The sequence below is a fragment of the Hetaerina americana genome, unplaced genomic scaffold (assembly GCF_022747635.1).
Source record: "Hetaerina americana unplaced genomic scaffold, ioHetAmer1.1.p SCAF_215, whole genome shotgun sequence".
Classification (NCBI taxonomy): domain Eukaryota; kingdom Metazoa; phylum Arthropoda; class Insecta; order Odonata; family Calopterygidae; genus Hetaerina; species Hetaerina americana.
The window spans coordinates 125,358-375,205 of NW_027286781.1; the positions used below are offsets into that span (position 1 = coordinate 125,358).

The 249,848-nt window shown below is 39.8% G+C and overlaps 1 protein-coding gene and 2 non-coding genes across 3 annotated transcripts; all 3 read left to right on the forward strand.

Annotated features, from left to right (window-relative positions):
- Nucleotides 1–22,370: 22,370 nt before the first annotated feature.
- Nucleotides 22,371–243,489, forward strand: LOC139688676 (uncharacterized; the record flags this gene model as incomplete). Its single annotated transcript, XM_071586246.1, has 3 exons — nt 22,371–23,147; nt 240,315–240,574; nt 243,292–243,489. Coding segments are annotated over exons 1-3 (570 nt in total), but the record flags the coding sequence as incomplete, so codon positions are not given.
- TRNAA-GGC (transfer RNA alanine (anticodon GGC)) lies at nt 98,960–99,035 on the forward strand. The gene has a single exon. It is a non-coding gene; the product is annotated as a tRNA-Ala (tRNA).
- TRNAA-GGC (transfer RNA alanine (anticodon GGC)) lies at nt 99,417–99,492 on the forward strand. Its single transcript has one exon. It is a non-coding gene; the product is annotated as a tRNA-Ala (tRNA).
- Nucleotides 243,490–249,848: the final 6,359 nt, after the last annotated feature.

The following is a 249,848-nucleotide window of genomic DNA, read 5'->3' on the forward strand; positions in this document are numbered from 1 at the left end:
CTACATAATACCCCGCAAGCCGCCGCAAGGGCGTGTGGCGGGGGGGGGGTTAGGTCACCAACCGTTAAAAGGAAAAATACCACATGCAAAAAAACAACACGGAAAATTACACCCACAGCAGCGCACACACTCATGCAAAAATCCCTTCATCCAATACTCATGCAAACACATATACCGCAAAACAACTAAAAACTGCACCCCATGATGCAGCACGAAAGCCATCCTACAACACGGAAGCCAGGACACAACAAGCAAGAAATTGAAACATCACTACCACATGAAAATGCACCAAAAACACTCTACCCCCAAAGAGTCTAGAGCTATATGTTGATTGAGGGGATACATGCTCACGCTTAAATTCCCCTTTTGTCTTCAATCGCAAAAGTTACCCGATATGAGATTTTTAAACAGTTATTTACATAAACTCTCAAGTAGATTATTTATATTGCGGGGACTGTGATTGCGAACGTCAGCATTAATAGGGAAAGTGTTTAAGTCTTCTTTAGTCATTAGGTAACTTAACCCGAAGAAGCCGACTGAATCTACGACCAAACTGTTTTGTTGAAAATATTTTAAGTGGATGAAATCCCGACTAGAAATACATCCAACATTAATACGCTTATGCAGACATTGAAGCTGTGCCTGCGATTTTGGGAAACGCTCTAGCTCCAGTAATGCATAAGTATTAGGTGCATTTTTTATGTTATTCAGAATACAACCATGGAATATGTCTAAACTTAAGGAATACACTTTTTTAGCCCATGGTGTTTTCGTTTAATGAGCAAAATCCTTCAAAGTTGAAGAAATGGGTCAAAGCATCTAATGCACACACGTCCGGGAATGGTTTTTAGACCGTGCAGCATTGAATCATCTAAACTGTATTTGTTTTTACATATTTCATGAAAAGCGGCAGTTTTGTAAATAGTGTTAGGGGTGTCTCTGTTGCATCTTGGCGCGTGCATATAAGGATTTACTGGACAATTATTTTTGAGACCGTTTTTCACCAAAATTTTCCCATAATGTAGGAAAAATATTGTGATCGTGGCAAGTCTCGTCTGAAATATTTATATCGAAATGAAGAATTTAGAAATAGAAAAACCTAAACTCAACTTACAACCCTTCTATTATGGATGAGATATGCGATAAGGAAGGGGTGGCCGCTCGGCACGATATGTGATCGCGGGAAAGGTGTCGTTCGTATCGCTTCTGTTCTTGCTGAACTGAGCTCGACATAAAATTTTCATTCCTTATATATTTCATACCAGAGACTAGGACGAAGTTCATACCACAGAAGGGGATCGGATTGGCGCGGTGTTTAGTGTACTGGCTTCCTACCCCAAGGACCCGGATATGAATCCCAGTGGCACAATTTTCCAGTGGTATTATGGGGAGAGCACTTTGAGTGGTCCTTACGCCATCCTTCGGATTTGATGCTAAATAACGTGTGACCCTTGGATACCTTTATTTATGAGTAGGCTAATTCCGACGCCGGGTTCCCTTCCTCTTTTCCCACATTACCCGAACGCCCTACTTCTATCAAATTATTCACCTATCCCTATCAGCGCGCAAGTGAGCTTTTAACTGTCGGTCTCCTCCTCTTATAACCACTACTTTTCACAGTAATGCACAAGTTGAGTCAAATCCAGTGTAACTCCCTCCTAATGAATGTTTTAATTAGAATATCAAGGCGGCCAGCGGCTGGTCAGCCATTCGGAGCGGGACTATTGTAGGGATTTTTTTCCAGTATCTTTCAGAGAATCTCAGATTGAAATCAGTTCCCTCTCATACGCATCACTTTTTTGCATATTCTAATTTCCAATTTCCTCCTAACTACGGGCTCTCCACCTACAAAAAAAGGAAAGGTTATTGCATTGAAAGAGAAAGGTGATAAAGTGTATGCGGTCACACCCCAATAATCCATAGTGTCCGCCGACAACCGTAACAACCCTTGACGCGGAGTTGTTTCCTCTAAGTCTAAATAACACTTCTCTCCAAAACTCGATTGTTCTGTTTCCTGAACAACCTTGGCGCTTGCGCATACGGTATAAATGACTATGGTGGCAATGTGTACAAAAATAGCTGATTTTCTTAACTACTTGCTATCCCTTCCAAAGTATGATGTGCCAAAATATACCGTTACATCGAAAACTACCGGTATTTTGAGCCTCTCCGACATATCGTGTACAACAATATTATTTTTCCACAATCTCGGTCGAAAAATACATTTGATAAATTTTGCTAATGATTAAGTTTAATGAAGAAGAATATTTTTACTGCCGAGTATTATCCATGACACTGTTCTAGTCACTACTCCGAGGAATATGTCGGCGGAGTATTAAATTAACAAACAGAAAACTGAGAAAGAAGAGAAAAAGATCTTACCAATTTACATGTAGATTTGGTGGTTTCATTATAAAATTTAAGAATACTTTTAATTTACACACTTTGTTTAGCTTAAAGTAAAGTTTAGCATTTTTTTGTTTATTTCAATTATGTGAACCTTTAAAGATAATTCTGCCGCGATTCCGAGCTATGACTGAAATTAGAAAAGCTGGTTGAGAGGACTGAAAAAAAAAATATTTTTTTAAAAATTAGGTATTACATCAGATATCATACATGCCATTTTCTAACATTTTTTATCGTTGTATTTTTATATGATGTGCATAATTTTAAATATTAAAACCATTTCTCTTCAATGAACTATATTTGTTAAATCTGCATTTCGTCAAAGGCTAAGCTTTGATAGTCACAGAACAGACTTCCTCCTTGGGAAGATGGGCAGTGGCCCAAGGAGGCGAGTGGGAAAGAGGGGAGGTTGGAGGGAGAGAATAGAGGAAGGGAAGAGATGAGTAGTGGTTGGGGAAAAGGTGTAGAGGAAGGAGAGAAGAGGAAAGGGAGTGGATGTGGGGAATGCTTGTCAAGCAAGGTTGGTCGACCCCCGGCGTTCGACTCGAAATACGCCTATGAAGCATCACCTGCATAAAAGAACAGCTTCTGCTGCGTGGGAAGCCTTCCACGAGTGAAGTCAAAGCCCAGTAGCTATTATATTTATCCCTTAACTTTCAAATTGACTGATAATTGGAATGAATAAGCACTAGTGCCATGTTTAATATATGCGATGTATGCCTAAAAATGTGAGATCATTCTAAAAATTAATCTAAAGTATTACGAACTCAATAATCCATAATGGAGGTCAGCGAATTTAGGCAATATACATTTGTTTTCTGGAGACATTTATATTGAATAACAATGAAAAGAGTGATGAACGGTCAACAATTCCCTGATTATCGTTCGCGAATACTTTCTTGTAAAAATACCCAAGAAACCTTGATTGTCAAAACTTGGCAACTGTAGTTACATCGATACGGTTTATTGAGATTTTGGTACCCCATTCACAGATATGAGAAGTATGGGCAATAGAATTACTGATAATTTTTGCCGACAGAAAGATAATTTTATATCACTGCTTTGTCTTACACTTGAGATCAATTATTCGCAACGACCATGCAAATTTTTAACACGACAGAATACAACACAAACATATATTGACGCCGATATTTTGGCTCTGTACTCTAAAAATATGCTTTTCCCGATTTCGACGTGCTTGGTTTGTTTCGAAAACGCAGATAAACAATATACTTACATGCTAAGTTTCGTTTCATTCAAGTTGAGTGCTATCATATGACTCTCTACTTAGCTTCTCTCTTTTTATTTTGGCTTACAGTAATGCACTCATTGATATTTTTGCTCATTGAACAGAGTTACATTTGGTTTTTAATTTTTCATATTATAATGTATGGAAAAGCTGCGATCAAAAGAGTGAATTATGGCACTACTATTATTTTTATAAAATATATCATAAATAGTGGATTGTTGAAAACATATTTTTTCATAACTTTCTCTTCACTTAAGCACTAAAACCATTAATGCATATGTTATTGTATGCTCGATATATTTTAAGACATACTAGATAGCACGCATTCCTGAGATAATCAGCGCGAAAATTAGGCCAGATAATATATTTGGAATGCCGATTTCTCAATTTTAGGTTGAAGCAATCAACTTAGAGTAGTAACTAGTAAATTATATTCAATAAATGCATGCATTAAAGCATTATAGCATCTAAAATATATCCTTATAAATACCGCCAATTTTTTCACATGATAATTCTCCTGAAAAAAAGGTAAAGCTGCATCATGTGAGGACAACAGAACAATAAGTTTGATTTTGCACACAGCTAAAGTGGTTCCCAGGATCGTCAACAAAATGATAGAAAGCAGGGTAAATGATTAATTAGGAGATAATCAGTTTGGGTTCAGGAAGGGGAGAGGCACGTGTGATGCCATTGCAATAATGAGATTACTAATCGAGAGGAACATAAAATACAATCAGGACGTATTTGCCTGTTTCGTAGATTTCGAAAAAGCGCTTGATATAGTGACTTGGGAAAAATTAATGAACATACATATCAGAAAACAAGAATTCAAGAGATAAGAGGTTAACCCGCAACCTGTACATGTCTTAGACTGCTCAGGTGCGAGTGGGAAATTGGGGGCCCGTGACCATCGTAAAATCAATTAGGTTCGCCGTTTACCAAGCTGTAGTTTGTCAGTAAGCCAAGTGCCTGCAATCATTGCTGAATAAATTGGAAACTCAGCGGGATGGATATGGGATGAGAATAAATATAAATAAAACAAAGGTAATGCGGTTTTCCAGGAAGAGAAAGACTAAGTTAAACGCTATAGAAGGGCCGAAACTAGAGCAGATAGAACAGTTTACAAATCTCAGAAGTGTTTTGGACTAAATTGATCAAAGTTGCATCGAAGAAGAAGAATTGAACTCGGCAAAGATGCTTTCGTAAGGAGGAGGGAATTGATAACAGAGACGATGACTAAGGATGTTAATAAAAGGCTCGTAAAAAGTTAGAATTGGAGCGTAGTATTAGATGGCGCGGAAACATGGTCACTGAAGCAGGATGATAGACGTAGATTGGAAGCTTTTGAAATGCGGGTGTGGTGAATAATGGAGAAGGCGAAATGGACAGAAAGGAAAACAATTTAGGAAGTGGTGGCGGAAGGAGAGAAGAAATCATATGGAGGCCGGAACAATTAATGAAAATCATATTGATCGGCAATGGGATGTTGAAGACAGTGATAGAGATAAGAATGTTAGGAAAACGAGGAAGGGGCAAGAATAGGGTAAGGATGTTGGACGGGATGAAAGAGAGAAGGAAGTGTACGGAAATGAAGTGGGGGTTGCTGTAGAGAAGGATGTTGGATCGCGTTTTTTTAGGAGATATAAGATATTTATTTGGTTGTTGTATTCATCCAAAATCTACTTCAACCGGTAGATTACCCATAAAAAAATTCTCCCAACATATATAATGATATTCTGAAAATACTTCATTGCTGATGGCTCAGAAAAATGTTCCCCTAGATTTGATTTTAAAAAACAATGTGGTTTTGTTTATGTGAGCAGAACGATCTGACACTGTTTCTCGCACACAACATTAATGCGAAGAGCTTGTCAATATTTCAACAATGTACAGAGTGAGAAGTTACTGGAAACAATCTACATCTACAACTACTTAATACCCCGCAAGCCGCCGCACGGGCGTGTGGCGGGGGGGTGTTAGGACACCACCCGTAACTAAGAAAGAAAAAAAACCGCATGCAAAAGCCAAAATTTCATACCATCCGCAACAAAACGTGGCATACACTCATGGAAGAACACATATAGTATACCCACAAACATGCAAACAAACCACCGACTACCATACACATGCACCTACAAATACACCTAATATCCTATACACAACCACCGACAAATACACCTAATATCCTTGCAATTACTAAACAAAAGAGAGGACATGCCAATAAATAATGCAGACTTGATGTCTGCTTAGATTGTCATATCTTGTCATGCATGTAATTATTTTCCATTGATTATATAAACCATATTTACACTAATTATATAAATATTTCACTGATTATATAAACAATATTTACATTGATTATATAACCATAAACACAGTAATCAACCCGAAGGCCGGTTTGGTAGGTGATGGTAGAGTTCACCCAGCACTAAGCCCGATGGCGTGCGAAATTTACACATCAGGGTAGGGGGGCCAGTGCCTTTCCCTGTGCTGGTTATGGTTTCCCAGGAAGATCTGGTACCCGAAAAATTACAGCTTGGGTGGAGCTGCAGATTGACTTGCCCGGGAATCGAACGCGGGACCCTCCGGTCAGTAGTCCAACGCTCTAGCCCCTGGACTACCGTGACCCAAACATATATATATATATATATTTCTTTATTTGGTGACTAATTTTAATTTGTTGAAATCAACAATATAGATTCATTTCACGCAGGCAACGGAAAAAGTGCAAATCAAAAATTTAAATTGTACTTTTGTCACATTTTCCCGTTTGGGAAGTAATGTGGAGCAACTCGTTGTCATGGATAGTAGAGGAACAATTTCCTACCATCTTGAATAGATATTACCTCAGGCGATATTTCAAGGTGTTTGTTTCCTACTAGGCTACCACGCCGACGTTTTTATTTCCGTTAAAACAATGTATTTTGATAGCAACCAAAATTACCAACGCAAAACTACGTTTTAAAAATATTAAGCAGAAATATAGTGTAGCCTCGATCATAGACGATGGCAAATGGAGGTAAACCTTTTATCGGTCGATGAAAATCTAGGAGAAAGCAGAAGGTTTGCAGAAATATCATGCATCGTATCATTGCATAAAATCAAAATATTGTTCATCAGCGTGAACATAATTTATTAAATATTTACACGTATATTTTTAAGCTAATCTTAGCAAAATAAGAAACTATCGATTCACTCAAAATTATAATTCTCTAACTGATGTCTGATCGATTTAAATCGGCCGCCGCTATACTGATCAAAGCATCAAACACGACAGCCCGAATCAAGAGTGCTGGGACGGAGAAAACCAGTCACAATCGTTTTAGCCTGTCGATATCAGGATCGGTCAAAACTACCCACATTATAAAAACCGAACATACACAAGCATCATCACATTTTACAAGAAATTAGTTCGAGACTTTTTGGAAATCTACGACGGATTCCCAATGAGAAGTGAAATTCTCGTTTGAAAATTCAAAATGTTGATCAAAATAACAGTTATGATGACCTTCGTGAAATATTTTTTAACGAGGAATAACAACACGGACAGTCTCAGACATTCAAACCCGAGATGGAGGCCATCCCACCAAGGCGAACACGTGCGATTTCTTGATCAGCGGGCGATTGCTTTACCACACCAACACCGGGAATTGCGCTCGTTGATTCCGGCGCGGCAACTCCACCCGCGAATTGTGCTGGCGAAGCGCATTTAACTAGCACACAAAAACTGATAAGGTAAGTACAAAGGGAGTTCACATAAGCATTAGCGGGAGAGTTTAAATAAGGTGGATTTCGTCAGTCATTTACCCAGCCGCAACGTGAGCTATGAACATACTGATTGAGTCACCTCACATTCTGAATCCTCTGAAATGCTTCACTGGTTCCATAAACATCATTGAATCCTTTTACTCGTATGTTCAGATTATTAGGTAATCTACTGTTATGGTAGACTTTTGGATGGACACGACTACCAAATAAATATTTTGTGACTCCTAACAAAACACAAAATCCATCATCCTACTCTATATCAGGTCCCTCTTCATCTCTGAGTACTTTCTTCCTCCGTTCATCCCGTCCAACATCCCTATCCTGTTCCTTCCCTTTCCTCGTTTGCCTAACATTCTACCCTCTATCACAGTCTTCAACATCCCACTGCCGGTCAACACCCCCTTCATCCACTTTTCCTGCCTCCATAGGATTGCTCCCAACAAACCCCTCTCTTCGCCCACCATACCAAGTACTTCCTCATTTGTTTTCTTCTCTGTCCATTTCACCTTCTCCATTCTTCTCCACACCCACATTTCAAAAGCCTCCAGTAGTAGTAGTAGTTTTGAGGGGAGGCGACCGACAGCTGAGGTCATTTGCGCCATAGGGGATGGATAGGAAAGGATGAAGAGTGGAGAGAAACCCGGCGTCGGCATTAGCCTACTCTTTACGAAAGGCGCCAAGGGGTCCGCAGCTTAACGTCCCATCCGACGGACGGCGTACTGACTCAAAGTGCCCTCCACAAAGCACCTCAAGTAGGGATCGAGATACCTCTGAAAAATATTCAACACCGCCGGGATTTGAACCCGGGCCCTCTGGGTAGGAAGCCAGTACGCTAGCCCCCGCACCATCTCGATCCCCTCAAAAGCCTCCAGTCTACGTCTATCCTCCTGCTTCAATGACCACGTTTCCGCGCCGTACATAGCTACGCTCCAAATTAAAGTTTTTACGAGTCTTTTCTTAACATCCTTACTCAACGTCCCCGTCATTAACTCCCTCCTCCTTGTGAAAGCCTCTTTGCCTAGCGCAATTCTTCTCCTTACGTCCTTACTACTTTGACCGTGTTGGTCCAAATCTCGTTAACTGTTCTACCTGCTCTAGTTTTTGCCCTCCTATTTTAATGTTAAGCTTAGCTTTTTTCTTTCTAGAAAATCTCATAACCTTTGTTTTATTAATATTGATTCTCGTCCCATACCTGTCGCACTGAATTTCCAATTCACTCAGCAATGCTTGCAGCCCCTTGGCTGACTGACAAACTAAAGCTTGGTCATCAGCAAACCTAACTGATTTTACGAATTCCCCGCCCACTTTCATCCCTACCTCCAGTTCTTCCCATGCCTCTTTAATCATTTCCTCTACATACAGGTTGAACAGCAACGGTGATAATGGACAACCCTGCCTTACACCCACCTCTTCCTAAACCTGTCCATCCGGACTCCCCGTTCCCTGCTCGAACCTGAGCAGTCTGAGACATGTACAGGTTGCAGATTAGCCTCCTTTCTCTCCAATCTATTCCTATTTTCTGCAAAATTAGTTTTTCCCAGTTCACTCTATCAAACGCTTTTTCGAAATCTACGAAACAGGCAAATACCTCCTGGTTGTGTTCTATATTCCTCTCGATTAATAATCTCATTACTGCAATGGCATCACGCGTACCTCTCCCCTTCCTAAACCCAAACTGATCATCCCCTAAGTAATCATTTGCCCTACTCTATATCCTTTTGTTTATGATCCTGAGAACAACTTTAGCTGCGTTGGATATCAAACTTATTGTCCTGTAGTCCTCACATGATGTAGCCTTTACCTTTTTCGGAATAGGAACTAAAACTCATCTCAAAAAGTCTTCCGGCCAGATTCCTTCCTCATAGATACCACGAATGAGCCCATATAGTTTCTTCCTCCCACATTTTCATAAACATTTCAGTAGTTTCGCAGGAATGTTATCCACCCCCACGGCCTTATGTAGTTTCATCTCCCTTAATGCCCTTTCTAATATATACACACACACACATACAAGGTCTAATCCTAAGTTAGTATAACTTATTTTTCCCGGATAGACGGACGGACAGGCGGCGGTTTCTCTGGCTGGTTTCGAGGGAGGGGAGTCTCAGGAAAGGCAAAACTGAGCAAAACTGCGAAAGAGTCTCATGGCATTCTCAACCAGCTTATGGTGATAACGATATGGGTAGATCGGGTGGTTTTCAGTGACAGAATGAGTGGAAGTTGTTTCGGGTGGGTAGAGAAGATATTGAAGACGCCGAATGTTCAGAACAGCCTTCGACCTCAAAGAGTGACGAAAATCTTTCAAGAGTGAAGGTTTTGTTGGGCAGGGATCGTAGATTAAGTGTTCGCATGGTTTTTGATGAGCTTCGCATTCCTAAAAGTGATGTAAATCGACTTTTGACCGAACCCATGGGCATGAGAAAAGTTTGTGCGAAGTTGTTGCCGCGAGTGCTCTCGGCCGAACAAAATGAAACTCGCACGCGGATCTGTCAAGAGCTTCTCGGCCATGCCTCAACCACCCTACAGCCCTAACGTTGGCCCACCAGACTTTTTCCTCTTCCCTCGTCTCAAATCCGTACTGAAAGGAAATCACTACGGCTCGGTGGAAGCGTTACAGCATGCCGTGATGAGGGAGCTCAGCAGCATTCCGTGCACCCTCCTTCCAGAAGGCGTACGAGGCGTGGAAAACCCGCTGGCAGCGATGTGTGGGCGCGCAAGGGTGCTCCTTCGAAGACTTTTGAGTGAATGTATCAATTCTGGCAATGCCTTTTTTATATTATAATTAGCCCTACTACTTGTCGAACAGACCTTGTATTCATATATGTAGATGCTCGTACAAACGCGACGTAGAAAATAGCGAAGACTTACTCACGCCGCCCATCAATTCCCTGACGAAATCCTGGTTAATTAGACACACCTCAGTGATATTTCCTCTGCGCTAAGTCGTTCGCAATACGGTCATGCGAACTAGAGTATATCTTGCGTGGAGTAATGTTTATTCAGGCCGTGAAATCCTCGTGGGCCGCCCCATTAATAAATCAGAATGTTTTTCGCTATGACGATCAGTGCACTTAATGAGTATAACCTTGCGTTGGAAATGAGAATATTAGCGGCGACATTATAAGATCACTTTCTATCGCAATGGAGAGCAATATTTCTCTCGCTATCTCCTGATCAGCCTTCTTCGCTTGAGGATTTATTGTAGCCGAGCGTTATATCCCCTCAAAGCTATCGCGCTAATTGCTGTGACTCCTGACTCGGACGATTCAATGCCCCGGTGTTCGTCAAGATTTTGGAACGCCAAGGAAACCGTTGATGCGACGAACCTTGGGCTTTTCGTATCAGCATTTGATTTAGTTGTGACCCGCCTATTTCTCAGTGACGGATTGCACCTAGGAATGTTTTCCTTTCCTAAGCGAAAATAATGAGTAAGTATACGCAACGTTGAAATAGGCCACTGTTATAAAGACGTTTCCTAGGCCAGTTCAGTCAACCTACCGTGGAAACGCACCACTTTCGTAAATAAGTTAACTTAACTATCTCTTTTCCTTGGGTATGGTGCCCATACGTCTCCCAGTCCGACTTATTTATTTTGGAGCGTCTTCAAAATGATATATGCATGTTTGTGCTTTAAGAGATATTTTGAGATGAAAGAGGGTAAATTTTCTAAGTTTATAAATTTATGGAAAAGAGATAACAATTCAATTTTAATATATTAATTAGTTTGAGAAGAAACGGAGGAGCTTTAGGAATCAACTTGAAAACAAATACGATTTATCAGTTTTATTTTGTTTTGAAGTTATATGCAAGAGCATTTGAATCATTAAATAAATTTATCATCCAAATTTTTAGGGATAAAAAGGAATAGAATCTCTCCTAATGCTTTCTAAATTCCTATATCCTTAGAAGCGCAATAACCTAAACAATGACATTCCTCTAATTATTTAGTTATAAAAAAAACAAACGTAACGATTCATTAATTAAATTTCTAACATCTTTCTTCAATATGTTTTTCAAATGTCAAGACCTAGCTCTATAAGGTTAAATATTACGCAAACTCCAAGTTAAAATGTATATGATTATTCAACACTAGGATTACAAGTATAAATTAATAATGGATATATAAATCACTTGACACAACGCTTTGCGATTGAACGCTATAATGTTTGCTCTCGAGGAGCAACTAAGTTTTTTTCATGAGTGAACTTAAAGCCTTAAAACCAAACCAAAGGAATGAAAAACACTAGCTAATATGGTAGTCTCCGCAAAAGTCATCTCCAGAAGAGAGATATTTAGTGAGCAACGACTTTTGCTGACTGCGATTCGCGAATGTTGACTCCATGAAGGTAAAGACGATACGTATGAATATGTTGCGAAGTTCTTCAAAGGAAATGTGGATCCTGTATTATTATCCTCTTTAATTTCTCGTGTTTATAATAGTGGTTCATATCAAACATACTCGAACCAACGTTAAGCATCCCCTCGTATTTACATGCATGACTGCTCTCGGTAAGGGAACATTTCTACCTTATCCAGTCATTCTCTTCATTCGTATTCCCCTCCACAGCAGTCTTCAGAAAGCTATAATACCTCAAAACGTGCCGGCGGAGTTTATCCCTTTGTCTCTTCAATGTTTTTTAAGGCAAGGTAAGGTCCTACCTTCGCACACTATGCTAGTCATCCGATCCATTCAATTCATCCACGAAAGTCTTCATTGGCACCACACTTTCATCCTTACCGGATTCCTCCAATCCTGCAGCTGCCACAGTCCATGCCTCGCATTCATAGAGTTGCTTCATGTGTGCGCTTTGATGACGTGTTCTTTTGTTTTCGGACTCAAGCTTAGTGCTGCGAGTAGTTTTTATTGCCACGATAAATCTTACTTGGTTTTTGCCATTACGCTTTACTCTTCCTGCTTTTACTACTTACATCATCCTGCTCCCCTCGTAACAAGTACCCTCCCACTTTAACTATTGATTTCATTGTTTCGTATTTGAACTACTTTCTGTTAATCACCAATCCATCATCTTATTTTTATTTACCTTAAAATGCTACTTTTCCATCAACTGTCCACATTAAATTCAAGTTAAGAAGTGTCCTCCCCAAGCACTCTCCCCATTGAAAGTGTTAGTGAGCCATGCTAATCAAATGGCAACAGGAAGGGTCTCTCTTCCGAGGCGAGAATCCTTGGAGCGGTCTGTTTAATTTCAACTTTTTTGCCTCCTCGAAGTGAGCGTGGATGATTACGATTTAGAGTGAAAAATCTCTTAATTAGATCTGCGTCTGATGTTGTTTTTTCCTTATTTGAGTTCAGATCAAATAACAGAAATTTGATATTTTTACGGGTATTACATAAAGTCTGTATACTATATCTCTATTGAAAGACTTAAGATAAGAAAGGCTTCTGATAATTATAAGACACTTACATGCATATGCAGACTGCAAGGCTGACAGGTTTAAATGGTCATTTTTTCCAAGAACAATAAGAGATCAGAATGCTTGTAATCGAAATTCCCCACTAGTCGGCTCGACGTCATAAGTATTAACCTACAAGGTAGCAACTGCGCATGGTTATACTAGTATATTTATATATTTTTTTGCTGGTTTCCCAACCTTTCCCCATCCATTTGAAAAACCCTAACCCTATATGACCTTGTATGAATGATGAATACGTAAAAATCTGTTTCAGCGAACGCCGTCAAGTGTTTCCTCCGAAACTCCAAATTAATCGAACATTTGTTGATCCTTTGACACCCTCTTCTTATAAAAAATAACGTACCATAATTATCACAATTTTCTTCTTGATTAAAATTGGGTTACAATCAGAGATTCATCGGCTTTGATTTTCATTCTTTATTCGAAAATTCTTACCAACGTTCTACATGGATGTGTCGTCATATGTAGTACTTTCTATGAATACTGAAAACCAAAAACCAAACGGATAGAAAGAGAAACGAATGAGGAAGTACTTTGAGGAGTGAGGGAAAAGGTAAGTGCTTATGGAGGACACTTACAAGAAGACGAGGTAAATTGAATAGACATATCATGCTACATGATAGTTTGCTGAAGGTTAACATTGAGGGATGCATACCTAGATAGGAAAGAAAAATTGCAGAGGGATGCCAAAGAAAAACTACGAGAAGCAGGTAGAGGAAACTGTTGGCACAGGAAGCTACGAGGGAATGAAGAGGAGAGTTTGGAGGATTGCCAAAAATCATTCCTCGTATTGATAACCCGCTAGGATGATTATGTCATCGAAATGACGGTCTGAAAATTTTCACTTGACAAAAATTTTCGTTTTGATATCAGGTTCTTCTGAAAATTCATCTGTATTTCAGCCGTCGATTATTTGCCACACATTAGTTTGCACAATTAGTTAAATTATTCTCTCCCAATTTGTTAATTAGATTTGAAGCGATAATGCAAATATCTGGAGTCAAATCGCGGATTCGAATCCTCCATAGCATCTATTAAAAAAAAGCGTCATTATCCTAACGATTCCTTCATCAGCAAAGGAAATGGCTTTCTCTCCTTCATTTATTTAATTATTATTAACTGTTTACCTCCTTAAACCTGTTTCAAGTACGTATTCTTTCCATCTCTCTTCTTTTTCGTTTCCTTAAACCATATTTTCCATCCCTTGCAATGAATATTGTATTATATTCCTTAAATTTGTTGTTTTTCGCCATCTAATCAAGCGAGAATTTTCCCCATATGCGTTTTCTTTGCATTTTCTCGCATGATTTCTTCAATCCGTTGCAATCTAGCTTTCCTTTTCTTTTCGCCGACATATCGTAATTTATAACCTTATTATGTCGTCGTCGTTTTCATTCTGTTCTTGAGACAAATAATCCTGTGTTATCTTATCTCTTTCAGTAGTTCAAGTAGTTCATGCACTTCATGCGTAATCAAGGTATTCCGCTTGACTTTCTCCCCTCTTAAGGATTCGTTTGCGGCTTCTAGCACCCCACCAATACTGGTGGGTTGCAAGGAGGACAGTGCCCAGCGGTGCATCCCAACACCATGTACATATGTAGATCGTCTGCATTAGGTCATACAAAACAAAGGACCCGGCTCGCTGTCTTCACTAATCATCATTCTGACCAAAAATACGCAGCCGCAAAGGAGTGGGTCGCGGTAGTTCATGGGTAGAGCATTGGACTACTGACCGCAGGGCCCGGGTTCGATTCCCAGGCAAGCCTCTCTGGGCACCTACAGCTCCACCCAAACTATATGATTTTTCGGGTACCAGATCTCCCTGGGAAACCAAAACCGGCACAGGGAAAGGAACCCCCCCCCCACTTACCCTGATGTGTGAATTTCACACGCCGTATAGGGCTTAGCACTAGGTGATCTCTACCATCACATACCAAACCAGCCTTCGGGTTGATTACTGTGTTTTTTTTATTGCCAAGGTCGTTCTTGAGAGGTATTAGCCAGAAGAAAGTGTCACGTATTTACATCACCACAGCATGTCCTTGAGCATCCTTCATACGTACCGTCCCGATTTGTCCCCATGTAACTCTCATCTTTTCCGACATAAAAACAATAAATTCCATAAGGCACTCAGATTCAACACTGGCGGGGATATGAGGGATACCGTTAAGATTGATTCAAGCAGCAACCGAAATTTTTCTTCGCGGACGGAATTCACCGTCTACCCAGATAATGGGAGATATTTAACAACGCCATGGATTACTTCATCAGAGAAACGTTGTATGCAAAACTATTCAGTAAATACCACCATTTCTATTCGCTTGCGTGGTGTCTTTCATTTCCTCCTCGTTCAATGGTTACACACCTTCAGGAAGTTTCATTTGAACAAACCTCGCATATTGCGATATTTTATTTACTGCTCTTGTACCATCTTACTTTTCCAAATTCTCTTCCAGTGCTTGCCTTATTCTCCGTTGAATTCCGTTGCTTTTGCACTCTCAATCTCTTTCCTAAGTATTTTATTTATTTTCTTGGAAATCAATTTGCACTCCGTAATTCTTGAGTTCATATTTTCTGTCGAAATCAAGCATCTTGTTAGCTTTTACAATCAACTTGATTTTTTGCGAATCGGAGATTTGAAAGAAAGTTAAGTTGACAGTGTCCCCTGCCATTTTCCATGTGTATCTTCTTCGTTAGTGGCTTCACAACAAGTATTTACGAATTATCATTTGCATAGTGAGCAGGATTCCATCAACATCTCTCTTTAGTACATGTTTTCCAATCGTTTTCCCTTATAACTATGCCTTATCTAAATCTATTCACCCCAAAATATTCCATTTCCTTTTAAATTTCGCGTTTATTCAGTATCATTCTATTAGAAATTTCGAACTCTTTTACTTCGAAGTCATTTATAACGTTTAAATTACCACTCAGCTCGTACCATTGGTTCCTCTCTTGACCTTGGTGATGGTATTGTATCAGCAGGAATCACATTCGGATTTCCATTTGCAGATCATTTAGCAGAGCCCACAAAGGGGGGGGGGTGAGAAAAATGACCATAACGCAAAGCACTCCATGGAAATGTTTTTGGAAGGGGGTCGAAGAAAAGTTTAAAATTAACATAATTGTTAAAGTGAAATGGTTGAATGGCAATATTGATCATTCATCACATTTTACATCAGTACAGTAATTTAATATTTTGCTATCGGCGTTATGCTTATAATGCGATAATACTACTTGCGTAATGTAGCAAAACTTATAGATATACGCATTTGTCATTCATTTTAGCATTGATTTAAACATTCTTAAAAATTATAAAAACTTCGCGAGTGTACAAGAGAGGGTTTGAATTCTCGGGTGGTTGGTGATCTATGGAATTTGTGCTGGGGGCGATTATTTAATAAAATAATTACTAAGGTAATCACAACAAGCATTCCATTATTATCCTAGTGTTCAATGGTATTAAAAGCATGCCGACCAAGAGTACATTGCAAGGCCATTCACCTCGAAGCTGTCACACGATGAGTTATTATGTTGCGTGACGTGAGTCAGAGAGGGTCGGGATCGCAGCACGAAGAGCCTAAACGTCCTTGATTCTCGAAAATAAAAGACTCACTCGGTCAATTCCACGGAGAATTCCGAATGAGTAGTCTGGGGATTGGAACATCCTCGCGAAAACGTTGCGGACATCGCGATAGACCGTTTGGCAGGGTTACCTATTAAAGCCCTTCGTGAAAAACTCTTTCCCGTTCCCCGAATATTAATATCATCACACCATTTTACGAGGAAAGGTAAAGCGGTTGGACTGCTCTCATCCGGCCCCTTAGTCATTCCCTATTGAAGACTAAGCGTGTGCTGAAAAAAAACAAATCGTGGTCAATCAAAAACAGAGGTCGTGGCGATGCATCCCGTGGTTACCAGGAAAGTGCAATTTTCAAAATTGAACATATCCATACGATGTCAATTTAATATCATGACAACATCGACGCATCGATATTTTCAAGTGAATCGATGAAGTCCCTTAAAATAAAGTCTGTGGAAAATTACCAACCCATTTTTATGGAAAACAGCAAACATTTTACAAACGCTGATGAAATTAAAAAAAATAGCGAGATACTAGGTATGGGATGAAAATGAATGCAAGTAAAACAAAGATTAAGGCTTAAGTTAATTTTTAAAATCGTAGGAATAAACTATAGTAGAGAGGACAGCTTTCCTATATAGGAAGTCATCAAATCGAGGTGTTCTACCTACTTAAAGCCAAGACTTCCGAATGAATATTTTCTTCTACGTATTACAGGAGTTTTCTCTTTCTTTGACCTAGATCATTTCTTCTCCATGTCTTCATAACTTCTACCTGCTCTCATGCTGTCTACTCTTTTCCTACATCTACCGCTCTTTCCCAACGTCCTCTCTTCTATCACAGCCTTACAAAATCCCACTAACTTTCAATCGTACCTCCATTCATTTTCTATACCTCTTTTGGATTTCCCCCAGCGACTTTCCCTTTTTTCCCTCCAAATTCAAAACCTCCGTTCGTACTCCTCTTGGCACAACTTATGATATCTATTAAAAAAACCATTATTAATAATAAAAATTATGCTGAACGGAGGTTCCCGGGTTCTAAACCAGGTAGGATATCACGTGAACTACCAGGTTCAACCGAAATGTGTGACTATGCGGGTACCAGATCACCCTGGCAAACTGCAGGGGACACATGAAAAGGAATTGGCCTTCCTTGCCCTGCTTTTGTAAATTTCATGCCACGAAGAGGTAAGGTTGAAGATAGTCCCTACCCCCCTTCTGTCGGTGCCAAAAATGGGTGAAACATATGCGGGGAATGTGTGGACAAGCTAAAAAAATTGGCTTTATTAGAAGAGTTATGTGGAAACGTGATAAAAAGGTTATAGAGAAATTATATTTGGCTAGTTAGGCCTCATTCATATTTCACTGCTTAGGCCCCATTTAGAAAATATTGCTAGTATATGGGATCATCATGAAGTTGGATTCATTGCCGAATTGGATCGCGTGCCGCGTAGAGGAGCTAGATTCGTAAAACGTTGTTATGACGTTTCAAAATTATTAGAGGAGCTAGTTTGAAAGTCACCATTGAGCGAAGCTTAAATTACAGATTAAATCTCTTGCATAAATTGAATGAATGTCTCTAGAGTCATGATATTGAAATTGTTTAATTAGCCCAACCGTACTACGGTGGGAGAGATCATATCAATAAAGTTAGAGAGATTAAGTGTAGAACAGATAGATTTAACATGTCATTTTTCCCTCTAACGATAAGGGATCAGAATAAAGTTTTATGACCGCGCTAAGGGGGAAACTATATTGGGACAAAGGAGGTCTGGTGAGTGACCACCCACCGTGACACACCCTATAGTTGGCTTGCAGGGTACTATGTAAATAAAGAAGTTTCAAAAAATCTACCCGGTTTCGTGATATACCCTTTTCCATGATGAACCCGAGGAATCTATTTGAGAAGTACGTATTTTTGATGGGCGTGGGAAGAATGTTGAATGAGTGGTGAGGATATTAAAAGAAGAATTGCGTTAAGCAAATATGCGTTGACTAAGAGGCGTGAGTTGACGACGGGCACCTTAAATAAATATGTAAAGAAAAGACTAGCGAAAAATTTAATGAGGAGCATAGTTTAGTATGGTTCAGTAACTTAGCCGTCAAGTGTATGGGCTTTTGAGAGGTGCGAATGGTAAATAATGGAAAAAAATAAATGGATGCAAAAGAAAACAAACGATGAAGTTTCAGAAATGATAAGGGAAGAAATACGACATTTGGGATAAAGTTGAAAAGGGCAGGACAAGTTTCTACAGCAGATAATTGGAGATAATTGAATGCTGAGTACGGTAATTCCGGGGAGAATGTTGGGAGATCAAGTTAGGAGGAGGAAAATAATAGCCATTTTGGATGGAATTAAGAGATGCATGTAGAGAGTATGGAGAGCTAAAGAATGAATTATTGTAATTAGGGAAGTAAGGATATTTTGTGGCATGTTAGCCTGGGCTTAGAATTGCAGTAGTGTGTGGTGCCAAGGTCCATCAAAAACATATACGAGAACCGATAGTCTACAGCTAAAAGAAATTCATTTATATAGTTATTTTTATGTATTAATTTCATTTTCCTCAAAACTTAGGTATATCAATTAAACATATAAAAATGCCTCAAAATTTTAAACTCTCAAAATAAATTTTCAGCGCAGATTTTTTCAATAATACTTGGCTAGTAATCGATTGTAATCTGTCTGTCAGTAACCAAGTGAAAATAATCGATTATTAAACTTTGTGTAATCGATTAGGTTATTAGATTACAAGCATCTTTGGATGGGAGGGAGTCGGTAACTCTGTTCTGACATGTAAATTTGCCCCACCGGTAAGGTTTACATTGATCTATCAAGCTCTCATGCGGGTTGATTACGGTGGTCGGTGGCATTCCTAGCATGCGTTACTTTTAAATCCGTGATTGAAGAGTGTAGGTCAGTATGTCGAATGTCTATTGCCAAAAGGAATAGGTACGTTTCCAAGTGAGTAGAGAGAGATCGGCTACCTAAAAGAGGGTCTTATGTTCACTTCCCGGACAATACTTTTGAACGGTTTCATCGAAAATTCACAAATATTGACCGTTACTATATGCAATAATTGTTTGTGAAAAAAACAGTTGAGGAAGGAATTTACTCTCGTATGATGGTGTGCGATCTTTACACTCCGTAAGGATTTACATTGAGTACGAGGAAAGAGCTTAGGAATGAAGAAATTATCGTAGACTTCAACGCATGATATGATGCTCGCACCTGAAGATACCAGAGTGTTGTGAAACGTATTGTACTATATGTGTACGTAAGATATATCTGAACACAGTGGAACGTTAGCCTTCAATCGTGAGTTCTTATTTAATTAGGGACTGCCCCAAAGTATCGGTATCAACCATCACCTATAATGAGTATGATTTGCATAATTCAGTCAAGTTCGGCAATTGACCAAAGGCCTCAATTCCCGGTGACTTCGCAAACCACACCTTCACACAAGCAGTGTGAAACTATCGTGCCTTCTTGAGAAACCACCGACGGCACGGACAAATGAACTGGCTCTCTTACCCTGGACGTGTGAATTTTACGCGCCTTAGGACACAATAGAATTCTAACTTCGCCTATCAAACCAACCTTCGGGTTCTTGTGCTCGGCATTTAAAAAAAGTTCCCATAATTTTAATCTCTATCATCACCAAATTCATTGATTTACCTTTTTGCCATTGAAGTTCATATGGTCTCATTTAGCCAAACGTACATTTCAGCACGTAGCAATTATCAGCCCCTCCGTATTCCCTCTTTTCAAAAGGCAAAATCCTAAAATTAGAACCTTGCTAACTGAACTTTACCAATTTCACCAATGTCGGCCATCGAAAATTCGTCTAACTAATCTTGACATATTAGTCGCTTGCAGTGGTTGATTGGTTGACGAAGTCATCGGCTGATATTTTGGGACTCTTCTGAATGGTCGACCTTTTTTAAGTATTAATGCTGGGAGGGGAGAATATAAAAATACCGAAATGCATTTTTACGCTCATATTGCCCAATAATGTATAATCCTTCACGATGGCGACACACCCGCGAGACCTCTCGTGTTCGTTCTTCTCCCACTCTACTCCTGCCTCCCTCTCTACCGCCACCTACACCCCCTTCCACCCGCGCCTACCTCTGCAATGCAATTACGACGGTACAGTGCTTAAATTCCGTGCACACGACACCGCCGCCCCCCTCCGATCCCGACGGCAGCCACACTAGTTCTAGGTCAACACTCCAACTCCCGCAAGGACGCGGAGGGGGACACGATACCCAAGGGAGACACGGACCGAAGGGTGTTTGAGTGTGTGTGCGTAAGTTGGGGGAGAGACGTGATCGGGGAGGGGAAATGAGGGGAAGTTCCATCCACCCCACACCCGAGCCCTCCCTCTCCGCCGGGAGAGACATCTTTCCATCATCACCAATTCCCCCCCCCCCACATTTCAACTCCGGACTCTCGGCCGACCGCGAGAAACACCGCGGAGTGAAAGTGAGAAAAATGCTTTGCTTCGCCAGGGAGGGGCGATGTTGGAGGGGTGAGAGTGGGCCGGTGGATTGAGGGAGAGCCGTCCTCCTCCCCTTTCGGCCGAGAGCGAAACAACACTCGCCGCCGACATAGTCCCTCGCTGACGGGAGAGCGAGAGAGAACGTGAAGAGGCCTTCCGACCGCCGAGCGCCTTTCCACGTCGCCCTCCGCGACTACAGTCCCGAATCGGGGTATCGCCCTCTCGCCTCCGCGCGATCACGAAAACCCCGGACTCGTCTCTCCGGAGTCCTGCCAACGGATTCCCCGCCTTCCTCTCGGTAGCTCACTGGGGAGACAACCCAGACCCTTCCCAACTCACGGGTCAAGCATTTCTTGGGAGGTAGGGTAATAAAAAGAAATAGATTACACTGTCGTGGACGTAGGAGGGAGGTATTGGGTGAAGGGTTAAGGGAGGTCGTGGAGCGATGTCTTTTCCGACCGTCAACCTTTCTCTTTCAATCTTTTTTTTTCATTCTTAACAAGTAATCTCGTCAACGGGGGCTTTCCGACATTCCGAAGTGACCGACGTCCGGAGGTGTTTGCGGCTGCCTCCGGGAGGGTTTAAGGGGAATCTCTAAGGCGGTGAGGGGTGCTCTCGTGTGCGCTTCGGGTGTGCTCCCCCCTGTGAGTGCGTGTGAGGTGTTCCGGGTCAACGGTTTATGTCCCCGAGCAGAGATATAGAATCGCAGTTCGAAAGGTGTCCTCTCCTGTGACCCCTGCCGAGTGGGTTTCTCCGATCCGCAAAGGAATACACTTTCGCCCGGAACGTGCCTTGGAGAAGGATTGATGTCTTCGGCGAGGTGACTTTATGATGTGAGATGTCGGTATCAAAGTTTCGCCGACACAAAATCTTCTGATGAATCTACTCAACGGAGCCGATTCTTTCCCGCATACGTGAGAGTTCCCTATTTTCCCTGTTCCACTCCTGAGGGGTCCGCATCCGTTTGGAAGGATCCGAAAAAGCGGCTGGGGCAACGAAACGTTCCCTAACCGTGCCCATATTCCTCTTGCCGGACTGGCTACTGTGCGTGCTTCACCGTCTAGAAGAACTTGTTATAGCTCAGCTCGTTTCGCAAAGGAAGAATCGGGGAGTTGACCGCAGCCCTCCGGTGACAAAGTGTCCCATAAAGCGGAGATCACGCGTCCGAAGTGTCCCGCCGTCCTCGCCGGGGCGAGACGCCTTCCCTCCCCGTGCGCTTTGCCCGGGTCAGTCCACCGAACTGACTACCACCCTTCTCGACGGTCCGAGTCTCCAACGGAAGGATGACTCCTTCCCGGAGAGAAGAGGGGAGGTAGGTCATGTCCACGCCAATGCCGCCGTCCGCCCCCTCTCCCCGCATCCACCACCCCCGCCACAAGCCTCAGGGGACCCGCCCCTCCCCTACTCCCTCCCCCACCCCCAGCCGCACCCCGCACCGCGATCGCGACATGGGAGCGCCCGCCGCTCGCTTATTTCGCCGCCCTCGAAGCGGCTATCCAGACGGGATAACAGCGCGCCCCCCAGCGGGAGAGTGAGCGACGGAATCATCGCCGAATCCTTTTGTTTACGCCAAACTTGAATCGCTGTGCCCCGTTTGTGTCCATTTCGTTTTCGTCCCTCCCATCGAGTGAGCGTGTGTGTGGGGGTGGAGAGCGTAAGACTCGACTGCTATCTCATCTTGACGGACGACAACCCTCTATTCCAAGGGGGGACGAGTTTCTAGGAATCCCGACCCGATTTCCGCGGAAGGCCGCCAAAGAGGTGGGGTTAGAGGATAGAGGGAGGGAGAGACAAGTGGTCCCAGTAGAGATCCTTGGGGAATACCCCCGTTTTTATTTACGTTATACATATTCTCCCCTCCCTTTTCCGACGGCAAGCTCGCCGAGGGGATCTCGCCAACGTTTTGTTGCGGACGATATAAGGAGGCGGGAACGACGAAGATAGCGGACTCAGGAGAAATACTCCGAAGTTGAAGCGTCCCAATCCTCAAGTTTCCTCCTATTTCCATCGGGACCCCGTTCCATTCCCCGTTTCCGGACGGAATACTATTCACGTTCCTTCTGACTCTTTGGTGCGTTCCCCTGGAGAGATGGACGTCAAGTGGAACACCATGTGGATGGCGTCCCTGCTCATCGTCGCCTTCGCACAACTCGCCGCCCTCGTGGATTTGGTGTCCTCTTCGTCTTCCACGGAACTCGAAGGTAAGGGAACGTCTAGCCAATTTTTTCGATCGTTGACCGCCTACATTGCTCCCCACGACTATCGCTACTGACCGTCGTGTGATTTTCTTCCGTAACACTGTTTGTGATCGTTTAGCTTGTTGTCTGGATCCAACGATTCTCTATGAAGGCCGGGTTACACTATGCATGCTTCCGCACTGAAGTTACTTCTGGATTGAGGATACTTGAAATCTCATGATACCTATTCGACGTGCGCATATAGATTTTTGATGAGAATTTTCTCAAAAAAAAGAATGGAACTCAAAGTCGAGGAAGTATCGAGCGAAAGCCAATTTGAATTCGAAAGAAACATGGGAGCAAGAAAATATATTTATTTATCAGAAAGGGATGAGCAAAAGATCACTTAACTCTTGATTAATTCGTAATTTGGAGAAAACACTCGATGTTGTTCACTGAGACAGATTGTTACCTTTTCTCAAGAACATATAAGTGTCTAAAGAGGGATTTGCACGATGTTTATTTCATAATTGAAATCGGCACTGAATTCAGGATGCTTCAAATCGTATCGTTACAAAGGGGGAATCATATTCGATTAATTAAGTGGATTTTGATTTTCAGTGATGAAAACAGTATTAAGTACGATATCTATTTTCCACCCGATTCTTGAATCCAACTAGACTTACCAATCAGACAAGAGCAGTGGCGCTTCAAGAGACTACCGATTGCCGCGCCATAATCAACAATAATTTTCAATCAACACTACCGTCGACGAAAATGCAAAGGAAAAACGTTAGTGAATGATCAAAAATCGAAATCCAGTAGGAGAGTCGGAGCGTATAAAAGAGTTCATAAGAAAATTTAGGACCAGGCTCAGCTTTAAGATTGAGCATCCTGAGTCCAGCAACTAGAGTAAGGCTTCGTGTAAAATGGGTGTGAGGGTTAATGCGCGCCGCGAGATTTGAAGGAAATATTCCTCAGGAGAACTCGGGTGAGATATGGTTATCCAGGATCGTGCCTCTGGAGCCTCCAGCCTCCGGTTTTCCTTGGGAGTCCTCCAGCAGAAGCCGATTTACGATATAAAAAGAAAATTACTTCCCGCTCCCGTAGTGTTTTCGCGCGTCGGTTGCGGTACGCGCGCCCACTCCCGCTACAGCTGCCGCTGAAGCGCTTACGTTTCCTAGGCATGGCGCGGATTTTCCCCTTGTCTTCTCGCGGAAAACCTATTCTTCCAAGTATTTTGACTGTAATTTAGGCCGAGCGTGATCACTTTTCCTCTTACTTCGCGGTCAAACTGAGTAGACTGTCTCTGAAGGTGATATGATCGTTGTACTAAACTTTGCGAGTTTCTAATTCATCGAAGAATGCCATGAATTCATTTCTTGCTACTATTTAATTCTTAAAAACTTACTCATCATATGAATCAATACACAATACATTCATAAGGAGATTTTTTGCATGTAATCCCAAAGTTGGCCTTGGAGCAACACCATCCGTGATATACCGTATTAATATCGGTAGTGCTATTGAATGTTGACGAAAGGTTTCAGTCGCGTTGGTAGTGTGATGTACCGAATTCGATTTGTCGAGAGGAAACTTCACTCTTGGCGTAATTTAGGGTAATACTGAAGGATGCCTAAAACTGTATGGCCTCAAGGGCAATCAAATTAATATAGTTATTTTTACCTACAACGAATCATCTCATGATTTCCCATTACAGTAAACGTTCATTTATTAAAACCACATTATTTTGACTTTTGTTAATTGGCTAAAGCACTCCTAGACACAATTCAATGTACTGCGCTCAGTGTGGGGAAGAACATTTCGATCATAGTAAAGCATGTATGGCAACCGGCATTTTAACTCATTCGTTCCGAAAGAGGGCTATAATTAATACGTAACATTGCAGTAAACGTTGTGGCATGACACGAAAGCAATCACGGAAGGGAAAGAAATTAAGTCTTCGAAAATCCACAGAAATAATAACTCAAATGAACGATTTCTTGTTCTTAAGTAATTATGGGATCGGATTTGGGCATTCGTCCATTCTTCAGATTGTGTAAAACATTATTTTATTTTCTTGGTTCCACGTTTCTCAAAATGTCTCGATCACTACAAGACTACACTCGGAACGTTTTCATGTATTCAAAACGACATAAAAGACAACGGTTAGTAACTTTCAGGAATGCTGTCATAATGAAATCACTAGTGACCTTAAGGGAGAAAAATATTTTATGCAGGCTTTAGTTCAAGTTGCGCAAGCTGTTTGGCTATGAATCATTAATGAATATGCAGCGTTTTCAACAAAGTATTGAACTCTTTGAGTTAGCAACAACTTCGATGGTGGAGAATATTTCAGTTACCATGTCCTAGAATCTCGATAGGAGTCTCAACTTCCGTTCGCTCATTATTCACATGTTTTGTCATTACGTGCTAGGAAACTTTAGATGTAGGCTCACTGAAAAAAAACCGCTACTGTCCGTAATCGAGATAATTGATTAATCATATACATTGCCTTAGTTTGTAACGCCCAATATGATTGGCTAAATTGGACTCACAATATTATTTGATGAAAAATGGTTTATTTACAATATAATACAAGAAAACTATCTCAGTTCCAGGGCAAGCCTAATAAGTACTTGAAACAAGCAACAGTAAAAACAATACGTATGTACACCTGTAGCTCAAGAGTTAACAAATACAATTTATAAAATAACACTCTCCGATGGTGACTCTTAACGTTAGTCATGGATATTGCGAGAAATCCTTCGTGTCGTACGAACGAGGCAGTGTTCGAGTTTTAAGATTTTTAAAAAACATTTACCCGGGGTTGTGAAAGGCAAAGATTTCCATTGAGTTGGAGCAAGATCCGTTGATTCACGAGGCAGACATTTTAGAAGAGTCAATATGAATTAGTAATACCAATTGTTATTGAGGAAGGAGTTGTTATTAAGGAAGGTGACCAACAACTGAGGTCGTTTACGCAATTAGGGTTAGGTGATCATTTTGAAGGAGGTAGGATATCACGGAATGGTGGACGGGTGGAGGGAAATCCGGTGTCAGCATTAGCCTACCCTTAACTGCAGACGCCAAGGGGTCACACATTTTCACTTCCCATCTGACGTAAGGCATACTCCACTCGAAGATATCTCCACATGGCACCCTAGTTGAGAGGCCCTCTGAATATTTCCCCCAACACCGGGATTTGAACCCGTGTCTTCGGGGTGGGAAGGCAGTATACTGACCACCTCATCATCCCGATCTCCATTCTTCTACTTTTACGTCTCCATGGTACACTGCAAAACTAGGATGTGTGGCAGGAGGTGATTCTGCATCCGGAATGCAAATTCAAAAATGAAGTATTTCTTTACAGTTAATTACCAATAAATATCTAAAATAATTCAAATAAAACAGTTATTACTGACTAAAGGTAGGTGTACTTCGGTGTCTAATTGGGAAATACTTTTATATCCATGCAAGATGAGCTGCTGGTAACAAAAGGGACGATAAAATAAATGTTAGATGAAATAATAACAATATCATAGGCCACTTAGAATGAAAAAAATACTTTTCCCCTAGCGCGATCATTTACAGTCATTATGAACCCTTAATCTTCGGGGTAAAATTATGAAGATACACTTCATATACCTCAATGATGATGAAGTTTATTTTTAAATAAGGATCGCTGCGATATCTCTCGCCATACAAATTGTAGCCTCACGTCTGTTGCAATATTTTACGCAAACCAAGATTTTCGGCCCGCTTATTCATTTCATTTCTGTACCTCATTTGACGGTTTATTTCATCAGGGACACGTTGGACACAACTGATTTTGGTGCATTACATTTGAAAACATGAAGCGCTAGTTATAATGATGCTCCTTGGAAATCTCTCTACTTCAGACACCTGACTGGGTTCATGGCAACAGCATCAATCGGTATCTTTGCCCTTGAAGTTTGAACAACGACTTCTACGGTTGAGTTCCATTATTCGCGCTCGGATACGGAAACCCCTGACTGCCCTTGAATACCATTCAAATAATAATCTTAACTCCTCCATGCCAGAAAATTACACAAGTTAATTTTTCCTGAAGGCATGGCGGTATAAATAAAATGTGTATGCAAAATAGAGCAAATGTTATGAAATTCATTTCACGCCCCTCTGCTTTCTCGAGTGTTGAAATAAATTGTTTCGAATCATTCTTTTCCGCCTAATGATTATCACCACAACGAAGAAAATGAATAAGCATTCTTTTTAAATCCGAGTTTTAACCAACATTACAGGATAAATATGCAGTAATAGCATTCTTCTGATTGCATTAACTCCGTCACATCCTTCTCCAAGAGGCAAATTGATGAGAGGGCATAAGAAATTGCCTTATACATTCAATTCAAAGAGTTGCCTTGAATACGAGTTTTGCAGGAAGTGGCAGAAATCCGCAAGGAATGCAAAACAGGTGTAATTAGAGATTGGAAATTAAGCCGCGTTACAAAATACCACCAGATTGTTTCAAACACATTACAAATGTAAGATGCCCCTCGGAACTCCGGACCTCCGTGGCAAAATCATCTTTGCTTGAAGTATGCACTTCCGACGTAGCATGGAGCCAATCAGGTATTTGAATTTAAGACACAGCATTTATTTTGTGGAATAGTTTTAATAAAACATGGACCAGAGGTTTGAATCTCAGATCCTTCGATATGCATCACGAGGTCCAATATACTTCATTCGTACCGTGTCGCAACAGATGGTCGGTGACGATGTCTATCTCTCTCTTATTTTGTCTCCGAGGTCGAATATTCCAATATTATTTGGCACCTAAATGATTCCCGCGATAACTCTCATCAAGTAATTAGTTAATATTTCCTAGAAAAATTAATTTTCTCCCGTATTGCACGCGATTACACAGTCAAGTTTTCAACTATCCGCTCTCTTCTTACTCACTACTTGGGCTGCGCGTTGGGACGTATTAATGAGACTATTTCTGATTGGAGGCTCGAAAATCGGAACAGCAAAATGCGTTAATGTCGATCTAGATCATATTAAGTTTTGTATTTTATATCACTCAAGTGTGAGGATGAATATAGTTCCATTTCATCCGTGGGCATCGTATTTTCGAAACTATGCATCTTTTAAACCGCCATCCGAAAGCATCTATGCAGTAGGTCAACTCGTGCTCACGGAGACACGCCGCCGTCGTTTTCACCGACTTTCAGGACATCGCAATGGAAAGCGAGTCTCCCCCGAGTCCTCTAAAAATGCACAGAAAACGTTATGCCTGCAGCAGGTGATGCAATGGAAAAATTAATTCCCGAGTCGGAGCGCTGAAGTTAGTTCGACGGTCAGCCAAGACGCCTCCCCTCCGCAAGATCCCAGAAATATGTTCCCACGTCACGCGCGTAACCCAGGTGGTCGGTCTAATAGGAGGTCGGAGAAATGGGAACTTGGCTACTCGCATAAGATTCAAAATACAACGTCGAGGTGTGGGTAGAAGGCAGCACATCGACGCATTAATTGAGCGGGGAAAAAGAACGTCTCTGTTTGCTATAAAAACGACCTCTCAAACCACCACGGAAATGTCAAGACTTGAGAAGTATGACTAAAAAGTATTATTATTATTATTAAAAATACACATGTGCTGATAGACATTGTCAGGTGGCACACAAGTCCCAAATAATCGCAAAAGATGATAGATAAAATCAGACTTCAAAACACAAATCTCTTTAACAAAACAAGCGAATCCCCATCCCATTTACAACCATTAATCAGCAAGAAACAAAAGATAAATTTAAAAAATTAAGCTATTACATATAATATAATACACCACACATCAATCAAATTATTACATATATACCTTACATCTATTCTTAAAAGTATACACTCTGTTAGGAAAGGGCTCGAATATTTTTGCAGGTAAGGTGTTCCAATCAACAATTGTTCTATTCAGAAAAGAAAATTTTTTTTATTTGTTTTCTGTGCCCGGCATTTTACCTTAAATTTGTGATCATTTCTGCCTATAAAATTTGGGTTCCCCGCCTCTTTCCTAAGATCTGCCCAAGCTTTCTCCCCCTACAGAATTCGGAACATTCCACAAAGTCTGCTTACTTTCCTTTTAGTTTGTAGAGGTTCCCAGCCCAGTAATGAATCCGAGGTGGCCACAATACGTATTCTACGGTCTATTGGAAAAACCCACAAAGTGTCTAATCATATATGTCGGTCGTGCATAGGAAACCACTGGGGATGCACGCTTAGTGCATTTCCTGCAACTTGACTCCAGCGCATATGATATTCCGGACCGTTAAGAGTAAATTCATGGAATATTTCGCGTGAATCACCCCAGTGCGCATAGAAAAATTTCCATCCCCCAGCTTAAAATGGAACTAAACATGCAATTACGCGTTATTTATTGCATACTGTACAAAGAAATCAGACCAACAACTACATTTCGATCTGAGTCTCAATGATTCAGCATTACCATGATGATGGCCTGTTGCTGCTAACAGCAGTTGAAGCCCAGGGTATGATTCATTTATGCGTGCGCTCTTCTTGTAAAAGTCTGCGATGAATAATAATTTGCAATGGAAAAATGTCGCAAAGTTAGAGAGCAAGAAGCTTCTTGGAATTTTACATTTCCCGCCTGTCACTCATTAATAACATTAGGCTACGAACTTTCTCTGGTTGACGACAAATTTAAAATTTTGCTCCAGTGCAGTAGTTTTAGGAAATTTTTTTTCGTAAATTGACCTAAGAGCCGTTACATATTCCTTCACAGGGACATGCTGCCGCAACATACCTTCGTAGGTGTGTTGCGGCAGGTCAAAAATATGGACGCAATCAAAGAGCTGCATCCACTCGACCTGCCTTCTTTGAATTTCTTCCAACAAACCCTCCCACCTCTCCCACCAAGCCTAAAACTTCATCGTGGTTCTTATTTCCATCCGATTAACTTTCTCTCTCCACCTCCAAACCCACATCTCAAAACCCTTCAATCTGAGCCCATCATACTGCCTCAACGACTAAGTTTCCTCACCGTACCATCCCTCTCTCGCATTGAAGTGTTCGCCAAAATTTTCTTTACACCTTCGCTCACGATACCCGTCTTCAATTTCCTCCTATTTATAAATTTGTAAGAGTTTTCTTAATATGATGCAATTATTCTTTTAATATGCCTACTATTACTTTATTCACCTCCTTTTTAAACATTTTCCAGATAGGTGCACCGTCGTTTGACTTCGACCATAATACATTGCAAATTCATTTCTTTTACCCATTTTTGCACCCTTGTATCTTTCTCATCTTCACAGTTATCAACCCAAAGGTCGGTTTGATACGTGAGGGTAGAGCTCGCGGAGTACTAAGCCCAACGACGAGTGAAATTTACAAATCAGGTTAGTGGGGCCAATATTTTTCCCTACGCCGCATATGGTTTTCCAGGAAGATCTGGTACCCGAAAAATCACAGAGCTTGGGCGAAGCTGATGGTGCTCAGAGGCGTGCACGGGAATCAAACCCGAGCCCTTCGGTCAGTAATCCAGCGCGAAAACTCTGGACTATCACATCCCCCTATTTTTCTCATATGCTTTCATAAATTTCGAATGCACTATGATTAGAAACCTAATAAGCATATACGCTGGAAAAAAATTGTTCATTCCAATAAAAGGAGAAGAGGGAGGAAGAGACGGTAATGGGAAATGAGAAAACTTCGCTTGCCTTTCGATCTGCCGCCCCCAGAATTAAACCCTTCCCGATGATCACAAATTTGAGGCTTCGATCCATTACGAAAGCCATAAAAATTTGTCTTTTTTTTGGGAGGGGTCCATTTGGCCCGGAAGCAGAGAAAACGGTCCCCTTTATCCTCCGAATGACCCGCAAGAATTGTGAAAGAAAATTTATTAACGCTTTAGGACATTTTCCTTATGTGCACGACATCCTTATTCGGGGGTCCCAAAATTACATCACGTGATTTTCTTCGTACACTGCTCATAATTACCTTCTAGTATGCTGATGACGATTCAGCACGAAAAGATTTTTCCCTGGGGCGAATATGTACTGACCTATCACTCTGGAAAATTTGGATTCAATCCACGTAGAATGGGGCTGGACGGTAAAAAGTCTGACTCCATCCTCACTTTCGCCGAAGGAAGGCAAGCGCTGACGCAGTACTTCACTAATTTCGCATTATATAATTGCTTACCCCTATCATCCACATACATAATTGCTGGAGCGGAGAGTAACTGCCTACTTAACGTTAGCAACGTCCGCAGTACCCAAAAATGACAGAGATCAAAATTTTTATGCAGGGTCGTGTCACTCTTCAAATTTAAGGCGAAAGAATTATCCAAGAGAAGAAAGAGCAGTTCGTGAAAAAGGTTACGTGTCCTTTCGTAATAAAACTTATAAGTGAAATGGGTTTTAGAATATATTCATATTCATTGCAGCATTCAAAACTAACGCGGAAACTTAAAAAAGTGTTTGTAGTTGAAAGTACTAGGAGATACTTGTAGGCGTCACTCTTATTTTAAGAATGTACTGCTTTGACACAGATGCTAAGGTAATTTGATGGGTGTTGACAGTACTAAACTCTTTAATATACCGCTAAGGTTAATGGCTTAAAGTACAATTAATCATAATAATTTACTCCTAATGCACCTGCTGTAAGAATTATGGTATGTTGACTTGATCAGCCTGCGATAGTGTTGTAGGAAAGGATAGGTCTAGAAATTCATGGATTAGGGTGATGCGGGGGGGCTCAGGAAAAGGAATACTGGAAGACCAAGATGAGAAGAAAAGGCATGAAGTACGTAATGCATAATTTTGAAAGAAAAGAAATAAGTGCGCAAGGAATGGAAAGTACGGTAGACATTATTAATTACATTACGTCGCCTTTCACAATCTAACCAGGCTTTAAAACCGAAAGTGTGTTTGCAATCATGTTAACACGAAAAAATATTACTACATATTTTTTCAATGTAATCGGTATGGGATAAGATCGATGGAAACAAAACAAAAGTTATGAAGTTATCGAGAAAAATGGAAGGCTGGATTCAGCGTTAATATTTTAGGGGAAAATCAGAGCAGATAGAATGGTGGCACTGGGCAAATAAAATTTAGAAAGGAGGAGGGAACTGATTACAGGGACATTGAGAAAGGATGTTTAGTAAAAAGACCAGGGAACATTTGGATATGGTTTTGTACTGCGCGAAAATATGGGCGTTGAATAATGTGATAGGAGGTAAGTTAGAGGTATAGGAGAGAAGAATGGAAAAGGTACAACGGATGCAGTGGAAAAGAAACGAATGAGTACTTGGAAGGAGATGGGGTTGCTGGAAGAAATGCAAAGGAGGCAGGAAAGTTGAAGAGCATTTTGATTGGCGATGGAATGTTGAAAAGTGTGATAGAGGGAAAACGTTAGGCAAACGAGGAAGGGAGTGAAAAGGATAGACATAGTGGACAGAATGAAGGGAGTTAGAAAATATGCGGTGTTGAAGACGGGTTTATTATCTTGTGGAGTACATTTCGACTCACGCGAGACGTGCTGTCCGTATGTTTTCCAGCGATCCGCTAAGCAAGTTTTGAGGTATGCTTAGGAATGCTGTAGAGTGTTCTCTGGACACGCCGCCTTCCTTTTGATATCATTCGAATTGGTGATCCAGATACGGGCTTGATGCAGGGTCAGCCAAATTCCGTCCACAAAATCGAACAAAAACCAAGGACAGTGAGTCCGGAGGATAAGGTACAACTTTCGCGGCATTTCTTTCGCGGACTAAAATCAACTGACCACTCGTTATAATTTCCATAAACGTATTCACCTTGGAATTGATGTGGTAGATCAGCAGGTTTACATCTTCTCGAGTATATCGGCTAAATTCTTCATCGACACTCTACACAATATCCCACAAGCCTCCTCAGGGACGTTCGGCGGTCCTTGCAGGGACACTTCCTCATTGACGCTTGATAAAAGTAATGTGCTTCAAATGCGTTCATTTGGTCAATTAAAATTATTTCATCTTAGTGCTCTTGAACCAATGTGGTCTGGGAAGAATGCTCTCACACATTTCTCGACTGTCTTCAAAAAATATTCATGTTAACTTGCATTGATATTCCGAAATTAAGAAATGAAAATTTCGATAGTCCACCTAAAATAGGCACTCAACTTTTCACGGCGGTCATCACATCATTAGGTGAGTCGAAAGATGATTTTCAAAATAAATCAATAATAAACATTGCTTATTCTTCGTTTTCATAGTTAGTAATGTTACACCATGTAAATTAGAGCCATAACTACGTTAACCGTGCACTTAATTTATGTCAGAGCTTAAGAATGCTTTAACTTTATTTAAACTCTGAGAAAGCAAGAAAATAGTAAGAATGGAGCCCAAGAGCAATAGTTTTGCATACAACAGAATTTACTGCGTTTCCTGCGTTGCTACGTAACCGAGATGGGACAGACAAAAAAAATATTTACGTGGGATGGCAGGCGACCTACTTACTATGAAGCAGTTCCAATCGGTGAACTCCGTTAACGGTTAACCCTCGTCAACGCCACCCATTCATATTTTGGCTCCTGGATTTGTTCCTGCCGTGAATACCCGTTTTCCTGCGTTCAAAACCCGATTTCGCATGTTGGAGGGGGCGAGGAACTCTTCATCCTCGTGAACCACGTGTTCTTCGACCCGCTCTGGGAGATTTGGCGACCCAAACAGGACACTTGGTCCCGTAGATGGGAGTTCTTCTTCGGACACTGTACGATGGATTGCGACAATGAGATTCAAGTTCACCACCTTCATTCTTTCCTGGAGAGAGAGAGGGTGGAAAACAAAACACCAAACCGTGGAAAAAGAAATCTCACCGACTTTCGTTCAAGGTCAGAGCAGACGGGAGCTAAGAACGCCCACCCTCCCCGCGCGGACTTTAAGCGACCAAAGTGTGCCATGGCGCGTAATATATAATGGAGCCTGACTCTGTCTCCCCCACCCTCATCAACCCCTCTCTTGCCCTCCTCCCGCCCCTCCTCCTGCGGCGCCAAGACCTGAGAGACGTGCCGAGGGATTACCGTCGTTCATTTTTTTTCATCCTCTCCATCTCCCTCCGACGGACAGGTTTTTTTTTACCCGACTGGCTTTTGGTTTCGAAAGTGGAATTCGGTCTCTTTTTCGTGCGTATGTGTGCGTGTGTGGCTCTCACACCCTTCATTCGGGCAACGGCACATGTCGATGTATGTCGTGCGATAGGAATCACTTTCTCTGACTCGACGCGAAAATCGCACTTTTTTGGGAGGTCTGTCTCGAACCCCCAATATAGGATACGCAAGAGCAATGAAGGCTTTTGTTGTTGAAGTACATCAGTATTTCAGTAAGCTGAGCGAATTGAATGCGCTCCACAGAAATCATTGCTGAAACGCGTCACAGAATCGCTCATTAACAGCTGTCAACTGGTCAGTGTAGGCTTTTTTTTAGAAACCCAGAGGGTGAAATGAACATCCAGGTCAACATGTTCGTTGTGTAGATCAATTTATATCCACTTTTTTTTCGAATAACATGATTAGAGTTTTAGAATTACGATTTATAATTACATATTAGAGTGTTGAGGTGCTACTGAGCGGTTTCGATTCCGGGTGACTCCTCTGGGCAACCTCAGCTTCACCCGAGCTGTGCGATTTTTTTGCGCACGAGATCCACCTTGAGAACAACGGGTGGCAAATGGAAAAAAACTGTCCCCCCTTACTACCAGTGTGTGTATCACATCACCAACAACATTTCGTTGGTCTTAGTACAAGGCCTGAACTCTGTCTGAACAACTTTCAAACCGGTCTTCAAGTTGAATGCTGTTGTTGATTGGTTATATGCGAATTGATATATATATATATATATATATATATATATATATATATATATATATATATATTGGCTATTGTTCAGCTAGCAAGAAATTAAGATTCATTATCAGAGTATTGGGGAAATATGCCGGTAAGGTTTAAATAGTGATACAATCTTTCGGTGGCTCGGCTTCATTTAGAATATACTGCTAGTGCATGGGATCCTCTGGAAGTCTGGGTTTGGTTGTCGCATTAGTTCGTGTACAGCAAATAGGAGCTAATGCAAAGGACTGCGGTAGCTGCCGCGAGAGTTCTTTAACGGACTGAACATCTAAATGCAGAAATTTAGCATCGTAAAAATCATTCGCCTTGACCAGGTCTGGAGTACGGATCTCTCCGATTTCCAGCCAAGTGCTTTAGCCAATCGAGATACCGAGGCGTCCTCTTACACTATGAACTTCAAGGGTGTCTAAAGAATCAAGAACTTGTACTTACCAATCCGATTTCTTCTCCTCGGCATCACGAGTTGGTGACGGAGTGTGATTTCCATTATGTTACCGCCTGCTTGAGCCATCACCCGAACTTGGGATCTCAAATTTTCGGCGTTCTACGTTCTTTGCCAAGCTACACCCTAATTTTTTACACTCCCCTCTGATACGACGTTATTCCATAATAGGAGAATTTGAACTTACCATTAATCGGATTTTTAAGGGTAGCTATTCTAATATCTGAATACTCAATTTAGAACATGTAGCAGGCGTTGGCAAGATAGCCATACTTGAAATTAAATTCTACTTGAGCGCGACATTCGGGTAAACCAGAGAGCATGTTGTCTACGCAAGTCAACCATGTGGCCAGAAATTTTTAAATTAATCCAAAAAGAAAGATATCAACATATTCTCCAACACATTCAGTTTTAGACATACGTGGACTGCACGTAAAGAAGTTGGTTTCTGAATAAACTCGTTAATGGTATACTCGTACGGTTCATCATTTCACTGGGACATCAACGATCAGCAAAATTCGCCAAAAATCTTTTAATTGAAACGGCGCAGTTTGAATTCTAAGCGTCATAGTGGGAGATTTCTTTACATTGATAACGTATGAGATAACAAAGTTGTGGCCTACATCTAAGTTTTGTTAGGGATCGAGCTAATGTTGACCAATCTTTCCCTAATTAGTGCCTGGCCTTCATTATCTTCCTATCTCTAGTGGTGAAAATGGCTGCAGACACTGGTATGTAATAAATACCACGGACCCTGTCTACTATTCAATTTTTTTTTAGTCTCTCGAGACTATCTTTTTTAGAGAATTCATAAAGGGTGCAACAATGGACACGCAGTGGTAATTGAATCAGATTAGATGTGCATTGAAGAATTTTGGAAAAAATAGGCAATATTTTTCGAAAAATATTAGTCATATTCGGAAAGTACCTCCCATGAACTCTCATTATCATTAAAGGCGAAAGATTAAGCGCTGCATTGATTAAAAACTTAAGGGAAATTCTTATTCCAGAACATAAAAATGGGGAATGCAGACGAAAAAGAAGATAACGTATTCATCAAAATACAATGAATTCATTACATATAAAAAGAGGAACGTTTACGAGAAGGTAAGAGAGCGTTGTTATTTTTACTTTTTAGGCCTCGGTTAGAACGTGCTGCAAGCACTTGGGACCGTTATGAGGTGTAGATTCTGAATTAGATGGAGGACAGATAATTTGAGTCCGATATCTAAAAAGATGGTGCAGGATATCATTATTAGTGTGATAGGATGGTAAGAATTAAGTAGGAGGATTCAAAGTTGCGAATGAAATGACTATTGATACTAATAAACTTTGTTTCTGGTATATTTACGTTTCTCTCACTCTTGCTGCGTTAAAATTACGGCTAAAAGATCGTCCATCATGAATGGGATAACAATAGAAGTTTTGATTCTGTGGTGAATATAAAGTCGTTTTTCTAGCCCCAAATATTTTCATCGCCCGTATTTACACAACTTTATTAGTTCCTAGCTTTCTACTTCTGCGTATTGAGGAGTTGAGTGCATTTCGAGTATCGAATCATCATTCATGGTTTGTATAAAAAGTATCGGGGAAATTTTCGGAAAAATAGTTTTATTTCAAATATTGCTACAATGCCTCAAAATTCATTCAAGTACATCCTTTGAGCGTTGACACACTTTTGCCAGCGGCTTGCTCACGACTCGAAGGCTACCTGGCAGGCGGATGCCGGAAGGTCCTTAAGGGTATGCGTGCAAGCTTCTTTGACGGCACTTAGGGTTCCATCGGGGGGTCCTTTGAGGGAAGATTTCACTTTTGGGAATACGAAATAGTCTGCTGGTGCCAAGTCGGGACAGTAAGGCGGTTGGGGAATCATCGCGTCGCGTTGCAGAAGGTCCTCGCAAGCAGACACTAGACTCTACTTTTGGTCGTCCGTCAAGACCTTCGGAGGAATTTAGCGCAAATATTTCGCATCGCCAAATTTTCATTGATGATGGTGTGCACTGCCATCTTATCAAAGCCAATACGATCTACGATCATACGAAAATTTAACCGACGATCTGCATTCAGCACTTCACGGACACGTCAGGAAAAAAATTGGTTACCGATACTTTTTATACAAACCTTGCATACTACAAATCCTAAAGTCAAATTCGATCTTAACGGTTTCTCGAGAAAATAAGAAGAGAAAGGATCTTGAGGCCGAGCGTTGCAGGTTAACTCTCAATCACCAAAAGTCATTGAGAAGCCGTTAAATATGAAATTTTCATGCGATCCTTCGGACGCCCTTTGGCCAAACCGGCTCCATCTAGTGGCCATGGCCTCCCTTTAAACCTTGCGTTTAAATTTTTTTTTTCTCGGCTAAACATGTGCACTTCCTTTCTCCGAAAAATTAATGATGAATTCGAAGGAAACTACTCCAATGAAAAAAAGAATATTTGCGTGGGCATGAGGAATTTTACGGAAATAAACCTTAAAATAGGTTTGAAGTGGCTGGAGAATATATAAGGCCTTCGGTAGCTTTGGTTCGATTCCAAAAGATGTCGCACTTACTTCATCAATTATCATTTTCTTTTGATTCTCATATACCTTTATTTCTTCTTGTCGTAATGGTCTTCCCGCTGTGCATCACAACCAGGAAACCGTCCATGTCGACGTAAGGTAAATATCGCCCTCAAATAATTTTAAAAAATTCATATTCTCATCCGCATTGTTCACTCCACGACCATCATCATGAGTTACCAAAGAGAGGATTGACTTGCGGTTTATCTTTAAAGGTGGGGATCGGGATTGTTGCGGTGGCTATCGTACTGGCTTCCCACCCAGAGGGTTCGGGTTCAAATCCCGGCGGTGTTGAATATTTTTCAGAGGTATCTCGATCCCTACTTGAAGTGCTTTGTGGAGGGCACTTTGAGTGAGTACGCCATCCGTCGGATGGGGCGTTAAGCTGCGGACCCCTTGGCGCCTTTCGTAAAGAGTAGGCTAATGCCGACGCCGGGTTTCCCTCCACCCTTCATCCTTTCCTGTCCATCCCCAATGGTACAAATGACCTCAGCAGTCGGTCGCCTCCCCTAAATACTACTACTACTACTATCTTTAAAGGTATTGCGTTCTCTTATCAGCCGTTTCATTCCTTCACATTTCTTCGCGCAGGCGTCTTTCATCACCTTCTAATAATGCATCCTTGGATTTCCCAATGGTTCTTCCCTGCTATGGCTCTGTCCATTATGGTCATGGTCATCGATAAGCTATCTTGCCGCAGGATGTTTCCAATTAGTTTCTCCATTCTTCTTAAAAAAAATTCTCCATAAGATTCGCTCTTGGCCAACCCTCCGAAGTACTTCTTTCCTTTGTTACTCAATTTATAATTCATCGATCTGTCGTAGCACCAAATTTCCATCTCTCCTCGGTTTCTTTTCTCATCTCCTACTATCACTTGATCAACTCCTTATAACCATTACGGGTTATCAGTACGAGGAATGGTTTGTAGCGGCTCTCCGTGTATGCTTGTCAGCCGGCCCCCTGCCAATATATTCACTACCTCATAGTGCGTTGCACTGGCATCCTTCAGATCATCATATATCCCGCTAACCATAACGAGGGCGTTTGGCGGGAGGTGTTAGGGTACCAATCATTCATACCCAATTATTCGTTCAAACATGCTTATGAATGTATATTTGCATATAACCATTAATGCACATGCACACACACTCGTATACATCGTGGAATAATGTATTTTACAAGGCCAACTTGTTAAAATTGTCTTTTTTAATAAAAAAATTCGGTTGTTTGGCCTTGGTTTTGTTTTGGTTGCGTATCGTGCCAGGAAGAACGAGTACTTGAATCGGTCCGTGACGGTGTCTCTCTCCCTTATTCTATCCTGGTGTTCGAATCCAGCCATACAATTTGATATCATGAGGATCTTATATCATCCTTCCTCACGCAGTCCATCCCGGGCATTACTCCGTTCTTACCCTCAATGCTTTTTCAATCAATAGACCAGTAAGATATCGTGAATCAGAATAAGAATCTCCAACCAATTTCCCTCTCCTTCTTGTAAGCGTCCTCCATAGTCTTCTCCCTTCCCAACTCTTCGAAGTAATAATTCATCGGTTACTCTTTTCCATTTTATTTGCATTATTATACCGCAACACCACATTTACATCGCCTCCAATCTTATTTTTTCTACCCCTCATGACTACTTCCCCAAGTCTCACTTTCGCCGAGAAGTGTACTCCAAATAGAGGTTTTTAATGAACCGATTGCTCTGGCCCAGGCTAGCGTAACTATTCGGTATTACATGATTCTCTTTAAAGAAACCCTTGTTCGTCATTTACGTATATTCTGTCCAACAAGTTGGGGGCGCTAACATTTCTCTTGATCCATCCATCGCTAGTGAGCTTGCTCCCTAAATCCTTAGCGTGTGTTCACTTGCAGATTTATAAAAGAAGCATTTCACCTCGAAGAAAGTCTTCCTCGTACGATTTTCTTCGACGATGCGTGGTCACGACTACAAATTGATTTGTTATTTTTCTGTGACGTTTCTCCACATAATACTCCGTGCGTTGCATATGTTTTTTCATAGAATGACTTCGTAGTGTTCCTGCATGTATCCGCTTTCTCCGGCCACTATATAAATAAATACATTGGCGACGAATAAGTGCACACTAACGCTCACTTTCTCTGGCCAACAGTAGCTATAAAAAGAGACGACCGTCGCTGGAAAATGGACGCCGGCCAACAGTTCTCGTTCGTAGATAGGTACATGCAGTGGGAGTAAAGTGACCTACGCAGGCATAACAACACCCTCTCGTATGACGAAAGTATGGTCGAAGTTCGACCAAAGGCATCATCTCGGGCAAAGAGGTTGGCCGTATTTCAGCAACTGCAGGCTGCAACACCTAAAGATTTGACCGGCGAGTTATACAATCTCCCGTTCTCTCAAAAGTGCATAATTCGCATAATGACGATTTTGCTAACAGTTTGAAGACTGAAGAGGTGTCGCAATGTGCCGTAGAAAACGTAACTAATCTCAAAAGAAATGGCAAGCTGAACATAAATTCACCATGATTTTCGCTAATAAATATTTGCCCCACAAAAAGCACAGTATATAAATGTTAGGCGACAATCATAACTTTTCTTTTTTGTGGTAGCAGATCATTGCCATCGTTATTTCAAACATCAAATGAACTCTTGAAAACCAATTCCCATAAATACGTTTCATTGAAGTGATGAAGGCTTTGAAATACCGCATAATAAGTACGGGTATGAATCTAACATATGACGTATTAGTATTTATTTCAAATTATCAAGCACAAAAATGAGAATCGTATTAATTTAGAAGCGTTTTTTCCATTAGAGGGAAGTAGGTGATCATCAAAGGGCTATCGGATCTCTATCAATGCCTCATTTCTATCATAAGAAAATTAAGAAGTGTTCAGGTATTCGATTAAATATTTCCCAAACATTTCCTGCAATTGTTTTATCTAATATTTAGCCAGTAATTTTACTTGTCGAATACATGCTATGTTGATTTAAACCATGTTTTTGGTTTATGTCAATCGAGAACACTCTCAAACTGATGTAACGGCATTTACTTGGGTTTACACACACACACACACACACACACACACACACACACACACACACACACACACACACACACACACACACACACACACACACACACATATATATATATATTTTAAATTATATTATTATTATATTTATTTATATTATAAATATGTATATGTCTATACATGTGCGTGTGTGTACACACATACGCGTATGGTTCGTTACTTACAGTGGCGCTCTACTTCTCCGTTCGCCTCACTATTGCTTTGATTCATTCAGGATCACTTCCACGTCAATACATTAACGTATGCGCCCGCTCAAGAAGACCCCTCTCATTAACCGAAGCATTAGCTTTTTGGATCTTTCTGGAACTCGAGTGTTGCTGAGCATTATAATCCATCCATCTCCTTACCACCCCACCCCCAAACCACCCTTCACGGCTTCGGATTCATTTGGGATCTCTCCAGGGAAAACATCAGGAAGCCAGAGTTCACGTCACGTGCGCAACCTACCTTACCGAGCAATTCTCTCACCGTGGCCGGTGGCGACGGACGAGGCGAACGGCATGCGCGTCGACTCCTATAAGGGGAGTTAATAGAGCTCGCTACAACTCTCGGTCTGTTATACGGAGAAGAAAGTAACCGGTCCCCGGCTAGCCTACCAAAGCCAAAGAGTAATGAAGAGTGGAAAGGGAATAATCTCTGACGGAGAGACGATTACGTCACGAAACTCCGTAAAAAAGGATGAGAACGCCGTCATTCATCAATTTATGTGCAAATATTTAAGCGGGAGGTGTGCTATGGCACGTATAATTTCACAAAAGTATATAAATCTGATATACTAAATTATTTTCCGAGGTTCACCATAAGATGATTAGGAAAAACCAAGTATTTTTACAGAAGATAAAATATCGATTACGATATTATACGATACGATGCGATCTATACGATAAATCGTCGCCACAGAGTGATGGCCGATACTACTAGCTATATTTGATTTTTCGTCTAAATAACGACAATATTCTTATATCGAAGAAACATGCAGTTAAGCAAGTTATAAGTTTAGAGAAAATATCATTCCGCAATAATTTTATCACACAGTTCCATCAATCGTACAATATGGCACTTGTTTATAACTTTACTTGTCGTGATTGGAGGAAGACCTTAAACGGTTTCATAAAAATAAAACGCCTGCACTTGTCACGCTAAAGTTACATGGGAAAGTCAGCAGGTGGTGGAGGTATTTAAAGAAGAAAGCCTTCTCCTACTGAACAAATAATGCACTTTCGAAGTAAAAAGAAAACCACGCGGTAATATAACAGCATCTTTTAACAGGATCTATTCCCGAATTCTATTCGTCACTCATACGGGCGAGTTATTTAATGTTAATTTTAATTTTTATTTTCAATGACACCTATAAAGAGTGATAACGAAACATAGGCACAGTTCCAGATTGGTTTGGGCGTGCAATCCAGAAGATAATAACTTCAAAGAAAACACAGTTTAACTCTTCATCCTCACCTAAACAGTAGTGTGCTTTAAATACACCACCAACCATGAAAACTTGCTTGGATTATAATTCACGATGATGCCCAAATACCCAAATAATACGTTAGCTCAAATATTTTACCCTCGCGGGACGCTTGATATTGTATTCAATTCGGAATGGACCCAGAGAATTCGAAGATCGTCCCGGATGAGCCCTTCAAAATTTTTCTTTTTTACAGAAATCTACCGCTCAATAAATGGGTTTCGATAGGTCCAGAAACTAGGCACTGCTACTCTTTTAAGCCTTGGAAAATACGACGGTAAATATTTCAAATTCTCAAATTAAAGCAAATAATTTTTAGCACTCCATAATTTCTACTTCCTTCCATTCCATTCCTTCCTAACATTTACTCTCGAAAATGCATATTCTACCGAAAGTATGGGCGGCAAACAAAATGAATTGACCCATTACGTTTGTGGTGGAAACTGAATCTAAAGTCGCGAAATTATTGTTTTACTTAATCAATTTATTTCCTAAATTAATTTTCTTGATTAAGTCTCTTCTGGGTTACCGCAATGAACACGAGAGGAAAATATGTAGTGCAGTAGCCAGTTCGCTGACGGGGTGGGACATTTGACATTCATGCGGTACCGTGACTCCAGACGGGTCGGGCATTGCAGCTGACCACACTTTCGCAAATGCGTACACCGCGACTCGCTTACAACCTTGGGGCGGTCGCGACTTTGAAGAACTCGCACGGCCCGGCTGGGTGTCGAAACGGGCAAAACGCTGGCGAACCTGCGCAATCGCTAAACCGCATGGTCGTCACCTCGCCGATGTCCGAATCGTTCCAGCCGTGAATGTAACGGTGCATGTGTGGCATCCATCCGTCGGTGCTTACGTCAGGACGAATTTGAGGTAGCCAATCGTCGCTATCAGACACCAGCATATCTAGTAAACCCCAAGAAACACGTAACTACAAGAAAATACCTCGAGATGAACATCGGACTGTGGGGGATTGATATTCCTTTCCTTTTTCTTAACAATTACGATGAAATGAACACCTGAGTCATAGAAAGTGTGCACACATTGCATAAAGAAATGTTTTGAGCTATTTTTATCTCCCGATACTACTTGTGCCTGGTATTGTAAGGATGTGTTTTGCCCCTGATCTCCTACATCACTATTTTTACAAAACGAAATTTGATGTAGATCCAATCAAGCCGACTTTACGGATGATCAAGATTTAGTTATCCAGTCAGTAAATGGATTAAAATTATTGTTCAGTTCAGTAGTGTCAATGGGATGAGCACGGGAAGGAAATAAGTCAGAAAAATTAATGGTACTGAGGGTCTTCAGGAACAGGAGGGGTAAGATAAACAGGAAGGGTAAGATAATGGTACTGAGGGGTAAGATAAACATTAAAATTGGGAGGCATAAACTAGAGCAGGTAGAAAAGTTCCCCTGTTTATGTAGTGTTTTAGAAAAAGATGGGCAAAGTGATAGGTACATTAAAAAAAACTGAGATGGGTGGAGAGGTTTTTATGAAGAGGAGGTAGCTGATGGCAGGGACAGTGAGTGAAGGTGAAAAGTAAAACTGATGAAAATTTAAGCACATAGTGTTGGACGCCTGAAAAACTTCGTCGCCGAAGGAAGAGGATATGTTTGAAGATAATGGAGGCTCTTAAGATGTGGGTGTGGAAGGTAATGGGAAAAGTGAAACCAACAGGAAGAAAAACAAACGAAGAGGTTCTAAGCATGGTCGGGGAGGAGAGAGTGTTGCCCGGAAAAATTCGAAGAAAGCAGGAGATTTGGATGAAGGGCATGCTCAGGGGAACAAAATGTAGAAGACAATAATGAAAATTACAATGAAGCCGGGAATAAAAATAGAAAAGATTATTGTACACAGACTCAACATCTTTGGAGCTAATATTTCAGTGTACTTTTATTTGTCAACACAATCATGTTTCATCAAAGAGTCACGTTGAAGGCTGTTGAGGGTAAATGTTAGGTAAACAAAATAAAATTACAACATGAATTGACTAGAAGTATCTTGAGTTAAAGAATGATTTATTGTAATGAAGGTTTCACAATAAGTATTAATTTAGTGCAGTGTTAAGTGGGCCTCTCCCGTCGAATCACGAAACAGGCATGTGAGAGAAGAGTAAATAGGAAAAAAAGAAGGGTGAGTGAGAGAAAGATGAACTCAAGAAGAGAAGTATTGAAAGCAACAGGAACTGAAGAACATGCATGAAACAATTCATGATTACGACATTGGCTAATTAATTATGGAAGTACGACAACACGGGAGAGATAAGTTGAAGAGAGCGAGATAAAGTGATGGATTCATTCTTAGATTTGTGAAATGTTATGACATTCATACTGAAGAGGAATGAAACTCTGCACAGCTCACGCGTTATTTCATTTGCAGCCATCGATTTAAACGTTACGTCATTTTCAAGATGAAATTTGCTTAAACCGTGAAAATAACGATGTAGAATTTGAATCGGTTAGTGCCAATTGAAAAACGTGTGGAGTTGTACGGTTCCATTTCTCTTCAATATGAAAACAGACTCCTCTTCTGGAAATTACCTAAAAATCAGGGTGTTTTGACTTTGCCAACCTCAAGGTTACGAATGGATACCTCTCGCGGAGCCAGATACTTAATTCCGTAAAATTGCTCGAGCTATTTATAGAGTTGTTTCACTGCAACGATCTGCAACTGTTCTGACCATTAAGTGCCGATTTCTTTCCCAAGCCTAGCTGATTAGATTTTCGATTCAATCAAAATCACGGTATCTGGCATAATTTAGTGGAATTTCTACATATTAAATGAACACAACACTCACTTGAGGTGTTCCCCAAACTTTTAATTTCGTTCGACCAGGGTATCGTTGCGCCGCCACATCATCAGGTACATAGACACGGTAATACGTGATTTACTTAGTTTCAAACGATTTGGATGTGGTGGGCAGTGGGTTGTACTACCTTGTTCATGTACCTGATGATGCCGCATCGCAACGAAACCCGTGACACGCAAAATTAAAATAATGTCGTGTATAACTGAGGTAGCATTGTGCCTATTTAACATATTTCGATTCGAAAAAATCGTTCACTTTTGAATCAACTCCTATGTGTATGGCGAAACTCAAACACCGGAGATGCCGCTTAACCGATAGATTTCTATCGTATCAAATACCAGGTCGACTCAGCTTGGAAGGGAAATAGTGACTACAAGCCCCCCAAAACCGTCGTCGACACTTCTGTAGGAGAGGGTTAAGGATTATACTTGTAATTCTCGCGCGTGCCGAATTCAATCCAGGGAGGTTTAAAACGATCTGACGGACCGAGGAACGACGTCATCGTGACGTCGACGGAGTTTTCCGTATTTCAACGCCAAAGGTCGGTCTTAAGTGGTGATAGCAACGGAACCGCACCCGTTTGGCGTCAAACGTAATGATATTCTGGTTTGGGCAACATCCCTGTTTTCTTCCCGCGCATGTAACGCCTCTTTCGACGAGGTCAAACGTATAATAACAATTATAAGTGAGACCAGTTGATGACGGAAGACCAGCGAGGGGAGCCCGAGAGTGGTCGGCATTGACAAGACCTATCTCGCAAAATGGATCTAGGCAAGAATGTAACGCAATCCAACGTGTTGCTTGATTCATGGAATGTCCCGGACTTCCCCGTACGCATTTCTGCAAAAAAATACATAGAAAAATTTAACCTTGAGATTGATTATCGTTTGGTATTATACCTTATGCTCTCGGAAGAAAAATGTAAGTAAAATGCTGTCGATTTGAAAATGGAAACGTCTGATATTCCGCAACATGGCGTTGAAATAGTTTATCGCATTGGTGCACATATTTTATGATGAGGATTCATTACTACGAATGCGCGGAAATATGACAGTGTAACGTATGATTAATATGTATAAAAATAATCAACTATGCGCCGACATTATTACATCTATTGTTAGTTGCCGGTCGCATCCCTTAAAAACTACTACTACATATATCTATTGCGGTATCCTGCCATGTTGGTAAGTGCGTCTAAAAATATCCGTTTCCAGGGGTCGCGGTTCATTCGTGGAAGAAACTTGGTTCAAAAAGTGGGACAATTCGCCTGAGGAAACGGACGCCGTGTGGGTTATCAGGTGAATTCAAATTTGAATACTGGTTTTGGTTCGTAGAAGGTTTGCGCCATGCTAATAGATAGCTGGTTGCTATGCTTTGTGTTGCTACCTTATTGTGTGTCGGTACCTCTTTAAGTCTCATCTTTGAACCTAGCTTAGTAATAGTTATATGCACCTACCTCTAACGGAGAGACCGAATGCCTAAAGTACCTGGTGTAGTAATCAGGACTCCATTATTCATATTCCTTTCATATGCTGCCGCGTCGTTTCCGTGTTCCCGTTATACATTCAGTTTTATTGCAGTTTACCGTGTATTTTTTTCGATGGTGTCATCCTTTTAACGAAGCATAAAAGACCTAAGAGAACACGATCTGCAAACCAGTTTACCAAACTTGCCATTACATTCAGCAAAAATAGAGATATATGATGATTATTTTAAAGTTTAATGGCTCGGTGCGACCCGAATTTACCTCAGCCCACACATTGAAATCCCCTACTTTGTCCGATAACATTATTTAAAAAAGTACCCACGTCGGTCTTGTAGCTTCCGCTCTGAGTTGTAAATTAATCACTAAGTATTTTTCTTACACGATTTGTTCCCTTAAAATGTTCGATTTGGGTTCCCAGGGTGTTCGCCCGTTCAGAAAAATCGGCAATTCGGGAAAAAGTCAAGAATGATATTCATGTAATCAGTTCATCCACAATTACGAAAGAAATGGCAGAATTTGTGGAAAAATGTGTGTAAATATATTATGCGAATTCTAGATGGGAGCAATGTACCTTTTAGTTGTGATATCAATTTTTGCTTGTAGTATGCCATTTCATGATGATTTTTTCACAAAAAAATACCTAATCTGATTCCCAACACTAGGAAGAAAAAAAGAGAGCAGTTTTATTGGGGAAATGGGCAAAATATTCGGTTATTTGAATCTAGGAAGTGTGCGATAATTCGGTGGTGATATACTCGGGAGTGATATTCCAGGTGTTTGCAGTCTTATTTGCAATATTATTTACGCACCTACAATGATCGGTTTTTTAAAAAACTAATCGTTATAGCATCCTAAAATTTTCTTTTTTTTGGAAAAATCCAATTATATTATATCCCCGAATTCGCTCTCACCAGAAGGGCTCCGGTTTCATCTCTTTGGGCACCAATGAATACCAAATAAAATTTCACAATAATGGACACACAGGTGAGAGCCATGCATTTTTAGACTCAGGGTGGTCACTATATCTATATTTCCTGTTTCCAAGAGTTTCAACGTCATTACGTGGGCGCGATAAATAAGGCCTCGCGATGCTTAGCACGATACGTTTATTACGTACTATGCCTACATTCACCTGTGCCTTAAACACTCGTTGTCACTCTCTTCAATTTATTTCCATGTTAATTGGTCCAAATATTTCAGTTATTGTATTAAGTTTAATGTAATTGTTTGCTTTTTTGTGGGTTAAGTTTGTTTTTATAATTGATCCCTTCTTCTCTATGATATTTATCGATTGATTTATTTCTAAACTGAAAAGGTACTGTGAACAGAATGTAGAGTCTGTTATTTTCTTCTGATTTTCCCGCCAGAGCATCAATAAAGTTATTCTTTTACAGTTAACTGTATGGTCAGAATTTGTTTTTCAGTTGTTAGGTGCAGACGGAGGGGAGTAGTAACCCAAATGGGTATAGCGACGAGCTACTAGTAGGCGAAGGGTCCAATTTTGATTCCCGGTAATTTTGAATACCTCCAGCTTCACCCAATCCGTGTGATTTTTGGGGTATCATATCTTTCTGGGAATACAAGCAGCAGAGGAAAAAGAGCCATCCCCCTTCGCCTCTGATGTGTGAAATCCACACGCCCTCGGATCAGAGCCCCGTGTTGTAGTTCATAGGGTACATATTAACGTAGATATGGAAAGGCTTTTCAAGATATTACCCATGCATGATAAAACCGTGTGGAAATACACTCTTTTTGCACTGATGTTTTCTCAATAAATAAAAGCCAGTAATAGGCACTTATATAAACTATACATGATGATGTTGACCTTCCTTCATCCTCACACCCTCGCCATTAACTCTTTGCTTGAAGTACATATTCTACGTGGTAGCTAATTTTTTTCCGGATGGCCTCAACTCATGCTTATTGTGAAACTGAAAAATACGCCGCCTCTGGAAAAATCGGGAAATTAGATATCCTTGAGATATCCGGACCACGTTCCTCCGTTGGCTATCATGAGTCCAGAGGGTTACCAATTATGTCACTAAGCAATTATCTCTCACTGCTAACTAGTCGTGAGTTGATATTTTTCTTGAGAATACTCACTGTGTCTTTTTTTTATCTTGATTAAGAAATACTATATTCTCCAGGATCGCAGTGGGAAGAGCGTTCAGTACACGCATTCCTCGGCTAACGTCCTATGTAGCGGGAGGAGGGTTTCCGGTGCGTCGATGGACTTAGTCGCAATGAGGGATGATGGAGCGGAAAGACCCCTCTCCCTCGACGGTTTTGCATTACGAAAAAGGAAGTCATGTTGCCGCACCACGGCAGTGAAACGCATTTGTACTAGCATTCTAAACGCATTTGTAATTGTAATTTTGTGTTCCTATATATACAGGGTCGCACCCAAAAGTGGTAGGACTGATTTTTTTACAAGAATTTTATTGACGATATACTTACATCGACTTAATAATTTTCAAAGTATGCTCCTTGAGCTGCTACACACTTAGTATAACGTTGCTACCATTCCCCGTACGCCCGCTGGAAATTTTCTTTGGGGATGCCGTTGATGACCCTCGTCGAAGCCTCTTGAACGGCCTTTATCGAGTCAAAACGTCGTCCCTTGAGCTGTCTTTTCATCAGGGTGAAGAAGAAGTAGTCCGGTGGTGCCAGATCGGGAGAATAGGGCGGGTGCGGCAACGCCGTATTTGGCCAGGAGCTGTCTGACGACGAGCGCGCCATGGCACGGCGCGTTGTCATGATGAAACACCCAGCAGTTTGCATGGCCAAATCCTGTGAAATAATGCATTGGACGTTGGATGCAGACAGACCCAACTGGTCTGCAATTTCTTGACTGGTTAAGCGTCGGTCTGTGTTCAGCAGTGTCCTCACTCTGTCCACATTCGTGTCGGTTCTTGCCGTCGACGGCCGTCCGGAGCGATGGTCGTCTTCAACGAGCTCTCTACCCTCTTTAAACAACTTGTGCCACTCAAATACCGTGGAACGGCTTAAGGCAGTGTCCCCATGAGCCTGCTTGATCATATCGAGGGTCTCAGTTGCCGTCTTCCCGAGTTTCGCACAAAACATCACGGAATAACGTTGCTCTAAATTCAGATTCATTTTGTCTTTCGACGCGGACAAAAAACTTGCTTCACTAAAAACCGTGTCCTCACTCAACGACAGCCCGCAGGCAACTGAGGTTGGTGTCGGTCTGTAGCTAAGAGCCCCCTCCATCTTACCCTGCCAGGCAGACCCCCCTCCACCGCTCCGTTCGCGCCAGAGAAAATCCGTCCTACCACTTTTGGGTGCCACCCCGTATATATCAAGGCAAACCATGAATAAAAACTTCATTTATTTACTGAGGAAAACTGTTTCGTTTTTTTACGCTGCTCATTAGTCTACTCCGAACGATTCGACGAAATAAACAATGTGACTTTGACGATAATTACTCCCATCAGGCGTGGAATCCGGCCATGATTGATGAGTGTGGCCAGTGGGTATGAGGTGTGTAAAATTTGACCTTCCACATACGAATAAACTGCTGTGCGTAATTGTCACTTGAGAAATACCTCGATTGAATGCGCGATTTGAGTCTAATCAGTTACTTCTCTCCTTCGAGTCGCACAATCTAGATTTGCGTTTCCACATATCGCTTTATTCTCGCGATTTACACCGGACGCGAGAAAAAAAGTTACGCGGACATTACGTTTGCCCTATCGCGGGTGGAAGTGGCGTGACTATCGGACTAAAGAACGTTTTCTTTGGCCATTAAAAAAAAAATGAGCCGACACTTTTTGAAATCAGGGCACGACAATTATTTACGATCTCAAAACACCAAAATGATTCCATCTGAGCGGTTTCTTTGGAGCTGTCTGCGGCTCTTGAACCGTCCAACTTCCTTGCCTGACCCAGGAAGAAGCCAAATTTCTTCGGCGAGTATTTACGACCTCGCATTCCATTACCTTACGAGTCCGCTGAAGTGGTGATTTTCCACGGGTATAAATTATTTTGGTATCCTGGTCTTGGCGTTTCAGTTTCTGTCTGTTTAGCATCAGGATTATTTTCATCACTTTTTCCTCCGTCGACCAAAATAAAAATCATGAATTTATAGATTTCTAAGATCATTTCGTGCTACCTCGCGTGAACACATTTCAAATGGGTATAAAGATACGTGTATCGTTCGTAAGTCAACTGGTTCCCATCGAATTGACTCCGAGAGAATTGTTTCTGCGCACATTTTAATAGCATTCATAAAAAATTAAGGTCACTTGGGCCGATGACTAATTCTGCATCCAGGCCGAATACCATTTATCCCTCCATCTCCGCAAGAGACCACGTGTGCGGATTCAATTTTGGGACTTAAACATCTGAAAAGCGTCTCGGGTGTTTTCTTTCCGGACATATCAGTGTGCAATTATTTTACGTTGCATTGTACGAAAGGTCAATGAAATTTTGAAGAAGTATTAGGAGATGGAGAATTGAGGTAATTTAATTCAAGGCAGGTTTTCGGTGTATTGACCTACTTTTATTATCATTGCGGCGTATACCGAACCTTTTCCAGCTATCACGAAAAATCGGGCAATCATACAAGATATTAATATTGGTGGTGGTTCGTAGCCGTATCACTGCATGAGCCAAATTTCAAATAATTGACTTAGTTCCTTCTGGTACCGAGCCGATGATGCAGGCATAATGAGCCGAAGAAGCAAGCAACTAACTCAGTCGTCTTCCTTCGGGGATCCCGATTGCAAATCGTTAAATATCAGGGGTTAGTACATAGGGTAATAAAACTAGGCAATGATACCTCGGGAACAGTAATAAGGGTACGAATCCTAGGTACCGTTACCCGAGTACCAATGTCACACCAAATAATCCTAGGTAACAGTACTGCCGCCTAGGATTTTGAATCCTAACTACATACGTGTATTTATCAGCGCTCCGGTACCGATATCGATACCTGGGAACTCGTACTAATTGTAAAAGAATTCATGGATTCGTTCCAAGAGCGATGAACTCAATGCCGATACCTCGAAGCCAGCTTCTAGGTGTCGATACCTCGGTTCCAGTCTTCAGGGTACGAATCCTAGGTAGCTACATCTTGATATCAACACCTAGGTCAGTAATCCTAGGCACCGATTTATAAGGGCAAAATAACCAGATATTTCTCGATGTATACCTATCAGTATTGGTAATACTCCCTGAATAACACTAACGGGAAATATATATAATACATTGGACAGCAACAAACAATATAAAAACACATAAAAATATCACTCACACGTTATTTCTTGATCATTTCGATATAATTCTGCTCCGTCTTCATCGGAAGATATAGATCATTACTTCTATATCTTCCGATGAAGACGGAGCAGAATTATATCGAAATGATCAAGAAATAACGTGTGAGTGATCTTTTTATGTGTTTCTATATTGTTTGTTGTTGTCCAATGTATTATTCGGCACTTCCGTGTTACGCCGACGAAATCATCTATATATACATATATATATATATATATATATATATATATATATATATATATATATATATATATATATATATGCAAAACAAAGCTTGAGAGAGAACTTGGCGTTTTTTAGGAATGGGAGCGGGGTGCACGCTACGATGATTCCTTAGTGATTTTGGAATATCTAGAGTTCATCAGGTACAAATCAATCACAAGTACCGCGGCAACATGTTTTTTTTTAAAACAGGAGGACCACTTTCGCAAAATTATAGTCAACGAACACGCTTTCCCCCGGCGGTAATGATAGCAATAAATTACTTCATTTCCATCCAGTCACAGCATTCAACGCGATGATTCGGTTTTTTTTATATGGTTGCGGTTCGAGCTCACACCAAGGTAAGGATTCCTTTTCCTCTGCCGCAATTCGGTTACCCACGAAGTTCTGGAAACCCAGCAAATCGCACCGCTAGCACTTTAGATAGGACATAAAATAGGAAAAGTGGAGGCTTCTAATTTTTAATGAAATACCTACGGATTTAAGAATTTGACAGTCAGTAAATTCTGTGAAAGGTGAAATAAAAAAAACTGGCAACTACACAGAATTCATTAGGACTTGGAACAAAACTTGACGCAGAATATATGTAGATTTATAATTGCAACACTTTAAGCTTTTGTGTATGTGGCACCTACTGTCAAGCAGAACCAGAATGAATATTGCATTTATAATTTTTTAATTTATACTGTTATTGTATATTATGAAGATCATAGTACTATGGTATATAAGGAAGATTGTCGGTAATTGTACCTTGTATTGATTGTCTGTAATTATGTTGTATGTCATATATGATGAATATTCTACAACAATTGTACATGATTAAGATTATATGTACATGTGTTTTGTATTCCGTTGATATGCAGTCATTCGATACTAAGTAAATTATATACATAAAGGATACAAACAAAATACTAGCAGCTCAATTTGAATGTCTATGAGTAGTACCTTAGATCCTTTTAAAGCTGCTTAGAAATTAAATTTCCAAAGTTCTTAATAACTAAATATTGAAGTAAATTTTAAATTTGACGGCGTGGGCCTGGTGTGGAATCACTCCTTGCCTTACGCCCGAGCAGTGGCTTGTAGGGCATCATGTAAATGTAAATCGCGTCCAGAGACTTGTGGAATTGATATATTCAGGGAAACGGGGAAGGGTACCCTTCGTCATCCAGAACTAAGTTTTGAAACTGGTGAAAAGAGCCTTGAGGACTGTTCCCTATGCCCAAGAAGTGGTGGTTATCAGGAAATAATACCACTTGAAGTTCAGAATAATATTTCTAAAGGCACCTTTCGTAATTTTGAACCTGGAAGCCTTCAAAAGCTTGCCCCACCCACTGGCTGCTACACTACTTCTGCCTGCCAAGCGTACCAGTTCGTCATAAAGCATCTAAGAAATTTTCAGAGACAGCAAAATATATCGCATCTTTAGTTAATTTCCACTTTGGTTGCAGGCAATCTTCCTCCATCCACGACCCTAAAGGTCGAACTTCGTGGGTTACCCCACAATGCAATATAGCATAACCACTCCCCAGCCGCAAGAGAAACCCTACATAACCCTACTATTGCATTGTGGCTACAGAAAGGCATGAAAGTAAATAGAGGTTGAGAGAGTTGCAAGGAATTAAGGGAAATAGAGTTTGAGAGAGTTGCAAAGAATTAAGGGAAATGAAGTTGGAAAACAAACATGAAGAGTTTTCGAGGTGAGGGTGTGACGTGTTCCGTCATTTTCAAGCAAGAGAAGTACTCGTGAAAGACATGCCTTGCAGCTTATCTGTTATCTGTTGGCAAAGCTCTAAACGGACTCAGGTTAGTCAAGTGGGTAGAACTCTAGGCTACTGACGAGACGTCTCGGATTCGATTTCCCATAACATCTCTAATCATTCGCTTAACCTTTCATCCAAACGGTGTGATTTGCCAAGTCAGGTCTTCTTGGGAAACCACAGAAGGTACAGGGGTAGTAACTGGATCCCTTTTCTACCCTGATTTGCGTGAATTGCACACGCCGTTGGACCCAGTGCGCGATGAGCTATACCATCGCTTATCAAACTAACCTGCAATTTGATTACTTTGGTTTACGCTTAGTTCTAAACCTGATCTCAAAATAATGAAGCGTGGGAAAATTAATTATTCGTCGATGTCCAACGGTAAGGAACAATTTTCCCGAGTTCTCTTAACAAATAGGTAAAAGAAATTGCACGCAAGACGAGTATGATACGATTTCTAGCACTAGAATTCAGCTGAGGGTGTGACATTACTCCCCAGGAAATGGCTCCAAGAAAAAATTGTAGTGATAGAAAGGACGAGCGTGATATTGAAAATAAACTCTAGGAATTCTATAAAAATATGGCTTTAACTAAATTATATTCTTTTACACATTGCGCTATACATCTTTTCGTTTTTTTCCTACTCCCATGACGAGGTTGGAAAAACTCCACCAGCTTTTAAAAAAACAGCAAAGAGGTCATTTCCAAATGGTGAAAATAAATTCGTAGCGGAAAACAAAAATACGCAGAATAGTTTACTATTATAAGTTTCCAAAGCCATAGAATTGACGGAGATGTGACGAAATAATTTCAAGGGCCGTTTAATGGAGAATACCGAAATGACTCAACTTGGCAACGATAAAATCGCAAACCGTTGTCACCTTATTGAAGGGAAATAGTCGTGGCAAATGTGTAAGTCCTTGCGTCTTGCCTATTATATCCATTTCTCATATTGCTCATTTGTCAGAGATCTGTACGCAATATAGTTTGCAAGTGGAAAAGGTATTTAACCAGAGCAACATTTGAGTAAAAATTAAAATCTATGATGTATTTTGAAAGTTCGAAAACTTTCAATCTTGGCAGGAGTGAGTAATTTCAGAGGAATTTTTCTGCCGATGGTGGAATCCTTTTATATAAATACTACGGGAAGAAAAAAATGTACCTTAATTTCTGACCAGGCTCTCTCGCTCACGGTCTAAGTGAAAGATAAATAATGAATTATGAAAGGTTAACCATTTGGCACGTCAATCACAAGTAAACACTTGGATTAGCATCAGCGTTCGGTAATCTCTTTCAAGTTTTGCCATTAGTCAAAAGTTCAAAAGTCGAACACATTTTTTTCTTTCAATGCAACGAGGTATTTAGTTAAGGTATAGACCATGAATTCTAATTCTATTATTATTCTCATCGGCAAGCATTTGCGAATTCAAAAGGATATCAAACCTGTTTAGTCATTCCGTGGCAACATCCACTACGACGTCCTCGAGTTACGGCAAGGCAGTGCGCTGCATTGTAATTAAGGGACACTGGCGATGACTGCGAGAAACACCATGAGAAACCTATGCTCCTAAAGATTAGAAATATCACGGATTAGAACCAATGAAACCTTCCGTCGCCTCCATGGACTCATTTTAGTTGTTCATTGTTCTCATATTGCCCAATGAATGAATGAATAATTGTTCGTAATCCTGTATCGCATATTTTCACATTAAAATATTTGAATTATTTGCAGGGAGGAAATAAGTTCAGACAGAGAAGAAGACAAAAGTTGAAGTTTTGAATGAGGCGAGAGAAGAGAGGAAGTTTTTAATCCAATAACGGCAGAGAAAAAGGATGGAGGAAATATTACAAGGTAGTGGAATGTTGAAGATCGTTATGGAAGGGAGAGCGATGGTAAAGCGAGGTAGAGGAAGAAAGAGAGTGGGTAGGCTTTATAGATAGCATGAAGGAAGGAAGAAGTCACGAATAAATGAATAAAGAAGTAATGTAGGGAAAATAGAAAACATCAGGAGGTTCTTTCGACATGAAAAAGATAATAGTCTAAGAAGGTTGTTAGTGAACGTACAAAAAGCTACATTTAGTAAGCAGAATACTTCAATGAAATGAAGCACGCCCGGAGTTTGGTTAATAGCATATAAACCTGGACTACGAGAGAGCGAGAGGGATGCGATTTCGGCCGATAAAAAAAGTTAGAATAAACTTTTTGACAGCATTCTAGATCGACTATTGCCTATATAGCATTCAGGATGGCAGAAGTAGTGAATGACTGAAGGACGAGATAATGCAAGGCAAACGCAAATGCAAAAGGAAGTTCTAGTGATACATGAAGACGTGAAGACAATAGTCGTTAGGGACCGTTCAAAAAATTATCTTTCATCGGTAGAATACCTTGAAAGAATATTTACAACTCATATCACACCAGTTAAGGGCATAGCCAAACTAAATTTCAAAACTCACATCTGTGTCCCAATAAATGCTACAAGGTACATTAAGTCGCGTCGAATGTCATCAATGTGTGGCCTTCAGTCAGTTTTTAATCAAACTGTTAAAATATTATATAACTTTATCCTCGTGATGGTAGAAATAAAATTATTTCTATTTTTAAAGATAAATAAAGTACGTCCTATGGGAAAATATTCATTTCCATCAAAGTAATGATCAGGTGCCCCGGGTATTTTTGGCAAATATACGATAGTATGGAACTTTACTCAGCTCCTGCTAACACAGAGATAAGGACATCATTCAGTCACTTCTCTATTTTGCTTTTTGTTTCAAATTTAGATTTGCTCCTCCTTTTAATTTTTTTGGTTTCGAGGAGCAATGGATTCTATGCAATCAATAAATATAGTAAAAAGTATTTTCGCCGTAATTTTTTCCTCTGTAAAATGAACAAAGTTTCAGCCCCTTTGGTAATTCCATGACCTTTAGAAATAAAAACGTATCTAGAAAACGTATCATACATTCCTCGAAAATATTAAAATCATGCATCATCACAAAATTATAGTCTCAATGGCGTCAGCATATTGCCAAGTCGTAAGTCAATGGATAATTGCCTGATAGTACCCCATGAGAAGCAGCGTCAGGGACCAGGCACATCTGTTAACGTATCTATGTTAAGTAGCCAACGAAGCAAATTTCACTGATAAGAAGCCAAGAGCAAAGAAATATTATTTCCTTCAATTCCTTTGACATTGTTGTTAAAATTACCATATGATTTGGACATAATTTCACCGCGGTCATCAGGGATTCAGAGCAAGGTCGAGGCAACGAAGGACATTCTGATTGCCCCGAGTTATTATACTTATCCTCTTCCGCGCTTTTTCTCTGCACAAAAGGCTTTGAAAAATGGTTTGATCTAAATTCAACTATCTTATCTTCTTAGCGAAATTTGGCTTTTCACTAGCCATTATTTTGGTTTCCAGAAAAAAATTACGGTTTTGAAATTTTCGTTCTTCTTCTTTTGAACTCCTACGTTACCCTAGTCGAGCAACTCTTCCATCTTCTTATCCTGTGAAGCGGACCTTGGAGAGTCGAAAATATCTTATCTTGATGTTCATTATAACTCAAGTTTTTTCTTAACCTTAAGAATAGTTTATTGCAACCCTCCACTTTTACTTTCTCCATACGCATCAAGGGGGAAAGTATTCTTATCATGAAAAAAATTCAACAAAGGGATTTCCAAGGGGATGAACGTTTTGAGGTTCCCCGGTACACGATTTCACCATTTTCCGAAAGATGTATATCCCTCTGTGCCCATGTGTACTGATTATATAGGCAGGTAAGCGTGATAACTGGAAAACTATCAACCTGAGATGCCTGAAATTCCATATTTAATATCTTTATTTAAACTCAAAAAAACTGATGAGATTTTGGTCAAAATCAACCAGCAGGAAATTACTGTTTCGAACTTTTTCTCATGTGTGTTGATACTTCCATCAGGAAAAACTAAAAAAAATAGGGAGATCTGAAAAATATTTTTTACGATAGTATTGCGCTAAAAACTATTCAAAGAAAACGAGAGTTTGAGATCTATTTTTATCAAAACTAATGCGAATATCTTCAAGCTGAAGCACACATTAATATTTCTCATTAAATTACGAAATCATTAAGCTCTCGGATTGGGACTTGTACCATTTATGGATAAATGATTGAATGTTCTTTTTCTGTCCAACATTCATCGTATTTCCCACGTATATTTCATTAAAAATGTGTCGTTTATGGGCGACTTTCAGTGTTTTGCCTGACCCTATTGATTGCAATCACCAAGAAAACCCTCCTGTTAGCGTCGCATTTAAGAAGAAACGTTAGAGGAACTAATGATTTCGAGAAAATTCCTGCATTCCCTTTACCGATTCACCGAGAAAATCTTTTTTTAATGGGCCTGAGTATTGCAATATGTTACCGCCAATTAGTAATTCTGTCCTAAGAAGGAAAGTAAATGTGCTGGCCACAGTCACTCCAGAACACCAATTCTCTCTAACTCTCCTTCCTATTTCACTTAATTTGAGTGACCTATTTTTCCCTTTGGTCTTCCTCGTGATGGCTTCAGCATCCGTCTCCAGCAAAGAGTTTCCAAGGCTCCAAGTACAACGAATAGTGTTCATTACTTGCTCATTTTATCGTCAAATTTCTTAGATATAAAGGGATTCAGCCGCATCCCACACGAATTTTCACGCGACCTGCTTCCCTATATGCAACTCCTAAGAGCATATTAACTTATCTCGTCGTCATGAAGGCATCCGTAACTTCGAATCAGGGCTTAGCTTCTTACATCGCGTTGGACGGCCGTCGAGATCATTCCACCCCATGCCGTGCTGCTTCTGAGTTGGGTGAAAGATCCCACTTGCTCCAATTTCTCTTCTCCGCAACGTCTGCCTTGAACATTTCTCTTCCGCATACTAGGATTTTATTTCCCTCGCTACTGATTCCATGGTGTAATCATGAATGATTCAACCCCGCGTTCTCGGTTCTCCTCTACACCTACCTATTCATATGGTAAACGTAAAAGGTTAATTTTCATCCTATCATCCCAATTTCTTCTATGCCTATTCTTTTAGACTGGTCAGTCACGCCCAAAATGATGTTGTTCAAATCTTCTGAGGGAGGGGATCCTTATCATATTCGATTATTTATTCGGGCATCTATTCGCACTTAATTGTTATTCACGGCGCAGAGAAATGGTTTTGTAGCATTGACTGGCCTTGTAGGCCTTAAAATACTTCTGTTCTGATCCAGCTACTCCACGAATATGAATATTTATTCATACTCAACGTTGCCCAAGGTTTACTTGAAAAAGACGAATTCCACATTCAATGGCTTGCTTAAGTGCATCGTGTTTCAATCATTTTTGAAAGATAGTATTTTTCAAACATAAGAGCTCATTGTAGCTACATAAACCTTGTATGGCTTCTGGATTGGATATCGTAATTAATATATAATTAATACTTCATGATGTAGTGGAGCTGGGTAATGAGATCCCAACAACAGCTGTAAGTCACAACGGAATAAAAATTACTGTGCCGAAAAAGGTTTTCATTTTTGTTTTAAATCACCTTTCTTTGGTGTGGTTTTCATAAAAATAAATAAGAAATCGAAACTGAAAAAAGTTATATGCAATGAAAGTGCTTCATTGACATTTGACTTACGCGCCTATCTCTTTATGAAACCGTGTATGTATAAAAATCGCGCCATATCTTCTTGTTAGTGAATACCATCACGCTCTTACCTCTCCGGGCGAGTGAACCAAATGGGCATTCCTGCTCCACAATTAGCCAACTTTCTCCTTACTTTCCTATCCCGGCAGACACTTCTCCTTGTAGGAGTTCCTTCTGTTTCTCAGGCTTTGCTCAATATCTCCATGCTTATGATTCTACGGCATTTCTCTCGGAATGCGTCATCTTTCGAAGCGGTGGGCAGACTGGTATCATCTAATCGGAGGGATTTATGGACGCATGCAAATTGTACGGGGAATAATCCGGACTCGGAATAACACCGCGAGATAACGTCCCGTCGTTAGCGTCCTCGCTATCAGAACCCAGAGTGAAGAATGATGACTTTCCTATGCTTCTCCGCGAAAAAATGTGCTGAACGAAACAAATTCTTCCACAGATTAAGGAACAACGGTCCCGTTTCGAAATGACTCGTATTCTGCACTGATCGCATGTTTGAAGAATTGCGAGGTTAAACTCTCGTACATTTTTAGCTCGGTCCGTGTCTCTCACCAGGAATTTTCGGAGATACTACTTTTACTAATGCCAAATGTTTTGAATACAGGGGCGGATACAGATGAGAGGTGCAGGGGTAGCTCCCCCTCGAAGAAAGGTAATAAAAAAGAAGTATTTCCAAATTGAAGAAAAAACAGTTTATCCTAAATTTAACAGGATCAATCATTAAAGAGTATCTCTTTTCCACCGCTTTTTTTAAATTTTTAAGTAATTTTCAGAGGTAATTTTCCTCTCTTAGCTCGGATCCTGCTGTAAAAACCGTCCATGCATATCTTATTGAAAGAATACTGAGATTTCGATCGATCTTCATGCAAGTATAAAAATATTGAAAGGAATAAATAGGCGATTCAATGAAATTAAATACGACATACCCTCATGAAAATTCCTTAGTCCTCCCGTACGTGCAGAAATATTTCCACGAATATTCCAATTGGTATATCTAGCATAATATTCTCCCTAATGAATCACCCCATATGAATGTTAAGTATACGTCGAGAGTTTCTAAATTCCTCATCATCCATTAGATATTATAAATATTTCGTTCCGACATTCAACTCTGAATTAATGACATTCAATGAGTCTTTCCATTCAAATTTTCTCCATTTAAAATTTTCATTCGAAGGTGTCGCGTATCCATTGATGAAACAACGGGCTGGTATGTTGAGTTGACGAGAGAGTTATGTATCGAAGAGTCTAGATTAATCTAAAACAAAATCCGTAGATTTGTTTATACCCATTCATCGAACTGGTTTCTGCCAAAAAACTATCATTTTTATGTGTTTCATGGGTGGAATTATTGTGAATAGTTTTTACCAGTTTAATTTAGTTTCAGATGGACCCCGAAAACTATTTCACGGCGCTCAATTTTTTTTCTATGGCATTCTAAAAGTGTAAGACAAACGCTGAGGTATGAAATATGGTGGACGCAGAGAAGAAGTTACTGGGAGAAATCCGAAAAAGGCAGAGAATATGGATGGAGGAAATATCGAAGGGCAGTGGTAAGTTGTCGTGATGGAGGGGATAGCTTTTCGTCACTCGGGCTGGAGGAAATAAGATGGAGGTTTTTTAGGTAGAATTAAGTCAGGGTGAGGTTAAGACGAAATGGTGAAGAAATAGGAAGTTCTCAACATTTATGGAAAATAAATAGTCCCTAGGCACCTTGATTGATTGATTCTTAAAGATTTAGACCTATTAATTGTTTGAAAACCATGCTCGCCATACTAAACTAAGCTTCAGTCCTAAATAACTCATTGGAAAAACATAGAACGAGATCATAATTATTTACTGGTCTTCGAACAAACACCTAATTTTTACAGAGCGAAATTTGGATATGGAACACGACCGGTTCGAGTAAATCTCGTCAAACTTGATAAGTATCTATGTCGAGGTATGCAACAAGTATTTTCCCCTGGAAAAATGCAGATCTTTAAAGAGAAACATATCTTTTCTGAGTCTCATATTTTCGGCCTCCTTTCATGCCGCCCAGTACGCCTATTATTTTCTCCCCCGTATCTTACTTAACCAACATGCATAATGCTTTCTATCTCAGTCTTATGAGTGGGATGAGGATGCAAATTTACTCTATGGAAATATGGACTTATCTTATCAATTTAGTGCTCGGCCAAGTCCGTTTAATATGAAAAAATACCAGCTTGGAAAAGAATGGGGTGGCTCATCGGGAGTGAACGTTATCCCTAAGCAAATCCCTAAGTGCGGCTTAATTAACGTTTTCCTACCGAACTACTCAAAGCCTGATTACTTGTCTGGATATCAAAGAGTGCTTTCTTGAGGCTTTGGAAAGGGTGGGCTAATTTCAGTAAATACTTAGGAGGAAAATGTGCACTTACGAGATTCCAGCCTTTACAAATTCAAATTAATTCTAATGACTGGGGACCCAAGTTTCGGACACTTTGAAGGTTGTGTCAGGGAACACTTAAAACTTGCTCACAACTAGGTCAACTATTTAATTATTCTTTAACCAATGATAAGAGTGTTAATTTGAACCGAGATCATATAATTACCACCCTTTAAAACTAAGAAATGTGACCCTTGTGGCTGGCACGATTTCCAGAAATTCGGACCAGTTGAACGATTTCATGAGTGAGGAACATTAAAGTTTTTGAAACCATGTCACCGAGAATCACCGCCTATTCCTATTCCATAGTTTAAAATTATTTTCGTAAATATCATGAGATTACTTACCGACTTGATAACGGTGTAAAGTGGAACAGTCAATACCTGAATACGGTCTATTAAATTACATCTTATGTAGTATTCATGATGGAAAATTGCACCAAATGTATGTAAAACCATAAACACGGTAATCCACCCAAAGGTCGGTTTGGTAGGTGTCGGTTGAGTTCACCTAGTACTAAGCCCGAAGGCGTGTGAAATTCCCACATCAGGGTAGGGGGGCCAGTTCCTTTCCCTGTGCCGGTTATGGTTTCCGAGGAAGATCTGGTACCCGAAAAATTACATAGCTTGGGTGGAGCTGCAGGTGTCCCGAGACTATCCCGAGAATCGAACCCGGGACCCTCCGGTCAGTAGTTCAACCAAATGTATATCATTGCAGCCTAAATCCCCGTAATTTGATTCAGAGTTGTTCACATACGGCAAGCAATGAGCTTACGTTACGGTTATATGCACGAGACACAAAACTGCGGAAACTTTCTTATTTTCATGAAAACATGCCCCATATTGATCTTCTTCGCGATTCCCAAAATCCCTTTTACAGTCAAAAGAATGTGATGCCGAAGCAAGAATTATTTCGAGTTTCGCATTCCAAGTAAGAACCAACTGAAGATAGTTGGAAAGTCGGTTGGAGTTCTCCAATGCAATAATAACATATGATAATCCAACATTTCGACAGGAAAAAAATATCAAACCGACTACAGTATTCCGAAATGCGTCAGCAGTGAGACAATTCTATGATCACAACAATAACCAATAAGATATAATATTTGGAATTAGATCTGAAGAAAGATTTATTTGAACATTTATATGTCAGTGATCTGAATCTATAAAAGCGTGGCCTGAACCTTTGTGTACAATGGAAAGCAATAATAATAATTACGACCATGAACAGCGAAATTGACTCATTCTTTGCTCTTCAAAATTTAACTGCATGCGATGCATAACAAAACAAAATCGCCCCAGAAGGGACTCGATTCCATGACCAACCCGGCCGATTGAGGTAGAGTATTTTAGGGTAATAAATAAATTTTACCATTGCTCCATACATTTAAACCGTATTTGAACATTGTTTAATTAAATCTGTTAACCATAAAGCGTTTTGAATCCCATTGTAAACATAGAATAAAAACTATTTTCATATAATTTTCAAAACAGAACAGGCAAGAACGCGAAAAGCACATAAAATGCGTCAAAAATTAAGGAAACGAAATTAAATACAGATATTATTATAAGCTGTTACCAAGTAAACATTATTACCAATGGACAGCGGCTGGGCGTCGATGAGGATAAACTTAACCTGGGCGTCCTAGTGCTAATTTACACAAAATATGTGAAACTAATTTTAAATTTCGAAGTCTCACAGGCTTGAATTTCGGAGCCCTGTATAATAATCACAAGATGTGTTAGTTAGGACACAGTGTCTCGTGCACGTTTATGGATAGGGCAACATTGACGTTTAACATATCACTTATAGATAGAACTAAACAATGCTTATGCGTATGTATGCTTGTGTGCACATGAATGATACGTAAAACTAAAGGAATTAACTGAAGAATAACAAAAAATGATAAAAATTGAATGGATCACAAGTATTGGGTTATAGCAAGAAAGGAAAGCTATTCAGTCATTCATCAGGGCTACATCGCGTGGAACGATCGCCTTACGTCATCCAGGCCATCGCCACGGAACATTTTAAGAGTAGGATTCATCGTTGTGTATTGCAATTACGACTGTTTGGACATGGGTATCAACGTCAATACAGAGGAAAGGAACAAACGACGGACCACCGAAAGAGGTCGCCGATCACCATTTTATGTTGCACTGGGTCGCCATCTTGATTCATCCTGCTCGGTCAAATTGCCCATTTCTCCTGAAATGGTACGTTCAAGGTTAGAACCATGTTGGGTTCTCGGACTTGAGGAGCGATTCGTATTGTCGGTGGCATACCTGTCGCTGTATAAATAAGGCTGTACAGTAGTAGGCGGGTCTGTTCTTTCCTAGACTCCGTGAAGTCGCACGGGCGATGATTGTATTTGTATTTTACGATGGATTCCTTAAAAATAAATTTTTAATGTTTGAAAGTACCATTCTTTCACTTCGTACTTACTTCGGTCTTAGAATAATTATCAAAGATTTTTTTAATGTACGGTTTAAGGTAGGATTTAAATGAACACATAGTCTAACCAATGCTTCTTAGGCCTCTTTCTAAGCCTTACCTAACACGACATAATGTGACAACCTTCACTAAAGTAAAACTTACTTCATTTCAATGAATTATTGTCCCATTAAAATCTAAAGACTCAGAAAAAGCATCGTAGAAAGTAAAAATTTTCGCGAAACATTGTTACAAAATTTCTGCGCATTAGGTGAATAACCTTTAGAGCAGCCTTTAATGACCTCGTTGTCTTGAATAATAAAGTCCTTCATTTAGTATTCGTAAAATGAAATGACTGATGATGTAATGAGCTTTCCATCATATATGTTAGAGTGTAGACGTCGAATTATTCGAGGGAAAACAAGAATACAAATTAATCAACGTGGGACACCTGATATTTGTGTAGGTAGAACGATTCGTCGACTAAGTTCCAGCTCTCAAATATGGACTCAACACCAGAGGCAAACTATACGCATTACATGATGGGTGGCATCTAGAAGGGGATTGTCTGAATGGACATTTTCTTCTTAGTTTATAACCATACTTCTATCAACATCGACACCAAAGTAATTACTTGAATTATAAAATTGATAGATTAATACACCAATAAAAATCAAATTGTATCATTGCAGACTTGTTAATATCTCACTCGTTCCATCAAGGAGTCCCCCCATTGTACCGCCATTGTGGCATCTACGTTACCGTACCAAATAAAGATTATATATTTCTTCTCTTTGAGATCTCAGTGGCTCCTATCCCAGGTTATTCAATCACGATATAACATTTACTTATCCTAATAATTTATGACTGTTTTAGTGGAATAATTTTTCCGCTGGCAACCTGCTATATTATAACCCGCGAGAGTAACTACGACCTTGTGTGCACCGCAGGCCCTTAAGAGTGTAAACAGTTGCATCCGGACGTCCTCATTGTGCTTAAGAGAAGCTCTCGAAGAAAAAAATGACGATGACTGACGACTTTGAATACATTCAGGTACAACTTGAGGTTTCACCATCGCTTGGCAATCCCGTCCTAATTGGTGGAGAGAAGAAAGTTCCACTAGTGCAGGGATCTCTCATTGGGTTGAGAACACCGCGATGGTTGGGAGCAACAATATGTCACGATAAAGTCACGGCCAGGAAGTGCATGGAGTCGACCGTGGAAAGCGCTAATTGTCAGTAGAAAGTGTGCCACTGGTCCACTGAAAAACTTCCGAGAGGACACGCGGTGATTTCGCCGGAGTGATTCATTAAGGGGTGATGCGCGTGCCATAAGTTCCCTTCGGGCATTCTTACTGTGGTCACCCTGCGCCCACGCGCAAGTGAGAGTTTAACATTCGAGGTCGATAACCACATGTTTGGAAGGTGAGATCGAAACGAGTAACGCATGCGGCGAACGGGACATAACTCGCGAACGCACGGGATGAAAACGCTGCGGGAACCGATGCCGGCTGAATTCAAATTTAGTATTTTTTGCCTGCGAAACACGGTGAATCTACAGCATTTTCATCAACGAAGAATCAATCTCATGCAGCCAATTGAAGTAATTGCAGGAGTACACTAAATGCCCGAATCGAAAGCCGATAGACCCAAGGCCATTTAGTCGGCTGCCCTCCTGACCTTTCCGTAAATACCAAAAAGAAGTAGTCTCATCGATGACTAACAATACATTTAAACTATACAAGTATGTGCTCTCAGATTTTTTGCAAAATGATGTCTATCAGAAATATAGACTACCCAGTGATTGAATAAGAAAATACTACAAATATGCAAGTACGATAAGTTTAATAGTTTATAAGTAATAAGCGACTCACAGACGATAAGTTTACGAACAAGAAACAGTAGAGCATTCACATTACTGAACGGCACTTCAGGGATATGATACATCGGAAATAGGAAAAGTAGGCCAGATAATAAAAGAAGCCTTAGGAAAATGGTACAACAGGCGGGCGCTGAAAATCACTTGTGCAGAAAAAAAGAAATTAGGAAGTACGCTGTAGAGTGGCGGAGGAAACGGCAATATGGAGTACGATAAAGAAGCAAAGAACCAGATATATCGGGCACGCCTTGAGAAATAATCGTACATTTGTATATTAACTAACGGGATGGAAGGATCTTCGAGGAATCCCAAGGGACATTTACGGAGACCAAGCAGAAGGGGATGTTGGACGGTAGGCTTAGCAGGGAATAAGAGAGTTACCATCTGCAAGAAAAAAGTGAAATGTGGCAGTCAAGCAGTCTTCGGGATGAAATACCGATGATAATAATCATTATGAAGACTTACTCGTACATGGATGTAGTATATCGAATATTCCATCCTTGAGTTTTTGAGTCCATTAACCTATTAATTAAGAACAATCATCAGTTACTGACTGATTAAGGGGATCGGGCTGGTGCGGTGCCTAGTATACAGGCTTCCTACTTCGAGGGGCTGGGTTTTAAACCCGGCGGTGGTGGAATTTTCCAGTGGCATTCCGATCTCCATTTCGGTGCCATGCGAAGACACCCGAAGGTTGCATTTCAATTGCAGCAGATATTCCATCCTATGGATAGGAAGTTAAATTTTGTGTGGCACCTCGGAGTCTTTCGTCAAGGGTGGGCCAATTTCGACGCCGGGTTTCTCTCCATCCAATCTGCCCCTATTCCCTGAAAACCCTAGCTCTACCAGAAATGTTCGCTGTTGTAGGGAACGCTCAAGTTCTAAGATGTCATTTTTTTCTGACGAACTGCTAACACCAGAAAGTTAAACCACATACGTTACTTCTCAGCATAACCTCCCCGCAGACGTACACATTCTTCAAAAGACACCATGGCCGCCGAGAATATTACTGGAGGGCTGGAGGGTCACTTTTGTCCACTGGAAAAACCGGCTGTTATTTAGCCGTAGGCTTCTTAGGTTCGTTCTCGCTCGGCATTCGACCTTCTTTCATCTGTCGCATCAACGAGCGTACATTTTTCACTTTCATTGCACCATCAATGGCTCGTAGGTCGCCTCCCTAAATTCAGAACTGTTCTAGGACTGAATGGAAAGCATGCATATAAAAGGCCGTACATAGAAGATCGTCCATATATCCCTGGTCTAACGTTATTCTTTCAGAACCTTTGACCAATTTAAGTGTATATCCCGAAGTGAATGTCGGATTTTCGGGATCTAGTGAGCTATAATTATGGTGACTGATTCGATTGCCCCGGGGGCATCTCTCTTGGTTAGTTATACCGAATGTTGCTCATTCCAATACCTTCCCGGGTATGGGCGTTATGATGATGTGACTCAATGGCCAACTGAACTAACGGTAAGACATATATATATAAATAATATATATATATATATATACACATACTATATATACACTACACACACACACACGCGCGCTCTTTTTTATGCTTGTGATCCGCTCGATTACACATTTCCCACTATTCCTGGATTTGTATTTTATGTGTGCTCCTTTCCCTTGTATCTATATTCATGTGAATATATTCATATAATATATATGCATAAATATGCACGGTATTATTGCATACATATTACTAATATAATAATAATTAAAAGAATGCAATAGCAACGTTAAAACAGCCAGGCGTGGCAGAATCCCTTCAAGACGATAACTGAATGATAAGGAAAAACTAAAATAATGAGCGGGAAAAAATGAAATACGATCTAAGTATGATACATTCAACACACACATGTACATACAGAAATCCTTGTTTAGTATCTTAAAAAAAATCTTCTCATCCCCACTCACGTTAACCGTAATCTTGCAGTCATGATGTTGGAGAGGGGGAAGGACTTAGGCAAACACACCTTTCTAATTATTCATCACCCAGCCTTCCACTCCTCCGCTTTCTTCGCAGGGCTTTCATTTTCTTACAGCAGAGACACTTGGTGTACGTAAATGGCTGCGTTAACTGCATTAACGTAAAATCTCACTGTTTATCAGTAGAGTTGAAAATATATAAAAGTCAACAATTTAGGGGGGACTAAAATTCATGGTTCTACCTGTTATCCTCTCGTTTGCCTGATAAATATTTAACAAAGGACATTATTAATAATTATAAGTTATTATTTGAAGTCTCTACCAGACAATGTTGAATGACATGAATGTTATAATTCATCGTTAAACATAGAAATAATATATTTTTCTGAAAGGTTCTGTAGGGTATTATTTAAAATGTAACCTTGTCGAAAAAAATTCATCTACACTGTGGATGAATACATCATGCATCGTACAACATCCCGTGTTAATTTAAATACACGACAAATTTATTTCAATCGGTGATTTCAGGCGTAACTTCATGGAAACGGTTCATATTAGAATGGAAAACTATGACTTTGTGATTCCACAGCATTTTATTTATATACGACCCGGGTTTCGACCTTCAATGACATATTAGGGATATGAGGATGACGTTGAACGTGAAAACCCGGGTGGCATCTAATTAAAATGCCGCGGAATTGCGAAAGGATTGTTTTATATCATAAATCCATCTGGCCTCAATCGACAAATAATTAATACGAGTAATTTTTTTCCAAGTGCAGTCAGTATTTTTTAACAGTGATAGATACATTTACCGCAGAAATATGCCAAGTTTATAAATTACCTAAAGGGGGTTTTGGCGTAGGAATGGTAGAATCCCAGCAGGCTACTGAGAGCGTTTTTACTGGTTACTTAGCTGGTGTTCCGTTCAGGTGGGTGAAGAAAAAGGATGACGTGGCGGCGTGGCGTCTCGGTGGGAAAGTGAAATTGAAAATTCGAAAAACGAAGGGAAATGACTGCCGGAAAATTTTCAGAAAGTTGCCTTTTCCCAAAAGTGCATTCTCATTCTCACTGCTGAACGTGAAAGAGCTCGTGATTACGAAGCGCTCCAAAGTTACGTTAGCGCCACGACTGCGGAGCATCATGAGGACCATTTCCAACCGACAACGTTCACTGGGTAAACAATAGAGTGTGTGCGATATAAAAAAATTGCAGCAGTGGCGATAATTATGGGATATATCGCGCGAACTGAGAAATAACCAGCAGTCATTTCCATATCACTACTATTGACGCTGTCCCGTAATAAAAATATCATCTTGGATCGTCTATCAAAGATGGGTTCGTTATATCCGGAATGCCTACTACTATCCACAATATTTTCCCATGGAAGGTTTTTGTAGTATTTACAGTATCATTCAAATTGCCTACAGAGCATATATCGTTTAAATAATCCGAAATGTTATTCGATGAAACGGTCTATATAAAATAAATCGTCTATATCGGCCACTTTTGTCTATCTCCCAATATCCCTTACTGTTGCTTTGTGTATCGAACTGGTCATTATGAAAATATATCGAAATGGGGTCAATTTATCGTAGTATTACTCATCAGGTATGGCGATTACTCCAGGATTTGACACAGTGATGGAATCAGTAAAGTCTAATCAACATTTCTCTTCTATTTACTTAGCCGTCTATTTCATAAAAGGAGAGAGAGAGTGTGTTCTAATACGCACTTCCCAGGTTAGCGCAAAGTACTATGAAAGATCAGAGAAATCTAAGGAAAAAGGAAACGAAAAGTTTAAAAAAATATATAGCATTATCACCGCGCTCCCATGGAAAACTGGGTTGTTTGAAGTTGCGGAGACCTTTCGCGGAGGTGCAGAAGTGGCGTGAGAAAAAAATCCTTTCTTTCCAAATATGTTCCTGAAAAGTATTTCACCTCCTCAATTAACGTTCCGTCGAGAAGCTTCTCGGGGGGAGCAAAGGGTCGCGGGCGTCATTGCATAATTCACCAAGCGTTTCAATATTTTCTCGTCCCGGCCCGGCACTTCGGGTGCCATTGCGCAATCCTCTTCTCATTTATTTCCACGCGATTCGCCCCTCCGACGTGCCATTTCGCGGACCACCTGCGACCGGCACGTCGCGCGGAATTCACTCGAGCACACCTGGTCAATCGTCCACAATCAAGTATTCAAAAACAATCCTCGAATGCAGTGGTTGAGGACTCGTATTTGAAGAATAACCTCCGGATGTTCCGAAAATTCGGCCCGCCCGTCTATCAGTGAACAATTCTTCCATTCAGATAAACGAGCGATTCATAGGGGTCAAAAAGCGCTCACCCAGTGACGGTCAATTCTAAAAGTAGGAAATTGGGTTTAAAACAAGCAAATATTAACAGGTTCCAGGTTTTTGGAATGCCTTTTTCTACTTTCATGCTACCTCCCTTTTCGACCCGCTATATTGATACTCTGTCGATCAATGAGTCGATAATATGGCGTGCGATATATCGGCATAGATTGATATGTTGATAACTCTATATACGTACGATTCTCGAATTTGTCAAAATACCGATTGTATCGACAGGTATGCCAATATATTTTCGGACTTGAGAATTACTTCGTTGCCATGCCACAAGCTATAACGGCCGCAAAAAGACCATTCTCCTCCACGTGGGTGGCATCTTACCTAGGGTGACCCCTGCTCTATCTTCAAATCATCTATTCAGGCCTCCGTTTCCTTGAATGCGAAGAAAAATAATGAAATTATAAAAGGGATTTGTAAAAATAAGGTAAATGGGATGAATGGCTTTCTATGAACGATACCTATGAGGAGAATAGAAAAACGCGTCTCATGGGTGAAAGAATTCCATCAAGATCTAAAAAAAGAGTGGCTTAGGGGAAGAGGATATAGGAAAGAAGGCAAGTGTTCGGGACGAACATTTCGAATGTGAAGGATATTTCCGGAAAGAAACAAGGGAGAGCATCTCTGTACATCTACACAATACCCTGCAAGCCACCGTAAGGGCGTGTGATGGGGGTGTAAGGAGGAACAACTCTCTCACAAGAGGAAGGGCATGATTCCCTATGTCCTTATAACAATAATCTTTTGGGAACCTTTCAAAAGTTATGTATACATTATTTTTTAGTAAAACCAATTTTTTTCATAATGTGAATTTTGTGTTGCTAGCAAGGAGGGTAACATGCAGTCCCATTTTAATTCTCTATCGAATTATCTTTCGTGCCACGCGGAGCGAGGTCAAGTTAATTAATCGGTTCAGGTGTAACTTTCCGCAATTGTTCCATGATGAGAAATATCAAAATAAAAATTTGTGAATCCACATGAAAATTTAATGAACTGATGCGACCCTGGTTTCACTGCGGTTTAGCATCATCAGACCTATGATGCTGCACCGCATTGAAGTATTTTTTTCATGTGGATTTATAAAGTTTTATTTTGACATTATTCATTAGGGTTACATTGAAGAATTTTGGAATAATAATAGCGCACGCTAGTGCTGTTGATCCTCAGAAGCGACAGTCAATCTGAGAGCACCACGCAAAATGGTGACAGATATTGAAATCAGCGCAGTGCTGAAAATCTTCCTGTGAGCACCACACCCATTTAACTTTAAACCCAAATTATTTGCATACTTTCAGTTGCATGTACTTCACACAAAATCGATGTCAACTAATTTTTATTCAAACGGGATGTAAAATATTAAGAATTAATCTTGATCAGGGCCGGAGGGTTATTTGCTCTTAATAGGTAATAGTATAGAGGGTCCAGGGAGATTTCACCACCGCTTAAGATAAGCTATGCCATTACACCCTCTCAGCAGACGAATCCCCACCTTACGGTGACAAACAATCGCAAGAAAGTACCTATTAGTCGTGTCTCGGAAAACGAAATTAGTAGTGAGTATCTCCTAAAATGTTTCGACAATGCACTCCAAAAAATATCCTGAGGAAATGTTAGCATAAGCATACTACCCACCCTATTCTAAGACTTTGCACACCCTCGTTCTCTCCTCTTTTTTTTCATGTCCGCCGTAGTGATATGACAAATATTCAGTCAAACGAATAAACTCCGCTCCCTAGAGTGAAAAAACCGTCCTCTCGACTGTGTTAACTATATGCGCCCATTTGTTGCGAGGGGAAAGATTTGAAATAATAGAGTAATCCACGTTTACCAACTTATCGATCTTAAAACTTCAGTTCGATTGGCAACCATCTCAGTGCAATAGGGCCCAATTTCAGGTGGAAAATTTCAGGTCACGACACTGGTATGGCAATAAATATATACCCTATGGTAAAGGGAACTAGGCACTCACATTGAACGGAATTTCTCGAATATTTTACCAAAAAAACTAATAATTTCATTAGACCGTCTGAAAACTAACCTACCCATTGTAGACAATTTGTGAGAATTCCTCCGATCTTCTTCGCGAGGGGAAAAGTGACAGCTGATTCACAGGTGCCGCAGCGAATGGCTTGGGTCATGTCAATTCACAGTACTTACAATGGGTAGCTCATGACAACTTGACACACTTAGATTCCCTTAGAGGAGGCATTAGGACTACACCTCAAAAGAGGTTCTTTTTTCGAAATTCATTAAGAAGCTCAGCGATGCTCCATCCTAGAGCGAACAGGAAGTATTATTCACGCATGGTGAGATAAACTGGCTTCCAACGACTCACTGAAACTAATTAAATTCCACCAAAAACCTTGACTGAAACTACCGGTAAAACAATTAAATGAATTGATGAAGTTTTTTCGGGTAAATCTTTGTGAAGAGAATGGCCCGGCTCAGCTGGACTTTTCATAATGCCCGAACTCGCTTTACGATTTGCATTTTTGTATCCCTGAAGAATAAAAAGCAATCGGAAGCGCAATACCCATTGACCTAAGATTCATTTTATCAGCGAATCACGTGGATCGTATTAGATTTCCGGCGTGATGAATCATTAATGGAATTATGACCAAATTGAAATTATTGAAGCATTAATCATTTTATAATCTTATCTCGCGGCCAGCATACTCCCAACAGAATGAAATTTATCATTAGCAGCTAAATACCCCCAGAATTTGTGATGAGCTACCTAGATCCTATTGGATTTGAATGAAGGGATAATGTGGACGTGATTACGTAGCTTTTTTTTATATTCTCTCAATTGGCCTGTATGTACGGTAGTAATTAGCCATTGGCTTTGTCGACGATGGGCATGGAACTATTTTTTTTAAATAAGTTTTTATAAATAAGTCCTTCCTTAATGAAAAAAATTCGCATTGAGTGTCCTGGAGTTTTGCGTAGTTGTAAATTAATTGGTTAATTAGTTTAATCTTATTTAGTTTGTAATATGAATCCACACTATTTTTCTCGAAGTCTTGCATCCATTGGGATCACGCGTATATGACACATTGGCAATTGGCATTATTCAATATATTAATTTTACCTCCATGTTCATTTTTATCATGTGTCTGTGCGTTTTTCAATGAGTTAACAACTAGGTTTTTTTTAGTACTTCTCTCTAAAAATCACAGCATAAATCTCCATAGATTTAATCTATGCCTTTCGTGAAGAGTATCCCCAAAATGATTGAACGTCAAGAATACTTGTGCGGCAAGGAAAATGTCGCCATTTTTCCCTGTCTATAGATGGCAAACAGGCATATTTTTCCTTTAAGAATATCGGACGCCAACGCTACCGTGACTTTCGTGAACAAATACTATTCCTTTGAGCAAAAAAAAATTCTTGCCCAGTAACTCGAGAAGCTAGCTCAAGAGGCGATGCAGGGTATCGAATGCCATCGGAGAGTAAGTTCTCAGAAACTATTCCTAGAAATTTTTCTTATTCCTACAAGGCTGAACTTGAATTAAATTAACCTGAAACTCTATATAATATCAGCTAGTCATTTGAGTACTTGATAAGGCTAACGGTATGGCCGATATCAAAAGCCATTCCTCTAATGTATTCGTTGAGCTGCTAGTCTTAGGGCTCTCAGAAAGTATAAAAATCCTATCGTTAGGTAGATGCAAAATGAAGTAAAATGATACCAAGGACAAAACAATAAAATCATTCACTGGAAAGATAATACACTTACGACAGAGATTACACTTCCTTTTTTCAGTCGTATCTGAATTACAAAAAAGTAGGGAAATAAATGACATACCTTCGTAGTTAGTATGAGATTTGACTACATACCAAGAAGAATTTAATGTCTTTTCAAATGAAGATAACGGAATAGCTTCTTAAGTGACGCCAATGTCTATTTGACACCTTTCATCGCCGAAGACTTATCTACAGTCATATAGATTTCACGGAATGTGTGTCAATTCATTTGGTATATACCGTATCTATCACGAATCTCGCGCATAAGGACTAGATTTAAAAGGATTTTTCTCTTATTTTTTAGAAAGTTCATAATTTCTAGGAGAGGTAAACCTTGAACCCGCCATTACATTCAAAACATTTTTTATCTATCAGAGGTGTTGGCAGCTCGAGGTTCGAATCCCGGCCAAGGTAAACATTTTCGCTTCCTAAAAATCTTGATACGTTTTTAGAGAGTAATGTAAAAAATGAGTGTCAGGGTTTTAATTTTTTTGACAGTCGCTCCTTTTCTACGCGAGTGAGGAAAAAAAATATTAGATTAGTGTACGGTTGCTTGCCTTTGGTAGCCTTTCCTTTCGATAATTTTCCAACGGTTATACACGCTTTTTGAAATGATACGCAATTAATTTTCCGCGATCGTCAAAAAAAACTGGATTTCTCCCTCTCAATCTTGAAGACAACGAACATCGAGGTGAGGTTGGTAAGCCAGACCCATATTATTTGATAAGTGCCGGACTCTCGACTTCACTATCAAGAGTGAACGAATTATGAAAACATTACAGCGAACGATATGTATAATTATCAATGAAAGAAATAGTTTATCCAGTGCCAAAGTATTACCAAAATAAATATTACCTAATAAACAAACAGTAATATATCCTTGATTAGGGATAGGACTTAAAAGACTTTAACATAGGGGAGGACGTTAGGAAATAGACGAAGCGGGAGGAAAAGGATTGGCTCGTTGTATGAAATGAAGGGAGGTAAATTCTATACGGAATTGAAGATGGTTTATGGTAGTTTCGGATGTCAGTTTGTGTTTTGTTAGATGAGACAAAGAATTGTATCGTTGCACCGTTGTTCAATCTCTATCCATCCAACAATACCTTTAACTCTTAGACTGCCTAATAATAATGAACACCTTGTACCCGTATACCCCCTCTGCCCATACTGCTCGCTATTTGAATAAATGTTACTGATTGCTCCTAATAGGATACTTCAGCACATTCAGGACTCGCTAAGCGTCGACGTGTTTTTCGTCGCTCGACCCTTCCGTCAGGTTCGTAAAATGATTAGTAGTAGTAGTTTTGAGGGGAGGCGACCGACAACTGAGGTCATTTGCGCCATAGGGGATGGACAGGAAAGGATGAAGGGTGGAGAGAAACCCGGCGTCGGCATTAGCCTACTCTTTACGAAAGGTGCCAAGGAGTCCGCAGCTTAACGTCCCATCCGACGGACGGCGTACTCACTCAAAGTGCCCTCCACAAAGCACCTCGGGTAGGGATCGAGATACCTCTGAAAAATATTCAACACCGCCGGGATCTGAACCCGCGCCCTCCGGGTGGGAAGTCAGTACGCTAGCCCCCGCACCATCTCGATCCCTCGTAAAATGATTCACGGCTAAAATTCATTATTGCGTCCCCACGAACCGATGATTAGATGAGTACATACATTTTTTTTCATCATTCATCAATTATAATGGTTTATTTTGTGGTTGCGCTTGGAGAAAAATAAATGAATAACTCAAGCGCCAAATTGGGAAACGGAAGAGGTGAGATTAGATGGATAAATTGTGGCATATTACCCTTTGGAAAAGAATGAGTGCACATAGTTATTCATAATTTACCTAAGCGCAATGGATATTCATCCTCTTTTTTCGAATTTTGTAATTTCGCATAGTGTGCACAGTTCACCATGAGTACTTACCACAAGGTCAAACACTCAATAAAGAGTGCATGTTCAACGCCGTAACGCTAAGCAATGCGAAAAAAAACGCCCGTATTTGTGGCGAAACAATTCACAGCTTTTGCACCACCACGATAATGCATCTGCTCACACTGCTCACTGCTGGCACGTGAATGTTTGGCCAAAAACAGCACTTACATGATATCCCAGTGTACATATTCGCCATATATGGCCCTGAGTGATTTTTTTCTCATCTCAAAAATAGAGAGAACTTTAAAGGGCCACCGTTTTACAAGCTTAGCTTAGATTAAAATTCCTTGCTGAGAGAGCTAAAAGCTATACCAAAGATGGAGTTCCAGAAGTGTTTCGAGGATTGGAAAAAAAGGGGTCACATAAGTGTATAATATCTAATGGGGACTACTTCGAAGGAGATAACATTGATAGAGACGATTAAATTAAACTCTTTCCAAAAAACTCAAATTCCCGTTATTTACTGAACACGCCTATTAAATTATTCATGCCAATTTGCTTCCGTCGTTTTTTTCTCGTAGATTAGTTCCTTTCCCTCAGTTCGTTTTCCGTCGATTGACTTTAGATCCCAGTTTTAGTAACGTAACCAGCAGCAATAAATGGATCCACCTGCCAACACTTGTCCTTTCCGAGCACATCACGAAACGATTATTGATGAATTCCACTGTTGACTACACAACAGCCAGTGTTGCCACACCGGACACAGCGATTCGATGTATTTGTACTTGAAACTCTCGATTTCGCACGTGCAGAAGACTTGCGAAAATTTAACTGCTATCTTTGCTATCGACTGCTCGGAGGGTAAGGTCGTAAGCCTGTGCTTTCTCCGACCCTCGGCATTCCCGCCCGATCGTCTGCGATCTATTTAAAGTCCAATTTGTAAGTCTGTACCCGCTCCGCCTCTGCGGGGAAAACGGTCTCTCTGGATCTCGCTCCACGCCCGAGACTTCGACACGCGCGGACTGCATACGATTCGCCCATATGCCGCAGCGCCGCGTTAAGCCAACGGTCCACAAATGGCGTCGCTACGGCAACATGTGCCTAGAGCGGGTAGTAATGCAAATCACGATCTTTTATTCTTTTGGCAGTGTGAGACAGGGAGAAGCTGGCAGCGTATCTTTCGTATAATTTCCATTTAGGACAGTGGAGGACTCAAGTCGTCAACAATATTGAAACAGACGCAAAACACGAAACGTATGGATTAGTGGCGGCGGAGTGCGTGTGTGTGTATATATATGTATATATATATATATATATATATATATATATATATATGTATATATATATATATATGTATATATATATATACTCGTAGATATGTATATATATATATATATATATATATAAAAATATACACATATATATATTTATTTATATATATTTATATTTATATATATAATATATATATCCACACACAGTGCATAGTGATTTTATATATACATATAAATCATGTATTATATATAAAGGTGCGGTAACATAGCTTCCTTTTTTGAAAGCGTTCTGATTTTGAAAAAAGGAAGTTATTTCCTGCACCATATATATGTATGTGCGTACACATATATGCCATAAACACAGTAATCACCCCGAGGGTCGGTTTGGTAGGTGATGGTAGAGTTCGCCCAGTACTAAGCCCGACGGTGTGTGAAATTCACACATTAGGGTAGGGGGGCCAGTTCCTTTCCATGTGCTGGTTATAGTCTCCCAGGAAGAACTGGTACCCGAAAAATCACATAGCTTAGGTGGAGCTGTAGGTGACCAGAGAGGCTCCGACGGGAATCGAACTCCGGCCCTACGCTCAGTAATTCTGCTAACAGGTATGAGTCGAAGACGCGTTTTAAGTTTGCTGCATTACATTTGTCAGTGCTCATCGTAATTACATCAAGGTTCCGTAATGTTATAGCACGTCTTCCTATTCATGTATACATCCTCATCTTCACTAGGACAATAAACCTCGGTCCTCGATACTGTTCTATGAACCATATCAATAATCTCTTCACCTCCACATTGTTAGATCGATGTTCGATACTCCACATTCTTAACATGGAATACCTCACCTCTTAGCAACCCTTATTACACCAAGGCTGATTCGTAACTTATCGTATTTCTATTATTCGATAACGAAATCAATGGTTCCCATAATTTCAAGATTATTAAACAAACTTTTCTAACTGAATTATGGCAATTAAATCAATATTATAATTTATTTGCGGCCCAGCAATAGAAATAGGTAACATGTACGCTGCTAACTATTTTCGGGTCCCATAGATTAGGTTGATATGGGACTTTGAGTAAGGATGTTAAGAAAAGACTCGTAAAAACTTTGATATGGAGCGTAGCTATGTACGGTGCGGAAACGTGGTCATTGAAGCAGGAGGATAGACGTAGATTGGAGGCTTTTGAAATGTGGGTGTGGAGAAGAATGGAGAAGGTGAAATGGACAGAGAAGAAAACAAATGAGGAAGTACTTGGTATGGTGGGCGAAGAGAGGGGTTTGTTGGGAGCAATCCTATGGAGGCAGGAAAAGTGGATGAAGGGGGTGTTGACCGGCAGTGGGATGTTGAAGACTGTGATAGAGGGTAGAATGTTGGGCAAAAGAGGAAAGGGAAGGAACAGGATAGGGTTGTTGGACGGGATGAAGGGAGGAAGGAAGTAGGATGAAGGGAGGAAGGAAGTACTCAGAGATGAAGAGGGACCTGATATAGAGTAGGATGATTGATTTTGTGTTTTGTTAGGAGTAATAAAATATTTGTTTGGTAGTTGTGTCAGTCCAAAAACCTACCTTAACCGGTAGATTACTTAAAAAAAATGGAACCCATTTGATTGGAGACCAGGGCCGCAAATGAGTATCGAACCGGGCTGTGGTCTACCGTGAACACGTTTAGAAAAGCGTGAAACGCGCAAAACCTGGCATTCCGAGTGGACTACTCCAATTCAATTATCATATGTAATCTTCACTTTAATGCATTCACGATGCTGTATTTTTGTCGCTTCATTAATTCATTTCGTATTGCTTGCCTGCTTGAAACCACAATACGAAAAGCTTTTTCGATATATCTCATCGTCGGAGTCGACGCATTTCAATTTACCACAGGTCCACATGCGAGACGAGTATATATTGATCCTGTGGTTTCATTAGGAATGAGCAGTGGTCGTCGTTATCGGTGCCTCAGAGACGGGACTTAGCGTTTATCGTACAAAAATTTCTGCGAGTAAATGGAACCAGTTATGGAAGCCAACTGTTTCCCGCGAATGTCTTACCTCAATGACCACTTATCGAGGTCAATTCAGCATGCCCACACCGATTGCGGAAATCATCGATTATTGGTGTGTTTAAATGAGTGAGATAAGTGCGCTTTAGTTTGCCAACTGTGAAATTTCATGAATGGCGCGAAGCTGTTTGAGAGATGTCGCATCACTCAACCGCGGCTCATTCTACACAGCCGCGACGCACTTAACAATTCCTCAATAAATAGCCCGTTCTTCAAAGTTTGGTACAACAAAGTTTACAAATCGTACCTTGCAAATTATGGACAGAGTAAGTTTTGTAAAATATTTGTTGCCGTTGAGACTTTTCGTGAGGAAATAGATCTTGTAAATTGATTTATCTGTTCATTTGAGACCCAGCAGGAATAAGTACGTACAAACTGGGAAATAATGAAAATCCCAGTATGGAGAAAAAATTCACGACAAAATTTCGCCAATAATCTCTCCCCGGGGGTAATTTTTTCATAATTACCTTAGTCAACCACATAACTAAATTATTTCTTACCATTATTTCCTAGTTCATTCTTGTTGTGGGGTGTGGCATAGAATTTTTGAATATTTTGAGGGTGTCGCTGAAGAAAAAATCTGGTGACGATGAAATGAAGATAAGAAGAGTAATGACGTTCAAATTAAAATTTGATCCTTATACGAAATCTTATTTCCAAATTTTTCCATCATGTCCTACAGACCAGTAATGAGTCGCGGAAAATATCTGCGTGAATTCGTTGTTCAGGGTTCGGAAGTAGTACCCCTGAATCATTTAATCATCCTTTCCATTTATAATAATACTTAGCCATAATGCTTCTCTTCCGAGTCCTCATCATTATTTAGGACTTCCGCAGCCAATCCCTTCATGGAAATTTTTCACAAACTACTAGCCCGGTCGACCAATTTTTCAGAAAAAATTTTTCCTGGTTTAATATTTCTGATTATGTATTTCCAAATTTATTATTACCAATAATATTTTAGCTGAACCTATTGTTTGAAATATTCTTACTTTTCGAATTCTCAAGGGTAGATTGGGGGCTTTTGATATTCGGTTTTGGAGACTGATAAAAAAGGTAAAATGGACGACAAGTAAAACTAACTAAGAAGTGGTAGCCAGGGTGGGGGAGAAGAGAGGATTGATGGGAGAAATACAAAGGAGACAGGAAAGATGGATTCAGGGTATTTCGATTGACGATGGAATGTTTAAGATTGTGATAGAGGGGAGAACATTAGACAGATGACGTAGGGGAGGAAAAGAATAAGCATGTTGGGCGGAATGAAGGGAGGTTGATTACATGCTGCATTGAAGAGCAATTTAGTAACGTGGCGGTGTTATGTCCATGCTCATCCAAAACCAATCTTTAGACGGTAGACTACCGATGATAAAGTATATAACTATCGGTAGTAACCATAGAAAAACAATAATCATTTTAAAAAATTATAACAGCGCAATATTTTGCGCTATAATTTGTTCTAAGAATTTAAAATAGACCGGCTGAAATGGTCGGTGAAGGATTATTTCTGGTGGTTATGATTAATGTGCAATATTGGCTATCGTAAGAGAAACGTTCAAGGTTAAAACGGACAGAATGATAAAGTCGAAGAGTTACTACTGAGGTCCGAAAAAAGTCGATGGCCATTATATAAAATTATAATCGAGTCGAAAGACTAAAAGAATGAAAATCATTCTTTGGAATATCTATGCAGAAGTAGCACACACGTACATGAGATGCAAACGCTGGATAAGTAAATTGTACGTACGCCTCGATTTTTTAAATAATTTAATGACATTGCAAAAAATAATTTTATGGAAAAATTGCACGTATTAGGAAAATTTATTAGGAATTTTTATTCTAGAAATTTATGGCCCGCACTAATAATAGTCGCCTCCCAAATCTGGGTCACTCTCAAAGGAACTCCTCTACCTCATAAATTATCATGCGTTATCCAAACTCTGGGAGTTTCTTGAGAGTCTCCTACGTCAAGAACAACTAGGGAAATTTTGACGCAGGAAACCCCTAAGAATCTCCCAGATCTGAAATGTAAAACTGGTACAATTTTTCGATAAATTGGTTCTCGGGAAAAATGAACGACAGGAAAAATTGGTCAGAAAAAAAATTACTGGCACTCGGGAACCAGTCAACGTTCGTGAAAGCACGGCGATTCTGGATCTCTCGTCGATGGATACGCAATCGCCGGCGATTCACTTCTCTCCGGCGGGACGGGGCTGTGCAAGAGAGGAGCGGGTCGGAAGGGAAAACGGGTCGGAGAGTTTCTCGGAGGGAACGTCCGGTCAGGGCGGTCGAACGGGAAGGAACGATACCAGAGAGGGAGGGCAACGGCACAACTGGGGAGGAGAGCTGGTTGGAAGGGGGGGGGGTTGGAGGGAAGGTGGCGGGTGGGTGTGTTCGCGCGCGCCAGGGAAGATAAATGAAAATATGAGCGGATTAATGAAAGTGCCGAAGGTTCTACCGGCGTTAGGCGCGCGGAAGCGAATGGTTTTGTTATCGCCGGGGGAGGAAGGAGGGGGAAAGAGGGGAACGTACGCGGAGAGAGAGATTGCGGGTAACATTGGCGGAAGTGTATGTAAGTCGCGTGCGTCAAATATACCTCCGCCGTGGTGTTATTCGCCTAAGGATACAAAAAGCGATAAATCTGCAATGAAACACACAGGCGACCGCGCGATTGCACACATGGGCGGAGTTTGTATGTTATGCTACGGCGCATGACTTTCCAAGTTCTCCCTGGTGACTCCCAGCTGTGTGGGCCATGATTGCCTCCTGACCCACTGACTTAATCACGCCAGGAATTAAAGAGGGATTAGCATAAAATATGTTCACCTCCGCAGAAAGTCTGCCATTACCGGTGGGAGATTCGCGTTCGTCTTCATATTTTTTTTATCATTTGGATGGACTTCAGGAAACACACCCCGTCTCGCTATTTTGCACTGCACGCTTGATCTTCGTCAAGGAGGACAGAATGCAGAGATGCGGTTGAAAAAGAAAAGCGCTGATGTCAACCACATAGTTTGGAATAAATCATTGAACAATTTAACCCACTTTACCACAACCGTATTTTCATACGAACCACAATGATAGTCCTAAGTTCGGTATTGATGCGGTTATGCTGGATGAATTAGGATGGGAGTTCCATTAACAATGAAGAGAATAAGCAAACCTAAGACTGGAAGAGAGATGCGAACAGAATACCTAAGTTTTCTTGCCACCGAGGAAATTATTACGGTCCCAAATTACACTGGCATATTAAACCACAAGGATAAGAAACAAGAGATACTTACCACCCCTGGCAGATTCAAATACCCCTACCCTCGCAGGATATAGTATAATAACAAAATTAGCTTTAGCACACCTATTTTCTTTGAAAGGAAAAATATAATTTCAAACTTTACTCGAATACAACTACAGGTTCACACACACATACATATTTGGGTTTATTATACATAAACATCTATATTTTATGCATAGATATGCATGTATACTTGCACACACATACATGCAGATTCAAACAAGAAAACTGGCAAGTGGAAATCATATATTCACACGGATGTAGCTAGAAGGAAAATGGACAGAAACACTTGACGGACAAACACAAGGTTGGTGGGGAAGATTGAAAGGTACGGATCACAATTAAAGTCTAAACGATTCCTTGACTTGAACTACGGGTCTTCAAATGGCCGGGCCGATACTCTACCAATATGTCTTCCACCTTAAAAACTTCCCCAATTACCTTGCGTTTGTACTTTAAGTTTATTTCTATCCCTTTATCTAATATCTTTATCCATGTGTGTGCGAACATATTTAATTGACTCAATTTAACTTTATAATTTTTTTAATTATGTTCAATCATTTCCGATTACGTAAGGCTCTCCCTCTTCGGTCGCGGCATTACAGGAAAATACTTTATCGTCTTCCTCAAATTTTAAAAATGAAAAAAATATACAGAAAAAAGTATTAGTCATAACCAGTTAGTGGCTGCTGCAGGCGATAAATTTAAGTGAAAGATCGTAAAAAAATGAGAAATTTAGATATCCGGAAGATGTTCAAAAACTCAGGCGTGTAGGCACCCGTCGTGCGAGGTCTAACGAGTTTCTGGAGTTGAATTTTCGCATAACATAATAATCCACCGTTGGAGCCGAATGCCGTAATAAGGAAAGCGCATATTAGTAATACTACATAAGCCTAGCTGTAAATTGGCGAGTCTTGGAATTCCTTCCCAAATACGGTACCACAAATCCTCCTGGGGAATGACCAAAGTGAGTGACCGATGGGGAGGTTTTATTTATAGCCTAATTATTGGCTCATTTATGTACGAAAACGTAAATACACGCCGGAAAAAGTAAGGACGCTATCGTGACTTCGAAAAATTGTGAAAATTATAAAAAATAATATGATAAAACATTCATTTTGCGATCGTTATTCGTCCAAAAACTAATTCTCTCTGCTTTAACTTCCCCACTCTACTTGAATTAACAAACGGTCAAAAAGGTGATTTGGAACAGGAACACCGAGAATAAAAAAAATTTCCACCCAATGAGAATTTAATAATTAGTCACCTTTGCTCAAATTAAACCTTTGTAACACTTCCCGTCTCACAAATCCCTGTTCACCTTATTCATTACAATAGGTTGATGGATTCTTATCCTTACTGAAATCTTGGCCGTTTACATCCCTTGAATATTCTTGAAATGCTTCTTTGAATTTTTTAGTTGTATCCCGTCTATAAATGAACGCAGAATATTAAAAATACGAGAATTACGAAGTCTATGACAGATTTCGAACTCCTGACCTTCAACGGCGCAATTAAAACTGATTTACCTTTTCTTTTTCATACGATTTCGTTTTATTTTCAGTCGCTCATTACACAAAAAAATCTCAGAATCATTCGGACACATCTAAACTTGAATCACCTGTTACATTACACATCACACGTCCGCGGTCAAAGGTAACTGACCAAATAATAGACATACGTTATGACTGTGACGGTTCAGATGCACGTGGAAGTGATACCAGCGTGGCGCTACTTAGTTCAAACATCCACAGCTCCCGGAATATTCTGCATGAAATCCCGAATTGAGACTGAAGAATTTTTACGTAGTTAACTTGATCACACCATCTCATGGGTTCCAGTGGGAACCCTTGATGTAAAAAATGTATGCACTCCTAACGGGGTACTAGGACAGGGGTTTCATCGGATGCCCACCCTTGCGAATTAGAGGGTATGATTCCAGCAGTACAAGGCTATTAGTAGGCCTCCCTCGGCCTACAGATGAAAGCACTCTTGCAGCTACTGTCACCCAAAGAACCATTCGCCATCGCACGGACTTTCGCATCTTTTCTTGAATTCCGCCACGCAATAACGACCAGGCCCATGATAGAGACGGAGGCTACGTAATGAGAAAAGCGTTAGTAAAGAGTTGGCACCAGACAAGGAATTTGCCAATAACGGCACACACTGGTCCTCTTCCGTGAGTGCCAGGGGAGACGAGTACGATGTCGACACGCGCCTCTCTTCTCGTTGTGGTCACGGCTACCTTGGCTTTGGGCTATCTACGGAACGGTGGAAGAAATTATTTGATTTCACGAACAATAAATACCTCTATTCGCACCATTGCTGACTTCCACAGCTACCATTTCCTTTGGTAAACCAGAATGTTCTCTGAAATGTATCCTTCACGTATTCGTGACCTTCAAGGGCAGATGGTGGAATCTCTCCCTGCTACCGACAGAATTCACCTTACAAAGGTTTCAGTGCTACCTACATATGAGTTGGCTCCTAATTGATTGATATTTATCTGACAGAATGCCGAATCGGCATAACCCGACACAAGTCACACACGTCCCAAACTGTCGGCGGCATACGCGTATTTACCACGACAGAGACGCTTACACCAGCATGCATGTAAGACATAATCAAGAATCAACCAATATATGGCGGATAAACTAATTGTGCATCGATAAATAACTTACCACCGTATCCATTAATAATACATGTCATACTAGAAGCCAATTATACAAGGGGTGCTCAATTGAAAACGCATAACACACAGTCCGCGCGAAAGGTGGTTAAAACTGTTCTTACGTATCGATACTGCCATCGCTGTGGTAGGAGTACTACATTAAACATAGGAGTACTACATTTAAACAGACTTCTTCTTACTTAAGAAGCGGGCTCGTGTAGCCTAGTCTCTGATCTACTCATCTCTTGGTCGCTTTTCCAAAGGCAAGAATCACTAATCGATAGTGTATCACAAAACCATTAAATTGTTTTCGCCCTCTGCTACGATTTTTGTGACTACTTATCCTCCGGGCTTAGTTGTGGTTCAATGTGCCTATTCGATGTGAATGAATTTTTTTTAGCTTCAACTTTTCAATGTTTGATATTAATCGCAGTTCTGTCAGCCCCATACTATGTTTCCTCTGAGGTTGGGCGAAAGATTCCATTTGATCTAATTTCTCCACTCCCGAAGCAATGCCTTCCTACAGCTTCTCACTTCCGCATACTAGGATTTTTTTTAGTTACCTTTCTATTTGATTTTATATCAATTTCTTTTCGGTTCTCGCTGATGGTTCTCTTTGATTCCTTTCCCATCTGATTCTTTATTAATGCCTCTCGAAAATGCAGGCCAAGTGATGCTGGTGAGAGTTTTCATCCTTGTATGGAACTCACGTATGCTCTACCTGTTTCTTGCGCATCGTTGCCAATACATTTTGATTTTAATTCGGTAATTACTTCGTTCTTTGTCACATTAGTTTGGGAGGCAATAATTCATGTGGTCGCCCATAATGTGAGTCCGGGCATGATCTGTAACTTTTGCAAAAATCCATTGTTCTAATAATAGGCTAAACGCACTGAAAAATTAGACGCACCGACCAGGCAAATGTCGAAGCTTCGAATCCCACCTTGGACTTCGATTTTATGAATCCAAAGACTAGTTGCTTAGATTTTATGGTCATGGATTGCCTAACCTGTCGAAGAATCGGCTATCGAAATTTAGTACTTAATCATAGACTCCTGACTTCTTCAGCTCTGATAATTTTCTAAAATGTAAAATTTTCACTATTCCTCTCTCTTCCGCAATTACGCCACGTTCTATCCCATTAACACATCGTTTTGAGGACCATTAATTATTTGAGTTTCTTTGTCCGTCTCCTTTTCATTCCCCCACCACTCAAAAACCACCTACCTATTCCCATTACCATCTCGTTCCCATTCATGCTAATTCAATCTCTCATATATCTGCCCCACCTTCTAGGTGCCCGCACGTTTTTTCATCCTCTTCCTTCTCAAACCCCTAGCTCCTCATCTTCCTGTTTCCTGCAAGTGACAGAAATGCCCGTCTCTCCCATATCGCCTTCACACCATCAGCAACATTATCGTTAAATCAATAATAATAATCGTAATAACATTTAGATAGTGCTCAGATGATGCTAATGAAACCTCAAGAGTGTAAATTGTTATTATCTTGAACTTAAAAAAAATCAATGTGCCAATCTTTCTTTCTTCAACACAAGACCGTTCCAGTGCGTATCATCCAAGGACCGTCATAATTTTCGATGTGTCGACTCTGCTGTGCGATGCTCCTTAGATATCGCGTTAAGAATTCGAGCCGACTTCTGGCAAATCCAGCCATTGTATCGTATCGGGGCATTTAAATTAAGGAGGCTTCGTTTTAAATGTCATCCGTTTGATGCGTAAGGGTAATAAATCAATCCGTGGGCCGGTTGATAAACTCTAAAAGTAGTCAATAAAATTCGTTCTGGTCATACTCAATATAATTGTTCGCTTTATGTATGTTTAGTATACCGCTAATAATGAATCAGAATGATTAACGATATCGGAAACTTTAAAGCCGAAATGCTCTTTTGGGTTTCTGACAATCCTGGCAAATAATGAAACCGAAAATTAATAAGCGAATCGGGAAAAATCGAAAAGTTGGAAAGGATAAAAATAGAGGTGCAATTTTTCGTCCACATCGAAAATAAGTTGCTTAACTAACAATAACATGTGGTTTAGGTTAACGCATTTCCCAAGTTTTTCTATAAATTATATCGGTTCATCCCTCTATTTTCACCTAAAACAAATATTTACTCTGGATAATAATACATTTATTCCTGTCTTCATACCTGATTTCTGTTTCATTTTCAATTTGATTTGATGGATAATGGAACAAAAATGTTAACCCACAATAGTATGCACAATATCTCCTTATACTATGAACTCGCAAAATATCTCCTTATGATTTGATTTGATGTTGCTTTCTTTTTGTCCTCCTGTACGTGATGAACGAACCAATCTAACGTACCAATATTATAATATCGATTCCTGTTTTCTGTCAACTATTTTGATCAATAACATAACATGAATAATTGGATATTATTAATTTCAAATTTAGAAGGACGTTTAAAGTTTTGGGGATCGTAGAAAAATGAATATCATTAAACTAAAATTAATAAACTTTCAGTAAAATTTAACTATATTTCGTTCACATTCGACTTCCTGTGAAATACATTTCTTTAAACTTTCGAATATGGTTTTCCATTTGTCAAACGATAGCTGAAAATTTGTTGGTTACTCAACTATTTTTTGATCCATTAGTGTCCCTTCTGTTATGTCCAACGGTGTGCGAAATTGAGTCATTTAGTTTGTGCGCCAGTTTCTTTCCCAGGGCGGTTTCACTTCATGTTTCAATACACAAGAAATCATTTATTTTGGGTTAAGATATCTGATTTGAATTCATGACCCTACGATCAAAAGTGTAACCCCCTACCCCGATGTGTGAATTTCACACGCCGTCGGGCTAAGTACTGGGTGAACTCTACTATCACATACCAAACCGACATTCGGGTTGATTACTGTTTATGGCTATATATATATATATATATATATATATATATATATATATATATATATATATATATATATATATATATATATGTATATGTATATATATATCAGTAATCAACGTAAGGTCGGTTTGGTAGGTCATGGTAAAGTTCACCCAGCACTTAGCCCTATATGTACGGCGTGTGAAATTCACTTATCAGGGTAGGGGGCCAGTTCCTTTCCTTGTGCCGAACATGGTTTCACGTTTCATGAGGACGCGCTCTACGTCAGTAGCCCAACTCTCTGCCTGGACTACCGCGGCCCTTAGATATATATATATATATTGGAATATTTAAATCTATATTAAATCTTATTATAGCAAGATTTACAATAAATCTAATGGTCAAAACCTGCTATCTACGCGGTGAAAAAGTTCAATATTCTCAATTCTTCATTACCTTTGGTTCCGATATTGGCTATCTAAATCGTCTTTATGCAGTTTACGAAAACCAGTCATACACGGGCGGTAAATGTTGACATTGTTGACATCATTTTCTTAATCCAGTCCGCAATCTCACTACGACGACTTTATACTTTCACTTTCATACACATATTTTATTTATATATATGTATATATATGTATAAGTTTATATATATATATATATATACATATTTCCATTCAAAAAGGGATACGTCCAGGATTATCGTAAGCGTCAATGTGAGATGTACCAAAGTGTACCAAAGCCACCCGAGTGAGTGGTGAAAATCACATCTGTATTCCCAAATTTTCTTAAACCTCCTCCCTCCCCCAAAATCTCCCCACCCACCCCATCTCCGGGGGAAACCCTCCCAACCCCCAACCCTCGGTCAGGGGACGCAGCCTAGACGGAGCAGCAACACAAGAGACTGTTGAAGTGAAACACTTTTTCCCACTCCCACACACAGCTACACACATGCGCTCCGGCACACACGAGACGAGAACTCAACCACCCACAGCGCGACGCGGAAGCGACTTCCCTTTCGATATTCTCCTGGGATAGCTTTCACTGCGACCGGAGGTATTCACTTGCTTCAAGGCTCTCTCGAGACGGGGGTGTGGGGCCACGGTGAGCGCGGGAGATGTGGGGTCCGGTGGCGGGTTCCTTACGGCGAATCTGAGGCAAGACGGGGGAGGGGGACTCTTGAGAGAACACGCCGCTGCCGCCGCCGGGGCTGTCCCTCCCCGCCCGACCCTTCCCCCCCTCTCCCGCCACGTTTTTCCTGGCATTTTTTCACTCTCCCTAAAAGTACCGCCTTTCAAACCCCAAGCCTAATACGAGCCCCCTTTCCTCTCCCTCTCCACATATCATCCATTAGAGCTCTCTCGATCAACTCCCCGTTCAAGAACGTACAACGAGTCAACGAGAATGCGAGTGGTTTTCGGGTCGCATGTAACCGATAGCAGTTGATGGAGAGACCGTTCCTCTCTTCCCGCGCGGCCGGCGAAGATACTGTTTACGTGACCGCTTCGACTCGAATGAAAGTCCTCATTCCATCTTGTGGAAGATACTGACGTCGTTTTTGGTCGCACCACCGGCATTGTGCCGCCACTGTCTTCAACCCGAAGGTCACGGTTGGCAAAGAAACCTAAACCCTCATAACACTCGACTTCCAGTTATGCACGACACCGTATAAAAGAAATGAAACGCAGCGATCAACCTGATTTTGGTTTGATTGGAAAGGGTAGATCTACATGTTAAAATAACCCTGATGGCCGCTGCAAGGGCGGGTGGCAGGGGATTCATGGGCCCCAGCCATACATGTAGAAATATTAGTTAATGCATTTGAATATATACATTAGGGTAGAGCTCACCTAGTGCTTACATTAGCCTTCGGCGAGTGTAATTCAAAGATATTCAGGATATGGGAGCCAGTTCCTTCACCTGCGTCGCCTGCGGTTTACCGGGAAGTCCTTGTACCCGAAAAACCACACAGCTTGGTGTAGTGGCTGAGGGCGCTCGGATGGGTCATCCGGAATTGAACCAGGTCAGCGGCCCAACGCCCTAGCCACTGAACTACCACATAGCATAAGAAGCCAGTTCATTTTTATTCGTCCCTTCGCCCTTAATTACCATTTTTTCTACGACAATATCTTGAGTAAAATTTGACGCAAACATTTCATTCTCTTAATATGTATATAGAAAATTTCCTCAACTAATGTTTTGATACTATATACATTGTCGTTAATTATGCACCGCAATTTTTCGCTCTGTTTTCAAAGGGTTTAATTACCGACAATAGAAATCACGCTACCCCTGAGGGAATCATTTATACATTGGTACCGTGCACCACAGAATTTGAAAATAGGACCTGCCCCTAGCATTTAGTGGGACAGGTTATATTCCCCTAGTTCTGTACCACCCATGGCTTCCCCGGAGGATGCGGTACCCAGAAAATCACAGCTAAGTTATGGAATCTCCGAAGAAACCCGATAGTTCTCCGGTAGACGGACACTCATCCCTGGAGTGGGCTATCAGGCCCCCTTGTTATTGACGCGAACCTCGCTATACTGATAAACCATTTTCTTGCTACCAGGTGTTGCCGCAGGGTACCCTCAATTTCAACCACGCTCTTTGATTTTTCGGGGGCCAAATCTTCCTTTGGGAAATCTTAGGAGGTACAGCGCAAGAAACTGGTCCCTTTACATTGATGTGACTTCCACCCGCCGTTTGCCTAAGTATTCCTGCCCCCTCATATCAAACTAACCTTCGGATTGATTATCTTGGTTTGGTTTTTATTCAGCAGCCCAAGTTTGATAATATACCTAATGTGCATAGCATATTAGATATGAAACCGAAAGTGAAGACTTTTAGGTGAAGATATTTTCTCCGCGGCTCCCCCAAGACTTACTTTCCACGCCGGAAATACCACTTAAACCACTTCTATCTCCAGCGGCTCTTATGTGCTCCAATAGAGGTAATCCTCGGCGGCGGGCAGTCGATAGGATGACTCGTAAAGATCTGATACATGGACGAAGATCGTGATAACAATCAGATCATCCTTTGCCGAAAATATTTTCTATAAGAGCTCTTCACCAAAGTATCCTCTGAGGGAGAGGTAGTATGAGGGACACTGATTCGTATATTCTTATAACTTACTTACAGCTTAGTACCTGTGTTCTTAAAAGATCAAAGCCAACAATTAGAGTTTTGAAAAAATTAAGATTGAGCATAAACAGGCTTCGAGCAGAGTACAAATTATTTTGAAGGGGTTTTTTTTTAAAGAAAAATCTATAAAACTTACCAGCATAATTTATTGGTATATAATCATTGTTTAATTGTGAAAGTAAATTTTTTACAAAACAATTTTTTATTTGCTATTTCGAGATATATCAATTTCGCGAGTCCAGCGGAAACAATGTTTTCGTTCCAACGAAATCTCAAAGTATCAACCTTGAGGAAGCACCGGAACGTTTTCAAATGTCGATATTTCCTAGAAAACCTGCTCCATCAAAGTTTTCTGAAATTCTAAGATTTCGGATATTTTCAAACAAGACTGTGTATCGAGCGCAAGCCCAACCTTTCAAACAGATGCTAGCCCTCGTCTCTCTGCACCTGAAATTTGCTGCCCACAGACGATCAGATAGAGAGGCTGGGAAACAGGAAAAAATCAAGAGTTTTCATGATTTAAAAAATCATCTAAAAGGTGCGGTAGGTCTCAAAGTAAAGATTCGTTTCCATGGAAACAACATTATCTATAGAATGCTCGCGTCGGCTAAAATTTCTAAGCGTATTACTTTCGCTAACGAAGGCGGAAGTCAAGCCGTTATATTCCCGTTAAAGTTAGATTATTTTTTCCTCTCATCGTCATTTTAATAGTCCAGGTATAGAAATTCTGACGGTTAAAAGTCACTAAGGTATTCACATTTTTTACTCGCCACATTCCCGAGGCATCATTCGTATTCCTATAGGTCGTAATGTTTTACTGTTAAGTTGTCCTTGAAGATACGAAATAGTCTCTGAGATGGCTTTCTAAGTGAAGAAATTATTAAGTGATCGGTTGAAGTATGCTCACTTACATCCGGAGACTGAAAAATAAAACGTTCTGCACCTGGAAATGCCATGTGATAAATTTCTCATGTTCCGACATTTGAACTTCTTTTTAACTTCAAGAGCTAGCCATGAACAAAATCAACTCCTGATCAATCCTTTCGCATCTGATTATTCAGCATCACTTTTTCTTTGGCCAATTATAAAGGCCTGACATAATTCGGACAATGTGCATTTCAAAGGTTCTGACGCGACACACGAAACGAAAGAACTATCAAATTAATTGATTTTCAAAGTCCAGGACTCTTCTGGAGTCATTTCATGCCATGTATAACAAAATATGAAAAAAATCCTGTGGAAAGAATAAATTACAGTGGAATTCTTACTTCCTATAGTTAGATTTACTGATTAACTCGTTATCCTAAAAGCATGGATTAGTTTCTCGAATTAACAATATAATTTAACAGCGCTCTGAAAGCCAAAGTAACATTAGCCAAAACTTTCTGTCTGAATCAAATCTTGTGAACTGTTGATAAGCGATTAATGATGCGGCAGATTAATTACCATAATGAAGCTATGCGTGGCCATTTTAAGAAGGCTTTTAAATTGATTTGCAGTGCTGCAAAATGGGCCGAGAAAGTACAATACTTTTTTATGTCGTGCTTAATTACGAATGACTAAATCGTATTTTCCGTGTCATGAATACGTATCTTCCCTACCGTGACATAATATTAATCGAGACAATTTTTCATGCTCTCTTATAAGTGATCATTGTCGCTAATGTTCTAATTCACGATAATTTTAACACCATTCCTTGGATACTGCAATGATTTTCTGTTTTTTTTCAATGAACCCAGCTTTCGGTCCCTTCGTTGCACTCTCTTACTCCTCCTGCCGCTTTCCATGACATACAAGTATCTAATGCCTGTCATGCACAACCTTGATATTTTCTTACTCAAATCATTCCACAAGCGGGGATACATTGAAATGGAAAAATGAATAATCACGTGCAATATATACTAAGTTGAACAAATTTATTTTATCATTGTTTCGGGGCGAAAAGTAATAGGAATGCACGTTTTTCTCAGCGAGGGAACGCATTTAAACCCGATCACATTTCAGGATATGATCAAAGATAAACAATGAATTATTGACTGAAGTTCAGATGAAAACCTATCGCTCTAATTTCATTCCACACATTATATCTAGAATTTTTACCTTTTTATCTAAAATTTCCTACCCATGTTTGAAAGCATTTCATGGATGATTTTTAACGTATGTTTAAGTTTTAAAAGAAGAAAAAAAGCGTCTTGGGATGGATGATTAATGTTTTGTGTGTCGATAGGTGGAAATAAAAAAATTAAGATAGGCAAATTTTAATGTTTATCATAATAACAATGTGTATGTATACATATAATATATATATATATATGTAATATTAATTATTTCATAAAAGGTAATCCTGCTAACAACTTGGACTATTTCCCCAGCTACTCGCCGCGACCCGCGGACTTCAATCCATCCGAAAATATTTTAAGCACGCCTTTCCATTCAACAACTCATCCTGATTAATTATTACCAAAAGCCCTGCAATTTACAAAATTTATTTACCTTGTAGGTTCGAATTGATGGAAAAAGAAAGCCACTGTTGTTTTCTAATTCAGGGAATGGAAACGAAAGAATAAGGACGCATAGAATTCCATGGCCGTTTCTTCCTCTATGAGAGTGGAGAAGTGAGGCCTCTATGAGAGAGAGTGGGTGGTGTTAGGGTAGCATCGGGAACTTCGCGGGCGGCCGTAATAAATCCGATCGAATTTTGCGTTACATGCTCGAGAAATGATAGAAAAAGGATGCCGGAGGAAAGCCTTCGACAAATATTCGTTTAAATTTAGTAATGTTTAACCAGATCTAAAAAAAAATAGCTTTTCCATACGCAAGAATTTCAACGTGCGTATTCGATTATTATAGAAAATTAAAACTTGTCCCTCGTTTAAATTATCTAGAGGAAAATTAAGAGTGCGCTTAAATAATTCATACCAATTAAAACATTTTCTAGGTAGCCATGCGATAATATAATTAGTATATTACGTTAAATCCAAATGTAGCTTGATATTTGATGTTAAATGCGAAGACAACCGAGTTTTCAATTATTATGAAGCGAAGAACCAAAATGCGAACGTAAAGGATGTAAGATATGTAAAAGCAAATAAAAGTAACAGATTCTATGACAAAAGTCCGTTTGGACAGAAAAAATCCTGATCAAATGGCATTATACACATATTGTACGTGCCTAAAATCAAATCAAATTTAGTTCTTAAAATACTTAGAAGGCATAAATGCAGTAATGATGGTATAAAATGTGGATGGGCAAAAGTTGATTTTTTATTTTCAATTTGGACGAACCATTAGCAAGGTTTGTCGGGGTTTGATTTTCGATAAATAAATCGATTCAGGTCCCCCTCCAATCCTCACAGGGACACCGGAAAAATCCAATCCTACCATGTATAGCTTCTGAGAACGCACATGCTGTACCCGACAAGACTTAATTGGAAATTAATCCACCCTGTTAATTCTTTAATTAGTTTTGCATGAATATAGTCGTCTTTGCGGAAGTGAATTTAAATGCTTTTGCATGTTTTGCATGAGTCTGCGTTCTGGTTTTTCGGGAGGTGTCCGAACAACCCCCGCCACACGCCCTTGCGGGGTATTGTGTTGATGTATGTAGACACTAGACAATGACGAGACGATTGCGTAAAAAATAAATACATTCATTTTAAAAATTGTGAAGGACCAGGGCATCGATCCGCCGTTGTATCGGGGAACTTCCTGCTCGGCCGACTGGCATAAATCCTTGGTCGACTAGCATAAATTGATTGATCTGGCCACGCGGACTATGAGGCGGAGAAAACACCGGACACCACTGACGGAGCTGTTTCATAATGTTATGTTTCCCCGAAGATATCCCAAATTGGTTCCAAGCACCTTTCCGCCTTTTCGGCGGGGTCTGCCGGGGCAAGATCCGGACTTCTCCCCGGGTGGGGTCAGAGAGACGGCCGTCTCGCGGCGACGGCGACGATCGCGGTCGCAGTTTTCCCTTCTCCCCCCGGTCGCCTCTCACTTTCCAACGCTCTCCCTCAATTAACTCATGGGGAAGCGAGGGGCAGGGGGGGAGATGTTGGTCGAGAGGGTAGGAGGACGGGAGAAGAAGTACTACCGCTTAATATATCAAGCTCCCGTCCAGCGGAGCTTTCTTACTTGCGCGCTTGCGTTGATCACACACGTTACCGCGGGCTTCGACTCAGTCTCTCTAGCGACGAAGCGAAATGCCGAAAGATTTCTCTCTTTCTCGTCAGAATCGAACAGTACTCGCGCTTTGGTGGGGGTATGCAAACAAGCGAGAGAGGAGAGGAGACGTGCATCTTTACATGGGTGGGATCAAGGGTGGTTGATATGTAATAATTTTTCGAAAGCAACATTTCGAGTGAAATGCGGGCGTCATAGATAAGATCAGAGGTAATGATGAATTCTTTCGGTTTTCTTTGGTAATATTTTTCGCAAAAAATCTTTCCGATGAATGAACAATTATGCATTGTTTTAACGTATTCTTATGTGTTTTTCGCATTACTTCTCATTTTTAACAGTAGTAAACCTGTCTGGGTGAATTTTTGTTAGATCCGCAAACAACAGTCTCCAATCTACGCTTCTACCTTTCCCTCAACGACTTACGTTTTGCACATATATATAATCCATGAAAAATCCTTAATAAATGCCTATTTGTACACTTAAAATTAGAGCATTGCCGTTCCAGAAGGCATTTCTGTTTTGATTGTAGATGTTATATTTATAACGTATCATTCAATACTGACCACATTTGACAAGAATTCAATTTTTCCATTCACGGAATTGCGAAAAAATGTGAATCAATAGGCCTCATATAGGATAACAGAGGGGGGGGGGGTGGAATCTGAATCATTCAGACTTTTTTCAGGAGCTCTGAAGATTGTGTACCAGTTTTTAACCCTTATAAAATCTATCAGAAAAGGCTACGACACCTAAAAGAATAATTCAATTACTATTGGTTTAAGTAAGCGTCATAGAAGGACTAAAGCATAATAATAAAAAATGGTCATTATTTTATTATCACAATTACATATTTCCAAAAGCTGGACTTATGAGCTAAAATGTATATTTTAAAAATCCTGGACAGGATATTTTGCTCCTCGTCGACTCAATCAAGATGGGAACTTAACCATATTGTATCCGAGATGAGCGTCAAATCATATTGTATTGATGTATCCAAGGTCTTTGGACAGTACTGCCGGGATTGCTATGGACATATAATCGGATAAACTTGAACAATTCGTTAATAACGGTAAAAAAGCTCAATTCTCAAAAATCCCTGTCCTCCCCTTCATATTGCTTTGGAAATTATTCCGACTGAAATAACTCATTTCTCGTGAAAGAAACCTAATTAACCGACCTCAATTAAGCCAAGAGTAAATCGGGACTTTTAAAGCAAGGTTGAAAAGTTGCTCGGCATTTGAAAATTTTGGAAGTGGTCATAAAAAAGGTGTCTTGGCGACGCCAATGCTCTCCTATATGAATCACCCGTCGGTGAAAAAATTGTTCGCCAAAGGCATCATGATTTTTAATGTCGCGACGCCACGAGTTTCTCACTCTTCCGGTATTCCGTAGCAGCCATTAGGGCTTCGATGGCTGCGGGATTTCATTAAGAAAGAAAGTAAAAAGAAAGGAAACTGCCGTTGTCTTAGATAACTTAGGTGGGGCAGGACGCCATATAAATCAAAAGATCTAATCGAGAGAGTGTTTTCGTAATTTGAGCAAATAATGGTTGACTACGAGCATGGCATTAGCAACGCATAATCAATAGCATAACATTTTTACGCTGACAATATCTTCACCTTTCCTTACAAAATGTTCCACATAATTAATTACTTTCATACTAAAAAACGTGATGACAAGTTCAATTTTAAAATTTTTACTTTCAGCGATAGTGGGAGCACGCTTAAAAAATTCACGTGAATCCTCTGATTACGGGGCGGCATGAACTATCCAAATCGTTGAAAGATATACTGAACTATGGTGTCGGTTATGTCCTGCCCTTTCGTCGCTGGTTTTTCCAATACCATGTATTTATAATTTCTCTTCACTACACAAATAATGGCATCGTTGCGTCGACCGTGATGTCTGTAAGGAGATTAACGTATTGCAAACGAAAGACAACTCGGGTGAAGAACAGTTATTTTTTTACACATTAAAATATCAATTTGAAATTGGAATCGCCAATCACTTTTTCATCGTTGAACTTATATTTAAGGTTGAAGGAATATATGAGCTGTTCATGGAGCTTCATAACATTACATGATATACGTATATGAGGAAGTACTTGGCATGGTGGGCGAAGAAAGGGATTTGTTGGGAGAAATCCTGTGGAGCCAGGAAAAGTGGATGGAGGTATTGACCGGCAGTGGGATTTTGAAGACTGTAATAGAGGGGAGAATGTTAGGCAAACGAGGAAAGGTTAGGAACAGGATAGGGATGTTGGACGGGATGAAGGGAGGAAGAAAGTACTCAGAGATGAAGAGGGACCTGATATAGAGTAGGATGCGGGATTTTGTGTTTTGTTAGGAGTAATAAAATATTTACCTGGTGGTTGTGTCCATCCAAAAACCTGCCACAACCGGTAGATTAACTGATAATAAATAATATACACATATACATACATACTTATAAATATGTATAAATATATATATACATATATAAATATATATATATATATATATATATATATATATATATACAGATATATATACAGATATATATATATATATATATATATATATCTCAGGGTAAATTGACTATCCTCGATAGCTCAAGTGGTTAAGAGCATCCGCCCGGCAAGTGTAAAGATCCGGTGTTCGAGTCCCGGTTGAGGAAATATTTTTACTCTTGTGATCCGTTCGATTCCGCCTACCCCACCTCTATTGTGTTCGTCCTTAATATGTGTTCCTATCCCTTTTCCTTATATCTGTTTCTGTATATATGAGTATTTATTCGCCGTTTGGCGGGATTTCGTGTTTGAATGTGTATTTGGCCAATGTGGCTCATCTCTTTCTTCTGGCTATGCGTGCCACGAAACGCACTGTTCCTTTCCTGTATGATGTTGTATGAATTCTAACCCACTGTCCTTTCCTTTCCTTGTTTATTGTCTATTTCTCCTTTGGTGGGTGAAACAGCCCCCTGACGCCATCTCTTGGCTGAAAGAATCGGGGCGCTTGGCGACATATTAGACCCACGGATCTCAGGGTAAATTGACTATCCTCGATAGCTCAAGTGGTTAAGAGCGTCCGCCCGGCAAGTGGAAAGATCCGGTGTTCGAGTCCCGGTTGAGGAAATATTTTTACTCTTGTGATCCGTTCGATTCCGCCTTCCCCACCTCTATTGTGTTCGTCCTTTATATGTGTTCCTATCCCTTTTCCTTATATCTGTTTCTGTATATATGAGTATTTATTCGCCGTTTGGCGGGATTTCGTGTTTGAATGTGTATTTGGCCAATGTGGCTCATCTCTTTCTTCTGGCTATGCGTGCCACGAAACGCACTGTTCCTTTCCTGTATGATGTTGTATGAATTCTAACCCACTGTCCTTTCCTTTCCTTGTGTATTGTCTATTTCTCCTTTGGTGGGCGAAACAGCCCCCTCACGCCATCTCTTGGCTGAAAGAATCGGGGCGCTTGGCGACATATTAGACCCACGGATCTCAGGGTAAATTGACTATCCTCGATAGCTCAAGTGGTTAAGAGCGTCCGCCCGGCAAGTGGAAAGATCCGGTGTTCGAGTCCCGGTTGAGGAAATATTTTTACTCTTGTGATCCGTTCGATTCCGCCTTCCCCACCTCTATTGTGTTCGTCCTTTATATGTGTTCCTATCCCTTTTCCTTATATCTGTTTCTGTATATATGAGTATTTATTCGCCGTTTGGCGGGATTTCGTGTTTGAATGTGTATATATATATATATATATATATATATATATATATATATATATATATATATATATATATATAATACACAGTAACACACAATATAGAAACACAAAAAAAGAAGAACACTCACACGTTATTTCTTGATATTTCGACGGAAACAATCCGTCTTCCTCTGAAGATATAGAAGTAATGACTGCTGGAGTTGTTGAGGTGAGGGGTGCGAGAGAAAGGGAAGGGGGCCAGGAGAAGGGGAGAACGGGAGGCGAAGGAGGGGTGAGGGTGGGCTTCCACAAAGTAACAATTTTAGGCCACTCCCATCAGTGAACGACATTGAGGCCCGGATGCTGATAGGCCATACAGATGTAAATGAATGCCATTTCAAGTGTTTTTAATTGTATAGGGTTATCGGATGTGGGAAGGGAGGCCAGGACGGAAACATTGTAGCACAGGTTGAAAGGGGTATTATGATGGGAAGCATGTTTAGGGATGGGGAGACCCGCGGACGGGGAGGAGGGATTGCACGAGGCGCGGTGGTTATTAATCCTAATGTTAAGTGGTGTGGAACATTGGCCTATGTAAAATGACGGGCAGAGTTTACAGGTAAGAAGATAAACTACATTCTTGGAAGTGCAAGAGGAATAGGGGAAGGGCGGGAGAGAGTTAAATGGTGGGATGGAGTGGGGTGGAGTGGTGAAAATAGGGCAGGTTTTGCATCTTGCTCGATGACATGGAGTGGGTATGGCTCTGGGGGTGTGAGGGGATTTTGAGAGCGGCCTGGTGGATTTGAGGATATCTGCTAGGTTGGCGGGACGTTTGAAGGTGACAGAGGGGCATTTGGGAAGAAGGTTGGAGGAAGTGTTGTGATTTTTGAGGATGGGGAATAGGTCTTTGAGGATGAATTTGAGAGACTGAATGCCTGGGAAGTAGGTAGTACAGATTGAGAGAGGCTGGGAGTCTGTGGTTGAGGCAGGCTTGGGGGTGTAGGAATGTTTAAGTATTTTTTTATGGAGGAGGGAATCAGGGTATCCTCGTTGGAGGAGGGAATGGTGAAGGTTGTTAAGGTATTTCTTAAGGGATTCGGGATGGTTGCAAATGCGGTGACCGCGGATAGAGAGGGAGTAAGGGAGGGAGCGCTTGGTATGGGAGGGGTGACAACTGCTGTAATGAAGGTATTGCTGCTTATTAGTGGGTTTGGTGTGAACAGAGGTAAGGAATTTGTTATTGCTGAGGGTAATATTAACATCGAGGAAGGTAATCTGAGAGGATGAAATGGTCGAGGTGAAAGACAGAGATGAGGAATCGTTGAGTTGGGAGATGAAGGAATTGAGGGAATCTATGCTGTGTGGCCATAGTAGAAAGATGTCGTCAATGTATCGGAGCCACAGGCGGGGTTGCAGAGGATAGTTTGAAAGGAAATTCTCTTCTAGGACACCAAGGTGGAGGTTTGCATATGAAGGGCTGAATCTGCTACTAGGGCAGCTTCCCACATCCGATAACCCTATACAATTAAAAACACTTGAAATGGCATTCATTTACATCTGTATGGCCTATCAGCATCCGGGCCTCAATGTCGTTCACTGATGGGAGTGGCCTAAAATTGTTACTTTGTGGAAGCCCACCCTCACCCCTCCTTCGCCTCCCGTTCTCCCCTTCTCCTGGCCCCCTTCCCTTTCTCTCGCACCCCTCACTTCAACAACTCCAGCAGTCATTACTTCTATATCTTCAGAGGAATACGGATTGTTTCCGTCGAAATATCAAGAAATAACGTGTGAGTGTTCTTCTTTTTTTGTGTTTCTATATTGTGTGTTACTGTGTATTGTACTATTCGGCACTTCCGTGTTACGTCTACGAAGCATATATATATATATATATATATATATATATATATATATATATATATATATATATATATATATATATATATATATATATAAGACGTAAGCGAGTTGGGGAATCGTCGCGATGTCGTTGCAGAAGGTCTTTGCAAGCAGACACTCGACTCAGCTCTTAGTCGTCCCTCAAGACCTTCTTTGAGGGAGGATTTCACCTTTGGGAATAGGAAATAGTCTGTTGGTGCCAAGTTGAGACTGTAAGGAAGTGGGGAAATCGTCGCGATGTCGTTGCAGAAGGTCTTTGCAAGCAGACACTCGACTCTGCTCTTAGTCGTCCGTCAAGACCTTCGGGACGAGTTCAACGCAGATCTTTCGCATCGATAAATTTGAAGTAATAATGGTGTGCACAGTCTTTTTGTAAATGACAATAGGATCTGTGATCATGAGCTTACATAGCCGACGGTCTTAATTCAGCACTTCACGCACACGTCAGAGAAAAAATTATTACCGATCTTTTTTATACAAACCTTGTATATATTATGGAGCCATGAACCTTTTGGAACTCATGGAAACGTTCATTTAATGAAAAAATAAGGATTTGATGAAAAAAGGGATAAATAATCGATGTAACATATCAAGTCAAGAACACCACATCACGGACGACCGTTTCGCCCGAAGGATTCCTACTTCGCGTTCGGGGGACTCTTTACACAAATGAACATAATAGAAGCCCCAAAGAACTCTCAGGAAACAAAAATTTCCCCCGCAGCAGTGATAAATATTGGTTATCTTAGGGCCCACATGACATTTGTTATTCCCGTTACTGAAAACTGGTAACGTTCTGCGTGAAAGTGGACAGTAGACATTCACCGGAATCATTTCCTTCCTCTGGGACGAAAAATCTTACGCAAAAACATGTTGATGTAATTTTCGAAAGCTTTCCACGTGAGGATTGAGGAGGAGGTAGAGGAAGCTGGACGGGACCGTATTTGCCTCACATTTCGGATAGGAAGGGACGAGGGAAGGGTCCATGAAGAGAGAGAGAGAGGCTCCTGCGGATCACGATTCTGGCGGATGATCATCGAGGCCAATCCGGTTCGTCCGGTTCTTAGCGCGCCCTCGGTCGGCTCGAAGGTCGCCGGTTCGTATCCATCCGTGAGACATGGGCACTAAGTCCATTTTCTGCCAGATACATTTTCCTGGAGGTTATGAAGCGGTACGACCTTCGAATTCGCGGGACCTCAGAAAAAGTCGACTTTCCTTCATCATGGACCATCCCCCACGCGAGAAGCGCTGGGGGCCGTTAGGGTCCGGAGAGAGGTCGCGTTGAAAGACCCATTTTCCGGTAGCTTTGTGGGTGTGCCGAAGATTGGAGAAGAAATTTCGAACATGGTGGGAGGAGAGAGGAAGTTGTTGGGTGAAATCAGGAGAAGGCGGAATAAGCAAGCGTAGGTATCTTGTAAGGTAGTGGGATGTTAAAAGGTCGTGGGAGAATGTTAGGTTATCGGGGAAGAGGAAGGAAGAGAATAGACTTTTTGATCCATGTGAAGGCAGGTAGAAAATAAAAAGTTCGTAGCACTGGAGGAGGAAATAACATAGGACCTAATAGAAAAGAGAGGCCCACCTTACGTTATGCGTTATGGGAAATTATTTTTGGAGACCATCCAAAGCTTAACTTCCTAATTCTACCTTTAACAAGAAGATTACCGTCAAATGAAGCTGCAACTACCAGAATTTGTTTCATTGAAAAAGTCTCTGAACAGTGTTTCCCAACCTTTTTCTTACGGTGATGCCCCACTCAAATATTTTGATGCGTCCCCTTCGCATAATATCCAAAGAAGTTCGAAAACTTATAATTATGCGTGTAGATCGGGATTTTAAATAGTAAAGGAACATATGCAAACTTTTATAATATGAGTTTATTCAAACATTATACATATTAAGGAAAATGGCTATTTTTACTACACCGGTGATGGGATGTCGAAGGGAAGTTCATTTACTGTTTGTCCCCCAACATTTATAAGTTATCCTCTTGTGGGGCGTATAATGTTACTGAAATTAGAAATTCTCCTAAAAGTGAGTACATCACGGAAAAAATAGCCCAATAATTCTGGATCTCAACTCTTCTCTAGTCTAGAAAAATAGAGATCACCCACATCGGGCAAAGCCAGTTCCATTATAACCAACGCTTCTTAAATCTTACGCGCACATGAACTGGTGTTCCCGTGGGTCACCTGTGGTATCCAGTGAATTTAAACGCATGGCAGGGTAACGGAAAAATACAACATATTTGGATAACATGCGGCTTCGTAAAACGTTCTTTTCTCACTCTTTCCATACTCGGGCACAAGCGTAGGTACACTCATGCTTTTGACGAAAAAGTACCTACTTGAGTAATATCATAAAATAACCACAGCCACATGTTCTCGTTGCGTCACCTGAATCGCACCAAAGACACGCTCGGAAAGCTGAAGACAAATGCTAAAGCGGCGAACCATGGTAGTTAACAATTACCCACTTAATTATTACCAACATAAGCTGAGATAATACTTTCCGAATGACTAAAAAGTCTTTTTAGAAGGATGGGACATTGGAGGAGTAGATACTGTCATGACCTCCCAAGTCAAAGACCAGGATTTAATCGCCAGGATGACCGGTACCTAAAGCCTAATTGCCAATTACCTGAATTCTTGGAACTGAGTGCGATGGTCGGTTCTCGTAATGCGAGACAAGTGAAGTTAATTAGAAATCGGGTAACGGATAAACTAACGAGGAACGCAGGGAAGGAGAGGAAAAGTGATGCCTCATCTCAAAGTCCTCACGTCCATTGTCGGCGGTGTCGTCTCCCAAATATTTTTTCTAAAGGCATTTCTCTCCGATTGCTCTTATGACCAGTGTCACTGTGGTAAAATCGTTAGAAGTTTCACTAAGATATCTGAAGATTCTGAACAGAAAATATACATCACCAGAGGTTTTTATGAATGTATTTATCGACCAATAAAATTTAACAGAACATTAATATGATTTCTGTTTTCAGTTTGTTCTCCATTTACATTTATCTCAAAGCTCTTTCAACTGTCTCATTTAATTCAGATAGCCCTCCTTCATCATCAGGACTTAATCAGAACTCATCACAGCTTCGCTCTGGAAGAAAGTTCGTAATTCAGACGTCTCCGAAATATTATGAACAAGGGAATTGTGTGCCCCACGTATCCATCTTACTCACCCGTTTGTATTAAAGTACCATATGGATTATGAATGCAATGGGAATTTATCTTCAATTAACGAGGCGTTCTGATAGGCGAAAAATCAGTAAAATGTGTGGCATTATATCAATGAATGGAGAAAATACATAAAAATTAAATATTGTCTTTATTCCTTTAATCTATTATGTACTATGTGAACTTTTCACGCCAATCTTTCACACTGATACGTTCAAATTAAAGAAAGGATTCACAGAAGAACATGCATGAAAATGCGAACATTCTGACATACTACAAATACTTTTTTATGGTATCTAGATTCTGACAGAATTTCGTAATTGAATGCGGTGCGAATGTGTTGTAAATCTACTTTTCCTCGTGGCTTTCTAAACTCGCACATACTTGCCAAGAGCGGTCGACAGCTTTGCCTACTACATGTGATCATGTTTAACAATGTGATTATTCATAATAGATATTTTATTAATTTGATGATGCTGATGTCAAAAAATGTATTTTTCGTGTATATGACTATTATATTTTACACCCCTGCCTAAAATATAACGCGTAATAGTGTATAATTAGGAAGCAATTACAAAATGTGAAGAAAAAATTCATCCCATCTTAAATAATTGCTAAAAATCATTTTATAACAACATAACTAGAGCATTTATAAGATCATGACGTTCCGGTAGTTAAAAAAAGGATTCCTCAAAGTGATTTTAAGGTCTCTTGGCAAATAAGAACCAATCTTATCTAGAATGGCAGCTGAAGGTTTAACAAGCGTTTTCTCAGGTGGAACTTTATACACCTGCGTGCTCAAAATTGACTTTAATGATTACATTTAGCCCAGTATAAAAATAATTCATCGTTGATATAGAACGGCCAGGTACATTACTCAATCCTACTTATACAATAATAATGCCTTGTCTCATACATAAAATTTCACAGCGTGGTGTTGGCCCAGTGGATCTAGATATGAAGCCAATTGATGCATTCTTTTGTTCTCCCGAACATTACTGGATGGAAAACGTAGCCTGGCAGAACAAATCCAACTTTCTACTGCAGTGAAACTACTAGAGTTTGCGGTGTTTACGTTATTTTTCAGTGAATACCGGTTCAACATTCAGCTGTGTAGACATTTTATGTGTTTGTCGATTTTCCGTAAAATCGTGTGGATTTTCGCCAAATATTGAAAAAGAACAACACGGGGGAAATGAACGAAAATTTCACGAGAGAAAATGCAACTAGTAAAGCTCACACAGTCAGTAGGTATATTGAGGTCACTGTGTTGTTTCCAAAAGCAAAGAGATACGTGCGCTTACGCTTTTCAACTGTCCAAAAAATCACAGTATCGGAGTGATTAGGCTTAACTTTCCGACACGCTTCACGGCGCACTGTAAAAAAAAATGCCGAAAGTCAACGATCCCATGCTGCTGCGGTCGAACTCGATTACATATTTTTGTGACAAACTAAGTTAGGCGGAAGATTCTTGACAGCAGCCACGTAGGCGGAAAAAATCACTCGAAAAACTTCAATGCTGCCATAGATTGTCGTTCATACTGAGTAATTATTCGGAGATATCAACATAATTCCTTTAAATATCCTCGAAAAATGATGCAGACGAGTTTCTGAACTACAGAAATATTTAATCATTTGGAATTAGATATCGGAGATGTAATAACGTAAATTCAATCAAATGGGATTTTAATATTTCGGTTAGTGCTGTTTCAAGTCAGTCCTGTTATGCTGTCGGAGAATGATGTTCCCATTAGATATGTGTAACATATATACCAGAACCTTGATAGTCGCCGCGAGGGCGTGCGGCGGCTGGTGTTAGTGTACCAATCATACATCCAGAAATATTCATTAGTACATATATTGGCTAACATAAAATAAACTCACGCATTTAAATTGACGTTACAAATCATGCATTAATTGGTGTGTTAGACTTAATCATTTAATCAAGCCTTTAAGTTAATACGACGCTCGTATATTCGGGTTCTTGGGTTTGACCTTGTTACGAATGCATATAGTATTTCACGAGGGAAGAACGAGTACTTGCATCAATCTTTGGCAGTGTTTATCCCTCTTACTTTATTCTCAGTAGTCGAAAGTAATAGTTCGAGAGCATGTCGCATTTGGAAGTCACTGAGTTTTGCGTTCATTTTCTCCAAAATTGTTTATACTAAAGTCCGCGTTATTTAGTCAAACTTCGCCTGCTTTAACTTCAATTAGTTACGGCTATATATGTTCAGTGTGGGGGCGAACATCCTCAATAGTATTAACACAACGCATATTAATGAGAGAGATGGTTGAAATGTGGATTAACCGAGAAAATCAATAGCATATATTCATTTCCAATCAATTAGCTTTAAAAGAGGACGCAGGAATTTCACGGGGATATCTTTAAGAAGATTTGCGAGAAAACTCTGCCTATCGCAGTATGAGACAATCTTTATTATATCATTGATAAAAATCAGATCCACAAATAAATGTTTAGTACTTATGATTTCTCAATTATATAAGGGAGACTACGGGCCGTGCTCTAAAAACCATACCGTTTACTCGCAAATCGCCTTAAATATTTCTCCATATGATCTCCTGGGTCTTGTTGTAGCTATTAGGGTACCATAAATTTCAATAATAAGCTCCCTAAAAGTGCGCCAACGACTACCGGATGACACCTATAAAATTAGAATAGGAGACTGGAAATTAATCAAGCAATTGAAAAAGTTGTCTCCGAAATTTCAATTCATACATCATTTTTACATCTCACTGATACGGCGTTGAATACGTTTCTTATGTAAATCGCTTTAAAAATGCAATGATTATATAACTATTATTATTATATTAAATAATGTATAACTACTGCATACTTCACTGCGTCTAAAATCTAAAACTATCTATCTTTTATAGGATATTACAGCATGAAAACTCCCATCTCTTTACAGATAGCTACTTCCTTTGTGAAATCAACATTTCAATGAGGCGTGAGAAAATATTTCAAAGTAATAAGATAAAATCCTGAACTACTGAATAAGTTTTAAGTTAAAGGTAAAAATAAACTACACCTATACGTTTGCGTTAATCCAACAAGATTACTTTTTATAGGATCAAAATTGGTGCGAAGTTAGACGACATATTTTAGGGATTATATTTTCAATTCAACTACACTCGTAAATTGACGAGTCGTGGCGTTCGACACAATATGTCTAATGCACTTCGTTCTGTATTCACGGGTACGGATACCTGGTGATTTTAGTGTATAACGCATTAAAGACTTACGCAAGTGGATCATCCTCGCAAGGTTCTACTTACTGACCAATATAAGTCAAGTAACAAGTTCTTTGCATTTATTTATACAAAAAAATGCTGTTCAAATGACCTGATTGCGAACTATACTGGAAAATAACGCATTACTGGAACTTACGCATTACTTAACTAATGAAGCGTGACAAAAAAATCCCTTTCTATTGAACTGAACATTGCTAAGCGAATAGTTCTCCTTGGGCTGAAAATAATTCCTTCCGGCGGCCACTCACAGATTACGCAGACTCCCGTCAGAGTGACCCACAAACTTCGATTCACGTAGATGATCAATGTGCAGGTACATCTTTATTAAGAATTAATTATATAAAAAGTTTGCAGGTCTTTGAAGCTTATCCAGTAATCAGACAAAGATTCATTGCTGGAACAGAGGGTGAAGTGCAAAAAAATGATTATTCGCATATTTTCCCAGTTACTTGAATATATCTATCTTGAAGACACATGGTAACATTTTTAATGGACTAAAGTCATTCTATTGTGTTGTATTTTGAGCATGTTGTTGTATTTTCGAGTAACTTATAAGTATGGTTTTTAAGTGCAATTAGATATTACAGTGTTAAGGGATTTGGCATTTTCCCATCCTATGACGAATATGAATACATTTCGAGTTTTCCTTAAGATCAAATATTTCGCTATCAAAGTTTCGAAGGCTATCTCTGACATCATCTTCAGGGTGTTGAGTCTCTCGACAATCTTTTAACCTCCTGTGGAAGACAGCAAAGTTAGCAATCGAAACGTCGTCGGCAAATTTCTTGACCAGGTGGGACGCTCGCGAAAATTTCACATACGAGATTTGTCCAATATAGACGCGAACTGAGGCCATGAAAGCTTTGTTTTGCAAAATTTAGTCCACGTCGACTTTGTCCCCTTCAAAGTACTCTCCACTCGTTGCGATGCACTTATTCCATCTTCTTCTCCACTGTTTAAAGCACCCTTGGAAGTCTTAGGCAGTTAGGCTTTTCATTTTTCTCCTCGTTTCTAACTTTATTGTGTCCGCATCTTCCCAGAGATGTCCCCTCATCACATTTTTGCATTTTGGGAATAGTAAAAAGTCGCAGGGGGCGAGACCTGGCGAATAAGGATAATCAAGGCTGACCTTCGACATCAAAGAACACCAGGAGTATGACTTTGATTTCCAATCGGCTTTTTCTTGATTTTTCGGTTTGATTTAATCTACTAGAAAACGGATGTTTTCTTCAGAACATTATCACCGCAAACAGCTGTCAACATTTCAGTAATTTCTGGATAACTTACTGCACTTCATCAAAAACTTGATGTTAATTCGTTGTTCTGTTATTTCGTCAATTTTCACTTTCGACAAACAGTAAAAACAAGGACAACAGAAACTAACATAACTGGCACCATACGCACAGCTCGACGATCCGCCAACCGCAGGCGGCTCATTGGGTCTCAGACAACTAGTGGGCGGGGCTATAGTCCGCGTCATGGCCGCCAGATTGTACCAGTTCGCGTATTTATTGAATATACCTCTTATGCGTGTATTTTCTGGATACCTTCTTGTTTATGGTTTATTGTTCGTACAGGTCGGATTATCTTATAGACCAAGAGAATATAAAGAATATAGATCGTGTAAGACTAAACAGAAGGGGAGAAGTTGGCTTCACGAAAAAAGTGAAAATAAAAGTGCTCTCTTGCAATAGACTTTATTTCCTTCGATAACTAATGAGTTAAAAGAATAAAAAAATTGAGGAATTCGATTCTTCTTTTTACGACTTACTGTTGCGCAGGCTGCAATATGAGCGACCGAATGAGAGCGGCTCTGTTGGTCGGGATAATTTCGACTCTGTAATTACACACTTCAACATTGACCCATTATTCTCGCGGCGGCTTCGGAAGCTGGCAAATAAATGCCCAAAGACTTACGTATCTAACACGATGGTCATAAATGGAGTCCGTTGACATTTGTGGCATACCGTGAGATTGTTGAATTGTACTTTATATAAGCTAGAGCATTATTTTGCACATGAAAGATATGCACATGAAATTACGTACAGTTGGTGTGTTTTGAATCTTTCCCGACACATGAACCGCTCAGACGCCCTACTCCATGTCACCTACATAAGAGTCGAAGAGTAACGGCAAGAGTTGAGAGGGCAAAAAAGTAGAAAGTGTTCTCGCGAACTCTCTTGGAGCGATTTACTTTTAGTCTCCTTTCCCCCCCCCTCCCCATACCATCTCCTCTACATCACCGTCCGACTTGATTCGCGAGTCGGTGAAAGAATATGGAGCAAAAAAATCTAAGAAAGTCAGAGTAGCATGTGGCTTCGCCATTTTTCTCCCAAGGTTGAGAGAGAAATTTTTTTGCATGGAGGCATTTTTTTTACTGTGCGAAAATCTCGTTCGAAAATAAAGACGGAGACCCATACATCATCAGGACGAGATATTATTAAGTTCTAAGGGGTCGGGAGGAAAGGAATTGGACTGGATACATCTCGTAGCACGTCAGATTTACCTTGTATACCAGTATTTTATCATAGCATGTTCCATTTTTCGTTTAATAATCTACAAATAAAAGGCAATTTTTTCTATTTAAAAAATGAAAATACAACGTTCAAATTTTAGCTACATTTTCTGCACTTTCCGTCACTTCTGAAGCATTGAAAAACAAAAATAATGGATTACATTAGTGCCACTATATATATTCAAATTTAGTAGACTATATGGCAGAGATATGTAGTATTTTCCTTGCAATGCATCCTTTCCGGGAGAGTTAAATTGAAATTATGTTGCGAGACCTAGGCATAACAACGTTAAAACCTTTGTGATTTTTACATTTGTATCCTAAGTTTCCATACACATCAATTGAATATAAGCATGCAATTTTTTGAAAAAATAAAAATGAAATTATAAGGTCAAGAGCTGCAATACTCGCAGAAAACTCTTAACTTACAAAAACTACGATCCTACCCTCGTTCACAAAAACCAGTTCACAGAGACTGTTGACAGACACTCTGACCTGAACCACATACGCCCCAGGAGGGAAATAAAATGCGAAAAAAGCAGGCCCGTTGTCCATGAGAACTACGAGGAATTCGTACAATTCCGACTTCCGTGAATAAGGAATGATACAAGTGAAAAGTAACCATCGCTAACATTCGTACGATACCCTGTGACGAGTTTCTTCTTTCGTACAAAGATAAGAGAAACCTGTCGCCGCTCTAACATAATGACGATTATAATTAGAGAGGGGCGCCTGTCATCACGTAATTTAATACTGCTAGAAAACCGGCTGAGCTTTCTCGAAAAAACGTAATCGAATTCCAAATCACCGAATGCGCCCATCCAAATATTTTCAACGCTGCAAGAAAAACAATTCATGGACAATCTAACGACGGGCGGGGTCGTTAAACTTTGTAGCCCCCTGTTATATTTGCTACGTCGACATGGTCCGTTTGCAGGCAAGATCCAAGACTGTACTCAGGATTAATTAGAAGAACTTTCCCGCAAACGCAGTGTCCTCAGGCTATCCCCCTGAGGAGGGAAATAAGACCGTTACGACATAAGATTCTCTAATTTTAAATCAAGACGTAAGCAGTTAACTACCCGTGTTGTTATGCTTCCCCTTGTCCAGGAATTTGCGGTCGTGCACGAAAGCTGCCATACCGCCAAAGTAATTTGGTGAGACGTCAATTTGGAGCGTATGTTCCAGCGCAGTCGCTACGGAATCGCGTTCCAAGAGCCGACCACTCGAGAAACGCGCGCTGCATCTCAAAGCGAAAGGCGTTTCGGACACAAATAGCGGAATTCTGAATGTTCATGCAGCAATTACCACATGCTTGATCTTGAAACTTCTTGAGATTAGACACAAGAGCTGCCCGCTCTTAAATAGACCAATCAGCGTTTATCTTTCGCAATTATTTCGTGTTATTTCTTTTCGTCACGAGAAAGATGTTTTTGTGAATGCTGACTGAAGGTCCTCAAACGCCATTGTCAGTACTGCGTACAATTTGAAGCAACAAAAATTAGTCAAAACGTGTCATGATGAAATAGCGTGCCTTTTCGGTAATTACAGATCTAGGTAGGGAATCATCACAGAAAAAGAAGTTTTGCCATGTTGAAGTCATAGAAAAAAAAGTTCACCCCATTATATTCAATAAATTATTCGTGATAGAAGCTACGTTATCCAATCATGTTTAAAATATAAAATTTTAAAAATTGCGACCAGAACTAAAAGGTTCAAGAGCTTTTTCTTCACGCGAAAAAGTGTGATAGACACAATATAGTCTCCCAACTACTGATAAAATATTTTACAAACCTTTTCCCAATCATTCCCCATTCCTTTTTACTGGCGCATGCACATCGTGCCTACTAAAAACAGTTGGTTGGCTTGCATGGAATACAAGCGTTCGTAAATGCACTTACACTTCCCACAATAGATCGGTTGAAAGTAAAATAAAATCAGTTATTAATTTAAATTCATTGGCATTTTATTGCTACCGTTCTTCGACAGCAGCATACGAGTACTACCATAGCCTCCAATACTCTTCTCTCAGCTAGTTCTATCGTCCACGTCTCACATTATTAGAGACGAAAGCACTACCCACATGTTTCAATGAATCATACTCCAATCATCTCAATTTAAGAGATGAAGGACATGCACTCTTGAAATATTGAGTGATATGCATACTTTTGTCACTTCTCTTAGACTTAATGACAGCCTCTCAATAGATCTGAAGTTTTTCGGAAAAAAATTCATTCGTATCATAGACCTGTAATTTCTTATGGCATTCATTTGCAAGGGTAAGAATTTGCAAGAAGCAATCGGGGTATCCCATAAGAGCAAGAAAAAGATAAATAATGCATTCTATAAAGAACTTTCTGCATAAAAAGGTTCAAAACAAGAAATCAAACAAAAACAACTCTTAGCTTAGGGAAAGAGAATCACATGAACAAAGTCCCATGCAATAATTATAAAATATCAACCATAAATAGAGGAGACTGACAACCGTAACTACAGACACAGTGGTAGGATGTAGTTATAATTTAATACCATACATTATCAAGAAATTAAAAAAATTATAATTAAGTAAGCAGGCAAAAAAAGGAGCAATATCTTTTTTTCTGTACCTACCTCGAAGCCATTCAGTCGTCTGAAATAAACTTAAAATGACATTCAACCGTCTAATATCGAGTAAAGAGGTGAAGCACATTAATCAACCCGAGGGTTGACTTGCGACTTGTTAAGTGACGGTAGCACTCACGTCGTGCTAGCCCCTACGACGTTGAAGGTCGTACGTCAGGATTAGGAGGCCAATACCTATTCTGTTCCCTGTTCCGCTTGTATCTTCCCAGGAAGATATGAACCTTGAAGAACCCAGGATGGCCCAGGAAGATGCGACCCTAAAATCACACATTTTGTGTGAGCATGGGTTGAATTAGAGGCGTCACGCGGATTTGAACCCGAGACTATCCCGTCTTTGACCGAATCCTCTAACCAGCTGGGTTTACCAAAACATGAATTATACCTGTAGCAATGATGAAAATGAAGGTATAGTTATCCTTCACCTCAATGGTTTCTCTTCTAGCCCAGTCCTTATTTACGATCAACAGCGACGTTTATAGCCTATTATTAATTTAACCAAGTGAACGGAACTTGTATATAACTTATACATTCGAATGTAATGAGTATCGAAGTGGAAATGGCGTACAAAAACTTCTTGCTGAGTTTTCCACTATGCCCAAACTTGAAATTAACGTTGTGGTAAACATCCTATTGACTGCACGATAATTCATCAAATTCAGCTATCCAAGTTTGTAAATATTAACTCTAAATCTTCAGGATCTAGACAATATATGTAGAAAGTAAGCCATTTCTGTGGGTAACAGTAAACGCGTTTCAGTCTAACTCAGGGTAAGGATAAAAATAAAGGTGATTTTCGTAGAAATCCCCGAAACTAAAGTCAGCATCAACACTTTGAAATAATGAAACATTACCAACAAATTTGTCCGAAATTATGACCGTCCCCAAGCGGAAGACGCAGCTTAAGGATTTTCTTTTCGCCATTATATATATGGGCAGAACGAATTAAAGACCGCCACTACATTAACTCCGTCGCGAAATACATCCGAGTATCTCTCTCATCCCTTCCTGATCTAACCTCCCAGCGCGCAACTGCCATAATATTTACAGACGAGAAAGACAATTTATGGCCTCCATGTCCCTAATAGCTTTAATCCAATCACTAAATCTCAATCCTCTCCGGTAGAGTAATACGCTTTCTTTTTGTTATGACAAATTCTGCGGAAACGAACTTCCCTTTCTTCTCAGCTGTTGGCCACCATCTCATCGAGGGACGTGTTCTTTCTCATAGGCGAGGAGATATCTCCCTTACCCGATCGGAAAAATAATGAAGCTATCCCCTTTTTCCCAACTAGTTTAATCTCCTATTCTCAAGAAACAATGGACAATTCAAAAAACACGGTTAAAAATACACATTTCACATTTCATGCGCTGCCGGTGATGGAAACTGAACCGGAACTTTTTTTGAGTTTGGGTACTAATAATTTATAAAAAAAGCATTCCATCTATTCACAATGAATACTGCCTGAAGCTGAAAAAAATTAAAACCAATCGAAGATAGAAACACTAACCGATTTCGAGCCATGAACGAAAAAGGCAGAGAATCAAATTCTCCGAGTGGCGAAGATGAACTGAGATGATCGCTTTACAGCCAATAATTTCATTCGCCAATATTTTATAAAATACTTATTCCATTCATTTTTTTCCGCTCATCCAAACAATGGCGGCGAGATGTAAAAAAATCTGCCGTGCTTGTGTCAAGAAATTGTTTGATCCAAGGATTCGTTTAATCCCCCGCAAATTCGCGGTCACAACACAAACAGATGGAAACATTAACACAAAACGTGCCTTACTTTCTTTCTTCCCATCCTTTTCAGCGGCTGCCTTATTAACTCACATCAATTTAAAATGTTCTTAAAAATAGCATTACCATATCACATATATTATTTATCTCCCACAAATAACGTGTTTTCCCTAACAAGTCATTTATCATGTCAAATTTTGAATCTTTCTGGTATTTCTTTGTCCCGTCATAGGGTTTCCAGGACACAAGTTGGCACAAATCAATTTCAATTAAGCTAAAACATGTTTTATTCAATACCCAGGGCAAATGAAGTTAACGTAAATGTATATCCAGCATGAATCGCACGCGTTTCGTGGCAATGTGCGGGACCGTACGTGCAAGATTACCACATGAAGTGTGGCACACGTTTTTGCGCGCAAAGACGTGACAAAGACGGAGCTCTGCCTTAAAACTTATCAGTTGCCTAATGCATACCTTTGGCTATGAAAATTTAACCCATAAAAAAGGGAAATACACCGTCCAGATCAGGCTGCCAAGGAATAATTTATCGCCGCATTTACAGGATATTTTCAGTTGCACTCTATTGGACGAATCCGAGGTCACGGTGAATTATCTTTCCGACTCAATCTCCCCACGCCTTAATTTTCTCTTACGTAATATTTTTCGGCTCTCCGGAAGGCAAGTGATGGTATTTAAAATATTAGCGTCGCGGAAGCGGAGTCTTTAAAATTAAAAATTAAAAAAAAACAAACTCGCAGATCTACCTGGCGCGGAGGGAAAGTATATTCCACAGCCCGAATGCCCTTTCTTTTCCATCCGCGCATTCTCACAGGGTTGCCTCCGAAAGAAATTTCTCTTTGGTCAGCCGATAACCAAATCTCGTTTAGATGGGCCATAATGGAGGATGGAACATTGTAAATGGCTGTGCCTGAACAACGATCTACGTTGGAAAATGAGAGACTTGCTTTCAATTTACAACCAAATTCGTTCAAGCCGCTATACACGAAACTTCTGAATCGGTTTTCAAATAAGGTAACTTAGGACGATCATGGTGTTAAGACGGAACTGACTGAAGTTTTACGCATGAATTTGAATTTTGAAACTCTGAAGGAATGCACATACATTCATTTCGCTGTAGATTCTTTGACTTCGGCTACAATCATACACAAAAAAATTTTAACTGGAAAATACGTCTGGAGAATATACGAAATAAGAAAAAAAGATAACGATTTATCAACGTAGGATTTGTGGATGTTGTACTTGGTCCAAATATTCATTTCTTTCTGTTTAAAGTAAATCGATGTGGGTAAATAAATTGATAGTCATGCGAGCAATAGGCACAAATTCTTTGTCAATGATACAAGACGGCATGCTGAAAACGGTTTTGCTGTCCAATGTCACTTGACGTGAAAATTATTTGTAACGGTGTATTTCCGAAGCATTTGATTGATCTAAACTATACGATTTGAGTTTCTATGATCGTAAAGAATCTTTGAATTGCTTACTTCAAAAAGAAATATCTTCGAAGTATACTAGCGTTTATGCGGGCAATTTCCAGAGAGGGCTTTAGTGATTACAGGTTATAAAGAACATTGATGGCTTGGGAGTATCACATTCGGTTCCAGGTTTTCGGTGCTAACGTCATCTCTGCAAAGAGTCGTTCAAAACAGCCATTATCAATAGTGAAGGCGTGAAAGAGTTGAAGGTGCTAAGTACCATTAGTGAGATGACCTTGAACTGAAGCTCATTTTTTTACGCGCAGCAAAGAGAGACTTTCATTATTTCGTCTCGACCATCGACTGTTCCATTGACTTAAACATCTTATGATGCATGAAATAAGAGATATTTCGAAAGAAAACAGATAGGTAATCATGGAAATTCGTTCGGTACAGTCACCAAAAATGCAATTCTTTGATTCGGAAAAGAACGGAAAATTTTTAACCTGCGACCAACCAAGATTATTGTAACGATTAAAGTCAGGTGAATCCACCCGATGGAATGCAAATACGCATGAAAGAGGGAAAACCAGCAGTAATTGAGACTTCACCGGCCCGTAAGCGATCATTCGCACATGTTAGATAGTACTACGTCAAATAGTTTGCATGCACAAAGAGTGGCATTATTTCACTAATCTCATCTTCTAAGTTCCTGATGCCGTTTCTTCAGGGGTACAGGTAAATCTAGAAGAATAAATTACAGATTAAGGTGTGATGTGCTGGAACTCTTCCATGAAAGCAGAGACGAAGACTACTGCATATGACTTGAAAAGGATGTAGTGCATCGACACTAGTCCTGAATAAATCTTCATTTAGAGGAAAATATTTGTAGTCTTCGTCTCTGTTATTAAATCTAGAAGTCTCTGAAAGCGACCGTATACCAATTATCACATTTTAAGAAATATGCGCAAGCGATACATTTTACGGTAAATTTATTTTCATTACTAGGACTACCTAAAAGCTGATCACCAAGAATTAGTTTTTTTTTAGGAATCTTTAGGGTCAAAATTCAGGTCCCTAATCGTGAAAATTAGCGGAACTCAAACCGAGAGAGTCATACAATCGCAGGTGACACGTAAATTTGGAGCGATTAGCATAACTTTAGCAGATAAAATGCTCAACTGCTACAGATAAGGATATGTAAAAATCTAATAAAATTATGTAGGTATGAAATATTATAGGTTTTCAAAAAGGAATTATCTCGCGGATTCAACTTTAGCCACGCTGAAATCATCCTTTTTCTGGCATAAAGCTCTGGGCAACCAAGATATTCTTCTTTCGTCTGGGTAGCTCCCTCTAGTGGGTAGGGAAAGAGGCTGAATCTAGACATTCATCCCGGCCAGGAGGAATGATTATTCTGTAGCTCATCGCTCACGTTTTAGGCCCAAAATGAAATCACGTTAAGATTAATGGACTTCAGCAATCTCCATATCATTGACTCGAATAGCAATAGAATCGTCCAATGACAACCAAGAAGAGATTTCGGAATGCAGGGACACTTGGGCGTGATGGTAGCCGCACTATCAAGGATTTGAGACCGCAACTTCGCGAAATACCATGTCCTGAAAGTTATAGACCCATGAACGCACGGGCAATAATAAAAAAATGTTTTTCTTTGTACTTGGCAACAAATTCGTGAATTTTTCAAAAATTGAAGGTCCTTCTCTGATAGTGAATTATATTTAGTCAGGTTCATTATAAAACATTCAACCCTCCCTAGCTTCAAGAAAGATAAAGCACATTATAGAGAATAGTCGTGTTGTTTCTGCGTTTCCATTACATGCATACGAAGTAATTTTCAAGTAGAAGACCGTTGATATTCCTTATAGAATATTAATTGCAAATGTTTGCTCTATCATTTTCAATCCTAACTTAATACAAAGAAAGCAGTAATTGCTGCATTAGGTAGCAATGCTGAATTTTATTTTATATAAATTCAAATTAATTTTATACCTTTCAGAATAATGTCCCATAGGGCGTAACCTGTCGATGGGACATGTTAGAACACTTTTATTACAAACGTAGTTATAAAGATCTAGAGAAATCTTAAGATCTCGTACACCTTACTCACGATCATGAATGCCTATCAATGATACACGAATGCAGATTAATAATCAATAACATGAAGCTTTTCTCATGTAAAATATTTTACAATGTCAATTTAAGTTTTGATTTTTTATCTCTAAGTAAGAAATTAATTTCACTTCAGTATTTGTTCAGTAATCTTGGAATAAGTCCCTTATTTTAACCTCAGCCATAATCAGTATTTACTCAATGTGGCGTAAAGAAATTGTCTCATGTTATATTTAACATCTACTGATTTACTGAAGTATTCATTACAGAAAATCTTGTTGGCCAAATATATATTGCGGCCGTGCATATCAAATTGTATGCAAGTATTTGGCGTTGGACAATTAATTATTATCTACATGAAGGTCATTCACATGAGTAATAAACTTCTACTATTTCCTTTGTTATCATAAGATTATACGTATAAATGGTAAATTATCGTAAATAAAATAGCAATTTTCCCCTAAAGAAATAAAAAGTTCAATACAAAACGAGTATATGCTTTTCAAAGTCAATATCAGTTACTAATATTAACTTTCCATGCTGGGATGTACATATATATCGCATGTATGGAAAACGGGGAGGATGATATAAGGGAGCAAAGTACCGCTACACAGTTTTTTTACTATCCCTTGCGAAAACTTCAGATTTGGCACACCCTTCCCAAAATCCGCACGCAAGATATCTATTAACCAATGTGGAATCTTGATAATCTAATCTAAATCCAGCGATTGATCTAACTGCGAAAAGGCATGGGCTCGGACTTTCTCAAGGTCGGTATCCCTTACGTTATGCTCTCCCAAAAATTTCTCCTCGGCGTTTATGTCAGCTATTTCATAACTAGCTCCTTCTTGGAAACCTCACGCGACGCTAGTCCGGAGGCACGGCTGAGAAACTCGCCTCGGAGAACGTCTCAGACGAAGGTGTCCCAGCGACGACAGCTCGGGCCTCCTGTCTAGACTTGGGTGATCTGCGGCACTCCCCGAAGGAAATTTCCGATCTATTCTTGTACTCCCCGTGGCTTCTGCACTTAGCAAATACGCATTTCCACCACCCCATGGAGCAAGAGGTTTTTCCGCACGAAATCGCAATGTTTTCCCGTGCAATATTTTCGAGCTACTCGTGCTCTCGGATGTCAAACCTCCGGTCGACAACAATATTAAGATTCAACGCCCGAGGGCAGCCAGCGCACTCTGCTTTCACTCTCATATAGATTTTACCGACGGTTCTACTCCCGGGGAAAAATAGCTATCGGCGGCATTAAATCATGAAACTGCTTCCAAAACTTTTAGCTTTCGATCTATTTGACCTAATTCACTCAACCCAGGTGTCCATCGAATCTGATATTCGTTTTTGTGATGAGCTTTCCAATTATTTAATATTTTCGATCTTTTGCGTTTTCACAGGCCAGCGTTTATCACACATATGCGGTCGAATTTTCAGCAAAACACCCGAGAAAAATGTGAGTTTTCATAAACGATATGTAGTGGAGGAGAGGTTTAGGAATTTACTCGTATGAATGTATTTTTTCATGAGAAAAGAAATGGAAAGTATTCTCAAGTGGAATAACATTGTTTATTGCTTTTTATGAATGAAAATTTCTTTCAAGAAAGAGTTCTTAGTAAAATATCTATTGTATTACAGGAACTAAATGGGGAGTCACTGACGGAGTGGAGGTCATATGATTTATATATATTATATAAATTAGAAACAGGTCTCTTTCGCGATAGTGTTGAAAATGTAGGTGTTAATTAGCACCATAATCGTTTGAATGAAAATACTTTGTAGCTTCCACACAATTTTATTCGTACTACCGGTTTCAACGCTCCGGCGTCATCATCAGGTACCAGAACGCCGAAGCGTTGAAACCGGTAGTACGAATAAAATTGTGTGGAAGTTACAAAGTATTTTCATTCAAACAAACATGAACCCCCACAAAGTTGAGCCCGAGACCATAGAGTTCAGCACCATAATACTACGCTAGGAGAGATTATGACAATAATATTTGAGATATCAAGTATAGAACCGACCGATTTAGGATTTCATGTTTCCCTAGAACGATTACGGATCAGAATAATTATAAACTACCGTGCTAGGGAGGAAAATATATTTTCTGTGATTCTAAGCGGCTTTGCATGTTGTCAACCAGCAACTCGACTCGACTTTAGTGCTTGTACCTGCAGTCAACATAATATTCATTATCTGAATTACTTAAAATATTTATTGGTATCTAGCAAATTAGCAAAAACATAATTTTCGATGTTGCATGCATGGTGTTGAACCATTCCCTGCTACAGACCTCAGCGGTGGTTTGGAGTTACCATGCAGAAGTCCAAAAGTTACCGCAGTAAACCCCGTTAATACCGCATAAAAACGAACTAAAAAGATAAAAGGTAGTGGGGGGGGGGGAGTGCGAAAAAAAGGAAAAAAAGAAGGAACACACAAAATCACAGTTAGCAATCTCCTACTCGGGTTTGTGGAACACAGTGACCATCGTCAATCACAATCAAGCACGCTCTCTTGATTTAAGAGGAGTGCGTGTGTGAACTTTATTTCTTATATTTTTCCCTCTCCGCAATTTTATTTATTTACGTGCGATTAACTGGTCACTGACGTAGACATTCCTCCTTGCAAAACCTGTGAGTGTGTGATTATGACTCCAGAGGGTCACTATGCAATCCAAATCAGTCTGGGAAAGTGTCGCTGTCATCGTGTGTTCTAACCCTTTTTCCTTTTTTCGCATTTATTTCGCCATTCCCCTCTCAAAATATTACGGCCCAGGGAATGGATCCCAATCGTTGGCTTCGGGATTTGTTATATTTGTTCCACGTTTTACCCCAAAATACTCACATTCCCTTAATTTTCCAGTTTTTCCATCTCGCTGGACACCCTGTCAGTGGAATTGCTTTCTAACAATGACGAACTGGAAAATTACTCATGAAACCCTCTGCGAGCTTAGGCCCTGTGAAGTGTAACTTAAAGCATAAGGGGGCCTTGTGATGTGCGTTTAACTCTGGAGCAAGTCACTAAAGTAAACGAACATAACCAGAATCCCAAATATATCCTTACCCAAACCCCAAACCTTGTTCACCTGACCATAGGATATGAAGTTTGATCGACAGCTTATAAAATTTCATCTATAGGAATTTTAAGTGAAAAATGGCCATGCCATTTTATGCATCAAATCTGTCGATGACTGTTGATTTTAAATACTGATTTATTGGTCGGTTCGCCATTTGATACATCATTTTCTGAGGATTACCCTTACGAAGTAGATAAATTTATGCATAAATGTGCCCAAATATATGTGCCCATTTTACCCAAAAGGCTGGTGCCCTGACATCCACCCACACACACACACCCTCGCGGAGTCTCCGAGGGTATGATGTAGATATATAGATGAAGCAGCTAAATGAAACAGGGCCTAACATCGCTATATTGACACCCCTTGCAAAACCGCAGCAGCAAAAACCACAACAGTATGCGACAATTCAGAACAACTATCTTACCATGAGCATACGTGTAGTAATAATTCAATTACTCATTAATTACCATTTCAATACGAGGATTCCTCGACTGCATCCCCCATTCTCCCTCCTCTAAAATTACTTTAACGCCCGAGAAGGTTTTCTTCCAATCATTCGTCTTAATTCGTCACCGTATGCGTTTCTTGAATTCCCTTGTAGAAACTTCCCATTTAGATTCAGCCATTGCGTGTTAAGGAGTAACAAATCCATTTAATTACTTCCCATGCGTTCATATATGGTGCGCGTCAGCATCACTTAGCTCCGTGCATGTCTGGTGGGGATGCACCCCCTGCTACACACCAAGCCCAGGGCGTTGGGGGTATCATGCGGATGTAGATATCCATGTAAGCGTTTACGGCTCTACTATTTTGCATCCTCCCGGATTATTCTATTCGTTGAATCTTATGCATCCACCTTCAAAACTAGGTTTCAAAAGCGGTGACTGACAAAATGTATGGCCATGGATTTTATTAAATTTTATGACAGTATTGGAAATTCACTAAACATAATACACATTAATTCTCAATTAATGATTTAATTTCGAAGTCTGAAATAGATTAGCCAGTACGCCAGCTTACGTAGATTTACAAACCCTGAATCCAAACAGGCACCTCAAATATCGTTAGTGTTTCAGCTCATTAAGGGTAAATTTCTTTGGTTTATTTAACCACAAACCTTAATTTATCCAGCATAATAGAATGCACGAAATATAAATCCGTAGTACAGTACATTGAATTGAGCAATAATCGACATTACCATTTCACAGGTATTACTGCATTTAAAATAGCGCGAACAGAAATGCCGTCGGCTTATTAACACATGCGGCACAGGGCCATAAGGTGACTGAACCCTCTGAAACAACAGCCTTGGATTCTTGGTTCTAATTCAATGATGAACAACAGGAACTTACAACTACCTCCTAGACAGTTTCTCCCTTACTTTCAGATTCGGGTCGCTATCTAATATCAGAGATGGGTCGATAAAAATTAATACTATGTGTGTCTAAAATTCTGAAAATATATTTCTGGGGTTGGCTCTTACGTGAAAATAAGATGTCCTCTCCGTTCTATCCTCTGCCATCCTATCGCGTGCTGAATGCATTCAAGATTGGATCTCGTGTTTACCCGATTGACCCAGAGAGTCACGAAATGTGAAACTGCAGGGGAAAATTATTTGGCAAACAAAAAAATAAAGAACTTTTTTTGTCCGGCCTAGACAAATTCCTGCGCAACGCAATAAAGTCTTTAAGATCGAGGCTGTGCGTGCGATAGAGAAAAAAACTAGCACACACGTGCACAAAGGCACCTTGACCCGCGGGAATGAGTACTTCTCCTCTTCGAATTCACGTATCTACCCCAAATGCACTCTACGAAGACGGAATCCCTCGGCCTTCCTGATTACCGCACCCGTTCCCTGGAGAAATGGAAATTTCGTCGCGGCGACACTCAGAACGTGCCTCACCGCGTGGCTTATACTATATATATCGTGGGACGTTCGCGTCGCGGCACTACGCGGATATCACTCCCGTGATTCTTAGTAGCTGCGTGCTATAAGGATGGCTGCGAGTCACGTTTGCTGCCGAATCTCCGAAAAATACCAACTTTCTCCCATATCCAAAACCACCTACGCGCACGAGGCATATTTTGGTGGAAGGAAAAGTTGGGCGAAACGGCAGGGGATATTAGATAACCTTTTCCCCCGCTGGTAGCGTTGACCAGGTGGAATGCTTAGGGCGCTCAGAAGCTACGTTCTACCGCGATACGTCAAATAAAAATCCCGAGGGGAAATAACAAAACAGAGAAAGGTTCCACTTACTTTCTCTTCCAGTATTTTTTTCATTATAGTATTAAAAACAAGACGTTCGTTTATACGCTCATCTACATTTCATTTACGTAGTTTCCGAGACATGGGCGGACAAAATGGAAGTGCCTAACCAGTTCTGAAAGCGGCAGAATGATTCTTAATTACGTCATAAGCATCTTACATCGCATCGCCATGGCGCTAGCCGATATTTTCCGTGCCGATCTCGGCACGAAAGATGGGCTGGTGTTCTCGTCGCCCCCAATCTGACGACGGTACAGTCGTCCGTAATTGACGGGTACCTTTCGCCGGTAAAAGTAACCACTGTCAGTAACTCTTCACTTTTTCGTTTTCTTTGTTCAATTAGGTGGCATTTCTGTAGAGAATATTCTTGCTAAGTAAATTTCAAGTTTATTTCAAGAAAATTTCAAATTTCAAGTTTATTTCAAGAAATTGCGGGAGATGCCGCGATAGTAACGTTTAACGGAGTCGTCCGCTTCAATAAAACACCATAGTGTTTAAAGTTGGCTTTAACCTCGTGTAATGTTCGCGCACGACTACGAATACCTGTGACATCGTATACACGGTATTTCGTCACAACATCTTGTTCCTTTAAAGCCCTCAAAACTTCTGAGGGTAAGAGAACTCCCCGGTAGCTTAACTGGCTATAGCACTCGGCCGGGCATCGAGGGATCCGTGTTCGAATCCCGGTCAAGGCGAATGATTTTTACACTCTAAAATTGTCAAATTGTAATGCACCATTTAATTTATTTGTCCGCCAAGTCGTTGGCTGCGCGGAAGCTCCTCCACGCGCTTAAATCCCGATGCTTCTTCTACCTTCCCAAAGCCCCAATATCCCAACGTCTTCTGCCTTATTCGCTACCTACGCCCCTGTGTGCGATTTCAGAATATAAAATTTCTCTCTGCAAGGTTCGCGTCCCATGTGCGAAGTTTCATACTCGACAAAGAGCTTTCTGTTGACTCCAGGCCGTGTATTACGGAACCTTTCCACGCATAAGTTTCGAGTCGCCTATCTTCGCACCTCATCGCCTCTCCTGGGTGAAGCAAATAGAAGATATTTGCAAGTAAGCTAAAAAATAGTATTTATCAGAGGATAATTAGGGAAATGCGACCAGAACTCTAAAGACTAATGCTATCTTCCGCTTCGCATATTAAGACCTCATTCAGAATATGCTACCAGAAAATGATAATCTCATGAAGTTTGATTAATTGCAGAATTAGACCTGGTGCAGCGTAGACTAGCTAGATTTTCCAAACGCTGCTATGATAGACTAAACAGAATTTCTACGAGATACTCAGCTCATATACTCTTGTAGATTATAAGAGGAACTATGCTGGGAATCACTCACGGAGCGAAGGTTAAATTACAGATTAAGCCTCTTGCATAAATTGGAAGCGGGTCTCTTTAGCATTGATGTTGAAAATGCATAACTAGCCCCATTGTTCTACGGTTGGAGAGATCATGCTGTAAAAATAGAGAGATTATAAGTGTATAACAGAAAGATTTAAGATGTCATTCTTTTCACGAACCATGAAGGATCAGAATAACTATAAGCGACCGCGCTAGGAAGAAAAAATATTTTTCTTTTCCCGTTTTAAGAAACCTAGCATGTTGTCAATATTTCATCTGATTAGTTTTACTTCTTCTTGTTACTAGCAGTTCGTCTGGCACGCAGAACTTTATTTCGCACTAAGAAACCATGGTGCTTCCACCTGTAGTTATATTTATCTACATTATTCGTATTAATTCAAATATTTATTGTAACTAACAATTAAGAAATAGTAAATTTTTGTTTTGGAATCCTGGTAACTTCCTATCACACATCTAAGCGGTGGCTTGCAGGGTACGATGCAGATAGAGAGGTAGAGGTCTCTATGAGGGCGCGTCAGGTGGACAACCCGTCTGGTGAGATGCTCCAGCGAGAAGTTCTAGCCACTGTCGCGTTGAGTTAGCACTCCAGCACACCACCCGTGTGATGCATTCTCCTCTTAGATCAATCAACACAAAATTCCAAATTAAGAGGCCTCAGGCAATGTTAATAAGCATATTTTTGATTTACGCCTCCATTAGCCTTAAAAATTATCGTCCACACTCCTAGCGCGGCTTTAGAAGAATATGAAAGAGGTTAAAGGAATTATTTGTGAAAATGAAAGCCGTTAAAGAGCGTGTGTGTGTGTGTATATATATATATATATATATATATATATATATATATATATATATATATACACATACACATATATACACATATATACATATACATATATACATACACATATATATATATACACACATACACGTTATTATTAGGTAATCTACCAGTTAAGGTAGGTTTTTGGGTGGACGCAACTACCAAATAAATATTTTGTGACTCCTAACAAAACACAAAATCCCGCATCCTACTCTACATCAAGTCCCTCTTCATCTCTGAGTACTTCCTTCCCCCTTCATCCCATCCAACTTGCCTATCCTGTTCCTGCCCTTTCCTCGTTTGCCTAACATTCTCCCCTCTATTACAGTCTTCAGCATCCCCTTTCCGGTCGATATCCCCTTCACCCACTTTTCCTGCCTCCATAGGATTTCTCCCAACAAACCCCTCTCTTCGCCCACCATACCCAGTACTTCCTCATTTGTCTTCTTCTCTGTCCATTTTACCTTCTCCATTCTTCTCCAAACCCACATTTCAAAAGCCTCCAGTCTACGTCTATCCTTCTGCTTTAATGACCACGTTTCCGCACCGTACATAACTACGCTCCATGTCAAAGTTTTTCCGTGTCTTTTCTTAATATCCTTACTCAACGTCCCTGTCATCAACTCCATCCTCTTTGTGAATGTCTCTTTGCCTAACGCAATTCTTCTCCTTACGTCCCTACTACTTTGACCGTGTTGGTCCAAAACACACCCGAGACACGTAAACTGTTCTACCTGCTCTAGTTTGGCCCTCCTATTTTAATGTTTAGCTTATCGTTTTCCTTTCTGGAAAATCGCATAACCTTCGTTTTATTAATATTGATTCCCACCCCATATCTGTCGCACTGAATTTCCAATTCATTCAGCTATGCTGGCAACCCCTTGGCTGACTGACAAATACATACACAAAAATATATAAGCACATATACATACGAGGGTCATCCGGAAAGTAGTACCCGTTCGTGAAATAAAGACACAAAAGTAAATATTAACAAACATAAAAAATTTTATTTGAAAGAGGATACTTTAAACTACTTCTCAACATAATCTCCAAGCAAATTAAGGCATTTGTCATAACGTGTGACAAGTTTCTGTATTCCTGCTGCATAGTCCTTCGCCGCCAGCTCATTGAGATACGCGAGGGACCCATCTTGCACAAATTTTTGCATAATGCAGATGGTGTTTAACAATTTCATGAACAATTGTTCGAGAAACATTGGGAAAATGCTCACAGATGTCATCAATTGTGACGCGCCGATCGTTCCTCACGAATTCGTCAACTGAGCTCACCAGTTGGTCTGTAATGACAGACGGTCTCTCCGAACGCTCATCGTCGTGTGTGTTCCCCCTCCCCATGTTGAAGTTGCGACACCACCGCCGAACAGACGACTCGTCCATTACATTGTCTCCATACACCTCCTTTAATTGGCGATGAATATCACATGGGCGAACGTTTCTTGCATTGAGGAATTTAATCACTGCCCTCACTTCACAACTGGCGGCGTTCTCAATTTTTTTAAACATTGTAAACAATCACAGAAACAACACAGGCAATGCTAGCGTCACGCAACTTGGCTCAGAGAAGGCAGACAAGCCACTGAAGCTATCTGACCTCGTCCAGCGGCTACTCGCGTCGTCAGCACTTCATGCGGCACGAACGGGTACTACTTTCCGGATGACCCTCGTGTATATATATATATATATACATATATACGTAAAGATATACATATATATAAATATGCGTGTGTATAATATACATATGCTGATTCTAGTTAACCTTTTAATAAAAGTATTCAATGAAAATAACTCAGTACGAATAAATCCTGTGCAGTCGTGGATTAAAATTGAAAAAAAGTGGAAATGTGGATCACTAGAATTTAAATTTTTGCTTTTAAAAAATCTTTTTACGAGTTTTTGATGACTCCCCTGACGTAATTCCACGTTTTCAAATTTAGTCAGGGCACACGTTTTGAGCACGACTGCCCAAGTTTAGTGAAGTTTTTTAGGTTGAGCATGCTGGTATCTTGGACATTGTCATATTTGTAACGGAAGTACCAACAAACCAATAAAACGCGACCATGATCTTCTTCAAAAATATGTTGGCAAAATTTATTCAGCACTGAATCACATTCTCGGAGTTGAAATCCAAAACTTTTTCCCCTACAGAAGAGAAACATCTTCCTATTCAGTCGATGGTGAAAGCAGTCTTGGTCTCAGAGCAAAGCGAGGGTGAAAAGAAGTGGTGGTGTGTATTTTTAATGTATGATAGAGCGAATGCTTCAAACTGGTGTCAGTGACGGATGGCGGGTCACTGCAGGGATTTTTTCGGATGGAAATTTTTGGAGAGAGAGTGCGTGCGTGCGTTATCAATGTAGGCAAACAGTCGAATATGAGCGATAATATAGCTAACCGAAAGCAAACCCATTGTAATTCTCACAAAATATGCACAGACCGTTTTACTTAAATATGTCGCAAAACATAATTGAAACACGGATTGAAATATGCCAGACAGAGGATGTGTAATCAGCCATACGATTGCTTTCTGTATTAAAATATTCCAATAACTCCATAAATTTAGCATGGGTGATACTAAAAAAACTTAATTAATGGAAAAAAGGTATGAATTTACAGCGAAGAAATCATAGAAGGCGTGTGATCATGAGTGCTGGAAAAAACATGATAGTTGGTAAGTTTTCCTGCTTTATGACGCAACAACAAATTGATTATTAGCACCGGCACCACAGCATTCTTTCGTTAAACAAATACTTGTTTTCTTGTGCGTTCCGTGAGGTGAGGACGGTGGCAGATGGGAGGAGGAGGAACACGTAGGAATAGGATAGGCATGTTGGACGGAATGAAGTGAGAAAGGAAATATGTAGAACTGAAGAATGGTCCATTGTAGTTTTTGGTGTCAGATTGTGTTTTGTTGGGATTGGCATAGAAATATACCGCTTTTCAGCCTGTTTAAATCCAAAATCCACCTTAAATGGTGCGCTACTTCATTGGATTGAATATTAGGTTTCTAAAAATAATATATGACTCCAATTTGTAAGAAATTCTTGTTCAGTGCTTTTTTAAAACTAAAATCTGATACAGGGTAACGTTTCTTCCAAATCGCATTGCAATGAGCCGAGATATTAAAGCTGTATTTAGATTACAGGGTACGAGAACATTATGAGTAACCGTAAGAAATGGTCTAAGTGCCATCAAAATGCGAATGAGCCAAGTAACTTATTGGTATTCCTCACCGAATGATTTTGTGCCCTTCACATTTTGAGAGATTGAAAAAATATTATCTAGTGGTTTATAAACCAACCCAATATTTATTTACAAAAAAAGAAATTATATTGGAACCTTTCTTGGGCTGTAGTCACGGATACTAACCGGAAAATCGATGATTACAAGAGAAAAATTTGAACATATAAATGAAATCTGGATAAAATTTCTAATTATTCATTTATGTTCCTGCGGGTTTTTGAGACGCGTGCAGGTCAAATTGATTTTTACGACCCTTCAGAGATGTTTTCTTCTTTTCAGCATGTCGAATGACATTCTAAAAATAGTATTTATTTCGTCTGATTACCTCAACTCTTGGCCGACTTTCTTCAAACCATAGCAAGTAGCATTAGATGAACTAAAAACGAGGCTTGTGCCCAATTTAGGTCCTGATAAACTTGATAAACCTACCCTTTTCTAATGGTACCGTAATAATACCAAATCCTCGCGTGTTTTTGAAGAGAGAAATTAAATCCATTACGCCATCACGCCTATCGGATTGTTCATTAAGGGCAATGGAAAAGAGTTTAAAATGTATTTAACGGCCAGCAACGAAGTATTTACTATGCCTATATATCCCTAGAAGATGGCTCGAAGCATTCATTTCACTAACCCAGAACTGAAGATTACCACGGCGAGGCGGTGCTGAGGGGTGATAATAGGCTGGTTCACTTCACGCAGGTTCAACCTTTCGAATTTACCATTGCCCCAACGCGAAGGTCATTCCTTAGAAATGACGATGCCCTTTCCCGTTGCAGAATCACATTTCTCATCGAATTAAACGCAGCGCCACACGAATCACCACAGGTGTATCCGAGTGAACATAAAAAAGAATAGTCAACGAATCCGACGGGAATGTCTGACTTTGAAAACGTACCGAATTCGGGGTCGTAATTACAAGTTAATAGAAGCTTTTTTTACTATCTGAAAATGTCAAGCATATTCGGTATCTCAATACATTCCTCTCTCTCCACATTAAATGCATTGACCTGATGAACCACATTTACCGCTTTTGCAATGATTTAAAAATGGTTTTAGTTTTTTTTTTACTTTTTCGCTAAACGTGGACGCAAGATCTCAAACGTTAGATTTTGAAAACTGCGATAATTTGGGCTTTCCCTCAATTTTTTTAAGAGCAAAGAGAAAAAGAGTTTCTCTCGTGTTAGATTAAATTTCTAAAGATATTTCTCATTAAATAAATAATCTGATTATTTTCAACTAATATTAATACGTGAAATCCAAGAATTCTCTAATCGTCAAAATTTCTTAAAACGATTGGTTCTTGAACTTTGTTTTTTCACGGCACTCTCCAGAAATTAATTTTATAAAAAAAAATTTTTCTAAAATTATTTTCTCCAATTACCGAGCCCGTATTTTATGATTTAAATGACATCATTGAAAATAAATTGCGCATCCAACAGAAAAAAAAAGATTCACATCGGAGTTCACCGTCCCGAGGATAATAATATATGAAAAAAGACTAGCCAGAAGACTATTCTGCGTAAAGTTTTGAAGTTCCAATTACGTTTTTGCACATATATCAAATATAACGCGCGCCGAGTGTTTGGAACCCTGGGCAGAAGGATCACATACTGGAATTAAACATGATACAATGAAAAGCTGCTTTTTCGTGGATATACACTATAAACAAACAGAAAGTGTCGTGTTTTCATTGAAAATCCCTGTAACACGTAAGAGAGCACCTCAAGTAGGGATCGGGATACCACTGAAAAATATCTGTCGCCACCAGGATTCGAACCCGGACCCTCTGGGTGGGAAGGCAGTACATTAGCCACCGCACCATCGCGATCCCCCAAACTGTTCAAGAGTGGGAAATATATCGTAAGACAATTTTAAGTTCCTGAATTCTTTTTATCGCCAATTACTTTAATGCTTGGTTAACCGTCACACCCTGCCATGCGCCCACAAGGCAACCTGCCGCGTAGGTAGGTATAAATGAAATAATTGTTTTCTCGACAGGCAACGGTTTCTAAATATGGCAGTTTGTGATAATGGGTAAGGTAGGCAGTGTTTGAGTATTATTGGATAGAGACTCAAGGATACTTGAAATAATATTTATATTTTGGCATTTTCGTTTACAATTTTCTTATTTAGGGCCAATAATGCATGGTGACACACTATAATGATTGCATTTAACTGCAGTGAGTCTATATTTATTTAATTCAATGTCTTAATTTGCTCTCAAAACTACGTGGAGCCTATGGCAGTCGTTAGCTATACGGTAATGATACGGAAATTCCTGTGCGCGAGCTAGGGCACTCTCCGCCTCCAAAAAGAAAAGTCTCACACCAGTGAGAACCACACTTTTGAACATATTAAATTGCATAATAACATGATATTTTATTCTTAGCTGAACAATTAATAAGACAATGTTATCTAAAAACATCCTTGAAGATATGTGTCATTTAAGCTATAGTAAGGGCGTATCTAAGACAGTAGTATTTTCAATATTATAAATTGATTTTTGTATCATTTTTATATGAGATAGATGTTGTTTGCTATTCTAATATCTTATTTTCCATAGATATTTTATTCAAATAGAATTTAAAATTCTATATTTTATTTTATATTATCGAAGATTATGTATTATATTTGTATCTCAAACTCTATTAATTGTTATTACTATTTGTTAGCCTTCCGTTTGTTGGTAAACTTTAGATTGATTCATAATAACGTAAAAACTACTATATTTATTGTTCCAGTAATGATTATTAATAATTAAATGTTATCTGTGCATCATGTTCTCCATGCATTTCATGCAATGATAATGTATATATGTATGTATTTCTCTGCACTTAAACTAATGATTTTTCTCCTTTCTCGACAGGTACGCTATTGATCTTCGGTAATTGATGGGTTTGGAATACACTCCAAGCCTCCATGCAGTAACGCCATGCTGGCTTCAATGCCTTCCTCTTGACAGATAAGAATATACTGTATGTGCTTACTCCTTGGCTCTCAGATACTATCACCTGTTATTTAATTATCGGTTATCAGAGAGTGAAGGATTAATATCTCTCTCTTTAACTTGGATTTATTATTATTATGACTTATTTAACGATATTAATACTCAACAGGAAAGGATTAGCGACAGCTTATAGAATAAAATAATTAAAAAGTTACGGTCAATGTTATAACTGTTGAATTATTATCGGATCGGTATTTCACTTATTGAGAAGTGGGCGCTATTATAGTAGCCTATATAGAAGTTGTGGGTTCGATTCTTCTGGAAAACTTTCAATTTCTTAAACGTACTTAGGAGGTGGTATTTATGGACATTCGAGACAAACTTTCAGTGTTTCAATGAGGAGGTTTCAGAAAATGTTTCAATTTATGAATGCAAATCGAATCATATTATTTTGTGACTCTCAATGACATCCACCGGTTTAAAATTGCATGTAGGTCCTTCAAAAAGACTAGCAATACCAGTACAATAATTATTCTTTACCAAAAAATGCCTGTCCAAAGTTACAACATATTTTGTCTTTGTTTACAAAGATAGACCTTTTGTGGTCATGGTGTTTTTGTTACCTTAAACACATTTTTAATGAAACAATCGAAATGTATTTCTCATCGATTGAAATTTATTCCATGTGAAATTTGTCACACAACTACTTTTGTACAACAGTACTTTTACTTTAAATCGAGCAGCAACCAGACCTACAACGAGGCTATGGAACATTTTTTAAATCAATTTCTCACGCATTGAATTAATTTTGATATTTACAGACGTTGACCCAACGATGCATCCGGCCTCTCGTACCGCTTACGATAATGGTATTTCGTATGCACCCTCAAATTCTACAATACATCTGCGATTATAAAATTTTCTAAATACTGTTTATGTCACCGGGAATCTTTCCTCTCTTCAACACTGATTCAGAGTTGCATTATGTTTTAATAAAAAGGAAAATTTATGATTTTCGAAGCTTAGGTATTTCTACTGGTTCTCCATCCACTTTGTGGCGTCATTGCTGCACAACCCGCAGCCCGCTACTGATATTAATTCCTCCACAATCTCTGAAGTTGATCAAACATTGCTTGAATTAGTAAAATAGCTTCATTTTGAAGTGGAATTGGATAAAAAATGTCTGTCTGTATTTACTTCATTATTAAGTAATGCATTAAACTGATTAAAATTCACGACGCTGTTTCTATATTTACTGCAATATTCCTAGTGATACCTCGAAGCTGGGAAAGTATATTCTGTGTGCCCCGATAACAGAAAAATGTCAAGCACACTGCTTTAAGTATTGGAAGAACAGTGTCTTTGAGAGGAAATTCCCCCTCAAATCGCGCAGTGGCCTTGCTAATGTTGTGGGGTACTTCGGATTTGAATATTAAACAATAACATAATGAAAGGAGAAACTTTGTAATTCCACATAGATTTATTCGACGGACGACCTAGGTTTCGACGTGGCACGTCATCATCAGGTACATTTTGTAAAGGAGACAGAGAATATATAGTCACACAAATTGGGGGGGGAGGGTTGGGGGGGGGGGAAGGCGAGAAGAGAGACAACTCCCCGGTCTGAGGTGAGGGTTAGGGGGTGGAAGAGGGGAAAAAACCCAGGGGGGGGGGGTGTTGGCCCGGAGGTGGTTAAGGGGGTTGAGAGCAAGGGGCTAGAAGAAAGGAAAGGATTAGGAACTCTGTAAACTCAGGAAGGGGGAGGTGGTGAAGGGGACGCGTGGATCAGGAGGGAGAGGGGAAACCCAGAATATACGTAAAAACGCTGTATTAAGAGCCGGTAGGGGAGGAGGTAAGGTAGGTGGGGTGTCATTAGGTGTGGAAGGAAGGAAGGTCTAGAAGGGGGGAGTGGGAAGGGTACAAGATTTCGTTAACAATGGTAACCTTATTCTTAACACATTTCAAAATTTCAAATTGCTCTAGCGCGTCAAGCCTTTGTCCTTTCTTCTCAAAATGTAAGAACTCTGGCACAAAATCACTCCGATGATTCTCGTCCAGCAGATGTTTGGCAAAGAGAGACGCCGAGTCCTTATTTTTGACGCACGATTGGTGTTCCTTGATCCTCTCTTTAAACTTTCTCCCAGTCTGGCCGATGTATCCTGCTCCACATTGACAATTTAATTTATAAACACCACTTTTCTCACTTGTAGGGATTCTGTCTTTGGTATGAGAAATTAAATTCCTCATGCACTGTTTGTTATAAAACGCTAGTCTAATTTTGTCTTTGGGGATTTTTCTGCATACCCTCAGGGATAATGGGCCTAAATAGAGAAACCTTCTCCATTGAGCCCTTGATATATCGCTAGGTATAGACCCATAAATACTGTTTCTGGCTAACTTGGACATTTTCCTCTTATAAAGTTTGTCTATTAGTTTTTCCGGGTAGCCATTGTTTACTGCTATTGTCTTAATAATATTAAGTTCCTTTAAAACGCTGGAAACCGTCATTGGTCATCGATACATCGGCCAGACTGGGAGAAAGTTTAAAGAGAGGATCAAGGAACACCAATCGTGCGTCAAAAATAAGGACTCGGCGTCTCTCTTTGCCAAACATCTGCTGGACGAGAATCATCGGAGTGATTTTGTGCCAGAGTTCTTACATTTTGAGAAGAAAGGACAAAGGCTTGACGCGCTAGAGCAATTTGAAATTTTGAAATGTGTTAAGAATAAGGTTACCATTGTTAACGAAATCTTGTACCCTTCCCACTCCCCCCTTCTAGACCTTCCTTCCTTCCACACCTAATGACACCCCACCTACCTTACCTCCTCCCCTACCGGCTCTTAATACAGCGTTTTTACGTATATTCTGGGTTTCCCCTCTCCCTCCTGATCCACGCGTCCCCTTCACCACCTCCCCCTTCCTGAGTTTACAGAGTTCCTAATCCTTTCCTTTCTTCTAGCCCCTTGCTCTCAACCCCCTTAACCACCTCCGGGCCAACACCCCCCCCCCTGGGTTTTTTCCCCTCTTCCACCCCCTAACCCTCACCTCAGACCGGGGAGTTGTCTCTCTTCTCGCCTTCCCCCCCCCCCAACCCTCCCCCCCAATTTGTGTGACTATATATTCTCTGTCTCCTTTACAAAATGTACCTGATGATGACGTGCCACGTCGAAACCTAGGTCGTCCGTCGAATAAATCTATGTGGAATTACAAAGTTTCTCCTTTCATTATGTTAAGTCGATTCCATGAAGTCACGCCTGAGACAACGAATTATTAAACAATAACACTACTTCCATCCCCGACACTACTTTTTTGTTCATGCATACATAATGTCCCCGAGCATAAAATTATTTCCTGCACGGTTCATCGCATTTTCTAGATCATCGTAATTAGTTTCAAATTTGTTGTGTATTTCAAGCTCCCTTCGTTGGAAAAAAAATTATAAAACTATTTCCAATTCATGTATAAGAATGTCCCGCCTCTTAAAGGTGTTTTTAGAGCCTCTACTTTCGCCCAGTTTTATCGCGTAAATCAGCATGTTCTTTTCCCTACACTAGTGTTACAGCTGGATTTGACCGACGGCCAAATTGAGACGGCCACATCGAAGAAGATAAAATTAAGAATAAAAGAATCTTTTCCAGCGACAGACCTTAAGGTCAAATTCTAGAAGAGTCCCACACGAAACCTTGTCGTGGAAATAATTCACGGTCGGAATTTATCGCGCGTGCTCATGCACAACACTATTTCGTCCTTGAGGCGGCTCGCTTCGATTTCCGCAGATTAATTCGATCCCATGTGCTGAGCCGGAGCGGAAGTTCGGGAACTAAACTTCCGGGGAGCGGAAGTTTAGTTCCCGAACACAAAACCCTTCCCGCGGGAGTGGCGGCGACCGTGTACCTTACGGAATCTCGGGGCGTTCCGTTTCCGCTCCCGACCGCTCGCAACTCTCCCCTTTCTCCCCCTCAAAACCTATTCAACTACGGACCCCTCCACCACGGGCTTCCTCACCTGCCCGCCACTGTCGGCACAGACGGCCACCACACAGGACTGGGCGATACAACAATATACTCGTTCACGGATATAGTCTCTTCTCCGGGAAGATACAGCCTACTGGGCGGCCTCGTGTTTTCGAAAACGACAATAATACGGAATAGTTATGTGCGAACGTGAATTAAGACGAAAAGAAGACATTTCCACGCATATCTCTTGAACGAAATATACTTAATCATGCTCTAATTGGAAACAATTATTTGTCCATTGAAGTCTTTCTCCTTCCTTCCACAGACAAAGCATTTGTCTTGTTTAGTTGCAGTCCTCACTTCCGATGCTTAATAATTAATTATAAAACGCGTAAAAAATTCCGACCGTGAATTCTTCACATGGAAAGGTTCCGTGGGAGATTCCTGTAGTATTTAATCGTAAATTATGTCACGGTACAAGCTTTTCTGATTTGAACTGGCTTGTTTAACCCAAAAAAAAAGTTTTGATAGGCGTTAAATGGTAAATCTTTGCCACGGGCAATAGAAAACATCGATAAATCGGGACTCTAATAATCGAAGTTGAATTGTATATCCACACCAGGAAGATGTTTATTCACTTTGATCGGATCGGTACGAATAATATTGCATAACGGATATTTCGAGAGTTGATATTTATCGTGGCTGTAACTATACTGCCGGTATGGACGATATACCAGATCCTGCCCATAACACTATGGCCGATATTAGTCGATATAAGTGAAAATTATGGCCATGTCGATTCATCGTCTCCACCTCGATATTTTATTATTGATCGACGGTATTTATAGGAAAATTAAATCGCCTATTTATTCTGCCAATACGCCCGATCGACAATTGTACAATCGTTTTTAATTCTATTTTTAGAGGCGTACATTCCCATCGCTATATTATCTTTAAGGCACAGTAAAATTAAGCATACCATAATTTAGGTATGGATAAAAAATTCTAATTATTATAAATGAAGTTCACTCCCTACTTTACTGGTGTATTTTCGCACCGTCCTGAATTTCTATACTTATTTCACCTCTGACATCTTTATCCATTTTTTAACTGTCTTTAATTCGGAAATAGCCAAGTCATGGGCCTTTTTATCATGTTATAAACATAAAATATGTGCGAGCATAATTTAAAACCCCCAAACCTTTGGGAAACGCACATAGACAAGAACTAGGCTGCGCAGAAAACTCGTAGCGTTTATTCGTCAAGTGGGAAAGGAGTTTTTTTTACATTAAAGCGTGTTTCGCGGATCGAGGGAAATATTATATTCATAAGACGAGCATTATTAGATAACGTGAGGGAATAGGCTTGTAAAGGCTTAGGCTTTATTAGTGAGACCTTATCTTTACATTTTTAATGATATCAGATTCATCCATTCGGTAGAATCATGTGCAGTTATACATTACACATGTATGGTGATATCAATTTATGAACAGCATAAATTGAGCCAAAGTTTTAATAGTAAAATATGAGAAGGAAGATCAATATTATGCCACCACGTCAATGCATTTAGAGGCGAATTCCAACATTTTCAAACGCAAAAATCTTTATCCATGTTAAAAGATTTTGTACTTTTCCGCAGACTTCATTTTAAGATACGAGGGTCATCCGGAAAGTAGTACCCGTTCGTGAAATAAAGACACAAAAGTAAATATTAACAAACATAAAAAATTTTATTTGAAAGAGGATACTTTAAACTACTTCTCAACATAATCTCCAAGCAAATTAAGGCATTTGTCATAACGTGTGACAAGTTTCTGTATTCCTGCTGCATAGTCCTTCGCCGCCAGCTCATTGAGATACGCGAGGGACCCATCTTGCACAAATTTTTGCATAATGCAGATGGTGTTTAACAATTTCATGAACAATTGTTCGAGAAACATTGGGAAAATGCTCACAGATGTCATCAATTGTGACGCGCCGATCGTTCCTCACGAATTCGTCAACTGAGCTCACCAGTTGGTCTGTAATGACAGACGGTCTCTCCGAACGCTCATCGTCGTGTGTGTTCCCCCTCCCCATGTTGAAGTTGCGACACCACCGCCGAACAGACGACTCGTCCATTACATTGTCTCCATACACCTCCTTTAATTGGCGATGAATATCACATGGGCGAACGTTTCTTGCATTGAGGAATTTAATCACTGCCCTCACTTCACAACTGGCGGCGTTCTCAATTTTTTTAAACATTGTAAACAATCACAGAAACAACACAGGCAATGCTAGCGTCACGCAACTTGGCTCAGAGAAGGCAGACAAGCCACTGAAGCTATCTGACCTCGTCCAGCGGCTACTCGCGTCGTCAGCACTTCATGCGGCACGAACGGGTACTACTTTCCGGATGACCCTCGTACATCGCGTTCCACCGACTTGCGGCATCATCAGGTACAAACAACATTTATATGCAGTACTGGAATATATACGCCTAGGACAGAGGGCGTGGCGGTTGATAAGACAGATCATCGTTTCAAAAAATTAACGCTGTGAAAAAGTGTAAAATCTTTTAATATGGATATGCAACATTTCCACGAAGGGAAGCCTAAAACTGTAGAGTATATGTAAACATCTATGCTTAAATGTTGGAGAAAACGATATGTGATCATTATTCGTTGAGAGAAAACATGGCGAATAGTACATGTTTAATTCATATGAAGCCATTGGGCATGCTTGAAGTAACATCCCCTTATTTCCAGGGTGACGAGGAGAAAAAGCACGTAAACAACAGAATCTCGCATAAAATGACCTCAAACATTCAGCGGACGATCAGAATCAAAAGTAACGAAGGCATGAATTCCTTTTTTTCATTTGAAAACAAATGGAAAGGATTAAATCTCAATGTCAAGAATGCATACGAACACGGAGGATCGTTTCCCTTCACCAATGTCACCATTGAAATCTTCCGCATGTGCCCATCGGATAATCCAGTCACGCATTACGATGTTCACACGGCAAACACCATAGCACCTCGGGGTACCGAGTCGGCCGATCGGAATGGATGAGCTCATGGATCCCGTTGCTTCCACCCACTCGCATCCCCCAGGCCTGCAATTCAGAGTCCCTTTCCCCTTAACCCTCGATGGATTCTCTTCCCCTTGCGTTGCCGTTTTCCTGGCGGGCAAAGCGTTGGTGCAGTCCGCTCCCCAGCCAAACGTCTTCAATGTCTACTACAAATGAAAGAACGCTACTCGTATAATAGATTGCGATTATATTCGATAATTAGAAGTAGAGGGCGATGGATGATGAGGGAAATTCAAATAAAGACATTTAAGAATTCTGAAAGAGAGGAATTGAGTGACAGGGTGGGATACTGCATGAAAGGACCGAAATTACAATAACTGCAATAATTGAGTGCGGTACATTAAGAGATACCAACACTTAGTAATTATCTTATCGATATTTTAATAATGTAGGGTTTATGAAGCTCTATGTTGTTCAAATAATAATTATGTTGTTTTACCGATTTTCTTCTCTTTTCCTGGAGACAACTCCACATCAAAGAAAAGCGGTGATAAGAACTTAAAAATCCCACATTTAACACGTTCACGGACAAAGCTTGCGAAAGTTTGCTGTCGCGAAGGACTCCACCGTCAATTGTAAAATACAAGAAAGGGAGAAAAAAATAAAAGCGAAGCACTTACAATAAAGAGATATAACGTACGAATTGCACATTTTCAGACGTGATATACCTGTAGTGGAATTAGAACATCACGACCAAATAATATCAGTCCTACACTAGATAAAAATGTAGTACCGATCAGGTTTCGGATGTACTAAGTCTTGCCTGCTCCCTTCGAAAATCAAGGGACTAGACCTTGATTCTCGAAGGAAGCAGCATCCCCTGCAACCCACCACTACGGTGTGTGGCAGGAAATGATTCCAGGCCCTTCGTCCAACATCAATATTAGGTTTTACCAAAGTTATTTAGCAATAAAAATGCCAAATATTTAAAATAATGGATGCTAATTACAATCACATGAGCTAGAATATCTAAGAACAAAAAATACTTCTCTACGCATGCGAACCGACCTGCTAGCTGCAGGAAGAATAGACAATGGAAACATTCTTTCTGACTCAGAATTTATAAGAATTTAATTTCTACCACCCTGCGCGGTCATGTATATTTTGAGTGAAATTGCATGAAAGAATGCGTGAATGTGGAGGAGAAATATATGTGGAATGTTAGGTAACATGGAAATAATTAGTAAAAAGGAATTAGTTTCCTCAAATCGGTTTTTTTTACTTTACCCTCTCGGAGATGGAATGGCGTGAGGGGTGAACAAGAGAAAATTCGAGTAATACAAAATATATATTTATTAAAATGTGAATTACGTTGTTTTCTTAAGACCCAATCGCACTTCGTAATTATAATCGATGATGGGGCTCACCCAGAACGTGAAGCAAGAGGGGAGGGTGTAATTGTGACGCGATCGGAATCGATGAGGCTGGCCTGCATCATGTATGAAGGCTAGAGCGCCCTCGGCTTTGATTGACCGTGGGGGATTGCCCTGTCGGCCGCTGACGCAAGGCTCGAGGTAAAGGTTGGGATGATCGAGGAATGTGTGAGGTAAGAGTGAATAGGCTCGATCGGTCGTGCAAGTGAATGCGTTAGTCAACGAATCAGGTGAGCAAATAAGGTTATAAAGCGGATGGCAACGGTAAAAAAAATCGAATTAATCCAATTAAAAGGAAAAACCAGAGAAGAAAACAAGTTAGAAGGTACTGTTCAATGAGTTGGCATTCGATATGCAATTCAAACATTGGTTGGAGCAATGCATTGCGCAAAGTGAATTTCATGGTAAACACATTAGGTAAACGTAAGGTACAAAATTGCAAGAATTGATAGAGTAGATTGCTTCAGATATTTCACCAGCTAAGTGCTAACTTTAGCATCTACCATGAAAAATCAATATCAAGAGTTGCTGGAGTTAGAGTCAGTTTTATTTACTCAATAGAGTTATTTCTAGATCGATCAATTGCACCTATTGTACCTATGTCTGTTTAATACTAGAGATTCCTTTTAGCCCAAGGAAGCCCTTATATCAGAAAATAAATTAACGCAAATGGTATTATAAACTGAAGAGCGATTATGAAATAAAAAGACTGGCCAGATTTTTTACTAACCTCATCATGTTTCTTGACGCTAATATATATGGAGTCTATGCATAATTGGAAGTATTTTCACTTTGCTGGAAAGTATATCGTACAACCCGGCTCGCTGGTAATTTACATTAGAAGAATGATGATTTTTCCCAGCAATAAAAGAAACAAGGTGAATTTCAAGGTAGACTCCTTTGATAAGAGATAAGATGAAGAACTCTCCTTCATTCTCGGTTTGGAGGAGCCCGCCTACCATGAGCGAGCAGCGACATTTAAGGTCATGTCACGGAATGACTGTTCAATACAGGTTGAACCATTGTCTGCTTGCCGCCTAAATCGTATTTTTGAACTCACAGAGAAAGGTCCTCCTACCCTGTATACGTGGATTTTACACGTTGTCTAGGGCTTAGAATGAGGTGCCTCACCTATCAGATCAAGTATTACGTTAATTGCTATAGTTTTGGTTTTTGGTCGCAGACAAATGATTATTATTATCTCTTCATGGAAAATCCTAAATAACATGTTGCTTCTATATCATATCGTGTACCTATATCGCCGTATACGAGGGTTTTCGAACGAAATATCCTGCTAAAGGGTGACGTTTACCAATTACTCATTTGTAAAAATCCGATATAAAGAGGCCAATTGTACCTCGCCGTTGTTATAGATCGTGAAATTATTACTAGAGATTGCGTTATTGGGGATCATTTTGAGGAAGGGCAAAATGAATACCGTTGCTTACTTTAACTTCGCCTAATCATACAACTACTTTTGTAGGACAGTGGAAAATGTGTGCATTGAAATAACCCAAACAACAATTTCGATGAGAACCAAATGGGCGTGGTGGTTAGTGTATTGGCTTCTCACCCCGCAGCCTCAGTTTCCAATCCCGGTGGAGGCAGGCCTTCTGAGAAACATCCTTTTTTCTAGTAGTCTCAGTCACATTTCTAGTTCCAAGGGAAATTAAAGAGGAGAGGAATTTGATAAAAGATTAAGAGAAGCGGAAAATTAAATTTGCTGGGAATTTTCTCAAGCATAACAACTTTCGATAACATTTGCATAAGGGAAGGAATATTCCTTGATCGCCTCCTTTTCTTAGGGAAATTCCTGAATAGCATAAAGAGCATTGTGGGAATTATGACGAAACAGGAATTGAAAAGAACAGTAACTCAAAGATATATATCTTTAGAATAACGAGGCTCTGCCTTCAGAAGATGATGATTCTGATCCCTACTTGGGCGCCATTTGGAGAGAACTTCTTCTGGAGTACGCCATCCGTCAGATAGGACGTTTGAGCGTGGACCCCCCTTTTGTTAAGAATAAGCTAATACCAGCGCAGGGTTATTCTACACCCACCCTTACCCCATTCCCTGAAAACCCTACCTCTACCAAATTACCTACTTACCCAAAATGGTGCAAATTACCTCAGCTCTTGTTTGTCTCCCTGATAACAACTACTGCAACCATTAATACCGACTCCTATTTTGGTAGGCAAATTCTTCACTAAAACGACAGGAAGTAAAAAGATATAATTCTTCCAAAAAATTTAAATTTCGCTACTTCATTAAAACTTGCGCCACCCTGTTTTCAACATATATCATCATCTCCATCAGGTCCTGTTACATCTATTATCATTCTTCCCTTGTGAGCGCCTTTCGTAAAGAGTAGGCTAATGCCGACGCCGGGTTTCTCTCCACCCTTCATCCTTTCCTGTCCTTCCCCTATGGCGCAAATGACCTTAGCTGTCGGTCGCCTCCCATCAAAACTACTACTACTAGGAAGGTGGGTGGTGGCGGGTGCCCAATCGGATGCGGGAATTAGGGTTTAAGGGTTATGGGGTTTTGAGGACCACAAATTGTAATTGAAAACAATTAGAGGCTGCAAATACAAATGGAAATCTACACGTGCCAGTATGACCTGCCTGCATATGACTTAATATGCTGAAACACGGGCCATGCCATAAAGGTTTTTGTTAAATTAGCTTGTGCAATTTACAAAATTTATTTAAGAAGCTTTTATTTTTCCTCCCTGAGGAGAAATTCAACAAAGTCAAGCCAGAAAAAGTGAATCTGAGTATGACGACATCTATTACGTATGAAACTCGCCTCCTGACCTCACTAGAAATTGGGGTTGCCTGGTCTCCCTTCCATTTTTTTCAACACACTCGGCGAAGATCGAAGAACATCAAAAGATGAAGATATTTCAATATGTACAGGACGCTTTTCCCTGGACGAAACGTTGTCACTCCGTGCGAAGATTTCCTCCCAAAAGACACGATGAAAAAACGTAATGGACAAGTAAATTTACTAGAAAAACGGTTGAGGTAAAACAGGCAATTTCAGACCAGGATTTCGAAACCATACGAAAGTATTTGCAAGTAACATTTTTCACGCTGTTACATTATCTCCTAAACAACCTCTTCAATTGGATGTAGATGATGTGAGAGATGAATGCGAATTTGAAGGAGTGTTTATTGCAATGTGAGGCCAGGTGGTGTCTGGGACGATGCTAAGAAGTAAGGAGTGTTAGATTTGTGTCCATCCAAAATTTTAAACGGTGGACCACCAATAATAAAAAAATTAGATGAGAGAGAATTCGTCACCAGGTGAGGCTGCCAATAACTGGGCACCTATTACGATTGTATTCGATGGATGAGAGTCGAGTGAAATGGCTTTCGTTCTTGTCGAACCTTTCACTACTCTACACACCGATCAGCTCTCCCAGCCGAAAGCCTTGAGGTGTGATATTTCGGCACAAACGGACGCCTTTTCCCTCTAAACCTGTCTCAAACGTTTCGTAATAATCGCCCGTAGGTACCTACCTTGCACGTCGGGTCACACAAGCAATGTGTGGGCATCATGGAGAAGAGAAGATGTAGTCAGGTGTGTAGAAAAAAGCGAAGAAAAGATTATGTTGTCCTCTCAACGAAAGGAAACAGTGTCTGAAGATTAACTTCATATCTAACGGACGGCGCATACTACTTTACTGAAACTTACCACGAAACCAAACTAGACATATAAATACCATAGAGCTTGGCACAAGAAGCTTGTATAAAACTCACTACATCAGCTAGACGATCGCTACGATTCCACCTTGTGAAAGAGGTGAGATTTTGAACGAGGAAGAGGCGAGATGAGTATTCTCGGGCATTCTCTTCGGTGACATAAAGCACAGAAATCAGCCACCAAGGTTGGTTTGATTAGTGAGGATAGAGGCTGTCTCCTGTCAATCCGATGACGCGTGAAAATCGCACATCAAGGTAGGGGGATATGCCCTTTCCCTACGTGTCACCGCCGGTTTCTCAATACGATCACATGACCGAAAAATAACACAACTTGGGTGGACCCGAGAGTGGCTAAATATACCGGGATTATTAGGAAATTGAAAACCCAAGCTATCTACTCACTGGGCGACCACTCCACACTAAGGTGACGATACGACACCAAAATTAAGTACTTACATTTTAGATAGATAAGATTTTTTCTAGAATCAGATTCGAGAAGTAGGTATGCTAAACGTTGCTACTTATTTCTGTATTAAAATAGGCGGGCACAGATTAGACTAGGTTGACCCGTTTACATTTCATTCCACGGCACTACCGATAAATGCATCGGCAATGCCATGTTTGATACCATACCATACTAATCGTACGTACTATGATGCATTTAGGCATTATTCCTATTACTCCAATTGGTACTTTCCACAGAATGATAAATTACTGGCACAATTAATATCATTGTATTACATAGACAATGATATTAATTATCCAGGAAAAATTAGTAAAGAATAGAATTCAGACGAACAAATATTCTGATAAAGGTGGCAAAACTTTGAAGAAGATAGAAGTGGATTAAGGAAATTAAGGGGCATTGGGATTCTTCACCGACAGTAATAGAGGATGATGCAGGGCAAGCACCGAAAAAGAAGAGGCAATTGAGTGCTGTAATTCAAGATGGGCCAAAAAAGGAGATATCATAGGGAAAAAAATGTTTGAATTGTGAGCAGACGTTTAAAAAGCTCACATGCTACTACTAACGCAAGTATCAGACTAGGACGGAGTTCAATTCCCCTCCAAAACATGTTTCATTGATGGATTCTATATGTTTCGCTTGAAACTGTTAAAACCTAATAAAGAATAGTAGAAAACTTAGTGTATCTCTTTGTTAACATCACCTATTTAGTTGCAAATCACCTGGTGTTGTTGCCTACACGATGGTCATTACACAATATAATTTTTGTGAAAAATACAAAGTTTTTCTGTTTTCAGTGCACAGTTAATATTGAAAGTGGCCACAAAAATACAAAATATTGGCACGAAGTAATAATAAATTTGAACAATGACATCATGTAGAAAAAATTAAACCAATCAATGTAACATGGAGAACTCAAGTTAGGTAGCCGACGAATAAGCAAATGACGTTTATATAAACATGCTTCCGGCAGTTACACACATTTTCACGCGTGTCTCCACTTCCCTTACGTGCTCAGCAGCTTGATATATGTGAAGTAAGAACCCTACGTGCATGGAACAGCCCATTCAAACCTTCATCCCCAAAGGGATTCAGAATCTTAATGGCCGTCAGATTAAGTGCACGAAAAATATAGGTGCACTGAAGAGAAAAGTAATACTGCACGTGACGAAGTTCCATTCTAACGGCAATAATTAGAAAAATCACCTTTTTATTTTGATTTTTCTTCGCCGATCCTATGGAATTTTCACTAAGCGCTTGGGAGATGAAAACTTGCCCCGAACGTGGTTACGGCACTGAGCTTTGGCAAGTATATTATGCATAAAGTAACTACGCGAACACATAAAAATCATCTGTGGCTAGAGTACTTCTCTTGCGGGGAAGAAGCTTTGTGCAGTTCAGAAATAATACTCTTAACAAGAACTGGAACCATTTGACATTTCAGTTCATCGCTTCCCAATAATCATCGCGCATCGAAATCTCCACCCAGCACCTCCTGACCTTGTAGGTGTTGGAGCTTAAATTTGTCTTTCTTTTATTTTCTATATAGCCTTTGTTGCTACGTATGCTTCCATAAGTAGGAAGGTTAAGCGAGGTTTTTGGAGTGAACATGAAGGAACCTCTTTGTATCGTTCGCCGCGAAGTCGAGGCTCGCGTGTGGGGGAATATTTGAATGTAGGACGGAGAGAGTTGGATGGTGGCTTCTGTTTGTTTCTTCTCCTGAGGGAGAGACCTTTTCGAGAGAGTTAAGGATCGTGACCGCCGGGCGTTGGCTAATCGCTGGAGAATTATTGGCTCTCTAAGCTCAGGTTCAAGGTAAAAAGAAAAAGGTTTATAGCAGCTTTTATTTCCTTCCATTTTTTCGCTCACGCTCGTGACTACCACTGTCCTGGGGTGAGTAAAACATTTCCGAGGAAATGTACACTTGTTTGCTGTGGCCTTTTTTTTTGAAGTTTTTCGACCCTCTCCTTCCCACTGGAGAAAAAACTTTCAGCTGTGTTGCGAAGGTATGTACGGCCCTGAATCAACTTTCGAATGAATTTGCATGATTGCATGTTCACGAAATGGGATTTTTATGATAAAAGTTGCAGTATCATCTCCGTACAGTAAACTTAGGTTAAGATTCTCCAGAAACGAACCCTTTCGTTTTGACCGAGATTGAGAAGCCTCTTCTGATATCCGACCAGGTTTATTTGCTAGCAACACCAATAATTGACTGCTGATGTAAGGTGACTTAGAAGGCTGGAAATGGCCTGGCAGTTTAACTCTAATAAACTTGACTGGCAGCCAGGGTTCGATCCCTGCCCAGTGAAATGATTGTTTCAGGGCAAATTTTATCAAATAATTGGACAATAGCCGTACACTTGACTGTGAATGTATTCTGTTGTGATGATTCCCTAAGGATTATAGATGCTATTTATTAATTATAAAGTGCCTATTTAATAATATAGATACATCAATTACCGACATTATTACATTTTTGCGTAAGCATTGAAACTGAATAATTACCTTCATCATTCATTGGTAGGGATCTAATTGGCAGGGATAGGAATCTTAATTCCTACACTTTTTACGGTCAATTATGCTTTACTTCTTCATTTGATGAATTTACTTGACGCAATCGTATTCGCATAATAAAATCATTTGGAATGCGCTCATTGCTGTTGTTGTTCATTACAAACCTATTTTAAAAGGTTACTGCAGTACTAGTATCATAAATGTTTCATTATCTAATTCCTAAATAAAATTTTGATAAATATTTACAATGAAAATCAAATTCACTTCAATACAAATTAATTAGGAGTCGATGATAATTTTAATGCAACTAAATTCCAATGTGTGCCATATTATTAAAATATAACGCCTACTTTAGGTTAAAAACCTCTCTACTTGTCCGAATTATGTATTGATGCTTTTAGTAAACGAAATTAGAAGTTGAATTCTATATCGGTAGTTATTATCACGACAAAAAGCTTATTCAAAGTATGAAGATCCAAAGAAGAATATTATGTAGAATTAACAAGAGGTGAGATTGAAGGTGGGAATCCACCGTGATGAGTACCTGATAGTTGTTAGGGACAGTTCAAAGCCTTCCTTCCATCGGTATTAAGTCCATTATGATGACCTATCTTCGTATGCCTCGAAAGGGATTCAACGATATTTACGTAGATTTACGAAAATTATGAACCCATGCTTAAAAAGACGCCAAAGGATCAGTCTGTCAGTGTTTTCTAAGACAGTATCAGACTGATGTTATTAGTGGCTGTATTCATCATCAGTAGAATATCAGTACTTTCATGACAACTGGTATTTTTCCCTACATTACGCTTCTAATGTTAACCTGCACATCTACCACTGCGTGAGTCACAAACGTTTCCCCACACGATGTGAAATTACTGTAAGGTAAACGTAATAACTGGCTAGTATTACATATTGCTAAGTATTTCATCACTCATATTAAGTAGACATTTTTTTCTTTCAACGGAATTCTGAAGGAATCCATTACATTCTTCTCGCACATTTTCGACACCTGGATCCCTTGAAGGCTCACTTTTTTCGTCCGAGTCATGCATACCAATTATGCTTTCAGATAATCCTTATCATTCGCAGGCACTAAGGGGCAGACGCGAATTTCGTTTGGCCCCGGGTGGGCTAGCTAGCCACATGTAGTCGTGGCGAGATGAGCTAAAAAGATTCACGTGAAAATTGGAATGCGAAATGAGTTCATTAAAAGCACCTGACGAACAATAAGCCTAGGATGTGAGCCTTGAGGAAACGTGAGGAGGAGGAAGAAGAGATAAGGCAGTCGGCTACAGGGAATGGGTAACCAAGAAGTGAGGACGTGCAGAAATAAGGCCAAGGGAATGAATATTTTAGGAAGAGGTCGGCAGGAAGTATACATTCTAAGGATATATGAAATAAAACACGACATCCTTTGATTCTCGACGAAATATTGCGGACTAAGGATTCGGCGGATGGGTTGGCGTAGCTTAAAAATCATTACGCATACCGCTAGGAATTTCAGATTCACGCAAATGCTACAGTAAAAACAGGAAATTGTGACTGTAAGGGGATCGAGTTGAAATGAGACCGCCGCTTGTGACCGCAAAACGAAGCGCGAGTAAAAAAATAGAAGTCCCGGAAATGCGTGTCTGTAGCTATTAAAACACATCCCAATGCATAATTTGATTAAATCGATGGAAAATCTTGGCCACTGGAACACGCTATCGCTTACGAGGACACAGAATTGCCGAAAAGACAATTCAGGTTTAAAGAAACCGCAGCGAGCAGAAAATAGTCTCGGTTTGTGGCACACCACTGGGAGAACGTTCACGCTATCCGAGTGAAGTGCACGAAGATATTTCCTATTTCGTATCCTTCTGCGTCTTCTCATGAACCGTTTGTATATAAAATTGTGTCCCATATATTATAATACCCTTGAGGCAATGCATTTTTCTATGATAAACTAAGATCACTAGGTAAAAGCCCACACTTATGTAACCGATAATGGCTTCAACACCAACACAAGGCTTGGGAAAGTGCCTCATAGCAGGCTACTCTCAAAATTAGAAGCCTATAAGAGTGATAAAAATACAATATGCATGATCATATTATATGCTATTGATCAATTACTTTTTTTTAAACCCAGTACAAAGGGTAGTTGGCCTTAGATGACGTTAGCTCTCATGCACATAAGGTGTTTCCCAAGGAAATGTCATCGGGCTCTTAAAATCCTTCTTTCCATAAACGACAATCACACTGTGAGTAGAAGCAAAATTCGATGATTTGCCGACGGCGCAGTGGTTTAAATAGAAATTCAAAGTCCTGAAGATAAAGTAGCGTTAAGAGATGAAAACCGCAGAACTGTTAATAGCTGTTTTTTCTGTTTATGAATCATAAAGGTGAGACAAAAGCTACCTATGTATTAGAAAAATAAAGATAGGGAATAAAAACTACTTAAATAATCTAAAATGCCTTTATTATGGAACTCAATCGTTGAAAGCTCATGAATAAAACGATATACAATTACTGAACGTGGCATAATTTGAGTTTCCTCCTTTGGCGAAGTATGAAGAACACTTCAATAGTCGCTCTGGTACTGTGCATTCAGAAAGTTGCCAATTCGATTCGCTGCAAAGTACTTCACGGACACCTTCTATTTTTACTTCTGAAAAGGATGCGCAGGAATTGTACCAAATAGTTAACGAAGTTTTCAACCACAATTTACGACAGTCCCTGCTTTCTCTTATTTACGACCGATTCCACTAACCATCCTCCTATTAATTCTAAATTACATGATGAAAGTTAATTCTTATCACCAATAAATTTAATTTTCAAATGTAAATTATATTCAGGTGGCATGATAGCCTAATGAGACGATAATTGGGGGAAATACCAGGATTTAAATCCGGGTCATGCCAAGGGAGGCACCAGGATGAAACCAGGCTGCGTTATTTTCCGGATAATGATATTTTCTGAGAAACCTAAGGCGGCATTAGGAAAGGAACTAGCCCACCTGCCGCAGGGCTGACAACGATATCCCAAACCGAAGTCCCACATCTACGAAACAGACCATACCTAAGAATGTGGTGTATTCATCATTTTTACTTTCTTTAACTTTCTTCTAAAGGTGACCAGTAATATGACAACTGCAATACGGAAACGTCCTTTTCGTGGGAGTAACGCAACCAATAATGATACCAGGGTATGAGCAGCGATCCAACTTAGTTGTCATATATCTTGTAAATACGATATTTTTAACATCGGTATATTTTATAGCGACAATTGAATAACAAAGTCACAAGTTTTAATGGTACAGCGTTGGAAAATACTGGTGGGGAAGGATTCCTATTCGTACTTGCGTAATGGTGCGCATCTTCCTCCCTTATTCGGGGAAAGATCTCCTCCAGGCACAGCCTACAAGCTCCTTACAAAAACTACGCATAGTATGGGAGATGAACACAATATGATACGTAAACACCGACCCAACACCGCACAAGCTAGGGCATGTGGCGGGAGGAGTTAGGGTACTAGCCATACATACAGAAATATTAATTCATTCATGTATTTGGGTGGGTCGCGGTAGTCCAGTGGTAGAGCGTTGGACTACTGACCGGAGGGCCCGAATCCGGGTTAGCCTCTCTGAGCACCTGCAGCTCCACCCAAGCTATGTGTGTGATTTTTCTAGTACATTAGGTTAGAGGTATCACCCGAATCATATATATATATATATATATATATATATATATATATATATATATATATATATATATATATATTTAAGCTCGTAGGGAACGAACACTCGTACACATAAATACCTATATTTGTCATGGAATAATTAGTTTATTTGATTATATCATTAAAATTTGTTATTTAAGTGCGTAAACATATTCGGGTGCTTGGGTGAGATGTCCTGATTCTTGAATCTGCTAGTGATTGTATCTATATTCATTATTCGTGTTTGAAACTACCAATATAATTCGGGGCCATAATAATACCCTCGATGTCACAGGAAAACTCAGATATCCTATACCTTTCTAAAAGTCTAATTGAAAGCTTTGCTTGCTCTCTACATGGCCTCCGCGGCAACTACCAAGTACAGCTACGATTGCAGGAATGGATATCTGTCTTGTCATTGCGCTTGTCGATGCCGTCACGATCGACGAATCTAACGGTGGCACGAGACCATTCGCTGGTTGTAACAAACACAACGTAAGATCATCGATCGAGATGTGATTTACAAACAAGACATTGTAGATCAAAGCCGAATTAAGGGAAGCAGATCATCGGCGCATGTCTAAATATCGCGTTCCATTTTGAATTCATTCATCATTGGCTTTTATTTCAGTGTAGTGAGGTCAGTTTCTTCTCTAGTCTAAAAATCGGAAAGAAAGAAGGAAGAAGTTAATGATAGAGAGTGAAATTGGGTTTTAAGGAGAAACTCAAAGCACATATAGATGCAGATTACATTGAATAACCTAATGTAGAAGACTGTGGTACTTGAATCTGCGAGAAATGTGCAACAATAGAGGTAAAGTTAGGTAAAGAAAATCATGTTACATGGAATGAAGGGAGGCAGTATGACTGTGGGGTTGAAGGGTGATTAATTGTAATGGATATTTTGAGTGTCGCGCTAGGTGGAGCTAAGGAATGAATCAGTGCTTAGTGATGGTAACCCATCAAAAAACCTCCTTGATCGGAAGCCTTATTTTAAAAATAAGAGTCAATATTAGCTAAATGCTCAGGCTTGCACCCTAAGTAAGGCGACTTCTGAGTGATTTCAACTGAGGCTTGTGAAGTAACGCGTTTCAAGTAAAGATTTCGACAGAAAAAGCTGCTTTTTCAACCGACTTTTATATTTTTAATAATATTAATCATATTTAATATCAACAATGCCAGTGTCAGGGGTAAAATCATTTGAAACGAAGTATGGAGATTCATAAAGAGTGCCGATAAATTTAAAAAGAAGAGCATTTCAGTAGCTGAAAGCAATGAGGGAAAACCACAATGATCATCCCGAAGGTAAGGGTGATGTTGAAGGTTGATTTTGAAGGGTAAGGTTAGAGGTCACCTGTTTTCTAGCCCTACGGCTTGTGCAAATGGCTCATCCAGTGGACAGTTCCTTTCTCTTCGACGCGTGCGGTGCCAAAGGAAGATGTACTACCAGAAAAAAATCACACAGCTATGCTGTAGCTTTGGATATCCAGAATCACTCGGAATCGAACATTTCTCTAGAGAGAAACGATGGTGAATGTATTGGATATGATACATTTGAGCAGGAAAACGGGGCGTTTGATGTAACTTTACGGAAGGTCTTTTAAAGGATGTAACATCACGGAAGGAGACCTTTTAAATCTAGATCCTCATGACACCCTGCCAGCTACTGCTGGGGTCTGCGACAGTAGGTGATTTCACACCGACGTAGCATTGATCTAAATTATTTGACGCTCAATTCTTGCTTAAATTAAAAAAAATAATAAGTCAATAAATATAAATATTTTTTACACTCACACGGGCGACGGTACAACATGAGTGATAAACACTTCTCTACACATGAGTGACAAACTGCTAATAGGAAGAGCAATAAAATCAATATATCAATAATATATTAATAATATATTAATAATATATTAATAATATATTAATAATATATTAATAATATATTAATAATATATTAATAATATATTAATAAACATAAAATAAAAATTAATCCCTAGGCTTCCGCGATGTCTACATCTACATCTACTTAATACCCCGCAAGCCGCCGTAAGGGCGTGTGGCGGGGGGTGCTAGGACACCACCCGTAATTTAGAAATGAAAAAGAAAAAAAAACCGCATGCAATAACGACAAAATCATATATATATATATATATAAAACATGGCATACATTCATGCATGAACACTTACACCCCACACACATGCAAACACTCAAACTACCAACTAACATACACATGCACCTGAAAGTATACCTAACATCTCTATAGTGTTTAATTTTGTTCCGACTTGTAAATTCAACGTTTTTAATATTTCTAAAGTGACTTCGGTTTCTTACTATTATGATTTCTGATTGTTCGGGGAAAGAATGAGTATTTGTACCTATCTGTCCTGGAATCTATCTCCCTTAGTTTATCTTTGTGGTCTGATCTACCTAAGTAGTGTGGGGCCATTATAATTCGTTCAGTGTCATAGTTAAACTCGTTTGTTCTATATGATGAAGGATCCATACTGCTTCCGGGAATTACTGTCGCGTAGGTGTGTTGATGGGCAACTGTTTTGACCCCAGTCCTGGAGGCATCTTCAGGTCTGCCTTTGACCTGAAGACGCCTCCAGGATGTTTGATAAAATAAGCCAACATACTAGGCTCCCGAGGTCCCTCACTGTCGTCGTTCGCAGTTAATCCAATCCCTAGTCGATCGAGGGAAAAGGGGATCGAGATGGTGCGGGGGCTAACGTACTGGCTTCCCACCCTGAGGGCGCGGGTTCAAATCCCGGCGGTGTTGAATATTTTTCAGAGGTATCTCGATCCCTACTTGCGGTGCTTTGTGGAGGGCACTTTGAGTGAGTACGCGGTCCGTCGGATGGGACGTTAAGCCGCGGACCCCTTGGCGCCTTTCGTAAAGAGTAGGCTAATGCCGACGCCGGGTTTCTCTCCACCCTTCATCCTTTCCTGTCCTTCCCCTATGGCGCAAATGACCTTAGCTGTCGGTCGCCTCCCCTCAAAACTACTACTACCTCGAGGGAAAACCAATATGATCGAATAGTTGTGAAAATAATGACGGCGCAAAACGTTTGAAGCCCTAATGGGATCTGAGTTCTCAGCGAGGGAAGGTGTACGGAATCGCTCTGATTTGAACGCTGTGCTTACTATGAGAAGCCGATCTCTTTTTTTCAGCCTCCACGCTACCGCGCCCCCTTCGAGGACGCAAACTAGATCGGAAACCAATTTCGGTCGTGAGGAGACGAGACACGTCACCGGCTTCCATGGGGAGCGCATTCCGTCCTTTTGACCATCATGAATGAAAAATAATTTCCTTGAAGTGGAGGGCGATGGGGTGTGGGTTTGGGGGCCAAGCCAAACACCACCCGAAAGTGCCTCTGGATCCCAAGGGACGGAGCAAGGAAGGATGCGATAACCGGGCCCACCCACGCCCGGATTTCCCTCAAGCTTATGCCCATCGACCTACACTTATACCCCGCTCGAAATCCTCAAGGACGTCCGGGTCTTTTAATTTTATTTGGCCGAACCGAAAGGTCATTCAGACGTAAAAGGAATGTGTTCAGGGTAGCGACGGAGGAAGGAAACGGAACATGACATATGAGTGTGGCGATCTGTTTGTTTCCTTGGATCTGCGCGCTTCAAATTCCGGCATTGAACCATCTATTAGTTAATTTGTGGAAGTGGTGAAAAATAGCCGTAGAAATCTTGGCAGCTCTTAAACCTTGACTGCTCCGCTCCTCATATCTTACGAGATCAAATCATAATAATCCGCCGTTTTGTTCATTTTTCACCACCTACGAGTAATTTACTTTTAAGCGAACTTCTCTTCAAACCGCAATAACTAACCCGAAGGTTGATTTTAAAGGTGAGGGTAGGGCTCACCTAGTCTTAATGTAGCGTGAAAGTCATACATGTGAGGTTAGTCAGGGTCAGTTACTTTCCTTGTGTTGCTTTTGGTTTCCCAGGAAGTTCGGGTGTCGAAAAATCGCACAGCTTGGAAGGGTGCCCATAGGCGTCACCCGGAATCAAAGCGATATCCATGTCCCAGCGCTCTGCCTATTACCGCACCTTCCTTTACCCGCCTACGGCCATTTTAAACCTACGCATTTTCAGCATTCATCACGTGAGTGATTAGGCAAGTATACAAAAGGACTTTACTCTCATAGATGCCTTCAGTTTATCTTCTTCCGATGAAAGTCGGCAATCTGAAATTATGTGTCATAATTGAAAGGCACTGCTACATGAGGTACAGGCACCTGTACATAACATATCGAGTGCCTAGTTTTGAAACCAGATTATTTGTGAGCTAATTCGCGAAAGTTGTAGTGGAGCTAACTCCTACGGCTACTATATTTATCATACCAAAAGAAAGTTTAAAAGATTCATAATTTTAATATTTTCCTATCAAAGACATTAAAACTCATCTTCGAAAACCTATGAACCTCATTTTCACCAACCTACTACCGTCTGAATAAGAAGCGTTCCTCCTATGGCCTCAGGGTATTGTGGGAAGTACACCAGATTTTTGTCAATACATCGGTATAATCATTTACATACCGACGTATAGAACCATCTGAGAGTACTTGTAACAAATAGTGCTTTCGGTTACATTTCAATGCAAGCAGATGAATTTAACAACTTAAAAAAGAAACGCCAAGAAATTGGGCGTAGGGAAACCCACGGTTTCTACCACTTTTAGAGGCAGTGAATGGCAAATATAAATTATTTACTTGCTCCCCTAAATAAGATGAAAGGATTAAGTTTCGTCCCGTCTCTTCCGGTGTTTAACTCGCTCTCTGACTAAGGAAGTCGAAGGCCAAGGTTTCGAGTCTCTCCCAGGGTGAAAATGATGATGTCATGTGATGTGTTTTTTAGTTACGCTGGTGGTGCGAAATTAGCTTACCACCGGAGAGCCTTGACATCCCATTTACAACAGGAAGGAAATATCTCCCTAAGTTGGTGTAACTATCGTTTGTTGATCGTTTTAAAGCCATTACTCGCGCTGGTTAATTGTTCCAGTAAAATGATGGAACTATTCGTAACATGTTCTCCAACATCTCCGATAGAAGAAAACAAACGCTACAACTGCCGAAACACTACTGTCCTGAGTCAGGGTGAATTAGAATGATATCCTTACCGAGTAGCGTATATAATTTCGTCCTTTTACGTGTTATGCTTGAATTATGCGTGTTTGTTCGACCTGATATGTCGGTAAGGACAACTAATAATAGCAGTAGGATATTTCAAGAAAACGGAACTGCTCTAAAACCAATTTAACAAACAACTTCACTTTCACGACTTGGAAATCGGTTACGGATGGCAAGAATGTTTTTAGGAACAACTTGGTCACCTTGGAAAACTCGCCTACACTGGTACAAAGATGAGGTCCTTTCAAGGTCAGTGGCCCATGAAGTCCCCTGTGTTTTTTCAGAGAGGCCCTTGAAGAAAATACGCCCGACAGAAAAAAATATATAGTATACTATAAAAATAAAAGCTACCATAACTGCCAACATCACTGGACGTTACGTCCACATTTTATATAACTTCCAATATTTCTCCCCACAAAACCAATAGACACCTTTCTCAATGTGATCAAATAAAGAGAGTGTATTACGAAAACGCATTGACGAGAACATCAGAAGAGTCATCGGTGACATTCCCAAAGTCGTTTCGCTTCGAGTAAAAGGTTGGCCACAAAAAAATTAACTCTTGTGGCATGCTTAAATTCCAAGTCGTCATTAACGGTAGACGAGGTTACGCACTTTGTTTTATTTTTTAATTTGAATCCCTAAAGAGAGAGAAAGAACTAATGACACAATGACTCGTAAAACATTTTATGAATTAGACCGTAAATACGTTAGTGCCCACCACACGACTTAGTACGCCATCCAAGGTTTATAATTTAAATTACGTAAGTATTATACAGTCATGTCCTTCGTGCATTACCAATACAAAAATTAAAACTTTCAGCTCATATGAGGCAAGCTTTTGGATAACATTTTGAAGAATTGGATACATCACAACTGATCCCAGGGAGCCATTCATAAAAATAACTAATGCGAACAGGTAAGCTTATTTCAATGATAGAAAAGCATATTACTTATATGCGCAAAATTCGAGGGCACGAGAATTCAAAGGATGCTTTGAATTTAAAATAATGGAAATGCTTGACCATTGAAGTCCATTATAATTAAAAAAATTTCACAAAAGAGCTAATGCCTTTCTTATTTACTCAGGATTTGAATGAATAAACTTAACATCTGCAGAGCTAAAAGCTTGCGAGCAGGTGTATTCTGCCATAACTTCCACTTGGACTTCTCAAATGGTTGAAAAAAAGAACTTACTCATTAAGATAACAATTTAACATTAATGAATCCGACAGCATTCCAATCTGAGTTTTTCAGCTTAGCTCAATAAAGTGAAAAAATGTCGTACGTACAAGAATTTCGACCAGGATATAAGAAGGGTATTTGTGGTTAATTTAATGGCTTCGCTCACCTTCGCTGCTTTCTCTTAACCTAGGAACACGTGTTTTGAAAACTTGTGCGATTTGAAGAGACACAAGTATTGGATAAAATTAATGGCTCAAAATTCATTTCCCTGATTGCATTGTCAAGCTCGCAAAGCCACCACAAAAGATCTTATGCCTCTCAAACCAAATTTTACGACTTATAATTTGATTCATGGCAAATGACAGTGATTTCCTTCACTGATACGATCGATAGCGATTCACATGTGTTAACATTCACACTCCGTAAGAGGGCAACGATTTGATAAATGTGGAGGACGCGGGAGCGTGCCACGCTCCGTGTCAGTGTTCCGGGAGCATCCCAAGCGGAAACGGAACTCATTTTTCGACCGACGTTATACTGACGACATAAAGAACCACTCTGAATGTTGACATTTGTTTCCCCTATGAAATAACACTCGTAAATGGAGGAAAAACTTAAATCGCCAAACTGCTTCCGGGCGAACCTTTTTTTCCCACACAAATTAAAAAGAAAGACAAAGGATGGACATACTCGTAAAACGAATGAGCTCTCGCGTAGCAAACTGCAGTGACTGGCTTCCTCTTCCAAGAGGTACAAGCAAGTTTCACTCTTAGATCCAAAGGCGGGTCTCCAAGGTCTTGAGGAAACGCTCGTCTTTTCGAGGAGAAGGAACCTCACCGTCCCAGAGGGACGCGGAGAGAAAGGAAAAAAGAAAAGAGAGAAATAAATGAATAAAAACTGACGGGTCCCTCCGTCGTATACTTCGTGCGTTGAGGGCGATTCCTCTCCTCACCCAGTTTTTCTTTTCTTTTTAAATTCTTGTTTCCTTAGCCGGCGCCCTCCAGCGTCCGAAGCCTCGTGTCCCCGCGGACGAAATATCTCCCGGCAGCCGACTCGAGGATGTGGTCCTCGTTCTCGCGAGGTCACTGCCTCGGAACTCACCTGCCGACGGCCGAGCCATCGCGGCCCGCCGTACAGCCTGTCCCTCACCCCGATCCCCCTTCCCCCGTGGCTAAACTCCGCGACGCGTAAGTATTACGCGAGGCGCGATGTATTCCAGAGAACACTTGTGGCGGGACCCAATATGGCGGTGCGATATTGACTGTCCAATTTAATTCCATTAGGAAAAAAATATCGATATTTGGACGATATATACAGGTGGCGATGGTCAGCAAGAATACGGAGCAAGTCAGGCTGATGAAATAATATCTATCTTTTGTTGTATGTCAAGGATCATGAAACATCTCGGGTATATGGAGTAATATCGGGAATAACGATATTCACATGTTTGATAATTACTTTCCAATTCACCCCCGATAAGGAAGAAAATATCGATGTGGCGATAAGTCAAACAGGCTTATGAAATTTCGTTCGTTCGAAGGCTGAAATACAGGGCGCTACACTATTAAATCTAAGGCTGAAAAACTTCCTTTTTTGAAAGCATTCTGCTTTTGAAAAAAGGAAGGTATGTCGCCGCATCCTGTACTTCTCTAAGAATTAAACACGAATTGCTAGTAATAAGGAAAATAAAGCAAGGTTGGACAAATAATGACAAAATATAAGGCTCCATAGAATAAAAAAAATATTTATGTTCACTTTCGTGGCATCAAATCGCTTTAGGTATTCCGATCTAAAATCGTCCGAGGGATAAATTACATCTTAAATATTCCAGTTCCACAATTCATTTAATCTTATTTCTGTGTTCTTTCCTACCGTAGTACGATGGGGCAATAACAAATTATCAACATCATCGGCAACGAGAATTAAAATTAAAAAGATACCCTCTATCTACATACTTCATACTCGATGGAATTAATTTCTCATAAACATTAAAATTCCATTTTTAACGCGGCAGGCTGAGATCTTGCGGTCGTTAGATTTAGCCATGGAACGAGGACTGGATTACTGACAGGCCGTTGGGCGTTTAGGACATACGGCAAAGACCTGGGAATAAAGCTATATAATATTTATGTTGGGAAAAAAGAAGTCGATAACATAAAATAAAAATAATTGGTGATGATTTCTGTTTAAATATTATTGATTCACCACTGTTTCGACAACTTGCTGGTAATTAAAACAGTGCCCACAGTCGATGTGGGAACATCTCTGGGAAATTATATGTGACGGTGAGGTCCACTTATTCAATAAATAACGCTTGACTCAGAGCAGATTTTTTTCATACGTAATCACTATTTTTTAACATTCGAATCAAGTGGAGATATACTTTCTGTTTTTCATAGTTTTTAAAGAATATTATCTTTGGCAAAAGTCATTCGTATTTTAAAATACGCAAAAATATTGCGATTGTAAATTCTCTAAATAATAAATGAATTGACCCTCGTAAATATATCTCCACATGGTATTCGAAATTCATTTCCAAATGAACGAAATTAATTTTCCGTCTTTGACAGTAGGAACAAACTTTCCGAACCAATGCCACTTTGATTTCAACGTGCAGCACTTACGACACCCAGGGACAACGTAATACTAATTCATCACCACCGTTTTGAGTAGGACCCAGAGAGTGAAACATTTTCCCCCACATCCCAGGGCTAACCAGGCCGGATTCCGAGGTTGATCGCAACCTTTCGCACGATTAGTCCTCCCGAGGATAGAAGTCATGGTCAAATTGATACCATGACTGGAAACTTGCCGAACGAATAATGAAACGACGAGTTCTAAAACCTCTCATTCATTTTCGGGATGCGATCTAGAGACTAAAATCTTTCGCGTCCTTCGAGGGTGGAAGGCAGATCCGGATGGCATTAGGTGGAAACCAACGAGAATCTAATGCAAAAGTTTCAGCATTCGGGAGTAATGCGACGTCTCACTCAGGTCAAATCAGGGCTCTAACACATTTACCTCGCGAATGTGAATAATTCCGCTATTTTATTTGCTAAGTAAGGTTTGTTAGCTATTTTCCTTTAACTTTTGCGACTCCCTCATGGCTGGAATGTGCAATCCAAAATAGTTTTGGATTGATGACAAATTTCTCTACATAATCTCGTTCGTTTTTTTCCTTCTTTTAGTACACATCCCAGTCGCATATTATTTGTTCCTCCCACTGTCTTTAAAACCACAGTAATATCCAAACTGTGTATTTCAAGTTCGAACCTTCCCTGATTTGTATGTTTAGGTACTGTCATATCCAAAATTCTTGAAACAATCACAAGCACACAGAGATTCGGGGAAGGGTGAAAACCTTCATTATGTTGGCACTCACTGCGGCTGGAAGGCACTTGGTCTGAGATAATTTGACGTCACCCGAAGACCGGAGTGCCCGCCAATCATCAAATGCTGACATAACGAACGTTTCCATCTTTCTCCAGCTTTAGGCTTGAAAAGAAAGAGAAAAAAATTGAAGACGCTAAAAGGGAGGAGAAGAACAAAAAATTATCCTATATTATGGAACCATTTAAAAATAATGAGTAAAATAAATATTTTTCAAAATTCGTGAGCATGGTCTCCTATTTTAGAGCCATCGTTAGGCATTGAAATTAGGAGAAACACACTTTCAGGAAAAAGGAATTAGTGGGAGCAAATAAGACATTTGCTTCGTTAATTATCAACAAATAAAATTAATTGTATACATAATTACGTAAATATCATCTTGAAAACTCATTTCTTTTGTTAAAAATTACATCTATATTCAGACTAATAAGGCCCGAATCTTCTCTATTTACATCACTTGCGTCATTACCAAAATAGCGTATCAGAGATTAAAAAGGCAAGAAAGAGATTACCTTGCTCACTGAGATTTAGAAAAGAAATTGAGAATATTGTATTAGCTAGTGGGATAAGGTGAAAGAGGAGGAGAAACTTATGGTGGATTTGTAGTCAGTTATTCGGAAGAATCTCTGATTTATCTTAAAACTTGACACGAACGTGGGGTAGTATGATAACATCAAGAAATATCCTGCCTAGCTAGGGCGTCCACCTAATTAGGTCATCAGTCGTTTTGGTTGCTGACAGTATAGTTAAACGTAAACGTCAGTATCAAAAATATTCATCGACAGTTACTAAAAATTAATTTAAAATATTACACACGGGATATGGTCTGTAGGTTACTGAAACTAAGATAATGAAAGGCGATAGCAATTATTTGTATAGTATTTTATGCGATCCTGAAGAATGGACTAAGTTATATGAACCAATGTGACGGAATTAGGAACGAGTTTATGTGAGACAGAATAAATGGTATCAGAGAATTGTACCAAAGATATTCTGAAGACAAAGGGCGAACGGAATAGAGCTCATATTCAGAGCGTATTTCCTTAGTGAGATATACACGTAGTAGAAAGTTAAGTGCATCGGGGGAGATTAGAGGGACAAGTGCAAAGGGATGTAGACATGTCGAAGTGGCTTTCTGACTTCGAGTGTATGGAGCATTTTCGGACTTAACTTCATTTTCTGATCGTATTCAGGGGTAAAGTCGAGCTACGGAGATCAATATAGTGACGTAGACTAAAGGATGTAACTCAAATTCTAGAATATTTACTGAAGCGCGAAAAATACGGCTCAATGAGGGAATGTGCTAACTATATAATGATGGGCGCAAATGACGGTTTATTTTAAAAAGAAACCTATCAAAGACGGACCCTAACACCATTCACAAACTTAACAATACGGCTCGCATTGATGACTCCGAGTCAATTTGGACTAGAATTGACCTGCGAATTTCCCCATTTTTATTGTTATTCTGCACAATTAAAGACTATAAAGGGAAACTAATGCATATCAGTTTGAATCCCGATGTCTCCAGCGGACCTCAGGGTGTTTTGGTAAAAATTAGGTATGACTTGACAAAAATATGGTATACTTTCATTCAAGCTCTCCTAGAGTAATATACACATACATAATAAATACAAACAAATAGTTTGAAGCTTTCCATATAGTTCATTAAGCGTTATTTATAAAAAATATAACCGCTGGCTCCTTTTTTTTAAATAAGGCATTATAATTCTTTGTTGTTTTTTTATTTATTAACTTTTCGCCGCCCTCACATTAGAATTTTTTTAATGTCATTAAGTATCTATAGTATCATCAGGATTCGAAAACCAAACGAAACCCGGCGCGATATTCAAAGGACTAATGGAACATGGCAAAGCGCATCCTCTATATTATTTGGACTAGTTGTATTTCGAAAGTATTGTTGTAGTTTTAATGGCGACCGACAGCTAAGGTTATTTGCGCCATTAGGGATGGACGGGAAAGGAAGGGTGAAACCCGGTGGGAGAGAAACCCGGCGTCGGCATTAGCCTACTTTTGTTGAAAGGCGCCAAAGGGTCCGCAGTTTAACGTTCCATCCGAAGGGCGTCTCACTCAAAGTGCTCTCCACAAATTATCTCAAGTAGGGATCGGGAGACCACTGAAAAATATCTGTCGCCTGTGGGATTCGAACCCGGGCTCTCTCAGTGGGAAGCCTGTATGTTAGCTACCGCATCATCTCGATCCCCTCATTTCAATTGTATGGTGAGGGTTTTGTGCAATCCACCTCAAACCACAAGGAATATGCCATTGAATGTCCCAAATATGACACAAAGAGAAACTCAAAAGATTGTCTCTTCCTGTTTGAACCGGAAGGAACGCTTGCACTCTTAAAACTCGAGCCAAATATTCCCCGTTCCGCTCTCCCTCTTCCTAAATCCCTGTGATTTCTGCCAGAATTTTCACCCATTAAAGCCCATCATTCATTTCTCCCAGCTTCGATGGAAATAAACTCCATTAAAGTGTCGCGATCAACCAACAAAATTCGAACACATAGCCACTGTGAGAACTGCGGATCGGAAGGGGCCATTATAGTAGTGCGGTTGTCCATTCAAGCGTTAAAATTACCCAATCAATTTGGAGAATGGATTTTCACCTAGTTTTATTTCGCCTCGAACCGCGGGTGACCTTTTCGGAAAATCCAGTGCGGATCCTCTTTCAGCCTGAAACAATGGGTTCTGTTTTCGAGAGTTTTTACTTTCATTCCAAAACTACAGTGGGACTCTGAATTAATGACAATTTTTTTGCTCCTCCACTCCGAAATTGCTGGAAATCGATGACAGCGAACGGTAAATTATTATCCCATTTCCCCCAAAAGAAATAACTTATTTTCTTTTTTGCTAACCTCCAATTGGCTGCATTCTGGGATGTAATTTTCTTTCTGCCGTGCGTGAAATAACCTGTCTTGCAAAAAGAAAAAAAAATTCCTTATACTCAAGCACATCAGTTATTATTTTCCGCTCGACATTTCAATAGGATTTGCGATTCTTTTGATTCAATACTCTTGGAGCAAAGCTTCCCCGCTAAAAATAAGTCTGTCTGTATTGTCTCTTCCTATCATTCCATGTGCACCAATATCAATTCATACACTCTAATCTTTTAAATACTTTCAATCTCAAGATTGACGCAGACTGAATATCCAGTGAACCTTAACCCAAACCCTGTCTTGGCGTTTTTAAGCATCGCTGACTGGAGACTTCTCGTTCAAAATAAAATGCCTTAGCATCCAACACGCAATGACATATTTACGTATTCATGTTTTCGTGAATGATGTCTAATATTTCTTCGTCACATATATATGAAATATGCCTAGAAATATCCCAACTAGATGTCAGAAACCGCAAATATCCTCAACCTCTCTCCAGTACCACGAACAAAAGTATCCAAGGAAAAATCAATAACAACCAAAGATAAAGATGAATACAAATAGAAAAAACATTTATAATATTCAGGGTTTTAGCAACTTAATCTTGCCCGTATCAATTGTCCATGCAAATAATTTTTCGCATTTCAAGATTTCACTTTCAATCCATGCATGCAAGCAATATTATTTTTCTAAATCCATAAACTTAGTACCCCAACGCAAGTGAAATGCATACAGAGTGCGCTCTAAAAGTAATGCGATTATTTTTTAAAATTAATTTTTTGAACATTTTGCACAAACACTTAAAATTCTTCAAAGTACTATCCTTGGGCCTCTGCACACATTTTTTCCCAGCGACTCTGCCATGGCCGGTACGCGCCCTGGAAGGCGTCCACGGGGACCTCTCGCAAGGCCTGTATGCATTCAAAATGTGAAGTTAAAAACATCGAAGAATATAAGAAAATAAACGGGTCAACAATCGACGCAGTAAGGTTCTTGTGTGATAACAAGATGTGGGTAATACATGTGGTTGCTCCAGGGAGGCCAAACCGTGTTATTTTATCGCCAAATATTCCCGTCGCTTCAGCTTTCCGGTTTTTCGGGTTCTAGATTAACATTACTACGACGTACGGAAGACCTGAAATTGAATTTGGAGCCACTGTATTTTTAAGTTTGTTTTCTTTTAGGATGAGACATCATCAATAAATTCAAACGAATGCAAGGAAAAAATAGTTGAATCCACTTAATGATCGCTCACTACGATCGGGGTTTCGTGGCGTCAGGAGAACAAGTGGAGAACATTGCATGGCGTATTTAATGTAGCTTAGAGAACTGGAGGGACAGGGAAGGAAGGAGAGTGGGGGGTTAGGAAAGTTACAGTTGGCCAGATATGAATGAAATGGAAAGGACTAACGAGTAAATTCAAAGTATAGGATTCAAAGTATCCTAGTGCGTCATTATCGAAAAAGAGCGCTCCAGAGTGGACGCCCGAATGCCCCACGGATATGGACTACATATGCGTAACATTTAGAATTGAATTTCGCAGACGTGGCTAGTTCGATGAGGAAGAGAGCGAAAGGGGGAATTTCATGAATGAAAATTTCCTAGGAACAAAAATATCATGCCTTCGACTCAATTATCATTATCTCATCGCAATTGAGGGTAATTATTTTTTTTAACGCCATTACGACTGAGGCGCTAAGGAAGGACGAAAACACAGCCTCCAGGCCGAGTGAAAATCGAGGTGAATGGAAAACTCAACTCATCATTATTCTTACAATTCTAAGATTGATGACGGCTGCTTCATTTCATTTTTCTCTTGCCCCATTAAAGTAGCAAATTTTTTCCACATTTTTTTCCTATTCTACGTTGATTCTTTGCCCTCCTATTTGTTCCTTAGAAGGCATACGTATCTCATCTTTGCTCTTTTTAAAATTTATTTTCATTCACCCCAAACTTTGTCCTCTATATCATCCTGCTTTCAGTTTCCCCTTCCATTATTCTAATCACAAGTAAAAGATACTCAATGACAAACAAACGAAGAGTCTCAATATTTGTCAGAATCCATCCACAATTTCTTTCCCAAGGGGCGCTTCGTCGCATCTTCTTCCATTCCACTTTCCTGTGCATCCCCTCGTTTGTCACTTCGTGGTTTTCGTGCCCCTGTGATTTCCAACAACTGTCTCCAAAATCACGCCCTCCAATTTCTCGTCCATCTCTGGTCGACTTCAACAATTTTCCACGCTCCTCATTCAGCTAGATCCATGCTCCATTCTAAATTTTTCATACCATGCTTTCTAAACTACGCCTAACTAGAGGCGGACACACGAAGGGATATTCATTTGACACGCTATCACCGTAATTCGAGAAGTATAACGTGCTAATGACTTTTCAAGCCAGTACCTTCCATAGGCTTTCTAAGGATATACACAAATGTAGCTCAAACGTCTCTTGTGCGCTCTAACAAAGAAAATATCAATGAAATGCGGGAAGAAAAATTAAAAATTCGGCTCTTACCACAGTTAGAGTGGAAAATATCGCAACGTGTATTTTTTCGCCGGCTATATCTTAAACCATTTAGAAAATGGTTCACGTGTTTTTAGATTTCGCCACCCCATATTATATATGCATGCCGTCACGCAACGACACTTAGCGGGGTTCTCAACCGCTTAGTTTGCCACATGGCTTAAGTCATGAGATGTTTCCATTGGACTCTCTGAAATATTACTTTTACAAAACATACAATTGAGAGAGAGCGAGGATAAATTGTGAAAATGAAATTATTTAAAATACAGTTATTATTATTGGTGATACACCGGTTAAAGTTAACTATATATATTAACTGTATGAACTGTATATAAGTTAACTGTATGAACACAAGCTACATAACGGTACAATGACAATTCCCTTGCCTCTCCTAGCTAAACAAAACTTGATATCCAATAGTTCAAAAATACCCTTTTCAATTCAGCATGCTTCCTTTCACCCTTCATTCCGTCCAACATGCCTATCGATTGCTCGTTTTGTGTCACGTTCACAGTCTTCAACACCCCACTACCAATCAAAATGTTCTGCATCCATCTTTTCTGCCCCCTTATGATTTCTCCCAATAATCCCCTCGCCTCCCCCACCATGCCTAGAACTTCCTCGTTTGTTTCTCTTTCTGTACATTTCACCTTCTCCATCTGTCTCCACACTCCACACACATCTCAAAAGCCTTCAGTCTACGTCTACCGGTTTCCTTGAAAAAAAATGCCGTGTAACCGTAAAAACACCGTCTAAAACCGCGATCTATATAAAAGTTCAGACGAGCATTCTCTTAAATTAGGTCCCTGTCTTGTATTCCCTCCTCGTTTTGAAAGCTTCTTTGCCTACGCGATTCTTCTTTTTATGTCCCTACTACATTGACCATTTTGGTCCAATACCTTTCGGAGATGGGTAAACTGTTCCACCAGCTCTAGTTTTTGCCCTCCTATTTTAAAGTTTCATTTAGCCTTTCCCTTTCTGAAAAATCGCATAACCTTTGTTTTATTTACATTTGTTCTCCTCCCATATTTACTGCACTCATTTCCCAATGCGTTCCTCAATGCTTGCAACCCTAATGCTTATAACACTTACCTGAATGACAAACTGAAGCTTGATCGTCCGCAAAACAAACTGATTTTATGTCTGACTTTTATTCCTATCGACAGTTCTTCCCATACCTCTTAAACCATTTCGAAAAGTTTCGGCAAAATAGATTGATATCAGGCATTGCTACAATGTCTCAAAATTCTTCAAAGTACATCCCTTGAGTGTCGACGCACTTTTGCCGGCAGCTTTTCCACGACTCGAAGGCTCGCTGGTAGGCGGATTCCGGAAGGTCCTTTAGAGTAAGCGTGCAAGCTTCTTTGACGGCACTTAGGGTCCCATGGTGGTGTACTTTGAGGGAGGATTTCACTTTTGGGAATAGGAAATAGTCTGATGGTGCCAATTCGGGACTGTTAGGGGGTTTAGAAATCGTCGCGATGACGTTGCAGAAGGTCTTCGCAAGTAGACACTCGACTCTGCTCTTGGTCGTCCGTCAAGACCTTCGGGACGAATTAAGCGCAGGGTCTCCGGCGTCGCCAAATTTTCATTGATAATGGTGTGCACTGTCATCCAATCAATACCCATACGATATGCAGTCATGCGCGCACTTAACCGACGGTCTGAATTCAGCTAGTTGGTAGTTGAAATAAGAAAATAAAGTAGTCTCGGAAATTCAGTTCTTTTACCGGAAAATACCAAGGAACATCCATTGGTAATACTATTCAATCCTGTCGCATAGATATCATATTTCAAATATATACTTCATGTAAGAGTTTTCATTGTACCTTCTAATGCCCCCATTTGAAGGTTCGATATTTCATTTCCTGCAGATTTGGGAACCACCGCATTAAAACATCTCGTCACTGAATTTAGAAACTCACTTTTGTAAGGCTGACCGAATAAAATGAACAGAGCGTAACGTGATGAAACCGCAGAGCAGATGACAAAAACGCCAAAAGTAAACTGTGTTTCGAAAAAATTATGGTGGTTAAAATTTTACAGAGGAATGCAGTTTCCTTTAATGGCCGATTTAAGTTGTTAAAAGAGGTGTCACGACTAATGAATTTCAAAATGGATTTCTTCTATTGCCAACGAATCAGTCGGCTGCGAACAGACCATTCTGTTCGCCCGCCGCCCAATTTACTCCGGGGTGTTTTTAGTTAATTTGCCCGTCAGGCGTTTGAAGAGGTCAGATATTAAAACTTTCATTGCTAAAAACAAAAAAAAACTCGCGCACAATGTGAACGAGGTGAAATGGATTGCGATTCAAATGGGTGGCGGGACCTCCATCACACGATGGCAATTACTGCACAGCAAGCACTAGGTTAATGACAGAGATGGATAACTCTTTTTTTTTTCACCACTCCACGATTATGAAATTTTTGTTTCTTTTCAATAGGTAATTAAACAGTGTTAGCGGCATATGGAATATTGATCGGGAGAATAATAAAATGCTGGTTAATGAAATTCACCATGAAATCGTTGGATTGGCAGATTATAAATGCCCTTTACGAAGACGAGGCGGCTATAATAACCATGGGAAGAAATATTATTATTACACAACAAAGGGCGCAAGAGGCACTTGGCAATATTATCAGGTGGTATGAGAAGTGGAGAATGAAAACTAACTCCTCCTAAACCAAAGTCTATTTCTTCTGTTTACACGACCGCGACTTCCATTCTGTTTACACGAACAAAAGGCTAAGACACCAGCCTGCAACTGTATAAGAATCAAATAACAGCCAATAGACTGGAGCGAAGACGCCACTCATCCCGGAGTAACAATAAATAAAAGACTAAATTTTAAGGAGCTCGTATAAAATATGATTAATAAGGTATCGGTATTGAGAGCTAAATTATTGCCAATGCTAAGCATAAACGCAACTCTCCCTACGATAAAGAACCTGATTCATGCTTCTATAACCCGTCCAATACTTACATACAAGGCCCTGGTTTGGGTGGAATTGTTGGGATAATACACAACAGTTAATTAAATCAGAAAGAAAGATTCTGAGGCTAATACATTGACTCAAAACTTGGACGGAATGCAAATACGGAATTATCTTTTTCAAAAATACCAGCAGAAAAGGTAGATGTACTCAGAAAACAAAGTAAAAAAATATTCTGACGAACTCAAAGATAATAAGAGGAATATACTGAAATTTATGAAAGTGAACCAAACGACAACTACATACATGAAAGACCTAACAGCATACGATTGACAATGGTAGCCAAAAAGAAAAACCATGCATAAATAAATAAAATGGGAAATATTAATAACGAAAAAGCTGCCAACGGTCAGCAAGACATATCTGTATAATGAAATCGTATTCTCTATGGGCAAATAAAACAAATAAATACCTCTGAATACGTTGAGATGAAAAATAAATTCAATCAATAAAACTTTCCAGCCAAAAATATATCGCTTAACCTGAGGTTCAGGAAAATTCAAACCAAACGTTCGTTAAATTATTGTGTTTGAGCAATGGTGTAAAGAGGCTCTGCTTCAGGTATCTTCCGCCCGTATGAATTTTTACTGACATAAAACGTAGATATTATTAGACAATGCACACGGAGATCTCGTTTCGATTCCAAGGGAATTTTTTTCCCCCTTGGGCCTTGCTGCTCGATGTTTCTCATATAGAACCCAAAAGTGTAAATTTCCATACGGAAGGTTATCCACCTCTAGTCGGAAGACTTATGAAATATAGGGGTGTGGGTAACTGATAAGGAAACGTGGACAATAAGCCGAGAACTCCAAGTTAGTATGGGGTTAATATCGGTGTAATTCAATACTACCGCATTATTTGGAATCTAACGAAGGTGGAACACTACCTGATATACGCCCACGATTACCTGAAGGCAGAATATTACGAAAGATTAGGAGAAGCGGTTTTTCTTCAAACAGAGGAAGGTGAGAACTAAAGGGGTCAGTAAGGAAACACTCATCTAACTTCAGGTTACTTAGATTACTTAAACTGATGTACTTTTATCAATGTTCAAGTTAAAGGGGACAACAGAGGATCACTATCCAGAGGAAAAGCTTATCTTCGACCCTTTTGTCCGTGATTTTTTTTTTAAAGTGATAGAATCCTCTCGAGTAAAATATTCCATAAGTGAATCTCTATCCGATTCGGACCTCTGAGTAAGGACAACGAGAGAGAGTACATGAATGAATTGTTTCACATGACATGACACATTTTCGTGATGAAATATAAAGAATTGAATAACTTCCGGAATCTGAATGACTAGAGAGCTCGAAAAGCTAACTGCGGAAAATTGGGTTAGATATTTAGACCATTCATTGAATGAAAGTAAACGATAAATGATACTTTTGGTTAGGTATTAACAGGATTCGAAACAACGGATCAGTGAGCGGAAATGAAGGAATAGCGATTCTTGATGGCTCTTTGCGAGAGTAGTGGAACGTGATTTAAAGGCTCCAGAGAGGGTGGTCACTCGTATTTTGCATGCAGAGGAATGAGCAACTTAGCGATTTCTGTCATTTCCCCATTAGTAGGCTAGGAAAAGAAGAACTACCCTCGGAGTCATAACTCATTCTTTTATTTCTCCATAAATAGCTCTTGAGCTACTATTGAAGAAAGTTACAGAAGATTATAAACAAGCATTGGTCGCTTACGTGTAATTGGAGATACCATTAGATAACTTCGGTATTAACTGAGTGCTTCCCATTCTAAAGGTCATGCGAGTGTCTTATTATGATTGGAGTATGATCCACAGTTTGTCATTTCTCGTCACACCTTTTGCTACAACTCGGTCAACCAATACATTTACTACATGATTGCATCAGTTGACTTTATCCTCCGACACCATTGGCAAAGTGTTTTTTTTCGGTTTTGAAATCCGATTAGCAGCCGAATACTCCAACTAGCGGCCAACCTATTTCCGGAAAAAAATTAATTCTCAAAGCAGACAAAAGTTAAACGACCTGCACTGAAAGGGAGAAAAACAACACAATCATGAAACTGGAATCTACCAATGAAAAGAGGGCACAGGCCACTTAAGCAACAGGGTCACTAGCGGTGGAAGAAGCAAAACGGCATTCTTACAAAACAACAACCCGAATGAGTGATATCCAAAAAGATAAAATCTACCAAAGAGGTAAACCTTTACTTCAAAAAACTGCGGGAGACGTCGCGACAGTAGTTTTATCGGAGTCGTCCGCTAATGTGCGATAAACTGCATCAATTTCAATGTGTAAAAAAACATTTCCCTTGACCGGGATCCCGTTCAAGGCGAATGATTTTTACACCTTGAAATTTTTGCACAGTAAACCTTGAAATTTTTGCACTGTAAACCTTGAAATTAGAAAACACTTTAGCGATTTGTGCGTGTGAATTTACCTCTCTGCGACAAATGGAAAGACGAAGAAGTCTTTGGAAAAGAGGGACAAGGAGAACAAATACACACTTGCGGCGAGCATTTTAAGACATGAGAGCTTGTTGAAGAAAGTTTTGTAAGGGAAATTGAATTACAAAACCAAATGGCAAGGCCCCGGATGATGAGAATGATGCTAATGAAGACAAAAACGAAGGGGGGCAATATGAAGACACGAAGGTATCAGCAGAAAGGAGAACGGAATGCATGGCTGCGTCCAAACATTCGCGTGATTGATGTTCATTGCATAGCTACTAATAATGACGAAACCACAGAGCTAAAGCCAACACATCTAACAAAATGCTGTGGCAATAATTTACATTGCGCCGAATCATTTTAATTATATTAATTCATGAATTCTATCAGATAGTATTAAAAAATAGATTGCACTAACAATAAAACTCTCAAGGCGCCAAGATAAGACGCGAAAGGCAAATATTGACCAATCGTATTCATTTCTCCTCGATAGATGTCACTGAAGTCAGGCGTGAATTTTTCACAGGTGAAATTCGAATGTCGAAGAATAATTGGGGTCTGATTTTGCTTACATATTATGACATCGGAATTTTTTGGCACTCGTTGGGGGGCGAATAGTGTTCTGATGTAGACACGCAATGATGAAAAGAGTACGTCATCGCAAGATAAACCAGAATGATGAAATTACCATTATTTTTAATGGTCGTCATCCATTCACACGCATTATAAATACTTTATCCTGATTGAATGAAGTCGATTCTCTTCCCTTTAATAGGTCAACTTACACGATTCGTCCCGTCCTCTGCATGTTGGAGGACGAAAAGTGCTGCTTGAATTTTAAGTGTCAGATGGATTGTCGAGATTGCACTTTCTTACTTGACCATCATTTACTTTGCTCCACAAACCATCAATATCCATTTTGTTTGAAAGCAAAGTTAGACGTTAAAACTTGGGATTTTGACCCTTGAAGCCATATTTGGCATGTTTTAATCAAAGGTCCATTAACTTAATTATAGTTGACTTGATAAATGATTTTTCAAATACATAAAAACGGTAAAATATGGCTTATGGCATACTGCAAGCCTAAAAATGCATACAAAAACGCAGAATGTAATTGATCAAAATTTAAAGTATTAATCCATAAGTAGGGATGTAGTTTTTTTGGCAATGTGTTCTAATGTCACAGTAAACATGTTACGGGTAAAATGTAAACAAAAGTGGGATTTCAGGGTTTCTGAATTAAAAATTTTCATTTCTGAACTGAAAAAAATTAATAAATCAACAACAAAAATTAGGTAATCCTAAAACTTTTCCTTTTTAAAGTCCCCTCTCTCTTCGCACTTATAGACGTCATTTGTAAGCCCTTTGAAAGCACGACCGCCCACGATTGGTCCAATTTGTTGGATGCATTCGATTATCAAAGAATGAAATTCTCGGTAGATATGAAGGACCCTCGTTCCACCAAAAAATATTTCTCTTCTCTTGAGATTTTGTTCGAGTAAAACAGAAGCAAGTCAAAAACCATGTGCGCCAATTCTTCATTGAAACGCTCCATTCGTTCTATTAGACTTGTTTACAAATAGATTTGACTAACAACCAAAATCTCTCTTCAAATTCATATCCATATTCAAAATTTTCTTCAAAAATTTACCAATATGAAACATTTCAGGTAAATGTCACAGACTTTTGTAGAAAAAAAAGAAAATTTACATGATTTAGACACTGACTATGCCACCCCATATTCAAAACCCCCCTTGAAAGTAAAACTTCTAAACCACTTCCGCGGTTTGAAGTTTTATTTTCGCGCGACTGAGTGATTACTCATGCACGTTCAGTTTTAGTATCGTGCAGGGTTCATTCCACTCTTAAAATAATTATTTACTCGCTGAAAAATGTATACATCCATGTTACTTATCATTGCAGAGAGGTGATTACGATCACTGATGTTCATCAAGCGTGCTCATTCCCAAGGTGTGTCGCCAACACGCATTTCATTCACCTCACCGGGCACATCAGTAAACATTTTAAGCTGTCGCGTATGTTAACTTCTTGTTATTGAACAAGCCATCGGGAAAATTAGTTAATTATGAGGCTTGTCTCAATCCATCAATGCCGTTCCGGAAAATTATTCACACCACTCCTCCCTGCCTACCGATAATTTTAGCGAACCAATCTCAAAGAGGTCAAACTTTGCTGTGAAAATTATTGATGGGAAGTACCTCGATGAAACTATCGGAGACGGTTTCTCCTGGGGCTCATTTAAAAAGAAATAAATTAAAGCTTATACGGAGCCTTCTAATGTCAACAAATCCGTCTCAATACTTAGGAAACTGCTCTATCGCCTAGAGTAAATAGTCATAATATTTTATCACATTAACCATTACATATAAAGTCACCGGTTTCTTTAAGTAATTCACATCTGCTCGGGTAAAATGACGAGCTGATATGGGTAGCATGATGAACGAGAAAAAGAAGCGTCAGAATAATATGCAGTAAAAGGCCAATGAATTATTTTTTCAGTCGTTCTATCTAAATTAAATATTTTTCACACTTCAAAAATTCACTTTAAAAACTTGGAAATGTTTTCCTCATATTTATCAATGAATCATAAATGAAGGAAACTTAATCAAGCATTAAAATGTTTTTTTTTTCGCGTTAATGAGTTACGCAGAGTTAAGCCATCAATAGATTTTCATATCCCTTAAGTCTTTTAACTTATTAGAGATCACTCAAACTGAGCCGATTCGATTAATTTATTGCCCTTGATTCCACGTTATGTATTTCATTAAACGTTATTTTGCCTTCCCTCCTGCGAGGATTTATCGCTTCAACATTCATCATTGCATTCGAAGCTTTCACTACGTCTTGCACCATCTGTTCCGTAAATTTCAAAATATTAAAAAATAAAAAGTCAAATAAAATATTATAAAATAATAAAGGACATTCAAAATGGCACCAAAAACCCTCCATCACCTCAAACTGATGCAGCAATGTTCGTTCCCGATACCCATTATTATCAGAACGATCAAATACATACGCTAAATAATATCCTCCACAGTTAAGTTTCAGGCTATAGTTACTCTTCTAAGGCTTGGAAAGACAAGAATTGAGACGGCCATTATTACTTGAAAAAACATTAATTTTTTACTGGTTGAAGACTGGAAGAAGTTTTGTTCACAACAAGTTACTTTTGTCCTCTTACGGTCACTTTATTCATCAATTGCGGTAATTTCCAATTGACATTATTCATATGTCATTGGTATAATTCATTCATCCGAACCCTACAGTGTGAAGCATAAAGTGACAGTACACAATACCTGTATACCCAAGTATCGAACAAATAATGACAGACGTCAAAAATAAGAAATACGAGATATGTTGGACATGAAGTGGTTAGCCAATAGAAGTTGAGAGAAGAGTCGCATCAAACCAATCATACGACAAATGACCAAAGGAGAATGGTGGCGATGATTAAGTCCACCAATCTAAAAGGTGCGTTCAAGTTTTAAGGTCACCTAATTTTTTTATCGGAATTGGAGTCGATAGAAAAAAATATGTGGTCGAGCTTTAAAAACGCAATTATTCTTAACTGACTGGATGATGGTTGCACCGTTCACCGCACAGGGTTTGTATAGATGTCGATAGAGTGAGGATCATTTTCAATACTTAAAATGGTATCGTTTAGCGCACAAGAACAGCGAGTAATCATCCGTATTCTCCTCTTGCATGGATAAAACACTAATCGAAATTTATCGTCAATTGAGAGAGGCATGTGGTGATAGCGTAGTGAATGAAAAGAAATGCCCGTTAACGGCAGCGAAATTTCAAAAAAGATAAAAATGAATTCAAGAAACCTCGGACACGGACCAGTCGGTATTTACAAGGGGCAAAAAGACGTTCTCCGCGATTGTGGAAGTATACGAAAAAATATACATCTCTAGATGGAGTTTATGCTGAGAAATAACAGAAGTTTCATCTTTCTAATATAAATAATTTGTATGAATAATCAGTTATCTTAGTAATTGAATGCACCTTGTGTGACCGAAGTGAAAAATCAAGCTGACTGTCTCCATAACACTGAGGAATGAATCCCAAGGCAACCTCTACTACTAAAAAAAAAAAGATTTTACCCCTCACTATAAAACATCCAAAATCCCAAAATATCTCTATATGCCCCACAGTATCCGAAGTTCCATTCTCTCACTGCTCACCAATCAGATTTCACTTTTCAGAACTTTTGTCCTTACCCCTAAATAATGCGCCGTTCATGCAGTCAATATAACAATTTTTTCTGCATTTATAAGAACAATGAATTGCATCGAAACGCTATTTTTTTTAACCAATCGGATTTTGATTCATTTTTACTTACGTTAGTTACTTATTTTATCTTTACTTAAGTTAGTCACATTTTTACTTTTATTTAAGTTACCTGATGCCTGACTCCAGTATTTCTGGAAAGAGTAGTGCCAAGAGAACTTTAAATATATCAACAGGATTAAGACAGATTTATTTCGTATAATAACAATTAGAATGAAAGAAATGTGAATTTGGTGGCGACAATTGTAACCGACGACGAAGGATGCAGTCATTGAATGCAACTATATGTTTAAGTCAGCGTTATTTCGCTTTTACTCGCTGATTAATTTGAAATCAATTTTGCAACACATGAATCTCATAATGCTTTCGTATATTTCGTTGTTGTGAATGTACAGGTTGAGCTATGATAATATGAATCAGAGGGAAATCAATATCACGCATCACTTCGAGTCCCTCGCTCTGGCTACCGGCATGCAAAAATATCCATTAATATATAACCAAAAATCCAAAGAAAATCACTCGAATCAGGCGCTCTTTTTCCCCTGGTTAATGCACGGTAATGTGAGATAGGGGATTTAAACACACAAGCCAAATATATGAACTTTCCTCAAAGAAATTAGCATTGAAATGAAATGAAATTATAGACTTTGTAATTCCAAAAGTATTTTTTTTTTTAACACGACCCAGGTATCAACGTTGGACGTCATCATCAGGTGATGATTATTTTCAACGTCGAAACCTGGGTCGTGTTTTTAAATTAAGTGTGTTGTGGAATTGTAAAGTCAATAAATTCATTTCATTTCAATATATTATGCAAATTCCATAAGTTTACGCCGGAGACAACAGATGTTTTTTAAGAAATTAGTAATTGAAGCAAACATTTCGTAAATCGGCAAGGAAAAGTTTTTCTAAGCAGCCGGAATAAGCCTACCTTCACCTCGAACTAATTACGTAAAATAAGCCCACATTTATAGCCACGAACTAACTATCCGAGAGCGATTCCGGCACTTGCATGATCGTAAAAACACTAATAAACATGACCGAGAAGTTTTTTCTCTATCGCTGCGACCGAGCTTTCAAAACCCGACTGAAATATTTCCCCACGCACGGCATGGCATACCAAGTGGCTTCTAAATTGAGGCCAATCAGGAAAAAAGACACATTCCCATTGTTGACAGACCTCCAAGGTTAACATTAATTATAGACGAGGAAAATGGGTGGTGTAGATGAGATAATGTCGCGCGAAATCATGAGAAGTTACGGGAGAAAGTGAGGAGATTGTTCTGAAGTTCACGTAATTTCTCAAGACTACGACCCACTGCCCTTAACCCTGGAATACCCTAGACAAAAGTCTCCGGGAATGGGATGAGGGTGATACGAAATCCCTTGGACACTTTCAGACCCAATTAAAAAGAGAATGATGACTTAATTTCAATAATTTCGCACGTCACTGTATCAACCTACAAATTTTCATGTACTTTGCACAATTGAGTTCAGCTTTTATACTTTAATATTTTTCAATCATGTTAAAAAATGTCGGCGTAGCATCTTAGCAAGGAGAGCATTCTGGACTGGATTTTTTGAACTGGAAATCCAAGGCTAGAACACCAGAAATGCCTTTGGGCAGCTATCTTGCCGTGGTATTACGTAGGACTAGGTCTGGCCGGTTAATCGACGGAATGGTGAGGAACAATGAGTGGTGTTTCTTCAAAGCTACAAGTCGATTTACAAGTTTTCTGAAAATAGTCCTAATTTTACATGCACGTTGACTAGTTCTGTATTACTTAATACTATCAGCAGAGTCCGTGCGTGCGAATTACTATAACTTATAGTAGTTTACAGAAACTGGCCGACATTTATCCGATCCTCGATGGATTTCATACGATTCAGGGCTGGCTCGTGCTAAGCTCCATTCTCAACTTTCAAGCCAACCTTCGGACTTAAATACAGCGATGCTTTAGAAGATAGGGAGTGACAATAATTTCCGCGAAAATGGAAGGTCTATACTGAGATATTCCCACCAATGTCAGTTGATGGTCCTTTAACCGTCCTGTGGGAAATTTCTAGATCTGCCCATCATGGTTCCCCCACTTAAAGCGGTTTATTCCCGAATTCTATTATATGCCGTGCTACGTCATAGGGTTTAGAAAAACTCCTAAATTAACTAATCCTGACGTGACGCACTGAGCCTCGACCGCACGACAAGAAGTGAAGTCGTCGAGGTCGAATTGTCCGTTTTGGCTACTCTGGAGGATCCTAAACGGAAAAATCGCAAGAATCTAGGAGATCCAACGGGAAATTTTCCATTGATTTCATCCTACCTAGCAAAAGTGAATGCGAGCTCCACGATTACTTTTTTCGCAATGATAATTACGTAAAACAATCATACATTACCTCTAATGAAGTATTTGGACATTGCTACGGTTTACCGAAAGTGCAAACCCAATCCCGGAGCGTATTTGCTCGAATTGAAAATTCAGAATAATAGGAGTTCTTCAACGTTTACGTGAAGAAAATTTTTATACAGGTGTGGGAAGAGCTGGGGATAGAAATGAAAGACAGTGGGAATCCATAAAATCATTAAAGTTTTCCGGATAATCAAGCATTTTCGACCCCAGTGTCGGCGGGGTAACCTCCTCATCTGCCATTCCAAGGATCGCGGGTTCGATTTCGGCCTGGGTGTGTTTTCCTCCACCTAGGCCTTGGGTGTTTGTAATTGTGACCATTTTTATCATTGTCAATAGTCCGATATAAAGGCCAAAATTTGCTGTTTTCGAACTAATGCTAAATAAATAAATAAATTAGCTAGCCAATCAGCCAAGGGATTACAACCATTGCTGAGCACTATGATCTATCTGTGTGATAGCCATGGAATGAATATAAATGTCAACAAAACAAAGGTGATGAGGTTTGCCTGTAGGATGTATTCACTATTTGACATATCTTGTTCCTAAATATGGTTCTGTGAACTAAAAAGCGTAGTACGTTATCAATAAACTTGTGGAAAAGTGCATTTTTTTTCTCCGAGGAATAAGGCTATTAAGTATTACAGTAGGAGTCCGTAGCCTAAAGCAGATGGAACAGTGTACCTATCTCGGAAGTGATTTGGACTAAAACGGTCCTAGTTATAGGAACATAAGGAGAAGAATTGTGTTAATTAAAAAATATTTCACAAGGAAGATGGAATTGATAGCAGGGACATTGAGCAAGATGTTCACCAAAGTCTCGTTAAAACTTCGATATGGACCGCGGTTTTCTACTGCACAGAAACTTTTGTCATTGAAGCAAGAAGATAGACGTAGATTGGAGGCTTTTGAAATATAGGTGAGAAGAAGGATGGAGAAGGTGAAGTGGACCGGTTGGAAAACAAGCAAAGTAAGGAACACGTCTCGTGCGGTAGGAGAGAGGAGTGTTGGGAGAAATCCAAAAGAGGCCGGAAAGGTGGAAGCAGAGAATTTTAATTAGGGATGGAATGGTAACGACTATCGAAGAAGGGAAGCCGTGAGACAAGCTAGGAAGGGGGAGAAATAGGATAGGCATGTTGAACACAATGAAGTGAGGTACAAAAGTATGCGGAACTACAGAGCAGTTCCTTGCAGTATGAAGTTAAGGTTGTGTCCCATTAGACTAGCATAGGAAGTGTCAATCAAATGATCAGTCTGTGTAGTAGTATTTAGGGGAGGGGACCGATAGCTAAGGTCATTTGCGCCATTAGGGATGGACAGGAAAGGATGAAGGGCGGAGAGAAACCCGGCGTCGGCATTAGCTTACTCTTAACGAAAGGCGCCAAGGGTTTTGCAGCTTCCCATCCGACGGACGGTGTAATCACTCGAAGTGCCCTCCACAAAGCACCTATAGTAGGGATCGAGATAATCAGTCTGTGTCCATCCAAAACCTACCTTAAACTGTAACTACCAATAATAATAAACAATACGATTTCTATGATCTCGCAAATGGTTTAATAGCGTAATTAATGTGAAAGGTAAGCTCTATAATTGTAACTTAGTCTATAAATTTGAGATGGCATTTTATTTTGCGCAACGTTCAAGATATATATATATATATATATATATATATATATATATATATATATATATATATATATATATATATATATATATATATATATATATATATATACTACAACCTTGACGTGGTGGAAGGGCTTGTGCGTTCCGATGACCCCTAGAGCTGTACTGGCGGGAGTAATAAAAATTGCTCCTGGTAGGGTCACCCATGCCAGATAGGTCGAAGGTTAGGAGCCAGACGAAAGGTAGTCCACGCAGCGTCTGTTCCTCAGTGAGGCGGCTGCAATGGCGTCTGACCCCAGTGGGGCGGCCAGTAAGTGATGGTGTCACGTTAAAAACACTATTGAGGAAGGCAACGGGAAACCACCTCAATTATCATTCCCAAGAACAATGTGATGGACAATAGAGATATTTTGAGTCCTGGCAACCACGGGGCTCGGCCCAATCGGCCGTGTGTCGTGCCCGGCAGCGGGGGAGGCAAGGCTTCCGCGGTCGTCATCCCACGAAACCCTTGCAAGGGAAAACCAGCAGCAGCAGGACAGAAGACGCAGGAGAAGAAGACCAAATTAGTTAGAATAGGAACGTGGAATGTTAGGACAATGATGAGGACGGGGAAATTGGAGAATGTTAAGCGAGAGATGGAAAGGGGAAATATAGATATTTTAGGTCTATGCGAGGTGAGATGGAAAGATAGCGGGGATTACTGGAGTGATAAGTATAGAATAATATACAGCGGTGGGGACGAGAGCCAACGAGGGGTCGCCATAGTATTAAATGAAGAGGTAGGAAGAAGCGTAGTCAACATAGAGCAGGTAACGGATAGAATACTACTAGTGGAGATAAAAGCAGAACCGACGAACTTAGTTATTATCCAGGTATACATGCCACCGAGCAACCATAAGGAAGAAGAGGTCGATAGGATATACGATCAGTTAGAGGACATGATTGCATGTGTTCCTGCAGGGAAACATTTGATAGTGATGGGGGATTGGAATGCGACAGTAGGCGAAGGAAGAGATGGTGATGAGGTGGGGGACTACGGTTTAGGCACGAGGAATGACCGCGGGGAGAAAGCAGTTGAGTTCTGCAGGAGACAGGGGTTAGTTATCACCAACACTTGGTTCAGACACCACAAAAGACGCAGGTATACATGGAAAATGCCAGGTGACTCGGGAAGATATCAGCTAGATTATATCCTGGTTAGACACAGGTTTAGGAACAGTGTGATAAATTCCCACAGCTTCCCGGGAGCGGATGCGGACTCAGACCACAATTTAGTTGTTATGAAATGTAGCGTACGTTTTAAAAAGATAAGGCAGGGGCGGCGAGTTAGAAAATGGAATGTAGAAGCATTAAATGGGTTGAAAAGAAAGGAATACAAACAGGCGGTAGAGAAAATCATGGAGGACGGTAAAGAGCTAAGTACTATTGAAGAAAAATGGGAATGTATCAAGAAAGGGTTGTCTAAAGCGGCAAAAGACACTATTGGAACCGTTAACGCTAAAAGGACTCGTAAACCATGGATCACGGATGAGATGATTACAAAAATGGATGAGCGGCGAAAATGGAAGAATATAAATACAGAATTAGGCAAAATGAAGTACAAAGAATTGAACAATAAATTGAGGCGGGCAACAAATAAAGCAAAGGAAGCATGGTGGAAGACGCAGTGCGAGAATATGGAAAGTCTGCAGAGGAAGGGGGAAATCGGTGCGCTTTACAGCATAGTTAAATCTTTATCGGGAAGTAAGAAAGGGAGATCAACGATAGCAGTTAGAGATAAGGCCGGTAAGGTAATAGTTGACGCAGGAAAGATCCAAGAGAGATGGAAGGAATATGTAGAAGACCTGTATAGTAAAGAGCTTAGACCAACAAAGTTAGACATTGAAAAGGAACATGACGTAGAGGAAGATAGCTTAGGTCCAGGCATACTAGACAATGAGATAGAAAGGGCATTAAGGGAGATGAAACTAAATAAGGCCGTGGGGGTAGATAACATTCCCGTGGAACTTTTGAAATGCTTGGGAAAATGTGGGAGGAAGAGGCTATATGGGCTGATCCGTAGTATTTATGAGGAGGGAATCTGGCCGGACGACTTTGTGAGATCAGTTTTAGTTCCTATTCCGAAAAAGGTAAAGGCCACGTCATGTGAGGACTATAGGACAATTAGTTTGATATCCCACGCAGCTAAGGTTGTTCTCAGGATCATAAACAAAAGGATAGAGAGTAGGGCAAATGATTACTTAGGGGATGATCAGTTTGGGTTTAGGAAGGGGAGAGGTACGCGTGATGCCATTGCAGTAATGAGGTTATTAATCGAGAGGAATATAGAACACAACCAGGAGGTATTTGCCTGTTTCGTAGATTTCGAAAAAGCGTTTGATAGAGTGAATTGGGAAAAACTAATGAGTATATTGCAGAAAATAGGAATAGATTGGAGGGAAAGGAGGCTAATCCGCAACCTGTACATGTCTCAGACTGCTCAGGTGCGGGTGGGAAACGGGGAGTCAGGATGGGCAGTGTTAGGAAGGGGTGTAAGGCAGGGTTGCCCATTATCACCGTTGCTGTTCAACCTGTACGCAGAAGAAATGATCAAAGAGGCATGGGAAGAACTCGAGGTAGGAATGAAAGTGGGCGGGGAATTCGTAAAATCAGTTAGGTTTGCTGATGACCAAGCTTTAGTTTGTCAGTCAGCCAAGGGGCTGCAAGCATTGCTTGGTGAATTGGAAATTCAGTGCGACAGGTATGGGATGAGAATCAATATTAATAAAACAAAGGTTATGCGATTTTCTAGAAAGAAAAAGGCCAAGCTTAACATTAAAATAGGAGGGCAAAAGCTAGAGCAGGTAGACCAGTTTACGTATCTCGGTAGTGTTTTGGACCAACACGGTCAAAGTAGTAGGGACGTAAGGAGAAGAATTGCGCTCGGCAAAGAGGCTTTCACAAGGAGGAGGGAGTTGATGACGGGGACTTTGAGTAAGGATGTTAAGAAAAGACTCGTAAAAACTTTGATATGGAGCGTAGCTATGTACGGCGCGGAAACGTGGTCATTGAAGCAGGAGGATAGACGTAGACTGGAGGCTTTTGAAATGTGGGTGTGGAGAAGAATGGAGAAGGTGAAATGGACAGAGAAGAAAACAAATGAGGAAGTACTTGGTATGGTGGGCGAAGAGAGGGGTTTGTTGGGAGCAATCCTATGGAGGCAGGAAAAGTGGATGAAGGGGGTGTTGACCGGCAGTGGGATGTTGAAGACTGTGATAGAGGGTAGAATGTTGGGCAAAAGAGGAAAGGGAAGGAACAGGATAGGGATGTTGGACGGGATGAAGGGAGGAAGAAAGTACTCAGAGATGAAGAGGGACCTGATATAGAGTAGGATGATGGATTTTGTGTTTTGTTAGGAGTAATAAAATATTTGTTTGGTGGTTGTGTCAGTCCAAAAACCTACCTTAACCGGTAGATTACTTAAAAAAAAAAAAAAAAAAATATATATATATATATACAAGAGGGTCATCCGGAAAGTAGTACCCGTTCGTGCCGCATGAAGTGCTGACGACGCGAGTAGCCGCTGGACGAGGTCAGATAGCTTCAGTGGCTTGTCTGCCTTCTCTGAGCCAAGTTGCGTGACGCTAGCATTGCCTGTGTTGTTTCTGTGATTGTTTACAATGTTTAAAAAAATTGAGAACGCCGCCAGTTGTGAAGTGAGGGCAGTGATTAAATTCCTCAATGCAAGAAACGTTCGCCCATGTGATATTCATCGCCAATTAAAGGAGGTGTATGGAGACAATGTAATGGACGAGTCGTCTGTTCGGCGGTGGTGTCGCAACTTCAACATGGGGAGGGGGAACACACACGACGATGAGCGTTCGGGGAGACCGTCTGTCATTACAGACCAACTGGTGAGCTCAGTTGACGAATTCGTGAGGAACGATCGGCGCGTCACAATTGATGACATCTGTGAGCATTTTCCCAATGTTTCTCGAACAATTGTTCATGAAATTGTTAAACACCATCTGCATTATGCAAACATTTGTGCAAGATGGGTCCCTCGCGTATCTCAATGAGCTGGCGGCGAAGGACTATGCAGCAGGAATACAGAAACTTGTCACACGTTATGACAAATGCCTTAATTTGCTTGGAGATTATGTTGAGAAGTAGTTTAAAGTATCCTCTTTCAAATAAAATTTTTTATGTTTGTTAATATTTACTTTTGTGTCTTTATTTCACGAACGGGTACTACTTTCCGGATGACCCTCGTGTATATATATATATATATCTGTATATATACATATATACAGGTATATATATACATATACATATATATATATATATATATATATATATATATATATATATATATATATATATATATATATATATAGTGATGTTAATTAGGCACTGCGCTTTGTTAAATATCATCTTTCATTACTGTACTCTTTAACTGATTTTCCTTCTTTCTTCTTTCTTCACAGGTACAGAAAATTTTCTCCTTTTGATGGATGACCCAACCATATATGAGTCGTTATGCTTCAAATTCCTGCCCGCTTCTCAGTCTGCTCACCGCTAAGTATAAGCATAGTCATAATATAAGAGTGATATACAAATTAACATTTTTACATGTTTTGCGGACCTGTAGGTAGGTAATTTTTGCTATTCTGTGACGAAGGAGGACGGTTCATGAAAGAAACCACGTTTCTTGTGAATCAAAGTCATATTATTCAGGAAAGTCATATGTTGGGAGTTCAGTAATGTTCGGTGAACTAAACGCAGTTATTTCCGAATCTAAATTATAATTAATACATTCACGGTAGTGCTTCAAGTAGATGTTGTCCTAAATCTCGACTTTTAAATCAGGGTTTCTTTACATTCGGTCCGATTGATCTTTTAGGTGACAAACTTCAATGTCCTTTACGGAACAATTCAATAGCCCATAGCAAAGGAGAAGGGACGGACGTTCAACTGCGCCATCCATCACTTGTGGGAAGTTTCGAGACTGGAAAATAATTCCGTCGGCAAACCTCCTCTTCCCAAACCCATTTCCTTTCCCCTGCCATTCCATTGGCTAATTGCCCACAATTACGAACAGATTTTATCACACGATATTCCGAATTATAACGGTCGATTTTGGGACTCGGGAGGTCGTAGTCTTCTCGAATGGGAGGCCTTCGCCCAAACGTACGTCCTCGCGATTGCCTAATATGTGCTCGACATTACTTCGTGGAGGTATTCTCTCCATTTCGTAGCATAGGAAAACCTTTAACCTCGAAAACCGCCATTCGCTCGTGAGTTCCCGTAACTCGAGGACGTCATAGAATCACAAATCCGTGAATGTCGTGTCGCCGACCCCGGTGGCGGCGGGGTAACGTCCTCGTCTGCCATTCCAAGGGTCGCGGGTTCGATTCCCGCCTGGGTGAGTTTCCCTCCACCTAGGGCTTGGGTGTTTGTAAATGTGATCATTGTTATCGTTGTTAATAATTCGATGTAAAGGCCAGAATGTGCTGTTTTCGGACTTATACTGAATAAATAAATAAATAAATAAACACGGCGCTGAGGCGAACGGAGAAAAAAGTGGATGACGCGAAAGGGAGCCCGGAGCAGGAAGCGACGATTTCCTGAGGTGATGTGCAATGGGGCGGGCTTTGAGAGGTGTACAGCGATTTGGTTTTCTGTACATATCTATTGAACCGGCTGTTTCGTGAGGGATTAATTAGTAATGCGCCCATCCCCAAACACTCCTCCCCACCTCCGGATAATGTTTCACTCGCCTCCCCATAAGCATACTGCCGCTGCGCACCGAATGCTTGAGTTTTCGGGTCCTAGATGTTTCGTAAGAGCTTCCGAAGAGTTCTCGAGAATATAGCTCCGCAACGTGCAGGCTTATAACGACATTCATTTTTATATGCAAGACGAGAATTTAAATGAAAGTCAAATATACCTCAATGTTTATTTTTATGAAAAATTCAGAACCTCATTGGGTACACACATTCATCGATCTGGAATGACATCGTGCTTGCCTTAGTAATTTTAACATTTTGAATCAATATTATTATTGGTATTCCACCGTTTAAGTTCCTTTTTTGACGGACGTGGATTGAACATCGCTACTTTTTTACGTCTCGCTGGACATGATGCACCAAGCACCCCACACTACAACAAACTGTTCTTCACCATATCCTTTTCCTCCCCCTTTCTCGCCTGCCTGAAGTTCTCCCTTCTATCACAATTTTCGATCACCAAAAAAAATGCTCATCCATCTTTCTTCCCTCATTTGGATCTCTCCCAAAAAATTCTCTCTCCTCCCCCACTATGTCTACTGCTCCGTTTATTTTCCTTTCTGTTCATTTCGCCATTTACATCCTTCTCCACAATCACAAATAAAAAGCCTTCAATATACTCCTATCATCTTGTTTTAACGATCATTTTTGTGCGCCGTACAAAACCACGTTCCACGTCAAGGTTTTCACTATTCTTTCCTTCACTCAATGTCCCTATCATCAATGCGATCCTCTTAGTGAAAGATTCCTTGCCTAAGGCCCTTCTTCCTTTTATGTACAAGCTTGAACTTCCTACTTTTACCATTTGGCCCTAAACACTTTACGAGTATCTCCTAGTAATTTTCTTACTGACAAACTATCGAGTGACACCGGAAAGTTAACAATTGTATTTAGCCTAAGAGATATATATTTAGTTTTTGTTCCACTTGTCAAGTATTTCTTTTGTTTCTGTTGAATTCAATACGCTGTTAAAAGCTATACGGTTATGTAAACGTCATGCATTATTCCTTGTTTTCTTCTTCTCAATATATCTGCTAACTAAAATGGACAATTCGAATATGTAGAATCAACATTGGTTCAACAATCCCTACTTGACGCAAATCATAGTAAGGTGGAGTTAAGATTGCAGAAATAATAAAAATTACCACTATCGCAATCCTGCGCTTGTTCGACAAGCTTTGCGCGAAGCCCAACTCTGACCATTAACGTGAGTATGACTGGAAATGCATTCAATATATATATATATATATATATATATATATATATATATATATATATATATATATATACAGGTATATATATATATATAATATATATAATATAATATAATATAATATAACATAACATAACATAACATAACATAACATAACATAATATAATATAATATAATATAATATAATATAATATAATATAATATATATAAATATGTATATATTTATCTATATTTTTATAAAACTTAATGTATTTACAATTTTATTACTGAGTGATGTTGACGTCATAGTGTCATTTTAAAGGTAAAATAACAACAAAGGTGACAGCTTGCGCCATTGGGTTCCATCAACAGCTGATAATCGTTTTTTTTCCTGACGTTCCTTGTTCCACAATATCCATTCAAATTTTGTATTCCTTCGCCCTTGCTCGTTATCCTTCTGCCTCCTGTCACATGCTACGACATTTACCTTTCTTTCATTGTCCCTTTCCTTCCCAAATTCTTCCCAACAAATTCCTCTTTTCCCCAACCATTTTCAACTCTTCTTCATTTGTTTTCTTCTTTAGTCAGTTTCTTTTCACCATACTTCTCTGTACCCTCGTCTGCGTCAAAAATTTCCAATCTGTGTCCTCAAGGGCTAAATTTCAAAATATATCCTTCAAAAACCGCGTTCTGCCTTATTAATAATAAATCGTTCCGTCCGCGTCCATAAAATTAAATGGGCACTTCTTTTGGGGAAAATTCTTGCAAGCAAGAAATCAAACTGATTATCTGGAGAATTATCAAAAGTTAATTTAATTATTTCTCGATTTATTTGAAATGGCACTCTGTAGCTTCCTATGTAAGCGACCATGGGTTGACAACCCGGTGCTACCCGATGAATTTTGTCTGCTCTGATAGCATATTTCCACTTCCCCGGGATATGATTGCAGCAATTAACAGAAACAAATCAGCAAGTAAACTTAGATGGCTCAGTTGTTTGGTAAATGGTTTTGGCATTTTCGAGTTAAGGATGACCTTTAAAATTAGGAATTCTATCCCTTCCTCGCCTGCCTGAAGTTCTCCCATCTGTCACAATTTTCAATCACCAAAACATTTTTCATCCATCCAGAATTGAATTTTGCAAAATTGATTAACAAAATCACGCCAATCTACGCCAACAATTATAACTCGCAAAATCTCCCTCGAGAGCCAATAACGTCGGCTCTTTACATTGATGCAGAAAACACATTTATTTCCATTTTCTTCTCGAATTATTTGACTGAAAGACAGAGTAAAATAAAAAAAGAAATTTATAAGGAGTATTACCTTCAATAGAATAATACCAGCGCGGTTTCAGCATACTATGTACCACTTGAATTACATAAAATCGATCAAATTATCCATTAATTCACTTTCTCTAAAACACCAGACCAATTCGCGAATAAGAAAGTCAACTAGCCGCCTCACCCACCGAATTGCATTTTAAGAAAGTGACTAACTCCCACCGGAAAACTTGGAAATTATTTCCGTGTCCAACATTAGAACGGTCGATGTGAAGCATTCTTCTCCTTTTGTGAATACCCATTGTATGAACGGCGATTCAGTCGCCCGACATGTCTATAGTTAATCCGCAACATCATCCCAGGTTTACGCAATATAACTCTCTCAAACTTTGGTCGACCAATGAGAAATCTCATTTTTGTATCAGTACAAATTTAAGAATGAACATTGCAGACGAGAAAGAGAAATTAACTTATGGTCTTGACTTTCACCTTTTGCTTAGAAACCTAGCGCTCGAAGCGAATGATGAAAACTAAGAAACAAATGAAATGAGAAAGTGAACTGAAGGGGCCATGTGAAGTGTAACAGGGAAAAGAAAAACAAGATATTTGGGACGCGCTTATTTGACTATATATTTGTAAGGGTCATCATAGCTGGAAAGCCCATAGCTAATTAAATACATATTACTTTACTAGACTTAAATTAACCGGACAGAAAGATATAAAAAATTTCTCTCAAGATATGTATCTGTGACCAAGCATTCAACGTTATGACTCTAAAATAAGCCCCATTAAATTCGATTCTAGCCTAATTTCGTATTTTAATTTTCAATTTCTTAATTTTTCAGCTTAGTAAATCAATTCAATTTAAGCTTCCGGAGCCACCAAAATTAATCCTCAATTTACATCACGATTTTCGAAAAATATTTGCCCGGAAAAATACAAACTAAAATTATTATTATTAAGAAAACTTAATATTATGATCTCACGATATCACTTAAAAGGGCAAACATGATGAAATGCCTAATAGGTTAAACCAGTGATAAACAAAATACCATGAAAAACTACCACAATATAGAGATATTATCAAATTTTCAGCATTTGAAAACTACAATTACGTGCTATAAAGAAAAAGATCTAGAAAATGAATTACACCGGTAACAAACAGCCTGCAAAACAACAAAAAGAAAAATAAGGAACATAATAAAAATATTAATAAAGTTATGACAGTCTCGTGTCTCCTATATGGTTCCGAATGCTGGATAAAGAAATGGAAAGGCGAAAGCATAGTTTGTGCATTAGAAATGCACTCTCTTAGAAAAGTTCAAGGCTGTGCCAGAAAAAATAGAATAAGGCATATATAGATTAGGAAATAAGTTAAAATTCAAGACATTGACAAGAAAACAGCAGAAAATTGTATTAAATGGAAGGCCCTCGCAGAACGGACGAAATAAGAAAGACTTCCTAGAGAAGCTTTTCAATGCAAACCTAGAGGCAACAGAAACGAAGGAAGACGTAAAAAAATGGGAGTACCGAACACTTCGATGGCCGAAGACGCTGAGATCCAAATCCATCTTAGAAGAACACGGTAATGAATATAAAACTTCGCGTTCAAAGGAAAATGCACCACTGGGAACGCTGAACGCTATTGACAAAATCGCCAGGAAAGATCGGTGCACCGACAAAACACTCACAAAAAATATCAACCGGTCTGATAACAGCGAACAATCGGCCGTTCGCTTCACCCAAATCTTCCGAGCGATAAAAAAAACAATAAAAACGACTCTCTCGCCGGGACTACTGCCATATCACCTTGTCACCGATTTGCCTCTCCGCCGATTTCGAAAGCCCCTTCCCATGCAGTGACAATGACGACCTCGGAATTACTTATCCCGATCGGATTCGATCTTTCGCGAGAACGCCCAAACCCTGGCGACTCTCCCCTCGCACAACCGCGACGGCCTCTTTCTGGTTTCTAGGGGTGCCGAGGGACGGAGGGCGAGCGGCCTTCACGCTGGGGACCATGAGACCCTCAAGTTCACGTGGAGTGAATGAAGCGCGAGGCACAAACAACCGTGCTTCGAATCGATCCGTGAAGAGAGTAGCCGATGATTCAGATGTTTGATTTCCCGGAATCGTCCGATCGACCGAAGGCCACAACTCACCGTTACTTTCGATTTGCTTTGCGACCTTTTAAAAGAATTCCCTTTGCATCCTCCATTTGGCAACCATACTGCTAGCTATAAATTTAATCCCCCTCTTAGCTATAACTTGAGCAGATATTTAATTCCTATTCCCCCTCCTCCTTCCCCTTAACCTCTACAATGATGTTCTACTTCGTATGGCTATTATTTCATTGTCATTCATTATATGCTGTGCAGATTAAATCATCAGTGCGAGAGGTTTGGGATGGCAACCAATGTGAAAAAACGAAGGTTATGAGGCTCTTGCGAAGTAAGAAGGCTAAGATAAACATTAGATTTGGGTAGTATAAACTAGAGCCGGTAGAATTCATCTGTTTAAAAAGTGTTTTAGAACGTTGGGAAAGTAATTAGGACAGTAAAAGAAGAAATTGGATAGGTAAAGAAAGAAGCTTTTACAAGAAGGAGGGAATTCATGACATGGGATATGGGACATGCCATAAAAAAAGATTTAAGAAAATACTAGTGAAAAGTTTAATATGAAACATACTATTGTACGGTGCGGAAACTTGATCGTCAAGTTGAAAGGATAAGCGTAGGTGGGGGAGGCTCATGAGATATGAGTGTGGAGAGGGATGAAAAAAGAAGGAAGTAGGGAGGAATTCGTGGGTATAAAAAATGAATGGGCGGCAAATTGCGTGGTAATTGGTTGTTAAACGCTGTGATAGTGTGGAGATTATTGGGAAAACAAGGTAGAGGTAGGAAGAGGCACGTTGGACGGAATGAAGGGAGGCGGGAAGTACACAGAGTTGAATGGCGATGCAGGTTTTGAAAGTATTCACTTCGCGTCGGGTTAGGTGGAGCTAGGGAGTGTGGAAGTCCCTTGGCAGTAAATCCATCAAAAACCTGCCTGCCTTGGTTCAATCTGTGATATTCCTAAATTATTTATTATTATTTGTTATTCTACGGTTTAAGGTAGGTTTTAAATGTACTTAACGCACCAGTCTGAGATAGATCTCGGATTTAAGAGAAGTTTTCACCTCACGAAAATCTCACTTGGCTCAGGTTGATCCAAACACTATTGGTAGGTAATACCTATCCGTGGTTAAATTTTCTTTTTATTCTACGGAGAAATACCAAATCGTACAAATCTATCACAAGCCAAAAACGTATGGTATGGTTAAACGTAAGGTATCCAGATCGGGCCCATGTATTTTTCTCCAAATCCATTTCTGAAAAAATATCAGAACCTCATTTTAAGAAAAATAATTCGTTAATTAATGCGCAAGTGAGAATAGCTCATATGCTAACAAACCCTGTGAAAACCGGTGCTCATCTACTGTACTTAAGAATCCATGCAATTCTATCACTCATTAAGATAGTACTCATTGTTTCTTGGTCGGGTTCAATTTTTATTGATGGTCATAGATGTGCAAAAATAGAGCCTCAAGCAATTGTAGAGAGGGGTGGTCGAACAAAGGAATGATTTTTGGTGAAGGGGGATAGGAACAAGAGAAGTAAGAAAACATTTTTATGCAATAAGTAAACAGCCTTAAGGCCTCCATTGAGGCAATATATTGCCAGTGGACTTCGTCCATATCAGATTGGACAGAGGTGTTTCGGACGAGACAATTCACTAGGTATTTATTTCGGGCACGTAAGATATACGTGTTGCCAGAAAAATCCGAAAATGGAGAAAACTTAACTGTTGACGCACTCGACGACCAACCCGCATTCGAGACCTGCCTTCGGCACTAAATGTTTCGCTACTAAGATGTAGTTGAAGTTTTTCTGGCCAACGAACGCCTTATGTTAAATCGGTCTCACTGCACCGCAGGTTAGAGTAGCGTTGCATGATTTTCGTTTGGAAAAAAATGAGAGAGAGAGTGTAAGATATATCCTCGAGCAAGAAAACGATAATCACTTCATTGTTCTATCAATTAAAAATATGCCAAATCCATCCGACATTTTAAACCATGGTACAACAGTAATCTGTAAAGATTACGATCGGGGACCACAATGAAAGTCTTTGGCACGCTCGTACTTAAATCTCACAGAACATTAGGCCTGAGGGGAATCCTTGAATTGCCAATTCAAAAGAACTATGACTATCTTGGGGCTCACATTTTTTCGATCTAATTTGCCAATCTGCTGTCACTCCTTTGGGAACAATTTAGATTTAAGCGCTCTTCGCGACATTGACACACATTCTGTTCACCATCCAACCCATCATCATCCATTAAACGAAGAGAAACAACCACTAATTATGTTGAAAATCAGTACGAGCACAATTACTGTTAGACGTAATGAGCAAGAGTAGAGCACTTAATGATAATTTGATTATTTATAAAATACGTAGTTCCAACTCTTGGGCGAATCACTCTGTCATCATTTTCAATACGGATTATTGAATTCGGTTAACTGTAGATTTCGCGCCGATTTTCGGCCGATTCCTGATTCACTCTGTGATATTTCCCCAACACTCCCTCGTCACACAACGATATATATAGTGCATGTCGAATTAGATGAGGCTAATATATTATGTCGACCACAAAGAGGATAGGAGTCCGGAAAAATGTCACAAAGGATAACGCGGTGGGGGAGATGGGATGCAGGAAGTGCGACCTCACGGGTGGAAAAAAAACAATTTTGCACGAAATACACGGAAGGTCCCAATTAAATACGTGAAATTTGAACCCTATAGCATTACAGGACCGATGGTCAACTCTAAAGTCGAATATATTGGCCGCAATAATTACACCCGTAGGAGGTGAAGGATTTAATTTGATAAGGAAGGTATGATTGAATGCTTGTGACAAAATGTGACATGGCCCAACACAGTAATCAACCCGAAAGTAAGCTTCGGTGGGTTTGGGTAGAGTTCACCCCGTTTGGATTCCTAAGGTGAATTATGAAATTCAAACATTCAGGGTTAATGGGAGGGGTCTTTTCATGTGCCACACATTTCTGTATCTATCTTTCTGTTTAATTGTTCCCGGCTCAACTTTGTGGAAATTCATTTTAATTAAATGAAGAATACAATGTATCTTTCCGCTGTCCTTTTCAGGAAAGTGGAAAGATAAATTTTATTCTTCATTTAATTAATTATGTTCTCGATACTCGTCCCTCGAGCATAGAATTGGCTACTGCGGGGTGCACTGCGGTATCCAAATTAGTACGATTAGTTTTAAATCTTGCATGATTTCACAGTTTTCTTTGCACTAACAAGTTATAAAATTATTTTTCTCAGGTGTGAAGATGAAACCACCCCTTAAGAAGTTTTCTAGATCCACTACTCTGCGAGTTACAATTTATAGGGGTCGTGAAATGCCAAAAAACACGTAATGAAATATCTTAGTAACTCATTATTCACTAGATTCACGTTGGTATTTCGAACGCGGGAGCAGGAGTTGTGAGGGAAAACGGAAGGTATTCGATGGGGTTCACTGTGACGTCCGAAATCCAAAAGCACTCGCTCCAGCGGAAGCTTCGGCTAGCGGACACGTAATATTTCGCCCGGGGGGAGGGGGGGGGGGTGGGGGACGGGAGATTATTATCTTGAGAGCGAAAGTGGAGACAGAAGACCCGGAAAGGATGCTCCACTGACGGATTTCGACGCTCCATATGCGATGACACCTATGTTGCGTTCATCACACAAAGGGTCGTATTCAGTCCATATCCTGACGGTCCATCTGCATACGCTTTGTCCTCTCTGATTATCCACGACGAGATTTTCACATCACGTTCGGCATAACAGGACTTGAAAAAAAAACCTTTCCGTTCTACTCCCTTTCTCTTCCCACCCATCAAATAGAACAGGCGGGTATACAACAGCTCAAATGTGTGGATTTGAGTTATCAATGGCATTGTGGATGTTTTCCGCAGCAGCAAAGCGGATGATAATGTGGATCAGTCTCGTTGTCTCGCACGCTATCTGATTCAGCGGAAAAATCCATTTGCCGATTTTTTTCCGGGGAATATTTATTCTATTTCGATCAATACGCAGAGTAATTCCTCATAAAGTAGAAAAATAATTTTGATCACTCGCGCGAAAACGCACAAGAATTACTTTCTAGGAGCTATTGTTACTTTCTAGGAGAGCTAAGATAATTAATAACTTGGAGGACGTATTGTGATTGAAACAAAAAAAATGTGGAATATGAACGGAAAATATCACTGCGCATATGCGAGAATGGATTCCGCGTGTTTAACTTTTGCTCTTTCCATCTATTTGAATTTTCTGCGTTCATTAAAAGTCTGAATTAAATGATAATCTGAAAAATAACGTAAAATATTACTTAAACATCCAAAAAAACATTTATTTGATGCCGGTGAAATACGGTATAAAACGACAAAAGCTGAATAATTTACCCTTTCTAAGACATCGCAAATAATCGCCGGCATATTTCTAAGACTTAATATCGTTATCATTAATGATAATCATCATAAAGTAAACAATGGGGATTTTAATAAAGAACATACTACATGTGTACAGAGAAAATTATCAATTGCATACATGGAATAAAGACTTGTGTGCTAGCTGTACCTAACCTATATCACCGTACTCTTCCAGCCTACTTTCCACCTGACTCACCCACATTTTTACTGATTCTCTGGATCATCCTCAGGTTAAGGAAGATTTTGGATGGGCACAAACTGATCATCGCTGCATTTCCCAGCTCCGTCCAAAAAGAACCAACCTGCATACATAAGTTTTCGCTAATCTTTTCTTAAATCCTTAATCAACGTCCCTATCGTCAACTCCCTCCTTGTGAAAGCTTCTTTGCCTAATGAAATTCTTCCTCTTATGTCCTTCACTACTTTAATCATCTTGGTCCAAAAGCATTTCCGAGATCGGTTCACTATTCAAAATGAAATTTATAAAAATTGTATTTATAATTAAGTACGAGTGATGTTCAAAAATGAGTATCTACTCTAATAAATGTGAAGACACGCTACACAGATTTTTTTCAACATGGATAACTGACATTAAGACGCGGCTATTAGGGTTGAAATACTAAACTTACGGTCTTAATCGAGCCGCAGATAATGGGTCACAAAAGTTATCATTTTCCAAATATGTGCCAAAATAATTTTTAATGTATATTAAATTTCTTAAGATGTTTACAATAATTTAAAATAATTCTAACTTTCTCGTAAATACTTTGCATTTATATATTTTTTGTCTCAGTAACTACGACTACTTCTTTCACAACACCTGCTGTAAATGTGCACAGGAATGCCATGTTACTGTGCATGATATCGCCGAATAGAACGAATAGATTATGATCTCCCTGAGCTAAAATTCATATGCCGCCACTAATATCGTATGCCTTGTGAACGTAATATTTCGAAGCGGACGTTTCCCCTCAACAGTCGATCACGGTGACTCATTACTGCTGCCTTTGAGCGTGAAAGGTCGAGACGGATTCCTGAGCGCATCCTTTTTTTGTTTCTTCTATTTATTTTTTTACTCTCCGAGACCGACTGACTCATCTTACGAATCCTGCTGCCCTGGGGTGGGGGGTTAGGGAGACATATACGCCGCGCATGCAGATAGTTAAAGATTGCCTCATGGCAGAAATATTTGGCGTTTTTATGGGTGCCTCGGAAGTAGATACCATTTCAACTCCGCAGGCATCATTCGTCAAGCTGCCGCCTCAGCCATAAGATTGACGACGCATATCCTTAATCATTTTGTTATCGAGTACCAAAGCGATTACTACCGTACCCTGAAATGTGTATAGGCTTACCAGTTATATTTCCGCCTGGAAGATAGTAAGAACAAGCCAGTGCGCGGTCAGCGCGAAAAAATTTAACGGCTAAGCCATTATTCGAAGAGAGAAAATGCGACTCCAGGGCTTATTTTCACTGGAAACTCATTAGGCTTTAAATCATTACTTTTTTAATTCAATAGCTGTTCAACAAATATGATCCTGATTCATTCAAATCTGCTGAAGAAGATGAGAAATTATATTTGTCCCTACTTGCGCAAGAGACTTCTGCCCCAAGCCGCTGCCCCCTCTTCAAACCCGCTCACTTTGATCCCACCGATAATACATACATATATAATTTTGAAATGTACAACTGAAAATTAATCCCAAGGCTCCCAAGCAGTGTTGATCTAATGCTGGCCTTATAGTGCGATCCCTCACTTCATCTTAATTTGCTGGACCGAAAAAATTTCTCGGTTCGCAAGTGCAAGTTAGTGTTGCCTCTCGGAGAGTGTTTGCGTCCTCAAACACTAAAATTCACAATTGAAATACTATAACTTAATGTTATGAAAATATTTCCTTTCGTAATGAAACTGGGAAAATAGATAATTTATTCTTCCGGTGGCTTATTTCAAAGAAAGAAGCTCATTACCTGGCCTCATATCAATGTTAAATATGAAACGAATGGATAATTAAGTAGCAAACATTGTTAAGATAATAGCCCTAACCCTACCCAAACACCTATCATCCTTTATAATATGCTAATGCTTATTAGACATTAGCTATAGCAATTTGTGTACATATCTATCATCATTACGGGTTATCAACCTGTGGATTTGTTTGCAGTAGTTGTTTTAACTGTCCAAATTTTGGTCTTCAGCTAGCCAACGCGCCTCGCGATAGGCCCCATTAATTTCCCTCTTCATCTTGTAAGTTTTAATGACTGACAGCATTGTATCCAGAGTAAGCAAAGAGTATATTAAGACCTAGGAAGGAGACATATTCGGCATATGCCCCTAGGTAATAAATAAAATCTCGATCTTCGCTAGATAGGTGCGTGATTTCCAATTTTTTATTCCCTGACGTTCGTTACAAAAAAGGGAATCCGTAACGGCTAATTCAGTCAATTTCACCCGTACCAACTGTTGAATCCGTATAGGAAATATGGATGGATGGAAGGAGAGGAAAGATGAAGGTATTTCTTCACTTATTACTTTATAATCCTACCTCAATCTTCACTTATTAAAGAGACGCATTTGGATGAGCGGATCAATTAATGTTGATGAAGATCAACCATCATATATTCAAGTCTTTTAATAGAGATTCGAGAACTCCACACAAAGTCATTCAAGATATGAATAATGTACAATTTTAGCAGGCTGGATAATACAATGCCCTGTACACCTGAATGACGACTCCCGACTTATTCCTTTACTTTCCTAGGATATTTATCGGGCTGACTAGGTATCAGTGACGGTGACAGAGATATGTAAATCCCTCCAGTCGAAGTCATGCCATCTGACATCCGCTTGTCTTAAATTACATCGCTCAGACAAAGCTCTGGCGACGCATACAATGCATTCGATTCACAATGCGGCAAATTACGCATGTCGGAGTTACGACGGGCATGATTACTGCTCCATCACCCGGGTTAATCTCGGTAACGGAAATTAAGCGTGTCCGATGGCGAGTTCGATTAGGTTTTCTCGGTTAAGTAACAATTTATTTCGCCACTCAGTAGTGACTGTTGACAAAATTCTAAAGTTTATTCAAAATAATCTGTCGTCGGATATTTCCAAAAATCTTAATAACTAGATAGTGAGGAATGCAAAATGTTTTTCGTGTGCTTATAACACGTGCGAGACAACATTCATTATATTTTAACTTTATTTTCATCCTCTAAAAATAGAAAATGGAGGAAATCACACTCTGGCTGCATGCCAACGGCAAAATATATCTAATTGCTGCCTTTAAGACGGCTTTATCTCCATAGTGTATATATTTCACTTTTGGTGAAATACATACACTATTTCATATCCATTTATACATGCATTATAAGTATATACATAAGCCAACCGTGAGCGTATATCGCATTTATATACATTACTTGAACATACACAGATCATCAAAATCAAAGCCGAGTGAATCACGGGTATTAGGAGAATTTTACTAATAAGAAAGGCATTTTCGCGAAAAAGAGAAAAGAATTATAACTAGAGAGAGCGCGGAAGTTTTAAGGGCAGTATAGAAGTTAAGAATGTTAGCGGAGAAGATAAAGGCAAAGGATAAGAATTTCGGAGCCTTATATACGGGTAAGTAAGCAAGGGAAGTAAAAAGGTAAGGATGTAGGGGCAAAAGTAATTATTTCAGTGTTGTCATGTCCAGAATTTTTTCATAGGGCCCACGCTGGGGAAATGATAAGGGAGGAAAGGAGTAGGTCATTAAGCCAGTTTGATTTGCGGATGACCAAGTCCTAATTAGGTAGTCAGCCGAAGGATTACGTCATACCTCGCCGCATTATTGAGTCAGTATGAGAGATACGGGACTAAGATAAATTATACGAAAACTAATATGATGAGGATCTTATGAAACAGGAAAACTAATTAAGGAAATAATTAATTATAAGTACATAAAGTAACGTAATACAGAAGCAAAACATTGCACCTACAATACACTATTTTGGACAAAAATTGTAAGAGTAGCTTGGACATAAATGTAAGAATTGGGTTTGTGAAAGAAACATTTAGAAAGAGAATAAAACTGACGGCAAAGGCTCGTGGCAAAGAAATAATTGGTTAAGTTTTCAATATGGAGCGTATAGCAGAAAGTTGATTTTTGAGGACAATTATAAGCGTTGGCTAGGCGGAGATAGGATAAACCAAGGTGTGCAGGGGAAGGAGGACGTTGTTAGGCGAAATTATAGGACAACAAAATGGTAGACGGTGATATTATGAATCCGTTGCGGGAATTTGACGATCTTGATAGAAGGTTTAGAGGAGGAGGAGGGGATTAATGTTAATTTTACGAAGCACAAAGTGTGTTAGAAAGTATGTGCAGCAGAATGACATAGTATGAGGCAAAATTCATTTATATGGCACTGCACATCGGGAGGAATAAGTACTTTAGGAAATCAAGCAATGTTTAAATAGTTCCCAGGAACTTCAGCCTGCCTTTGGACGGATCTTAATACTCAAAGGTGAGATGATAAATACTGTTACACGATCTAAATTAGGAATACGGAGGTTTATCAATAGACATTTCAGTTTTAAATAGTCACTTAGTAAAAACTAACGTAAAAACATCTGTTGCAAATAAATATTTTCTTCTGAAAGACATATCTAGGGAAAGTAATTATCATCTCATTTATCCATTACCACATATCTGAATTCATTTCTGAGTACAAAGAGTACAAACATTATTTAAATACTGATTTCATCAAATTTGTGCATTATTACCCCTGAGACGCCTAGATCATTCTGCTGTGGTTTCACATACTTATAACCTTCTTCCCTATCTTTCAAGTCGCTCCAGTACACGCCGCATGAGTTTCAAAGCAAAAGGTTAGCGCGTTAGGATAAAAGAGATCAAATTAATCTTCCAAGTGAACAAGATTACGAGAGTGGCTATTATTATACGGATTTAGTAACTCAGAACTAAGTTTAAGAGATTTTGGCGATGTAAGAATAATTTAAGGCCGCCTTGGGGCCGTGGTGGTCTAGTGGGTAGAGCGTTGGGCTGGTCTGACCGGAGGGACCTGGGACCCATGTTCCATTCCGGGAGACTCCTAGGGCACCTTTAGCTTCACCCAAGCTGTGTGATGTATAGGATATCAGATTTTCCTGGGAAAATTCAAGTGGCAAAGGGAAAGGAGCTGCCCCCTTACTATACTGATGTGTAAATTACATGAGCCATATAGGGCTTGTTTATAGTATTACGTGAGCTTTCCCACTTAACTAAAACCAACCTTCGGTTTGATTACTGTGGATACGAAGCCACCCTCGTTATTGAACGATAACACGTGGATCACAGGATGTGTTTCCTCGAATTTAAGCTGACATCGATATTAGGTTTTACCCCTACCGACATATTCTCCATCTCCTATAAGTTCCATCGTTCCCTGATTACTCTACAAAATAATGAAATACAATAACCAAAATGGAATGCTTCAAATATATGATCACTTCGGGGTAAAAAGTGAGAATTTCGTTTGAGATGAAACGCACAGCTCTCTGAGCATTTATTATAATAATTAGAGTTAGGTGCTCGGTTGAATGGAATAAACTCTATGGAGAGCAAGGGTTTGCTGACGACTCCATTTAAATGCTGTTAAATAGTTTCATACGTTTTATAAAGATTGAGCTCATAAAAAAAACAGATAACGCTGCTTTTTAACAAACAACTGAACCCTTTCGTGTGGTGGTGCAATTCATATTGAAGTTCAATTTTTATGAACGCGTCCCACTGAATAATCACTCGATAGCGTCAAAATGGGCAATTGTTTTCGATTGAGCACCATGCCAAGTTTTTCATCTTCAACAATAATGTCTTGTTTTGCCTTCAGAGTATCCAAATAGGTATCAGCCGGAATTTGAACACCATATCCTCTTTTGAGCAGCTACATGCTCTATAAAGATCACTCCACAACTTCTTATTCGATGAACTGGCGGCTAGGGCAACCTACTTCGATAAAATGAGATCGATTTTTCTGCGCGGGCGAGCGCACAAGTAGCGTTTTGAAAAAAAAAACAGCTTGAACGGAATCTGAACTCAAACATTAGCAGGCGCCCCTTCCGACGTAATGACGAACTCATTAAAGACGAAGATATACACCGAGAGATAGTTTACAACTAGAATGCGGTTTGAAACAAAAGTAAAAGTTCCTTACTGGTCAATCCAGCATCGAAATTTTAATCACCATCGTATTATTTTGTCAATGAATCCCTTTCGCGTGGAGCAATGTGCGAATAAAATCACTCCGTCGCCGCTCTAGAAAACGTAGAAAGTTGAAACCGGGAAGGCGCATAGGCGTGAAAAGACATGTGAAATCAGCAGGAAAAGCCAAAACATTTCGGTATGCCTCCGCTCGCGGAGGAATTTCTCTGGTCACCGAAAGAAAAAAAAGTGCCCTTATACTTCCCGGATTCTATTGTGTTATTATGGGCATAAAATGGTGTTTTTTTCATCCCCTCCCCAAAAGAATAGGTAACTAGGGCACAAGGGCGGACATGATCTTTCTCCACACGTGCAGTAGTCATAAATCGCCATTAAATGTTTCCATTCCCTCTAGCACAAGTTGGTGCCTGGTGCTCAACCACAGTGCTGAACCATCTTGAGGTGAATGGTTTTACGAGAGGCAATGAATTCTCACTCCATTTTTTTACCTCAGCGCGGAAATCTTATCGTGAAATGGGGCACTAAAAATAACACCATGGAAAAACTTTCGATGACAAGAGGACAGGGAAACGCCGCGAATGCACTTTCACAAAGCCGATGAAAATTCAACCCGGATTCGCATGTCGCCCATTTAATCTGCATAGAATTTAACAAGTAAAATGTGGTACATTCAAGCCTTAATATACATAGAACTAAGCCAAGGAAGGGTTGGCTGCTTGAGGTAAATAATGATAATTTTACAGGATATAGAAGGAGATTGAAATGTTGTTCAGCTGAAGACTGGATAGCGTGGGAAAGTATTCATTTATACGGTAGGGCACTTCGGAAGGGCTAAGTGTTTTAGAAGATCAAGTACTATTAAAATAGTTTCCGGGAACGACTTAAACTAACCTTGATTCGATCTTAACGCTGTGGTAATGAATGCTGTTGCACCTTCTGAATGATGAATATGCAAGCATTAATAATTCCAATTTAAGATTAACATAATAATTTATGATAAACCCATACAAATTAACTACCCTTCACTGAGAATAAGTAGTTTGGTTTGAAAGGCATGTCGAAAAAAATAATTACTCATATTATTTATGTGTTGCCATCCATAAAAATAAAATTTTTGGAAATGTACGAGTATCAATGTCTCGAAATAGCATTACATTATTTTATTAACGATGCATCAAATTCCTTTATTAACGATTACACCTTCTTAATAAAATAATGCTAATAAATAATAAAATATGCCACTGTATTAACCCCGAGACAGTTGTAGAACTGGTTTGCACCCAAATGACCAATTCAATTCATTAAATTTTCATTTACTCCCTGAAATGTATTACTAATTATGCCTTTTGGTGCCCGTAATAGGGATATTTGTGCTATTGAATAAAACTAATTGTTTAATTTAATATAATTAACTTTTAAATGCGAAGTCTAGTCGGCAGCATAGAAACCAACATGCATATCGAAACAAGTAAAAACTAGGACATAGATATCTAAAACACAGCTCCTACGTCAATAATTAGTTCAAATTAACTTTTTCACGCCGATAAGTACTATAAATATTTCAATAAATGATGCACATGGCTTTTATTGGCATTAACTGCCGGATCACTAACTCAAAAATAATATTAACCCGGGATGAAATAAAGGGCAATTCTTTCTAACCCATCAATATGAACGTGTTTTTTGGTATTTTTTTATTTTGTGAGTTACACTCAAATTCTCTAAGCGGAGATCTTAGCCAATTTTTCATTACTGGATAGTTCTAGTTTACCTGTAAACTGATTTTTTCAGATAATAAGGGATATAATTGGGGCATGTGTCAATAATATGTGTCCTAAGGTATGAGGGCTGGGCTATTGGCTGGAAAGCCAAGGTTTAATTCCGGGAGACACCGCTGGACACCCCCAGCTTCACCCAAGCTGTGTGAAATTTCGGGGAACCGGTCCTCCAGGGAAACCCCCTCCGGCACAGGGAAAGGGACTGACACACGTTAATACGCCTATTTGTGAATTTCACACGCCCCAAAGGACTTATTATGAAGTCACTCTACTCACACCCAACAAATCAAACTTCAGGCTGATTAATGGATACAATCCGTAGCTAGATAAATTCAGAGTAACCCCTGTTTGGTGTGTACTCAGTCCGAAGTAAAGGGAGGGACACATAGCGGGAAAGCACAAACGATATAATACTGAAAAAAGATATTCTAATACAGCTGGATGCATCATTATTATGGAAAAACTGAGACCATTGAGTCCTTTCCATTTAAATGTTCATCATCTACTTGTTAACTGTAATACCAGTATATATGAATGAACAGAGAGAGAGAGAGAAAAGCGCACAAATTCAGAAATACAAGAGGTAAATGTAACCGATCTTAAAATATAAGTTATTAATGATTTTCAAGGAGAACTATTAATAACTTATATATCAATAACACATACTCATCGGTGGTTTCGAGTGTGGCTATGTGTGAGGCCCGACGTTTCTATCGCGTTTCACATACCATCTTCAAGGTAGAAGTGACAGCAAGCGTCTTCAGTCTCTCCTGAAAGCTATCGTTCGAAGGTGAGAGCTACGTTAAGCCACATAATGTCCTTAATGCAGCCACACTCAAAAGAGCTTTACTTTAGCACGCAGCAGTAATCTCGAAGTTGAATGGATTCCCGCGTCACACCTTGAGCATTAGGACGCGTCGGCATATCTCCTAGCAAGGGCATAACGTACGCTCACATTTTTTCGGGTCAAGATATGTCATTTGAATTCCAAGTAGTGTCCGGAATTTCCTCCTCCCTGTCTCGTGACACCTGAGCTCGCGACGACACCAAGAAGGATTCACCTACGTCCTAAAAGCTTACCCTGACCCCATAATATACCTAACCTCCGATATGCCCCATTTTATGAATTAACCATCAACCATTCCAGGCAACGATCAAAGGCAGCGTCCCCCCCCCCTCCACCCCCTCGCCGCCCAACCTCCCCGTTACGCCAACCGAGAGGGAGACTACGCCGAATGCATCGCAAGACGGGGGGGACTTTCACCGGGGAATCCTGCGGCAGGGAGAGAGGGCTGCGGTGGGGTTTGCTTGCTGGCTCGCACGCTCCATCCGCTGTCTGCTCGACCTTGCAAAATCCCCATCGCAATCACACGGTCACCTCCCGTTGAAAATGCATTCTTGCCCCCCCCCCCCCCAAACTCCCGCCGCGCTATTACGTCAGCCTAAGTTCCGCTTCATACGGTTGAGTTCACGACTGGACTGGACACAGCGAACCCATTGTTGGAGATTCTCTTTGTGCTGCCTGTACAAAGTAGGCGAATTATTTACAGCAGATGTAGTAATGACTTGGGTGTGGTATCCTAGTCATCGCCTTACCATACATCTGAATACATTTTTCTGGAAATGCACTAGCATTATATAAATACCGTTATAATGAAACTTCCACTTTTACTCGTAAACTCCGAGAGAATTGGACCATTCTGCTGTGGTATCACGTGCTCACAATTGTCTCTGCTATCTTACAAGGTAAATCGATAGACACCGAATGTGTTTCAAAGTAAAAACTTTACACGCACGAATGAAGCACGTCAAGTGGGAGAGTGGCTATAGTAATGCGAACTCAGTAATCTGGATTTATGGTTATGGGATACTAAGGAGACATTATAGTGAGGGAAAGGCCGTCCTAGAGGCATGGTGGTCCAGTGGGTAGTGTGCGGGGCTGCTCTATGGAGGACCTGTGTTCGATTATGGGAGACTCCTCTGAGCACCCTCAGTTTCACCCAAGCTGGGTCATGTTTCGGGTATAAGGTATTCCCTTGGAGCCACAGGGAAAGGAGTAGACCCTCCTGTTCTGATGAGTGGATTTCACACACCGTAATGCCAAGTGAGCTATTTTATCTATTATGAAATCGACTTTCGGGGTGAATTATTGAGGTTGATCGGCAAACTGGACTCCCAACAATGCTAATTTTACTGCATTCACTTACCACATCATCATTCGAAAAGCATTAATTTCTTGACAAGGACCTCTAGTTTAAATTGTGATTAACTTAAAGAGTGCTTAGTGATGAGCTGATCACTACGTTTTTTATATTAAATATTTTAATTTCCTTAACATGTTCAACGCATTAGATGGTACAAATAGCGATCTTGGTTACGCTATGTACCGGGGTATCCGACTTATCTTACGCTTTAGGTAAGCTTAAAAAGAAAAAAAATCTTCTCTGGCAACATTAAACTTTGATCACTTAAAATATTAATGTAATTATTCCGAAGCAACTGAACACTAGGAGGGATTAGGATAGCAAGCTTGCCAGAAAATATTATGCGTCAAGACAGCGATATGATGATATAATAACAACAAATACTGGACAAAATATCCACTATAAAAAAATATTAACCGTAAGCGAGAATTCCTCATCAGATTAATAATATACGCTGGCCTAAATATCAGCAAATCATTAATAAACCACAAATTGTTTTACAATTCCTGAAAAAATTATTTTTACTTGATAAAATTAAATTGTTGTACATATAGTATGATGAATTTTCTTCGCATAATAACACTTTAAACAGGAAATTACGTATTAAAAACGATTAATAGACTCACAGATTTAGTTAAACACGAAAATTTAGGATTAGTAATTACAGAAATATTTGGGTGATAAATCCATTATCCTATGCGTCTTCATTTTAGCTGGTATGTCTGTCCACGTCTCCTTAATGCCAAAAAGTTTCCTTTTCGCCTTATGCTAGAGATTTGATGGATATGAAATATAAATACATGCATCCGTCCCCTCCTTTTTCACCTCATAAAGTGAAACGTGGACGCTAAATTTATTCATAAAATTATCCCCTAAACAACAATTCAGAATATTACCAGGACTTCTTGCAGGGAAAAACCCGACAATTTTTAAAATCCCTATTAATATTAGCAGGAAAAATATTACCACTACAAATTCAATATTTATTTTACAAGCAAACAGAATTATAAAAACTACTAATATTTACCATAATTATCACCAACCAGAGCGCTATCGACCTTTCCTGATGAAGAGACTTGTTCTCGTAACTACAGATATGTGCTTTCTAATTCAGTACAAATGGGCTGGATAGAGCGTATGAATTCGAAAATATTAAGTCTTATAATTCTCCATCAAATTGGTAAGATCGTGTTTGCTTCATGCGCGTCAGCGTTTTATTATTTATTCACTAGAAGGAAATGTCATATATTCGAGCTGTCGGCGGGATTCGAAACCTCGAACTTTACCTTATCGATCGTACCCTTCACCGGATAAACTGCCATGTCCGGGTTCTCGCTGACGCAATATTCAACTAGTCTTCAACTCGAAGGTCGTTTTGACAGGCGAGATTGGTGCTCACGTGGTGCTACACATTATCACGATACGAGCTGAACAGTATACTTAGACTTGAGCAACAAATGTTTTTAATTTTAAAAATTCTCAAAAATGTTGATTAAAATCCTTAAGACAGACGTTGTATAAAATATGGCATGGATAGTTAATGCAAATAATCTACACATCCCGGAAATCAAATATATGTTACAAAAATCCAATAAAATTTCAATTGCGCTTAAATCAAATAAAAGAAAAAATTTCAACAGTTATTGATTGGCAAGAGCATAATGTGAACATTTTAATTCGAACTGCAATTGCAACCAAAATTGCACAAGCTTTTTTAAATAAACGTTATAGTGCACGCAGGTTATCCCTCGTAACAATGGAATTATCAAATGGTGTTATTTTGCTGTAGGTAGACCTCATTTGGAATATTCCGCAAGTATTTGGGATCCTTAGGAGAAAAATTTGGCAAAAGAATCAGATAAAGTCCAGAGAAAACCCGCCAGATTCTTTAAAAATTGTTATGACAGGAACACAAGTGTGACGGGTCACTTAGGGGATTTAGGCTGGGAGCTACTTGAGATACGAAGAGAACAAGCTAGACTTAGACAACTCTTAGGAAGGTTCAGAAGAAACGAGTTTAACGATGGCACTAATGGAATTATACGGAATTAATGGCCCCACACTACTTAGGTAGATCAGGCCAGAAAGATAAAACAAGGGAGATAAGATTCCAATGCAGATAGATACAAATACTCTTTCCCCGAACAATCAGAAATCATTATAGTAAGAAACCGATGTCACTTTAGAAATATTAAAAACATTGAATTTACAAGTTGGTACAAAATTAAACATTGCAAATTGGGTATATTTCTAGGTGCATGTGTGTGTTAGGCGGTAGTTTGAGTGTCTGTATGTGTGTAAGTGTTCTTGCATGAATGTATGCCATATTATTTTGTGGATAGTATAAATTTTTGGCTTTTGCTTGCGGTTTTTTTTCTTTCTTAATTACGGATGGTGTCCTAACACCCCCCGCCACACGCCCTTGCGGCGGTTTGCGGGGTATTAAGTAGATGTAGATATAGAATTGAAATGTTGTGGACTGATTCACACTTTCAGGATGGGAAGGTTTCATATTTGTTTGTCTTCCTATACGCAGTTTCCCATTTCCGCAACGCAAAAAATAACACGGTACGTTCATGGGCTACGCCATGATTTGAGCATAGGGATCTCATGCCAGTAACCCATCGCTCTACTTATCCAGCTTCAAAGTTATCAACCGAATTCTGTTTTTGACGGGTGAGGTTAGGCTCATCCCCAAGGCGTCTGAGCACAAATATTGGGGAGATGCGGGCGTTTTTCGTTCTTTGCCACCTATAGTTTTCCACTCCTCCGGCTCCGAGTTCTAATATTGAGAAAATCACACCATTTGGGTTTTAAATGGGGTTGACCAAGGGTATCAACTGGAATTTTTACCCTGTCATCATTAGGTAAACACTTAAAATTTCACGTTTTAAAAACCAATTTCCGCATAGTGTAGATAGGAATGTATGTGCACAGTTGTCTATTTATTTATGGGCAAATATGTATTTATATTATTATTATAAGGTAATCTACCGGTTAAGGTAGGTTTTTGGACGGACACGTCTAATAAGTAAATATTTTATGACTCCTAACAAAACACAAAATCCATCGTCCTACATCAGGTCCCTCTTCATCTCTGAGTACTTTCTTCCTCCCTTCATCCCGTCCAACATCCCTATCTTGTTCCTTCCGTTTCCTCGTTTGCCCAATATTAATAAAACAAAGGTTATGCGATTTTCTAGAAAGAAAAAGGCTAATCTAAACATTAAAATAGGAGGGCATAAACTAGAACAGGTAGAACAGTTTACGTATCTCGGAAGTGTTTTGGATCAACACCTTCAAAGTAGTAGGGACGAAAGTAGAAGAATTGCACTAGGCAAAGAGGCTTTCACAACGAAGAGGGAGTTGATGACAGGAACGTTGAGTAAGGATATTAAGAAAAGACTCGTAAAAACTTTGATATGGAGCGTAGCTATGTACGGTGCGGAAACGTGGTCATTGAAGCAGGAGGATAGACGTAGACTGGAGGCTTTTGAAATGTGGGTGTGGAGAAGAATGGAGAAGGTGAAATGGACAGAGAAGAAAACAAATGAGAAAGTACTGGGTATGGTGGGCGAAGAGAGGGGTTTGTAGGGAGAAATCCTATGGAGGTAGGAAAAGCGGTTGAAGGGGGTATTGACCGACAAAGGGATGTCGAAGACTGTAATAGAGGGGGGAATGAATATATATATATATATATATATATATATATATATATATATATATATATATATATATATATATATATATGCATAATCGGACACTATTACGTAAGAGTCTGGTGTCCTAAAACATCCTGCCACACATGGTGTTGTGCAGGCTGAGATTAAAAATATAGATTTATAGATATAGTGTAACCTGTCAAAGACGGAATCTCCACTAAGAATGTATTTGCCTAAGCCGGAAATATCGAATAAACATTTTATAAAGATAATTTATAATACACTCCACTTTAAGACGGAACGTGTGATGTGAGGACGAAACGCATCATAGAAAGAATTCCTCGCATGACTCCTTAACTTGCATTTGGTTGTACAGAAAGGTGTAGAAAAAATATTAGACCCGATCGACAAATTTTTAAGTGCACTGGTTCGGGATTGAAGTTCTTTTCATCTTTTTTGACATCGTCAACGGCCACATATCATAGCCATTCCCATTGGAATCACTTCCTCCTCTTACGGACCCCAAGATTGGAAAAGATAAATCATTTGATGCCAATGAAAATAGGTCCATTGTAAAAATTTTCATTTCCCACGTCCAATGATTTGAACAGTATAAGACGGAAATCACTTTTTGTCACAAAAAGTCAGCGCAGTCCCCTGCGATTCCGCCTTTCACCGGTTTCACTGTAACGTGCGTACTTGTAGTGGTTCATCGGAAGGGGGAGAGGAAAGGCCTTGGAGGGGTGGGCCGTGGTATGGGCGCCAGAGAAGGCGGCCTCGCCACTGGAAGCACGCGCAACAAATGTGGCGCAACTAACTGTCGCAACTACGCATCACCCGAAACTATTTACTTCACAGGCACTAGACTCGGATCTCTGCTTCGGGATGGAATCTCACTGACCGTCACCTCTCACACGTCCCACCCCTCGCCACAGGTAACCCGCTTCGCATCGGTCTCCAATCCCACTTCCGCCCCTGCATCACTCCACTCCCGGTACTCGCGACACCCCCCCTCCCTTCATCAGTCATGCGTGGGTCGCCGACGCACCACATCCCCTCCTTCCCAATGCACTCAATGCTCTATCGCCCTGGGCATGTGTTTTCATTGGCTCGCATTGTATCTGACTCAGCCAACCGTACCCCACATAATAGGTGGGATGATACTTGGCCATGCATGTGAAAAGTCCCGCTGCTATCGGACTGGAGTGTGACTGACTGAGCGGTACGTGATACCCGATGAGCTGTGTGTTAGCTTTGAGTCTGTCATATTTTTGGATTATAGATGGTCGATATTAAAAAAATAGGATACATATCCTATTTATTTAGGTGCTCTCTATAAATAAATATGCATACATATATATTTATAAAAATATATATTTATATACATATATATATATATATATATACCTTCATTAAAATATTTACACTCAGAAACATTGATGAAGGACACTCACATATTTATTTGAAGTTTCGACGGCACAGCCGTTATTTTTAGAAATATATTTATAGAGAGCACCTTAATGGCGTTTACTTATTCTAGATGCACACATTCAATTATATTAAAAAATAAAAAGATTGACCCAAACACAACTTTTTATTTTTTATTGTAATTAAATGCAAGGGTGTGTTTGTGTAAATATATGTATTTGTGTGTATACTATGTATATGTGTGTATACTATGTATATGTGTGTGTATGTATGTATATATATATATATATATATATATATATATATATATATATATATATATATATATATATATATATATATAACCATAAACACAGTAATCAACCCGAAGGTCGGTTTAGTAGGTGATGGTAGAGTTCACCCAGTACTAAGCCCTATACGGCGTGTGAAATTCACACATCAGGGTAGGGGGGCCAGTTCCTTCCCCTGTGCCGGTTATGGTTTCCCAGGAAGACCTGGTACCCGAAAAATCACATAGCTAGGGTGGAGCTGCAGGTGCCCAGAGTGCCTTGCCCGGAAATCGAACCCGGGACCCTCCGGTCAGCAGTCCACCGCTCTACCCCCTGGACTACAGCGACCCACTATACATATATATATATATATATATATATATATATATATATATATATATATATATATATATAATCATATATTTGTATTTATATATATGTATTTAATATATATATATATAATTCTGATTGGCAATGGAATGTTGAATACTGTAATAAACGGGAGAACGGTATGCAAGCGATAGGCTTGTTGGATGGAAGTATGCATGCAGAATTAAAGAAGTGTTTATTATAACGTAGGATCCAGGGTCTAAGAGGATATGGGACGCCCACAAATGAATTTGCGTCCATTTGCTTTTCTGTGTCGTCCTCGGCTCCACACCAAGTTGATTCCTTTTCCCAAAACGACTTCATGTTCAGCGAATACTTGACCAAATTTCAAGGAAATATTTCCATTTTAACCATTGTATTCAATATATTAGGATCACAGGTATTTTTTATGTATTTAATGATGTTTACTCGGAGCGATGTTGACAGTTCCCTTCTTCACAATGAATATCGACAGGTCTCTTGCGTTTGCGAAACGGTTGTTACGTAAGGTTTGGTTTGCACCTTAAACTAGTCTCGAATTTTAAGCTTGATGACACGTAATCCTAACTAACTAACATCACAAAGTCATTTGTTCATGCGCTATATTACGACATACTTGCAACCCCACCCACTCTAATTTTCCAAATTTGAATCGATATTATCAACCACATCAACTATACAAGTATACCTAACTGTCATTCATTCTGCTGGATCATGAATCAACTTATTGGGATTACGTCTGTCGCGTTCGAAGTGCGATTCGGGTATACTCCCGATGACTCTTCTGGTAAATCCTCCCTCCCCATGTCACTCTTTGTCAGAGTTCTCTTTACGGTGCAATGCATGGAAATGGTCCAACAGGTGATCTAATCCTGCACAGAAAAATCGAATCAGATCTTTGGATGGAGACAGACGGGATACGAATACGGTGGGTGGGACTCGCGAGAATCCCGACGAGCCTCAAGTTTGTTTTTCATCAAAATCATGCTCATGATAATCACTGAACCTGGGCTAAGCTGGGAATGTCAACAGGCATCAACCGGATCTTATTCCTAACGCAGACTCAACATTCGTCCCGCACACCAACCCTGGCGCAAAAACGAAAAAAATATGTTATTTTTAAAGATTTTAAAGCAAGACTAGCTTCTGCGTTCGAAAAACTGAAGAAAATGACAACATGGTCGTCGTCTTGTCACGGTCCAATCAATAAAATTGTGCCTTTCTCTGCTTGTTCCTTTGAGAGAGCAACATTCTCCAGGTTATAAATATTCTTTAAAAATTAAATTAAATTGATTGATATAATTAAAGTAGATAAGCTTAAGTTCCACGATCTTGAAAAACCTGTATTCAAACCACTTGCACTCGGCTGGAACTACCTTGAAAAAATCCGACAACCACGAACAACATATTACACATATGGGATTCAGAAATACTCATGCACACCTGGTGTGGCCTTGTGTGCTCACTTTCATGAGCAATGATTGCTTTTGCTTAATATTGCAAGTAACTATGGTCACCTATGACGATTAACGGAGACAGAAAACTTTCCCTGAACATATTGCAGCCTGCTCACCAGGCCTTGCACTTGTGTCTTGCATGCTTGGCTGGTGCTATAACACCCCCCGCCACTCGCCGCTGTGGCGACTTACGAGACACTGTAGATTTACTAGGCATATTCGAAAATTAAGGGCCATTTGGCTATATTTTATATAAATATATATATATATATATATATATATATATATATATATATATATATATAAATACATATATATATATACATACATATATATACATATATATACACATACGTATATATATGTACATATATACACACACATATATATATATATATAAATATTTTTTAAGGTAATCTACCGGTTAAGGTAGGTTTTTGGATGGACACAACTACCAAACAAACATTTTATATATATATATATATATATATATATATATATATATATATATATATATATACATATACATATATATATATATATACACATATATATGTACATATATACATGTATTCAATATTAGAAACTTTTATTCACGGTTTTTCGTTTCCTACAAACCTACTTCATTTTTCCGCATAAGCGCTGTTCAGTTCTAAGCACTTTTCTTAACGCTACACATAATTCTTTAATTCATCCGAATAGAAGTTTGCTGCTTGGGAATTGAAGCAGTTGACAAAAGTGGACTTGATGTCCTCGTCGTCTTGAAACCGTTGTCCACCAAGCCACTCATTCAAGTGCAAGAAGAAAAAAAGAGTCGCTTGGTGCTAGGTCATATCCGACAAAAGGATAGCAGTCCAAAAAATGGATACTGGACCTGCCACTCTTCATGAGCATTTGTGTGGTATTTTTTTTAGTCTTGACACCCTTATCTAACCTTCCCTTTACCCATTACTCTAGGTCCACAAACTCGGCATAACTCCCGTTGAATATTGGCAACTGATGATACTTCTGCACTCAAAAATCGAATCAATGCAAACATTTAGCAACTAACGGGAGCAAACATTTTCGTGGGCAGTGTTATCTACCTTCACCGACAGGAAAACGACTACTGAATCAAAGCCATACCTTCATTGTCTTCTAAAACAATCAATAGATGACGCTGTACGCGCAAACCTTACTTTGACCCACCAATATTCAAATATATAAGGAAACGACCCTTCCTTTTCGAACATCCATCTAGATCAAACCGCGCCGAAGTGAATCTGAATGAGGCCGATTATGCACGTCTTCCCATCATTCCTCCCATCTCTCAAGTACTAACTATGCTTAATCACTGACACTTATCTTTAGTGCGTAGATGACCTCGGTCCTAGGTCACCACCGCTAATAAATGCTACCACAGCGGAAGCACTGAGGCAGGAGTTCTCAGGCGGACACCCGGAAATCTCTCATTCACTACCTAGTCCTGTGTTTCATTTCGTAGTGCGGTTGCGAAACTGGGAAAATATTTTTGGCTACTTAAAGCGTTCTAAGCATGCTTTCTAAACAGAGAAATGATTCAATCTGGAATTCCAAATTTACCTTCTTTATTACTGCATTCTCATGTTATTTCCTCAATGAACAGTCTTATGCGATTAATTCTTGGAAAAAAATGAAATATGATAGACTCATAAAATAATTCTCTAGTTCTATCATATAATTTAGAGTTGCACTTTGAAAGACGAAGTATTACAGGGTCCCCAATGTAGAAGATTGATGTTTATTTCAACTGCTGAGCATGCATTCTGGATCAACCGAAAATAAAGATTTGAAAGAGACAAAGCAAAATATGATTGTTTAGTTCCTTGATGGCATCTATCAGAAAACAATATGTTTACGTAAAAACAACAAGCCCTCGTTCCTTCCCTTCTCCATAATCCTTATCCTCAAGTGGCCAATTTCATATGGCCTGAAGCTGATATTTTTTCGTACGTACGAGAAAGGTAGTACTTTTTTAAAATTGATAATTGTCGAAAATTTTAACGGCTCCCGGGCTCACATCGGTATGAATTATCTTGGAAGATATAATAGAACAAAAAACGCTGGAATTTTTCAAATTATACTTTTATTCTTCACAACCGTAATATCGTTGCGAAACAACATCACCGCGGATCATGTCGTCATGACTTCATCTGATGAATGTCACCCGATGCATTTCCTTCGCAATAAAAACAGGGTCAAGCAATAAACATGATTATGAAATTTGTAGTGCGGTTCCTTACTTATTCCGTTAAAGTTTCGATTATGTTATCTATACTGTTACTATCTTATATTCCTTTACATTTCCTGAAAGTTTTGATTAAAATATACCTCCATTTTTGACCTAGCTTTCCGCAAGTTCGAAGAGCTGCGGTAGATACCGAGACAGTGACTTTTTAACAGAGTCATTCGCTAATATGCATTAAAATGCAGAAATTTGAAGGCGTACAAATAATTCAACTTGGCCGGGATTTTCGTAGCTTTTTCCTATCTTTTCGTCGTTCGCACGCATTCTTTGGACGAAACTTTTTGAGTGCTACATTTCTGCGTAAACAGCAACAGTTGTTTACAATATTTAAAAAAAATAGAGATTTGAAAAAATATTGAAATTTGTCAACAATTGAAACTGTTTTTTCAGTATGTTAGTGGACTTATCCAAGGGATCGCAAGTTAATATTCCAAATATCAATTTTTTTCCAAGGTCTACCGTTGCTCATTTATGTTACATAAAGGGTCAACGATGTAAACAATAACCATCACCTGAGAAAACAGGCATTACTTACAGCAAAGCGATTTTTATTTATTTTAATTAAAATTTTATTTTTAATTCAATTCAAATTTAATAATTTTAATTCAAATTTTATTTATTAATTCAATTCAAATTTAATAATTTTAATCCAAATTTTATTTATTTTAATTCATATATTACCAAATAATCAACCGCACTTTTGAAAACGGTCGATGTTTAATAAAAAAGTGTCCCAATTGAAAGGAAACGATTTTACTTCAAAAATATTTCCAGCATTTCGTAACATGATGCAATATTTGTCATTCGTGAGCTTAAAAATACGCTGTTCCCCTAGCCAGGTTTCGTAATTCTGAAAGTTACACCTCGATGGGAATACGAATTTACCTAATGATATATTTGGAAGACAACTTTTCCTCGCTTTTCAGGACAAAAAAAGATCCCAGATATTTGATTTGGTGCTAAACGCAGTCCGAAGTGGAATTATAAAATCAAACAAACGAAATGTGGCTCCTTAAGCGGTCAATCAAATTATTTCACCCGGATTGAATGCGCGTCTACCCATTCATTCTTCTCGGAGAGGCGAACGCACGCGTGCAGCCACTCTCTCGAAAGTGAAAGGGGAGGAGGGGAGGGAGGATTCAAAAATACACCCGGTGGCCATAAAGGTACTGTTTTCAAAAACAGCGACGTTTTCAAACGCAAAGCCGTATAGAAGCAGGTGGAGGATTTGTGTAGAGGGAAACCTAGAAAACATGGACGCACACGGGTTTCACCAGTGTGACCGGCCTCGCTCGAAACGGCGAGACAAGAGAGCTTAAACTTCCACCGACTGTGGTACGAAATTGGATAGTGGACGTACCCAAACAGGTGGTCTGGGAACGATCAATTTATACTTTCAATTTCTCATAACTTTTCTCTATCCTATTTTCGAAAGGTCTAAAGAGACCGAACCTTCAACTTGAGATGGCAATTAATGAAACAATGAAACAACTCGGTTGTATCCCTCTCTAATTTCAATAAACCTCGGCTACTTCCTTAGTTTTCGGATTGTCCTCAAGAATTAACTTAAACCTCCAGTAACCTCGTGAAGATGATTTCAGAGTGATTCTCGATCATCGTTCATTCCATATTGAGTTGAATATTACCGAGATCTATTCAAATATTCAGTAATGTCTGCAATTCGCGGAATCACCCCGGTTACCGTCAATGTCATTCGTGAATTGACAAAATTCGATTTAACAGTTGTTGATGAACGTTTAGTGGAAATATACTCCATATTACGAAATTATTGCTGGCTGACATTCTTAAAACAGAAAACGAAGTAAAGGGTTCAAAGCAGGTTAACCGATGTACTCACATGAATAGTAAATTAATCATAAAGTAGTTAGTAATGACATTATAGCGCAGCAATTTAACAGAATTCTCAATACATTAATACTGAAAAAAATAAGGGTAGAATAATCGTCCTTTTCGTACAATATTCATCCCTGGAAATCATTGAATAGTGAGCACCATAGGCGAAGAGTGTAACTTCCTAATAACTGACAGGACTAGCTTAACAATGTACGCATATAATGTCCAATTTTTACTACCAGATCGCTGCTGAAGAAAATACATTAACGTAAATTGTAGGTAATGTATTTTGGGAATCATCAAATTCACTTTCAGTGGTGAAAGGAAATGAATCCAGGAAAGATATGCAGGTTAAAATTGTCATAAGAATGTAGTACGTGTTGACATCGCACGATCAAATGCTAAGTATTGGCTTAATGAATGCTAGATATTCCTCTCCCTGGTCGTAAACTTACAAAAATTTAAAAAATATTTTAGCCATGCATCTCGACGTCAAGAGACCGATGGGAGTTCCGTCGGCGTCCATCTTTCGCCCTATCGCCGCAGGGATGTGGAGCTGGGCCAGGGTTGTCTCGAAGAGTTTCCATCGACATCCGCGCCACTCTTAACCCTGAAACATGCGCACCCATCTCAACAGAATACCGGGAATACAATTAGCGACATACAATTAAAAATTAAACTGAAGGTATTTTTAAAATTTGTGCACTTTTGTAAAAAAAGTATAATTTACATATTATCATTAGTAATCTACCGGTTGACGTAGGTTTTGGACGGGCATGAGCTACCAGCGGTACAACGACAATTACTCTGTCTCTCTTCGGGTAACACAACCCGACATCCAACATCACAATAAGCCCCTCTTTATTTCCGAATACTTCCTTCCTCCAGAATCCTTCCAAAAGAATGGAATTACCCTGTATAGTCCATTACTTCACTTGGTGAGGGTCTCCGCAGGCAAGAGATAAACTAAGTACTGAGCAGGCATTCATGCACTTCACGAACATGAAGTATGAACAACAGAGATGGAATAAATTGATTGGGATAGTGCTGTGGCTAATATATTGGTCTCCGACCCCGAGGGCCGGGGCTCGGATTCCGGACGTGACAGGATTTTTCAGTGGTATCCCGATTCCAACTTTGAGTGCTATGTGGAGAAGACTTCAAAGTTGAGAAAGCTGTCCGTCGGATGGGACGTTAAACTGCGTGACATCTTGGCACCGATAGTAGACTATTTTCTTCACCGGGTTTCTCTTCACCCCACCCCGCCCTCCATACCCTAAACAGCATACCCTTGTCAAATTGTCCAACTATCTCAAATGATTTCAGCTGCTGCTCGCCTAACCTATTAACGACTACTAAAACACGAAGAAAGAATGAGATTTGCATCGTTCTCTTGTGAAAAAATATTATCCTAGTTGCACTTTAAGGAGAGGAAAGAAAGATCTGTTAACTTCGTTTAGGCTAAACCTTTTACTTATTTAGAGAGATCAAAAATATTTCGAGGATTCTAAGGATGTGCCTTATTTGAAAAATGTTAAATTTCGGTCAAGAGTCAATTAAAGGTCTTCTTTCTTCAAGTGATCTACTATGTTTCCGCGAGAAACTTCTCCGTATTTTAATGAGAGACCTCGAGAATTTCTAAGAAAGGCAACCTTGTAGAGTTCAAGATTTCGATTTGGAAATGCTGGCGACGCTTGTGAAACGCGTCAGTTGTAACTTTCATCATGTAGCCTTAAGAAACGAGCCCCAGGGTGAATTTATTGCCTGAAAGAATCACCACAAAAGGAGTTTCATACATCGCCGTTAAACGCGAACGCAACCCAACATCGTCCAAACGCAGCTAAGTTTCCCACTCACAAAAAAAAACAGAGAAGAGACCTGTGCGTATTTGCTCCTCCATTCTCCTGAATGGACACACCCCGTTGCGACGATCGACAATGATGACAAACGTGGTTGGCACCTGAAAAAGACACCGATCCATGTGATCACGCCCTAAACAACGAGGGTTTAACGGTAATTAGCCAGTCGGGGCAGCGAAATTTTCCACTTCCCTCTCCCTTTCATCTCCCGCCACTCCGAAAGCAAATACCATTAACGGTCCCGGCTCCTGCCCATCCGTTGCTCCGAAAGGTCTCCCGCTTCACTTCCCCCACGCGATTACCGACGTCCCCAAAGGCATAAACTTTCCCTTTCTCGTGCGTCCCATACCGCTTTTGACTAGCCTCCACGTTCACTCACCTACTCCTCTGGTGCGTTCTCTACATGTACGAGGACCATGTCACCACCTCTGTCTCTCTCTCACACACACACCCTTTTCAAAACCAAGCATCATAAGGAGCTCAGTGGACGTCACTCTTGGACGGCGTCATGAAAGCAAACCAAGGAAAGGAGGCAGATTTGATCGACACATTAGCAACGCATTAAATGCAACCAAAATTTACCGTCCTAAGTTTGTGGGTCGACAAATTTATCGTCAGATATTAGAGTCCCTCGAGGCATGTAAATGGAAATAGAATTACGGCAATGGTCGCTGTGAATGCAATCGTCCAATGGTAAGCTTGGTTTACGAGGCATAGCTATGGTAGTGAAAGAATAAGTCCGAGATATGTAGACGTGTCTTTTCAATTCAAATTATTAGTCGATTAGCTGCTCACTTTTAGACTCAAATTATAACTCTCGAGAATAGAAAAGTGGTTTTCATTTAGGAGTTTCGAAACTTCCCCAAAGTGTCTGATTGCATATGGGTATTAGCCCTTTAGTTTCTTCTGTTGTAATTGTAACGCATTGGATACGTCTGGCCGCCCCACTCCCAATAGTAGAAGCAGTGGTTATTAGGGAAGGCGAGCTACAGCTGGGGTCATTTTGGTTATTATGTGGTTAATTAGGTAGGGGTAGGATATTCACGGCATGGTGCAAGGGTGGAAAGAAACCCAATGGCATTAGCCTACTCTAATGATGAAAGGCAACAATGGATCACACAATGCAACGTCCCATCCGACGTACGGCTCTCCACACGGCACACAAAAAGGGATCGGGATAGCTCTGAAAAATCCTGCGACTGCCGGGATTCGAACCTGAGCCCTCGTGGTGGTCAGTCAGTACTCTACTTACCCACCACCTCGGTCCCTCCTTACTCGCAATAAAGGCAATGTAACGTTATGAATTCATTTCGTACAAAACGCTGATAAAATAATTCTACGCCTGAAACACAGAGCATGGGTATTTTCCGTACTCCATTTCATTATTTGACATTTGATAAATATAATTCAGTATATATTTTAGTAATTCAGGACTAAAATAATAAATGTAATTCAGTAAATGGCGTATGATATCCCGAAATGAGGTTACGTCTGACCACCATGAACACGGACGTACCCAAATACGCCGAGTTCCCCCTCGGGGATCTTCAAAGAGAGCTGCGGCGTACGCCCAGATGGACGAGCTTTGAGGGACGCGATCGAAACAGGCCGGCCTTCGGGGAGGAAGTTTCAGGAGAGGTCAGGTGCAGCGACCTTCCCCTCGACAGCAAGAGGCGCCTCGGCCCATGGATCGAGGGGACACGAAGAGAAGAAAGAAAGAGTTTTCTTTTTTTTTTCGGGCGAACAATGAAAGTTTTAAGGAATTTGTCCGTGGGAAGATGGTCTAATAGGACTCGTTCGCTACGGGACAACTCCGCCTCATCACAATAGTTCGTAGTTTCCAACTAAACGAAATGGGCACATGATTCCTAATGGGAGCCAAAAATGTCTTTTGAAACCTTATTTATCCTTGGTTTATTTATTTCATTATTTCTTGACTTTCCTGAAACATTTTCCACACACACAAAAGCCATCACATGCACATTTCATCGCATGTGATTCTTTCGCTTCAAGTAAAAAAAATTGAATATTGCGTGCGGGAGAGAGATTGAGCCACCGGATTTGAGAATACCGTCCAACTATTTTCTGATCCTCATATTATACAACACTTCCATGTTCCGCAAAGAAGTACTGAGACTATGGTGGACGAAAATACTTTTTTTCAAATTTCAATATGCACGTTTGACAATGGGAATCGATTTGTAACTCGGTCGCAGCAAAAAAAATAGTGTTTTCAGAAAGCCTACATATTCAATGTCACTGATCAAGGCCGAAAAAAACTGCTGACATAAAAATCGCGATTGTATTACGATACCTTCGTGACTAGATTATTTGGCACGGGGCCATCAAAACGCTATGAATGCGGCCGCTGAGAGTCTCATCTATCGCGGGCGTCAAGAGGACAAAAAATAAGTCTAGATGATCCAGGAAGAAAAAAATATAAATCCGATTGTGATTCAATACAGATATATTCCGATTATACTAAGTTGGTTTTGAGCTTACGGTAGCAAAAATAACTCCAGGCTAAAAGAAACAACCCAAACTCTAAATATGGCTTCAACTTTCCGGGGCGGAAGCGAGACGAAGGCAAAAGGGATGGTAAACAGTGCTCCAGATGGTGTAACAGCTGATCTAATTTTACGAGTACGGGAGGGCTAATGGAAGGATTTTGGAAAATATTAGATAGCAATAGACCTTGAGGAATGAATGCCTAGCTGGAAAATAAATAAGCATTGGTCGATCGTAATGCCATAAAAATTCACGTAAGCGGCTTATGGTGGTAGCGGAAAATTTGTTTTTCTGGAAGTAAGAACCCTTGTATACCTAAGTATTGTCTGGTAAATGACCAACTGGAGATTTTAAATGCTTTATCTGAGAATAATACAGAATCAGGTATTAATAAAGTATTAATTTCTTAGCTAATTATACTTTAAATAGGCAATGAATGACATCAAGACCTGCGAATTTCTTTTTCCACTACTAACGGATGTATAATACGGGAACCGATATCATCAAATGTTTACTTCTTTAAAAAATAACAGTTATGATTGATATCTAATTACATCAATTCCTAAATTATCCCTAAAATAAAATGTGTGGCTAGGGTATCCGATCACATAATGTACAGATATGCTACGTACGTGTATAATTATCACTTCCATTGAATAAGTTAAAAGTAAGTTTAGGTTTGTGGTGATGGTGCTTCAGCGCTGACGGCCACTTCAAGTTGTAGTTAATGCGTCAGGGTAAACTACCAAAGGACGTTAGAATGGCCATGACCTGAGGAAGACTCTTAAAACAATATTTCTTTCCACCCACGCCACTGAACGTATCCGAGGAGGGGCAATGTTGGAATTTTACCTGTCGATGACCAGTGTTCAAGACATGATTTTAGTTCAGGAAAGCATTATCAAGTAATCGACGCAGAGTCGGAAAAATGACTTCGCTTTGACTACCAGAAGTCAGCGGATACCACAAATAATAGGTCGCACGTATCTTTGTTTCCGATTTCCGCTTCCTTAACCCGAGGCAACTCTTGAACACTTTTAAAATGAGGTATATCGCCCAAGGTGAGATTCAGGAACTGCGACAACTGCTAACTACTCAAAGACTCCGGTCAATGGCAAGTGATGAGTGAGTCGCAAATCCTCGATGGGGAAAAAAAAAGAACGCCTCTCCATTGGAGACGATTCTGGTCACCGATCGTCCTTTCAAGGACAATCGATTGAATTATCGATGTGTATGCACAAGAGATGTTCCTATCATGGGATCTCTGCCTCCCAGGACAGAACCCAGTAATGAGTACTGCCGCATTTTAACGGCCTTTATTGCTGATGCGGCGCCAGAGAATGGTTCTTGAAATGTGAGAGAGGCAAGAGGTGTGTTACGTGAGGACGAATGGAAATAGGAAGGTATAAGGACAATGGGTCCTTCGGTGAGACCCTGCCGACGGACGAGTCTTAAGCCAGGGCGAACCTCACTTACTGAGCTGTTGGTTGCACTCACGTGATGACTAAAATAATTAAAAGACAATGCAGATTATCTCTAGGAAATTATATCCCTTATTCTGCAAACCAAGAGCCCACCCACTTGGATCAACAAAAATATATGACAGCGATATGGACACCCATTATCAAACCACAATATCATGCCATTTACCACGAATTCATACGAAGGCTAGAAAGGATTTTAAAGTGATTTGGATATTAACGTTCATTTTTATTTTTTTCTAGTGCAAATTACTTTGGGTTGATATCCAGAAAATGAACTCCCTGGTAATTCTGTACGGCAATTTTCACCGAAACAGCGACTTCAAATAGTGACGCAGATATTGTTTCTATAATACGTAGAAACTTATATTACACTCTCCTTATACAATGTGCATAAATAAATTCTAAAAAAAAATCAAAGCTATTCAAAATTGTATCAATGTAGTGGTTGTAAATGTTTCAAGTGAAATCTCGCATAGATTATCACTTCCATGAGGGTTTACTATGTCGTACAATTTTTCTCAAAGGCAAATAAACCAATCCTACCTACTTTTTCTAATCTGCATTATACGTACTCCTAATAATGCCGATAGGTCTGGGCATTAAAAAAGGGAACAGCTCAGTTACAAGCGCCTAAAACTTCACATACATTGCTTACATAGTGACTGTTTTTTCTCATTTTTTTCGGGCTTTCTTAAAGATAGAAATTTAAGAAAATCGCAAATTTCCTTGATGACCAATTTGTATGAGGTCAGCATTTTTCTACGTTAATGTGCATGTTTTCTTAAGTACTCCTACGACAATTTATATTCTTAAATTCTCCGTATCGTAAGTAATCGCAACTTTCAGTTGCTTCCCTCTTTACTCAAAAATTCTCCACACCTCCCTCCTTGTCTGCGTGATATCCGTTCGATTTCTTCTCACTTGCACATTTTCTCCGTACCATTTCATGCCCAGAATGGAAAAAAGGCGATCTCTCGGAAAGAAATTCGAGTCAGACGTTCCCTTTTTGACCACGAAATTATCAAAATATCATTTACAGGAAATAATGGTCACATCACTCGGTTATCAAGGCTGAGCGTAATGATTTCTGTGAGTGAAGGCCACATTATATTTGGTTTCCTTTGTTATGGCAGAACGGCAGTGGGGATAATTTAATCCGTTACAACTATTTCCGCCAGATGAAGCCTCTGAAACGATGGAAAGGTATCGCGACTCAGATGCCCAATTAAGAAACCGATCTCATTTGGATAAGAACATTTCTCGGGCTCCGAAACTAGAATTTTGAAAGCTGGTTCCTCATTAACCCAAGACTGCTTTTTCACCCTCGCAAAAGATTTCATTCCAAATATGAAATTGTTTTCTCACTTTCTATGGGCATTGCTGCACATCACTGACATATTAGCGTGCCTCATTAGTCATATATATTCTTTCATTATTACCCGGCACATAAGCAGTAACAGCAGTATAGTCTTGGTTCAATCATAAAATTACCTTCTTGTATGTCTTATCCACTTCTATGTCTTAAATGCATAGTTTAGTGCTGCACTTATGTGGTGTGTACTTTTAAGTCGCCATACGAGTTCCTTTTTTTTCAATTCGCTCCTACAACTTTTTTATTCCCAATATTTATCAGGCCCGCCATCTACACTTGAGTTTTAGTGGCATTGCGACGCCTTTGCTCAATAAATTTCACAATTTATGAATGCCTAGATTCTACTACGTCTATCGGATATAGTTCCCTGGAATAAGTGTGCTTGAGATCCGGATAAGGAATTCATGCTTTTTACCAGGTTTCCTGGGGTAAATCCTCAAGACTTTACAGAAATCCCATGCTCAAGGTGGGAATCGATCATTTTAGTTTTATTAGGTTGGCATGCAGGCGCCTCACCAACCTGAATATCTTAGTACTCTAAGACTTGGTGACCATGAAAGCTGACGTTCATAACTCTCTCCCCAATGACAGGTCCCAATTTTCCACCGCGCTTATCTGTCGTTCATTCCCTTATTATAGGATGCACTCCATCTTGAATCCAATTTGATCTAACCCCTAGATACAGGCGAGCTAATGCAAGTAAGGACTAATTTGTAAATTAAAAGTAAATCAGTTGACAATTACTCTCATATTTTAATAATAGAAATGAGAGTTTGCCCAGTTTCACCCAGAATAACTATCAGAAATGTGAGAACAAGAGAACGCGTTTCCATAAATGGATATATAATGTAGCTTAGGCTTACCTTTTACCTATAAACCATGGCGTCAAAGCCCTGAAGATCTTTACAATTTTTCTCACGCAACTATTAGCAGTGAACTAATGTAACGTTTAATACTCGTATAATACAAAGTCTTGTTTTTATTAATTCAATGCATTCAATTGACGAAAGACAAGGAAAAATGGCATTTTATTGGGTTACCAGAAGTCTCAAGTATATGTCCCCAGTATTCATAAATTAGATAGTATCCTTTTACCCGCTTTCCGCCTGAATTTGATCAGGAAATCATTCTCCAAGTCATTAGAAAACAAAATAATAAATCTTTTAAAGATGCAAATACATTTTTCTCCCGCGAGAGAGATTTTCGTGTAAAGAGCGCCTCCAAAATGAAATAATACCGCAAAAATAATTTCTTTTAGCCTAGACCTGATGCTGCAATTTATTTCCAAGGGCCAAGGCAGTGCAGTGCCATTATTACCTTGAAAAAAAACAAAGCGGACCTTGCCCGGTATTAATTCTGCGCCGTTAGCAGTCCTGTGTTGCGTAACGTGACCCTCGGTGGGGGTGAATGGGACAATTTCCATTCTCGGCATGCCCGAAAACTGTGAGCAAGAATCTCTCAGAGACGCGGCGCGCCGGAAGGCATTATGCCGAGAATTACGAGCCGTATTATTGCGTCGCGAGAGGACGTGCCTGAGCGGTAATCGGCCTTTGAGTAGACGCCGGAGATATTGTTTAGCTGGCCCGGGACGACATTAATGAACACAAAGACAATCAATGATATCATATCCTAGCCATCTCCACACTGCCATTCTGTTACTTAAGTTTTGAACGCCACGAGTTTCAGCACACGAGAATCGCAATCCAGTTAGCGCGACGACCTTGAGGTAACTACTTCCTCAGCATTGATTCTCTGGACTGCTTGGCGTCCAAAGGAAATCATCGCTGTGGGCGGGAACAATCGTTCGCTACATAAAATACACGCCCACGATGAACGCTAACAGTTCCGAGAAAAAACGATCGACTTTGAGGAGAACTTTTGCAGACCCAATAAGAAATCAAAGTTCTGTAAATAGCCATGATGTTTCATTCACTCGCTTACCTTGAACTGTTAGGGAATAATAACATGACCGTTGCACTGGAGCAGGGGTCTCTAAAGATATCCTAAGGGAACGATTCAGGATCGAGAGCCGATTCAGGCTAAGGGGACAAAAATGTTTATTAAAAATCATTACTATAGTAATTTTTTAAATATTTTCGCATTATATCTTACATTTCGATCTGCAACGTATCAGTTTACATGATCGTTTTAATAAAAAATATAATATCATTATTACACTGCAGTTAAGGTAAAATAGCCAATACTCTCCTTCTGTTTCATTTTAAAATGAGAGTTGAGGAACTTTGTTATTTTACGTTAGTTAGGCCCCTCCTTGAGTATAGTGCGGGTGTATTGAATCCTCACGGGGTAGACTTACCTTTGGAACTAGATCGAGTGCAACGTAGAGCAGCTAGGTTTGTGAAAAATTGTAATGAATAAGGTAGCAGTGTCACGACATCATCAGAAAAATTAGGATGGGAACCACTAATTAACCGTCGTTTGAAACAGAGGTTGAATTTACTGCGTATATTTGAGACAGGACACTTACATCTAAGGATGCTAAAGACATATTACAATTCCCGACTTACTATGGTAGATCAGATCTCGAGCGTAAAATCAGGGAGATAGATAATAGAACGGATAGATTTAAAATGCTTTTTTCCTCGTACTTCGAGATCAAAATACGTAGGTATGGGCGAAGGCGCGAAGCAGATAATTAGTATACAGATAGGTGGTGCATATATTTTGAAGATATCCTGTATGAAGTTTAAATAGAACTATCTTTTTTACACACCTCGCGCATGATTTTAATATATCCTATTATTGAATATTCTTCCATGTAAGTACCTTCTTTCGTGTGATTAACTTTCTTCCAGTGCATGATAAAACCAATATTTTTGTGGTGGTATAATGATTGTGATGGTGTATGTATGGCTGGTGACCTAACACCCCCCGCCACACGCTCTTACGGCGGCGCACGGGGTATTATGCAGATATAGACGAGACATACGAGGCACTCTTGGAAATTCATCTCAAAGAATGTTTTAAAAAATCGTCACTCTATCTTTTGTATCTCATATCACATGGGCGTAGTTTTTTTGCTTTCCCTAGTACGTATAATTACGTGATAGTAACGTAAAGGAGGCCGATAAAGACTCGAGAAATGATTGGAGAGTGAATGATGATCGGGGTCCCTACACTAGAGATTTCGAACAGATTTCCTCTTTTTCGATCAATTCTTTCCGTTGCCCGAATTGCCAGCTGTGAGATTGGTGCCCTACGCTCCAAATCCAAAAAACGCGACTCCAAAGGGGGAAACAATTTTATACGCTAAGCGTGATTAAATGAAATGTACAGCTAGGACCTTACAACTAGATTTGTATAGGGTATCTGCTCACGCCATGATCGCTACCATGAGAAATCCTAAAATCTCGCAAATCTTGTAAGACCCTGGATGTACATTTCATTTTACCACACTTGGTGTTTTGAATTGTCGCGACCTTTCGAATCGCAGTAATCTCAGTTATCTTAAAACTCATCACATTACCAAAATAATTTTCACCACACGTGGACACTTAAATATGGGCATCATCTGTAGAGGGGCAGCGAGCTTCGTTTCATAAAACGAATCCACTTTCAACGCCGGTTCCATAAAGACATTGAAACAGATTCCAAGGTCGAATAATTTCATCCAACACCTTGGAAATCCACGAGTAAGATTCGCATTGGCAAATTAATTTTATTTTATACTTTTGGAGGTTAGACGTCTGGGGTCATAGCCTGTCGCATTTTCCCCCTTGGAGTGATTAATGAACGTCGCACGCAAGATGTGACCATGAAGGGATTCGATTCTCGTGCCGGTGCCAGGGTGGCATCGTCGGTGCCAACCCGGTCGACGGCGACCGTTCCTCATGGAGAGTGTGACTCGTATGATTACGAGCGAGCCAGAGGAGTGGAAATCACTGGCAAACACCAGCGGCGAGGTTGACTCGGATTATGCCGCATGGATCAGAGCCTCGCTAATGGCGCAACCGAGTATGTACGTACGTATACTCTCAAAAAGGGGCCGGACGAAGTGGGTGGAACCTTGGGGTCGGTGACAAGAGGCGAAAGACGAGGTCCTTCGGATGGCTTATGAGGTCTTTTACGCTTTCTCCGCATGGGATATCCTCCCAATGTACGTGAGTTCCACATCCGAGCATTCCCATATTCGTGAGTTTGCGTGTGCATGCTTGATTGTGTGTGCGAGAGAGAGAGGGAGTATGAAGTCCCTTTCTTTGCTTACCGCGAAGTGGAGCACGCGTTTACGTGGAATTGGCCGAGACCTACGTGTGCAATGCCTTGGTAGTTACACTGTAATTGTTGGCTAATGAATTGCACATAGCCCGACGAGGATTTTGGAGTTCTGGTTCCACGATTGCAATAAAAACCCGGATGTGTGCCCGGTATTACAAAATAATAGGATCTACGGTGGACAGGATAGCAAATTTTTTGCCAACACAGTGATAGCTCACCCATGATAATAAGAAAAGAAAGTCTCTCTTGAGGCAATGTGAATAAAAATGGTCGTTATGATTTTGGAAGCTCAGGTTATCCATTCGGATTACCCTTTAGTTAGGACTATGTAGGTTTCGGATTAATTTTTAATGGAGAAAATGATTACTAAAAGCTAATTCTGACCGTTTTTTCTGAAAGAGATGGATATGAAATGGAGGCAGTGCTAATGAGAAGGTACGTAGAAGTGAAAAAAAAACTTCCGTTAAAAAGGAAAGTTTCAATCGGTCAACATTTCCGTTTTAACCACACACACGTGCCAAGCACCCATGTCTTCAAAATATAGGCCAATAATCGAAAACTGGCGGATCCTTTAAGTTTTTGCTCTCCTTTCCTTAAACCAGAACAGTTCGCGTTCAGTTTACTGGATTAACTTGACTTTCTTGTAATCTATATTTATTTTAAAATCAAGAATATCACATTCATGAGTAGGGTATTAAATATTTATTGGCCTAATATGCCGAGGGATCACCACTAGCCACCAAATTAAATCTAAAACTGGTTCGACGGAACTCTCAATTCATTGGCAGTTCTTCTATCGGTTAACCCAGTGATATAAAACAGTTTTTCATCACAGGGCCGCACAACAGATATATTTATTTTCCGAGCTTGCATTAGGAAACTTGTAGAATGTCTAGAAAGTACTTTGTGCGTTTGAATAATCACACCTTAGTACCTTAAGTAACTAAGAAACAGACATTTTTAATTGAATATAAGGACTAAATTGAGTTGTTTATTATTTCAACGCAAAGAAATAAACGGAAATGTGAAGTTGCATGCATCGTTTAATTTTTAATACATCCAAATAAGCAGCCACGACCCAAGGGTTGTGTACCGTTGGGCTAACCTCGTTATAACCCTTGTACTACGGTAGGAGAGACCATGCCAATAAAATTGGAGAGATTAAGCGTAGATAGCGCAGATAGATTTACGAGGTTATTTTTTCCACGAACGATAAGGGCTCAGAATAACATTGTCCGACCGCGGTAGGGTCATATTCGGATCCAAACTAGTCTGGTGTGTATTCACCCCCTGCCCCACACCCTAGCGGTGGCTTGCAGGGTACTAAAATATCAAATATCAAAATAAGTCGACATTTTTCTTCTCGTTAACTTATTTCATTATTCGTTCCATGTATCTCAAACCCGGGGTCTTCCTTCTAAGTTATTTCCATTTACCTTGCCCTTGACGACTATCTTCCTCAGGTCAACGTGTCTCAGAACGTGTCCGATGAAGTCACCCTTCCTTTTTTCAGTTTTCATCTGGCTTCTTTCTTTTTCTACTTTCTTCCTACGCCATTGTCGTAGAGAACGCTTCTGCAGTTGGTCCCTCTTCCCGAACTGGAAAATTACTGACCGAGTAACCGTGGCTACTTGGGTTCATTGTTACACGACGTTCATTTCAATTTAGCGAAATGATGACGATATTTTTTAATAATATTTATGTGACTGTGGAAAAATTTTCAAAGAAATGTTATTCCTAGGGACAAAAACTATAAAATAGCAATTATTGTAAATGAATCATATTTCTTACTCTATGAGATTCATTTGTTAGTCGTAATTTTCCCATTTCTTATAGAAAACATTAGGTCAGTCGTGCATTCATAATTAATTGGGAATGTATGTATACATACATATACACACAACGTACCTGCACACACATCCGCATTCGGGCGTTGATAATGGGCAAGAGCATCTGAAATCGTAATAGCGATTTTATCAAAATTCAGCGACTACGATATGCAACGTCATCACTTTAAAGGTATTATTTGTTGCAAAATGCAATTTAAATACATTTTTTTTTTAAATACTTTGCGAAGTAAACTGTTATTTTTGCCAGGCATAACTGATAACTTATGCCTTTGTTTTATTTCATGTCTTCAAAAAGACAAGGACTATTGCAATAATCTTAACGACTAGTTAAAGTATTAGAAAGTATTATATTAGAAAGGATATGATAATCTCTTTTTAATGTGTCATGGTTCCAACGGCTTACTGTGAACACGGAAAATTCTTGCTCACCAACAGGTGTCTCCAAAAACAACGAGATTTGAAAAATTAAAAAAATAATATTTCCCTCATAAGTAGGCGTAACAGTCTCGTGTAGACGGAAGGGAAATTTTTCGCACACCCGTGTCCTATCCCCCTTCCTTCCACCTACGGACAAACTAGAAAGTAGCCTTGTGGAAGAAATCTATCCTTGGAGAAGAAAAAAGGCCTCAGAATTTCACGGCGAATTTCCCTGCCCACCAAACTCAAAGAAGCCTATTTTTTCTCCTTTCGCACGGGGACGAGATTCGACCGACATCATTGGGAAGGAGCCTCGGCCTTCGCCCAGCGTGTCCATCGTGCCCACGGAACTCAAGCGCTCTCACGAAGCGCGGCCGGTGCCTTGTCCTTAGGACCCCACTGCGGAGGTGGCGATGAGTGAGTGTTGGGACCTCGCCGTGAACAAAGCGATCTGGTATCAAGACCAAGACATCCGAAGCGACGTGGGGAACGGACCCGGCCGGTGAAGTTGTTTCTCATCGCCTTCTCCTCGCGACCTTCTCCCCCCGTCGCCTTCTTATTTCCTCTTGACCTTCCTCCTCATTCCCTTCGACCGCCGTCAGCGTCGAAATCGACATACATAACTAACTACATCCATTTCACCCATAACACTGTAGTCCCCGTTACGATAAAGGCTCAGGCGCGCCGTCATGATTGCTGTTTTGTTCGGGAGCCCCGTCCCCCTCTCACACCCCCCACATTCCCCTCGATGATGAACGTTCGAAATGGGACCTTTCGCCGCAGTTCCCCCTCGCTCTGGTGAAAATGTTGGCCACCTCTTGAATTGTTATTAGTCAAGGCAAATATGGCAGACGAAGGTTATGGTCCACAGAGGTCCAAAATACTTAAAGGCTGAGATCGATATTCGAAGACGTTGTCATGAGTGGCGTAATGCACTCTCGCAGGAGGACGAGTTTTGACAGCCGTGAAGAAAGGGGCCGTACGGTATCAATATAAGTAAGCATTTAGGCATCAGCACATCGAAAAAATCAATATTCGACTTATTGAAACCATTTAGAATGTAGGTCGCCACGATTTACTTTTATGGAGCTGATTTAGCGTGGGTCAATAATCATCGTTGATGTGACGATATCATCGATACTTACGATGTAGTCGATATTTACACATGAAGATATGAAAAATATAATTGTAAAGAAGATAGTTGATTTGATAGATGATAAAGTTGATATGCTCGATATTTCTCATATATTAAAAGGCCGATCCTACTAGATATATCTGAATATTATCCCGATATCGATGTACCGTCGTCAAATTGACATCCATTTTCTTCGACGGTCTACATCGTGCAATGAACATCGTACAGCAATATTTTTTGTCATTCACGACATTGGGGTAAGCATTACTTGAGCAGCAGCCTCACCAGAGTTCTCCTTTCTATTAATTGGTTCTGAAATGAAAAACGATATTTCGTGCTAGACACACCAAACAGGTAGGTCTCACGACAAGACGGATCGTTTTTTTAATTACTATTCTGTTCCGAGAAATTTTCATCCGTTTGAGAATTGTCTGCGTTTCTTAACTCGCCTTTTTTCTAGTCGGAAATCTGAAAATGAATTGCCAGATGTTTCGTAATCTTAAATTGAGGACCTCTTAACGAGAATCTTTTAGGGCTCCATGACGAGCGCAGGGTGAGTCAAGCGCATTTCAACCGCACGATATGATGCGGATTTCCACTAGAATTTTTAGAATGGCCCTTATTTTAAAGGCTTGGCGTCATTTCATGAGGACCTACGTGACCCTTTTTTCACCGCTCCGATGGAATGTGACGATGAGTGAAGGTGGAATAAGGAGAGCGCCATTGAAAACGTATTATAATAACAAGAGACATAAGTTGTTGAATTTTAACGATTAAACAGGCCAAAGGTTGAGTAGTTTCCCTCTAAGAAGAACGTCTCACTGCTGACCGAAGGGCCCCGGGTTCAACTCCCAGTCAATGCCTTTCGGCTGCACTAAATTAAAATGCCTGTATGAATTCCTGTTTACATTGACTTCACAGGGTAAGGAACTGGCACCGCTTACATCCGCGTTACTGTGAGAATTTAACACGACGTAAATTTTTGGTCGGGTGAGCTCTACGCTCGCTTATCAAAAAAAATAAACTTCTGAGTTGATGACTGTACTCGTGACCTGGCCTACAGGACGAATAAACTGACTAAAGATTTATAACGGGATGAAGGATAGTCTCATGCTGCAAATACAATGCAATTAAATGGCTGTACCCAATATTTAAAATACTTATCGCCTCACACATAGGCAAAGATATAAAGGAATACTACTGAGTACTGTAGTACAATGACGAAAAAGGTCAGCGCTGACTTGTCAAAATTGTAAAGACCTCGTTTCGAAAACCACGATTAGAATATTAACAGAGAACATGGTGGAAGTATGTTTATTTCAGTTGGGAATCGGGTTTTTTATTTTAGACTGTGCCACAATCTCAGCGTGCTTCGTAAGAGTTGAGTAAGTCTTAAATTATCACAGTTTTCCAATGAGTCGTCATAGTCTTTCATTAGTCGGCATTTCAAAAATCTCCTTTTACAAAATGTATCATCGCAATTAGATACGGTGCAGCAGACATTTTGCAAGGCGGATTATGAGAGATTGTAGATATGACCCGCGGAGTTTGTAATTTTGGGCAATAATATGCCAGAGAACTAGAAGATTGGCTATAATTAAAGAAAATAGAAGATTGATAGAGAAATTACTGTGTGCAACTTTCAGGCAGTAAAAACTCACCTTCTTTGACCGACTTGCGGAAATGATGACGAATATATGGGTTCCTATGACGCGCGCGCCGAACGTTAGCATGTTCCAGTTTCCCGTTTATAAGCCTCAAGGCAAAAGATCTTAATCAGTCGCCGCTTAATTCTTCAATAAACCAGAAAAGCGCCACTAAATGAAATTCTAACGGGATTTTTTTCATCTCATTAAACTCCGATGAACTGAATCAGGCACGGCAACGGGCAGTTTAATTTTTAACATGTCCAATGTTTCTTTCTCCTCACCCCAGAATGCCAATTCCTCACACGCAGCTCTTCTGCTCTCCATATCCGCGTATCGTAGCATGGCAAAATGATCTTCTGCCGCCAATTTACGATGGCAACCAGAGAATCCTCGGTCATTCATTTAATATATCAAACAATATCCATATTAAAATACATGAACAAGTACAGTGCATTATAGTACTGTGGTAATTATCCACAGAATTACCAATTTATACAAAAATCAGTGTAAACTTACAACTATACCTGTGTTTTAATATGAACACTCAAAACTTCCACGAAGTGAAGCTTGAAACGGGTGAGTTTACTACAAAAAAGTTTCCCCGCCTTCAATTTACGAGATATGTTCAATGAAGAGTGCTCACGCATTTTTTATTATGCTCATATATGATTTACTGTACAAAATTTTGTATGTATGTTATTTAATAGCATAATGAGCAATTAATTAGCGGTGCGAGTGCCGATTTGATTACAGAATTGCGTCAGCAGCAGCCGTTGCAATTTGAAACATATTCAGTTCGTCCAAGCCTGCTCTTCATGAAAAACGTTTCCTACGAAGGTATTTCTTCAATTGACGAACATTAAAAAGTCACGTGGGCTAGGTGTGGACTGTACGGAGGATGAGGAACACACTTTGTGCTGTTTTCTGTGAGATAGTCGCGATTTCGCGGTCGGTTTTGTGGAACCCACCGCGCACAAATACGTCTCTAGTGAATTTTTTCAGATGCCAACGTGTAGGTGATACCCAATGAAATTTTTAATCTATCAGATAGTGACCTTAACATTATTCGAGCATCTTCTCTCAGAATGGTATCAGCGGTGTTAACGTTTACTTCCGTAAGAGTAGTGACTGGAATTCCGGGTTCACCTTCTTTCAAATTGATTGGCTCCCCTGTTAAACCATTAGAACTATATTATAGCTATACTATAGGGAAGACAAGACTCTCTATAGGGCTCTTGTGCATACTTAGCCTTGGGACGACGATTTGTTGAGACGAAAACAAAATTTCAGAGCAGCGTCGCGTGTTACCTCCACCGATTTTGCTGGCGGTCTGAACATATTTCAACTTACAACGGTACAGCTGACGTAATACTGAAGTCAAAGCAATTATTTTATGTCACCCGCATATTACCCATTAATCTAGCAATATAGCACAAAGTTAAAACATTGCACATTAACTTATGTTCACTCTTTGCTTAAAAGCCCTCGTACCTCAGTGAAATAAAAACAAAAAATATTGGCAACCAAAATAACAAATAAAAACTATTGACAAGGTTAAAACGATGAGCTTCATTGAACATTCTTTGCACTAAATGTTATATATATATTCATGACGATGACCTGCGTTCATTAAACATCATCATCCGAGTTTATCAATTTTAGGACTAGTTTGTAGCTGCTTTCCTGACTAACCTGTCACCCGCTGCCAGTCTCCTCATCCCGTCATTGCTCTCTGCATTCTTCTCACAGTTCATCCTAGGTCAACCTCTGTAAATCCTTCCCTCTAAGTTTCCCTCACGTATGGTCTTCAGTGAGTTATCTTGCCTCAGGATGTATCCAATTGGTTTCCCTCCTCTTCTTACAAGTGTCCTCCATTAGTCTGTTTTCAACCACTCTTCGAAGTACTTCCTCATTTGTCAGTCATTTATGCACCCTTGTCACTTATACGAAATGCATGGCAGTCATAATCCGTATGATAACGGTAGGCGTTGAAAACTTCCATTTCATTTTCCGAGGGGACTAGCGTTACGTGTGGCTTATTCGGCTGATTAAAAGGTAAAAATATGGGCCCTAAAGGGAGCGTAAACCGCGTAAGGATGAAAACTTTACGTGCCTTGGCACAATTGTTTGAGCTCAATTGAGATTGAAGGGGCTCATAATATCCCGGCTAGATCAAAACGAAAATTGACAGCCAAACAGAACGATTAAATTGTCGTTTTCCCTCGCTCAATTAGGGAACACAACGATACAAAGTATCACGTAAGGTAACTCGAACGACACGAAAATAAAATTAGACCAAATATATTAATGACTGATGACTTGTCCATACACCCCCTGCCCCACGCCCGCGTGGAAGCTTGAATGGTATACTACCTTGATCAAAAAGTTCCCGGAATAACCACCGTGTGGCGCTCCCATCGTTCCGATTTGAGTTCTGTTTTTTTTGTTAAATTGGTACATCTGTTGTTGATATTCCCTTTAAATCTTAGTGTCATAACTTGACATTTGCAAAAGTTACGTAGCCAAGAGTACATCTATCTCTGTGTGTGTTGGCGATTTTTTACAATTGCAGAAATGGATTTAAATTTGCAACAACGAACTTGTATTAAATTTTGCGTAAAAAACGGATTTAGTGGCGCACGGACGTTGGAAATGTTGGAAAAGTGTTTCGGCAACGATTCTCTAAAAAAAACGGTCGTTTACCAGTGGCACGAGCGGTTCAGAAGTGGTCGTGAGTCAATCGAAGATGATGAACGCAGTGGCAGACCATCGACATCGAAAGTCGGTGAAAAAATTGATAAAGTAAAAGAAATGTTGGTCAATAACCGCAAATTAACCATCAGAGAAATAGCGGAGGACTTGAACATTGCCTATGGATCCGCCCAAGACATTGTGGTTAATGATTTGGGTTTCCGTCGTGTAGCATGCCAAAAGACCTCAATTTCATGCAAAAAAGAGACCGTGTTGACGTCGCAAAAGACATGATTTGCGAGGCTGAATCCGATCCCACATTCATCAAAAGGATCATTACTGGAGACGAGACGTGGGTTTATGAGTACGACACGCAATCCAGACATCAGGCAAGTGAATGGCGTTCACCAAATGAGCCGAGACCAAAAAAACCACGTCGTTTTCAGTCAAAAAAGAAGGCAATGCTGACGGTTTTCATGGATTACAACGGTGTAGTGCATCATGAATTTTTGCCAGAAGGCCAGACAGTAAACAAAGAGTATTATTTGGGCGTTATGAGACGTTTGCGTGAAGCAATTCGCCGAAAGAGACCAGAAATGTGGGCAGAAAACTCGTGGATTTTGCACCATGATGACGCACCGTCGCACAGTGCTATCATTATTCGTAATTTTTCGACGAAAAATGCAACAAATACCATCCAACAGCCACCGAATTCACCTGATTTGGCTCCCTGTGACTTCTTTCTGTTCAATCGAGTTAAAAAACCATTACGGGGAACGCGTTTTAGCAGCCGAGAGGAAGTAATGGAAAAATCGCAGGAAGCACTGATGGACATACCGAAAACAGAATATAAAAAATGTTTCGAGGATTGGATCAAGCGCTGGCATAAGTGTGTTGCAGTCGATGGGGATTACTTTGAAGGGGACAATATAGATTTAGATGAATAAACTTGTATTTTTAATTTTCTGAATAAATTCCGGGAAATTTTTGATCAAGGTAGTATATATGCAGTTGAACCAATGGGCACAGCTTTAGCCAACGTATTTTCACGTGGTTAACTTCCCTGCGAAGGAAGAACTTAAACCATAGTGCGCCACAATCATTACGTACAGGAAATGTGAATTCATGAATTATTTTTTAACTGGATTTGTTTGTCAACTTTAAAATCTAGTTGGAAGCGAATATCTCTGAAATTGCAAGTACAACCCGGTCAGGTTGAAGTACATAAATGTTATCACTGGCACACAACGTTGGATAGCTGATGAATTCATTCATATATTAAATTTTTTATTTAATTCTTAAGGACGACTACATAAAAATTTAATAAAATAACCCTCTGATAATTCCATTGGGTCAACGAAATTCGTTACCCCATTAGTATGGTTCTATGTTCAAGTGACTGAACAATAGAAAGCAGGTATACACAGTAAAGTTTAATTTAGGTTGATGTGCGGGTTTTCCATACTCCAAACCTCTGGTACATGATGTAAATTCCTATAGACTTTCATTTTAGATTTATTTTACTTCTAAAATATAATAACTAACGGCATTAACGTGTAAGGATTACGTAATACTCGTACTTATTAGGATACCCGTGGAAGAAAAAAATGCTTATATATCCACATGCTTTCTGGAATGAAACAGGATTTTCGTGAAAATTTACGATTTATTCCTCTCAGACAGGTTTTAATTCTGCCAGATTAAAAAAACAATGCCCAAACCGAAATGATAAATGGGCGATTAAGCGAAAATTCTTGCGGTGAAATTCGATTTTCTCAGTCCAGCCCGGTCTGCGCATGAAGGATGTGAGGGAACGTTGGACTTGCGTCCGAAGAAGAGAGCGAATGGACTCGTTACTTCGCGTGATAGTCATTTTTGCTGGCCGAGGAAGCCGGTGTTGCGGGAGAAGAGGAGGTGTTCCCGTGTTCCTTGACCGGCTATGATTCAACTTCAGGATTTTCACCCAAAACCTAACTATACATTATGAATTTCCTGCGGTGACTTTTTTTACGATGGTTTGCTCCAGAAAAAGTCACTTGGGTTGGGAATTGAACTACGTACCTTTCACTAACCGGGAAAATTTTCAGAACAGCCATTGTTTGAATTTGAGGCAGCCGGAATGAACCTTAATGCGGAATAAAATGCCGTTGATGAACTCTGTGGGTTCTCTATCAGATGAAATAATTGACAACAGGTAAAATAAAAAATTTTCCTTAGTTGGCGATACAGAATCCATATCCAACGAGGGATCTCGTAAGCCTGGGTTCAAAGTCGTGGGTTTTAGGGCACCAGCCATACCACAGCACTACTATTGGTTCCTAAATGCTTTTGAATATATATTAGCTCATCCACAATAACAATCGCATACATACACACACAGGTTTATATCTACATCATGTAATAATTGATTAAATCATTAGTCAAATTCCAGAGAAACTGCGGGAGATGCCGCAACAGTAACTTTTAACGGAGTCATCCGCTAATGTGTATTTCAATGCAACAATTTCAGAGTGTATAAATCATTCGCCTTGAGTCAAGCCGAATGATTTTTACACTCTGAAATTGTTGCATTAAATCATTTGTATTTTCTATAAGTGAATACATTCGGATGCTTGGATTCGATTTTGTTACGCATGCGTATCGTGCGAGGGAAGAACGAATTCTTGTATCTGTCGGTGACGGCGTTGCTCTCCCTTATTTTATCCCTGCGATCAATTCTACCGCTATGTTTCGGTGCCATAATAAATTCCTAGGTTTCACTGGAAAATGTCGGTGTCCTGTACCTTTCTAACACTATGAAGCCTTTCCTGCTCTCTTCGAGAATCAAGAGGCTCCAAACCTAATTCCTCCAACATTTCCGTCACGGATACACTCTTCGCGCAGCAATTGCTAACAAATCTAGCGGATTATCCATACTAAAAAGAAAGACTCGTACTTTTCCGCAGATTTTATTCTACGGTACAACGCCCAACACGACACTTTGTAATGAGCAATTGTTCCCATACCCCTCCCCACTCCTCTCAGAAAAACTAGCCTGGAAATGGTCAAAACAATCCATCAACGCACCTGCGAGCCCCCACCCCTCTCAAATCCTTCCAACCCTCCCCGCCCCCACTCTGTCCTGAGGGTATATATTCTTGCTCTGTCGGTTTTGCAAATTTGTACCTGATGATGCCGCAAGTCGGTGAAACGCGTTGTACCGTATAATAAAATCTGTGGAAAAGTACGAGTCTTTCTTTTTAGTATGGATATTAAATACTTCCACGAAGTGAAGCCTGAAACAATAGAATATACTAGCGGATTATCTCTGACCCTTTTCCTAATGTCCAACAAAATTTAACTCTAATAATTCACTTTCAACACATCCATCGGCGCGGGTCCCTCGATGAAGTGAAGCGATCCAATATTTCGGAAATTTTAATTTCGCAAACCGACTGTGCCTGCACGCAAGCCGCTATGAAGGTGAGCGAGATGAGGCATTCCATAGGCTCAGACACCAAACATTGCGCATCCTCATTACATTGCAGCACTGAATAAAAAGGTTGAATATGCCACTTGCTATCTCGCGCCAAGTTCGGGACAGAGACACCCACGCGGAGCAATCCGGAAATAAAATGAGCATGGAAAGCAGTGGGAGGGAAATGGATACCATATCGGCAATTGTACCTCTTTGCCCTTGATACTTGGGACGTGGTCGTGATAATGAACTCCCACTGAAATCACAAAAAACGCAGCAGAAGAGGCATTAACTTTTCTCGTATCCTCTGTATCATTATTCACTCAGCTTACCACTTACTCGTGCATCGCTTCAAATGGATATGCCTTTTTTTACTTGTTTAGTGTTGCGAGCCTAGGTTCCATTGGATAAGTTTAATTTTGTTCTTTTAAAAATCGGTAAATATACTCATCTCGATACTTTTTGTAGCATTTAAAGTCATTATAACTGCCTGATATAACGTAAGGGAAAGAGATTACTAAATGGAGGTTTTTTTATTAATTATTGCAATAGGCTCCCAAAAATGTACGTACTATCATGATGACGAATTTTCTCTCCTGCATCATATATCTTAGTGGATGACACAAAGGAAGAGGAAGTGGTTAGGTTTTTCTGAATGGATGTTTTTGAATATTATTTTCAATAGGCTCGAAGAAAAATATGCGTGTGGAGCAGCGGTGAATTAATCAACTCTCCGACACGCTTGTCTGCCAAACGTACAGAAAAAAAAATTAGTTCGAGCGAAAGTATTACTTCCATCGTTTCGGGCCACAACCTCTGAGCCGTAAACAATAGAGACGGGTCCTAGCAGAAGCTTTGGGGTCCACAAATAACTGAAGCTCTAAGAAAATAACTGTTGACTTTCCAGTACAAAAACCGCTTCGATGGCAGGAAAAAATCTAACCGCATTTTATTATGTAATTATTTACTGCCTATTTCAGTATTATTTCATGGGATATTGTCTTGGGAGTTCCTTGGTGAAAATATTTTATTTCTGTTTCAATCCTTGTGAAAGGATAGAAGAAGTTGATTGTCAACCTTAAATGAATACACCGACCATGGTGACAACCGACAGTGATACTATTTACCTTGACGATGAAAAAATATCTTTAAATAATGGTCAGTGTATTGATTAAAGCGTGACAATTGACTTACTTGTCCTTTCGTTATGATTGAAATTATTTTTTTCACCTTTGTCACCATATAGGTATCATATCGACCGAAACAACGGCCGAGAAAATAATTCGGCGTTAACTATGCCTGAAATTTAGAGGGTGAATTATTTTGGAACCAGAGTCGTAATAATTAAAGTTGGTGGCAACACTTCTTGGGTAAAACGAGCTATGTGTCCATTTCCACTAAAATAGTTTCCCTTCGAGAATGGCTACGTCTTGCGAGTCGCGAGAATTGTAGGCGACGCAAACGAAAACCCTTATCACTTCGCCACGACGTGAATTAACCGAGCCGTTTCCCATTTCTCTATTTCCACAGTGGCGGGCGGCGGTCACTCCGACCGCGCCAAGAGAGCCATCTTCGGCTGGGGGGATCAGGAGGGGATCAAGACGCGGGCCAAGCGGAGCATCCTGGAGGGTTTCACTTGTGTTGGCTGCAGGGCCGCCTTCACGGGTCTCCGCACCATGGTGACGCTGCGACAGAGCAACGACAGCATCAAGCGGGCGGCGTCCTTCGCCTGCCGCACCCTCCGCTTCCAGTCGGACAAGGTCTGCGACGCGATCATGGAGCAGTACGTGGTGAGTGTGCCCTCCTCATTGACCCTCGAAGTTATGAAGGAGGGTGAGTGTAATAACTACTATTGCCAGCTCTGCTACCTTTCCACAAATGGTCCGTTTCTTATGAGTACGTACATTTACAGTATATTTAATATTAACGTAAGTTTAAACGAAGTACTCTAAATTATATCATTTAAGAACCGATCTTCGGATTGGAATAGTCACAGAGAACTTTTTTTTTCACAGAGACGTTTTTAAGCACAAAATTACAACTGGAGAAGCTCGAGATCAATTACTTTATTCTCAATTTGTTGGGGATTCATTTTTCCGTGTTTTACCTGAAAATTCAGGAGAGCAGTAATACTGCTCAAGGAGAAGATGCTATACCTAAACCGTTTACCATAACCATAATTATAGATCGCTCATTTAAAATTTTTAACAAATATTAATTTTAGAACACTAATATATTGATGGCACGATTATCAAACCGGATAATTAGTCCAATTGAAATAGCTTCCCATGCCTCGATGAAGTGGAAAACTCTCTTATACCTGTATTCGATGTGCATAAAAATATTAAACTCTGCCGTCTCTCGTCCAAGTGCACCATCAATATTCTAACCTTATTTATACATAATAAATGTAAATATTTACATACAATACGTAAAAAAACTTGCATGAAACAAATTTATAACTTCAGAGGCACTTAAAATCGTATTTTATCAATCTCACAAACACATTAAACAATATTTTCACCAATCAAAGATATATTTAGAGAAAACTAACCTATTACGAAATTTTCACAAGATTCGATCGAATCTCAATCTCTGCCAGATCATATATGGAATGACCATCATATGTTTTTAATCTGCATGTCAGTAATCTTCAGCTCACCTTCCCTTCTGTTAATTCATTTACTGCCTTTTCACTCTATTTTCTCTCATTTTTACCGACTTTCAGTCCTTGCGCCCCTTCATTACCCTCGTGAGCCTCGTTATCATTTATTTCGTCCAAGAAATTCTTTACGAAATCACTGTCACTCACGTTGAGTTAATCCATCCGTTTCTTATGTTGCCCATTGTGTTCCACCATAGTTTCTCTTGACCTAGTATTTTGTGCCCCTATTCATTTCCCAATTTTCCCGTCCTCCTAATATTCAAGGATATTCTCTAGCGTAACGCTATGAAAGCTTCTAACCTCCTGATCGTCCGTTTCTGGTCCTCATAATGCCACGCTCCATCTGCACTTGGCGTTTCACATAACACTTCCTTGTTTTTCGACTCTTGTTTATGCAGAGTGAAAATTCTGGCATGACAGCAGTTTTTAATACCATCTAAAAATCAAGCACAAACTAACAGAGTTTTGGGGACAACGCTTTCCACAGCTGTATTATTTTGTCCTGTACGTCCATTGTGACTCGTCCATTCCGCATTAACTTACTACTAAGGTCTAAGGAGGTAACTGATGCTTCACTGCATAAGTTACCTTCTTGTCAGTACTGATTGTTTGAGTTTTTCAACTTGTTAGAAATAATTTTGTTTGAAATGAAAATTAAAATAAATTTAATTTCTATACGAATGATAGCGTGTAGTAAATTAGATTTTTTTGATGTGATAGAATTTTTGAAACTAAAGTAAAGGTAACAAAAAATTTTCGGAGGGAAAATAAGCACAAAACACGTGATCTATGAAGCTAAACAAAATTCTAGTGGAAACTCAACCATTTCAAAGTGTAAAATTCATTCACCTTGACAGGGAATCGAGCCCGGATCCCTTGACGACAGTATCTGAAATGCCTGCAGTGCTCACGGCAACGAATAAGATTGTGGCATTGTGTGTACAGTATTTTGTCATAACAATTTCCTCTAAAGTTCCTTTCCTCAAGTTCCTTTAAAGCCCCTAAAATTTCAGTGTAATAGGTAGAGTAATTGGCTGAAGTACTTGGCCAGATATCCGGGTTCGATCCCGGTCAAGGCGAAAAATTTTCAGACTTTGAAATGGTTTTATTTTAATGCACATTAGTGGATGACTCCGCTAGAGTTACTATCGCAGCATCTTCCGCAATTCTTTTAAAATCCTTCATGTGTGTATGCGGCCTTACATCCCTTCGATTCCACATATTTTCAAAAGATCTTCTAAGTCCCCCATTTAGTATGGAAGTAGTAACTCATGGAAAAAATGGTCGAACAAACCACAGTATTGGTATCCATGTTTCAGGGTGTGGATGTGTACCGAAGTAACTAGTTACAAATGTGGATCCCATTAGAGTGTGCACTGTACACTTCGTCTCGTGTATGTATCCAGGGCAAGTGACTGCTAACTTAATTTCCGGAATAATAATGTACATACATGTATACCAAGGCGAATGGTAAATGTTCACATTTTAATTGCCCTCTAATCCATCTCCCAAATTGTCTGGAGAAAAACATTTTGTCCAAAAGAAGTACACCCCTCGATTGTACGAAAAAAATACTCTCCTACTTTGAAGCCATCAAATGAGCAGAAATGATAATTTCAGATGTCCGACTCATGGGCACAGAATGACTCGACACTTGCTTCATCACAGTCCCCATCACCTAAGAACTTCATTTAAAAAGCAATGATTTTTTCCTCCCGAATCTCTCCCCTCGGCCGGCCGCGCATTAAGCGCGTGAATATTACGAGTGGCTTCGGGAAGCGGGCCAAGGACCTCCCTCCACCAGACCCTCCGCGATTGACATCTCCTCTTTCTTTCCGACAGCCGGAATTCGTGTACATACTCCGCACCAGGCCCAACGTGGACGCTCCCATGGTGTGCTCCATCGTGCTGCAGGGGTACCCGTGCAACGTCATGGACCCAAGGCTCGACTGGTCAGTCAATCTACCTGCCCCACCCCGGGCGGCGAGGTCATACCGAGGACGGGGGAAGATAAGGTCGAGGAAGATGGTGTCCAGCAGGGTGAGTGGAGAGGGAAAAGGGAAAAACCAATTTATACGTCCGCAATCTACCCAATTTCTTTAACCAATCCAGTGCGCTGTCACCATGATGGCCTCCTGGCTTTAGATATCCCGACCCTGCAATTTCTTTTCAGGTGTCAGGAACTTTGGTGCGATTATTTCTCCAGTTGATCGGCATCCGCCGGCATCGCCAGCACATATCTTACTTCTGTAACCTTGGTATTTTCCCCTTTTGCTCTTGAACAGCATTACAAGGTGCATTCACGTTCTAAGGTATCCTTATTTATTTCTCGGAACTAGAGTTGATAGCTAGATATGTTCGAGCTTAAAATAAGGAAGCACTCATTATGAATACAACACATAGAGTGCCGCAATGTACAGCGCGCAGGGTTCGTATAGCTGCCGCGGGAGTCAGAAGCGTTTTCAATACTGAAAACGTCGTCGTTTAGTGAACAGGAACAGCGTGTAGTCAACCTTTTCTCCACTAGCATGTTTTTAACACCCATCGAAATTGATCGTCAATTGAGTGAGGCAGGCGTAAATATGTTATAGATGGGAAAATACGCTTAAGTTCGAAGCATTGGACGCGGTCCATCAGAAATTTTCCAGCGGGCAAAAGGAACCCCGACAGTAACTTTCTCGGTGGCCATGAAATTCTGGCGTCGACGTCATGAAATAAGTGTACGTATGCAGAGAGTTTATGTTGAAAAGTAACAGAAAGTTCAACTTTATAGTTTCAGTAAAAAATTAGAAGACCTTAAAACGCTAAGCCATCTCATACCTCCCCGTAATTAAAGTAGACGAAAGTTCGAAAGTGATATCCGAGGCTTCTAAGGAAACATATCTTCGACTCATACAAACCGGGATTTATTTCATAATAAACGTAATAAAATCGTAAGAGTACTTCTGGCAAGTACTGTGATGACGACAGCAACAACGACTTGTGTTACTGTGTGATGACAAAGCATGAACAAAACCACATTTCTCTAGATTAATGAAAGTATTATGTACAGACACGTCACCTAGCATAAATGTGATCCTTTAAAGGACGGCCACTCATTCCTATACTCTCATATCCGAATTTTTCCAGAGTTTGCTCCCAAATATTTGGAATATGATTAAGTTAATGTGTGAGTCATCCCTCGCAACGGCGCGTTTCGCACTGCTGTCGGTCCTCTGCAAGGACCGTCTGCAAGGACCCTCTTGGTGATCTGCGACCTACACCAATACGTCTCTCGACTCAAAGGACCGTTGTTTGCATCGGGCATCCGAAATACGCATAACATAATCCCGACGTTTTAAAAAACAATTCAGTGAATGTAATTGAATAAAACAAGAAGAATAAACACTATGATGAAAATTTACAATTTTACCGATTTGCTTGAGCATACATTTTATCTCTCGTTTGTTCGACAGTTTGTGTGATGTGTAATGCAGCTTTCCAAAATGTCACTGTTCGTTACATTTTTTTCCACGAAATAAAAGTCAGTTATATTGGCGAATGATCAAGCATTGTATAGTTAACCGTGAGGCGTAACAGTTACCGATCTTAGGAGTGTTTTGACCCAAGATGGTCGATGTAGTAGGGGTATAAGAAGAAGAATTGCGTTCAGCAAAGAAGCTTTCACTAGGAGGAGGGAATTGATGATAGGATGAGTAAGGTTGTTGAGAAAATACAAGTGAAAACTTTGGTACGGAGCGTGGCTCGGCTTTGGTACGGCTCGGAAACTTCGTCATTGAATCAACATAGTAGGCGCAGATTGGAGGCTTTGGAGATGTTGTGGGGGGGGGATGAAAAAGATAAAATTGACGAAAAGGAAAACAAACGAAGAAGTATTGGAAATAGTAGGAGACAAGAGAGGGTTGTTTGGAAGAAATCCAAAGAAGGGAGGAAAGATGGATGTAAAGCATTTTGAGTGGAATGTTGAAGATTGTTCATGAGGAGAGAAAGTTTAGCAAACGAGGTAGAAGGAAGCAAAGGGTATGTTTGTTGGACGGAATAAAGGGAGGTAGAAAGTATGTACAATTGAACACCAGTTTAATGTAGTTTTGGGTGTCAGATTGTGTCTTGTTAGACGAGTTAAAGAAATGTAGCTATGTTCAGTCTGAGGGAATGTTAAACCTACCTTAAATGGTAGAATACTAAATAATAATAATAGTACGAAAACAAATCCCATGGTTGTATTAGGCTACGTCACGGGAAAACGACATTTGATTTTCGTATCCCGGAGGTGGTATCTCTGCTCTATAGGAGAGTCTTGCGTTCTTTCCAAGCATACCGTCTGTATGATAGCAGCATATAAGTCTGTGCCTCCCTTGGTTAGAGTAGACATTTTTCGACGTCAGGTTTCCCTGCTTCTCTACTTCTTTATTCTCCCCTCCCATCAATCACGTCACCTTTGCTCGAAGCACGCAAATACTCGACATTCACGTAGCGAACGTTCATTGAACACATTCCCCGGAACTTCGAGGATACCCATGGAAAGCTGCAACCCGGGTGTATTACAATCAAATTCATCCAATCGCCAGCTGTCTATCCTTACTTCCTGCTTCCCAGGGCTGATATATTTTAAAGTCTGGCTCTTTCCCTCACCTACAAGTTTGCCATTATTACAGGCGAAAAAAAGCTCATGCAAGTATTCCCTAAAAGAATCTCCCGTACAAAGAGTGAGACGTGAATACAATTTTAAAATTTCCAAGTTCCCTATTTTGAAAATAACCTACTTAATGCGGTCTTCTTGATTCGGAAAGAGCAGAAAAAACTGCAAAAATATCGAATAAAATAAACTCGGTAAAGTTTGCAAAACATTTTATTTCCCGATATAGGTTTTTAACTTACACAAAATTCATTTTCAAGGCTTGGCTTTTGTTATACAGGTTGCAACATTGGTCGGGGGAAATCAAAACGTTTAAAAACTTCACTGAATTCATTTTATTCATAAAATGAAGTATCTACCTAATACATAATGACAATTTCAAAAATAATATCATAACCTAGAAGTAACGAAAGATTCCTCCGGGCATATGACCCACCTGACCAAACCAGCCAGTTCGAATTCCTTGAACTATATGCTTTGCGTGATACCCTTTCCATTTAACTCCACCGGCAAATTTTCAAAAATCCCCACGAAAAATGGCAAGTTTCCACCTGGCGTATTTCGTTGCCATGAGCAAAGAGAAAGTTATAATGAGTCTTGGTCAGAATCCACGGGGTTTGATTGCGATTCCACGACCCGAATCACATTACAACCCAGCTCGCAACGGGATATCTAATTAGGGTACTTGATCGTACGAACTCAGCAATGAACAACCGAAAAGAACCATCGGGAATCAATCTATTAGTATTCATCCGGAAGTCGAATATCCACTGATAATTCTTGCCCGTGGCCAAATTGTCGTAATATTCCTCCCGATCGACAATGGGAAAAAAATTAATATTCGCAAGGTGCTGCTTGATCCCTTCTAAACTCATTGTAAAAGTTTTGGAGAGTGTTTCATTGAACGATCAAGCCTCCTGTATTTCAATTATTCTATCATTTTCATTTCACCGTTCCCAAAAATTAAGTTCATGGACAATAAACGTCGCGGTACAAATTTCAACGCACACGCACCGGTGAAATGATTTCCAACTGACGCTTCAACCTCCCGACATCATGGAAAAGTAAAAGTGAGATGGTATTTCAATTTAGCCGACTCACATTCAGAACTCGCCTCGTGCAAATTTAACCCGTCTGAGAACGATATTAGACAGTGTCCGGAGGAGATACGCAAGATTGGTCACAAATTTTTCTTTCCGGGAGAAAGGAGCTCTTACCATCTCTTAATAAAAATGAGGATGGGACGTCAGAATTCAATCGAGAAGGTAGTATCCAGCCAGAACCTTTAAGAAAGGATTAGGACACTCGAATTTGATTCTGAAGCCGAAGGAATAATTACGGAAAAAATTACCTTAATCACGTTAACAGACTGGTTCACTCAGATTAAATACAGGCGTTAAGACTACCGCACTGATAGATTTTGTCCACAGGTGATCGCGTCATTCGCGTTCACAACTGGGGCCAAATTTTCGGATGCTGCCGATGCACAGTTAAACTTCAATCTCTGGTTAAAGCCAAAAATCAGTTTTATAATCACAAGTTAAGTCCAAGCCAACGATTTATTTTTCGTTAAATCACCAAAATATGGCATTGACACGGTTACCGGGGTCAATAGCCAGCAGTAAGAATTATGCATAGCAGCGACCTATTGACAACCTCCACGTTAAATAGCGATTGAATTTGTCGATGAATGTGAAAACTGAATTTAAAAGGACTGATTCATTACTTGATGCAATTTTTTATGCATAAGTTATAATATTATATTACGTATTATGATGATTAGAATTTATGAAGCATCTGAGATTAATAATGTAAAATGAAATAAAGAGAGAACTATACGTCTTGTGCTTACGAGTTTAATATCATGCGAATGAGTAAATCTCCATTGTTTTTTTTATCAAGTACCGTCCTGTTCCCGAAGGACTCTTGGTCTTTGGGGAATAGACATTTTATTTGATTCTTAGTTTCTTGAGTGAATATTGAGTTCATCATGTCCTTAGCCCAGCGGCACGGCGTGTGAAAATTACACATTCAGGACAGTTGAGGGGAAGATAATTCGCATTTACCAGGAAGATTGTTATCCTCATCCATTCTTTGCCATCTCATGCATTCAAAAACTCACACAGACGCGATTCCGTTTTGGGAATCCGAAGACATCACCAAGCTTTTTGAGTCCAATACCCTTTGGTCCATGTCTCTATCCTGCTATGAAGGTTCGGCCCCGCCTTAGCTTCTTATATGAGAATTTAATTGAGATTATTAATTGAAGGCCGGTGTCCCAAAACCCCACGCCTCGAGCCCTTGTGATGACCTTCTGGATATGGTGTAGATGTGAATCAATTCCGTCTCGCGTCAACGCCTCTATGACGAAGATTTACGGCAAGAGATAAATAAAAAAAACCTGTTTAACTGATGTTTTTAAGAAGAGCGGATTTTTTTTCGAAAAGCGATGGATCTGGAAAATGATTACAGAGCGCACACACTTTCGGCGCGCCCGAGAGTGACGCTTCCGGAAAACGATACCATGGAGGAAGACCGTTCGGAAAATTGATTTCCTGTAAAAACGTGTCCAACCCGGGGGCCTAATCATTTAAAGTTGTTCCTGATCACAGAGTGATTGCCACGCACCTTTTCCTTTCAATTTCACGCGTTGTAAATCGCATATTTCTACAGCACTTTTGCATCCGCAAAGATTTTCACTACACACGTGTGCGTTGACTTCTGACGTCGTATATTTAAAAGTTCGAAAATAAGTGACGCTCGGTTTGAAATTTTGATTAAATCCATAATAGTCACACGTGAAATTAGGCGTAATGGCATCACGCCAAATCTTAAGTTCCGGTATCTTACGGAGAAAAACTTCGTACAGCTTATTTAAAAAATACACGAATGAAATAAATAGAATAAGAAATTAAGAGTCTTTAATTTTATTTCTCCTCATGATATTTGAAGATATATGATATTTGAAGATAAATGCACGTTCAATTATGGAGCACGTACACGGCCGGTAAGAGCGTGAAAATGGGTGGCCATGAGGAATTTTGAATGTTTTGAAACATGATTACACTTTGCTCAACCTGATCCATTTAAAATATATTGCTTTTTTTTGTTCTTATGATGAAAGGCAGAGATTATTATTTTGGGGGACGGCGGCCGTTGCGTTTGCGTTGCGTTTAGAATGGTCGGCAACTTGAAGGCGAGCTAGGAACAAGATCGGACATAATCCAACCGTAAAGTGGACCGAAATCGAAGAAAAAAGCTGGGCAAAAAGCCTATCTTGGTCGTTTTAAAAACATATATTTATACAAATTACAACGCACCCAATGTTTCTGAGCTCCTGAATTCGATTATGATGGCAGTGAGATTGTAGATCCTCCAGCGGGTCCTTTGAGGAAAAAATGGCGGTATCGGTATTATAAATCCCTTCAAATATTAAATTGTGGGTTAAGTAAAATGACTGTAAGTAGGGATGTACTTTGTTACTGCGAGAAATCATGAAATTCAGTGGTAATATTGATTCATACCTACCCGTTATTTTTAATTGCGCACCGATACGGAAGCATTTAAGTAAGCGATTATTTTTAGTTAATTCTTAATATCGGAGTTTGTTTAAAAGGTATAAATTTTCCCAAGATAAAATTTAAAAATTTTATTTTCAACTCTTCAAGGAACGATTGTATGGTTAAACGAAGATGGCCCCGTTCAGTTTATTTAAAAATTTCGTTTTAACTTTTTGCATAATCCTTAAGACAGTACGCCAGTT